The sequence below is a fragment of the Urocitellus parryii genome, chromosome 13, assembly GCF_045843805.1.
Source record: "Urocitellus parryii isolate mUroPar1 chromosome 13, mUroPar1.hap1, whole genome shotgun sequence".
NCBI classification, from domain to species: domain Eukaryota; kingdom Metazoa; phylum Chordata; class Mammalia; order Rodentia; family Sciuridae; genus Urocitellus; species Urocitellus parryii.
Genome location: NC_135543.1, coordinates 55456899 through 55745256, shown reverse-complemented (window position 1 = coordinate 55745256; position 288358 = coordinate 55456899). Strand labels below are relative to the sequence as shown.

The following is a 288358-nucleotide window of genomic DNA, read 5'->3' as shown; positions in this document are numbered from 1 at the left end:
GCAGTAAAACAAAGCTTTTATCTGCTGTCCCTAGCCTTAGCCTTTTTCTTCATTCTATTTCCTTCCTTTGCTTTCTAATAAAGGCAGTCTCTACATGCATCTCCACCAAGTGCCCTTCTCCCTCTAGATTTATTTCTTCTTAGCCCAAGGAAACTATCCTAATTCAAGCCTTGAATACCCTTGTTACAGGATGAATTGTGTCCACCCAGAATTCCTATGTTGCAGTCCTAGCCTCAGTACATTAGAATGTGATTATATTTGTAGATACAGCCTTGGAAGAGGTATTTAAGGTATTAGGAGGTCACATGAGTGGGCCCCAAGGCAATATGCCTGCTGTCATTTTAAGAAGGGATTGGGACATACACAGAGGGAGGAACTTCTGATAACTATCTGCAAGCCAAGGAGAGAGGCCTCAGAGGAAACCAAGCTGCCCACACCTTGGTCACGGACATCCAGCCTCCAACAGTGAGACAATAAATTTCTGTTATTGAAGCCACCCCATCCCCATCGGTGGCACTTTGTTATGGCAGTGCTAGCAAATGAATACAACCCCAGGCTCAAATTAGCTCACTAGCCAGTTTCCACGCCACCAATTTCTTCCCTTCCAATCACAATTTCCTTCTGCATGGCTTAGGTTAAGAATAATGTCCCTAAATCACCACAGTGACTATGACATTCGTCAAAAATTCCAATGGCCCCTTCTTACCTGCATCATAAATTTGAAAAGCTTCCTACTGACATTTAAGGTTCCTATAATTGTGTTACACTTGCCCTTTCCAGCTTCGTCTGCCTAAACTTCCTACCTGAACTTTCCATCTCCTTTGTCTTCAACTGCACAGTTGAAAAGTGAGAAGCACTTTCCTGTGCATATCCTGTCTCCTCCTGCCACCCCTCAGTATCTCTATTGGTAGAATCCCCATCTATACGTTAGGCCAAGGCCCCTTGGCACACTCAGAAATTCTTACCTTAATTTTTTTTATCTTCTAAATTACCGAGAAAATACTATTACTCTACTCCAGGGGACCCATACCCACCCCATTTAATTTTATACTCATGTATATCCTGTAAGTAGCTTAACTCCCCAATTAGAAGTTAATCAATTGGAGGGTAAGGATCAATATTTACTGTTTTTTTTTTATTCTTTATACTTCTTGCCAGAATGTTTTATACATAGCAAGGGAGCAGTAATTATTAATAGTAAATGAATCAAATACAAGTTAAAGTAAGTACCCGTTTTTCCTTCTTTCAAGTTATTAAATAAACATTATTTTTTTGAGTGAGGAGTATAAAAATGTGGGATACAGCTCAACATTCTATAGTGATTCTTCTTGATTTTTAAGTACCTATCATCATGTTTATCTCCAATGTCTTAGCTATGGATTGCTTTTTGTTTTTTATCAAGTTACAAAGAAACTGTTGGTATAGAATCCTACTCTACTCGGCTCGGTTCTCACTTAATTACTTTTGTAATGTATTCATTGCATTATTTGAAGCAAGCAGTTCCCGGGTAACTTCCATGATTGAGTGAATTCATTTCATGAAGATTGGAAAAATGGAGAGCAAAACCACTTTTATTATATGTGTTATTAAGGCAAGCACACTATGGCTTTATCACTTTTTATTCAGAGAGAATTTCCTTTTGTTTACTGTAGAGTGGTATAATTCCACTATTCCCTTCCCCCACTACTCTCCAGAATCACTATAGCCCTGGCATGGCTAGCTGGCTAGACAAATATATCACTGCAATTGGAAAAATATACAAGAGGGACAGGTCCAGGTTTGAAAATAGGGCAATTAGCTCTCAGCATGAGAAGGTGTGTCAGATGTTCCTGGATTCAAGTGACAGATAATATTGGCTTAAGCCAGGCACAGTACCAAGAGCTGACAGTGGCCGTGGAGAATTTGTTCCTGCTGGTCTTGGCCAGAGAGAATTGCTTCTGAGCTGATTCCACTGCTCACCCCAGCAGAATTTGCAAGGAGGTAGTTGTGTTGCCGTGTGTTTGTGTATGCTTGTGTTTATGTGGATGGAAGAAATATTCATTGTCTCTTGCTGTTTTCTGTGTTAGTACGAGAAATTCTACTGTACAAATAATACGTCGACCCTTGGGAAAAGTCCCTATTGTAAATACCTGATGTACATATCAAAAACAACCCCTTTCCTTTGGAGTACAGTTTCTGTACCCACAAACTCTTTCAGTCTGGCTTTCCCTCCACTCCTGGTGTTTCTGGTGGGGATGGCAACCCCGATCACTGAATACCCAACTCACCTCCCTGAACAACAATGACATCAGCCCAATGCCCAATGACTGTTTGTACTAGGGGACATGTTACCAGGTTGGCCAATGACAGATTTTGTATGCACTTAGGCAGGAACAAGAGGCTCCCTGTCCTTTGAGGTTGTCACTTTTGACATGAGCCTGGTGTAGCAGCTCCCTATGCCAAGAAGATATGGTCTGTTTGGTTGAGAAGGAAAGAAGCCAGCCCAATCACTAAGATGATCCAAGTAGAGCTGGGGTGACGGTTAGAGAGAGAACATGATGGGCTTCGCTGCACCCAACCTCCCCCAAGGTTGTTTCTCCCACTGTCTCCCCAATTACACAGGTGCACATATCCTCCTCTATTTATTTTCATCTTACACTCTGCACACCAAGGTGGTAATGGAGATGGGTTGTGGAAGGGTGGGAGACTGCCTGTGGGTAGTGGCTCTTTGTTCTCCCTGTGAAGCACTGTGCTTGCATGTGCCAAGAAGGCTGGCAGGGGGCCATAAAGGTCACACGGTGTCCTGTCTCAATCTCATGTGAGTGGGGCCATCTGGTAGGATAGCCACCATGGCTGTGGGTGTCTCTCCAGTGCACTCTGTACCCCCAAACTCTCTCAATCTAGCCAAGAAGATATGACAACACACTCCAAGTAACAGAGAACAATCTATGGCATGCCGATCATGTGAGTCCACCAACATTCATGTTGTGTCCGTTGGTACTGACGGACTGTGAAGAGACGCAGACAAGTGGAATTTGCAGAACTGTAAGGGTTTCTTGGAGACAGTGGCCCTGCGTGAAGGACTGGCTTGGAAGGATGGCTCAAGTTCATAGTCCAGTGTTACTCCAACTCTTTCATTGACAGGGTCAAATGATTATTCTCTTCAGACTTTTAGAATAGCTGGAAGTGTTTGATCCTTGCTTTTCTAGGTTTTTCTTTTTATCTTACTCTTTAATTATTACAAGAATTACCTGGGCCACACCCAAAGTGCAGGCCAGAGTCAGCACAAATTCTGGTTTTGGACAAGCAGGGCACCTTGGTATCACCTCTATAGAGGAAAGTATGTCTGTTTGCAATGAAGCCAGATGGGAGACTGCTACCCCTTTCTCAACCTGCCTCACAGTGCTCTGGTGACCAGCAAATAATATAATCTATGTGATAACTTTATAGAAAAGCAAATAGAATCAAATGAATATTGTCTTATCTATTAATGCATCTCATCCCCAACACCAAAATATATCACCAAAATGTAAGGACCACAGTCTTGCAAATTTTCTCTACATGGTTCAGCATGGTCCCTCTTCAGAAACATTAGGACCAGAGGGGCTTGGGGATTTAATTCAGACTGCTATTCTGCCCAGTGATCCTGACAGACGCTCTCACAAGTCTGTCTTTACATGGAAAGAACTTATTAATGAAATCATGAATGTGACATAACAATAAAGCATTTTTAGCCTTCTGAAATTTATAAAACTATAACAGATGTATAAACTCATGATATAATGTATTAAATTTTTTTTTAAAAAAAGATAAATAGAAGGGGAGAGAGAACAGGAACAGAAAAGGCATGTGTGCAAGAAGTGCTCTGCCAAGTCTCAGAGCTAGAGACTTTTTTTTTTCCTGCACCATCAGGGGGGCCCTGGGAGGACAAAATTGATGGGGCTACCTCCACCCATCCCTCTGAGCACTAGCATCTTGAGAGAAATAGTGAGCAGCTTTTTAAGAGATGAGTCTTCATTCCATGGCAAACATGAGATTTCGCAATTCATAAAATGACTTGAGCCAGATTGACAACATGAATAGTGACTCTCAGTTAATGTCATCCATAACAAAGGAGGAAGGACTCTCCTTGTTTCTGATTTGCATTGCCTGGCTTATATCATGTTTGGTTTTTTTTTTTTTTTTAAAGTAGCCATTTTCTTCTCACAGTCCCCTCAGGTGTCCCTTATATATTAAGGTACTGTGAAGATGTTTTAATTTGGGACCAGGACAAGGAAGTTTCTGAATCTCTCAATATTTCTCCATACCTAAGTTTGGTGATCAAAACATATAGACTATATAATCTCTTAAGCTTCTTCAAATTTCTATAGCTAGTGGGAAATTTCCTAGCTAATTGTAAAGTATGTCTAGCTCCTTGGATAAAATAACTTTTTGATGGAATGTACCTTCTTGCCTATAGGAGTTCCCCCCCTCCCGTATCCATGGGAACTGATTCCAAGATCCCCTGCAGATACCCAAACTGGAATGCTCAAGTCCCCTATGTAAAATGGCTCAGTGATGGAATATAACCTAAGCACGTCTCTAGATGACTTACAATACCTAATCCAATGTAAAAGCCATGTAAATACTTGTTAGTCTGTATTGTTTAGGGGATAATGACATGTCCAGATGCAGCCATACATAAATGTGGATGTTACTTATATATCTTAGAGCATACGTGAGATGCAATGATGTATGTTGGAGAGATCATTGAGGTTTGTGAAGTGGCAGGAGGGCATAGCAGGATGTGCCCATGCATCAAGTCATTGACAGAGATCTGGTGTCGTCCTCTGGGTATGGCAAATTCAAGTTTTTGATTTGGGGAACTTGCCATGATTCTTTTATTCTGAAATTATTTTTCAATCGGCACTGGACTGAGTCTGTGGATTTAAAACCCGCAGACATGAACAGCTGGCTGTGCTTCCTCCCATGCCTCTGAAACAGTATGGGTTTGTTCAGGAAAGCAAAATCATCCTTGGTAGACCACAACAGGAAGGGATTGGACAGGGGGAATTAGGTGCGCGTAAGACCACTGGAAGCCTGGAACAGGGAAAATCTAGAGGCTGCCATAATATTTGGATTTGCTGTTAGTTAAAGAGCTGAGGTTGCCAAGAGTCTGGAATCTATAGACAGTTATTACAGAGTTCATTGATCCTCTGCAAACCAAAAGGAAAGGAGGTGCCAAAGCTGACGCTTCTAAACAACCCATCCCCTGCAAGAGCACAGAGGCTTCCAGAGGAACAATCAAACAGCTCTGTGACCCTTCCACCTTCCAAATGTCAAGGGAGGTCATCTCCCTGATAGAAATTTTAATGTATGCAGAACACGCCTAGCAAGGGAGAAGGGGAAATATAGTTTTCAAGCTTCTAGCCTATGAAACATAAGAAAAAATCCACAGCTGGAAATACATTGCCAACAGAAATCAATACTCAGCACCGCTCCATCCTAAATATTTCTAGTTTGGCATTTTTGCTCATTGTCCCATGCATTGCCTAGATAAAAAGGCCATGGCCAAGTTGTCTTCAAAGTCATTTTTCATGCGCTTCCATTTTCTCTCTTTCAGACCTAAAGCTTCCCAATTGCTTTCCACCTCTATTTTTTCCCGAATTCAAACCAAAAATACTGCATAAGTAAACACCCTGACAAAGAATGGGAATGCCAATATGCATCAAGTTTATTAGATCTGCCAACAGGGTTGTTACCATCATAATGAAAGCTATTGAGGAGTGTTGTCACCACGTCTAGTTTAAAAGTGCATTCGTTCAGTTCCACGTGTACATTTACATTTAACAAAAGACCCACTATGACAGTTTGACATGCTCCCCCCCCCCACTCTCATACACAACTTGATCTGTTGGGTGTGCAAGGTAAAATCCTGCTAAGAAAACATGAGGCTGTCATGGCGGGAGGCCATGAGAAGCTAGGCTGAGAACATTTTATATGAATCTTCTTGCAAAAGAAAGGAAATAAGTTGTGCCATGGTGCAAACTCTGAAATTTTATGTGACAATAGAGCAATATGAGGAAATGAGTCAAAAGACTACATTCTGCCCTCTGGGCCAGGAGCCACATGATAGAGGACCAGGACTTCAATCCCAATGGCTCTCTTTCATCCTGCCAGTGTCTGGGTTAAAGCCCAGGGGAGGAGAGCAGTTCTGAGTGAACCAGTGACTCAGACATTGTCTCTGGGCTCCAATCCCATTCTGTATGGTGGCGGGAATGGGCCAGGCCACATCCCTGGGTGCCTCCACCTCCCCACTAGGTTGTGCCAGGGAGGCACCAGAGGGAGCCAGGGAGGAGGGACTTGATTTTCCTGCCCTCACCCTGTTCCTGAGTGTACCCTGGCAGCACACTTCTTTATCCCAGCAGAACGACGCCTCTCCACAGCAGCAGCCAAATGCAGTGTTTCGGACACTCCTCACATCCACCCAGAGACCAGCACCATACCCAGCCCCATGGGCGCTCTGAGGTTTTAGATCCCAGCCACAGGGGTGGCAGCAGCTTCTGCTTGTTACTGTCTCCCTGGAACCTGCTGTTCTTTGTCTTTTTAGTTCTCTAGTTAACAACTTTTTGCATGGTTTACAATTCTTTGTATTATATTAAATTCTCTTTGGATAGTGAGTTCCTGGGCTGGACCCTGGCTAATACTGTAAATAAAATGAACTTGGGGAAATGTGGGAGTCTTCTAGGTAGGTAAGTATTCACTGGATGAATAAGTGAATAAATAAGTGAATGAATGAGCCAATGTTCCTGGTGCTCTTTGGCAGCCATTTATGTTCTTGTGTACTCTGTAGAAGTGCAGAGAAGTGCTGCCATCGTGGGAAGTCATCAGTGTACCCCAGGAACTCAGCCTTGTCACCCAGACTTTCATCTAGCTCTCTGGAAAGGCCCTTTGTGGGTATTCTTCTAGGTTTTTCTTGCCTAAGAGGACAGCAGACACAGTCTCCATAGCCCAGGGTAAACATGCTCCTGTCGCAGCAGGAGAGGCTACTTGGAGCCACCAGGAGGAACATCCATCTCTGCAGGGGAATACAGCATCTCAGGGTCTCTGCCAGACCTAGGCTTCCAACTCCCCAACTCAGGCACATCTCATACCCCAGACCTGCTCCAGGAAACAAAGTAGCCAAGGAGAGAAGTCTGCTCACTATTATCCAATTGAAGTCACACAGTAGGAAGCAAATGAACCTGATTAAAGAAAATGGAGTACATTTCTGGCTTGGCAGGGAAAAAAAAAACATAAATACAATTTAAAATGCACGTGAAATTTTCCCTTGTTATCCTTTTACTTAGGAGCTGGAATTTTAAGAACCAGAGCGCCCCCTGCTGTGCACAGCGAGACCTGGAAGTCTTGAGACTTCAGAGGAGAAACTCAAAGTGAGGAAGTTTTAGACAGAACGTTTTGTTACTGTGGTTTGAAGGCACACAAGCCAAGATATATGCCCCCCCCCCAAGATATATGTCCCTATCTAGAGCAGGTGAATCTCCCACATCGCTGGAGGAATTCTGAGGAAAACGTGTTCCTGAGCATCCAGCTCTGCTTGCAAAAGATCTGAAGTATTCTGGCAAAATTCTTGGCAGTAGAAACCCAAACTGAACAGTTAATGTGTGGAAATAAGTAATTATGGCTGCAGATTAAATACAATGAGAGGGTTCCAGAAACTGTTTCCATGGAATCATTGAAGCATGGGAGGTTGAAGCTAGAAGAGGGTGTTAGAATCTTAATGAGAAAGCCAGAGTGGGCCAGGTGGGGAGTTAGTGACTTACCACTCATGTCATCCATGACTCATGGGTGTCGTTTGAGGGCATTGGAGAGGATGGCACCTCTGGAAGAGCTTCAGAACTATGGAGTGGTGGTGATGATGGTGATGTTGGTGATAAATACCATTTGTCAGCAGCTCCCCTGAGGCAATGGGGACACTGTCCCAATGGGTTTCCAAAAATTCTCCAACAAGATACAAAGCTCTTTAAGGAACAAGTGAAAAGCGTGGATTAAAATGCAAATGGAAATGCAAAGACCACAGAAAAGGAGAGAACCCCGACTCACAGGGGTTACTCCAAAGAGCAAAGTTTTGCCTATTAAAATATTCTCCTGAAATAAGTTTTGGAGGGTGGCAGGTATGTGAAGCCTGTGGCTGGCATGGCAGACCTAAGTCAGCCCCCAGGTGATGTGTTGTTCCCCAAGGCTGAGCTCAGAGCCACGTGGTGGGAAGATGGGGCCTTCCACTTCATTATCTTGCCAACTCAGCCCCTCTACCCTCCATCCCAGGAAAGGATGAGGAGGGACACTTTGTAGCCACCACCCTACAATCTATAGAATCTGCTGGTTGGCATGATACTGCGGTCTCCCACGTTTTAGGGCTTTTTTTCTGCTTTTCAACTTTTTATTGCTTCCTTCCTATTTTGTAACTTTGTTGTGGATATGTGATTTATCTCCTGTCCTACAACCAATAAAATTCCCCATTATAGTCCACATGCATCCATGCCATCTCTCTCTATCTACCATAAAATTTATCTTGACTCTCTATTAACTGGCACAGGAGCAGAATCAAATGATATTCACAGCCAGACACCACAAGATCCTAAGTGCTTCTGAATCAATGATTGGATTACATCCAGTGAACTGTTAGTGTCAAGGATATTTCCCTGCATTTCAATTTCCTAAAATTGAACATCCACATTGCTAAATGTGACATTTGGTGACTCACTGTCATCCAGGGTCTCAGTTGACCCCAAATCCTCTTCCAAATATTCTTACACATCATTTGCACTAGAAGCAAATAAAGTCAAATTAGTTTCTGTGCTGCCATCCCATTTTTAGTTCAATGATAATTGAAGGCTTTCTGGGCAAGAGAAATGTACCTGAAGGTAAATCTCTAACATCATTAAAGAATATCAAAGCATGACAGTGATAATAGCTACTTGGAGAGTCTCCACAGTGTTTCAGACTTTGTGCCCAGCATCAGCATCATAGGAAGAAAGAGGAAATAAAAAGAGTTTGTGCCTTCTCTGAATGTTTTGTTAACCGCTGTCTCCTTCTCAAATTAAAGAATTATTTTTAAAATTGATATTTTTTTTAACTTGAAAGAAAAACTCCCCCCAGCCCAGTAACCCCTCCTCCCCATACACTCTTTCCATTAGCCTGGTTTACTTTTTTAAAAATATTTTTTAAAACATTTATTTATTTTTTAGTTGTAGTTGCACACAATACCTTTATTTATATGTGGTGATGAGGATCGAACCCAGGGTCTCACACATGCTAGGTGAGCGCTCCACCGCTGAGCCACAACCCCAGCCCCTGTTTACTTTTCTTCATAGCAGTGAACTCCATCAAAAATAATACATGATGTTTATAATGTAAAACAATGTAACAAACACCCACAAATATACCACCATGGTACATTTCTTTCCTTGAGGATGTAAGGTCTTTGAGCGGAGAGACTTTGTCTCCTTCTCTTCTGAATCCTCAGCAATGAGGATTATGTGATAAATGTTCAGTAATCATTTGTTGATCCGGGAACAATGACTGAACACATCCACATCAGTATATGTTTGGGCTTTTATACACGAGGTTACTTTTTCCATTTTAAGTACACCTAGATGTTTCAGATTTATGCAAAATGTTCTCGAAATTTAGAAGGTGCTTTAATTACTATGCATGATACATTTACAAAAAATGAGACCTTTTGTAATCCATATAGATCTTCCTAATTCATTCATTTCCTACCAAATTATGTGTCTCACATTATTAAACACATCCCTTAGGCAACCATCTTTTACTTTCTAGTCATGGCAGACTTTCACATTAAGATATATCAACTCCTGAAATCATTAATTTGAAACAGGTCAGGTCCTGGGCATTTCTGTTAAGTGATTATGTGGGACCAATTGTTGAGTGAATACTATGTGGCAGATAAGTGCCAGCACCTTGCATATGTTTAATTTTAACTACATGAAAACTAAGAATAAATGTCCTCATTTTGCAATTTATTACTTAGCTGGTCTGAGGCTCAGACCAATTTAGTAATAACCTCAAGTTTAACATTGAATAAATGTTGCAAATGGGTCAAACTCTTCTAACTCCCAAATCCAGGCTTTACCATGGCCTACATGGGAACATATTTTGTATTAAAACAAACAAACAAAAAAAACCAAACAAGTGCACAAAAAAGCATTGTCTTTTCTCACACAAAAATAGAACATAATGCTGTTTGTCATTAATACCAGTTTATCAGTAAATGTGACACTTTCTTCCACTAATTAGATATGTAAATATTAACTTATGATTCAAAACCCTCAATGATTCAAGCAGGGCAGGATACAGCGATAGAATTTTAGGGGTACTGTGATATCAAGGTTATAACAAGATCACAGGTGCTGACTTTGGGGTGCAATGGTTTCATGGGTGCTATGAGATCAGGAATGACCACTTAGGGTTACCATGGGCTGAGAATTGCTATGAGCTTAGGGATTCTGTGAGCATTGGGGTGCTATGGGCTTTAAGGTACTATAATTTCAGAGTTCTTTAAGCTCAGGCATGCTATGAACATAGGGGTGCCATGAGCTCCAGGTGCTATAAGTCATGACAGGTCCACATAGTGACCTTTATCAGCCTTAATTAATGATTTCAGGAGTTGATATATCTTAATGTGAAAGTCTGCCATGACTAGAAAGTAAAAGATGATTGCCTAAGGGATGTGTTTAATAATGTGAGACACATAATTTGGTGGAAAAATGAATGAATTAGGAAGATCTATATAAAACATCTTTGCTGGGCTGGGGATGTGGCTCAAGAGGTAGCGCGCTCGCCTGGCGTGCGTGCGGCCCGGGTTCGATCCTCAGCACCACATACCAACAAAGATGTTGTGTCCGCCGAGAACTAAAAAATAAATATTAAAAAAAAAAAAAACTCTCTCTCTCTCTCCTCTCTCACTCTCTCTTTAAAAAAAAAAAAAAATCTTTGCCTTAGTTGCCTCTTCCTCTATAAAAAATATTAAAAATTATATGGTATGGTTTGTTGGTATGCAAACTATAATACAGGCTGGATTCATCATTGTATATTTGTTAATTTCATATTTGTTTTTACATCTAATCTTTAAAAAAAATACTATAAGTTAAATATTTTCATAGACCCTTAAAACTCTTGTGGGCCCTGAGTTTTGCTCTTTCTGCCTTAAAGGCCAAAGTCAGCCCTGGCCAGGGCCTGGGCTGTGTGCCCTTCACAAATGTGGGCTTTCTTCTTCCTGAGGTCCCATCATCTCCAAGTTATTCACCTAAATCATCCATCTATGAAAGTAAGATGCCACTGGAGGAATTGCTCTTGAGTTAGCACCTTCTATGCAATTTAAATGGACAAGCAATGACCCACATCTGTGTTCTCTGATGAAGAAAGGAAATGCAGGGGGCAGTGACCCAGCTGGGGGAGCTGACCATCAGGTAAAAATCCCAAAGACCATTAGGCTCTTTGGGAAGATGCCTCAGAGCCTTCATCCTCTGACAGTCCTCCGTAGGACTTGCCTTGGCAATAGCCTGGGTTTTCGGTCTACACATCCAACTCTGCCCCTGCTCCTCCTTCTTCAGTTGTTCGACTGTTTACTTACAAAAAAAAAAAAAAAAAAGCACCAAAGCCCTTATAGAAACCAACATATCTTAGCACATTTCTTTTCAATCTTTTTTCTAGTGTCTGAATACATATGTGTGCACACACATGAATTAAAATTAGTGTCATATTGTATATGTCAAGTTCGACTTATTTCCCTTTGTTCTTAAAATTTTACTACTTTTTTAAAGGTTCTTTGCTGAGTCTGTTTTAAGTTTTTTTTTGTTCTTGTTGATTCGTTTGATTTTGCCTGCTTTTGTAGTGTACAAAGATTTGAACATCATGTCCTATTGTAAATCTCATGAGAGCTTAATTTTAAGCTATAAATGTATTTCCTCATGGATTTTATCTAACTACAAGGATGAAACCATGATATGGTAGCCACTGGGTTCTCCACACGTGAGGATATATTTAGCATGGTCTTAATTTAATATCATCTTCTGCATCCCAGACTTTATTAATGAATTTTGGGGTTTTAGACCAATCTTCTCATATTACATCACTATTTTTCTATCAAATATAATTCTATATTAAAGTTGAAATTTTCAAGATAAATTTAATAGCTTTTGTTTTTCACCATTAGTTTTTTTTTTTTTTGTTTTTGGTTTTTATTACCAAATTTTAGTTGTATATGTTTATTGGGCACAAAGTAGTGCCATTTTTTAGAACAATGCAAACTGATTAAATATGTAAATACTCATTTATATAGCAGTCACCTCAAATATATAGTATTTTATCATCAGAGCATTTGAAATTTATTTTTAATGAAATTTCAACATATATGTGCAAGTGATTTCACATAAAAGAAAAAAGGAAAAAATGGAACTTTTTTCTCCTAAGAAAACAAATAGTTCTATTGAGAGATGAGCATTGGACATGAATGAATTCCATACAAATGTGTAAAAAGATATTAAAAATACTTCACATCACTAATCATTAGGGAGATGCAAATTAAAACCACAAGGAGATATCACCTCACACCTGTTAGGATGGCTGTGATCAACAAGATAAAAGCAAGTGTTAGTGAGGCTGTAGAGAAAAAGAAATCCTTGCACATTATTGGAGGGAATCTAAATTAATACAACTATGATTTAAAAAAAAAAACAGCGTGGAGGTTTCTCAAAAAACAGAGCTACTATATGATCCAGTTACTCCACTTCTGGATATTTACCCCAAATATCTGAATTCAGTTTTTCAGAGCGATATCTGCACTCTCAAGTTTATTGCAGCACTGTTGACAACAGCCAAGATGTAGAATCAACCTAAGTGTCCATCCAAGTCAAATAAAGAAAATATGGTCTATAAACACAATGGAATACTACTCAGCCTTAATAAAGATCTTCTGCCATTTGAACACTCTGAGTGGAATTGGAGAACGTTATGCTAAGTGAGATCAGTTAAACACTAGTAAATAAATATCATGTTTTCACTTATATGTGGAATCTAAAATAACTCACAGGAGCAGAGATTACAAAGGTGGTTCCCAGAGGCTGAAGAGTAGGGGAGAATGGAATTATTGATAGTCCATGGTACAGAGCCTCAGTTAAGATAGGACCATTAGCCCTTTGATATCAAAATTACCCACTCATTAATAGCAATCAATTTCTTGGTTGGCTTGAGACTGTCTGAAACCACTTTTAACGTCAATGCCTATTTCTTGAACTTTGCGTATTTGAGACTATCTTTCTGATGTCCTGATAAGATAATTGGGTATACACTTTGGGGTTGCAATCATTTTCCTTCAAAATGGGAAATGTTCTTTCATCAGATTCTGGCATTTACTGATTCTGAACTTCTGTAGAAAGCCTGGTTTCTGCCCAAACTCAAAAATATTTTGACTATTATTAATGTCATTAACCTCATGTCATTAATCTTGGTGACCTCTCTCTAATTGCATGCCCTGATCTTTCCCTTAGCCCAGGCTCTGGAAGATTCCACACCCATACTCTCCACATGTCTTTGACTTTTATCCCACTTGAGATAATAATTCCACTTGCTTGATTTTCCTCCTGAGGAACAGCCTTAGCTTTTCTCTCCCACCAGAGTACTCAGAGGAGTTGCCTGTATTACTGATGAAAAGACCTATCCAAGTTCACACGGCTGGAGCTAAGCTTCAAATCCACTCGAGATCTTAAAACCCAGACCCTTTCACTCTGCACTGTACTTTCTTCCTTTTCCATCCATCTACGTACGTCTGTCTTTCCTTTTCACATGAGATTTCCTTTTCTCTCCATTCTAAGAATGCACCTTGGATTTTTCTTCCTCACATGGATCAGATTTTTCCAGTAGGTCATTTCTTCTTTTAACCACATCCATGTGGATGAATTCAGCAATATATTTTTCATTTCCTTGAATACTTCCTTATTTTAGTTATCTCCCCTTTCTCCAAATCCCATTCTGGTTTCCTATCGGTGCATTCTCCCTTTGATATTTTGCTTCTGTGTCAAGCAGGCAATGCCATCTTTTATCCTGCTAAGGAGGATAATTTTTTTTCTGAAACATTTTAGTAGCTTTTGTAGAAAAAAACCTCACTTGCAGTGAATTGTGAGTATGAAATTCACATCAGCTGGGCTGGAAGAGTTTTCATAGACTCTCCCTTACTCCTTATTCTCATTCTTGTCCAAGAATGCAGAACTCGATCCAGCACAGCTCTGCATCCCTGAACTCTCCCAGTCCACGTGGCCTCTGGAAAAGTGAGGGACATGCAGGGTTCCTTTCTCAGTTACCAGTGTATATGACGTTTGAAGCTAGCCTGTCCCTTGCCAAACTATGAGGGGAGCTTTTCTTATCATCACTGTCTGAACTTCTGACATTTTGTAAAATTTGAGGACCTGAAAAATGACAGCCCTCAGGATGCATGGCCACCAGGCTCTTCTGGACTTCTGTCCCCTCTGGTTGTGCTTTAGGTGAGGCACTACATCCCCCAAAGATGCAACATTCTCTCATAGATACCCCAGAATTATCCAACTAGATCTAACATCAGGACTGTTTGTAAGCAGAGGAAGGAAACATTTGTGTCAAAAGAGTAGCACTTAGAGAGTCAAGGCATGGTAGTTCTGCTTGTGACAAAAGCAGGTTCTGAGCCAAGGCAGAGCATGGATGAAGAGTGCTCTAGTTTAGAGGTTGGATGGCCCCAGGTCCTTGCGTTAAAGGCTTGGTCCTCAGGGTGGCGCTATTGGGAAGTGGTGGAAGCTTTAGGAGACAGAGCCTTGTGGGAGGTCCTTACATCATTGGGGATGTGCCCTTGAAGGGGATCCTGGGACCTCTGTCTCTTCCTCTTGCTCTTTGCCCTCTGGCTTGTGGTATAAGTAGTATTGTTTCACCGCATGCTTCCACCATGGTGTGCTGCCTTGCCAGAAGCCCCAGGGTACAGATACACCTGATATTGGACCAGAACCTCCAGAACTGTGAGCTTTATAAAACTTTTCTCTTCATAAGTATTTCTCCTTATAAATATCGTGGATATTTCACTCTAGTGACAGAAATCTGACTATTACCAGGGATAAAATTGGCATGGCGGCATTCCCCAGGGGCTAGCTGGCACAAGTTAGCTACTACATTTTCCACTGAGTTGTGTTGGCCCTACAGTTTGTAAAATCTCTTCCCAAACTTGAAAAAGAGATTGACCATACGTCCTAGATTTGGGAGTTGGGGATATATTCTTTTTTAAAATAAATAAATAAATTCATGGTTATTTTCACAGAATTTTTGGAGGACCGAATCCTCCAGAGCTGCTGGTAGATGACTTTTTTAATGAGATATTCTCCTTACATTTCCTCCTCCTGATATAAACATCACTGAGTCACTGGCTAACTCCAAGAGAACTTAACATGGAAAGTTTGCAGTGTCTATTCAATAGATGGATAAGAGGGAATGATAAGGATGTCATTGAAGTCCCTAGTGCCCTGAAAGAATGCTATATTTGGGATCTTGAATATCTCCCAAAGGTGCTTGTGTTAAAAGCTCCATCACTATGGTAGTGCTCTTGGGAGAGTAAATCCTTGAAAAGTTGGGACTGAGAGATCTTTAGATCCTTAGATCATCGGGGCAGCCTGGAAGAGAATAGTAGGACTTGCCTCTCCCACTCTCTCTTTCGTGATTCCTGACTATTAAATGAGAAGTTTTAACCTGCTGCATGGTCCCTCCGTGATGAGCTACCAGAGACCCAGAGGCAAGGAGGACAGCTGATCACAGACCGTAAAGCAAAATACACCTTTTGTTTACAAATTAATTATCTTAGCTCTTAGTAGTAATGCAAAGCTGACTTACACAGAGAAGATTTCATCTCGGCCTGTCCACAGTTGGGGCACCCACATTGTAAAGCAGATCCAAAGAAACTTAGAGTTGTGCTCCTCTTGTTCTTGACTCAGAATGCAGAACATCTGCCTCACAAAGAGACTCCTGGCAATGTGACCTCCCCAGAACCCAGCAGGGTTTCCATCAAAAAGCTTTCCCTGGAGCAGTGAGCTGGCCTAGGCCATCCTAAGTCAGGGGGGAGCAATATCTACCCAAAGCAATGAAACCTGAGGTGCCCTTTTATCCCCCAAGTACAGCTGCTCTTATTTAACATACTTGGTTACTAGGTGAGGAGGAAGATTGTACGAAACAGCACAGAGAACTCATGACATTGATGATGAAGTAGAATGTGCCATTTCAATAATGACGACCACAAAATCCTCTCAGCTGCTGAGAGACAGTTGTGATGATGAACTGGGATTTGGAAATCACAGGGTTCTAGAGTCAGGTTCAGCAGCTCTGATCAAACATGCAGGATACTTAAGTCAGATGGTGTGGTCTGTCTGGCTGGGCTCTCTAGGCACTGCTGCTCAGCCACTGCATCCTTTCATGACTCCAGAGTTTCCCTGTGGACCCCTACAATGCTGTACCTGTTGCAGTCTGTCCTCCCCAGCTCTTTATATCTGCTTTCTGGATATGAGATGTCCCCTAGAAATTGACTGTCAGAGGAAGCTCCTGCCAGCCCTTCTAAACACTGACTCGAAGCCCAGAATAGTGAGCGGCCAAGGTCTCCTTCACAACACCTGGTTTCCTGACATGTTGGGCCTCAGGCAGTTTCTGGGAAGAACATGGAACTTAGGAGCAAGAAATACTGGTTAAAAAGTTTTAGCTGTGATGTTTACTTGTGGCTAACCAGTTATACAATCATCTTCAGCCTCTGCTTCCTTGTCAATACATTGAGATGATCATGACAATGAAGTGAAGAGATACATGTAAAATGCTTCGTAGCTTTGCACAGAGTCGACAGGGTAGCTTGGCTACTTTTCCCCTCTTCTTGGCTTTTGACATCAAAACTAGGTTTACAAGTCCAATCAAATGGCCAAGTAAACAGAACTATGATCACTCATATTCTTTCTCCTGCCCCCCAAGTCTTCTGGAAACAAAAGAACCATCAAACACGATCTCTGACAATAACTTCCTAATCCTTTACTTCCTTCAATATCTTTGGTAAAGGGACATTTGGGAGACAATGAGCTCTAACTGGGCCTTTGAAAGACCTCCAAGCCTAAAAAAAATGGGGGAGCAAAACCCCAGTGGTATTTGAGTGACTTTGGGCAAAATAGGATGGTGAGGTACCATGGGATCTGAGCCTGATGAAATTGCTTTCTGATAATCCTATTGGAGCAGACTGTCCCTGCCTCTCAGAATCATCTGGGCAGAACAGGAGAAGGTGACCGCCAGGAAAGAAGAGCTGGCTGGTCCTATTCCTACAGGGAAAAGCAGTTCTCTCAGGGCCTCCATACTATCAAAAGCGCTAAACCAATTTAATGCAATTCCTGTTAAAATTCCAATGACATTCTTCATAGAAATAGAAAAAGAAGTCATGAAATTCATTTGGAAAAACATGAGGCCTAGAATAGCCAAAGCAATCTTTGGCAAGAAAAGTGATAAAGGAGGCATCATAATACAAGATCTAAAATTATACTAAAGAACTATAGTAACACAAACAGCATGGTATTGGCACCAAAACAGACATGAAGACCAATGGTACAGAATAGAAGACACAGAGGCAAACCCACATAAATATAATTATCTGATACTAGACAAAGACTTAGATTGGAGAAAAGATAGCCTCTTCAACAAATATGCTGGAAAAAACTGGAAATCCTGTTGTAGCAGAATGAAATTGACCCGTATCTCTCACCCTGCAAAAAACTCAAAGTGAATAAAAAACCTAGGCATTAGACCAGAGAGCCTGCAGTTACTGGAAGAAAATGTTGGCCCAACACTCCATCATGTCAGCTGAGGAACCAACTTCCTCAACAAGACTCCTACCAAAGTACAATAAGTAGAATCAAAAATGAATCAACAATTGGGATGGTAACAAACTAAAAAGCTTCTTCACAGCAAAGGAAACAATCAATAACATGAAGAGAGAGCCTACAGAATGGGAGAAAATCTTTGTTACCTGCACCTCAGGTAAAGCATTAATCTCCAGGATACACAAATAACTCAAAAAACTTAACACCAAAAAAACCCAAATATCCCAATCAACAGATGGGCAAAGGAACTGAACAGGCACTTCACAGAAGAAGAAATGCAAGTGGTCAACAAATATATGAAGAAATTTTCAACATCTCTAGCAATTAGAGAAATGCAAATTAAAAGCTACACTGAGATTATATCTTACTCCATTCAGAATGGCAATTATCAAGAATACAAGTAGGGCTGGGGATGTGGCTCAAGCGGTAGCGCGCTCACCTGGCATGTGTGCGGCCCAGGTTCGATCCTCAGCACCACATACAAACAAAGATGTTGTGTCCACCGAGAACTAAAAAGTAAAAAATATTAAAAAAAAACTCTCTCTCTCTCTCTCTCTCTCTCTCTCTCTCTCTCTCTCTCTTAAAAAAAAAGAATACAAGTAACAATAAATGTTGGTGAGGATGTGGGGGGAAAGGCACACTCATTCATTGCTGGTGGGACTGCAAATTGGTTCAGCCACTCTGGAAAGCAGTATGGAGATTCCTCAAAAAAACTTGGAATGGAACCACCATTTAACCCAGTTATACCACTTCTTGGCATATGTCCAAAGGATTTAAAATCAACATACTACAGGGACATATATCAATGTTTATAACAGCTCAATTCACAACAGCTAAGCTATGGAACCAACCTAGGTGCCCTTCAACAGATGAATGGATAAAGAAAATGTGGTATATATATATATATATATATATATATATATATATATATATATATATATATATCTCACATCCCAAATGTGACACACACACACACACACACACACACACACAATGGGCTGGTACTCAGCCTAAAAAAAATGACTTTATGACTTTTGCTGGTAAATGGATGGATCTGGAGACTGTCATACTATGTGAAATAAGCCAAGCTCAAAAAACCAAAGATCAGATGTTCTCTCTGATAGGAGGATGCTAACACATAAGTGGGAGTAGGGGGAATAGAAGTTCATTGAGTTAGACAAAGGGTAATGAAGGGAAAGGATAGGGGGTGGGACTAGGAAAGACGGTGGGATTAATCAGACATAACTGTCCTGTGCTCATATATGAATACACCATCAGTGAAACTCCACATCATGTAGCACAACCTGAGTGACATTTACTCAGTTTCCCCAAACTATGGTGGTGAGTCAGATTAGAAATATTAAGGGCATGAGAAATTTAAGAGATAAAGACAAGACATGGAAATGAGTGAAAAGCAAAGGCACAGTGGGATGATCCAGCTCTGATGGAGACTGGCTCTAAAAAAAAAAAAAAAAATGGAGCCCGCATGCTTTATTTAAATGGGTAGGAAAACCAATGGGATTCCGAATGAAGGACTTCCTGAGGAAAACAGGAAGAAGATGGCAAAGACAATGTGGTTGGGGCTCAGCAGTAAGCCCACCTCCTCTACTTTCAGGCTGCTGCGTTTGAACCTAGGTACAACCACAAGAATGGGATCCTAATCAGAATAAGTGCTATTACATGTATGTATAATATGTTCAAAATGCACACTATTTTCATGTATATCTAAAGAGAACAAATAAATATATATAATATATACATGTTTATATAAGCAAATTGACAATAGATAAAAACCACTATATAACCTTGTCTATTAATATGAAATAAATATTTTCAAATGAAAAAAAATCAAGACCTCCAATCCCCTGTCCCAGAGAGATGAATATAAAAGTATGCTGACCTTTTTCTTCAGCTGCATGCCACTAGTGACTCACTGTAGAGAAACACAGTCATCCTTTGGTATCCACAGGGATTGGTCCCAGGACTCCTTGCAAATAGCAAACCTGCAGATGTTTAAGCCTTTAGATGAAATAGTGTAGTATTTAAATACAACTAACACGCACTCTCACATGCACTTTAAAATCATCTCCGGGTTACTTATGATACCTAATGCAATGTAAGTATTTATTATATTGTGTTGTTTGGGGATTCATGTCAAGAAGGAATGCCCGTATGTGTTGGGTACGGACACCATTTTTTTTCCCCTGAATATTTTCAATCCTAGGTCAGTTGAATCTACAAATCTGGAAACTGCAGATGCAAAGATCCAACTGTATCTCAAACTTCTCATTTTCCCATAAGACTTTTTATTCTTAATAGTTTTGCATTTATTTTTGAGATGTGATGGAGAAGAAATCACTGGGTGAGATAAAAAGGCTAAAATGTTAAAAAGGATGGAGAATACAGACCAAAGTCACTGGTGAACACAGGGTGGGAGCCGGGCCACAGCAGGAGGGCAAAGGTGAAGCAAAGAGGACACTGGGAGCTCAGTGGACAAGGAAGAAGGGTCACCCCGTATGGTCAGCTTCTCTGCCTTTGCTCTCTGAAGGGCATCATTGGTACAGGTAGTTGAACCAGAGAGAGAAAATGGGCATCAGATTTAAAGATTCTCTACAAGTCTATGTACAACATATCAGAATTCTCCTACAATAAATATTTTCAAGACACTGATTTTTGTCTGGGGATCTTAAAACAACAACCACACAGACAGAAAACCAAGTGTCCAAGGGAGCAGCTACATGCACATGTGCACATAAGCTAGCTGTCTCAATTCCAGTGTGTCATTGGGTTCCTGGAAGCCACTGGGCAAGCTGATGGTCTGCCCTCATCTCCCATTCCAGAAGAGCATTTTAAAACAGCTGCTTCAAACACATCTGCTAAATAGGGGAAGATCGTTCCTGGCAGCTCCTGTATAAATAAAAACATTTCAGTGGCGCAGCCAGTAAAATTAGTAGCCTCTAACCTCTGGAGGCCGGGACAAATCCTGCTATCTTTGCCAATAACAGAGCTGGTTATTTTCCAGCCTTTGATAGATATTTGGCCACTGTCCCAAGCCTGTATAATTGGCATCCTCTACGTTTATCAACCAGAACTACCAAAGATGAAGCTCTGGAACTAGCAGACAGGGAGGTATAGACTATTTGGGGCTGGCTAATTAGATAATTTTCATAACCTAAGTGCATTGACTGATAACCTGGAAATTCATGCCAAGTTTGAAAGCCTTAAGCAATGAATTGTTTGTGTGGAGAGTGAAGTCTCCGGCCTCCCCTTTGGGGTTCTGCTTTTCTTTGTAACTGGAAGACACACATGGTTTGTGCTGAGCAGCAGGTAAGGAGGGTGGGGTAGAAGAATCCCAAGGTGATTGGCAGGCGACTGACAGGCACAGAAGCAACACTGCTGGACATGTCACACGTGGCCCATCTGGCCCTTGGGTGAATTTGGAACCGCATTGTGGAAAGACTTAGCAGCCAGAGAAGGAGACCAATGGGACACAGTGACAATTGTCTTTATCTCCCTCGGAGGTGGTGTTTAATTATAGAATGAAAATAAGACAGAAATGGATACCAACTACTTAATACATAAATTAACAACTGTGCCCGTGAGTTGATAATTTAAGCAGTTCGGTCTTGAAATAACAACTCTATTTTGTGTAAGCTTGGGAATTCTGAATAAAGCTTCTCTTTTCTTTTCTTTTTTCTTTTATGCCGTTAAATAGAAACCTGAAAGTTGACAAAGCCTCAGCAGATCCCAGTTTTTTTGTGAACAAGCAGATCAACTTCCAGCTGGGAGATGTCTATTGTACGTCTCCTCCACGCACAGCAGATTCCAAGTTACAAGGTAGGAGATAAGTAGAGGTACTTTTACCAGCCTCTTGGACCTGAGGATACTGAGAAAGAGACAGACAGAAAGAATTTGTCTAAGTGTCCTGTAAGCTGTTATTTGTTAATTAGAGGAAAAGCATGCCCAGGTGAGTGGTAAATCCACATCCCTGGGAGCCCAGAGATGAAGGGACTGTCCTCCATGACTCCAGGGGATGCCATGATTTAGAGAGCCACTTTCCAGCCACTCAGCTGTCTCACCAGGGAGTGCTTTAGATTAACAAATGCGAACACTCTAACATCACTGGAGGGATTATTCCATTGCATTAAATATTTCATTTATCTGACATGACCCTACTGACTCACAGCTATAATTTATTAAATCGGCCTCATAGTGAACTGATTTGGTAGTTTCTCACAGTGAGACTTGACTTTGAAGGTCCTCTTCTCCCTTCCCTGAAAATGCACTCCTTCTCTTTCTGCTTCTCTCTGACCCTATTTCCCAGGTGGGACACGTAGGAGCTGATGTGGTCCTGGCTGCATGGGTCGGGTAGGTGGATGGGTTGAGAGGTACTATGACTTGGAAGAGTGTCATCCACAGGTCTATGTGTTAAACTCTGTGTCCCCAAGGTGGCACTACTAGGATGTCCTTAGGAGGTGGTAGAGTTGGTCTCACCTACCCTACATCAGTGGGGTATAGTGGGCGGTCCTTAGATCCATTGGAGGCATGACCTTAAAGAGGACTATGGGAGGGCTGGGGTTATGGCTCAGTGGTAGAGCACTTGGCTAGTGCTGTGAAGTAGTGGGTTCAGTCCTCAGCACCACAAAGAATAAATAAAACGAAAGGTTTGGGGTTCGTCTATAAACAAATAAATAAATAAATAAAATTTTAAAAGAAGAATTATGGGAGCCCTACCTCTCAGTGGTTTGTTCTACCACATGTTCCTGTCATGATGTACTATCCTTGCCAGGACCCCTCAGAATGTGATCATGGACTAGAACCCCTAGAACCATGAGTGAAAATAAACCTTTTCTCTTTATAAGATGATTAATTCAGGCATTTCATTAGAGTAACATAAACTGACTGATCTAAGAGGTAAATGGAGAGGACAGGCAAAGGGAGATCCAGATTTAGTAGAGCTGATGTTGGTGGACATCTGGTCAGTCTGATGGTCAATCAGTACACTGATATTGGGTCTCTGAAACTGATATCCTGAAGTATGGTGTTTTGGCTTCATGAGCAATTTGTATTAAAAGAAATTGGGAATTCCTTAGAAGCTGCCTAAGAATCAAGGACTTTCTCTCTCTCTCTCTCTCTCTCTCTCTCTCTCTCTCTCTCTCTCTCTCTCTCTAATTCTCTTATCTGACTGAAGAAACATCTTCAAAAAGAAATGAATCACCTTAAACTCTCTCCCTACATACCTCACCAAATAACCAGGAAAGATGAACCACTTAAGACAGGAGACTAAAAACTCCTTGCCACACTTCCATGGGACTTTTCCTTTTATCTTCTGAGAGCAGCTCAGAAAAATTACCTGGGAGGCTTATATGCATAAAAACACTCCAGGTGAATTTCCAACCCTCACCTTCCCTTAGTTCTTCCAGAGCTCGGAAGAACTTTGTCCCAAGCTACTGTCTGTTTTCCGGGCTCCTTTACAATCATTTATTGTTTCCCAAATCATTTACCCTTACTCAAAATTGCCAACACTCCCTCATTTTCTTCTTCCCTATAAAAAAGGGCTTATCGGCTCCTGAGTCTCATCGTCATTTTCCCCTGACACCCATTTCGACTGTAATCTACCTATTGTCAGTTAATTCCATCAAACCTCCAAGGGCTGGTGAAGGAATTCCTCTCACCCTGGCAATAAGCATGGAAGGAAGGGGCATCTGCAGGTCCAGGTGCCTGAGGCTGGAGTAGACAGGGAATGGATGACTTGAATCCTTGGAGTAGCTGGAATGCCCTATCAGAGGTCATCAGCAGGGATGGCCGCATGGAGGGCATCTTGGTGGGCTGCAACACACCTTTGCCTCCATCTTCCCAAATACAGATTTATTCAGTTCATCCAGTACCTAAATCCTTTATCTTTTCATTGGAAGAGTATTTATAGAATGACTACTATATGCTAGGTATTTCAGAGGGATTGATGAAGAAGGCTGGTCCCAGAATTCAGGACCTGGAAATCAAGTGGAACAATTGCTTTTTTTTTTTTTTTTTTTTTTTTGGTACCAGAAATTGAACTCAAAGACACTTAACCCCTGAGCCATATCTCTAGCCTTTTTCTGTATTTTATTGAGAGACAGGGTCTCACTGAGTTGCTTAGGGCCTTACTAAGTTGCTGAGGCTGGCTTTGAACTCAGGATTCTCCTGCCCCAGCCTTCTGAGCCGCTGGGATTATAGACATGTGCCGCCACACTCAGCACTGCTTTTGCCTTATGTTAGTTGCTTTAGAGACATCATTTTCCGTTCCTTCTGCAATGGGAAGCATTATAATTAGCATGTAATAAATGAGACAGGAAATGCATTTTTGTGAGTTTGCATAGCTCAGAATCTGCTGGCCTTGCCCTTGTTTTAGACTTTTGTAACACCAAGATCCTGCCCTTTTTTGTCATAGAAGAGATTCTATTAATTATTAAATAAACGAAACACAATGACTGTGATCCTTCATTGGCCCCTACAGAGTCAAAGGGCATTGTACTCCCACCTTGGACTTGTCATTGAACAATCAGACATTGGGCATAATATTAGTCTGTTTTCTGTTACTATAACAAATTACCTGAGGTTGGGTGATTCATAAAGAAAAGATATTTATGTAGCTCACAGTTCTGGAATTCTAAGAACCACCATGGTGCTGGTATCATGAAGGGGTTAAAACATGATACTTCATTTTTTTGTTCCTTGAGTCTAATGGGCAATGTTCAAGTTTTCCCTGGCAGCACTGAGATCTGTGCTCTTGGGTTCTTTCATTGAAGTCCTTTCTCATAGCTTCTAATACCCAATAAACATCCACCCACCTGGAGTCTGAGTCTGGGTCTATATTCACTCTAGAAGGTTTAAAGGGGGAAGCACAGAATCACCAAGTGATTTCGGGTCAGTAGGCAATATTCATCATTTTTCAGCAATTTTAATAACTTGGATGAAAAAAAAAGCCCCTGTATACTGCAGTCCATCTGTAAGTGTTAAGAGTCCAGGCCTTTGGATGGGTCTGAAGAATGGGCAGTCCCACCACTGTCTCAGAGAGAGGCCCACGAATCTGAACTCATTGAAGCTTATAGAAGCATTTTTATTTGTAAGACATAAATGATTTTTCACTCCCATTCCTAACTCCATCTTTCAGTTAGAGATAGCTCAAACATAGCCTGCAGCTGGCATTTGAAAGATGGAAATGTCATTTCTGCATGGCCTTTATCCTTTATAGTTGGACACTCTACCAGCCTTTCCCGGGTAGCACTGTTCCTTCAATTACGACTCCCTTGTGGTTTTTCTGAGTGGGTTCTTTTGATTAGATCCACCAGGATAGATTACGCCAAGGAATGTAGTGTGTCTTACAAGTGGTTAACTGATCTGCAATGACCTCAGAATAGGAAGGGAGAGAAATGATGCTCTCCTGTGTCTTGCATCTTGAAAGAATTACCCTCTTCTAATTAAATAGCTGTAACCAGAACAGTGCTTTCTCCACTACTTAAAAATAGACAGCATATCAAAAACTGGGCCAAAGTTGATATAACAAAGTAAGAGTAGTGTTGCATCTGGATGGTGGGATTAAGGGTGACATTAAGTTTATTCTTGATATTTTTCTGTTTCATTCAGTGTCTATAATCAGCATGAAATTGTATTATGATAAGGACAATCGCAGTAGCCATTTTGTTGAATCTCATCTTATAAAGTATTACAAAAAAAAATGCACACCACACCAAACTGGGTTTTTTGATATTCATACATGAAATATTTAAAAGCTATAGATATAAGATGTAGCTTTTCAGAAAGTCTCAGGCTTTTGTCTCTAACACCATGCAAAATCTGAGTAAATATCCCACTTAAAACAACTAAAGATTCTGGGTATCATATTTTAAAAAAATGTGTATAGACATTTTCAAAATGTCTATCAATAAACAGGAATCCAAAGAGGGAAGGAGTCTCTGAAGCATGTATTTTCCAAACCAAAACATTTGCCAAACTAAGATGAACATGAACATTAAGCTTCCATACCTTTGAATATGAGGAGAAGGTGTCAGAGTCTGCAGTGTGCCCAGAGTGAGACCTCTGTCCCCTTCCTTGCAGAAAAAGCCCATGTCCATTCAAATGGTGAATCCTCAGGGTAAGGGAGAACGGGAAATAAACCCCATTTCAACCTCAAAGATATCTAGAGAAGCATTCCATTTTGAAGACTGGGTTTGGAAAAAAGAAAAGAATCACCTAGAACTTGTAATAATATACCAGGTCTCAAGCATGTGTACAGCCAAATTTTTCACTGTAAGAGTTGTCCAAAGCTTGAATCCTATAGATTAGTTGGAAGTAGTACCATGGAGTTGAGGCACAGCAGAAGCAAATGCAGACTTTTCCTGGAGAACTTCCACTCCCTGTCTCCTTCAACCTAGGCTTCAAAAGATTCCTTCAGCTAAAGTTCCACAGTTAAAATTCACCAAATTTACAAAGAAACAAGGCCTATGACCAAAAGGCAATAGAACAAAAATTTGAAGAAGTGGAATAAGATGATCCATATTGGAAGAATCAGACATTGTACATGACATTAGTCCATACATTAGAACAATCCACATATTGGTCAAGATATTGAAACAATCAGACATTGGGCATGATATTAGTCTGTTTTCTGTTATTATAACAAATTACCCAAGGTTGGGTGATACATAAAGAAAAGATATTTATGTAGCTCACAGTTCTGGAATTCTAAAAACCACCATGGTGCTGGTATCCATTTGGCTCTGGTGAGGGTCTTATATTGCTTGGCATCACAATGATGGGAGCATGTGAGAGAGTAATCACATGGTGAGATGTGAAGACAGAGACTGGGAGGGTGTGGTAATAACAACCCACTCTCATAGGAATTAATTCCATGAGACCAGCATTAATTCCTTCTGAGGGCAACATCCCCAGTGACTTAGTGAATATTCACTATGCCCTACCACCTCTTACAGCTGCCATTTTGGAAAACAAGCCTCCAACACATAGGCCTTTTGTAGACAAATCACATCAAAACCATAGCAGACATAAAATAAGTATTTTAATATGTTAAATGAAATGGAAAGGAAAGGGATTGAATATAGTAATGAAGAAAAGTTTTAAAAGAAAACTCTAGCAGATTAGAATAAGAAACTAGAAAAATCTCTAAAAATTAAAAATAAAACAATTGAAATAAAATATTCAGTGGATATTTTTTAACTGTTCCAGACTTAGCTGAAGAGAAATTAATGAATTGAAAGGTAGACCTGAAGAAAATTTTCAGAATTCAACCTACAGTGAAAAAAAAAACTATGACAAATAAGCAAAGAACAAAACAAATATATTTTTAGGTAAGTAAAAAGTCACTAATATAGTCTAACCAAAGGAAATGCAAAAGAATACATAGTGAGCCAGGCATGGTGGTGCACACCTGTAATTACAGCAGCTGAAGAGGCTGAGGCAGGAGGATTGCAAGTTCAAAGCTAACCTCAGCAACAGCAAGGTGCTAAGCAACTCAATGAGACCCTGTCTCTAAATAAAAGGGCCAGGGATAGGGCTCAGTGGTTGAGTGCCCCTGAGTTCAGTCCCTGGAAACCCCAATCCCAAATAAAAAATGCACAGTAAAGAATAATTTCCAGATAAGAAATACAAGCTGATAGAATGTAAAAGCAAAAAATGGGCTTTATTTTACACAAACAGGCAGTCACAAAGAAATCATGAAAATGTTTGTGTCCTTTTTAAAAAAAAAAAAAAGAGAAGGAAAACTAAAATACAAAATATGACTAAAAGTAAGTAGGGAAAGAGGTACAAGAGTTCCCCAATGTGTGTACATTTTTGCTTTCCATGGTGTCAGTTACAGGAATAAAGATTTTAATTGACATTATGAGTAGCACTGATGAAATCTCATGCTGTTCCATTCTATTCTGCCTGTAACATGAATTATCCCTTGTCCAGGGTATCCATACTGTATATGCTACCTGCCCCATAATGGTTGAGAGACCACACATTCATATCACTTTTATTACCATATTTTGTTATAATTGTTCTATATGATTAGTCATTGTAATCTTTTACTATGCCTAACATAGAAATTATACATTATCGTCTGTATATATGTACCGAGAAAAAAATAGTACATATAGGTTTTGGTACTATCTGAGGTCTCAGGTACCCAGAGAGGTCTTGGAATGTACCCCCTGTATATAATGGGGGACAACTATAAAAGGAATTAAAGTATTGTAAAGACCTTGTGGAGGAAGGCTGTAAAGACCTGGATTAACTTCATACTTTGACAAATACATAGTATGAAAACGTTCTGTGTAATTCCCCAGTGAGTAGGAGGAAAAATGAAATGAGAAAAAAATTCAGTTCAAAATAAACCAAGAAAGGCAAGAAGAAGAAACCCTTAGATGATAGGGCAAGCAGGACCAAATATATAATAGGAAAAAAAATCTCTTGAATTTAGAGCACCAGACCTGGAGCGTTGAGACTATGAACCTTAGATAATGTTGGGAAAAGAATCAGAAGTTGTTTGGCATTTTTTCTTAAGCTACTGCTATGGATATGGGATTATTTGTCTCTTTGAGGCCAATCAGTCTTTTTCACATATATTACCATTAGAACTGAAGCAAAGATCACATCCTCTGACCTCATTCAAACACTGAGGGATTCCTTATTACTGTAGTATAGGTGTGGTGTGTCCCCACCAAAACTCCTGTGGAAATTTGATTCCCAGTGTGGCCATGTTGGGAGGAGGATTTTGGGGAGGTGAGGTTTTGGGGAGGTGACTGGGTCAAGGGATCAGAATATCCATGAATGGATTAACGTTTTTTCTTGAGAGATGGGTTTAGCTCTTGTGGGAGCAAATTATTTTAGAATGAAGCCAGCTCCTTTGGCTCTAACCCCCTTTTCTCTTCCCTACTCACCTATTTCTTCTTATTTTTTCATCACATAGGAGAGTATCATGTGACCTACCAGAAGCCAATCAGATGCTCTTGGACTTCCAAAACTGTGAACCAAAATAAAACTTTTTCTTTTATAAATCATTCAGCCTCAGATATTTTGTTATAACAACAGAAAATGGACTATGACACCTGTGGTCATAAGGGAACAAACTTCAGAATCAATGAGATAGTCCAAGAATTGGAAAACTTTTCCTGAAAAGAGCTAGATGATAAATACCAATCAAGTTCTCTATTGCACCTACTCAACTCTACTGTAGTGTGAATGCAACCACATACAATGTGTAACCAAGTGAGCATGGCTAGATCCTGATAGAACTTTATTTACACAAACAGGGCAGTGAACTAGATTTGGTGTGTAGGCTGTTGTTGCTGGTCCTAACCTTGTTCCTAAAAAACAATAGAGATGATTTATCTTGTCCAGTGATATGAATTCCAGTTTTTAAATAGACTGGGAAAATCCCTCCTGTAATTTGGTCTCTGTGGCAACTGACCCAGCTGGCCACATGCAAGGACTTATTTCAGGCCGCAGTGGAGTGTGTGCCAGGAAATTCACACATCACCATATGGCATCCACTCTGCTACAAAGCTACTGTCAGCAGAAGGCACAGGAAAAGCTGGTCACTTCTTATTTAGGGAGGGCAGGGGGTACCGGGGATTGAACTCAGGGGCATTCGACCACTGAGCCACCTCCCTAGCCCTATTTTGTATTTTATACAGAGACAGGGTCTCACTGAGTTGCTTAGTTCCTCGCTTTTGTTGAGGCTGGCTTTGAACTCGTGGTCCTCCTGCCTCAGCCTCCTGAGCCCCTGGGATTACAGGTGTGCTCCACCCTTTCCGGTGAGATACCATCTTTTGACAAGCATTCCTCACGGGCACATCCCTGTAACTGAGCTTAGGTGATGCTGTGATGTCAGCCCCCAAGGAGGGAGACCCCACTGGGTAATAATGTCCCATTACAGTAGAAGGATGAGCCCTGCCTGAATATATCAATAAATAAAGTGGAGGACAGACAGGTGGCTCTACCTCGTGGCTCTTTAAATTAGAGGCCCAGCAAGAGCACAAGAGGTGAGTGACACTAATCCCCTGAAACCACTTAACAAGGAATGCCAGAACAGCACTTCAGATGCGCAGCCTGTGAAGATACATGATCTCAGAACCACCTCTCAGCGGGCAGCGAGGGAAGGGGATCCCATGGAGAGTCCTGGAACCAGAGAGGGGAGTGGCGGACTTGGACCTCTGCAGGAAAGGCCTCTCCTCGCAGAAATCACTTCAGGGGGACCTGAATGGAAACCAGAGCCAGAAATAGAAGCAGGAACTGCTGCTGCGGTGGGGAAATGAACGTCTCACCCACGGAGACCTTTAGGAAAAGTGATGAATGGAAGGTGGGGACGGAAAGAGCTTTTATCTGCAGGGGACTCTAGTGAATGAGGCTGCCAGGAAATAGGAAGAGCCAGAGTCAGCCTGTGAGATTTGGGGATGACCTATGGAGGAGTCTGCAATAGGGCCATGCCCAGGCACCTCTGAGAGCTCTCCACCTCCTACCAACTGGGGAATTGAGTGCCTGGACCCTGAGCTCTTAGAAGGATATCCTGGAGCACGGAAGTCCCCAGGGGATGAGATCAACTTTGTCCTACACTTAATTTTTTTTTTTCTTTTGACTTAGAAGACGTAGTGCCAAAAGCATGCTCTATGTCAGCAGCCCGAACAATTCATCTGGGACGTGCGCGCATCATCCATCACGCTCAGCATTTTAATCCAGCCTTCTGTCTGAAGCTTGAAGTGACAGAGCTGCCACCACACGTGAAACCTGCCTTTGCTCTGTTTGCTGTTTCATTTCATCCTTGATTTGCCGTCACTTTCCGAGGTATTGAACACATGATTGAAGGGCTGAGTGCATGCCTACAACAGTCCTTAAACTGTCTTCGATTTTCACAGCCAGATATTTTAAGAGTTGCTACAGCTGAAACCCGTGTAAAAAAAAAAATTGTATTCATTCAATGAAGAAAATAATCAGTAAAATGTTACTACCGTATCTGAAGGCTTGTTTGAATCAGAAATTGTAGATTTTGTTTCAGGACCATTTGGCATGTGCCAAGCTGTGAATGGCCAAGATGCTCTGGAGCCTTGGGGCTTGATAGGACGCACTCTCACTGTGCGGTGTGGACTGTGATCCTGCAGCAGGTCACAGACAGCACCTGGCAGAGCACAGGGAGACAGCTCCCAGCCTTAAGCCAGGGGATGCTTGAGGGAGAGAGGAACAAGGAAAGGATCATGACGAAGATCCCCCCATCAACAAACAACAAGGAAGGCAGCCATACACACAGCCCAGAGCAGGCACAGTGGAGCAGTCAGCCTGACTCCCATATGGTGAGCTTGGGCATTAATGCAAAGCCTGTACGTCGGGGGTTCAACTTCAGGCCATCAGGAGCCACAAGACCAATGCTCTCTGAGAGGCGCACATTGGTTTGACTGCAGTAAGGGACCATTCTCACTGTGACAGCAGGAATGCTGCAGGGGAGGAGGAGAAGCAGGGCAGATGTCAAGGAACAAGCTTTCCCAGAACCAGACAGAGACTGTTCCAATAGCTCCTGCCTGGGAGAGGGATCTGGAATGGGCAAGGATCGGCCACCTAGCCCAGCTCCTTCATGGGGATTTGACCCGTCCCTGGCAGCCTATGCTGGAAGGCTGTGAAATTCAGCCTGCTCTGGCTTCACCCATCCCGCCCAACCTCCTTTCTCTCATTTTCTACAGCTTTGACTCCCTGCTGACTTGCGATTCTCCCACAGAACCCTTCCCCATAGTAATATTTACATGAACCACATGAGAGGTGTCTGCTGGCATCCTTTGGCCAACAGAAGACATGGGCACATTCTTGTCCCACTTCCCTTGTTAGTGGAAATGAGAACCAATAACCAGTGCCGTGGTAAAGATTTATTAAGAAATGTAACCATCATATGGTCCAATCCCCCACCTTCTCCTGCTACTTCTTGGATGAGGGTCCTCCAATGCCCATGTCATGGGCGGGTGGGGATACAAAACAGCCCTGTGGCATGCTGGAGTGTCCATGCCATCTTTTTTAAAGAAACAGGTATACAAACTGGATATTTTAACAGAGTTGCTACAGCTGAAACCAGTGTAAAAAACATTTGTATTCATTGAATGAAGAAAATAATCAGTGAAATGTTACTGATGATATACAAACTACATGGCTCTTTATTTCAATTAAATTCTGAGTTAAGAACTCTTTTGTGTACTATTTAGAAGAAAAAGAAAGGGAAAGTCTTTCATCACAATCCTGATGCCCCTTGTGGGTGATCATGAAAATGTTTGTGACAATGGCCATGGTACAGGGCTTTGGAACCACGACACTGCAGTCCCAGACCTGGGGTCAATGTCCAGCTCCTGGAATTACAGGTCATTTAAGCTCTCCAAGTCTCAGTTTCCCAACCTGTAAAATAGGGTAATAATGAGTAACTTTGTATTAAAGATCTGGCAAGATTCAAATGAAGCTGATTCATGGTAAGCATTGAAATAATTTAATTTATATTCATGTTATTATCATTATTTAATCATCATTATTATTTATTCCACACATCATCAACTAAGGAAACATATGTAGCTAAACTACAGCAACTAGATAATGTCCTCTACCAAACAAACAGTGAAGGAGATGATATGGCCCATGGTGGCCATCCTGTCCCCAAGCTAATCATTTATTTATTTAACTCATGACTGTGAGTTTAATTATGCATGCACTGTTAATGTTAAAGTTAGCTTAAATAAGTGATGAGTACTTCATTCATGTGTTTATTCTTTGGCTCCCCAGGACTATATTTTTTAACGTAGCACAACTCTGTTTTGCACAAAAAGATACCACTTAACAGGGTATTTGGTTGGTAAAAATACATTTCAACTAATGCACAATCTATAAATTAATTATTTTCTTTTACCTTCTTTTTTTATTTGTTCTTTCCAGATATACATGAAAGTAGAGTGTATTTTGATATATTATTATACACACATAGAGTAAGTATAACTTGTTCCATTTAGGATCCTGTTTTATGGTTGTATACGATATGTAATTACATTGGTCATTTATTCATATATAAGGATAGCAAAGATACGTCCAACTTATTCTAATGCCTTTTCTATTCCTATTCCTCCTCCCTTCCCCTCATTCCCTTTGTCTAGTCCAATGAACTTCTAATGTTTCCCTCCTCTGTTGTGAGTTAGTATCCACGTATCAGAGAGAACATTCTGCATTTGTTTTTTTGGGGATTGGCTTATTTCTCTTAGCAAGATATTCTCTAGTTCTATCCATTTACTGGCAAATGCCATAATTATATTCTTTTTTATGGCTGAGTGATATTCCATTGTGTGTATATACCACATTTTCTTTATCCGTTCATCTATTGCAGGGCACCTAGTGTGATTCCATAGCTTGTATATTTTGAATTGAGTTGCTATAAACATTGAAGTGGCCTTGTCAATGTAGTATGCTGATTTTAAATCCTTTGGGTATAAACAGATGAGTGGGATAACTGGGTCAAATAGTTCCATTCCAAGTTTTCTATAAATTATTTTTTAATAATTAGATATGAATACCTTTCTAATAATTACATCTGATTTGATACAATGTATTAAGTGCTCAAAAAGAGCAAGAAGCATGTTCTATGCTGGGTAATACAACAGTAAGATGAAGCAGATACACTGTTGTCACAGGGAGACACACACTACCCAAATTATACATCTATGTGTGTGCATATGTATATAAACAAAATTTAACTACGTTAATTATACACACATGCATGTGGACACACATGTACATGTAATGTCAACTGTGGTAACTACAAAGGAAAAGTAAGTGCTCTGAGATATATTTCAGAGGAAACCTGAAGGACAGGCAGGCTTTAGCCAAGCAAGATCATTGCAGGGACAGGGAGCAGCAATTTGAATGTCCCCAGGTAGAAGAGTGTTTGGTGACTTCTGGAACTCAAAAAGCCCAGGATGGTGGACCTTCATGAGAGGCCACCATGGTGGACAATGACTCTGAGGGAGCCATCAGATCCTGAAACTTGCAGGGACATGAAGACCATATTAAAGATCTTGCACTTTCTTACAAGGGCATATGGACAGATGTTAAGCAGGGGCGTAACAAGAGCTAATTTACATTCTAAAAATTCCTCTTGCTACAGGGAAGATAGATGAAAATGGGTCATGAGAAGGGACCCGGGAGACCGGAATGAGACAGCATGTGGGCTGGGATGGAAGGACAGTAGAAGAGATGGAGAGAAGATTTGTGAGGTAGAATCTCAGGACTGGGAGGTGGGTTAGGTAAGGGGACCCAGGGAAGCTGGAGTTTCTGGGTGCTGAACGTTCTTTTTACTCCGATGGAGAACACAGGAGGAAGACCATATTTAATGGAGAAAGATGAAGGAAATCAATGGGCTTGACTATTTGCACTGGACAGTCCTTTATTCCTGTATGTTGGAGCCCAGATATTTACAGAAAATGTGTGGGAGAGAAGTTTAGGTTAGGCAAATCTTAGTGTTTGTTTCCTTTTGGTTCTAGAGTCTGTAACTTTTGGATGTTATACTAAGAAGACCAAAATGTGTTCAAGGCCATCCCTTGAACAGAGTACCATGTGCCATTTTTATTACCTTTGATTCCAAACTAATTCATATCTACTCCTCTGCAGCATCATTCTATCACCTAAAAATTTGAGATTTACAGATTTAAAGTACTGTGATAACATTATTAATAAAGTCTCATTTGGGCACAAAATTCAAAATCATGTTAATTCCCTGAGTTTAAAAAAACATTTGAGAATTTTTATTTGGACGCTGATAAACTCTGTGAATTCTGAAGTATGTTTACATCACTTTCCCATGGCTATGTCATGTTAGCCAGTAAACAAGTATCATCATTCTTTTCCAGAATTAGTGATGAACCAAGACTATTTTGAATTATGTGTGATAGGCAAACATCTTCGCTTACAATGACAGTGCCTTATACAGCATAATGATAGAATTTTAGCTTAAGAATCATCTTACCCAGATCACATCAATGTAGCTTTATACAATGTTATGTGCCCAGTAGAATTAGCAAATCATCTCTTCTTCCAAATACTTCACGTATATCCTCAAATGTATTCTTTGAAGAGACTTTTTCTTCTCTTCCCCTTGGCCTCCTGTTTTCCCAAAGTATAGTTTTGAAAGTGGGTTGTTAGCTAGTTTGGTAGATAGTCTTTAAACTGCAGTGGTACGTGAGTAGAACAGGAAATATCAAATCAGAAATTATTCCTTACATTTCTATTCCCCCAAGGAGGAAGAACTGCAAGTTGGAAGAAAGCCTGTCACCATCAAAACACACAGAGAGAAAATAATTTCCCGGTGAGAAGGTAAAATTCTGTGGCTGTCTCTGCCATTTACACTAGGAGTGCACAGTGGGTTCAAAGACCTTTTATTAGCAAGATATAAACCACAATCAGACTATTTGACCCAGATGTGAAAAAAAAAAATAAGCACACAGACATGAACTTTTTCTTTGGTTCAAATATCCTGTGCAGAAATGAAACAAAATAACAACAAAAAGAAACAATGAATCACATCCTGTCATTGATACCAGAAAGGAAGTCCCCCCCCCCTTTCCCTGCTCAGTGAATTGTGTACAAACAGATCACAGGTCAGGGGACGGTTTCCAGGCCCCTCACTGATAGTACCTATGGCACCAAACCTCCTCTTTGTGCGTAACTTCATGGTTCTCGTGCCTGTGGAGAGAATTGGGAGGAAGCCAAAATAAAAGATGACATTTAGTGAGGTTGTATTTGTTTCTGCATAAATTGGAATGACATTAGTAGTAATTCAGATAAGTAGAAGAGCCAAAAGAGGCACCCACGTTGCAGTGAGATCTCAGCAGTGTGTAGGTAGGAGAAGGCTCAGGACCCACTCCTAAATTATATCTATCAAATTTCTCATTCTAAAGTGTACTTATTGGATTGACAGATTGATGGGAAATTTTCCTGCTCCAAGTTCCCAGAGGAAATCGAAGGTGAGCATTGGTTTGGCTACCCATTGCTCTAGCTCTAGCCATGAAGCAGGAAAACTTAAGGATGTTTCTGCAAATTGAAACAAATTAAAAATGGAGAAAGGAAAAGAGGGCAGGGAGATTGATGGACACGTGTCCAGTGAACTGAGACTTGTGTAACACCAATGTGGATCTGTGCTTGATGGCTGATTTAAACTGCTGCCAACTAGGCGAGTAGGGAGGAGAAGGCAGACAGGGTCTGAGAGTCCACTTAGAACACTTGTTCCTCCTATCTCAGATTTCCCTGATTAGAGAACACCTCTCTTCCCACCAACCAATAATTTCAAGGGTTTTCACAAACAGGTGTGAGATCTAGATTCAATGATATCTCATTTAGCGGTATCTGGTAAAACTACACCATATGGGAATTTCTCAGATAACTGAACACAGCACTTTACCACAACATAAAGAAAAAAAAAGTTACCATTTTTAAATCAAAACCATTTACAATGGATATTCCTATTTTCTATCTTCTTCCTGTAGGTTTTTGCCAGTATATTTTTCCAAATCTGATTTCCAATCTAGAACTCTCCACTGCACTTTAGATTCGTCATCCAAGTACCCATACAGCAGACCCATTTGAAAGCCTATGGATCATTTCAAAAACCACATGTTGAAAAGCAAACTCCTGACCTTCTCTCCTAAACTCTTCCTCTCAATAAATGACAACTTTAGCCCTCGGATGGTTCATGAGGAGCACACTGAAGTTACTCTGGTTCTCTCTCCACCTTCATGTCTAGTCCTTCAACCATTTTGCTGGTCCTATTTTCAAAACTATCTCCTTCCCTGGACCTCCACTTCTACCACTTCCACACTGGTGCAAGTGACCATCATCAGTCACCAGAAGTATGGCAATAAATAGACTGCTAACTAGTCTCCCTGCTGTCACTCTTACCCCTACTGCCTTTGCTCAACTCAGCTGTACAAGTAACTCCTCTAAATTTAAGGCAGAGTGTAGTTTTCTTTTCTGTTTCAAACCTCTGATAGTTTCCCACTTCACTCAGAGCAAAGTCCTTCCAAAGGCCTAGAGAGCCATTCCCAATGTCAAAGTGACCTTGCAACTCTCCTCTGCATTCACTGCCTTCAGCCACACTGGCTTCACTGTTGTTCCATGGACCTGTAAGTCACACTGTTCCCTTTCCACTTGATCTCTCTTCTGTATGAGTTATTTTACCCTGAAATATCTACATGGCTATCCTCCTTGCTGCCTACAGGTCTCAGGAACTTTCCTGATCATCCCACAGCACCTACCTCTTCCAGTCCTATTCTTTCTTTTTATTTACATTTGAAGACTCCTGGTAGATGCCTGAAATGGTGGATGGTAGCAAATCCTATTCACCCTTCTTTTTTTAAAAAAAATACAAACATACCTATGACGAAGTTTAATCTATAAATTAGGTGCAGTAAGAGATAAACAACAACTTACAATAGAATGGAACTACTATAAAAACATATTAAATTAAAAGTTATGTGAATGTGGTCTTTATAAGATTCAGAACAGTGTATCTGATCACCAGAATGGCTACTAAATGACGAATGGGTGGGTAGCATATACAGTGTGGATACGCTGGATAAAGGGGTAATTTATACCCCTCTAGCAGGATGGTCTGAGGTTTCATCACACTATTCAGAATGACATACAATTTAAAATATATGAGTTATTTATTCCAGGAAAGATCACCTGAGTCTTGATGTCCAGGGTTTTTATCCACACATGGAGGCATGACATGGATCAGTCATGGAGCCCCTATATATGAAGAACTTTAGTTCTTCAGTTTTTAGCCTCTCTAGAGATTAGACCCATACCATGTTGCCCAAGGGTCTACCATAAATGCCACCATGAAGATATACTCTTTGTTATTGCTCAAAACCCCAGGAAAACAAAGACACTCTTATCAGGCAGGATATTCCAAGGACTTAGAAGTAAATGCCCAAGAGTTTACCAAGTTTTAGGCCTTTTTATGGAATATGCAGGTTCTCAACACCCACTGAGCAGATCTGCTTCCCCGGCTCTTTACTGCACGTGTTCTATGAGGTTTTGTCAAATTCATTCTCAGCCTTTATGTAATAGGCAACAACTGGGAAGGAACCAATCCCATGTGGCATAAAAGGAATGAACCCGCTCATTCTGATCAATCCGTAATGGAGTTACTTTCCGTTTTTAGCTTAGCAGAAAGCCAGCTAAGATGGTATTTGTTGTGGCAGATTCATTGACAAGAGCCTGGCAAGTTCATTTACAAATCAATTTAACCAACATATTACACTACACAGTCAAGTGAACAATTTAAATTTTCTGTAGGAAACATGTTGCGTACATTTCTGGGGGATGAAACAAATTTCTTGATTATGTATGATAGAAATTTAACCATGATAATAAGATAGTATAAAGAATTAAAATATAAGAAATATTTTATCATGCTTCTGGGATGGATTCTTTGTTCTATTTCTGTAATTTCCAAAATAAAAAATCTTTAACCTTCTCTTATACATTGGCTGAGTCCAGTTCTAGTAAGAAATGGACTTTAAATTTTCAAAGTACTTATGGCAACAAGATTATTCAAGAATGCTTGTCAAACCCAACTGTAATGTGCCCTCAGATAACTGAGGTTAGTCAGAAAAAAAACCCTAAAATCTTTAATTTTTTATTTGTATAATGTAGATAACATTAATTTGTAGCTTTACAAATGAAGGTGGAGAGACGAATGATATTATTAAAAAAAATACCGAAGGAAAAGTTATTTTGCAGCTCCATAAGTATCTATTTTCAGAAGCTACTCTTGAAAATGTATGTGCATGTAGACGGGGAAGCACTTTGTAGGTGGTGTGAATTTCCAATAACATTTCTCAACTTTGAAGTACACTATGATGTTTTTTTTTGTTTTGTTTTGTTTTTTTGTTTAAGAGCAAATATTTCAACTCTAAGTTCCCACAACATATTATTTAACCAAATATAACAAGATGCTTTTGGGTTTTTTATTTTCAAGGGAAAACAGATTATTAGGAATTTTGTCTCCTTTAAATTTTTTTTATTAGTTACACATGACAGTACAATGATCTTGACATTTCATATATTTGAATCAAATGGGGTATAATTTCTAATTTTTCTGATTGTACAGGTTGTGGAATCACACTGGTCATACAGTCACCTATATACATACAGCAATCATAATGTCTATTTTATTCTGCTGTCCTTCCTATCCCCCTTCCCCTCCCCTTCCCTCCCATCACATCTAGTAAATGGACACAATATTTTTATTTCATTTATTTATTAAATAAAATGAACCCAGTGCCTCTCACATACCAGGCAAGTGCTCTACCACTGAGCCACAACCCCAGCTCCAGAATTTCATCTGTTTTAGAAACATAAACCAGAGAATTTTTTAATCAATCAAACAACAAAGTCAAATAGACTTTTTCCCCCTCTGAGACTCCAACCCAATAAGAAAATTAGAGATAGAATCCAGACAATTTGTAAGTCTGCAGACTCCTTGATTCACCTTCAATACAAGCCTACCTCATTTAATATTTTTGAATGTCAACCAAAATTAAAATTGTATTTTCTCTGGTGCTGCAAGGAGACATTAAAGCACTCCTGCAGATCACAACCCATCACCACAATGTTTTTTGCTTCACTTGAATAATCACAATAATTATAAGCTCAGGTATCTATTTACTGAGGCATTAAATAAGAAGAAGACAAAGTTAAAAAAAATATATACAGTCATAGAATTTCGGAGCCGAAAAGAGTTTAAAGTTAAGTTCATTTTAAGGTGAATACAAGGGCCTCACTTTGTAGAAAACGGAGGCCCAGAGAGGTGGAGTGCTCAGTGCCTGGGGTTCACATTCTCCTTCCCTCCTTCCCTCCCTTGATCTTGAACATCTGCTCTATACGAGATGCCAAAATAACAGTCATCTAGGAGCTCAGGTCTCCAGGGGCAGAGATCGCAGGAATCTCAGCAGCACCCAGAGACAGCAGAATCTAGGACCAGAGCTTTGCAGTCTCCAGTGGGCCCACACTCGGCTAGGCCAGGCTTTCTCCGTCCTGCCTTGTGTCCGGAAACACCTGGAGGGCTTGTTCCAACTGCACATGCCAGGAAGTACCCTTGCCCCACTGAATCTGAGAGCATATCAAGGGAGTTGGACCTCTAAATTTTTCACAGCTGCCCAGATGAATCTCATCACAGAGCCCCCATGGGGCTCCAATCTGCTGACCAGTTTCAGGGTCCTCCCACCTTTCCTTGCCCTCTTTCAATAGCCAGGCTCATGGCCCCGTTGGCTGATCAGACACATAGCTGACTGCTTCGGTAAGGGCCTACCTCAGCAATTCTCCACCCAGAGAGAACAGCAGAATGACTACCTAAAAGCTTTATTAAAGTGAGAAATTTGGGTCTCACCCAGATCTACTATTTCAGAATCTTTCCAACTGAGGGCTAGGGCTGCTAGTCGCTCCATACTTCTGCCATCCTATAATCTCACCCAAATGCCTTTCTACTTGTTTACCCATCTCTTCACTCCTGTTGAGTGGGCATGTCTTCTCTGCTCATGGACTCTGGAGCATCTAGGACAGCAGTTTGTTGCATCCTCATGTCCCCAGAGCCTATGTGGTCTCAGGACACACAGATGCTCTCTAAGTGCTGAGCAATCGTCGACATGCTTGTGTCTCATTCCAGAGCTTTTCCCACCGTCCCACTTGTGTGCATACATAGGGGTGGGCATGGCAATCAGGAGAACGGGAGAGAACTCAGACTTCCCTAAGGGAGAATGTCTGGCACACTGATTTCTGAAGAGCTCAAATTACTGAAGACCAAAGAATGTGAGTGATTATGTGATATCTGGTCATCAGCTCTAACTCTCAACATCAAAGCCAAAGCTCTGGGCTGGGGCTTCAGCTCAGCGGTAGAGTGCTTGCCTGGCACGCACGATGCTCTGGGTTCAATCCCTAGCACAAAAAAAAAAAAAAAGAAAAGAAAAAGAAAGAAAAAGAAAAAAAGCGGATGATCTTGCACTGTTCATCATGTTTCTCTCACATGTATCAGGCAATATTTTGATAACAGCTTCAGTGTGCCTTTTATTTTCTGTCCTGTGCTGAAATAAGGAGTGAGTTTAGAAGTAGTAGGAAATAAACTCTCTCTTTGCAAATAGACTCCTGTGACACTACTAAAAAAATCTGCATAGCAAGCTTCATGCTAATAGCTTTCCGTTATGCTGGTCTAATGATGCCCAAGCTCTTGCAGATTCATTATGTGCCCACTTTTTGAACCCTTTTTATTACTATGCTGTCTTTTTTAAATTAGTGCTGCTTTGGATTCAATGTATAACTTGATGGGTAACTTAAAAAGAACACCGTAGGAAGTTCTGTTCTCTATAAGGTCAAGATTGTTCCTGTTATTGCATATGACACCTTTCATATTCCTCTGAATTTTATTTTTCCTTAAACTACATGAAAGACTTTTATTTTGGTGTCCTGAGTTAATAGTAATTTAGAAATTGCATTGGACTTAGTTGCATATTAAATCTATACTGGGGTCTTGTGATGCTCAAGAACATCTTACAGAGTCCTGGAAATAATTCCTGGAATAAGAAGGTGGAGAGCCCTGGACACTCACATGGTAGAGATGGCATCATTTAGTATCTTCATATTGGCTCAAGCACAGCAACCTGAATTTCTGCTATTTTATTTCTAGTTTAGATCATTTCCTGAACTGATGTTGTAATTTTTTACTATCTGTATCAGGATTTCAATGAATCCATTCAAAGAGGGGACTCTCTAGAATCTATGCATATGACTGAAGATAGCACCCGGTCAGCCTGCAGGCCTCACTTGCCTGGTAATCTCAGAAAACTGTTGATACTTGAATGACTGAGCCCATGATCCTTTGATCTTGCTACCAAAATGTATAGCAGTAGGTGTTCTGAGGCATATGAGATGGACTTTCAAAATGCAATAATTCATGGCCAAAATAAAAGGGGGTCTTGGAATGTACCCATACAAATAGCCACAGCATGTCCTCCGTTATCTCTTTTCCAGCACAAGCATGACTTCATCGTGAAATCCAGGTGCAAGGTCCTGATGTCACTCTGTCTTTGGTTACCACAGAAAGGCAGTCTATCCCCCAAAGCCAGAGAATGGAGCACATTGCTTCTATAAGCCATTTACTAAGTCAATACGCTAAGCAATGACTACATCTTTCTTTCTAATATGCAGCAGTATTATGCATTTAGCAGTATTATTCCTTCAACAGATGTGTCTTTTCACAGTCTTCTTCCCTTCTTAGAAACCTCGAGTTTTTCTTAATTGTGTGCTTATAAGCTGCAACGGCTTTGAAAGGTATTTCTGAACACACCCTGGCATCGCTCCATGCTGAGAGCTGAGTGACATGAAAACCCCAGCATCATCGGGAACGGGAGCAGCGAGCTCCTCACATCAAGCACTCAATTAGCTTGTATTCTTTGGATAAATATGCTCTGCAGCCGATGCAATCCTCCTCAGTGCTTTGATAGCCAACGCTTTGGAAACACCTGGAAGTTACTCGAATGTGTCTTTATTAGAAGTACAATAGGTAAGCAAGGAGCCCTTCACAGGTGGTCAACAGACTGTACAATGTGACAGCGAAGACACTGAAGGTCATGTCCGATTCCCTCCACATTAGTGTTCTGAATAACTAAGCATGTTAACCAGTGTTTTGCTCAGCACTTCCATTTATCAATCATAGGAAGCATTCACAAAGAATCAATATCTAAAGCACAACAGGCAACTACTAAACTTTAATGATTTCCTCAATGCCGAGTGTTAACAAAGGAAAATCTTGCTATTATATTTTTTTGAAAGGCACCAATGGTAGCTGGCAACCAAATTGATACCGGTTTTTTTTTCTTACTAAAAGTATAATAAGCTCTTGGGTCACCTTCAAAATATGGTCACATTCTTTCCCTGGAGTAGAGTTACCATGGGATCAAGTGACTGAGAAGGCTCAGAGAGGAAATAAAATGACTGCTCAGCAGGAACAGTGTGGCACTGCCATCCTCGCCTGCGTCTCTGCCCACAGCAAGGTCATGGAGATTCAGCGTGAGCCCAAGAGGTTCCACAGCAGCACACACTAACGGGCATGACCCTGGCACATGCCCGTGTCTGTCTGACAGCTGCATGTGCTTCAGCGAGAACTCCAGAAAGTGACCTGTCTAGTTCTGCAGGAGAAGCCTTGCTCTCTAATTTCCCACTGAGTCAGGAGGTCAAGTAAGAATTTCACTGATGTTTTTAAATAGTCTTGGCTCCAACCGGCGAACGTGGGTGAGGATTTTGGAGTGTGCCTGTGTGTGCCTGGCAGGGATCTGCAGGTCTCCAGCTGCTGCTGGAGGGGGGAATTTTAGAAGAGACTTCTTTAGCTGCCTGCAAGTGATGTCGGTGAAGTCTCTTTGCAACGGTTCAACAGAGGAGCTCGTGCACAAATGTGCAAATGGAACTATGGTATCTGATGATAACAGCAGGAATTGGCTTCTTTCTTTTATGGATAGGATAATTGACTTTGGGGTCTGTTGGGAAAAAGCACTTGCTCCTATGAATAAGTTATTTGGACCCCCTTTGAACAGCTCTTAGAAAAAGTGAGAAGGCAGCTGAACACTACAATTGCCTTAGCTCAGAACCTGAGAAAGAACTCCTCATTATCCCTGCCCTTGGCTATTTTTTCCAAATGGGGCAAGAGGAGGAAGGGGAGGAACTAGGGTTAGTTGGCTGCTGTGAATGAAGGTTTTGACTGATTCATCCCAATGGTGTTCTTTGCTTAGTGAGATTTTGGCACTCGGGTTAAGCTGCACCACACAGTGTGTTATTGTAGCCTCACCCCGTCGGTCCTCTCTCTAACAGGGATCAAGCTTTGCTACACATGAAAGAAACCCATGTGGACCCATCTCCTTCACTGACCGAGAGCTCCTTGGGAGAAGGAACAGGACGTTATTCCTCTCGGGTTCCCAGGCCAGGGTCCAGATGGGGGAAAGTGCTGATAAATGTAAGTTTAATTGGATTAAACTAAAAGTATTAAGATGAAGTTATATGAGTCTTGGCTGCAACCCCAAATCCTAAGTCTTCTTATTTTTTGTTGTTTGGTATATTCTGCAGACTAATGTGGAAAAAAAAAAAAAAAGAACAGAGCAATTGGCTCTTTGGGAGCTGAAGATTCTGTATCTTCTTCAATGCTACCTTTTCATTCTAAATTTTTTTAACCCTAAATGAATACTAATGTCTTAGGGGCCTTGGCTGCTGTGCTGGCAGTAAGATCCAATGACCCTGGGTGCAGGAGCCCTGCCATTGCTTGCCTGATATCTGCCTTAACTACTTACTTAAGCTGTGTACTTTGAAAATGAAAAACAAAGCAAGTTTAATGTTTTTACAGAGACTTTTGTCCAAAAGATCTTTTAAATGTCAATAAACTCATTTTGTAAATGTCCACATATAAAAATCCAAGTAGCAAATATTCTCCTTTTTTGCATTTTAAAAGGGTGATTATTTCCCTGCCTCTTTTGGCCAGTGCCCCCACCTCTATACACACACACACACACACACACACACACACACACACACACACAATGATTAGCTTATCTCTGAGAAGGCAAATCCAGGAAGGGAGAAAAGTGGAATCATAATGGGGTGATTTGATTACAGGCTAGTATCTTTAGCAAAGCCATGCAGAGAGAGGGTTGATGGTGGGAGAGGGATGGGAAAGAAGGTTGAAACTACACACTGAAATCAGTTCCTTTTTATTATCTGAAAGTCATCATGCCACCCCTGTTACTCACCTCCAGACACAAACACGAGCAGTTTAATTACTACCTTTTAGGCATTTTTAAAGGAAAAATTCCTATGACTGTTTCCCTAGCACTTGAGGGGAAGGCTCTGCCTGTTTTGGTCCTTTGACAATGAAGAGCCCAGCTCCCCCTTGCCCTTTGGTCCCAAGTCATGCTCAGAGACTGACATATGTCTTGCTTCTTGCCACCTGGTCACAGGTTGCCAATACAAGGGTAGAAACCATCTGAAACCGGATGATGACCATTGCTTCATACTGGACACACGGTACATACTTAGTAAATATTTTGACTTTTGAATTACATCAAATCCAGATCTGTTATTCACTCTACCTAGGGCTGAATCTCATTGCTCCTTAGAAGAACTAGATCAATTTGGTTCTCCTTAGTGAAAACCAAAAGCCTGCTTCAATTTTTTGTTTAGAAGGAGATGAGCATAACATCCTGGAGGTTACTGTGAACCCCTCCCATGGATGGATGCTGGACAGCGATACAGCAAACGGTAACAAAAGCATTGATAAATACCAACAGTTGGAGAAGGCAGCTTAGACTAGAGGAGTACCCCAGTTGACAGAATCCAGATGAGCTGGCTCCGAGTCTCGCCTTTGGTGCCCAATCAGCTGTGTTTTTTGTCCTTTAGGTAGCTGAAGAGCATCTCCAGGCCTCCCTCCACCAGCTCGGGCAGGGGCTTGGATAAAGGGTTATGGGAAATGTGGAGCCCTTTGTCCATGGGATTCCAGGCAATCCTTGCCAACCTGTTCAGCAGGTAGAGCTCCTCCGGGAGGGTCTGGATGTCATTGTTGTTTAGGTTCAGCAGCTCTAGGCTCGTGATGAGGCAAAGGGACCTCGGGAAGGAGTGGATGTTATTGCTCTCGGCAATGAAGATCTGCAGGCTGGCCAGGCACTGGATGCTCTCGGCGATGTTTTCCAAGCGATTTGAGCCCACATGCAAGAAGTCCAGTTCCTTCAGCGAGAACACACAGATGGGGATATGCGCAAAGTAGTTGTTGCTGAGGTTCAGCTTCTTCAATCTGGAGAGGTCGGAGAAGCTGGCGGGAAGCTGGGACAGGCAGTTGTGCGACACACTCAGCACTTCCAGGCTTCTGCACAGGCTCAGCTCGGCCGGCACCTCGGTCAGGCAGTTCATGTTGACAAACAGGACTTTGAGGCTCTGGAGGAGGCTGATTTCTCTGGGCAGACTCTTCAGGCGATTGCCACACAAATTGAGGACCACGATGTGGGTCAGTTTCCCCACCTCAGGAGGGAGAACCCTGAGCTGGTTATGAGACAGATTGAGTTTCTGGACCTCGGACAAGCCCCACAGAAAATCTGGGATGTCCGTCATCCCTTTGGTGACCAAGCTGAAGCTGACGTGGCGCATGCCCCGCTTCAACAGGGACCGCGGGTCCTTTCCCAAGAGTAGGGTATCATCCCATGAAGAAAACCTCTGTCTCCTCCCCAGGAGCATCTTCTTGGGGTCCTTGTCCTTGGGGTTGGCTCTTGACTGCCTGGCCCCCATAGTGTCTTCCGTGCCCCTCTCTCTTCTCTGCCACCTTCAGGGTTGAGAGTTTGTCCTGCTCCAGTTGCTAAAATCCAGATGGCTGCAGGCAGGAGCAGTATGGTGACAGCAGACTTGTGACCAGGAGGTCGCAGTGTGGAGAGAACTGACAGGAGAGTCCCAGTGAGACTTTGCTTGTGTCCAAGACTGGTTCCTGGGTGGCTCCCGGAGAGCTGTGCCTGTCCCCAAGGGTGGGTTTTACAGAGTTTCTGTCTGAGCAGGCAGGCTGTAATGATATACTTGTCCCTGAGGCTTCCAAACAGAACTACTCAGTTCCCTCTGAATGCCACAAGGCAGCTGTCACTGTCATTCTGCCTGAGTTTTATTGACCTGGTATGTGCAAACAGGTCACAGGGCGGCTGCATATAACTTTACCCTCTCAGCTTTTCTTGAGTATCACAGTTGAGCAAGGCTAATAACAATCCCATCTCTAAAAAAGAAGTGAAATTGAAAAAAAAAAAAAAAACGAAGCCATCCATGCCAACAGCAGTCTGCAGGGTTGTGGGAACTCACCCTGGACAACTCAAAAGTGTGACCAGGTTAGGTCTTGTGACACAGCTGAGTGTCCAAAGCTAAAGATCATCAGATGGTGTCATCAGCCCCACTGCAAATGTTGAAGAACTGTGTATTTGTGGGAAAGTAACAAAAGCAGCCAGATACTTGGAACCTCAAGGGCAAGAGGATTTTACACTACAACTTGTCAGAGGTGATTTAATGAGGAGGGTGTAAAGAAGGGTCTAGACCTCCAACTCCTGTTTCATCCTGGTTCTTCTGTTTCACAGGGGCCTCTGTGAGTTTTGCAGGATAATTCTAAATGCTTAGTAATCACAGGCGCCCATTGTTCCAGAAGGATATGTGAACTCTACCTGGCTACATCTTTCTGTCTCCTAGAAAAAGTTAACTTATACCCCAAGTGTGCAAACCACACCTTGTACATCACCCCACTGCAAATGTGTCATGTTGAAATCCTAACTCCCAGTGCCCCAGAATGCGACAGTGTTTGGAGGAGGGCATGGAAGACACAAGGTGAAGACCACCATCTGCAAACCAAGGAGAGAGGCCTCTAAAGAAACCAGTGCCTGATCTCAGACTTCTAGTCTTCATAACTGTGAGAAGTTAATTTTTTGTTGTTTGAGTCTGGTACTTTGTTCTAGTAGCCTTGGCAAATTAACCCAGCCGGGAAGGGGACAGACACTCGTGTAGGTGAAAAAATTCTAAAAATAGGCAGTGATTAAAGAGAGAAGGAAAAGCAAGGTGATGACATGGGTTCTGAGAAAAGGGCTGGTGGTCCATGTCCGGGGCTGATTTGGCCCGGAAGCATGTGGGTTTTGCTGGCAGCTGCACTGGAGAGTAATGCTGCTCTGTGCCCCTGACCTTGAAGAACTATCCACCAGCCCAGGAGCTCCAGCTGGTCCTTGGCTGGGTACAGCCCAGGAACCTGTAAGTCCGGCTCCATTGAGGGGGTGTCTCTGGGCAGGAGGAGTGGCAGAGGGTGAGGACAATGGGAAGCCCCTTCTCTCTCTCCACTTGGCATTGAAACATCTGACCCCTTTGGAATGAGTCAGTCCCAGAATTCTTGGATAAATGTGAAAATATTGGAAGATCCCCCCCCCAGCCCCCGGCTTGGGGCATTTAAGTGTTTTAGCTATTAACTAGACCTAATATAATAATAATAATGCTAAAATTTGTACCCTAAGTTTTTGGAGCAAAGCATACCTTGTCTACATAAATTTTCTAAGACAATACAGGTCTACTGTTAAAGAAAAAAAGTTTTGCTTCCTCTTTCCCTTACTGAACATGAGAAGTTGTACTGGAGTACCTGAAACATGAGGGGTGGCAGGAGCTGAGATGTTCTGAGGAAGAGGCAACAGCTTTTTTTTTCAATTTTTTTTTGTAGTGATTATTTTTCTCTTTTCTTAATACATTTTCCCAGTAAATATTTTTGAGCACTTATTAACAGTCGATAACTATTAAATGTTTACTTTGTGAAAGTAATTGTAGAATTGCTTTATTTTCAGGATGGGTATTAAAATTCTCTCAAGTTTATAGATGAAAAAAAAAAAAAACAAAGAGAGAGGTCAAGTTACTTATGCAGAATCAACTCAGTTGTTCAAGGTCAAGTGAAGAGTCAATGACAGAATCAAACCCTGTTAGTCCAAACTGGGAACCACAAGAAGACTCTTGGCTTACACCTGTAGACTTAAAATAACTGACAAGGACATAGTTCCTTATTTTCAAGTGCTTTGTAGGGTAGGGCTACTTCGTGCGTGGAAATTAAAGCATAATTAGTCATTAACCGCACTCACTCCATCACCAACACAACCAAGAAGAGCAAGATTAAGAAAAGTAGATTTTGATTCCTCCCAAAAATATTTCTGGTATTCTGCAGTGTGGTTCTCAAGTATCCAATGGATAAGCTGTGTAAGTAGCTGATTTGGTTTCTTCTAGCTTTTTGAAATGCAAATACTGTCCACTTAGTCGATCCTGGTTATCCAGTCAGAACACCACTCACCTAGGGGACGTTAGTCATTGTTTGGGGCCTCCGTTTCTTCATCTATGAAATGGGGCTGTCTGGAGCCCCTGAATGGCCTGGATCTCCTGTCTACTCTGTGAATCTGATTCTCACTATAAACAGGACTTCTGTGGAGAATGAAAGGTCACATTTCATCCCTTGGGGGCGAAAAGTACATAAAATTGGAGACAGGTTTCATTTTGGTAACTTTGATGTTGATTTCTGGGGAATAAATAACAATAAGGAATGGTATGTTTTGCTAGCAGAAACTCCTCAAAGCTCTCTCAATGGGAGGGACAAGCCACAAAAATGAAGCACCATTGAACTTGGAATTCCGAAATTCCAAGGCCTGGTTAGGAATGTGATTGTCTTTAAAACCTAAGGCAGCTATAGAGTAATTGAAACACACTGAGATAGGCCCAATGTGGTGGCTGCATTTTTCCAATTGATTATTATTCCAAAATATAAAAGTTAACATAGATTGTTTCTTTAATGCAAAGTAAAATAAGACTGAAATGGTAAATATAAAAGAAGGGCTTACGAAGACATCTGAAGCTACTCCTGCATTCACGATAATCGAGTGTCTATTAAAAACAATTCTCTCTATTCTCACAGTGACTTTTCAGCATGCATCCACACACCTGTTAAATTTAGGAGGAAGAATATGTATGTTCAAGTACTTTATTGAAAGAATCTTTTCACTAACTACAAATTTTTTAATAGAAAATACACAAAAAGATAGAATCAATCCAGTACACATTTTCATATATAAATCTACATCTTTTTCCTATGCATATCTACCTCAATCTTTTATAATTTTTTTTTAAAATCTGTGGTAGCCCAGTGCTATGGTTTGCATATGGGGTGACCACAGGCCTCCATGTGCTAGAAGCTTTGTCCCCAGAGGAGAGGTATTGGGAGTTGGTTTGGAATCTTGAGGCGATGGGCCTGGTAGAGGTCAGTTGAGGGTCCTTCCCTGGGAAAAGGATTGAAGAAGTTCTCCAAGGACCTTTGGTAGTTCTTCAGGGAGTTGTAATAAAAGCCAAGTCTTCCCCACCCATCAGCTCTCTTACTTCCTACCTTACCATGTGATCACTTGCTGTTGCATGCTGTTCCCTATTGTCATCCACTATGATGAGATGCATTCAAAAGGTCCCTCACCATTCCCTTAAACCTCCAAAAGTGTGAGCTAAATAAACCTCTTTCCATCATTACAATCCTGTCTCAGGTATTTCCTTATAGCAAGGAAAATCTGACTCATACAACCAGAGCTTATGACAAAAGCTTCTGAGGCTAATGTTTTCTTGAGGAGCACAACCAAGGTAAGCAACAGAAAGGGGGAGTTTGGAAGTAGGACAAGGAAGGAGAGCAACAAGTAATGCAATCTGAGCTGGTCACATCTCTTTCACCAAGCACAACAACCTGTTGCTAGCTTTTGCCAACATCTGCAGAGATGCCATATTAAACCACTGTGACTCAGAACAATCCATGTCTAAGCATCCTAAAAGACATACAATAATAAACCCCAAAGTATATTACTAAATTTCCCCAACTTATGCTTATTAGTGATGGTGGATGGTAGGATCTCAATAAATGATCTTTTTCCAAAAATGGTAATTATCATACACATGGAGTCCCTTACCCATGCCCATATGCATGCCTCTAGAGTTATTTAAGGAACAATCTCTGTGTATTTGATTTTCTTTTGTCCTGTTCATGAACTTCACATTTTATTGAAGGTCAATCAAACCTGGAGCTATGATGCTTCCTGCCTTTATCTTGCATTCACTTTGTATTTACGGTATCTTTAGTTAGTGTCCACAGTTGTTTGGGATCCTTTCATATGTTCTATCTAATACTCATAAGACTTAGAAGGTTGCTATTATTAACTTCATGTAAATACAAGGAGGCCAGGCTTCCGTGGGGTTAAATGACTCTCCAAGTTACAAAACTAGTTAGTGTCTGTGCAGGGTCAACAATCAGGTCTTCTGATTCTGACTCCTGTTCTCTCTCTACCATGTGAATACCATGTTCTCCTGCAGTTATTTTTTTTTTTGTCTTAGTGAAATGGCCTGTTATTATTCTGATTAAAGTAAGCTTCTAGCACATAGCCTATGGGTTAGCAGCACAAGCTCTGGTTGCCTTACCACCTTGGGTTTTAATCCTGGATTTGATACTTCAATGCTGTGTGACCTAGGGCAAGCTACTTAGTTCATCTGTGCTCTGATTCTTCAGATATAAAACGGAGGTGATAATAGTACCTATGGTATAAGGTAGCTGTGGGAATTGAATGACTCAATACATGGAAAACACATAGAGCAGGGCTCCGTGCACAGCCAGGATACCTGACGAAGCATGAAGAAGATGGGCAATTCCGTGGCTGCCCCTGGGCGCTCTGGGCTGAGCACCTTCACTAGCACAGGGCGAGCTTGGTTGTCTTCTTCCCTGTGGTCTTTCTCATAACCACCCCACACCCAGCTCTGCGTGGGGTCATGCCTGCTTTTTTTTTTTTTTGAGTGTGTGAGATTTTAACGCCAGGTTCTCAGGGAGACCGAATCAAACTGCTATTCACTGGAAAACACGCTCCTCTTGCTCCGTTTATTTAGCTGATCATTCCGCTCACATTAGCTGTTGACTCAATTAGATGGCAGACTTCTTGTCTCCTCTCTCCCGAGTCCTGGAACAATTCTGAGGATACAGTAGGTGCTCAATAAATGCTCACTGAAATCAACATCCATTTGCACCCTGAAGGGAGTTTGGGTGAGAAAAGAGCAATGCAGAAGGCTCTTGAACGCCTGGTGTGCACTGAATTGCTTCCCTGTGACCATGGGCTTTTCCATATCCTCTGTGTGTGGGAATCACAGAATCCCTGATTTCACCTCCCTTGCCAAGGCTCTGTGAACAAAAGAGTTGTCCGAATAGCTAATCTATTTCATCTTTAAGGAGATGCCTCTGCACCCTGTCAGGGAAGAATGACCCTGCTTCTGATCAGACAGTGCGGCTTGGCCCCGCCACGTCCTCTGTAATTGGGGATAATTATGCTTCCTCTTCCTGGGTCTGTTGTGAATATAAAATGGAAGGACTTAAATAAATCCAGTAGCATAGCATCTGATGCACAAGGGCCCCCTACAGCCATTGCAGCATCCCACTGTCATCCATCATGGCCAGAAGGTTCTAGAAATCTGTTCCCAACTGCCTACTGCTGAAAGGCCCTCCAATGCACACTTGTGCCTACAGACTGGTCTTGCAGGCCTTGGCCACGTGCTCACCTGCGTCACAGTCTCATTCGCCTCTTGGTGCACACACACTCTGTGTTCCAGACACGGAGGTGGCAAGTGGGCCCTCTGCTCACCCCTTGGGGTTTCAGGATACTGCTCCTTTGTTTGTGCTGGTCCCTTATTCCCCATGGCTCTCACCTCTTGTGCACCCATAAAAGGCACAGGGTCACCTCCTGAGGGAAGATTTCCCTGGCCACCCACCTTCCTCCAGGCCCGACTGGGTGTCACTCATCACTCCCAGAGCTTCCTGGACTCACCACCCATATGGCAACCAACATCAACGGGGCCAATTTTACCACTTGGGCAGTGTTTAGCAATGTTCGCAGATAGATTTGGCCATCAATTTAAGGGGACAATTATTGTCATCTGTTGGGCAGAGTCCAGGGCTGCTGCTGACCTCCTACAATGCTCAGGTCAGCCCCCATGACAAAGAACCATCCAGCCAAAATTTCCATAATATAGACATTGAGAAGTGCCACCACACTGGAATCTGCAGCTGGTCTCCTCCATTTTGCCCTGTCTTCTGCAGCCGACTATAAATACATTTTCTCAGGAGGGACCTAAATCTCCTTCATCGTTTTTGGTTCTCCAGAGTATAGGAATTGCCTACCCCAGTACGTCCTCTTGTTTCTGAATCACGCCCACTGGGATTTGAGAGGTCCCTTCTCTATCCTCCCAGGGAATCCTCCTGACCACAAACATTCATAAAACCTGCTTTGTTTATCAACTGTCCAAGGTCTGTGTGCTCAGAGTGACGTCACTGGTACTACTCACTCAGGAAGTATAAAACCTGAACAAGGAAATCCTCTACAAACTTAAGTTGGTGGAATCTTCATTATGCAAGCCAAGTGATCAACTAACTTTAAATGGCTCTCAAAATACAATTAAAAGGGAATAATTGTAAAGAAGACATGAAGAAGTACTGATGATGCTTTACCATGTTTGCAGCTATATCCCATGTCCGATTAAGTAAACTTACTCTCCACATGCACACATTTTTTTATAATTGCAATCCTCCTTTCTTGTTCTCAACATCTCCTTGACAGCCAGACAAGCTCACTGGCCTCTTTCTCCAGCATGCAGGACTGGACCCCCATCAGGACTGTGTTCTACTGTCTTGAAGTATCTCCCAGAGAAAGGCTCCTGGGCCCTACCTACTACCCAGCTAAGTTCCTAAGGGAAGGGTTTGCATGGGGTATTGAGAATTGATGGAGTCCCCACCTCCCAGTTTAGAGCCTGAATATAGAAGGATGGTTTTTCCAACTTCCAGTCTGGTTGCCTTCTGAGGTCATAAGTCCAACCAAAAAGCCCAGGGCCAATCAGGGTGAGGTGAGAAATTTCTGAATTTGATTGAACAGAAACCAAACATTACTGCAAAATCACCAAATTTATCTACAGTTTTATGGATGATCTTGTGCATATTTTTAGTTATTGGGCAGCAATGATATTTAAGTTTTGTCATAAGAAAACAAGACACTTATTTTTGCATAGCTCACGGTGACTGAAAATCGTGCATGCTGTATCTAAGAGCCTTTCAAATATCAAAAACAAAACTAATGAAAACATTATGGGGAAAAAAGCAAAACATGCTTTTTTGAAAGGAAAACAAAATCAACTTTTGCCATGAGTTGTGGCTTCATAAAATTTGTATATTTGGATTCATTTTTTCCTGTAGTTCAGTAAATTGAAGCATGTTATGATGACTTTGGTGCAGTTCATATCCCTGTAAATATATTTGCCCTTCAAGAAACAAACATGTCCCACAGGAAGAAGTCTAGAAAGATAACTTCTACCCCCAAAATCTCTTCTATCACTTTGTAAGCATATGAAATACCCAGGCATAGGATTGAATTTTCTTTCAGAGGTATGTTAGTCTACTTTACATCACTGTGACAAAATACCTGGAAAGAAAAAAGAAAGAGAAATGAGGTAAAATGTTATCATTTGGAAATTATTATTCAATGGACAATAAAATAAGTTGAAATTATTTCATCAATAAGAAAGCAAATTATAAGTATCACACAGTGGGAGATGGAAGCAGATAGGAAACTGAAGTTTGATTTTGATTCCTCCTTATTTTTATTGCACTTGGTGCATCAAACCTGGGCATGCAAACACTTGGTTTTCCTTTACCTTTCAGGTTTGACCCCAGGAGAGAATTTTGGACATACCTAAAAGGAGTTAGCTTAGTGTATTTGAGAAGTGGGCTGGAGAATGAGAAAGTGTGGTGGGAGGCATAAGTTGGTAAAAGTAAAACTTTTTCATTTTTCCAAACCCCCGTAATGGGCGGGGGAAGGGAAGGAGGGAAGGAAGAATTTTAGAACTGGCAGAACTCTGAGGCCCATGTCACCAGATGTTCCAGCTGTACTGGAAGGGTCTGGAGAGGCAGAAAATGAAGTGTGTCACTCAAGGTCAAGTGCATCACTCAATTCAAACAGGTGGTTAGAGGTGAGGCTGAGTCAAGGACATGGTCTCCGGATACCTCCTCTGGTGCATTTTGCGCTTGAGCAGAGTGGATCCTCAAGGTCTTATAGCTCCACTTTCCCTGTGGGACTGGGGAGCTTAGAAGACAGTTGGGGACCAGGAAAAGATGGCGGGGCAGAGCCTGTCACCAAAGCATGATAGATCTCCCCCCGCCCGCCCGCCTGCCCAGACACACCCCATGCACTGGGTACCTCTCCAAGTCAAGATCTTACCTACATGTTGTTTCTTCTGTTCTTATTTTATCATTCTGTTTAAATAGTACAGCATTTTTCCTTTAAAATATAGAATTGTTGTTTTTTTTAAAAAAAAAAAAAGGAAAGATAAGAAAACCTAGAGAAAGGATTTGAAAATGATTCAACAGAGCCCAGAAAAAGAGAAAGACAAGACAGGGGTAATGGGCGGGGGAAGGGAAGGAGGGAGGGAAGGAGGAAACAAAGAAGGGAGGGAGGGAGTCTGTTTCATGTTAACTTCAAAATCTTGGATGTGCCCTGGAAAGACTAATTTTCTTGGTGGTGGACAAGAATTGGGAAGCAGAAAAGTTTACGGGCAACCAGACTCAGGAAGTCTGGGCACTTCAGTGGCAGACCCGGAGCACACACCGTGATGTGGGAGGGCTGCCCCTTGGACACGTAGCCAGGTACATCTGTTCCTCACTCACATCCCAGATTCCCACGTGTCCTCACAGGACACAGCATGGAAGCAGATGCCTCTTGCTAGCTGTGGCTCTCAGGCCGTATGCACATCTCCTTCCTGATTTTCCATCTCCCTCTGACAATATCTGTCCCCAGAAGAGTTGTCCTGACTTTTAGGGAAAAGGAGACTTGGAAGGGGAGGGTGATGGCTGTCGGCTGGGAGGACTGTCTCACAGGTAAATGGGGCAAGTGTCATAGGAAGAGCAGCTTGGAGATCCCATTTCTGTTTCCTTTACACCTGATTTTAAAGATCCTGGTTCTTTTGACATGAGTACACATGCATGTTTTCTACCCTCACCTTGGAGAATGATCTCCCTATAAGTTGATTCCTCATTCAGAATGATCACTTCTTTTCAGACACAAAGGGAGAGAGGCTATAGTTGGTTTGTTTTGTCAAGGGGCTGGCTTACATTCCTCCAGCCCCATTTCTCCCTTGTGGGTTGAATTGTAAGGGTCAAGTGCCCCTTTAGCATAGCGTCTGGCACACAGGACATGCTCAATACATGATAACTTAGATTATTTTCATTGTCTTATTTCTCCCTTATAAAATTACAGAGGTGACTGATCAACCCTTAGGCCTCTCATTAAATGAAATCAGGGCAGGCATAATGGACCAGGAAGTACAGTAGGAAAATGTGGCCCTGGGCATCAAAGGAATTGAATCTGCTTTGTCTTCTCTTGTCCTCCCCTTTTCCAATCAGTGTAGTTTATTATGCTTGACACCTGGTGTTTCCACCTCCCTCTCGATTTCTTCTTCGGTCCCACACTATGGGAGCCTCTGTGGCATGTGCTAGGGGGAGGCTCCAGAATGTTGTCAAGCCCTAAAGACGCTGCAGGAGGAAGGGGGGCTGGGGAGGGGAGGCTGAATATTGAAGATGCTGTTAGATATTAGGAGTGTTGAACAGACCTCTTGCAGTATAGTGATTTTTATTAACTAATTGCAAAGCTTAGCATAATCCCAGGAATGACGTTCTGCAGGTTGAATAGAATCAGCAGTTCTACCAACTAGTTAGATTAGCCCCAATGACACAATAAAATTCTTAGGTTTACAGAAAGTCTATAGATATTGAACCCTGGGCATTTGTCCAAAGAATAGAATAAATGGTGAAAGTGAATGGAATGCAAATGGTATTAGGTTGGGGTCTTAAGCGTCCCCCAAAGCCTCATGGTTGAAGGCTTGGCGCCCGACTGATAATGCAGTTGGGAGGTGGTGGAACCTTTAGTAGGTGGGGTCCAGGGGGAGGAAGTTAGGTCATTGAGGGTGTGCCCTTAAGGTGGTTATTGGCACCCCTGGCCCTCCTCCCTCCTTCCTGGCCACCATGAGATGAGCAGTCTCCTCCACCACAGGCTCCCCACCATGATTTTCTCCCTCGCCACAGGCTCAAAGTGATGGAATCAACAGACGATTATCTGAAACCAAAAGTCAAAATAAATCTTTCTTCCTTTTGTATTGTTTATCTCAGGTATTGTGTTACAGTGACAGAAAGCTGACTAACACAGATAGAGGAAGAGAGGCAAAGAGAGAGAGGAGAACAAAGAAAAACAGGAGGGAAGATGGGAAAGAGGAAGGGACAGAGAGGAAGAGAGAGAGAGAGAGAGAGAGAGAGAGAGAAAGAGAGAGAAGGAACATTGAGAAGAGAGAAGAGAAAAGAAAGTAAGTTCACTTAAGGTTTTCGAACTCCCTGAGGGTAAGAGCTGAACAGAACTGGGGAAGGCTGTTGTCACCCAAAGCCATTATAGGAAAGTGCCATCATTCAGAATCAAGTTAACACAACATCATCTTTTTTAGAAGATAATTCAAGAAAGATTTTCTTTTCCAGCCACTCAACAAGTATCCTTTGAAATGGGGTAACCACACTCCAGTCCTTACATAAAGTCCTGCCAAAGTGTTTCACAACTATCTTTTTGGAGCCAAGCAAATTATTTTTAACCAGTAGACACTGAGGACTGTCTGAAGCAGATCATCAAACAGAAGTCTGTGTTCTTCCACTGTTGATTCTAACGTCATAATTCAAAACAATTGAAATGTCTAAACATCAACAAAGAACACAGGAAGCTTTACAAAAGCCCAGTGTGGTCAGCTGGAAGAACTCTGAGTTTATATATCATTGAATGGAGACCCAGTGCTGTTGAGCAATGTCCCCAGAGACGCACAGCCAGTGGCCAGGTCGGGGTTGAACTGAACTCCTGCATCTGACTCCTGAGTCAGAAATCCTCCCCTCTACATCATGGTCTTTTCCTGAAAACTCTCCAAAGACCAACTTCCTCAGGATTATTTTGTTTTGAGTAGAGCCAAATCTTCAAAATAAAAGAGTTGTTGCTCTAATTGGTGGACTTGTGGGCTTTAAAAAGTAGATAGAAATATTTTGATCACCAATGTATCCTCCCTTGCACTTGAGATCAGCCCAAGAGGAGGGATGGTGGCCGTCTGTCCTGCAAAGACCAGCTGGGAGGGAGGAAAGAGAACTGGAGTGGCGTGTGGAATGCTGGGCATCCATGTGGCACCTCTTCACCCCTTTTCTCCACATAGAAATAGAAAAGAAGCCCTGGGGAATGTGTCCTCATGACATTGACCCTGGAGATAGGACTGGCTCTGCCATGGGAGATGTGACTTTGAAGCCACCTCCTTCCATGATTGCCTCTTGCTCAGACTTTCTGAGCTTCAGGCTCCTCATTATACAATATAGAAACCATCTAAATCAGGAGGTATGAAAATGTTTCAGCAGAATCATAGATGTGGTCACTTATTATAAATAATAATTCACTCCATGAATTTAAGTTATTAATAATAATAATAATGTAGTTAAAATAGTGCAGTTTTTAAAAAATTGAACACTCCTCTGACTCTTGCCACTTAGCCAGTTAGCAAACACCATGATAGAAATATTCAATGTGACCAAGTCAATACAAAGTAATAGTTAAGAGAGAGAATTTTGACATTTGACAAATCTGAGTTTTAATACTTGTTCTAGCCCGGCTGCCATAGTCCATTGGACAAGTTATGTACTCCTGCGAAGCCTAGTTTCATCGTGTGTGAAATGCAGATGATAAAACCACCCCTCTCTCTGGTTAGTGTGAGGACTGAGTGATCTCATGCATGCACAGCACTTAGTTCAAAGGCTGGCATGTACTTAACTCTGCCTTAAAAATGCTAACTAGTTTTCTTAGTAAAAGAAGTTAAGGCTCTTCTTCTCTAAAGAACTAAGAGATGGAATTTGGTCCCTTGGGCTGGAACGAGGGCAGGATGAAGTGCCTTTGAAAGAGATGTTTGAAGGCCAAACAGAGGTGGGACTGGAGACACTCAGGTACCCTGGCCTGGGCTCGCCCTTCCATTTGACAAAGCATGCTGTTCCTGTAGGTGTTGTGAAAGTCAGGACTGGAACACAAACCTCCCTGAATCCAATGCTCCTTCTAGAATCCCTCGCTGAACCTCAACACAGGGAAGGGGTTAGGGGTCCCTATTACAATATAATGGGGGAACTTCGTAAATGCAATTAGAAATATAAATTAGGCTGTATTCATATCATTTAATTGGATATATTCTTTAGCTGGAAGATTTGTTATGGGGTAATTTCAATTTAAATGGAAAGATATCCTTATTTTCTTAAATTGGTTATTGTTGCAGTATTCTAAGATGAAGCGTTTTTCAATGATGTACTGTAAATGAGCGCAACCCTAAGAGGGTGGGACGGGAATGCAGATGTGAAGCGTATAATCTGAATACTTTGTGCCAGGATATGAAAAGAATTTTTGAGAAATGATAGCAGATTGGCACCCTGTCATTTTCTGGTGTGCACACTTGTGTGTGTGTGTGTGTGTGTGTGTGTGAGAGAGAGAGAGAGAGAGAGAGAGAGAGAGAGAGAGAGGTGTACACGCACAACTTTTACTGCATAGAGAAAAGGTGCTGACATTTTGCTGCAAGAGTCTCAGAGCAATCGTAAGGGTGTTGTATGACCCCTGAAATGAAATCTGACCACCAGAGAGTCACCTGAGCCTCAGAATAAAGACAGACGTCCTCCCCCAGGCCCTGCACCTGAAGGTTCTTGCACCCTGCCCCCACTTCCCCCAGCTCTCCCTGTGGGCTTGCTCCCTCCAACCCAGCCCCCAGAGGACCTTCCTCTCCACCTTCCCCTCTCTTGGGTGCTTCTCCCTTTAGACATCGATGTGCACATCCAGTTGGGGTTCCCTGGGTTTGTCCATCCACTTAGAGCCCAGACAGCCAAGGAAAGTCTACTTCTTTTAAAAATCACCTGCATAATCCATTTTGCTTGCATGAAAGGTTATCATGCTTCCTACAGTTTACCTGATCACTTTTGATATTTATCATTTTAAATAGTCTTCATTGGCTTTTTAAAGATTTGTTAAGGGTTTCGGGGATGAGAAACAGAGGTCAGAAGTTAAAAGCCCCATCTCGCCCCATCTCATGGTGATCTCTCTTGGTGCTTTAAACTCTGATGTAAAGTGATGGAAAAATTTATTCCACCAGAATTTCCTTTGGGAAAGTCACTGTATGTGTTTGAAAAAAAAAATGAGGATTATGATTGAAAGGGAGACTACAGAGAGACAAACAAGTAACAAAAAAATGACTGATTTTCTAAACTGCTTTCAAAGGAAGTTGGGACCTGTTACTGTAGAATTCGCAGCTTTGATGAGCAATAATGAGAAATTTGGGAGTTCCGATGGGGGGCTGTTCCTGGTATGACACTATATTTTTTCCCAGAATAGAAGGGAAAGAGCCTCACTCTGTTTTTAAGAAGTCTCAGAGTGACAGGGAAGAGCCAGAGAAGCTGTCAGCAGAAAGATGAGCAGCAAGCCTCCAGCCAGCTCTGTGACCAAGAAGTGACACCAGTGTCCAGACAGGACTTTCGAGTCGTTTGCTGAGGAACCTGTGTTGTACCCCCTTCTATGTCTCTACTACCTGATGGGCACGCTGGTGCATTAGCCTGAAGGCCTCTGAGTTAGCTCAGGGGACAGAGACAGCATGTGCAGACAGAGGTCTGGGATATGGGGGAGTGTCACCTGGGTTACCCTTGAGCAATGCAGTGTAGGTATTCCATACGTGTGTGTAGGTGTGTGTGTGTGTGTGTAGGTGTCTGTGTGTGTGTGTGTGTCTGTGCATATGCATGTGTGTATGTATGTGTGCTTGTGTAGGTGTGTAAGTGTGTACGTGTGTGTGTGTGTGCATATGGTGGGGAGGCTCCTCTGGCCCCTAACTGGTCCATATAAAACTGTATCTACAAAGTCTAAGCCCAGGTCTCGGCCTCACGAGGGGGACAGATGGGGTCCAGAAACACAAGGAACCAAGATAAAGCTCTCATTCTTGTCCTGACTACAGCCCAGGTGAGCAGGCAGAGAAGGACCGAGTTTTCCTCTTTGCACTTGTGGCTTCTCCCTGACTGCAGACTGGCAAGTAGTCGCCTTTGCTCTTTCCTTACAATGTCCCAGGTTCCCTCTCACACAGGTGGCATGATTGGGCATCCGAGCTCACCCCTGCGGACTCCTATTGTCCCTTCTGTTGCCAGGCTGCCATTCGGGGGGAGCTTCTGTTTGATTTAATTGTCAGTTCAAAAAAATAAGCAGAAGTCGAAGAAGGAACTCTGATCAGATTTGGAGCCTGCGGAGATTGCCAGGGTCCCAGGGAAAGCTGGTGACACCTTGTAATAAAACATTTATTAGGATTGTGATTTTGCAAATGACAAATCAATTTGGAGCCGTGTTCCTTCGGCTGGATGGAGAAGCACAGCTGGGCTTCCCACCCATCACCGGCTGACATTTCCTTGAACCTCCCAGCTTCAGCCTTTCCATGTGCAGCAAATGTGTGACACAAATGTAGCAGAACCGACTGCTCCTGCAAGGCACAGACCGCCTCTGACAGGACCAGCACGGCAGCATGCGCCCTCCATAAATAAAGCATCAGCAGATTCGGGGAAACAGGAGGCGTAATTGAACAGAGAGGACAAGAGTCAGGTTTTGTAAGATCATCCCAAAGAGGATGCAGCTAATGGCTTCATCATTTCTTCCCAAATCGGGTTGAATGGCAGAGTAGGCAGCCCCAGGAAGCCTGGGGCCATGAGGGAAGGCCAGCAGGCAGGACTGCCAACAAGCCCAGGCTTTGTTGGGGAAATTCTTTTTAGAAGGCCTGGGGAGTGGATGGAGAGAGAAACAAAACACACACAAGAAAAGAAAATGGAGTGGCATTGTCTTCTGTTTCACAAAGAAATCCTAATGAAAAGCAGTTTTCCATAAGGCCTTAGACTCCAAGTCCCTGTGCGGAACTATGGCTTTATTCAAATGTGAAACACCTGCTGGGTACCCTACCTAGATGCCCTACCCAGAGAAGGGACTCAGTGAAGGTGTGTTGGCCTGATTTTACCTTTAACTTTATTAATTCTGTGTTCCTTCTTTCCTCCAAATCCTTGATTCCAAGTTTTAATATGGCATTGGCTTCACGAAATCCTAACACTTACTTAGAAGTGGACAGGCAAGCAGAAAAGAATCATGAATCAAAATAGTATAAATTGTAAATTTAAGACTTTTGCTTCTAGTCAAGATGGGAAGTTTACAAAACAGGACAAAATACATGCAATAATACTTTCAGTCACTTCTGATTTTGGACAGTGTGGGACAATGACTTCTGAGATACAGGACACAAAAAAGGGTGAGCCCCGGGATTGCCCAGCGTGGAGATGAGGGGGACCAGAGTTAGCTGGGCAGTCTTCCCGAGTTCAGGGTAGGGTGCAGGGAAGGTGGGAAAGGCTGAGGCTGGAGTTTGCCCTGAGAGAGGACAGCTGCATACACAGAGCTCCAGAGAGTTCCAAAGGGGCCTCCAGTCTGCACCAGACACTGTCACACATGCATGTGATGAGGCTACCCAATGGCAGGAAAAACCAGCCCAAAGATGGCTGTGAGCAATTATTTAATCTCATATGGGCCCAGCAAAGGTCTGAGAAGCAGAGGGGAAAATGTCATAATGCACACTGTACCTAGAAAGGTTTTCTCATGGTATTGCCTCAACAGTGAGAAAACTTTCAAATGAGGTCTCCTTGACCCAGCCAACAAAGCTTCAAAACAAGCTACACACAGAGCACACGATTGTCAAGTAATTAAATGGCATTCCACACAAAACTCAACACAGAATATCCAGCACCTCACAAGGTAAAATTCATAGTGTAATTATTTGTAATAGCCAAAAAGAGGGGAAAAAAAGAGAAATATCCATCCACAGGTAAGTGAAGTGATATATAAGTTGTAGAATATCCACACAGTGGATTACTACCCAGCAATAAAAAAGAACCAACTATGGGCACGTGCAACAACATGGATACATCTCAAAATAATCATGCCGAGCGAAAGAAGCCAGGTCACAGACAAGCAAAACCACATACTTTATTATCCAATTTACAAAAAAAAAAAATTATTGAATATGCAAATGAATTCTTATTGAAAGAAATCAGATCATTGGTTGCTTGGGGATGCTATTGTCAGGAGGGCCAGGAGGAAACCAAGGCCTTGAGGAAACACTTGGGAGATTTGGGTTATGTTCATTATATTGATTGTGCTGGTGATTTTACAGACACACATATGTCAAATCCCATCAAAATGGATAGTTTGAATACCCACAGTTTATTGGATGTCAAATAGATCTCAATAATGCTTTTTTTTTTTTTTTTTTGGTGCTAGGGATTGAACCCAGGGGTGCTCAACTACTAAGCCACATCCACAGCCCTTTTTATTTTTTTATTTTGAGACAGAGTCTCACTAAGTTGCTTAGGGCCTCACTACATTGCTGAGGCTGGCTTTGAACTTGCCATTTTCCTGCCTCATCCTCCCAAGCTGACACTACATCCAGCCAATAATGCTTTTTTTTTCTTTTCTTTTTATTAGTTGCTCGTGACAATACAATGATCTCGACATATCATACATTCGAATCAAATGGGGTTTAATTTCTCATTTTTCTAAGTGTACAGGTTGCAGAATCACATTGGTTATACGACCACGTATATACACACAGCAATACTATGTCTATTTTATTCTGCTGCCTATGCCCCCTTCCCCTCCCCTCCCCTCCCATCACCTCTCTCTACTCAATCTAATGTGACACACTTCTTTTTTTTTTCTCACAACATCATACATGTATTTTGTATAAGGATGAGGGTCTCCTTCCATCTTCCGTGCAACTTCCCTTCTCCCTCTCATTCCCTCCCACCTCTCTTCCCTATTTAGTGGTAGTCTTCTTCTCATGCTCTTCCTCCCTATCCCATTTTGAGTCACCCCCCTTATATCAGAGAAGACATTCGGCATTTGTTTTTTAGGGATTGGCTAACTTCACTTAGCATAATCTGCTCTAATGCCATCCATTTGCCTGCAAATGCCATGATCTTGTTATTTTTTATTGCTGAGTAATATTCCATTGTGTATAATGCCACGTTTTTTAAATCCATTCATCTATTGAAGGGCATCTAGGTTGGTTCCACAGTCTAGCTATTGTGAATTGTGCTGTTATAAACATTGATGGGGCTGTGTCCCTTTAGTATGCTCTTTTTAGGTCTTTGGGGTACAGACGAGAAGGGGAATAGCTCGTTCAAATGGTGGTTCCATTCCCAGCTTTCCAAGGAATCTCCATACTGCTTTCCAAATAATGCTTTTTATAAAAGTAAATTTATCTCCTAAAGTGTTTAACTGGAAAAAAACAACTTACATCTTTATGATGAAACCTCTAAGTTTTCATTTTCTGGTTTTTACTGTGAACTCGGGAGGTTGAACAGTTCTCGTTTTTCTCGTTTGTCTAATGAAGGGTACCCATTTCAAGAGGTGAGTGAGCTGGTTCAAGGTCAGGTGGCCAAGCAGTGGCAGAGCCAAAGTTTCAGTCCAGGTCTTCTGACCCCGGAGCCATCGCACAGCTGCTCTGCTTAGCCACCAGTCTCACAGGGACACTGGAGTTGGCCTGTTGGAGATTCTGTTTTCATCAGCTGGAATCTAACCAATACATCTCCAAGATGATTGTGCTTTAACCGGCTACTAGATTTGGAATCAAATAAAATTTAGAAAAGCTTAGGTCGGAGGTTGAGGCTGGAGGATTGCAAGTTCAAAATCGATTTCAGCAACTTGGTGAGGCCCTTTTTACTGTGAGACAGGTTCTTGCTTAGGGCTGAGGATGTGGCTCCGTGGTTAATCTCCCCTGGGTTCAATTCTCAGATGGAGGAGGAGGAGGAGGGGGGGGGGAGGAGGAGGAGGAGGAGGAGCTGCTTAGATTGGAAGACCAGGACCATTTTTTTTTGTACTGGGGATTGAACTCAGGGGCACTTAACCACAGAGCCACATCCCCAGCCCTTTTTTTGTATTTCTAAGAAATGAAGTAGTAAGTATAAACTGTTACCAAAATCATTGCTTTTATTTTCAATTTTCTATCTTCTACCATTATTTTCAAAAATTTTTGCTCCTTCTATGTATGATCCATCAAATTCTGCTTGCAATTACGTTTTTCTCCTCTCCAGGCAAACTGGACCACTCACCCATCTCTGTTGGCCCCTCCTGGCTTCTGGCCTCAGCCCTGCATCCCCCAAATGTTCTCTCTGCCAGGGTTCACCCAGCACTACCACATCCCACTTCATGCACACCTCCCTCAAACTCCATTTCACATCTTCTCTGATGACTTCACAAGCCCTGTTTAGCTCTTCCTCTACCTTCTCACGCTATTTGATGTGTGTCTTAGTCGGCTTTACGTTGCTATAACAGAATACATAGACTAAGTAACTTATAAAGAAAAAAAACTTTATTTCTCAGGGTTCTGGAGACTGGAAAGTCCAACATCAAGCTGCTGGCATCTGAAGACCTTTGGGCTACATTTTTCTGTGTGGAATGGGCACACAAGAGAGCCCAGATAAGAGACTGAAAGCGCAGGAGGGGGCTGCTTGCATCACAAACCCACTCTCGTGATAACTGACCTCTCCAATGATAAGGACGAGTCCATGCCCACAGGCAGGCCTCATGACTGATCAATCACCTCTCATTAGGCCCCGCCTCCCAACGCTGCTGCACTGGGGATGATGTTGTCAACTCAAGAACTTTGGGGGCACCTTCCCACGCAGCAACGTGCAGGATTCCTTCTCGCCTGTTGGCTGCCACGTGGTCCTGTTGTCATGTCAAAACCTGTCTCCTTCCTTCACTGAGCTCAGCTGGTTAGTTCAAATGGTGTCATCGAGAATTACACACATCATTGCATGTGGCACACTCGGGTCAGGGGACAAGCAAGGGCCACATTGAGTTCATAAGTCACAGTGGCCCCTGGGACACTGGACAAGCAGGCAAGTATGGGGTGCTGACGGGATAGCCACCATCAGTGGAGCCAGACAGTAAGCAGTGGCTCGGGGTGGTCCACGGGGCCACCTGGTGGTCCTCTGCTGCCCTCCAGGCTGTGGGTGGATAACTGGTGCAACTCCAAACAGAGAAGGGGTGACTGCAGTTGGGGTCACAGCCCCGGGCAGGCCACCAGGCAAACGGCAGGGGTAACTGAGAATGGGAAGCCTGTAGAATGGAGGGGGGGAGTCTGCAATGGCTTGGTTGTGGCTTGCCCCCCACGGGTTCACGTGTTGGAAATGTGACCCTTAAAATGATGATGGGAGGTAACAGGAAGCTTGAACGGGCAGGGCCCAGTGGGAAAGTCCTTAGGTCACTGGGAGAGCTGCCTTCAGAAGGACGCAAGCAGCTGTCATGAGACCCCTGAGCTCGCATGAGAGTGAACTGTTACAACAGCAAGCCTGGACCCCTGGCTGCTCCCTGGCAATGAGAACTCTCACTGTCTCACACACTCCCACCATGATGCCATCAGGTCCTCACCAGAGGCGGAACCAACAGGACTGTCCAGACTTCAAATTTCAGCCTCCAAACCCCTTTGAGCTAAATAAACATTTTCTCTTTATAAAGTGAGCCTGCCTCAGGTATTTCATTACAGTAACAAAAAAAAAATGGAGTAATACAGAGAAGAACACCAAATGTGGCCTGTTGCAAGCCATCCATGGGCTGCGTGTGGGCCACCACGAATAATAGCTTAGTGAATAGGAACATCTGGGAACCTCCAGTGGACATTTCCTCTGTTTAAGACTGCCCAGGGACATTGTGAATTCTTTTTCCACTCTGCCATGTCCCACACAGCATCTGAGATGGGTGTGCCCTGGCCAGGATGCCAATCGACCTGCTGACTGTAAGATATCAAGAAGCAAGACTCTGCCCTTGAACCCTTATCTCTGCCTTTGATTGGACCCACTTAAATAAACCCCTGGGCCATCTTCTTTTGTCTAATTCCAGCTCCCCGTGGACTAAACCTACCAGGGGCTCCGTTGCTGGGAAGAGGGAGCCACCTCCAATGGTGACTCTGGCTTGAGGACGCCTCATGGCCTTCTTGAACTTTCACCAGACCTTTCCCAGATTTTTCACCCAAATCCTTTCCCTCCATCCCTCTGTCCTTCGGGGGCGGGGGGGGGGGAATCTGACCCTTGCCATGGTCTGCCAGCTCCCAGCCTCCTCCATCCATCCTCCCCCAGACTCCTCCATCCATCCTCCCCCAGCCTCCCCTAGCCTCCCCCAGCCTCCCCCAGCCTCCCCCAGCCTCCCCCAGCCTCCCCTAGCCTCTCCCAGCCTCCCCCAGCCTCCCCCAGCCTCCCCCAGCCTCCCCTAGCCTCCCCCAGCCTCCCCCAGCCTCCCCCAGCCTCCCTTAGCCTCCCCCAGCCTCCCCTAGCCTCTCCCAACCTCCCCCAGCATCCCCCAGCCTCCTCCCCATTTTTCTCACAAGTGTTTCCCCTAATACCACACATGTAATCCCACTTTGGAATATGATTCTGGAGGTTTCAGACAAATAGAAGTCTGTTTACATCTCTGGTGGTAGTTTTCTATATTTTCTTCTCCTGTTTTCATCAAATGTACTAGTCTTTTTAGCCCACCTTTGGCTTTGCTAAATCTTCTTAGTGATCCATTTGTTTCTGTTTTGTGACTCCTACTCTTTTACTTTTTAGTTCCTTTCTGATCCTCTTGGGGTTTCCTTCTCTGTTCTCTTTCTATCTTCTCAAAATGGATGCCTGATTCATTGCATTTTATGCTTCCTTCACAATATATCTGTTTCAGACAATAGATGTCCTTTTAAGTATCACTTCAACTGTACATCATGAATATTAATGATTTTCTCTCTTGTTTAACTCAAACTATTTTCTAATTGTTGTTACAATTTCTTATTTGCCCTGGATTGTTTAAAAACAAAAGGAGATTTTTTTTTTGGGGGGGGGGTATTCTCTTATAATTGATTGTTAACATAATTAAATTATATTCATAGAATATGCTTGTCTTGTTTCAGTCCTTTGCAAATTTGAGGACTGGCTTTGTGGCCCAGTACATGGTCAAGTTTTGTGAATGTCCTTGCATACTTGAAAATAGTTTATCTAACCTTTATTTTATCTTATACTTGTTGGATTTAGTGCTTTACACACACATGTATATGTATATGTATGTGTGTGTGTGTAAAGCACTAAATCCAACAAGTGTCTCTGTGTTGGGAAACTTTGAGCTCTTGTAGTTATTTGGAAACATTCCATTGTTGTGGAGTATTGTTACTCTATTGTTACTCTGTTGGGCTGTTGAACACTAGAGGTAATTCCTCTGGGGTTTTGGTACCTGTTATCTATCCTCACTCCCACCTCCCCTTCCTGGTCTCTGGTGAACACTGTTCTGTTCCCTTCTTTAATGAGATCAACTCTTTTAGTTTCCACAAGTGAGAACACAGTGGTATTTTTCTTTCTGTGCCTGTCTTCTTTCACTTAGCATGATGTCCTCCAGTTCCATCTGCATTGCCACAAATAAAGGGATTTCATTCTTTTCTGTAGCTAAAAAAATTATGAATTTAATTAGAATTATAAATGATAAAGATATATATGTAAAGCACTTGACTATATATATATATATATATATATAGTCAAGATATTATATTCCTTGTGTCATGTTCAGGTCTTCTATCTCATTATCAGGTTTTCTCCTGCTCATCATCTCCTGTGGTAAGATGTAGACTTAGTTAGGTCGACCTATTAAAACATGATTACAATTGTGTTGTAAAAATTGCAAAAGATGCATAAAAGTTTTCAGTTGTTGGATTTTCCTAGTTAACTGACACTTTCATTAATTACAAGTCCTTTCCAAGATGGTCCATGTTGTCACCCATAACAGAATTGCCTTCTTTTTAAAGTCAGAATACCACATTCTTTTATTCAATCACCTGTTAACCAACACTTACTTAGGTTGATTCCATAACTTGGCCATCGTAAATAACAATAAACATGCATGTGCAAACATCTTACCTTAATAATTTCAAATCTTTTGAATAAATACCTAGAAGTGGGACTGCTGGATTATATGATAATTCTATTTTTAGTGTTTTGAGGAATTTCCAATAAGTCAGGGGCAGAAAGACAAATACTGCATGTTGTCTTGTATATGGAATCTAAATCAATAAACTCATAAAAGTGGAGAGCAGGATGGGGGTCATTGGGCGGAGAAGGATGGGGTTCTAGTCAGGCACCGTACCTCAGTTACACAGGAAGAGTGTAACTTTTTTGTTGCTGTTTGAGATCTGCTGAACAGCAAGGCAGTAGAGTTCATAATTATGTGCTGTACATTTCAAAAGTGTTGAGTAAATTCTGAGTGAGAATCTTCAAAATAGTAACTGTTTGAGATGATGGGCATATCAATTAGTTTGATTTAATCACTCTATATCACATTTTTAAATCATAACATACTTTCTATTTCATAAATATGTGCAATTATAATTTGTTAATTTATAATAAAATTTTTAAAAATTCAAGGATAAAAGAGAAGCCCCCATCTTTACCATTTTTTAAGGCTTTTTGGCCCTAAGCCCTCTTCTGCCTATAATTAAGATTTAATCTAGCTAGTATTTTAATGTTTTTTCCACATTATTATTTTCCATCTTTCTGTATCCTGTAAGCTCTAGGTGATTGTTAAAAATAAGTAGCTTATAATTGTTGTCTGTTAGTAATTTTTCTCTAAAATTCATTGTTCTTTCATTGGAACATTTACCTCATTAAAATCAATTACAATCGATGTTTAATTGGATTTGTTTCTACCATCTTGTTTCTTCTTTATTTATTTGTCTATCCTGGAAGTTAAGAGTGACATTTCCTTTCTAAAAAATGAACCAGTTGATTCACTTATTTTTTTAAAACGACAACCAACTCTACACAGGCACTGTCATTGATCCTTAGGAAAAGATTGAAAAAGACCCCTGTTCTTGGGAATCTCGTGTGTGTGTGTGTGTGTGTGTGTGTGTGTGTCTCAAATAAGAAACAATAGACACTATAAATCAAGCATATACTAGAAGACAGTGAATGTTAGGGAAAAGAAAACTGGAGCAGATGAATGAGGCTGGGAGTGCAGAATGGAGGGGTAGAGAGGTACCTGCATCTACATGGGGAGGGTCTCAGAGAAGGCAGATAATGGAAAGCCAATATTGAGGGCAGATATCAAAAGAAGAGCATTAAGTCCCCTGAAACTTCCAGGGCAATGCTCTGACGCAGCAGAATTACCAAGAACACCCTTGGAGAGTATGGGAGATAGAGCCAGAGCAGGGACAGGAGTCGGGCAGGCCAGGGCAAGAGACGGGTAGAGATTCCTATCAGGACCAGGTATGTTCACTCTGTGTGAAGTGGGAGGCCACTTTGAAAAGGAAGCTGATATGATCTGACTTCACATTTTAAAACAAAGTATACATATATATAATTACATATATATATTACATATATATTATATATATATGTAATTCTTTTTTAACTATAGAAAAGAATTAAATTCTGATTTTATGGAACTGGAGGACATCATGCTAAGTGAAATAAGACAGACACAGAAAGACAAACTGTGTTCTCACTTTTAGATCACTAAAAGAGTTGATCTTATTAAAGAAGGGAACAGAACGATGGTCACCAGAGACCAGGTGGGAGTGAGGATAGAAAGAGGGTGGGTAACAGGTACCAAAACCCGGGAGGATTTACCTCTAGTGTTCAGTAGCTCAATCGAGTAACAAGACTCCACAACAGTTTAAAGTTTCAAAATAACTACAAGAGTCCCAAGTTTCCCAACACATAGTTAAAAGTTTAAGGAGATGTAAATATTAGTTACCCTGATTTGATCTTTACACATTATGTACCTGTGTCAAATTATCAGACCATACCCCAGAAATATGTGCCCATATTATGTGTCCATTAAAAAGAAAATTGAAAAATATTTTCCAAAAGGATCACCCCGGATGCTTAAGGAGACAAGAGTCTCAGGGCCAATGGAGAAATGGGGAGAGAGTCAGAAGCCAGCTGCAGTGATCCAGGTGAGACGTGATGGCAGCCCAGAGGAGGCGAGAGCAGGGCACAGTGAGAAGAAGTCCAGAAAGGAGCTGTGATTCAAATCTGAAGTGTCCCCCAAAGGCCTGTTTTAAAAAGCTTGTGTCAATAGCCTTTGACACTATTGGGAGTGAGGGGCCTCCTTGAAGGAAGTTAGGTCACTGGGGGTGTGCTCTTGAAGGGGACATTGGGGACATGGAGGTGAGTAGCCCGCATGAGGTGAGGAACTCCCTCCCCCACTCAGCACTGCCATGATGTACTCTGCTGCCACAGACTCAAAGGCAACAAGCCCAAGAGACCATGGACTGAGACCTCTGAGGCTGAGCCAAAATAAAACTTCCCTCTTTTTAAGTTGTTGATGACATGTATTTTGTCACAGTGGTGGAAAGCTGACGAACACAAAAGAGTGTTAGGATGCTTCCTGATGGATGGAGAAAGGTGTTTGGATTGAGCAACTGGAAGGAAGGAGTCACAATCAGACGAGATGGGAAACCCCACTAGAATGGGGGTCAGTATTGATTTGTTTGTTGGTGCTGGTTTTCTGATGGGAGAGAGCAAATGAGAAACAAAGACAATTGCTTTTTGTTTGTTCAGTTGTTTTGTGGTGCTGGGGATTAGACGCAGGGCCTTTCACATGCTAGACAAGTGCTCTACCAGGGAGCCGCTTCCCCTAGCCAAGGACATGGTAATTTCAAATGGCCTAATAGAAATCCAAGAGGAGATGTAAAGTTAGTCATTGAATATATGAAGTTTAGAACAGAGGTCTGAAGTCTGAAATTGTGAAGTCTCTGGCATATCAGTACCATACAGTGGCTACCCCAGAAATTTGAACGTGGATATTTAACTTAACCAAGTGTAAAGTTAATCCCATGGTTTTATGGGTAGTGCCCCCAAGATCCATGTGTTAAAGATTGGTTCCAGGGTGGCACTACTGGGAGGTGGTAAAACAATTTTAAGAGGTAGACCTTGGGCTGGGGATGTGGCTCAAGCGGTAGAGCGCTCGCCTGGCATGCATGCGGCCTGGGTTGGATCCTCAGCACCACATATAAACAGAGATGTTGTGTCTGCCGAAAACTAAAAAATAAATATTAAAAAAATTATCTCTCTCTGTATCTCTCTCTCTTAAAAAAAAAAAAAAAAAAGAGGTAGACCTTAAGGTCCTTTGGTCATTGGGAGGGGTGTGCCCTCAAAGGGGATTATAGAACTCCCTTCTCCCCTTTTCTTCTGTGCGCCCTGTCTTGTGTGAGTGGTTTTACTCTGCCATCACTCCCTGCATTAGGCTTTGCTAGAAGTTCAAAGCCAGGGGGTCCTCTGATCTTCAACTGGCAACTTCAAAAACAACCACAAGCCAAAATAAACTTTTTCTCTTTACGAGTAAATTATCTCAAGTATTTTGTTTTAGCGATGGGAAACTGTCTAATAAAATATATTTACAATTTTTCTAAATATACAAAAAAATGTGGAATGCTATAACTTTGATTATTTTCCTTTTGTAGTACATTCTCTTCTTCCTTGTTTTTTGTTTAATCCTCCAGGATTTATTGATATGATTTTGTATAGACAGAACTTGCATGGATTTATCATGCATCAGCATTTATTCTTGCATTTCAGTTTCACATTTGGTGGGGGGGGAGGGTCATGTTCCTTTTCATGAAATGCATCCTTCAGAATCTCTTTAAAGTGTGGTGGCTGAAATTGACTTGAAAATGGTTTTTATTTTACATTCATTTCTGGGAGATATTGTTTTGCTAAGAAATACACTTCTAGGTTGACATCTGTTTTCTCTAAGGACTTTGAAAATAAATCCTATTTCTCTGTCCTGGGTCTCCTGATATTGCAGTGAGAAATCAGATCTCCACCTAAATGTCATTCAATTGTTGTTTGTCTGAGTTTTTCTGACTAGCTTTTGAAAGATTTCTTTGTCTCACTGTGATATAACTAAATGTGGATATTTCTTTTCTTTTAATTGTGCTTAGAAATCGTTAGGTTTAGTTAATCTATGAATTGAAGGCTTTGGGACACAGCTATTGTCTCTTCAAATGTCACCCTTGGTCCCTTGGTGTATTAGACCTTTCCTCTCCAGCCTGTGCCTTTCCTAACCACTGGTCTCAGGTGCTGAACTCTAGATAACTTTTTCACAATCAACTTTTATTTTGCTAATTCTCTCTTCAGTTATGTGTAAACTGCTGCTAAACCTATCAGCTGTTTCAATGTATCAATCATTACACACACCTCCTTTATACATTTTATTTCACTTTAAAACCTGGTGGGCTTTTACTATTTTAAGCCCTATTGTTATTTCTTTAAATTCTATTAAGCATTCTTATTTTATATTCTATATCTGATCATTCCAGTACCTGCTATCTTTGTGGGTCTGATGCTACTATTTTTGTTGGATTTTTTTTTTCTCTTCAGTACTGGGAATTGAATCCAGGAGTGATCTATTACTGAGCTACAACCTCAGACCTTTTCATTTCTTATTTTGAGGGAGGGTCTTGTCAAGTTGCCCAGGCTGACCTCGACTTTACAATCCTCCTGCGTCAGCCTCTCAAGCAGTTGGGATCATAGGCATGTGCCCTTGGACCTGGTCTTTTTGATCACAGCTCCTTGATTCTTGTGTGTTTTGTGACTTTTAACACTGAGTTAATATTTCTTGGAGTTTTATGGGAGGGAATTTGTTGAAGCTTCAAATGAAAAGTCCATGTCTCGGAGATAACTTTGACCTGCCTTTGCCAGTTAGCTCAGGGCACCACCAACTCTGGGTGACCATAAATCACACTGTGGTTTGAGAAAGTTTGGGGCCCCCAAGTTGGAGTGAACAAATCTGCCTGAGACCACCTGGCAGTGATAAATTTCCCAGGAAGCTTTATTGCCTACTCTAGCCCAACCATTTAAACCAGGCAATTAGCTTTGCAGTCAGATGGGGAAAGGGATCAGTATCCCGAGTCCACCTTAAAACCAAGTTGAGTAGCCATTTGAGGTTTCAGCTTAACACTGGGGATGGAGGGGTCTCCTCCTTGAACCAGTCATGAAAACCAAAGACCAAGGCTCAGGGTTTGCAAATGCACTCTGCTAAACCTGCTTTCTATTTATTTTCTTTTCCAGGTTCTACTTTCACTTCGTGCTGGTTTACCAACACATTATCCTTTTGTAGCCCAGCGTATTTCGTTTATATAAATGGAAGAATTGATCAAAGCATCTAGTACTCAGACTGTTGGAATCGCACATCCTCCACGGCCTTTTCATCTTGATCATAATAATGATCATGTTATGTAATATAGACTCATTTACAGGGATTGAAAAGTTGGCACTTTTTTGAAAATCTGCTGCCTCTTCTTGTCCCCATAGTTCAGTTTTTTAAAGCATATGTAGGGAGGAAAGAAAATAACCCAGAATCAAAGAACCTAGGTTATCCACGAAATCCAGAAGGTGAAATGGAAAAAAAAAAGGAGATAGTTGGGATTCATCCTTGAGCCAGAAATGGGGAGATTTTCACAGAAAATCTCCCACAGACTTTTCTGGCCAGGATGAGTATGTTCTAAAAGAATTGGTTAGGATAGATATTCCCAAATAACAACCGCTAGATTCAGGATTACAAATTTGGATCTCATTTTAAAAATTATACACATTAAGATGTATTTTTTCCTTGGATCCATCAGATTCGGTTAATGAAAACTAATTGCTTTGAAATTCATTTTTCTAGGTGTTCACATAAGAAATTCTGTATCTAACTAACCCTGGCTCATTAGATTTGTATTTCTGCTTGCAAATTCAAATCACTTTGAATGATTCACTTTCTGGTTCAAAGCTCGGTCTTCTCTTTGATCTTTTTATTGAATGTAAAAATAAAGGTGGGTTAATACTAAATGTTAACCAAGTCTCTATGGTGTGCACTTTTAAATTTTACTTTGGTGGCAGGTCATCTAAACATCATTCATGTTAAGTGAATGCAATTAGATTATGATGAATACCATTAATATATGTTCAACTACTATTAGAGTCTGAAGATGTATTTCTTCTCTGTCAGGCCTTTTTCAGAACATTATCAAATCTTTATTGATTTGCCTTTCCTAAGCAATTTGTGACTTCAGGTAGTTTGGGCTTTTGGGTAATCTTTTGGTTTGATTTTTATTCTTCTGGAATGTTTTTCTCTTGTCTTATGTTAACTCAGAATTATGCAGAATAATTTCCCAGTTAGATGAGTGAAGCAATTAGAACAGATAAATTAACAGTAAATAGTTCAGAGCGGGAGAAAGTTTTGAAAGAAAGATATGTATTTCTGTCTTAGCATTTTATCATTTCTCCTAAATGTATCAGTTGGCAGTTACTTCATCACATTTATTAATTTCTCATGAAATCCAGTCAAAATATTTTGGTCTTACCAGTACTATACCAATATCTGGTAGTTTAAACATGAAATCTTGTGGATATGTTTTCATAAATTAAGTGAATGTACTGGGGTAATTAAACTCACTTTTATCTATGGGTATTTTTTAAAAATTAAGACTAAATGTTATGATATGATAAGATCAGTCACAAAGATATAGTGATATATTGCTTCAGTTCTTTCTAATTGATCGTTATAAAGGTACTTGTAAAATCTGCCATAAGATGAGGTCGCACAGGGTTCCTCAGTTAGCTAGGATGAGCACTTAGTACCTGTCTTGTGCCACCAGGGGGCGATGTTGGTCCTTCATTGCTGGATAAGCCAGCAATGGCCTCCACGGACTTTATAAAACTGCTTTCTGATTAGGAGCGGCTCATTATCACTTCACGCTTGACACAGCTATGAAAGAACTCTCTAATCACTCTGAGAGGCCGTAAAGAAGCTAGTAAAAAGAAGTTGATAAACTTGATCAGATACCTTGAAAACTTCTGAAGAGGGTTCAGCTGCCTGGAGGCTCATCATCAAATCCTAACAACTACTCTAATACAGAAAGGAGAATTATAAAAATTCCATAGGAGACACACATTTCATTAAAGATAAAAGGGAGCGTAGGTTAAGAAGTACATGATGAATGGCCCCCAAACTGCTTATTAAAGAACAAACGACCATGAAAATGTCAATCAACTAGGTCTTTTATTTATTTATTTATTTTTTTTTTTAACTTTTTTCCCCCTTTTTTTTTAATCCAATTCAAAGTACCTGGTTATACCTATCCCTCTTCAGCCTCAGGGTACAAAAAAGTTTGTACTAACTCTGAGATAGGAAGGTTGGTTAGCTGGATAAACCCATTGTGGAACTGTAGAATCTTGGCTCCATTGGAAGTCTTCCCTCTAGAAGAATCTCTGAGAGTCCAGGCCACCTCTCCAGTTTGGGGTAAAGCTTCCTTCTATTATGAATCTACCTTTTACTAGGGTCCATGTGCGACAGAGTGCAGGGAGACAACACCCAGCATGAGGAAAGGAAGTGATCCCCACGGGGTCCCTCCAGCTCTGGGAAACCTGTCATGGACACTATTTTTGAGGTGTATCCAATCTCAAGGGCCCTGCTGTTTCTTCTGATAGTTCAATTTTTACCAACCTCCTCTCACCTCAGATTGCTTATGGATTGGTTTGGCAAACTGTGCAGTTAGTCACATAGTTGGAAGTGGGAGGACCAATATTCTCTCACTCCGTCTCCCCTGAGCTCCTGTGAAACCAAAAAATCCCTAACACCCACGAGGGCCAGTCGGGAGGAGGTAGAAGGAGGCTCACATGCCGGAGGACAAACCAAAGAAGACAGTGGCTGCTGGAGGGGAACAATCTGGATTCTAGGCCAAGACTGCAGAGTAGACTCCCCCGGCTGGGAGAACCGCAGGGTGGGGGACTGTCACACTTACAACTGTGTCCCTTAAATAGTGAGGGAGGCTTAGCCAGTGGGAAATGGCATCAGGTCAGCTGAACCCAAAGAGTGGTTCAGCAGCAGCAAATGGCAGCAGAGTGGACAATAACCAGGTGGACAGTTGCCACTGCTGAGACACCATTGTGGGCCCCTAGGGCCATCAGAGACATCCTGGGTGCAGAGCCCAGCTGAGTCAAGTCGCTCCTTGATTCCACTCCCATGAGGGCACAGGGAGCTCCCCTAATCCAGATGCCACCCTAGGGTGAGGAAGGAACTGTGCTGTGGAATGCTGAAGAAGGGAGGGCTGTCCTATAAGGAGCCTGAAAGAGCACTCCTTAGAGGTGTAACTGTCCCTTCCACTGGGGGATGGGAAGCTAGGTTTGCCACCTCCTACACAAGTGGCCCAGGGCAGCAAATGGAACCCAGGATGACCTGGAGCTGACCCCCATTTCTCCTGCCACATGTGCAACAACATCATGTACACCAGGCCCTGGAATGTCACTCCTGGGACATGGCATGATCATCAGTCCCTAAAGATACTTCCCCCATTGTCCGTTTCACTTATTGTTTCCACCTCTCTTTCTCTTTTCCTTCTGTATTATCAAACGCTGCCCCACCCCTGACGTCATCACCTGAACCATCTGCTGATAAGCAGACAAAGCCTGTGTTGGCTCTTACTTTAAGTGGGAGGAATCAGGGTGGGAGCCAAAGCCAAGATACTTACTGAGATTGTGAAATCTGGATTAAGGTGGATCTTCCCATTGAAAGGGTGTCTGTGAAGACTGAGCAAGGACAAGGATGTCATCGTTTAGGATTGCTGCACCTAGCAAGGCAGCCCTATCGAAGTACGGTTATAACCTTGATGTTTTCTATTGAACAACCATTGGGTCTTTCAGGAATATTCTGGGAAGACAAAGTTATAGATGTTCCTCAGTTTTTGATGGGGGTCACATTCTGAAAAAAACAATCACAAATTGAAAATATTATTAAGTAAAAAAAAATACATAACACACCCAACCTGCCACTCATCCTAGCTTAGCCACACAGCGCACCTTGATGGCCAGGCTGACAGGGAGCTGTGGCTGCTGCTGCTGCTGCCCAGCATCCAGAGAGGATCAGATCATATATCACTGCCTGGGAAAGGATCAAATGCAAATAAGCCAAACTCAGAGGCCAAGGGTTGAATGTTTTCTCTCATATGTGGAAGCTAGAAAGGAAAAAGAGAAAGATAGGGGAAGGTAGGGGAATTTCAGGATCAGTAGAGTGGTGGAAAAGGACCAGAGGGAGGGAGAAAGAAAAGGAAGTAGGAGGGAATGATATTGGCCAAAGGATATTGCTATGTTATGTGCATGGACAAATATGTAACAACAAATCCTCTCATTCTATATTACTCTAATGCACTAATTAAAAAAGTATGGAGGGCTGGGGTTGTAACTCAGTGGTAGAGCACTTGTCTAGCATGTGTGAGGCACTGGGTTCGATTCTCAGCCCCATAATTAAACAGATAGATAGATAGATAACTAAAATGAAATAAATGTCCATTGACAACTAAAAAAAAGTATGGAAAAAACAAAGATCCAAATTCAAAACTTCAAGCATATTTCTACTAAATGTATATTGATTTTGCACATTCGTATGGTCAAAAAAGAAAAAAAAAATGTTTTCAGTCAAACCACTGTCATCAGGGGACCACCTATATTTGCCACTTCTGGACAAGATGTCCCTAGAACAGTAAATATATATTGCAGAGACAGTGAGCTACTAAGGGCAAGTTAATGTAGGTAGACAGCAAGCCGTGCAGGGTAGACAGTTCCAGTTCCATCTGGTATGAGGAAAGCTCCTGTTCAGACAGACGTGAGGCAGTGTTGCCAAGGGGTTAGCCTACACACTGCAGCCCGCCTGAGCACACCAGGGTTCTGTCACTTACCACGTGTAGGGCCTAGAGCTCTCGTCACCGAATCTCAATTTCTGAAAGATAGCAAGTTCTGTCTATTCATGTTATCGGAATCTACTCTCAGGCCTCATAGAATATCAACATTTGTGGAGAAATCAGATATGCACTTCAATGACCATCACAGAAAGTCAAACAGAAGCCAGGGCGGGCACCAGGTGTGATGCTTACCTGGTTTCTCCAAGAAGCTATACAAAGAGACAGGCCATCAGCAGAGCCTCGGAGATATACTGAGAGTGGCAGCTGGGGCAGGGCTGGGGAGGGCTGTCTTGCCTTCTGGGTGATTCTTTGCTATCTACCTTGCCCTTGCTTGCTTCCTCCAAGGCCCACTACTTGGGGCCTCTGTCTGAGCCTCAGTGGACACAGATTTCCAGCCCTTGGCTCCTTCCCAAATGTGGTCATCATGATAAAAGAGAAAGCTCACAGATGGGGAACTGAGACCCGTGCTGAACTCCTGGTAGGTCTGGTCATCACAGCTGACCACCCTGTGACCCTGAGAAAACAAGTCACTGGGTCCTCCAGCCTCCCAGCACTCACCTGTGAGATCCGCTCTGTCTTCATAGGTACTGTATAGGGTTGTCATGGATGTGGGTGAAAAAGCCTATATTGAATACTTCACTGATTAAGGCATCTCAAGGGGCTTCCCCTTCCATTTTCCCCAGCGATCCTCTTATATCCTCTCTTTCCCATCTCCATTGGCCTGTGCCTCTGGTTACCCCTGCTGTGTATCCTTGGTGTCAGGACAAAACTCCTATTGCAGGCTATCTGGGTCTAGGTTCAGTGGCTATACCAGGCTATACATTTTTTTTTTTCACCATCTAAGCAAACTGCAGATTCTGCTGCCATGAAAGGAAGGGGGAGGGTGATCAACATCTCCTACAGAAGAAGTATGTTTCCCAGGTGGTTTCCAGACTCTTCTAAAGGTGGACTAGGAGTGGCATGTTAAGAAAGAATTTCTTGAAACTAAGAGAAGCTCCGTTAAGTCAATGTTTTTAGCTTAACAAGCGCAATGAAAAGGCAGGGTTCAGAAGCTCCTTGTTCTTGCTGTGAAAGTCCCTCCCTCGACTGGCTGTCCCTCTTTGAACCATGAAGGCAGTGCCACTGAGCACTGTTATGGTCAGAAGAAGGAGCCATGACTTCCAGCCAGTCGAAGGGACAGAGATTGAAGTGACCTTGGGAGAGGTGGGACTTGCCCTTGTCGAGAGGGAGGGGACTCTCAGGACAGAGATAAGTGTGAGCTATAGATCAGACACAGGGGCAAGGAGCCTGTCCAGAGAGTGGCCAGCCAGACTGGACCAAAGTGGGCAGGGACAGGGAGAGGAGGCTGAAGGTGTCCCAGAAGGCAGGTGGAAGGGCAGGAGCATGGTTTTATAGCTATTTAAGGATATTCAATTAAGCTATCGAAAGTAAGAAAAACAAACAAGTGGAAACCTTCTAGATTTTACTGGCTTCATTTGATTTTAGCTGACTCAAAGAAATCACATACTTTAGTGTGCATGTACAAATATCTAACAACAAATCCCACTATCATGTATAATTATAAAGCACCAATAAAAAAATATGGACGTCAAAGAAAAAAATCACCGATATTCAAAGTCACTTAGCTAAGCAATTTATTAGACTCCCAGGAGCCCTGCTATGGACAACACTGCTAACAAACGGCTCATAATGCTTATGGTTGCCAAAGTTCTTTTTCAGAAACTTGAAGGCCACTTTTGTTTTGCTCAAGCCAATTGAAGTCGGTGACTTCAGCTGAATCACTTGTCCTTAAAGAAGTGACCAGAGGACCAAAAACTCCACCCTCAGATCATGCTAAGGCCGCCATTTTCTGAGCACGTCTCTATGGAGACTCATGAATTTTGATTATTCATGTAGAGACCACCAATAACTTCTCTTTTCCTCACCTTCAATTACCTTTCCCCATGTCTTAGACCAATCTCCTTCTTTATCCTGTAAACATCCTAAAATATCCCTCATCCCCATCCTTGGGGAGGCAAATGTTAGGTTTACTTTCTCCTCTCCCTGGTTGGTTGTCTCGTGAATGAACTCTTTTGTCAAAACCCACTGTGTGAGTGACTGGCATACTGTGTGGTGGGCCACACAGGCCTGGGGCAGTGATAAAACTGAATATAGAAGCAGATGACTGAGGAGCCCCAGGTGCAGCTACAATAAGTGGAGCCTCTATACATCGTTAAGCCCATTAAGAGAGAGATGGAGGGAGGGAGGAACAGTGGGCTCTCAGATTCAGGAGGCACATATATGTGGGAGGCACTCAGGCCACTCAGGCTCCCAAAGCTGAAATTGGCATCTATTGCGGACACCCCTTCTGCCCAAGAATTAGCCAGGCCATTGGTAGAGAAGGTGCATGCTGTCTTCCACAACCACACCAACACCAAGAAAGGCGGATGGGGAGGGAGAGCCAGGGGAAGGAGCAGGATTCAAGAGTGGCCCACCCACCCCCGTGGCTCCTTATCCTCAACTCAGATTCTTTCACCTCATTTTTGGCTGTGGGGTGGATCCCAGAGGGCAGCTCTAGTTACCTTTAGCACAACTGTAGTCTTGAAAGTAGGTCTGTTGTCTTAAGAGAGAAGTTCCTGAACCCTCTCCCCCGGTGAGCACAGCCACCAGCAAGGGACTCTGCACAGCTTGGAGCAAAGCCCTTGGTGGCAAGCTTTCTGGTCACTTGAGTTTCCCTGCTTGGGCATCTTCATCCCTACAAGGAGGTTGCTATGAGATCATCTAAAATATGTGTGAAGGTTCAATGAGTTAATACATATGGAGTGCTTAGAATGATACCTGTCCCACCTGGGTACTGAATAAGCACTTCAAAATGTCACCCATCATGACATGACACGGGAAGAAGTCCTGACTTAATCAGTAGGAAAGACATCTCAAAGGAAGCAAACAAAAGATTCTTCATTTTCTCTTTTAGGGATGGTCAGGAGGCAAAGGGAATGATCAAACTCTACCCACAGCCACCTGGGGCCCCTGAGGAACTGTTCTAGAAAAGCATACCCAAGAAAGCATTAGCAGGAGCCATCTCCTGATGGATGTGACTGCACTGGCTACTGCAGACAAGAATCCAGGGCAGTGAGGCCCAGGAGGCCCAGTGTGGGGGTGTGGAATGGCCTGCATGGGCCCGGTGGCCCGGCAAGGAGACGCCACACACGCACACACACAGGGGTCTGGAGGAAAAGGTACCGGAGAGCCTTGCAGATAGAAAGAGGCTCAGGCCGTGGTGAGTGGGGTGTAGGTTGGTTGAAGAGTCCAGGAGACCCCCAGCCCCCTTTCCAGCTTGACAAACCTCAGATGGCCTCTGGGCATGCCATCCCAGCAACCAGGAGACACACCTTGGGGACAGCACACCTGAGAGAAGCACCCACCAAAAACCAGCCTGAGAGGGGGCCCCCCACCAGCACCTCAGCACTACATCTCCTGAACCCAGGTCAGCTCAACTTGCCTCAGCCAAGCCCTACAAAAGCCTGCGGCCACCAAACCTCAAGAAAGTTCTGAAAAGGGCAAGTTAAACAGAAGGATAGGAGGCTCGTGAGCCACTGCAGTTAAACTATCTTAATTTTGCCAATTTGATAAAACTAGATGAGCATGTGAAGGTATGGCTGGGATCCCCCTGAGACCTAATAAGAAACCTCCGTAAGTGACGAACCTGAGGATTCATTAGTTTCCAGGTAAATCCTCCTTCCACTGAAAGGGACTAAAATCTAAAAGGAGCCTGGGGAAGTGATGCGTTTTTCTCCCAACTGCATCTCCGCTCAATTCTATTGATTAAACCCAAGATGTGGTCTCTGTTTGGAGGAAAGATTAACTACTGTCTTTGAGAGATAAAATAGATAGTAAAAAGCCCTATATTAATGAATTAGAGCTTGCTTATAAAAACCTCATCGTCAAAAAATTAGATTTGAGGCAGATTTAAAAAGCACAATTTATCCTCATACACATTTCCCCAGAAATGATGTGTGCAGAATGTGAACATTAATCTCAAAGACCCGGGACTTTAAATTCTGAACCTAGCTGTTGCCTGTTTTCTTAGGCACCCTGACCTTTCATAATCAAGCAGTTTATTCCTATAGGGCTTTTTTTTTATGATGTAGTTTTGTATTTATATATATATATATATATATATATATATATATATATATATATATATTTTTTTTTTTTTTATTTTAAGTACTCTGGTGTGGCAGAGAATATCTCATAACGGTTTCGGAGCACAACCTTTGGCAAAATAAAGTCACTGCAGGTTAATTAAGAAATTTAGAAAATTCTTTTTCAGACAACTCTGTGCCCTGAGAGGAAAGGTTATAATTAAGATAGATTCAGTGTCATTAGGATCATTTAAAATGCCAACTCTTCAAAAAATGGAGATAATAAAGTCAGCAGGGGAAAAAAAAATGTGCTGTTTAACGTGTTTGGATGAACTGACCTTGTTAGAGAAAAGGAACTTTCTTTTCCTCCTATAGCCGTGACCGCACAGTCTCCTGTCCATTCCCAAGGCCCCAAAGATGTTCCTGAGCTTTCCCTGTGACTTCCGAGGATGACAACAGTCTCATCTTCAGACCTAGAAAGCCCAGACCCCAATAACTCAAAATGAAAAGCTCTCGTTTTGTTGAAAGCTTCCAGAGAGGTCCCAGGTCAGCAGCGTGTGTGTCCCTGTGGAACCCCCGGGCCTCCCCTGGGTTTGGTGGCACACCAGGACTGTGTCCAGCCTCCCTAGGGCAGGGCCAGGGTGGGGGCGGGGTGTGCAGGGGGAAAGGGGCTTCCTGCACAGAGTTGAGGCATCTGCTGTTGATGTCCCTCGCTATGTGGCAGGGGTCCCCTGGTGGTGGTCTTGTGGGTTCCCCAGGGACACACACAGCTGACCTGGTACCTCCCTGGAGGGAACAAGGCCCCCTGGATGACTTCTGACTACTCTCCTCGGTCCTGCTCTCACAGAGCCCTTTTCTGATGATCCCTTTTAGTCTGGAAAGTGACCTCCTTATGCAAATGTGTCTGAAGTGGGTCCCCTCTCTGCAGCTGGGACAGCTCCCACTGTCTCTTGCTTTCAAACTTTTCCAGAATCAAGCACACTTGGTCGGCAGGGGGGCCCTCCGTCTAGGGGCACACCTGTGGCTCCCTAGGAAACCCTTCATCTTGCTTTGTTCTCTCCTGGTGGCTCAGGGCCTGGTGACTCTCCTTCCCAGTAAACATCCCAGCTGCAGAACCTGCCCTTTGGCAATGGAAGTGGAGACTGTGGTCATTTTTTTTTTTTTTTTGACCAACCACTGTTTTCAAAGAATCCTCTTTTATTTTCCCACAAATTTCCTCCTATCATTCTCATCTCTTTTAGACTGAAAGGGGATAAGAAGTGGATGGAGAGTGAGTATTCCAGAATCAGGACTGAACCACCCCTGGAGCAAGTTCTGTCCAGAGGGCCTAGCAACACATCTTGAGGATGGGGGCTATGAGTATGGGGGGGGGGGGGCTCACTTGAAAGTCTCAAACAACAGTGGAAGACTAGGATTCATGAAATTCATGCTTTATTACTATCTCGGGGGGAAATTCTTTGCAGCGTAAAGTCACAGCGGGCAATTCCTTTTTATTCTGAAATCACTGATTACAGCAAATTCAGGGAAGTAAAACTATCATGACTTTTAATCATCACTACTGTATATTGGGCCCTTTATGTGTGAAAGACACCTGATCTTCATTGACACCTTATCTTCTGTGGAAGTTCAAGTTTGTCAATCCAGAGTAAGAGACATTATTTTTCAAGAGAGGAGAGAGTCTCCAAACACCGTGTGAGTTGACCAAGTTTACCCAGCTCTTAAGTGGTAGGGTTGGGGTTACAGTTCAGAGCTGTTAGGTCCCAAATCTTATTCAGTCATAGACTCCCTGACATAATTAATCATTATAAAAATATCATTTATGCAAGAGTTTGAGACTGCTTTTCCCTCAATTGCCTAATTTTTCTAGGTCTCTGTGTATCTTTTTTTTTTCTGCTGCTGTAACAAAATACTTGGGAGGCAGGGCTCTTTATAAAGGAAAAAGTGGTTTATTTAGCTCATAGTTTTGTAGGTTGAAAGCCCAATCCTCATTTTCTCAGCCTTTAGTGAGGGCTTCTTAGGCTAGGTCACAACATGCTAGAGCAGCAGAAAAGGAAATGACCACATGCAGAAAGGCCAAGTGCACAGGGTGTTATCAGTGAACAAGGATATGCTCTCTTGAGAACGCACTCACTCAGAGAGACCAGCATTCATCCCGTCTAAGAGCGATGTTCCCCAATAACCTAACAACCTCCTACCTCTTAAAGTTTCCACCACCTCTCAACATCAACACACTGAGGACACAGCACTTGAACCTTCAGGGAGACACTCAAACCATATCCAAACCATAGCATCATGAAATAACTGAATCAATCAACTTGATGTGGAAGTTTACAATGCTCTGGGGAGGTTCCTTCCAGCTTCTGGTGGCTGCTGCCGTCTGGGGCTTTCCTTGGCTGGAAACTGCGTCACACCAAATCTCTGCCTCCGTCATCGTTTGCCCTCCTCCCCTTGTGGGTCTCTGAGCCTATCTTTTCCCCTCTTAGAGGGTCCCCAGCCATTGGATTAGGGGCCCCTCTATTCCACTCTGACCTCTTCTTACCTTAAGGAGTGACATCTGCAGTGATCCTATTTCCAAATAAGGTTGCAATCTGAGGCACTGGAGTTAGGATTTCCATATCTTTTTGGAAGGGCATACCCTAACAGACCTAGAAAGCATATGCCACTCCTCATAACTTAGTGTTCCAACTCTGAGTACCAGGGGACCGGTCAGGACCCTCACAGCCGGTACTCAGCTACAACCTACAAGCTTTCCACTCAAGCTTAGAGCACTTTTCTGGAGCACAGCATGGTCCTCGTGGGCTTTGCTACCTCTTCCCCATGCCTCCCCAGTCCCTCCACTGAGTGAACACTGCCTATTTCAAGTTCAGTGTCACTTCCCCAGCTGGGTTCCTTGTACCCTGAGGAAGGATTACCCCTCACCCCGGCCCCCCGTGGCATTGTCTTTAGGGCCTCCCTTCTGGTTCAGCATGCAGGGCTGTGAACTAGATGTGATCCACTTTTTTTTTTTCAATTGTCAATGGACCTTTACTTCCTTTATTGATCTGTGGTGCTGAGAATCGAACCCAGTGCCTCACACATAATGGGCAAGCGCTCTGCCATTGAGCCACAACCCCAGCCCTTGTGACCCACTTTTACCTCTGACATTCTCCTCCTTTAGGTTCTGGGGTCCTTGAGGGATGGGGTGTCTGGTGCCCAGCAAGTTCCCAGCCAGCTCTCCTGTCGGATCCCTAGTCTAGTTGAAGCCAAGGCTGCATTTGTCCACACAATGCTTATGCAAAAGTGGGCAGGTATTGCTCCCACTTGAGATCCGAGGGACACATCCCTTCCCAGTGGTAGAGGATGGGAGCATAGGCCAGGTGTTAGCAGGGAGGGTCTGGCTGGCAGAAATCAGGTGCAGGACCTCCAAATACCTATGGAGGTCAAGGGCTTCAGCTTTAATATAGCAATAGAGTTGTGTGGAAAAGGAAGGAGAAGAAAATACCAGGTAGCTCTTTGGGGTCCTACTCTCTGGTAGCATCTTTAGAAGGACCCAAGGTCAGGGTTTTGTTTTTGTAATTGAGCATCTTCTAAATTGTCACATTTCATACAGATGATGTTAACTGAGACTTTTTTGGTGGGGGTTCTTTCTTTCTTTCTTTTTGAGTGATAGTCATACTATTTCCAAAGACAGACGAAATGTTAGAATCACTCTCTGATTCCATGCAGAGATTCATACTTGCCACACTCAAATGCACAACCACCTTCCAAAACCGGCTCTGAGCGGTCTTCTGCCGCTGTACAGATCATCAGCGCCATCTAGTGGCGCTCAGAGCAAAGTGTCATGTCCGAAATACCCAAAACGGACGACATTAGTATGTGTTGTACATAACTTATTACAGATTAGAATAAAACTTTAATGGGAAAATACGTTCTGCAGTTCTATAATCCTTTCATTTAAAACTGCTTAAAGGGGACAAAGGGAGTATACAAAGGTCTTTCACCCTAGCAATGCTTCATCATTCAGCAAATACCACTGAGTGACACAAGGTACCAGGTGTAGGACACAGTGTGCCCAGGGAGGCACAGCCCTGTCTTTCATGGGGACGTGGTAGGGGAGTTCATAAGAATTTGTACACACTTCATGCTTTAGGGAATCTGCTTCCCACAGTATGTTTTTTTGGGAAATTATGGAGAGAGAGGGCTGGGGTTGTGGCTCAGTGGTAGAGCGCTTGCTGAGCAGGTGTGAAGCCCTGGGTTCAATTCTCAGCACCACAAATAAACAAATGAATAAAATAAAGATTCATCAACAACTTTTAAAAATTTTAAAAAAATAAATTATAGGGAGAGATCCTTGAGTTTATACATTATCTACTTCAAAGTATATGTTGGTGTTTTTGTTTTGATATAATAGTATTATCTCACCAATCCAATGGCAGGCTTATTTTTGGTCCTTCCACTTCCTGTTGTCTGGAGGTGCTCCCCTGGACTGTCCTCAGCCCTTGTTGCCATGAATTTAATTGCTGCATATGTAGACAAGTTTTGCACCTATATCTGCTCCCCTGATTGCTGACCTTCCAAATGCCTATCTGTCATCTCTACTTAGATGACCTGCAGGCACCTGAAACTCAACATGTCATAAACTGAAGTCAGTATCATCCCCTCAAATCGGTTCCCCTTATTTTCTCTTCCTTGGCTAATGGAGCAATACCCTCCAGGCCTCCCTAGCCTGAAGTCCTGGTGTCATTTATCTTTGACTTGTTTCTCTCTTGCATCCACACCTGCTCCATCCCCCCGCATAAGGGTATGACCATGGAGAGCTCACCAGCTTACACAGGTAATTCAGGATTCAGCCAGGGTATTTTCTAAAAATAAACAAACAAAAAAGAAAAGCTATTTCAAAATGGACATTAAAAGCATATAAATGATTTCCAAGCCCAGGTCATCTTAACTTCAGCAATTATTATCTTTAGTACTCACAAATATCTAATTACTTTGAAATTGAGGGTTAGTTCTTCTTAGCATTTTCTTTAGAAGAATGCCTAAGTATGCAGGATGATGGTGATCTGCTAGGAATTGTAGGCAATCACAAATTAAATGAATGAGAATGGCTGCCAAATTTCAAAAGTAAAACAAAAAGATAGGCTTTGTAAGATTTTTTTTTTTTGTACTGGGGATTGAACCAGGGGTGCTTCACTCCTGAGCCACATTCCTAGCTCTTTTTATTTTTAATTTTGAGACAGGATTTTACTAAGTTACCTAGTGCCTAGCTGCGTTCTGAGGCTGGCTTTGAACTTGTAATCCTCCTTCCTTGGCCTCCTGAACATCTAGGATTACAGGCGTGTACCACTTTTCTAATATTTTACAGCAGAAAAATGTACTTAATGTGGGAGACCACATAGGTAAAAATAGAGATAGACACTAGGTTGTCGAATTCAATAGACTGGCAGATCCTGTGCAGGGCTCTGAGTTGATAAGTATTCTGAGGCTCACCTCTGAGCTCAGTGAGTTGTGTTGTCATTTTGGAATTGGGAGGCATAAGGAGTACATGTTCAGAGGTCAGCTGAAGCCAACTCACACTGGAATTGTGTATGTCAATTGTTAAACAATCATTATTCAAAATTAATTTATATAAATGTATAATAAATTATATTAAAAATAAATATAATAAGTACTTAAATTTCATAAGTACTTATTATATTTTTCTGTATCATAGTATTATCTTTGTGCTTGGAGTTATTTATGTCCACTGCACCTATGTGGAGGAATGTATTACTGCACATTGCTTCGTGATTCGGCCTTTAGTGAGATCACACTGGTATCTTAAAATCAGCCACAGTGGGCATATTTCCACCATGACTATTTGTGAATGCTACAAATCAGGGCTTTCCCCTTAGAAAGCAAGTTGTTGAACATTTACCAGCACACCACTACCTGGGTCACATGTACATCATCCTTATGCAAAGAAATAATTTCCAAAAGAAAGAGGCAGACAGACATAATAAAATAAAAGCTGACACATAGTGTGATTTATGTGGTAGGTACTATTTTAATGGTTCTTTAACTACTATTTAAATGTATTGGTTTATTTAATTCAGTCGAATACTTCAACTCTGAGCTAAGTACTGTTATTGTTCCTGTTTTATTAGATGAAGAAACTAAGGCACAGGCATGTTAAGAAACTTGATTAAAAGTGGGTTGGATGATTACATAAAATACACAATTTCTCCCTCTTAGGAGCTTATTGTTCTACAGCCAAGTCTGACATGTAAAGATCAGCAAACCAGGTACAAGTGCAGTCACGGCAGTGTGTGGAAGATTCCATGAGAACAGGACTATGCTTTGTGCATATCTGAGATAACGGCGACTGCCACTCTGTTGAGATGTGGAGGATGCATATAAGCTTGAGTCTCCAGCTTATCCAATGCTGGGTATGTGTTGCTGACACGTTTACTTCAGGCCATGTGAGGGGGTGTGTTATTCAGGATGGCTTGTTATGTTGCAGTGACAAATGATCCCCAGGTCTCAACGGCATCGCACAACAAGGTTAGCTTTTATTCTTAGTGCACATTAATACGGGTCAACTGTAGTCCCTGCTGTCTCTTGGGGTACTCAATGACAAATACACACATATCATTGCAGCAGTAATAATAGAGTGACTCACACATAAATTTTTAAAACTTCTACCCGACAGTGACACAAATAACTTCTGCCATGTTTCATTGGCCAAGACAGCCATGTGCCCACATCTAACATCAAAAGAGGTGAGGTAGTAGGATCCTACTGTAGTCCCTGAAGAAGGAGAAATGCAATATTTGTGAACTGTCCTTAATCACTGACCTGGGGTTGGAGACTGAGAGTCTGTTCCTTGAAGATGGGGGATACGTGACTGGTGCCTGACTCCATCCTGGAACTTAAGCAACCATGGCAGCAGGGTGGAGGGGGTTGTAGTGAGGGCTGGTGATCCACATGGCAGAAAAAGGAGCAAGGATGTTGAGCATGGTGGTAGTAATAACTAGACTTTCCTAGCTCTCATGGTGCCCTTAGACGTTCTCAGTACCCAAATACATCAAATCATCTGACCCTCAAACCTACGGCCCTAAGAAGTGAAGACCTAGGGACCTTCAGAAGAACCCCACTTGGATGACTTCTAGTGTCTAACTTGTCTCTTCTTTTCCCCTCTAACACCTTACTACATCCTGAACTCACAAGAAAAAATGGATAGACTGAGTAGCCCCGTTCTTTTGCTACAAAGCAAAGAGATATCTCTTCCTCCAATTTTCATTTATAGTAATTCTCCTCCTCCTCCTCCTCTTCCTCCTCCTCCTCCATCTCCTCCTCCTCTTCTTCTTCCCCCTCCTCCTCCTCCTCTTCTTCTTCCCCCTCCTCCTCCTCCTCCTCCTCCTCCTCCTCCTCCCCCTCCTCCTTCTCCTCCTCCTTCTCCCCCTCTTCCTCCTCCTCCTCCCCCTCCTCCTCCTCCTCTTCCTCCTTCTCCCCCTCTTCCTCCTCCTCCTCCCCCCCTCCTCCTCCCCCTCCTCCTCCTCCTCTTTATAGTATTGCTTCTTGAGAGTGAAGTTGACCAGTACACTGTCTCTGGGACAAACATGCACCCTTGGATTTGCACCATAGCTTAAGAGCCACAAGGGAAAAAGAAAATGTGGACTGTATCTATCACTGGGGTTAAAACATAAATAAATTTGTTTTGGGTTGATTTTGGAGGCCTTTGACAGAAGCCAAATTGTGGAAGGATGTGGGGTCCCAAGAGAGAACTCACAGGGAGTGAGCGGAATGAACGATAAAGAGGAGACTTTTTTTTATTCCATTTTATTTATTTATTTATTACATACATGACAATAGTGGAATGCATTACACTCATAATTATCCATTCACAGCAAAAAAAAAAAAGAGGAGAGTTACTGAAGGTCTGCTATAATTTAGATCTCAAATGTCCCCCAAAGGCCTGTGTTTTAAAGACGTAGTCCCCAGAGTGGTGCTACTGGGAGGAAGATGGTGAAATCTCTAAGAGGCGGGGCCTAGGTGAAGGTCTTCAGGTCACTGTGGTGTGCCCTCCAAGGGGATTATATGATCCTGGTCATTTACTCTCTTTCACTTCCCAGCCCTGAAATAATCTGCTTTTCTCTGACACATGCTCTCACTATGATGTGCTTCCCCTCCACAGAGGCCTAAAAGCAAGAGGGCCAACTGGTCATGGTCTGGAACATCCAAACCTGTGAGCCAAAATAAACCTTTTCTCTTGATAAGTTGATAATCTCAGGTATAATGGAAACATGACCAGCACAGGGTCCTGGCCCCAAGAACACTCAAACACAGCCATTCTGTGGGTATGTGTCTACCCTGCTGAATAGGGTCTTTGTGAGGAAACAGAAAAGGAAAACTCGGAGGAAACAGTGAGTTTCAGAGGTTCATAGAACATCCTTAGCATGGCTTCTCAGAAGTGATGAGGGCTACAGCATCATCATTGTCATAAAGACTGATCCTTGAGCTTTGCACAGCCCTAGATGCTTCCGGCAGGCTAACTCCCATGTGCACATCAAATAGGAATTACTATTTATTCATTTTATGGATGAAGACCCTAAGGCATAGAAAGAGCAAATGCCTTGCAAAGGTCACATAACTAACAGTGGAAGAGGGATGAGGTCTGGGTATGAGCTAAAGACTAAATTGGCCTAGGCAGAGGGCTTTGTTGAAGGAAAGAAATAGAATCATATTTAGGTCTTCAGATAAGCAACGATTTCCTAAATTCCGGGACCCTCAAACATTACCCATACAATTGATTTGTCCATATGCATATATAATCTAAGGACTCATACTCTGAAGAAATAAAGAACTTTCATCTATCGATAAGTAAAAGACCAAATAAAGGACGATATTAAAAACTCGATGCATGAGTGAATAGATGCCAACTGTGACCACTCACCAGGAAATAAAATTAAAATCGCAAGGTGATATTTTGATAGACCCTCAAGAAAGGCTAAAGTTAAAATATCTTAGAGTACCAAAAGTTAGTGAAGATGTACAGCAGCCAGAACTCCCCTCCATCACAGGTATAGTCCAGGCTGGGAAACGCTTTGACAGTGGATCCTCCAGTTAAGTACCACACCTACTATGCCTATGGCCACAAAAAGATATCTATATCTGTAAATTTCTCATATATGTGTATATATATGAAATATTATATATATATAGTAGCTCTATTCATAGTAGCCCTAAGCTAGAAACAACCAAATATGTTCATCAACAAGAGGGTGGATAAATGAATTATGCATATTCTGTGGAAAACCATGCAGCAATAAAAAAGACTGAACTACTTACACACTCACACTCAACATGAGTGAGAGAAACCAGAAACAAAAGAGCACTTAACATAGGGTGTTATTCATGTACATTTAAGATGAACCAACAGTGATGGATGTCAGAATAGTTATCACATCTGTTGAGGGAGGTCCTGTCTGGGAAAGGGTCCTGAGGTTTGTGATATTGATAATGCCTATTTCAATCCAGCCAGGGATACATGGGTATATGAGTGTGTAAGAATGCATGAAACTCTATAATTAAAACTAACAGCTTTTACTTGTTGTAGTGCTTTATGCTTCAATTAAAAAATATGTGTATGCTTAACAAAGATGGTAGCTACCCTCCACACACCCCCTCCTTATCCCCCCAAAACACGCAGCCTCTCTTCAGATTTACATAGGACAGTTTCACCCCTCTTCAAAGAACAGTATCTTCCATGCCACATAAACAATTTCAAGAAGAGAAAAGGACAGCCTCCAGGTGTGGACTGATAGCCCAATAAAAGAAGATTAAGACCCATCTCATAATAAGAGCAAAAGGAGCCAAATAAAATATTTTGAAAAATAATTCAGAATACCATGGCCAATTAGAGATTATGATATAAATGCAAAGTCATTGTTTATTAGGAAAAAACATTAATACAATTCACTATTCAATATATAAAATGAAGAAACGTATATATTTCTCTAGATCAGTTATTCCCACAAATACAAGACACATGTAATAACTTTCTAGTAGCCACATTTTTAAAAGGCAAAAGAAACAGATAAAAATGTTAATAATATGTTTTATTGAACTAATGTATTTTAAAATATTATTTTATTATGTAACCAATACAAAATTTATTAATGAGATAGAGAACAATTTTATAATAAGTTTCTGGCACATATTATACTGTATGGCATATCTCAATTCAAACACAAAATTTAAAATGTTTAATCTCTGTTTAGATGTCATGAGATTTAAAGTTGAAAAAGGGGATTTATATATCTAAGTTCCAAACATTCTTTAGTTTTCCAATAACCGAGTTTATTTTAATAAAAAACAATAAAAAATTCAGTTCCCCAAATCACATTGCCACATTGTAAGTGCTTGCTAGCTAGCCAACACAAGCTAGTGGTTACTTTTTTGGACAGCACAGTTCTAGCTGAGAAGCAGGATTTAGATAAACACATTATACATCTTTGATTTAAAAATATACCACTGAGGCCAGGTGTGATGGCACACGCCTGTAATCCCAGCAGCTCGGGAGGATGCAACAGGAAGATCAAGAGTTCAAAGCCAGCCTCAGCAATGGTGAGGGGCTAAGCAATTCAGTGAGATCCTGTCTCTAAATAAAATACAAAATAGGGCTGGGGATGTGGCTCAATGGTCGAGTTCCCCTGAGTTCAATTCCCAGTACCAAAAAAAAAAAAAAAAAAAAAAAAAAAAAAAAAAAAAAACCTACCACTGAGAGCAGTTCTTTTAACAGGCAACCTATGTTAAGTGAGGGAAACCTAGTCACTGAATCCTGCTTTTTTCCTTCCGAATTTTTCATTAAATTCATTGCACCAACTGAAAATAAAATTAATTAATCACTTTTAAATTCTTTTCCTACAAAATTCTAAAACAATCTAAAATTCCTGAATTTGAGAGTCTTGCTCAAGGATAAAGACATTTTCATTTTTCATAATTATTTAAGTTAATACTATCTTTTTTAAAATTTAAGGATTTTTTAATTGAGCTGCAAAAAAAATCTAAATTTACTTCTGTAGGTTATTAAAGTTGACTATCAAATCAATTTTGTTTGAACTCTTTCCATAAATGAACCTCACTTGCCATTTTGAGTATAAACCATACAAAGAACTACCTTTCCTAAAGTTATTAAAAGGAAATAGCTTTATATTAAATTCAGACCACATGTCAATTTTCAGCTTAAAGAGTCTTAGTTTCTGTTTTAGTAGATACAGAAAGAATCACATCACTCTTTAATCCTTTCTCCAACAAACTTTTCCTGCCAACAAATGTTCCTATGAGAGGGGCATTGTTCCAAGTGCCACAACCCAGTTTTAATTTCCTGTCTTAATTTTACAGAAAAGTGCTCTTTGAGAATGTATGTATTTTGGCAAAATTTGAAAAGGTAAAGCAAAAATAAAATTTAATATTGACTGGGTAAAACCTAACCTCGATTATTTTATATCTTTACTTGAAGGAGTTTGGGGGTGGGTTGCAGGAATGTCTACTGCTATGATCTGGATCTGGAATATTCCTATGTGTTAAAAGTTTAGTCTCCAGTCTGTCATGCCACAGGGAGGGGTGGAACTTCAAGAGTGGGGCCCAATGGGTTTTAAGTCATTGGGGGCATGACCTTGAGGGAATTGTGTGACTCTAGTCTTTTTTTTTTTTTTACTTATTTATTTATTTTTTATGTGGTGCTGAGGATCCAACCCAGTGCCTCACACATGCTAGGCAAGCACTGTACCGCTGAGCCACAACCCCAGCCCGGGGACTTTATCTTTTCCTCAACTGATCTTTTGTTCCCCAGCTGCCATGAGGTAACCAGTTTTGCTTCGCCATGGACTCCTCATTGTGATGTGCTGCTTTGCCACAGGACAAGAAGTGAGGCTAACTGGGCCATGGACTGAAACTTCCCAAACTATGAACCATTTTACCTTTATAAGTTGATTATCTCAGGTATTTGTTACAGTACTAGAAAACTGACCTATAATAAATTAAGTTCAACTCTATATAAAGTAAATTTACTTGTAATGGAATGAAAATTACCATGAAGTTTCTCTTTGAGATGACAGAAATATTCTAACATGAGATTATGGTGATGGTTGCATCACTGCTAATTTTACTTAAAATCATTGAATTGTACACTTACAATAAGTCGTACAATTACACTTACAATAAATATACTTAATGCATGTGAATTATAACCCAATGAATGTATTGAACAAATAAATTCATTCCATATATAAACTCATGTAGCTATAGCTATAGATGCCAGCTGTAGCTATAACCATAGTCAAACAGACACAGATACAGATATAGATATCATAGCACAGAGATAATAACAAAAATAAACATTTCATCATACATATACATAGTATATATTAGGTATACATATATATATATACTTATATGTATATATATTATATATAGTATTCTATATTATATATATGCTATAATTTAGTATATATGTACATATATATAAGTACCTAATGTATACTATATATATGTACACATGTGTACGTATGTATATATATGTGTACATATATATAGTATACATTAGGGACTTATCTACATTGCAGGTAATGATAATATAGGCACTATTGGTCCTATTTTATAAATAAGAAAACTGCAGTTTGGAGATATTTTATAAATAAGAAAACTGCAGTTTGGCAAGTTGGAGCAGATAGTACGTGGCAGGGCTAAGCTCTGAGCTTGAGTAATCCAAGACCTATCTTCCCTGGGTCCACTTTACTGCCTCTATTATGAAAGTACCTCAAATAATCCAGCTGGCAAGTCAGAGAACCCGTTTCCAAATGTACTATCCTACCATGAAATTAGAGCTGATACCTGAAAGAAGGAGAAAGAAGGAGAACATACTCAGCCATCAGTGCCTTGGTGTGGGCCAGCAGCCTCGCAGCCACTTCAGAAGAGGTCCTGAGCGTGAGGGTGCCAGCTCTCCCACCTCCACGCTCAGCTCGCCCACTTGCTCCCTCCATTGCCTGCATCTCTTCCTGGTCTGGATCTTTGTCTTGCTCATGTGTCTGTTATATGAACATGTCCCTGGTAACCCAGGCCTTCAGATGACGCTCTCCACCCACCATTGTTTCCCTATGGTCACTCACCCCAGAGTTTAGGCCAGGTCAGAAGGCGACCAGAGCTACTTCTCCAGAAGAGTCACCCTTCCCAAGAGTCGAGGTAGTAAGCACGTGTGATGATTGATTTTTAAATGATGAAAAGGACTTGGAGGAAGCAGTGTGAAGGAGAGAGCTGGAGGATTTTCCAGAATGTGGTCCCCACAGTCAGCAGCTCCATGAAGCCCTGCTTGAGCCTCCCTGCCCCACAGGCCCCTCCTGAAGATAGACTCAAGCCAAGCCCAGGGCAGTAGTCCTGATAAAGCCTGTCTTCTTATCTTAAAGGAGCCTTGGTTTTCTAGGGCTTTTATCAAAAGATAAGGCAAGCCACCCTCTGTGAAGTTTTAAGGAATCGCCATTGTTAATGCTAATAGGTTCTGGCCAGGCAGACTGCCTCTCCCAGCCTCTTCTAGATCTCAGAGGAGGATGCCTATGACTGAGGACATTCCTCTTCTCTTTTTCTCCAGAGAACTAAGCTGTCTCTATCATGATGCTGCCAAAAGACAGAGTGAACTTCCTGGGTCTGGGCCCAGAACTGGCTCTGTCCAGCAAACTGAGGATCCCCAGGGTACATTCCGTTGCCCTTCAGGATTCCAGCTCCTCCCACTCACCTCTCCTTGTCCTGCCACGTGTCTTCATGACTTGCTGCCTTACAGGGTGCCAATTTAGTATACAGATGAACTAATTTAATTAGATCCTAGGAAGTGATGGAGATAGAGTCCTTGATTGGCTTCTTTAAGATTAAATGCCCCCCACACCAGGAAAGAACAACAGTTAAAGCAGGGTGACATATTGTTTACACCTTTACCATCAGTTTTTCTTTCTTTCTTTCTTTTTTTCTCACCTAACACAAAAAGAGGACTTAGATTAAAGGACACTCTTGGATATTAATAAATAAAATTGCTTACATTTCCCAAGTACCTTTATACTTCATTTCAGATCACCAAATAACCAGGCCAGTATTTCATGTGACACCCTCTAACTATTTCTAGCCAAGTGTCTGACATTTTATCCAAACCTTAGCCTTGGACATGGGAGGTGTAAACAGTGTATTCATCCTTGTGTTGATTCTTCTGCTGGACACACAAACACTGAAAAGTTAGCAATACCTACCTCAACTTTCTCCCTATCAGTCCTGAAAATCATAAAACCTATGCTCTAGGTCTGGGGCTGGGGCTCAGCGGTAGTGCGCTTGCCTGGCACGTGTGAAGTACTGGGTTCGATTCTCAGCACCACATATAAATAAGTAAAGGTCCATCAACAACTAATAAAATATTTTAAAAAAACCTATGCTCCACTGGATTACTCAGATTGCATTCTAAGATGGCATAGGGCAAAAAGTAGTAAACAATACTTAAATATTTAAATTAATCTATCATTACTATCTGTGGGGTGGACTATTCTCCATTACTCCTGAGCTCCATTTCCTGCCCTCCCCTTCCTGCTTCATGCCCCAGGAGGCTGATCCTTGGGAATGTATCCCCTTTCCCCGTCCTCTAATGGATTCCATTCCCAGAGGCATCAGCAACAGTTTCTCCACCTTCACCTGTAAGGAGAATCTCCAACACCTTTCCCTTGTCTTCCAACTTGCGCCATTTTGCTTGGACCCCTCTCTCCCTGCCAAGACCCTCCCTTCCTGTCTCTCAACTCTTCTGTCCAGTACTAGGTATCTCAAAACATTGCCTTCCCAGGCTTCTGACTAGGGGAGGATTTAAATTGTGCATCATGACTTTAACAAGTGTTCTCATAAGCAGGGAAATTGAGTTATCTTTGTGCAATCCTCATCCATTGGCATGACCTCAGGGAGAACGCATCACAGTCAAAAGGTTCATAGGGTATTTTACAAAACAATAGGGACATGAATCTCAGATCTCCATCTTAGTAATATAGAGAAGTAGCTAAAGCTTTGAAGTTAAGGTTTTCTTTGATTTTGAGTCACATCACACAGTTGAGAAAATGTACTCTCTCTTTATATGGAAGGAATCAATGGAACATTGTTGCTTTCATATGGTCAGAGCAGAGTTCCTGGATTCCTGATTCCTATTTCTCTTCCTGATATAAAAATCACAAGCATTAACATCTCTTATATAATAAACCCTGGCACATTGGTAAATAATGACTATTTTATTAGAAAAATAGATAAAGAAGTAATTCAAAGAAGAAATACATGTGGGCAATAATTTTATTTAACATTTTTCAAGATTATGTAATCGAAATGTAAATATATAACTATGGCACTTCTAATATTAGGTTGACCAAGACTAAAAAGATATAATATTCAGTGCTGATGAGATGGATGAGAAACTGAATGTTCTCTTGTACTGTTGATGGTGCACTTTCTCTATTGCTTTTCTCCATCAGCCTCCCAGACCTTTATGTTCAATGAAAAACTCCACAAACCACAAGGGTGGCCTTATTTCTTAGCAATGCAGGTCATCTTGGCCTGCCTCATGGGGAAGACCAGCTGGACTCAGCAAGGTCCTCCTGTCACTCTGGACTTAGTTGATGCATTTGGATATGGATCTAGCTCTCCTAGTAGCTTCTCTCTACCTGCAAGGACAAGGAGATTGGCACACCATTGAGGGTATGCTTTGGTCAATGAGATAAACAGCTGGTAATTTGTCTCCTTCATTCCTTCCAACAGACTCTTCCAAGGCACAGTGGTTTCAAATGACCTGTTCAGGGACATCCTTATTGTAAAGCAACTGAGTTTTTGAATGGAGTTTGACCAACTGTACAATATATCTCCTTAATTTGCTTTCCTTCCTTTATGTATATTTTATCTCTTTCTTGCTCCCCTGAGAGAGGACTCCCACCACTAATGGAGTATTCACATCCAAGACTTGCTCAGATTTAGTTTTCCTAGAAAACAAGAAAGATGGTAAAGTAGTATAACTTTTTCCATGCATATGCTGGGATCAACCCAGGGCTTCAGACATGCTAAGCATGTTCTCTACCACTGAATGACATCTTCATCCCCTAGTGTAATTACTGAAGGGGACAGTTTGCTAATATACATCATGCTGTAAAAAAAAATGTATATACTTTTTATTGAGGCAAAATATACGTATTTTAATGCAAATTTTAAATAACTAACATTTTAAAAAAATAATAAGTTTACATTCATCTTATGTAAACATAGATTTAACATTTGATTTTAAGTGTACAGTTCAGTGCCATTACATATATTCTCAAAGCTTCATGACCATCACCATTTTCTTTATTCTTTCTTTCATTTATTTATTCATAGTGGAGATTAAACCAGGGGTGCTTTACCACTGACATACATCACCAGTCCTTCTTTCAAATTTTGAGGCAAGTTCTAGCTAAGCTCCTGAGGATCTCCTTAAGTTGCTGGCCTTAAACTTACAATACTCCTGTCTCAGCCTCCTGAGTTGCTGGGATTACAGGTGTGCACCTCCACACCCAGGTACCATCACCAATTTCTATGTCTAGAGATTTCATCATTTCAAACTGAAACTCTGTACCCATTAAATAGTAATTCCAAGTTCCTCCCTCTACCCAATTCCTGGTAGAATTATTCTATTTTCTATGAATTTAACTACTCTAGGTACCTTATATAAGTGGAATCATACAATATTTTTCTTTATGTGCCTTCAAAGTTCAGTTGGCATATTATCTTCAGAGTTTACCCATGTTATCACATGTATCAGAATTTCCTTCCTTCTTAAGGATGAATAATGTTCCATTGTATGCATATATCACAATTTACTTATCTATTCATCCGTTAGTGGACATTAGAGTTGTTTCCATCTTTGACGATTTTGAATAGTGCTACTATGAATGTTGAAGTTAAAATATCTGCTTTTGTCTCTTCTTTCAAATCTTTGGGATTTATATCTTGAATTGGAATTGCTAGATCATTTATAATTCTGCATTTAATTTTTTGAGTAACTGCCACTCCACAGTGATTGTATCATAAAAAATGTATGTACTTTCAAACACAAGAATCTCACTTCTAGAAAGTTATTCTAAGGAAATAAAAGACAGAGCTGCAGTGCCTCTGCTAGTTAACATTTTAATATTCGATCTTCAATGACATTTGCACTTCTCTATTGATATATATATGTAGATATATACAGACACATAACATATATTATATATTTTTTGTATATATACATCCAGAAATCTCAATACATTTTAAACAAAAGTTCTATAGGAAAAGCCTTGGATGACATTCCAAGTGTAATTGATCTCAAAGTAGAAAAGAGTAAAATAGTGATTGCTAGAGGCTAGGAACAGAAGGAGGATGAAGAATAAAGGGAGATTACATCCAAGGTACTGAAACACAGATAGGAGAAATAAATTCTAGTCTTCTTCAGCAAGTAGAGTGACTGCTGTTCACAACGACTTGTTATACTTTCTATGAAGTACTAGAAGAAAGTAATGCAAAGAGTCCAAACATAAAGACATAAGGAGATAGAAATGCTAATGACCCTAATTTGATCAGTACTCATCACGTGTATGTGTTGAAATACCAAATGTAACCCACAAAGATGTATAATATAATATGCTAATTTAAAACAAAATATAATCCTCTAGAACCCTCCATCTTGTGTGTGGACACAGCATATGATGAGGTATCATTCCTGTGATTGCATTATGTTACATAACCAAAGAAAGATTATCTGAGTGGGTCTAATTTAATCATAAAAACCTTTTAAACATAGGAAGGTTTCTCAGGCCATCTGCAGAAGGGGGAGTCAGAGGAGTTGAAGTATGGGAAGGGTGTATTGCTACTCTCTTGGTCTTCTTGGAGAAGGACCAGAGAGTGGCTTCCAAGGGCTGAGAGTGACTCTTAGTCAACAGCCAGGGTAGAAATGTGGGCCTCTAAATACAATTAATCAACAAATATATGAAAAAAACGTTCAACATCTTTAGCAATTAGAGAAATGCAAATCAAAACTACACTGAGATTTTATCTCACTCAAGTGAGAATGGAAATTATCAAGAATTCAAGTAACAGTAAATGTTCATGAGGATGTGGGGGAAAAGGTGCACTCATACACTGCTGGTGGGACTGCAAATTGGTGCAACCACTCTGGAAAGCAGTAAGGAGATTCCTCAGAAAAGTTGGAATGGGGCCATCATTTCATCCAGTTATCCCACTGCTCGGTTCATACCTACAGGACTTAAAATGAGCACACTACAGTGATGCAGCCACATCAGTGTTTACAGCAGCTCAATTCACAATAGCTAAACTATGGAACCAACCTAGGTGCCCTTCAACAGATGAATGGATAAAAAAAATATGGTATTTATACACAACAGAATATTATTCAACCTTAAAGAAGAATGAAATCATGGCATTTCCAGGTAAATGGATGGAGCTGGAGAATACCATGTGAAGCCAAATAAGCCAATCCCAAAGAAATAAAGGCCAATGTTTTCTCTGATAAGTGGATGCTAATTCACAATAAGGAGGGGGGCTAAAGAAGATTAGACGTACTTTTGATCAGACAGAGGGAAGTGAATGGAAAGAAGGAGGCATTGGGGTAGGAATGATAGCAAAATGAATTGGACATTATTTCCCTATGTGCATATATGATTACACAACTGGTATACAACCATCATGTACAACCAGAAGAATTCCACTTATGTATGCTGTGTCAAATGCATTCTGCTGTCATGTATAGCTGATTAGAACAAATATCTTAAAAAAAAAAAAAAAAAAAGAACGAACTCACTGTGGGTCTCTGTCCTACAGCCATGTACAACTGAATCCTGTCCATGAGCTGAATGAGTCTGAAAACTGCTCCCCCACCTTCCACGCCTATTTCCAGATAAGGGCCCAGCCTGGCTGACACCCCAATGTGAGACCCTAAGCAGAGAATCCCAGTGAACTGATCCAGACTTCAGACCCCCAGAACTATGAGTTAATAAATGAATATTGGTTTTTTGCTTCTAGACGAGGGATCATTTGTGACACAGCAATGCAATGTGAGAACAATTGACTTTACCATCTACAGGACACAAACTGCTGGGATTTCATGGAGCTTCACTTTTCTCATTTGTAAAAGAGAGATACTAAGGGTTTGTGGTGTGTCTTAAATGAGATAAGAAATGCGGGGGGGGGGGACTGTGCAGATGACAATGGTAAAGACAACTGTGAGATATCCCTGTGGGCATTACTGAGCATGCACTTGAACTGCACCCAACTGGCCTGATATCACCTTTTTTATTTTTTTGTAATTCATAGCCAAGACCACACAGGCAAGACCAACCCTCTCATGTTGGTCCTTCTTTCCTGTTTACAAAGGTAAACAGTTCCCCTAAGTTTTTGAGAATGTAATTCACATATAAGGATTACAGCATCTTTGGGATGTATGCTATTCCCAGAATATGTAGTCTTTCTCCCCCCACCAAAAAAAAATGTAGTTGGGGAATGTCCTTCCCCTTGCATTTCAAGGATCTGTGTTGGAAATGATCTTTCACGACCCCCCTTGGTTCTCTTGTCAAAATACCCACTTTCTTGTACCCCCATTTAAGCCTTCCTGGGTTTCACAGCTAGGTTCATAATTCCTCCTTGTCCTCAGGTGTTGGGAAATAATTCCATTTAACTCATGACCCTGGTGATTTTCTGTGTCAGTTTCCACAGTATCTAAAGCCCATCTGTGGACATGTTTCAACCAGTTACCCCCAGAACGGGAGAAGCAGCCCCACTGCGAAGACTGGATTCTTGGGGCAGGCAGAGGCCAACTCTCGTGGTTTCTTCAAGCAGATTTCTTTTCCAAAGAAGGATTAAAATTTTCTGAAAATGAATAATGCTGTTGTCCACAACCTCATTTGGAAAACAAAAGGAAGACTGTAATGACTTTGGAGATGCAATTTTTTTTTATGCTTACTTCCAAAAAGTGAAGGATCGCTCAAGGATTTTTCCATTAATTGAAACAAAAATAGATGGTAGCAGCCGAAGGAAACACACCTGAGCCTGACTATGTGTATATATTGACATAACTACATATCAATCTATATCTGCCTTTATAGATGTCTTATTTGATGATTATGCCAATGTTTGAAGTGAAAATGTTACCTTTCTTACTAAATTTATTACTTGGGAAGGTTATATGATTTGTTTCATTTCATTCCTTCATTTAGTTTAAATATGCACATCTTGAAATAGGATGTCCCAGATATTATGGTAGGGGACATGTTAGGTGTCAACTTGATGTAGGACAGATGAGGCTGGAACCCAGAGGAATTTTCAGGAAGCAGGGTTTTTATTGTTTTGTTTTGTTGTTATTATTATTATTATTATTATTATTATTATTATTTTTGCAGGGGTGGGAGATACCAGGGATTGAACTTAGGGGCACTCAGCCACTAACCACATCCCCAGCCCTATTTTGTATTTTAGAGAGAGGGTCTCACTGAGTTACTTAGCGCCTCACTTTTGCTGAGGCTGGCTTTGAACTCATGATCCTCTTGCCTCAGCCTCCTGAGCCACTGGGATTACAGGCCTGTACCACAGCACCCAGCAGGAAGTAGGTTTATTTTAGCTGTAAGGGTCCGGAGAGCTAATGCCTAAAAAAAAAAAATCTCTGGACCCCAAGACTGGAGCTTCTTTGAACTCTATACCCAGTGGGAGGGGGTTTACATATTAGTAGGGGTTTACACAGAAGTATCTTTTGTTCCACTTTTTTAGACTAGACAGAGGTTTTCACAAGTTTTTCCTTTACCTCAGAAACAGAAATAATGATCTTTGTACAGCATCAAGCTTGCTGCCAAGAAAGAGAAACGTCCTTATGAGAAACAGGAGGCTTCACACCACACTGAGCTCACTGCAGAAATCTTTACTGATGGAAATTGGGAAATCCTGATGATAGGAATGATTATGTGGAGGGTTTTTGCAGAAACTTATTATGATTCTTTGTTGAAGGTGGGTCCTACAAAGTCATTTAACACCACCTAATACCTTGATCCCTGCAGATGTTCCTGAAGATTCACCTGGGCTCATTCAATTATTTGTTAACCACCTTCTTTATTTTTCATCTTTTATGAAATTTTTCTTATTATTCCTTTAGTGTATTTCTTAGTTTGTAACCTTGTTTTTTCCTATACAAATGCCTTAACGGGAGGGGCCATGTAATATCTCTGCATCTCATCACAATGTCCCACTCATAAAGTTTTAAAAAAATTTTTTTAAAATTTTTATTTGTTCTTTTTAATTACACATGATAGTAGAGTGTATTTTGAGATATTATACACACATGGAGTATAACTTCCCATTCTTGTCATTGTGCATGATGTGGAGTTATACTGGCCATGTATTCATATATGAACACAGGAAAGTTATGTCTGATTTATTCCACTGTCTTTCCTACTCACATCTCCCCTTTCCTTCCTTCCTTTTTGACTAATTCAATGAACTTCTACTCATCCTCCCCCACTATTGTGTGTTAGCATCCACATGTTAGAGAGAACATTCAGCCCCTTCCACTGGGTATAGAGTTCAAAGAAGCTTATTTCACTTAGCATGATAATCTCCAATTCCATCCATTTACGGGCAAATGCCATAATTTCATTCTTCTGTAAGGCTGAGTAATATTCCATTGTATATATATATCACATTTTCTTTATCCATTCATATGTTGGTTCCATAGTTTGGCTATTGTGAATTGAGTTGCTGTAAACAATTATGTGGTTGAGTCACTGTAGTATGCTGAATTTAAGTCCTTTGGCTATATACCAAAAAGAGTGGGATAACTGGGTCAAATGGTGATTCTATTCCAGGTTTTCTGAGGAATTTCCATACTGCTTTCCAGAGTGGCTGCACCAATTTGCAGTCCCACCAGCAGCATTTGAATGTACCTTTTTTTACCCACATCCTAACATTTATCGTTACTTGTATTCTTGATAATTGCCATTCTGACTGGAGTGAGGTGAAATCTCAGTGTAATTCTAATTTTCATATCTGTCATTGTTAGAGATGTTGAACATTTTTTCATATATTTGTTGGCCAATTGTATTTCTTCTGGGAAGTACCTCTTTGGTTCCTCTCATAATTTTTTTAATCCAACTTAAAAAAATAAAATAAAAATGAACAAACAAAGCAGAACTAAAAACTGGCCTAAATCTGGTGATAGGCATATTATGAAGAATGTGTCAGTGAGCATAGTTTTGACTGCAAACAACAGAAAGTCCAACTAAAACTTGTTTAGTTTTTTAAAATATATCTTATGTAACATAAAGTCTGGAAGTATTTGGCCCCAGGATGGTTCACTCAGTGGCCTAGCAGATTCTTGGCTGTTTGTATCTTCCATCCCCAGGGTGTCAGCTACTACCCTGTGATCACAGAATGGTTCCACGGCTCTAGGCATCACATTCTCAAACACTATCTAAAAGCTGTAATAGAGGGCACCTCTTTTTTCTGTGCTTTTTTTTATGACTAAGGAAATTGAAATCAGGAACTCTTATCAATGGGAATAAATTAGCCCTAGACTAAAGTTTCCACTGGAACTGCCATTAAAAAATTTAAAAGCAAATTTTGTTAGGGTCACACTGATCCTAAGTAACCTAACTACATGCCAAAACACTGGTTGAAGAAATACCACAAAATTTAACCACAAAAGAAAATAAAATGTACAATAAGTCCATAAAAAAAACTACCATACCAAAGAAAAAGGGAAATATAAACTATTTCCAAAGGAAAATCCATCAATCAAGAAAGATCCAGAAAGGGAGGACAAATCAGCAAGAATACAGGGAAAGTCTTCATGCTCAAAGAAGTAGAGTTGGGAACTGAATACAATGAAAAGAGAAATGGAGACATCAAAAGACCCCAGTGGAAGGGCTGGGGTTGTGGCTCAGTAGTAAAGCGCTCCCCTAGCACATGCGAGGCCCTGGGTTCGATCCTCAGCACCACATAAAAATAAATAAATAAAGATATTGTGACCAACCAAAAAAATAAATATTAAAATGATCCCAGTGGAATCTCTAGATATGAAAAAATACATCCTGTGAAATAAAGAATGCACTGAGTAGGATTACCAGCAGTAGAAAGTACAGAAGAAAAGCTCAGTGAACTTATGGACAAAGCAAGAGAAACTACCCAAAAGTAAGGGAGAGAGAAAAAAGTCATGAACAGAACATCAGTGACCTATCGGACAACATCAAGCTGTGCAACATCAGGTAATTTGAGACCTAGAAGAGAATAAATATGGGGGAATATAAAAATATTTGAATAAACAATGGCCTCAATTTTCCCAATTTGATGAAAATTATACACAAACAAATCTAAGAATCTTAACCCCAAACAGAATAAATATGTAAAAAGGAAAGAGATCAAGCTTCATCATAATCAAACTGCTGAAGCCAGCAATAAAGACTAAATGGTAAGAGCCAGTGGAAAGTAAGATATATTACATACAGAGGAACAAAGATAAAAATTATAGCAGACTCCTCATCTGAAATTATTCACACAAGAAGGCTAGAGCAATGTTCTTCAAGTACTGAAATAAAACAGCTGTCCACCTACAATTCTAAACCCAAGGAAATTCCTTCAACAGTGAAAATGAAAAAAAAAAAATCTCCAGCCAGACACCACCAGAAAGTTCATTACCAGCAGATCTGTAATTCAAGACAGGTTTTAAAAAAATTCTGTAAACAAAAAATAAATGAAACAAGATGGAAATCTAGATGTTCACAATAGAAAATAAAATATCAGATATAACCAATTTGCAAATGAAATTGAAGATTTAAAATTAATTTAGAAGGTATGGGTCTATTTAAAGAAAAAAATAATAACTATGCACTTGAGGCATATAATATCTACAGAAATAAAACGTGGAACAACAATAGCGCAAAACATTGAAGTTCTATATTGTAAAACCTAGAGCAACAACTTAAAAGCAAAAACAAACAAGTAAAAAAGAAGTAATAACAATAAACTGACATTAGAGATAAAATGGAATGATAAAAAAAATTGAACCCAAGAGATGTCAGAAATAGGAGAGAAAGGACAGATTGGGCAAATAGAAAACAAAGAGGAAGGTGGTAGATTTAAACCATGTGTATTGATAATTACGCTATTTGTAAATTATATAAAAGCTCCAATTAAAGTGAGAAGTTGGCAGATTGAATAATAAAGTTAGATCCAACTGTACATTGTCAACATGAAACATTTTAAATATGCAGATATAGCCAGATTAAAAGGATAGAATGAGCTATAGCATGAAAATTTGAATCAAATGGAAAGCAGAAGTATTTATGTTAATATTAGACAATGTTGATTTCAGAGAAAGAAATTTGGGGGGCGGGTAAAGTGGGACATTTCATAATAAAGCAGACAGTTCATTAAGAGGACATAACAACCACATATGTTCATACTCTCTAGTAACAGAGTTTCAACATACATTAAGGAAAAACTAATCAAATTGGAAGGAAAAAATGGCAAATTTGTTTGGTACTTCAACATTCCCTTTTGAATAATTAATTCAACAAATTGGTAGGAAGTCAAGATGAGAAGGCATGACCAATACCATCAACCAGTCTAACCTAAGTGACAATTATTAAATACTCTGCCTGGTATCAGAATATACATTCCCTTTAGGAGCACACATAACATTCACCCAGACCACGTTCTGTCTAAGAATTCTCAACAATTTTAAAGGAATTGAAGTCAATGGGGGTACTGTGGCACAGGTATGTAATCCCAGCAATTTGGGAGGCTGAGACAGGAGGATCCCTTATACAAGGCCAGCCTCAGCAACCTACAGAGACCCTGTCTCAAAATAAAAATTAAAAATGGCTGGGGATGTAGCTCAGTGGTAGAGCATCCCTGGCTAGTTTCAATCCCCAGTACTGAAAAAAAAATAAATTTAATTGATTTACTTAAATAAAATAATTTAAGTCATACAAAATATGTTCTCCAAAAAGAATTGAATTAAACCAGAAATCAATAACAGAAATCTATCTAGAAAAGACCTACCTATTTGAAAATTAAACAGTGTACTTTGAAACAGCTCAAGGACAAAGAAACAAAATCAAAACACAGTGAAATATGTAGGGTGCATCTAAATTAGTACTTAGAAATTTATAGCTAAAAGCTATGTTAGAAAAGAACATTCTTCAATTAATAACTTAACTCTCCACCTAAGTAAACTAGAAAAAGAAGAGCAAATGAAACCAAGGTAAGTACAGGGTGAAAATAATAAAAAGCAGAAATCAGAAAAAAGCAAAAACAATAGAGAAAAAATCAATGAAACCCAAAGCTGGATCTTTGTGAAAATATCAGTGACTTGAAAAAACACTGAGTAGATGGATCAGGATGAAAGTGAAAGAATATAAATTATTCATGTCAGGAATCAGAGAGTCTGCAACATTAGAAGGAAAATGAGAGAACTAATGTGAATAATGTCATGACAAAAATTCACAATTTAAATGAATAAATTTATTAAAAGGCATAAACTACTCATGAAAAAATAGATAACTTCAATCCCTCTATTAATAATGAAATTCAAAGTTTAAAACCTTCTCACAAAATCATCAAATGACATCACTGGTGAATGATATCAAATATATAAATGAAAAATAATACCATCTTTTTTATACAAAATCTTCCAGATAATAGAAGAAATGATTCATTTTATGACACCACAGCCATAAAAAAAACCACCCATATTACAATAAAAGAATGCTACCAACTGAATTCCTTTTAAAAATAGATACAAATATCCTTAACAAAGATGTTAGCAAATTTAATTCAGGAATACGCAAAACATATAATACATTACAACCAATTAGAATTTCTCCAAGGAATACAAGGTCAGTTTAATTCATTTGGGAGACTTAAAAAATATAATCCACGAGATTACCTGCATAGATAACAGTAAAAACACTGTCATCCCTCTGTATCTTGAGGGGACTGGTTGTCTCATAGATACCAAAATCCACACATGCTCAAATGCCTATATAAAACCCCATGGTTTTTTAATATAACCTACACACATCACCCTGTATACTTGAAATACAATATAAGTGCTATCTAAATAGTTGTTATTATTGCACTGTTTAAGGACTAATGATAAGAAAAAATGTTTGCACGTGTTTAGGATAGACATAAACATATTTTTTTTTCCTGAATATTATTGGTCCTTGGTTGATTGAATCCATGGATGCACTGTTAGAGAAGGCCAACTGTATGTGAGAATAATTGACATTAGGGACATAAAGCAAGGGTGTAGATTCCAGAGAGTGTGGGGGAGGAGCTGATTGTATATAACCAACAGGAGAGGTCTGGGGTTGTGTCTCAAGGGTAGAGCACATGCCTAGCATGTGTGAGGCCCTGGGTTTGATTCTCAGCACCACACAAAAATAAATAAAATTTTAAAGGTATTGCATCCAACTACAACTAAAAAAATAAATATTAAAATAAACACAAGAGCAGCTTTATTTGTGTACAATGACTCAAAGAGAATTCTGCTGTCATGTATAACTGACTAGAACAAATAAATTAATTAATTTTAAAAAACTTTTTTTTTTTTAGTACTGGGGATTGAACCCAGGAGCACTTTACTTAACCACTGAGCCACATCCCCAGCCCTTTGTTATATTTTATGTAGAGACAGAGTCTTGCTAAGTGGCTTAGGGCCTTGCTAAATTGCTGAGGCTGGCTTTGAACTCGGGATCCTCCTGCCTCAGTCTCCAGAGTTGCTGGGATTACAGGCATGTGCCACCATGCCCAGAGGATTTCCTTAAATATAAGATATAGCACAATAATACTGACTAAACAATAAGAATTGGGCCAGGAGCCTGTATCTAAGCCAATCCCAGACCAACAAGATGGAATTACCTTGCCCAACTTTGATTTATCCAGAATCACTCCCTGGGATGGAAAGAGCCCCACCTCCCTCAAGCCCAAACCTGGTTAAACCTGTATTAAATGGGGGGGTTGTTAGCAAGAAGGACTGTGGGGTTACAACCAGTAGTGTCTTCTTCCCTGGGTCATCCATATGCAGACTTTAGAAAACACAAATGTCCTTATTAAGATTAATCATATAGAATCATCCTATAATTAAAATCCAGGGTTTTATGAATAATAATTACCCATGGAACTATTCCTGAGAACCAAAAGTGTATAGAATGTTAATGAAAAGGGGCTCTTCAATAGAAAGTCAAATATCAAGCAAACTCTCCAGCACAGCGAGTGCCAACCCAGGGAAGAGTAGATTAAGTTGTGACACTGTGACCAGCACATGTGGTGCATGACCTTCTCTAAACTTCCCTTTCCCTCCCCTCCATATGGATTATTTTATTTTCAATCCTTGGCTTGCCCTTCTGGCTTTGAAGGGAGGACGTTTTGGGCCTAATTCTCAGAGAGGAAAGACATATGCTGCTTTGCTCTTGAGATGTTTATTTTTCCCCCGTTCCATATGTTTTGCTTCCTTCTCTAATGTCAGTACTGAAATTGAAGAAGTCTGTCTTACACCAGTGGTTCTCATTAAAATGGGACTAGGTTGCTCCCTGCTTCTATCTAGACTTCTGGACTATCGGTTTTTACGGGCCAGTTACAGAGCTACGCATAACTTCCCTTCTGCTACTCACGATGCATCGTGGGCAGTTGTTAAGGAATTCAGGAGTAAGTGAGCTGAGCTCTGGAATAGCCTCACTTGAAATATCCACCATTTAAGAAAGATCATTTAATAGAACAATAATTAGTGCATTCGCCAAGATTCTTTAGACCCTAAAAACCCCTGGAATGTAGATAATCAAAAAACAAACAACCGTGGCCTCATTATCTCAATCTCTTTCTTTCATAAAAGCCCTCCCCGAGTTAATAAATATGTGAAGCTTTGCCCTAGACTCGAAAGAAGGGTGAATATGAGTCTGATTGAATAATGCTGGCTCTTGGAAACTTGTGACTACAAATATTGTCCATTATGTTGATAATTCACAGACAATAAATTTATTCTTGAATTTATTTACACTGTTTGTCTCTTCAGATTCATGCTGTCTTTTATTTGGAAATGAAAACTACGTAGCCCTTAGCACTTTTCATTTTAGCTGTAGTTGTTAGGCAACATAAAAGCTAAACCTACCACAAAATTCTAATATTGAGTGTAGCTTTACATAACCTGTTAACAGCTAGAATATTTGCTCTTCAATGTGGCCTCCATCTGAGCCCCTAGCAGATGCCCAGAGACAACATGACTCTAGTCACTTCTTTCTTAAGGCCTTTCTTGCCCCTGGAGAAGTTCTCATTCCTCAACTTGAGTTGGTAATGCTTTGTCTCAGGACAGGCTTGGAGAATACCTGGAGCAGAAGGAAAAGTACCACCCCATCCTAACAGAGACTTGAATTTCCTAGGTTGGGGGCCTCAGGAGACCCTCCAAGCTGCTCTCATAATCAGCTTCTCTATTTGCAGCTATATGCAGCTATTCGGTGCTGAGTATGTTTTGGAGAGCCATCCTGATTGGGCCTTGGATCTTAGCATGCTCGACCTTGCCCATCTCTCTTCTCTCCTGCTCTTCCTTTCTCCCCCTACATCTCAGCTGGGATAGACCTCAGTTCTTCTTCTGATGTCTCCCAACCATATCCTAGCACAGTCCACAGGAATTTTCCCATGGTCCTTTCCAGAGCTATTTCCTCTACATTTCTGGTCCTCTGTGTGCAGGCATGGGATGGCATTTCACTCTTGTGCTCCTTTGAAACTTTAGGGGCCAGTATGTGACTGACTTTTTTCCCTGCCTCAGTTACTATGAAAGCATATGTTTAAAAAGTGGCCTCCAAGAGCTTGGATCCCCAAGTGGCAATGGTGAGCAAAGCCCACTGTTTACCTAAAATGATTCAGAAAGATATCTTAGTTGTTTTAAGCCTCTGAGTTTTGAGAGTTGTTTTCTTCTGCAATATAACCTAGCGTATCGAATGTATACCCTCTCCTGGGTTTGTCTTTCATTCTTCTATTTCACAGTATTGTATAATCTTTTTTTAAAAAAAGATATTTTATTAGTTGTTGATGGATCTTTGTGTATGTGTGTGTGTGTGTGTGTGTGTGTTGTTGTTGTTGTTGTTGTTTATTTATATGCAGTGCTGAGGATCAAACCCAGTGCCTCACACATGTTAGGCAAGTGCTCTACACTGAGCCACAACCCAGACTTTATATATTCTTTTCCACATTCTTTATTTCACTAGATCCTTTGGGACTTGGGTTTACATTCTTTTTGACCTAGTATATTATGAGTCATCATTATTCTTATAGACTTTAATCAGGCTTACGACCTTTGGCATCTCAGACTTGCAGTTGTTGCCCTCTTTGCCTTTAGAATTTTTTTCTTTATGTTAATGAAATCACAAAATAGCACCGTTGGGCCAAATTCCAAATTGCACACCCCTCTACCTGTTTTTACCTTGATTAAGCTACTTAAGGATTTCATGCCTGTTTCCTTGTTGACAAATAATGCTAATAGGCATACCTATTTCATTGGGTTTCTGTGGGGACTCAAGGGATAATGCACAAAAGCCCCCAAGGCAGGGTCTGGCATATTGCAGGTGTGTGGTAGCTGCTGGCTCTAACAATGATCATCATTATTATGTACTGTCAGCAACTGCTTCCTATCATACTCAATGTATTCACTCTCCATTCTTAATATTTTGAATATTTTGTCCTAATTCTAATGTTCGAATTTCTTCTTCTCAGTCTAAAAGCTCCCCATCTCAGGTATTCAGATTTAGCAACAGAAAATGGAGTTAGACACTGATATACTCTTGAGCTGTGCAATCTAGGGCAAGATAGTTAACCTCTCCAATCCTCTAAAATGGGAATAATGTAAAATGGGAATAATGTTTACTTTGCACATGAGGATGAAGCAGCCGGCATAGTTAACACTCAGTAAAGCCTCCATTGCTCATTTTCTCTGTAACTTTTGGGTGCCCTCACCATGACCCTTCTTTCCTCCTCTGTCCTTTCTCCTTCTTTGAATTTCCTCGGCCAGCTCTCACCTTTCATGGCTCAGTGCTGAACTCTCTGCTTGCCTCCTTTTCACTGCAGTTCCTCTAGGTCTCACTTGGTGAGCGGCAGCTTCATGATCCTGCAGTTCTGGCCTCAATCACCATCTGCCTTGAATTTCCAGCTGTTGTTCTTACAGTGCCATTGGGCTCTGGTAACATCGAAACCACAACAATCAAGCTGTGCTTATTATTTCCTCTCCCATTGGCTTACCTTCCTATCTAGCTTTTTAAAAATTTTTTTTATTCTTAGGAAGAAAATTTTAAATCCCCAATTTCCTCTCTCATCTGTGTTCGATTAGTGACTATGGTGTGGTGCATTTCATCTTTTCAAATCTCCTTATTCTCCCTTCTCCATTCCTGACCCTGCTGATCACTCAAGTCATTCTCTTCCAGATCCATGTTTTGGTGACAATCACCCACTTTCCGTTTCTCTTGATTCCACTCTGGTTACTGTTAACAGATAGATTTTTTTTTTTAATTATCTTTTCTGCTTAAGATTTCATAATAAGTCCATATTGCCTCTGCTGCAAACTCAAATTCCCCATGCTGGGTTCTTTCCACATGATGGTGGTATCATTGTATTATCCGAGTCTCTTTCCCATCTCTCATTCAGGAGAGTCTTTCCTCAGTACAATATATCTATAAACAGATCCTGAGGCAAAGATTCAATTACTGAGGCCTAACCTGAGGATTGCAAATCTAGGGCAAAAAGTAAGAAGAAAATGAGGAATGAAGGAAGGAGAGAGAGGAGGCCACCTAGATGCCCTGGTACTGTCTACTGTCTAATGATGAGTACCAAAGAAACCCCAGGGACCTAGCAGACACATTCTCATGCTGGACTTCCCAGGCAGGCTGCCAGGAGAAACCAGGTTTTGCAGTACTGCCTGGTAGGAACAAACAGGAGGACTGATTTCTTAAGTCTAGGTGCCATGTCTTCTTCTTTCTCAAAAGTCCAAGTTCCTCCCACGGGAAGTAAACTGTCCCCTGCTTCTGGGTTTTATCATCTTCCCTCTTCAGTTGCTATTTGGGGTGGCCAATCTCTTGATGTGCATGAAGCCCAGAAGTGTAGGGAGAGGGAGACTCCGCAGCTGTCAGGAAGAGGCCTCATGGATGCTAGTTGCCCCAGCCCCGTCAGATTTGTGCTTCAAATGACCCCATTCAAACACTTCCAATATTATCTCTATTTCCGTGCTTTAGCCATTCCCCACAACCTTTGGCATTTCGTTCTGTGTATAGTTATTCTTTGGTATCCACAGGGAATCGGTTCCAGGACCCCCATCAGCACCAGTGAATTCCAAACTTCAAGATGCTGAAGCTCCCATATAAAATGGCATAGTATTTGCATAAATACACACACCCTCCTGGATACCTCGAATCATCTCTCAATTACAATATCTAATGCAATATAAATGTCATATGCTGTTAACATACTGTGTTTAGAGAATTATGGCAAGAAAAAAATGTGCAGGTGCATCATTGGCAAACAACAGAACACACAGCAATAACAATGTGACATTTTCCATTTGTGGTTTTTTGGATCTGCTGATCTGAGACCCACAAATAGAGCCAACTGCATACTGCTCCAGTGATGTTAAGAGTTTCACTCCTTCATAAAGAGCTTCCTGACCACCTATAGAAGACATTTGCTCTTTTGGTTTTGTCCAGCATCGCCATCCGTCCCCCTATTAGTGTTCTACTTTCTCTTTGGAGAGAAACGTCCATCCTGTAAAACTTTGATTCCCTCTTTCTTACTCCTAGTTCCTCCTATGCATAAGAAAGGGTGGATGCTTTTCCTACACCCCACCCCCTTCAGCTGACAATAGAAGCTCAGCTAATCTGTTACTAGTTCTCCAAGCTTTGAACCTTGAGCAAGTGAAACAAAGATGCGAGGAACATTTGAAGGTCAGGCAGCTCCCAGTGCTGTTTGAGCCCATTCTGTTTCTGGTGGGTGACCTTGGCCGTGGCTTCTGTTGCCTAGCGTCTGTGACTACTGTTTCCTGTGTGTTTTCCAAGCCCTGTCCTCCAGGTGCCCCGGGGACTTGATGAAACTTATTCTCCATGCCCCACTAATATCTTTCCAAATGACTTGCCTTGTTTAAAGCGGAGTTATCTTTCGACGCTTGTAACCTTGGAGTTTACATTATTTTCTACAGCTTGGAATTTTTATAGCACCTGGAGATAGTTTTTGTAACACATTTAGCATAGCCCAGAGCACAGCTACACTGAAACATTATTACCATATTCAATAAATATTTGTCAAAGTTTCAGACACTGTGGTGTTAAGACAATAAAAGGAGGAGCATGAATTCCTCGCTTAATGGGAAAAGATGTTAATAAATTCAACAGGATAATCACAAAAGAGAGTGCATTACAAAGCAGGCTGATGGCACAAAGGAAGGAGAGGTCCAGAGTCCTGGAACTCAATCACCTAGGAGAGAAGCTGTCTGATATAAGTCTTGAAAGGATGACCTGTAATTCAAAGGTGTCTTTGAGGGGTAGACCTCATAGACAGAGGGAAATGCAGTGGAACTATGAAAGGACGGGCTTGCTCAGTGGGAAAGGGACTGGTTTGAAACATGTTTGCTTGATTGCCAGGCCCACATAATAACTGCCGGCGGGAGGTGAAGTGAGATGAATCAGCATGGCTCTCCAGTCATATGCAGCCACCACAATGTGGTCTTGGAACAGGTGAGATTAGAGATTTAAGAAGGAAAAGTACAACAATTGATGTCAAGTGCTATTTTAAAGTTCAATACAGAGTAGTGATCCCAGGAATGGTGGCCCACGTCTGTATTCCAGTGATTTTAGAGATTGACACAGGAAGATCACATGTTTGAGGCCAGTCTTAACAACTTAGCAAGACCCTTAGTAATCCTGTCTCAAAAGAAAAAAAATATATATATATATAATGAAATACATATATATTTATATCAAATAAAATATAAAACAACAACAAAAATAAACTATAGTAGTGAGGCAGAGATCCCTGTGAAAAATAGATCCCCTTAGGACTAAGGAATAAATGCCTTTCAGGAGAAATAAGGCAGCCAAACTAGCTCTTGGTTTTATGGGGTTAAGATCTATTCCAAAAATTTAGAATTAAAAAGTGAACCAGTGTTCAAGCTATGAAAATAAGATAACACGCCAGGAGACGGGAGCTTAGCTTGGCTTCTGAGATTACTGGTCAGCAGGAATGCCAAAAAGCCAGAGCCAAACAAAGCAAAATAACCAAGACAAGGCCATGAAGACAGGACAATCGTCTGCCCCATCCTAGAAATATCAGAGACTCACCCAGATGATAAGAAGCAAATTCCAGGTGGCGAGGAGCAAAGGCATGGATAGGACAGTCACTGAAGTAACCCACAGTTTCCTTTACCTTATCAGCAAAGTGAAATACTCAGCCCTTGGTGGGGACTTAAGATGGTAATGAGCCACCGGACACAGGATATAGCATGATGGAGAAGAGCTCATGCACAACTAAAATCCCCTCCACAGGCTATGGCATCAAGAGAGCACATCCCTGCCTACCCTGGAGATACCATAGAAGCTGTATAGCTTTTTCCCTGATTTGAGCCAGCCTGACCCTCCCAATCAGTGCTGTTTCCCTTATGACTTGAACAGAAGCCACTAATGAAACCTTGACTGTATATGTATTTGCACTCCCTTGATGCAGTTTCCTTTCTCATGCAAGGGGCTGAGAAGTTCCCATCTCCTGTATCATTAACCGTTACTATTTTACTGTCAGTGGAGATAGTAGCTACTCCTTCCAGAAAGAGATATTGTTACTCAAATTGTACAGAAGAGGAAAACTGAGGCTCAGAGAAGGAAACTGACTTCTCAAAGTCAAACAGCTAAAAAAATTTTAGAGGCACAATTTTATCCAGTCTTCTGACTTTCCCCATGTTGTTTCTCAAGACTTAATGCTATTTGCATACTGTAAAATATCTTGAAAAAAGAATGCATCTTTCAGAAAACAAATCTTATTTCTTAGTAAAGTCTTCAGCATTTGAATATTCTTCTTTGCCACTAGAATAATGACAGCTTTATAAGTTTTTTGACTTTAAATTGGCTTTAAAAAATAGGTTTTTACTTGTTGATAGACGTTTATTTTATTTATTTATATGCAATGCTGAGAATTAAACCCAGTGCCTCAAACAGGCCAGGCAAATGTGCTACTGCTGAGCCCCAGCCCCAGCCCTTTAAATTGTTGGTTTTTTTAATATTTATTTTTTAGTTTTAGGTGGACACAATATCTTTATTTTATATGTATGTGATGCTGAGGATCAAACCCAGTGCCTCATGCATGCTAGGCGAGCACTCTACCACTGAGCCACAAACCCAGCCATTTAAAACGGTTTTTTGAGGGATGATCAGGAGCAAATATGGAGAAAAGGAGCTCTCAGGGGACTGAAAGTGTAGAAAGTTCTAAAATATCTGCTCCACAGAAATAAATGAAGAATTTAGTAAAAAGTAGAAGGAAGTCTTCTACAAAAACATCAAGCAGCATGATGGATTGTAAGCCCCCAAGTCACAGCAAATAATTATGACACAATAACAATCAATGATGAGCATCTTCATTAATGTATACTGAGGATAATTGGTGTCCAGCTATAAATTGCTTATATGCTGTTAGGATCGCAAGCTTTGATTTCCCAGTCTAACTTTCCTGTTGAAGGGTTTTATTGTTCCAGATACCCAGCAGGCAAGGATGTCCTGCAGAGTCTAGGGGACAAATGCTGTTTACATGTCCCTATGAACAGCTGTCTTCTAGCCCTCTCCAATTTGGCTTCCTCTTCCTCTATAAAACAAAAACACACTCCTCAAGTTCCCTGATGACCAATTCCCTGCCCCAGAGTTGTTTTTGTTTTGTTTTGTTTTGTCTTTTTAGTTTTTGATATAGCTGGTTGCTACTTGATTGAAATATCTGTCTACGACTTAACTTTCGGGAAGATATTCTTTCCCTGCTCCCCCTTCTGGCTATTTTCCTGGCTTCTTCAGAGAAATAAGGAGATGGCGTTTGTCTCTTAGCACATATTCAACTGTCTTTGAGAACCATGCGCTGCCAAATCTGCCTACCTGTGTTAGAGTCCTGCATTAGTCTCACAGCAGCTGTACAGCTGTGTCTCCTAATCTACAGTGAAGATGAGGACATAAAAGAAGAAACTCAGCATTGCATGCTTACTTGATGCCAAGCACAGTGCTAAGAATTTCACGTTTATCACATCATTCACTTTTTAACTTTTTGATGTAGGTTTTTATTCATATCCCCATGTTATAGGTGAGGAAACTGAGATACAGAAAACTTTAAGTAATTTTCCAAAGATCAGACTGTCGAGGAAGTGCAGGAGCTGGTATTTATCACAGGCAGTGTGATTCCTGCTTTTTTTTTTTTTAACCATGCTTTTCCTTGAATGAATTATATTGTATTTTTGACATTATGCTATGAAAATTCAGATATGTAAATGTAAAATATGCTAAGCCCTTTGAGAAACAATTAAGGGGTCTGAGGCTATGGCTCAGTGGTGGAGTGCTTGCCTAGCATGTGTGAGGCACTGGGTTTGATTCTCAGCACTACATATAAATAAATGAATAAAATAAAGATCCATCAATATCTAAAAAAATATTAAAAAGTGCTTATATTTTTTAAAAAGAAATAATTAAGGATCAAATTGTTGATCATTCTCATGATGGTTAATAAAGGTAAGTATATTAATAAAAAAATGCATCAGGATCCAATTTCAAGTGACACAAACCAACTCAAAATAGTTAAAGAAAGAAGAAAGTTTAATAACAGGTAGAAATAAAAAAGTATTGAAATACTAAGATGGTGCTAAAGTTCAGTATAACCCATTCCTCAAGTACAGGAAGGATAATGACTATAATTGGCCAGCCACAGAGGGCAGGGGCCTGACTACATGGGAGAGGGTGGGGTAGGTCATACTGTGCAAATTAGGTATTATTCTGGTAGTCACAGAACAGTGGAAATTGCCATAAAATATGTGTGAGTGTGGCTTCACTACCCCATAGTTGACCCATATAATGGAGGAAGTGAGATATTCCTTCAGGAAAATTTTTCTGAAAATCTTGTCAAAGGCAAAGATGTAAGACTAGTGAGATACATCCTCATTAAGTAAGGCAGATACGGATCAGGCCAGACAACTGACATTTACTCATGTGGTTCTGTCCTCTTACAAATAAATTGTAGCAATGGGATTCTGAAGAGTAAAATTTGCCCTGGACATCGAAGCAGACATAAGACAGAACGTGTGGGGCAAAGAAAAAATCTTGAACACCCAGCTAAAGAAAATTCTTGTGAGAAATACTGAAATGAGGCCATGATGTGTAAATCAAATGAATTCAAAGTGAAGAAATTTAGAGTAAATCAGAAAGAATGCTCAGGCTTGGGATACATTCAGAGTGAAATTTAGCTTTGAGAAGGTATTTTCTTTTGATTTTGAATCTCATGGGTAGCTACTTCACTGTTTAATTTTAATTTTAATGTAGATGATCTGCTAGAAAGCCGTGATGATTAATTTTTGTCAACTGCACAGACAGCCTGGTTATTCAGATTGTAGGATATTGTAAAGTAAGGCTAGGTGAACTTTATAAAGAACTAAGATACAGTGGCTGATATTTGATAATATCATACTTGACATTTCAGCTACAACACAGTCCAGGGGGCAAAGTGGCTCTTTTTCACAAAGTTACTCTCCTTCAATCTTGTTGCTTTAAAATCTTCCAGGACTGTCCCTGCTGGGGGCAGTGGGTGAGGAGTTGGTGGGGGGGGGGCTGCAGTGGGGGCTAAAAGCTGTATGACATAATCAGTTCTGAGGTTAGGTCAGTGGGAGACAGAGCTGGTGTTTAGGTTAAGCAGGTCATCTTCAGCTTAGTTGAGCTGAATTTCTACTTTCTTAGGAAATTTAAACTTTCTTACTGGACTTTCACCTTGAATTGGCCACCCCACTGTCATGGTGTTGTAAGTAGTTTTGATATTTTCCAAGCTTGCTAAAGAATGGGAAAATTTGTACTGGAAGGTTTTATAAGGTATAAAGAATCGTGACATTTTTACTGCTCCATTTTATCCAAGTTTACTAATTATTTTGGCTTCTGAAATTCTTTTAATATGTATATGAGAGTGCATGCACAATTATTTCACTGCAGAGACATTTTTAATTCATTTCAATAGCTACATGCTTAATATTTTATACTTATTAAATACTTGATTTACCTTATGACTTATTTTACAATTGAATATATAGTACGTTAATATTTTAGTAATAAGAATGTCTGCATTTTAGCAGGACTTGGTGGTGCACATCTGTAATCCCAGGTACCAGGGAGGCTGCAGCAGGAGTATGGGAAGTTCAAGGGCAGACTGGGCAATTTAGAGAGACCTGATCTTAAAATAGAAATATAAAGGACTGAGGATATATAGCTCAGTTGTAGAGTACCCCTGGGCTCAACCCCTAGTACCACACACACACAAAAAAAGCAAAGGTTGTTTGCTTTTCTGATCTATATTGCATCCTTTTAAAGGGTCAAATTCTATCATTTGGTTCTGTACTCCCACGATGTTAAAGCAGTAATCAAGTATTATAATTGCATTTTACTCATTAAGTGTTTAAGGGTGTGTGCTTAGAAAAACTGAGATTGGTAAGAAACTTCTAATCTTGCATGCTTCCGTTGTGAAAATGCGAGATCTGCAAAAGCATTATGAATAGTTTAGGTAAGAAAATATCAAAGGAAACTTAAAATCCTTTATGGCGAGCAGGAGATGTGGTTTAGAGAGACAGAAGAAGCTTTCTCTAGCAGTAAGGATAACTAATAATAATAAAATCCGAGAGACCTTTTCTTGCCATCCCTAGGCAAAATGGGAAACAAGTTACAACTCATTTTCATTAAAAAAAAAAAAAAAAAAAAACCGCCTCAACATCCTCTGCCCAAAGAGGAGCGGGCTGTGATCAGGTGAGTCCTGGTCACGACCCAGGGAGCAGACTCCCCACAAGGTTTAGGCAACTCTGCGTCTCCCGGCCCCAGGCTCCACCAGAACTATAGTCACCCGGGGCGGCAGGGTCAACAGGGCAAATACCTTTTGGGAATCCACCCGCCCCGGTCAAGCTCAGCACAGTTTCTCTTCTTCTCAGCCCACTTTCTCCGCCCACCCTCAAGTCAGATCCCCCCCCCCCCCCGCAACTGCAGCAGGTCAGCCCTGCCGCTCCGGGTTGGGGATAGCAGTGCCCCTTCCCAGCCCAAAGCGCGAGCGCCGCCGGGCGGCTGCGGGTCCCCGCGGGCTCAGCAGGGCGCCCTCCCTGGGGGAGGGGTCTCGGGCTGCGGAGCGGTGGGACGGCCGGTGGGGAGGGGCCGGGCACCGCAGAGGTATACGGGGGTGAGTGGCCAGCGCGAGGGAGGCGACTTCCTGGAGAGAGAAGCGACCAGCAGTCCTGCACCGTGCGGATCGGGCCAAACTAGGCCGAGCTTTCTTCCGGGAGCGCACGGAGCTGCGGCGGAGAGATGCGAGGCGGCTGCGCGCCAGGCGCGCTCCTGGCCTCGCTGCTTTGGGTCGCAGTGCAGTGCCAGCAGAGAGGTGAGTCCCGCTCCCTGGGCCCGCATTCCTAGCGGGCGGGGACAAAGCCCGTGGCTTTGAGGCTGCCAGAGTCAGTGCGCTCTTCCCAGTTCACTTCGGACTCCGGGCATCGGACACGTGGGTCTCTCGTGTGGTCCCTGCTTGGGGTCTCTGGCAGGGCGGAGAAGAGCTGGTGCCGCCACCCTTGGCGGACGTTGGTAGTTTTTTTGAGGCTTTGGCTTTTAACTTTTTTTTCTATAACCACCTTATGAGGTTCTCTTCGCAGCCCATAGAGGCAATGAATGGAGAGGCAGTGTGACCCAGAAAGAAAGAGCTTTATTGGAAACAAGTCGGCTTGTTGAAAGATGGTTGTCTGTCTCTTTCCATGACCATCTCCGTCTTTGCCTTAAGGAAAAGTATTTTATGTGATTTTTTTTTTCAAGTGAAGGTATGTTTCTCCCAGACAGGTGAACGTCTGGATTGCCCAAGGTTGAGAAAAGTGAAGGTGCACATCTTATCCCCCTCACGTGGGGTCAGAGTTGCAGTCCAGCCGACCTAAACAAGACATAAGTGATCAAAGTTTCTATGTTGATTCGAGTGACTTGGGAATGGTTTTTGTTGTGGTCAGCGTTTCTGTCAAGCACCCTTTCAGGTGTGACCTTCTCCAGTACCTTGGGACTAGGAAGTGTTTGGAATGGAGGGTTTCGCGCAGTTCCAGCTAACCTTGGTGTACAGTTAATGTATAAGAGAGGCTAGGCAGTAGCAAAGAGTAACTGAGACTTGGGTTTCAAGATTGGCAAGGAGAGATTCTGTGCGCTTTTCCAGGGAGTCACCTCCTCCCTGGCTTTTGGAGGACCTACTGGTCCTAGAGCGTGGTGAAGCCAGCAGTGTTGGGGGGGGGGGGGCGGTGGCGAGAGTGTGGCTCCCGGGAGCGCGAGGAGGCGGGTGGATTTGGCCGGGCTGCTGACCTGGCTGGATGTGGGGCTGCTGCTGACCTGGCTGCTGGTAGGGCGCGGGGAATGAATGGGAAAGGAATTCTGAGTCGCCCTCATTGTTCTGTGGGAAAGTCCGATCATCGCGACCGGGAAAGAGCGGGTTTCTCTGGCCCCTCACCAGCTGTCCTGGACAGCGAGGGTCCGCAAACGGCATCCAGGGCACAGATGTGCCTTCCAAAACCGTGCTCTTTGTGCTGCCCCAGTAGTGACCAAACCAGCACACCCCCAACTCTTGTTTAAACCGTGGGCATTCGGGAATGAGGGAACCCGCACTTGGCAAGCTCTCCGCCTGCACGGAGACAGCATTGCAAGGTTTGAGGAGAGCATTTTCAGTTTCGACCCAGGCAAAGAGAGAAAGGGAGAGAGAGAAAGAGAGAGACCCTCTTCCCTTTTCTGCAGACGACCCTAATCCCTGCGCCACACACAGAGTTAAATCTTCCCAGTTCCTTCTTCGCTAGGCGGCCACAAATACTTGTTGAAAACATCTTAAAAGTATGCAACACATGACAGGGGTCTAGTCTCACAAGTACAAATCTCATTTCAAGAAAAATAGAGTTCGAAAGTAGTAGGCGGAATTCGAAATACCCTCGTGGGAAAAACGTGTGTTTGGCCATTGTGCTGAGCTGTGAACTATGCAGAAACGAGACCATCCCATTCATTCAAGCATTCATGATGAAAGCACTGGACCGAGCTGGAGAACGCTGCTTTGAATAGCTCCGCGTCTGCTTAGCGCAGAGCTGGGGCTGGGAGAAGGGGAATTTACATAGTTATCAGAGAAAGAAAGGAGCCAGCCTTTCAAGGGGGGGAGAGAAGCCTTTGACTCTGAGAGCCCTACTCTGGTCTGTGAGGTTGCTGAAAGTGAACAAGTCCGGGTTTCCCACAGGGTGCAGAAAGAGCAGCTTTGCCTCAGTTTATTGTTTCAAGAAATTGAAAGTCTTAAGTCTGAAGAGATGCTCTGAATGTTTTCCGTTCCCCCTGCAGGCTGCACATTTGGCTTGGGCAGTTGTGAATGGTGTTTGGAGAAAGTAGAGCCACACGGGGCTTTCCTGCTTTGAGAGATGGCGGAAAAACCACCCAGGGCAGGAGCCTTTGAATCTTTCATGTAGTATTCCATATTTGCCAGTCCACATCCCATCAGCCATCACTGTTCCTAATGAGCATCCTTAAAGGCGTTTTCATTTTTTTAAGAAAAAAAAATTGCGCGTCCCTGGTATTATATGGCATGCATGATTAGCAATGTGGCATACTTCAGTCAATAAAATAATCCTGACCTGCAAATCATGCACAGAGTTAGCTGTATGGGCGTGCTATAACGTATATCGCTAGCTAGGGTCTGGTATGTTGCCCAGGCTGACCCCAGACTCCTGGGCTCAAGCAAATGAGGCCCTGCTTCATTTTTGAGTAGTAGCAGAAATTAGGGATGGGCTATTGCACCTAGCATAGTGCTCATAGTTTTGAAACTGATCATTATCTAATAAATTCAGATTACTAGAAATTCTGTCATTTTCTCACCCTCACTGGGTTACTTTACAACTTACTGTGTATCTGTTAATGTGTTAAATTACATAGAATTGCAGTCTTTTCACAGATTGATTCACCATCAATTCTTGGTTTCAAACCATCCTTTGATTTTTTTTCTAAATAAAAAATAGACAATTCCAAGTATAGAAAAATACCTATGGAAAGGAAAATATAATTCTCATAAATGGCATGGTATTCAAATTTAGCATGTAGGTGCTCGACAGTAAGTTGTATGTGCCAGAACAGATTTCAAAGGTGTCTTTTTTTCTTTTCTGTAACTGTGTTCTCCAAGTAAGGATCAATTAAAATGTTGATAAGATGATTAAATGAAATAATTCAAGAAAAAATTTTAGAATAGTGTGTCTTACAGGGTTAGCCTTCAATAAACATCATCTATAAGCATCATTATTACTATTTTATAAAGAACTCTGTGGGGTGGTCTTTGCCAAACTATATTCTATGGGATACATAATCATTTAGGGATTTGGAATCAAATAGTTGTGGGCAAAACACCCAGACCTGTCACTTTGACTAGCTGTGACAATGGATAAGTTTTTGGACCTCTGTCTTTTATCTCTTCTCCCACTTCAGCTCTTCTCCTGCTTCAGCATCACCATTATTGTGAATTTTCTAGAAAGACCCTCTTGATAACCATTCCTGACCTTATTTAAAACTCTTCCCATTTCCTTATCAAATGACTTGGCATTCCCCAGTATAACTTACCTCACTTCCTTTGTGTAACAAGCATGATATGTCCTTTACATGTCACATCCTCTTTCCTGGGCTCTCCATATGGGTTTAGACTCTGCCTCAAAGCCCTCACTTTATAAGATGCACACATAAAATGACAGTGTCATGCTTGGGGGTAAACCAAAGTGGCTGGGACCCTATATGGTGTGCTGTCCTAGAACTGAGAGTCTTTATCTTGGGCACACTTAGATCTGTTCCCGGTTAACCAGTACTCACAGGCACACAGTCTGTGAAGTGCGGATCAGTCTCTTGTTTGGTTTCTAAAGCCCTGGAAAACCTTCTGGTCTGGTCCTCTAGATGCTGGAGAATGGTTTAGGTCCCCTCCCTGGACTCCCAGTGCTCCTCGTGCATATGGTATTGTTGTGCTTATCATGGTGTCAAGAATTGGCTCTCTTGTCTATCTCAGCCCCTGACTAGGGATTCTCAAAGGGCAGGGATGGTTTTACTTATATCTGCACATCCTTTGTTTTGCAGTGCTTCTGGCCACTTATCACCGTTAAACTACATTGAAATTAGTATCTTTATTTAGAAATTGAGTAACTTTAAACATATTTTCAATAGGATAAATGTACATGGTACCAAATCCAAAAGGTTTTAAGAAGTATTTAGGAGAAAAGTTAACAACACTTGACTCTGTCACCCTCTTTTAAAAAAATCTTTTTTAGTGCATTGCAGTTATATATAATAGTGGGATTTATTTTGACATATTTATAAATGCATATAACATACTTTTCTTTAGTACTACCTGCTTACCTCCCCTACTCCCTCCCCTTGGTCCCCTTCTACTCTTGGTCTTCCTTGTCTTTATTAATTTTTTAATGTATGCATTATACTTATATGTAAAGGTGGAATGCATTGTGATATATTCATACATGCACATAGCATAATTTGGTCACCTTTATTCCCCAGTCTTGAGCCAGAGCTTTTAGTTTCTTGGGTATCCTTCCATAATATTACTTCATGGAACTTTTAAAAGCAAGCTAGTTATGAAAATCACTTCTTCCTTAATAAGTGTAGGAGAGATATCAGCTCTTTCCTGACAAAACATGGGTACAGAGAGGCATGGAACAGTACCTGTCTCTTCCCTGTCCCCTCTCCAGACCAACTTTTTCTATGGACCTCATGCAGGTAAATGTATATAATTGTGACTTTCTACCTTCCAACTTCTTCCTTCTAAATAGATCTTGCCCAGAAATGAGTTATCAGAGCAGTGTTTCCTAGATCTTTCAGATTTAAAAACTAGATCACTGATTGACTTTGTGACATTGCATTACTTTTAAAACTATTATTCACCATGATGTTAATAAGCTATTTTTGAGCCTAGAAAGAGCATTTACTATATATTTTAGGAGATTTTTGACATAGAGAAATCACATTTGAGAATAATTCTTGGAAGTTGAAGCATATTAATGAGTTTGCCATAAGTATGACTTATTATTGAAACATTGTATTTCAATAATACAGTTGCTGAAAAACTTAATTTTTAAGAATTCCCAGTGTATAAAGTTAAGCCTGTACCTTAAATACAAACATTGGTGAAGGCAACTAGAGAGAGCACTCTGGAACTTTGGCCATTGCTGAAGTGTTCAGTCACATTCCTCAGAAATGTTTGGATGAATAAGATAAACCATAATCTCCTAAGAAAGATGAATGTGGTTTATTTATTTGATTGCAAAAAATTCTTTTACTTGTTTATTTCTAAAATACTAATAGACATCCACGGACAATTGAACAAGTCGACACATTGCAAAATTAATGAGAAGGGGGAGAAAACCTTCATAGAAGCAATTTAGTGAAGGTCATGAACTTTGGTTCTGTTGGAACATGTCTGTCAGGGAGCTATTTTAGCCTCAAACCCCACGTGCTAGCTGGGTTCATTGCATGTCCTTTATACTGAGCATTATAATCAGTGCCCAGGGTAAGCATTTAATAATAAATAGCATAGAATATTTCCACTTAGGTCTTTGTTTTCTCAGGAGACTGGGTCAGGAGAGCCTTCTTTGGGTTAACTTGTTCCCAGTCTTGCTGGGGGGAGAAGGCAAACAATGGAGGCTGTGTAGAGCTTGGTGGATAGCATTCTTGTCTAGGTAAGCATTTATCTCAAAGTGTGAACTCAGAAATGGTGGTGGAGAAATACCACTGTGACGTCATGAGCATGATTTAAATGTGTGTGTGTGTGTGTGTGCACATTTTTAAAAGAATCAGCTATTTGAAGTTTTAATCTCTTCATTCCAGAAGGTATCTTTGAAGTCCTATCTGTTGACCCAGCAGGCGGTGTGACTTAAATTCTTGTGCCAGACCAACTTCCTACATGGCTTGTGGGAATGTAAAGGGTAGATGGGTATTTATGGAAAGTGCCAGTTTTCTCATTCCAGAAAGTATTTCCTGCATTTTGTTCCTTTGCTCCTTAATTCCTTGAGAATATCAGGAAATTCTCTGTAAGAGTGACGTTAAAGAAGATGCTTAAATTTAGTGGATTATTTTTAGTTACATTTACAAGCCAGCACCACAATGCTGATTGTTATACAGCATACACTGAAATCTCTTCTAGCCTTTTGATAAGGACAGAACTTGACTCATAAAAAGTGGTTCCCTTGTTATCTCAGGCCCAGGACAAGGAATTCTTCCCTCCTCAGGATGGCTCTCCTTCCTGATTTCTATCCATTCATGACGTTTTGTTTTCCATTTTTAGTTACATTGGCTTCATCCTTTTGGATCTCTTATCCAGCTTGTCTCTGTAAGTTTTTATTTCTTTTTTAAAATTTCCCAAGTCTTTGGCTTTTGTTTCTGTTTTAGCTTTTGTTTCTGTTCCCACTGCAAACGGCTACCAGCTGTCTAAATTAGGACAACCAGCCAGGGACTCATAACAGGTCCTGGTGCTAGATAGTGGCCATTGACTTATTCTAGTCCCCCACTGCAATTAGACCAATACTGCTAACATACCACATTTCATCAGGGGCCCCTCTGCCTCATGGGGTTCAGCTCCTCCTCACTTTCTACGTGACCCTCCATGAGCACTCTCTATGCAGTCTCAGCTCCTGGCCTTTGTCCACACCTTTCTCTGTCTTGAGACTTCTGCTTCATTGCAGAGATCTCCTTCCTGTCTAACTGTACAGGGTTTATTAACTTACAGCTCTGGGGTTTTTGTGGCATGACTCCCTTGCCTAAAAATTAAGCTGACCACTCATGCATAGCCCAAGTCCTGCCCAAGGACAGCCTTGTTCATGATGGCCTGTGTTAACTCTCTCATTCTGAATTTGTGTTGGTTTATTCAACGTTCCTCTGATTCATAGTGCTTACAAAGGGGGAGAATAACAAGACCAAACCTCACAGGGAACACATTCCATAGATGAGGTGCCTCAGCCACATGAGGAGTGAGTTCCAAAGTTGCTAAATTCCAGTTGCTCCATTAGGATGTAGCAGGCCTCTGGGGGAAGTCAAGTCTAGTTGAAGTTTGAGGAGGACCTTGTGTGAGGGTTGTTGGGAGAAGCTGGCTTCTGAGACACTATGAGGGACTTGGATGCCAGAGGGAGGTAGCACTGCTCCAAGGTGAGGGGGACAGAGCCTGCCCTGTTGCAGCCTGAGCTCTCAGAGTGTTGGCCAAATCCTCAAACTTATATGTGTTTGAAGTCCTGTAGACGAGGCCAGTAATTCACATAAAGGGGACCAATAAAGTCCATTCCCAAGGGAAGGAAGCTCACTTGAAGTTCTCACACATGGGGTCTTATAAGATGTCCATTCAACAAAATAGAAAGGAAAAACAACAACAACACCACACATACACAAGCTCCAAAATCAAACCCCAAAACATCTTATAGCAAACTATGTGTTTGGAATTGCTTAGAGCTGCGTTAATCTCCAGAGGTAGCAGGCCCGTAAAACCTGTACCAACTTGCTGGATTGCAACCCAGTCCTGCACCCTGGCCCTTCTCTCAGGGTCCTTTATCCTCCTAGATTTCCCATCACCTGAGGAGATTGCAGTTTTGTTGGTCAGAGTAGGATTCAGAATCTATATTTCAAAAAACCTATTCCCTTTCCATGTACAAGACATTGAGACCTTCCCAGTTGGTCTTCAAGCTGACTCTATTGCTTTAATTATTCGTTTCCAGAGCTACCTTAGCCACCTGGCTGACTTTCCATCCTGGTTGCTATATCCTGGGGGGTGGGGTTGAGGCTAGCACACTTTCCCCATTCCTCAAAATGCTTGGTTTAGGAGCTGGGGATACAGCTCAGTTGGTAGAGTTCTTGCCTCACCTGCATAAGGTCCTGGGTTCAATCCCCAGCACCATGAAAAAAAAAAATGCTTGTTCTACACTTTCAGCTCTTTTAGTCTGATCTCTAACTCTGAATTTTCTTAGTTTTGCATAATATTTTCTCAACTGTTTATAGTTCCAAACCTGGTATCAGGGCAAACTTCTGTTCATTCTAGAAGTTTGGAGTGGGGAGAATTGGTGATGTTCATGCACACGTGACATGCCCTTGGAAGAAAAGCGGCCACTTTTCTTTAAGGTAGAGGGCATTTTTTGTTGTTTATTTATTTATTTTTTAAGACAGGGTCTTGGGCTGGGGATGTGGCTCAAGCGGTAGCACACTCGCCTGGCATGTGTGCAGCCTGGGTTTGATCCTCAGCACCACATACAAAAAACAAAGATGTTGTGTCCGCCAAAAACTAAAGAATAAATATTAGAATTCTCTCTCATTCTCTCTCTCTCTCTCTCTCTCTCTCTCTCTCTCTCTCTCTCTCTCTCTTTAAAAAAAAAAAAAGACAGTGTCTTGCTGTATTGCTCAGGCTAGTCTTCAATTCCTGGGGTGAAGCCATCATCCTACCTCAGCACCCCAATGACTGTGAGTACAGTTGTGCTCCCCCACCTGGGAATGAGCATTTTAAGAAGTAAAGACTTCAAAAAAAAAAAAAGAAGTAAAGACTTTCTTGGGGGAAAATACTATTTCCTTGTGGGATTGCTATCATTTCTATTCAGTTCTAATCTTCTCCTGTGTCCGCCATTCATGTATTCACTTGGGCATCCCAGCCCCCAGCACATGCTGGGACTTGCCTGATGCCCTGTCCCCTCCAGTTGTGTTCGGGGTGGAACCTCCAGAGCCCAGTTCTCAGCTGTCTTTACTATGAATCCAGAAACACAAGGCTCTTTCTTGACCTTCTTGATGAATTTGTTTTGAAGTCCAAGTAAATAAAAAGTGCATACATCAAAAGGAATTCTCTTCATCAGAAATCATGCTCAAAGAAGGAACTGAGGGATTAAAATCCCAGTGGTAGAAGTTAACATCTATGTTTTACTTACTTACACTCGTGTTTTGTGTTCACAGAGAAATGAATAGGCCGAGTCACAGGGCTCATGGGGAGGCAGAGAGGTGCTCAGCACTACAGAGGTTGTCATGTTGAACTTGCAGGATCAGCTTCTAGACCAGACACCACTGTTGGTTGATGGCTATGACCCTTGACCCTTGGCCTTCTTTTCTTTGGAGACCTCAGAGCTCACCAGCTTGTCTGGCTCTTTGTGCATCAGGAGAGCACATTCAGTGACACAAAATTTTCCTCTGTGGGCTGGCTCATAATAAAGTCAATGTCAGGGGTTATAATTTATTTGACCTAGCATTTAAAAGATGCTCCCCAGGTGATTCCACTGTGCAGCCAGGGTTAAGAACCACACAGTGAATTTACTGTGTTGGTGAATGAAGCCACACTGCAATTCATGACAAGGGAAAAGCAGGAAGACCTGAGGTGGCCCTTCACTTGTCCTTGGGGTGCCTTTGCACATAACAGATAAGGAATCCTCAGACCCTGGCCCACTCGCCTAGCCCACATCATGTCTGCTTCATGCTCTTCCCTCTGCTCCTTGAAGTGGGGATACTAACACACCTCAGGGGTGGGCACCATCGTTGCACTTAGAACCCAGGTCAGAGAAATCACTCAGAAAGTCAGTTCCTTGTTCTTATCTCCATAGCTGCTGGTGCAGTGTTTTTCATTTGGCAAGTGATCAGTTGATGCTTAATTGTGCTTGTGTTTGAACGAGCACAGTCGCAAACTTGGTCACTTGCCAAGGGCCTTCTTTCTTTAAAAATCCTCCTGCTGGGCATGGTGGCACACTTCTGTAATCCCAGCCACTTGGGAGGCTCAGGCAGGAGGATTGCAAGTTCAAGGCTAGTCTAGGCATTTAGGGAGACCCTGACTCAAGATAAAAACTGAAAAAGGGCTGAGGATGTAGCTCAGTGGTAGAGTGCCACTAGGTTCAATTCCCAGTAAAACTTCCCCACCCACAAACCCTCTTCCTGATCAAATATGACCCTGAGAGTCTGGGTATGTTGCTAGATTAGGTAGTTGACTGAAGTGTTCATAAATACCTTCCATATTCAGTCATCGTTCTGTGCCCTGTCAACTCTTTTCTTGATGCATTTAAGTGAACTACAAAAGCCAATGGAGTCTTTTCTCTGGTTTTACCAGAGACGCTCCTTCTCTTCTGAACCAGCTTGCTAATTAGTATTCATTTGCATCATCTCAAGTCCTTCACAGCAAGGTCTAGTGGTCTGTTCGCCTAGTGCTCCTGGCCTTCTTGGGTCTTGCTTTCAGTGGCGGACCCATCAGGCACTTGTTTTTCTGGTGTCCCTCCGAAATTTTATTAATCTTTCCTTTCTAGCTTCACTCAACAAAATAAGAGCCATTCTTTGCCCATCCCCGATGCACTGTGAGAGTGTGTGCTTACATGCACGCACCACCTATACTGACCTTGAAGCCCAGCTCTCCACCTGGCTTTCCTGCTGGAGGTGCTTGGTGAGGTGTTGCACTGACCAATCCAGCCAGACTCTGGAGCTGGACTCCTCTGCTGGGGTAAGGTGGGTTCTTCTGGAAGGGCCCACCCAGCTGCAAGTGCAAATGGTTTACCAAAACCCCAGGACACCGATGGCATCTGAAGTTCCCCGAAGTGAGTGGACTGTGAAACTGATCTTGTCATCTATCCCTGATCATGGGTTCTCACTCTTTACTGAGCAAGGCTTTCTGGGACCTCTAATCTGACCTGTTCAGACCTCCCACAGCCTCTTCTCCCATACTTTGGGCATTCGGTAATGGCTGTGATTCCCACAACTGTGAGCCCTGAACACTGTTCTTACCCTTTAAAAGCTCTTTTCATTTCACCCATGGTGCTTTGATTTATTCCAGCCCGCTCCACATTCCTCTTGTTGCTTCCCTAGCAATTTGTCTGTACATCTGACCAGCGCGTTATATTTTGTAACTGTTTGTTAACTTGCTTGTCCTTGAGAGTAGAGATGTTTTGGCTATGTTTCTAATACAGAGTGCAGTGCCCAGCATTCAGTGCCAATTCTGTAAAGGTTTGTTGCAGGAATGAATGTTGCAATACCAATAAGCAACAGGGGCTAGTGAGGAAGGATTTAACCAGTGGGCATTTAACTTTAGATACCCAGAAATATGGACATTGGATTAGGGAAGTCACTGAGGAAACAGAGGAATAATCTCCTGGGAAGGCCAGCTCAGGAAGACTGTGAGACTTCCATGGGGCACCCAGACAGAATTTGGAGACAGAGAACAAGGAAGAATCCAGGTAACCCCACTAGGGCCGAGAGAGCGGGTATGTGTTTTGGGGACCAAAGCCTTAGCTCACATTCTAAATCAGAACATGTGATCTGAGGTTCCCTAGCAGCAGAAATATGTTCTGAAGCTGTCTGTTCTCGTGGGTGGGGTCCATATGTGAACAGGAAAGAACCCTAGAATCTGATAACAAGGACAGCCTTGATGACTGTCCTTGTGAATTTCTTTTTTTTTCTTGTAATTGAATTAATATTTACTGGTTTTGAGTTTCATTCATCCTTCAAACTCAGATTATATTCAACAAAACTTATTTCTAGACTTGGAGCCAGTTCATTAACTCATATAGTCCATAATGTGTCTTGGGTTTCTAGCATGCGCCACATACTGGTGACAAGTGGCCTGTCCACCCCCAATACTTGCAGTTAAACAAGCATGTGGAATGCCCAGGAATCGACTACGTCAGTTCAGATTTGGGAGGGACTTGTGTTTCTGGACGTCTCGAATCCCAGTGTAAGTGTGCTTACCTGCTGAGAATAGTATCATTGTCAACAGAAGATGACTCTTTTTTCCCTCATGTAATTTTGTTTTAATGGGTCCCATAATTCTTTTCCAGATTTTTGGTTCAGTTGTGTCCATTAAAAAGTACACGGTATAAAAACTCATAACTTAGAAATGCCTCTGACCCTCCACCCCCAAACAACAACAACAACAAAAACAGCATTCTCCTTACCTGCTGAAGGTGCTAGATATCATCATTCTTATCATTAGCCAGCCTTTTCCTATGGATGTTAACCTTCAATGGCCAGTTGAGCCAAATGGTTCTGAGATGGTTCTTTCACCTCTGATTCATGCTGGGATGGCAGATTAGCCTTCATTCATGTTCATTCAGCCTTCTGAGCTTTTGGGGAAGACCCAAGGACCTTGCCTGCTCCAGCAGTTTTGTCTCTGCTTTGATGACATCCACAGCAACTGTCTGATATCACCAATAGCAAACATAGAGGTCGAGAGGTGCTCACAACACACTTGGGCTCTTTAGGAACCATGTCATTATAGCAGCACCACCAGACTGCAAGTATTGGGACCATTTCCAATTTCTCTAGAGAATAGTGATCAGTCCACAACTATGGAATGCTTCACGAGTTTGTGTGCCACTCCTGTGCAAAGTCTGCACATGTTTTCCCTAATAGAAAGAGGGAACCCAGAGAAAGAGAATTAAACACTCCATTTCTACTGCATAGAGTCTCCTTTTAGTTTAAAGAATGTGTCGTCAGGGTACTTTGTCATGTGTGACTTCAGACTTAAATTCGTTGACCAGCTTGCTGGCATTTGCTGAATTGTCATATTTTCACATAAAATAGAGACATTCTCAGGGAACTCTACCTGCCTGGCTTTAAAGGACTTTGTTTAAGTGGGAGAACAGCTGTTCTCCTCCAGGCATTCTGACTTAAGACATCCTCCTCTTCACAGGAACAGAACAAAGGCATACAGAATTTATGTCCCAGATGGATTTATGTTTGATACATATCACTTATGAATGAATGAAAGGCTGGCCTATTCTCTTTAGAAATATGAGCATAATATCTCCTGTGTCCTTTCTGGGTTCTAACTTTGTTGCTCTAGTTTTAGTTATTATAACTGACTGCATTAAAATGGACCTTATTTTGTATGGTCAAACTTTCCCTGAAAATTTGTGCATCGGATGGTTTTTGTAAATAAGATCATTTCAAATTCAATGTTAAAATAATATTTGAAGGAAACAGCTAGGAAAGAAAATAAACAACACTTTGATTATTGTTGACTAAACGTAAACCACATTAGTTATGCTATACAAAATGTTTAGAATTTGGAGGCACGTTAAGATTGGCTACTCCCCTACAGTCTGACCACTAATGATCATGAAAGCGTTGCTTGGATCAAACATGGACTTACTTGGTAAACATTATTAACATACTTCTATTAGTGGACAGGTCCAAAATAAGTCATAGGCTATATCCTTTAAATTTGATTTTTGAAATAAGTAGTGTACATCATTCAACTTTGTTTGCTTTTTTAAATTATTTTGATCGTTCTGGCAGTTTCCACTAGTAGCAGCCTGCCAACTTCTATAAAAATACTAGCTGAGATTTTCATAGCCTCTGAATTGACGCTATAGATCCATTTGTAGAGAATTGCTAACAATACTGTCTTCCTAGCTATGCATAAGAAATATCTCTTCATTCATTTCAATCTTCTTTAATTTCTCTCAAACATTTTCGTAGCTTTGGTCTTGAATTTATTTTGTTTAACCATTTTCTTAAATATTTTGTTCTTTTTTTGGAAACAAAACAGAATGAAACAGGATGCATGGAGATCTGATCTAACCCAACTTGTGTGGCTGTCATGTTTCCGGGACTGCGTTGTTACACATTTGGCTGGTCCAGCTGTATGTCACTTGCCCCTGCTATGATCAGAACTTCAGGCTAGCTCAGCTGTGAGCTTTTCTTTTTCATGTTCTGCCTAGTTTATGACTTTTGCTGACAGCATCATTGGGCACATGCTTTTCCCGTCTGCTCCAAATCAAGCCAGTGATCTTCAGCACTGAAGCTGCTGTCTTTCATAGCCATCCCTGGCCTGGTAATTTACTAGCCCCAGATGGAAGGCCCCAGCAGGAAGGCCCTTCTCACCCACTCGTTTTCCCTGAAATTCTAGAAGCCTTTCATGAACAGAGGATTCCCAATTTAATATTTGTTTTCATTTGTCAGAGTTCTGAAATGGTTGTATTTTGAAAAGTTTATCCATTTACACAGTTGATTTGGGAAGGGGGAATTTGTTAACCCCTTTACTCTACAGTAGACAGAGGTCCCTCTGAAATATTTAGTTGATAGAGCTACTCTGACTACCATGGATTTCTCCAGTTAGAAACCATTTTTGATATTCATCCTGCCATTAACAATCCACCAATTTGATAAATGATCCATTGCTGATATTTTTCATGCTAATTAGCAAAGTTTAGGTGATGGTGGAGATAGGTAACAGGTGGCTTTGGAATATGGCAAGTATTCTCAAGTGGAATATCAGCTGATTTTTATGTGCATTTAGTACTAGCAGTAGCTTAACCTAAGTCTGTTTGTCATACACACACACACACACACACACACACACAATCACAGGCTTTCTACTGATGTATCTTGAAGTTAATTTCATTGATGGCACCAGTTACCATTTATGCTCAACTGGATTTTCATCTTGAATCAAATCTCAGTTTATGTCCTCAGTTTGAATCATGGTCAGCACAATCAAACTCAGTAGAAATTTTGGTCCCTGAGAGAAAATGGATACCAACTCCAAAGGAGTGCTGTATTGGCAGCTTGGGACCATAGCAGAAGCTTAAAGGAAGGGCTGACATTCTCCAGGAACTAGAGCACCTTTCAGGGCTACACCCTGGGGTCTAGAGGAACTGCCTTGGGAGGTCCAGGTGCTCATCAGGAGCGGGCAGAGCCCAGGGAGAAGAAGTCTGGAAAGCACACTTTAGAACCCAAAGCCAGGAACACCCCATTCTCTACGTGCACCACAGTGAGGATTGTGGTCAAGACAATTCATTTGATTTTTACTGGTTTGTGTTAAAAGAAAATACATTAAAAAGATGAATAGAGGAGAGGTAAATAAATGTGATTTATGAAAGTAGTCTATTAATGGGGTCCAGCTTGAATTTTCATTCCTTTATTACTAAGTTAAATACCTCATTTAGTAAAGAAAGCATTTTAGTGTATTGGTCTTGAATTGAGTGAATTTTTCCTGCTGGTATTATAATAAAAATATAATATAGAGAAGTACTTATTTTTTAAATTTTTATTGTTGGTTGTTCAAAACATCAAAAGCTCTTGACATATCATATTTCATACATTTGATTCAAGTGGGTTATGAACTCCGATTTTTACCCTGTATACAGATTGCAGATTCACATCGGTTACACATCCACTTTTTTATATACTGCCATACTAGTGTCTGTTGTGTTCTGTTGCCTTTCCTATCCTCTACTATCCCCCCTCCCCTCCCCTCCCCTCCCATCTTCTCTCTCTACCCCATCTTCTGTAATTCATTTCTCCCCCTTGTTTTTTTCCCTTTCCCCTCACTTCCTCTTATATGTAATTTTGTATAACCCTGAGGGTCTCCTTCCATTTCCATGCAATTTCCCTTCTCTCTCCGTTTCCCTCCCACCTCTTGTCCCTGTTTAATGTTAATCTTCTTCTCATACTCTTCCTCCCTGCTCTGTTCTTAGTTGTTCTCCTTATATCAAAGAAGACATTTGGCATTTGTTTTTTAGGGATTGGCTAGCTTCACTTAGCATAATCTGCTCTAATGCCATCCATTTCCCTGCAAATTCCATGATTTTGTCATTTTTTAGTGCAGAGTAATACTCCATTGTGTATAAATGCCACATTTTTTTATCCATTCATCTATTGAAGGGCATCTAGGTTGCTTCCGCAGTCTAGCTATTGTGAATTGTGCTGCTATGAACATCGATGTAGCAGTATCCCTATAGTACGCTCTTTTAAGGTCTTTAGGGAATAGTCCGAGAAAGGGAATAGCTGGGTCAAATGGTGGTTCCATTCCCAGCTTTCCAAGGAATCTCCATACTGCTTTGCAAATTGGCCTCACCAATTTGCAGTCCCACCAGCAATGTACAAGTATACCCTTTTCCCCACATCCTCGCCAGCACTTGTTGTTGTTTGACTTCATAATGGCTGCCAATCTTACTGGAGTGAGATGGTATCTTAGGGTGGTTTTGATTTGCATTTCTCTGACTGCTAGAGATGGTGAGCATTTTTTCATGTACTTGTTTATTGATTGTATGTCCTCCTCTGAGAAGTGTCTGTTCAGGTCCTTGGCCCATTTGTTGATTGGGTTATTTGTTTTCTTATTGTTTAAATTTTTTGAGTTCTTTGTATACTCTGGATATTAGGGCTCTATCTGAAGTGTGAAGAGTAAATATTTGTTCCCAGGATGTAGGCTCCCTTTAAAACTTACCTTGGGTTTGTTTTGGCCACTATTACAGTTTCACTAATTCTATGACCCCTCTATATTCACTTCTCATACATCTGATGAATCATTTCCTGCAAGACTTAAGATAGCAGCAGAAATGGACAAGTTGCTGTGATACAGGAGAAAAAAAATAGGAACCAGGAGTATAACATGTGACGGACATGGTAGCATGATATATGTAATGTGTAGAATGGAGTCAGGTATATGACATGTGATGTACATATGTAGTATGATTCATGTAGTATGTAGAATGGGCATAAAAAGAAATAGAGTTTAAGAAAGAGAGAAAGGTCATTTTGGGCAAGAGCTGCTGTAGGTCAAGCAAACTAAAAATGAACTGCTTGTTGGCTTTAGTAATTGATCATGACTTTAAAAAGGGGATTTTTGTTTATTAAGAAGAGGGGAATCCCAATTGGAATTGAATGAAGAGAGAATGTGAGGCAAAGAATTAGGGGTGGTGAATACAAATCTTATATATATTCCTGATCTGCTAACAGCTTGGTGGAGAAGAGAGAACTATGCTTCTATTAAACGTACATGTCTATATAAAGAGGAGGCTAAATCTTAGGCGGGAAAATGGCTCTAGAACAAAGAAAGCACACTATTACCAATCCCAGTGAGAGCGACAGCACGTCATTTAATTCTGTGTACCTTTGATTGGAACGTTTACTCTGGTTATTAAATGTGTTTAATAAGGTGAATATATTTAATAAGTGCACAGGGTGAAATATATCCCCACGGATTTCTTTGTTTGTAAGGTATCTCTCTAAGATAGATGCTGGAATAAAAGTAGCTCTGATCTGGTGGGTCCAGCCTCCTCGGGGTGATCTTAGAGGTCTACATCTAGAAGTGGGGATGTGTTTGGCATCTTGAAGGGCAAAGGATGTTTTCAGATGTGCTGGTCTGTGGACATTTGTAGGACAATCCCCTACTGGAGTTATCACTAGGCAGGTGCATCATTACATAATTTAAGTGGCAAAATAAAAATGGAGGCCCTTGTTTAAATTCTTAAAAGTTTCAAGACTATTTCAGCAGATCTGTACACAAAGGGAAAATGCCCAGAATCCCTTGGCAAGCAGGCTTCAGCATTTGCCTGGGATAAGGAAACATGGATGATATGATAACTTTTTTTTTTTGAGACAGATTCTTGCTAAATTACGTAGGGCCTCAATAAGTTGCTGAGGCTGGCTTTGAACTTGAGACAGGAGGATTCCTGCTTCAGCTTCCAAACTTGCTGGACTATAGCCATGTGCCACCACACCTGGTGGCTGCTCACATTTTAAAGCATAAAACACGCAAAATCTAGACAGCAGAGTGTGGAAGAAAGGGGAAGAAATAATTAGGACCTTGGAAGGTTTGTAGAAAAATTCATGGTTTTTAAAAGTGTTTGAGCTAGTCATTAAATGTTGAATTAATTGAAGTTGTTATTATGTTACAAACATAATAGATGACATAAGCAATTTATAATACAACCACATTTTAATCCAAGAGGGTTGGTCAATATTCATCTCAAAGACTGCATTTGCTTTTGACCTTCACTTAAGCCAAGTTCATTCCTGGAAGGATTCCTTTGGGCCAGTGAACTCTCCAGGACCATCAGAAGGATGTGGAGTTTTAGAGTTAGGTGTATGCAGAAGTGCTTTGTGTGTTGCTTCTGGGCAAAGATGATTTTGATCAGGTAAGATGCTAAAATTGTTGCCCTTGACAACAAAAGAGAAAAGTACTCCATCAGGAATGAATTATAGGTTTTTGTTTTGTTTTGTTTTTCTCTGCAAGTGAACATCTAGCCAAATCCAAACCCACAAAGTCATTGAATATAAGCATTGAAGAAACCATCGCCCGATGAGCAGGCAGGTACTGTTTTTCTGCAGACTGTATTTGTGCCTAACTTTGTTCATGCCACTTGTTTATCTCACAAAATAAACTCCTGTCTTCTTCAAAGACAGGAGCACATTGCTTGAGCACATTGCTGTGGAAATAGGACTCTAGCAAACTCTTGCTAAGGACTTTTTATCACTGCCCTCTCTTGTTTAGGAGATTAAACTTCTCCTCATCCTTGCAGGTGAGAAAAATGAAACAAAACAACAATAACAACAAAAGCCCAACTCTGTTAAAGGCCAGACTCCCCTAGAGTTTGGATTTGACTTTTCCCTCATTGTGTGTGTGGGAGGGTCTCTCTCTCCCCTTTCCCCCTTTACCTTACTTCCTTTCTTTAGTATCTTCTTTCTCCTTCCCACCTGTTTTTTGTACTACCCTGCCGAGGGCCTGGGAAGCTCCAGACTACCTCAAAGCTTTTCTTTCACTAAGGGCCATCAATGATTAAATTGGTTTAGTCCAAAACCCAAGTGTTTGCTTTTGGAGGAGGAGGGGGAAAAGGGGCCATTTCCTCCCTAGTGCTTCTGTCTCAGGCTGAAAGGGCTCCACACCTAGAGGTGACTCAGGTCACCTTCACTTAAAAACACACAAATCAACCAACCACTTCCCCAAGTGTTAGATGTTTCTTTGAGTAATTTAATAACGAATTGGTAATTTTTGGATGATTCTCCTTGGAAACAAAAGCCCTGTTTTCTGTTAAGCAAGCAAGACTTTTATGTATTTCACCTTAACTTGGATGTTTTAGGATTTGGATATTTTATAATACTGGCTTTTGATATGCAAAACAAGTTCATTTAGTAGTAACTAAAATAATTTTTAATGTCTAACAAATGGAATCACATACCACTTAATGATGGATAGGCTTTAGGAGGTGTTACACAGTCCTAGATGGTGCAGGTCAGTCACTCCGTGTGGCCTCTGGACATCATCAAGAGATGTGGTGAACACCAGAGGTGTGAAGTCTGAGGCTGGTATAACACAGCACTGTTTTACAGTAAGTTGTGTGTGTGTGTGTGTGTGTGTGTGTGTGTGTGTGTTTAAATATATAATAGTACATTCTAAAACGATGATTCAGAGTGTAGTATAATGGCTATAAACCTGTAACACGGTCATTGTGATTGTCAAATATCATTTACTGCATGTAACTGTGTGTGCATATGTTTCAGACTGGCAGGGCAATAGGTTTGTGTACACTGTGTCGACTCTGACATTTGAGTAACATCTTGCAGTGTGATGCCAGCATGGCTTCAGGGTCACTAAGCAGTAAGTAACAACTCTTCAGCTCTGTTAAAGTCCTATGGGACCACTGTAGTAGATTTGGTTCAGTGTTGACCCAAGCATCATCATGCAGCACAACTGTAACTTGAAACGGAATCTCTTTTAAGTGGTGGTTTGACAGCATGTTTGGTCCCGGGTTTCTCATGGGAAAGATGAACTTGTGGGAGAAGACACTGTGATTTGTTGATCAATCAGTAGAGATAAGCCTCTCTAAAATGTGTGGTATCAAGAGTGCCTGTAGTTGGGAGTGGGGGTTTCATTGGTGCTTAATTTTATTTTTTTATGTTATCATGGCAAAACAATTAGTTAATAATTCATTCTTGGCCAAATTGGCCAAATTCATTCTTGTCACTTTGATGCTAAAAGCAGTCAAGAAAAATTCTATTTGGGTAGTTTTATATTTATTTATTAAAATTTAAGTCTGCTTTATCATTGTGTCTGATCACATATGGGAGAGAGATTATATCTGTGCACTAAAACTCAGTCTAGTTTTAGTATGCCTATAAAAAATTAAAGAATAATGTTATTTATATTATTTAATACTTAATGGTACCTTAGAGTCAGTCAGTTAAAAAGAAAAAGGAAAAAAGAGGAATAAGCCAGGGAGATACACCAGGTAACACTGACTGGTGCTTTCTCTCTCACAGTGTAGTAAAATGAATTGGAGTTTTATTCAGACAGTAAATTTGTCAGAGACTGTCATCAACTCTTAGTTTTATTCTGTTGTGTTCATTTTATGTGGCATCATACATTTTTACATAAAATTTTGTCAAGCTTGCTTTAGTAGTTTGAATTTGATACTGTAACTTACACCGGTTATTGGAACATACACTTTATTTTTAAACATGCCTACTTCATTAGATGCCTATATGTCTGTATTGCTTTGTCCAGAGGGGTGGGGAGGGGGGTGGTGGAGTTTGAGGTAAGATGAATTTTGCCACAGCTTATAAGTAGCCTCCTGAACATGCTGGGGATGCAGGGGTATGAAAAATATCATCAAACTTTCCTCCATCTCTCTCCCTTACTCTTTTTCCTATACGCCCATAGTCTTTAGCTTTCATAAAGAATGTGCCCCTCATAATAAAAAATGCTGGAACATTGAATACAAGAAATCAAATAATAGCTTACATTTTTCAAGGATGATTTTATTATCCCAAGGGAAGGATTAAAAATCTTACAAAAGTTTTAATTGGTCTTCTCAGAATATCTCTTCTCCTGGGCCAAGCAATCTAGATGCACTGAGGACCTAGGTCAGGTACTCACGAGGAATTTCCTTGCTGTGGTTTAGATCTTGAATATCTCCAAAGGCCCACATGCTGAAGGCTTGGTCTTTAGCCCATAGCACTATTTGGATGTGGGGAAGCCTTTAGGAGGTGGAGCCTAGTGGGAGGAAGTTAGGTCATTAGGGGTGTGTCCTTGGAGGAGATATTGGGATCCCAGCTCTTTGCTTTCTGAATGCCATGAAGTGAGCAGCTTTGTTTCAGTAGCACTCTTGGCCATGATGTTCTGCCTTTCCACAGGACCAAAGCAATGAAAACAAGTAACCATGAATAAAACACCTAAAACCATGAGCCATAATAAGCCTGTCCTCCTTTTTTATTGATAATCTCAGGTATTTTGTTAACTGATAGAAAGTTGACCACATAGAGACTGACATCAACTCTTAGCTTGGCCTGAGTACCCAGTTGCCCTCCCCTAGCCCCCTGCCACACATTCACAATTTACCTAGAGCAACAGGTCATGGGCCTCCTGGTTGCCTCTGTCCAGGGAGGCATAGGTTGCTGGAACTCAGGAGTGAGGGGTAGGGGTGTGACTCAAACAGAGTCACCTCCAGTCACCTCCTTGACTTCTTCCTCTGCCATTAACTCCTTGTTCACCACTCTTCAGCAGAAGCACCTTCCCTACCAGGCTTTTTGATGTTTTTACTGCCCAGGGAATCCTTTAACAAAGCTTGTGCACCTATTCTCAGCATCTTCTGAGAAGCCTTTATTATTTTTCTCATTTTCTAAGCACTGAGTCATAAGAGAGAGAAGGGTGGGGGAGAGGGAGAGAGGGGAGAGGGAGAGAGAGAGAAAGATGGGCTCATTTACTTGATCAAAGTAAAATTATAGAATCACAGTATCTTAGAAAAAAGGACTCACAGCGATACTCATGGAGTAGTTGAGGAAATAGAGGCTCTGAGAGGTGGAGTTGGTAAGGGTCAGATTTTAGCACTGGGTTCTGTGCACTTTTTTACAATCTCTGGCATGTTCCTTCCTCCATCTATTTATTCTTTCCTTCAGGCATTACTGAGCATTCACATCAGCCATACATGGACCTAGGGCAAGTAAGACAGGGTTCCTGCCCCCAAAGGAATTCACAAATAATAGAAAAAAATTTTTTTAATTGTTTTTGAGGATAGTGGGTGCCATGGTTTGGATATGGGTTGTCCCCTAAAGGTTCACATGCCGGAAGCTTGGTCCCAAGGGTGATGGTGTTGAGATGGGGAACCTTTATGACATGGGACCTAATGGGAGGTGATCAGATTATTGGGGTGCTGCCCTCCAAAGGATTAATGTAGTTCTAGAGGGATCCTCAATTATTTCTGTAAGAACAAATTGTAATAAAAGAACAAGTCTGACTTCTGAATCTCTCTGGCTTCCTGTCTTACCATATGATTTTTCCTCTCCCACATCTTCCTACCATAATGCTATCTGGCATGTGGTATATACAGAAGGCTGTCATCAAGCCTGGTAGAGGCCAGCACCATGCCCTTGAACCTCCTGAACTGTGAACTAAATAAACCCTTTTTCTTTGGAAAATACCTGGCCTTGGGTATTTTATTATAGGAAGAGAAAATAGACTAACCTAGAGAGTGAAAGGAGAGCCTGGTTAGTAGATAAACAATCTCTGTATAAATGATAAGTGTAGCAGTGGGGCAAGCTGACCAAAGGTAGGGTAAAAGAAGATATTTACATTAGCCTGGGGTTCAGAAAAGATTTGGTCCTAGCTGGAATGATGAATAGTGAAAGGATATATATATATATATATATATATATATATATATATATATATATATATATATGAAAGGTATGAAGGGAAGGAAATTGTAATTGATCTGTAAATCAACGAGAGGAGCCACTAAAGGAATCCTAGACCTGCCCTGTTTGGAAACATGATCTTATAGTACAGCCTGGATCAGGCCTGACTGGGTTTTTTGCCCTAGAATTTTCTACTAATCTATTTGCAGTATCATTGCATTTTAAATATTATACTTTGACAGCTGGGGATACAGCTCAGTGACAGAGTATCTGCATACTATGTGTGAGGCCCTGATTTTGATCAATAGCACCCCCCAAAATTATATATATATGTATGTATATAATACACACACACACACACACAAATACACACACACATGTAAATCTGTGAGTGAGTAGATATCTCTGTTTCCCTCACAAATTCTTACTTTTCTTGATTTCTCCATGGATTGAATTAATAGCTTGGATAATTTTACAAAATAAAAACTCCTAACACTAGAGGTCCCTTCAGTTATAATATTCATAATCCATTATTTCATTCTGGGAAAAAATGATCTGAAAATATTGAGCCAGATCTTTTAGGTCAGAATTGCCAATCATTGTCTTTGCTGATTATCATATTTATTGATTTTGAGTATAGGTTAGGTAAATATAGCATTTTATGGAACTCAAGAACGTTTTTTTTCAAAAATGGGGAAAAATAAAACTCTTGCACTTTTCTTATACACAACTGAATTAAGGCTCTAAACCATTGGCTCGGAATTATTGGGAAAATATTGATGAAGAGATTGTTGTAGTGTGAGACTTTGGCCTAATCAACATTTTAGATATTTTATTTTCAAAATGGGAAAATATCTGTGCTGGACAAAAACCCAGAAACTTCTAGAAGTGAATTCTCAAACTACGTAGACGTGTCTTCTTTCTTTACAAAGAAAAGATTATGTTCTGTTGTGCTCCTGTAGTGGCATTGTTCACCTGCTTGGTGGCAAGTTTTCCCTTAATGTTAATAGGGAACTTTCCAGTAGATGAACATGGCCCTGTGTACTCAGGTCATAAAGAAAGGGGACTGAACACAAAAGCAACTGGTGAATGAGAAGGAATTTATTTCATGCTCAGTGGAGTTTGATGTAATAAAGTCTTTCGCTGCTGGTTAAATCCATGACTGGAGGAAAGATTCTGTCCTGTGACTTGGAGGTAAAGGTACCAATGGGTATTGCAGCAGCATTAACTCTAGTAACAGTGTCTCTCCACAAAGAACGTATAATTTAAATTATTAAACGGGCGACCAAGTACTGGGAGAAACAGTGTCAGATGTGCGCCAAGCTCCTGCCCTCCTGCCTTTGATAATTTTTTGGTGTATCTAAAACCAAACTCTTTTTCTTTGTAGGGTCATGACCCTAATGCCCTGCCTGGATCCAGGATTTCCTCTCCTTCCTCCTGCTTGATGCCCCCGGAGTCACCCTCTATTGAAATTTTTTAGTTTTCTTTGAAATGATTCAGCAGCCTGAGGGACTTTTTTAAAAAATTATTTTGAAAACATGCCTTTTTCCAGTACCTATTTCCCACTTTCTTTCTTCTTCCAGCAGATGTTGGTCACATGCCCTAGCATGGAAATAATAATTACTCTGTGAAGTGAGAATAATATAAAATAAGAATAAGGCAGGATTTTTAGTGCCTTTTTTTCCCCCAATTACAAGCTTCTCTGAGAAGGAAGATTTACTTTTAGGGAAAGACAACCTACACATTTTAATGAAATTGACCAATGAATAACTTAAAAGGTTTTTTTTTTGCACACCATACTAACAAAGCAATTTGTCTTTTCATTGAAAGTATGTGTAGAAGACAGTAAGGTAAGGAAAAATGGGAAGTTCTGTTTTTCTTTTTCCTTGTGGTACTGGGGATTGGACTCACGTCCTTAGCATGGTATAGGCAAGTGCTCTGCCACTGAACTACACCTCCAGCCTACATTGGGAAATCTTAAAAACCCTCTCAGAACAAAGAACTACCTGATGCTGGTGACCACTAGTGCTGTTACTCACCAAAACGATGCTCAATGAATGTACATGAGATGTGAGCAAATTGTCCAGGTATAATCCTCCTGCCGCAGCCTCCTGAGTTGCTGGGATTACAGGCATGCACCACTCTCAACTCTAATAAGTGTTTTTTAATAGGTACACAGTAGGTTTTAATGTAGCAGCTCTTACAAAAATAACCATTTTTGTTTTTCAGTTTAAATGATTAAAATGTTTATATTAGAAAATGTCATCAAGCACATTAGGTACTACCTGCAAAATAAAAATCAAAAACATGCATCTTTTCTATGTAACTAAAATTATACTGTGATATTTCAAATGTCAGGGGAAAATAAACTTTTCAGAAATAGTATTAACTATATGTCCTTTACAAAGAAAAGATTGTGTTCTGTGCTCTTTGAAGGTCAAGTACTGCAGAGGAACCTCACCAAGCTAAGATCCTCCTGTGCTCTGTTTGCAGTGCCCATTCATGTGGAACGCCTCCTCCACATCACGTGCCATTTGGCCGCAGTTTCTCCATATTTCCAGAATTTTCACTGCTATTATCCTCTTTTAACAAGATAAAGTTAAATCTCGAAAGAATCTACTTTTTTTACAATCATGTTTTCTGAATAGTTTGGACCTGGTACTGATCCCAGCTGCTCAAAGATAAAAATCAGTTGAGACAAAGGGACTCTATAGAGGCAAGGATTCATTATGAGTTGAAGAAATATCTGAAAATTGGATCTTTGTATTCTAAAGTTTTGTTCACCAAAGAAAACAGGCAGTAAGGAAACTGAAGAAAGAGAGAAAAAAATCCAACACAATTACCGGAAAACCTGTGAGTCCTACCAGAGGATTGCAACCGGAACAAAGTGAATAGATGCCCTTCTTCTCAGGGCGAGGTCTGTAGATTTCACTGGTCAGCATGTACATTTGAAATTTATCTTGAAACCTATTTCCCCAACATTTTTATTATGGAAATTTTCTATCAGAAAACTAGCAAGTTCCAGGTGCTGTGGTGCAAGCCTGTTACATCAGTGACTTGGGAGGATGAGGCGGGAGGATTCCAAGTTCAAGGCCAGCCTCAACAACTTAAGGAGAAGCTGTCTCAGAATAAAAAAATAAATAAAAAGAGGACTGGGGATGTATGTCAATGGTTAAGTGCCCTTGGGGTTCAATTCCTAGTATGCACCCCCCTGTAAAAAAAAAGGAAGAGTAGAAAACAGGGTGTAGTGAAAATTTATTCTCCCACAGAGATTCAACAATTAACAATTCACTCTATTTTCTTTATCTACAGTCTATCCACACACCAGTCTGTCTGTCTATCCATCAATCCAGCCTATTTTTTGATGCATTTCAAAGTGACTTGAAGGTATTAAGGACACTTCATGCTTAAACATTTCAGCATTACCTCAATATTTGTTTATGATTATTTTATTATTTGAGGTAAAAGTTGCATATAGTAAGATAGTCAAATCTACCCAAACCTTAAGGGTACTCATTCTATGATTTTTTTTTCACAACTGCATAGGCAAGGGAAACCCAGACTTTCATCAAGATACATTCTACTTCAGAAAAGTTCCCTTGTGTCCCTTCATGGTCAATCTCCACCCAGGTAGCCAGCATTCTTGTTCTGAATTTTTCTAATACATGAGTTTTGCTTGTCCTAGCATTTCACATCAGGGAAACCAGACGGTGTATCCTGCTTTTGTGGAAGGCTGCCTTCATCTCGTGCTTGGTTTTGCCATCTCTCCTTGATTGACCTAGGAAGTGGGTTGGGAGGCTACACGCTGATTTGGTGAATCTTTGACTTTCAGGTTTGTTCCCTGCCATTCTTAATCTGGCCAGCCATGCTGACATCAGTGCCAACGCGACCTGTGGAGAGAAGGGGCCCGAGATGTTTTGCAAACTCGTGGAGCACGTGCCCGGCCGCCCTGTACGCAATGCCCAGTGCCGGGTCTGTGACAGTACCAGCTCGAACCCCAAAGGCAAGTGCAGCTCCTATGCATTTTATTTTATTATTTAATTTAACATAATGTTTGGTGCTGGCGTGGGGCCCAGGGCCTTCGTGTGCTCTCCCTCCAAGCTGCACCTCATTCCCACCCGTGGGATGGTTCAACCTGGTCCTGATCCCAGTGGCTGAAAGATAAATATCAGCTGAGACAAAGGGATTCTGCAGAGGCAAAGATGAACCGTGAGTTGAACAGAATCTTGAAAACTGGATCTTTGTGTTTTAAAGTTGTTGTTTTGTTTTTTTTTCCCTAAAGTGACAACTGAAGACTTCTCTCAGGAAGCCATGCTTTTAAACCCATGAGGGTTTAAAAGCTCTATAATTTTTAGAAATTCAGGAGCTGAGCGGAATGCCTGTTTTTATTTTCTCTTAACAGAACGCCACCCAATATCCCATGCGATAGACGGCACCAACAACTGGTGGCAAAGTCCCAGCATTCAAAATGGGAGAGAGTATCACTGGGTCACAATCACTCTGGACCTAAGACAGGTAGGTCTGGCCAGACCCTTTGGGGAATGTCTGGCTTGTTTTCTAACACATTCTGATCTCACTGTTTTCCACCAGGTGAAGTCAAATGAGGTACAGGAGTAGTCCCTGGCACCATTTCTTGTCACACTTATCCTTCTCAGGTGTCTCCGAGGAGATGAGTGACATTGCCTACAGGTGATTGATGTTCTTTGCAGCTGTTGGCAAGGAATCCTCATCATTCAGGACAGAATGCCAGGCAGAGGGCTGGATGTCCCAGGGAGAGTCACAGACACCTGGGGAAAGAAGGACAAGTGCACAGAGTCCTTAACTTTCAGCTTTCTGTCTTATCATTATGCATTATGCAAATGTATTGTATAAGGGTTGCTTAAAGCTGGGCATAGTTGAACCTCTTGACCATATCTCACCTCTGCTAGATGCCGTCTGTCCCAGGCTATGTGTAAGCTGGGCTGCTCCATGCTAATGTGAGCAAAGTCTTTAGCATGAGTGGGAAAGGCCAGGTAGATTAGCTCTGTCACATCTTCTCCTACCTGGCTTCAAGGCCAAGATGAGAATTCAGAGTAATATGATATTGGTTGCCCCAGGATTTCTGGAAATGGGAAAGGAGTCTGTGTGGAAGGCATGAAGAAGAGAGGGGGAGGTATGTTGGAGCTATTACAATTTCTGATTTGAGTTCTCTGGAAAAGCCATTGCATGACATTCACGTGTATTTCCATTCAAATTCTCTGGTGTCATAGATTTTTGTGTGAAATATTTACAGCAGTAGAAAGAAACAAGTAACTGAGGTGTGCACTGCAGGATTGGAATTTGTAAATTTAGTGACAATTAGGATTCTTTGAATAAGTGATAGTTTAAAAAATATGCTGGATTTTAAGTAGAAGGCAATATTGTATAACTTTACATAGCAGGAGCTTTTGATCTCTAATAGTTGTGGTGGATGAGTTTGTAAAATGTGACATTTGTGAGACTTTTTCCATGCTTGGTTTCACAATTTTATGGAATTAATGCTTTCTATAGCAGTTACAACTTAAATTAATATGATACCTTTTAATATTTTTGAATTCCTCCAAATAAAAAGAGAAAGAGCCCCTTTTGTCCTCTCCCATCTACTGAAACTCAGTGCTAAGAATGGTTCTGTGGGCATTGTTTGGTTTTCCCATTACATTTCTGATTTATTTTCCTTTTTCTAAAGGAAAAAGTACAACCATGTTGATTATTAAGAAAGCAGTATTCTATGAGTGCTATCATTTGGTAAGTGTCCTGCAAAGTCCTTGTGTTCAAAGCTTGGTGCCATGTGGCACTTTTGGAAAGCGGTGGAAACTTTATTAGGTATAGCCTAGTGGAAGGGAATTAGGTCACTGGGGACATGCCTTAAAGGGAATGTGGGGACCCTGGGCCCCTTCCTCCTTTTCTTTTTGTTTTCATCTGTCAGGAGGTGAGCAGCTTCCTCTCTCATGTTCTTTTTGCATAATATTCTGCCTTGTCATAAGCCCAAAAGCAATGAGGCAGATCAACTCAGGTGTTTTGTCACCATCACAGAATGCTGACTAACACCATAAGGTTACCCAAACTAAGAACTGGATATTTTGCCAATAGACTTCAAACTCTTTCTGAACTGTCCTTTATCTTGACATTGATTAGGCTTGACTTCATCCTGAAGGGAACCCTTTTGTTTGGGATTGGCTGGAGCTAGTGGAGGAATTCCAAAAAGGAGTATCAGTTTTAGATCCTTAAGACATATTTCAAAAACAAGCATGGATGTGTAGTTATAGGCAATTTCTAGTGTTTTGGAGTGAGCTTCTTTCTAAAAGAAGATAATTAAAACAATACTCAGAAATTCCTCTATCTTTTACACAGTACAAAAATTCTGCAGTGCTTTCAGTTTAAAAGGTATATTGTGCATATGTGTACATATATACATAATGCACTAATTAAAATAACAATAATAGAAGGTAGAACAGTAGAGTAGAGCAAGTAGATGGGAGAGGACAGGGACGGTAAGGGAAGGTGCTGGGGAATGAGATTGAGCAAATTATGTTATATGCATATATGATATGGCATAACAAACCCCCTATTATGTATAATTATAATGCATCAATTTAAAAAGTACATTATACTTATATCTGGGCAAATGTTTCTGAAGTTTATTTTTTAGGTTAATTTTTTTATTATAAGCATTTTAAAATGTGTAGAACACATATTACAGTGAACCCACATATCCCCACCCTTGAGATTTTTAAAACATTGTGGCACATTTGCTTCAGGGGAACTGCAATCATCATTACATTTCACCAACAAGTGTTTCCATTTATATATTTTAAAAATAAAGATATTTATTCTGGATAGACATCACATCATTAGCCTGCTTAACAAAAGTAGCAATAGTTTTCTAGTAACTATTTTGTCACCCAGTTTTCTCAATTTTTTTACCAGTGTCTTCTATGTATATATTTTTCTTTCCTTTCAAACTAGGATTCAATAAGGACCACCAAGCATTGCATTTGATTGCTGTGATCCCTGGCTCTTCTGATCTAGTTGTCCTGTGCTTTATATTTAATGGTATTAAATTTTTTAGTAGACCAGGTCATTCATCTTGAATGTCCCACATTCTACACTGGCTGCAATATTTCATCATGGTTCTGAGACTTTCCTTTATCCCCTCTATTTCCTGTCAAATGAACTCAGCTCTAGATACTTAATTAAATTCCATTAGACAAGAACATGTCATGGAAGAGCCTGGCTGCTTCACCTCACAGGCAGCCCTGAGCTAGTTGTCCCTCTAACAGTGATTCCTGGAGCGTTAGCTCCCTCCTCCTCCCACATCTCCCCCAAGCTTCTTTGGTCTTGCTGATGCTCATATTTAGGGTTTAGCTCCACCTTCCTCTTACTCTTTTCTTTTGCCAGAATCTGCATGTTTCCCTTTCTGGCCAACCATCAGCCACTGCTGGTTAATTCCTAGATCATGTACTCCCTGAGGTCAACTCTCCTCTCCTTATTTTCCCTCTGGTGTTTTTTTGAGGGACGTCTGGCTCATTCTTGCACACCCAGCCAATGATGTGGCTCAGGCACGACGTGAATACTCACATCAATGTTATTTTTTACTTCGTCTCTTTTTTTGTTTCCAGCTTGATTAAAAGATGATAGTGAACTAACAAGCCTTTTGACTGTTTTAGTCCTATAGAAATGTAACACCTAAAATGCAGATTTCTAAAGTAGAGTTACAGATAGATCTTAATATTTTCAGGAGCAGTGAAGCTTAACATTATAAATATGTTCATGTAACTCAATAAATATGTTAGCTCCTGAGGTTTTATGACAATTGATTTCCGTCTGTGTTGGCAAATGCTGAAGACATCGATCTCATTCTTGAATTTTTAGTTGATGACAGCTATTGACATCACAACATTTTTAGCCTCTATGTATAATGCTTTACCTGGAAGATAAATTAAAGATAAAAAGTACAGCTATCAGAAAGTCCATAGATGTTGTACAGTTTGCAGTAAGGTTAACTACAGTGTTCATTTTGATCATATGTTACAAGAGGAATGATTAGATTTATTTTTTTTACTTCTTATAAATGATGCTCAGTATCCTTTTTTTATTGATTCATATTTTAGAGGCTCCTCTTAGATGTTTAGTAAGATCTTACTTTAAAAAATTCATGGGAATGGAATGTGTGTGGTATTTTTGTTTTAAGAAAAATAAAGCTGAGTGAACTTTAACAAATGTCAAAGTGACGTTTATGTGGTGGTCTGCATTAATACAATGCTGTTCACTGTCCAGTGATTTAGAATTTCATCCAGCAACCCCAAAATGAGCCAGTGATCACTTTTAATGACTTAAAATTGAAAAGATATAATTTGGGGGAAGATGTACAGTCTGTGGATCTTGAATTTTATGACTGTCAAAATTCTTTTAGGCCCCTCTAGTTATATTATGATATAATATTATGTTAGTGCTTCTTAGCAGAACAGAAGTATTTCTAGTTTGAGAAATGATATATTAAAAGTTAATAGAGGGGTTGTGGCCAGGGTTATGGCTCAGTGGGATAGCACTTGTCTAGCATGTGTGAGGCCCTATGTTCGATTCTCAGCACCACGTATAAATAAATGAATAAAATAAAAGTCCATCAATGTCTAAAAAAAAAGTTTTTAAAAAAAATTAATACACTGGCTGGGTGCAGTGACACACACCTGTAATCCAAGTAGTTTGGGAGCTGAGGCAGGAGAATCTCAAGTTCAAAGCCAGCCTCAGCAAAAGCAAGGTTAAGCAACTCAGTGAGACCCTGTCTCTAAATAGGGCTGAGGATGTGGCTCAATGGTTGAGTGCCCCTGAGTTCAATCCCTGGTACCCCATTCCCCCCAAAAGTTAATACACTGGGCAGATGAAAAGAAGTTCAGCATCATTAATCATGAGGGAAATGACAATTAAAACTACAAGATGGTGGGCTGGGGATGTGGCTCAAGCAGTAACACGCTAGCCTGGCATGCGGATCCTCAGCACCACATAAAAATAAAAGATGTTGTGTCCACCGAAAACTAAAAAATAAATATTAAGAAATTCTCTCTCTCTCTCTCTCTCTCTCTCTCTCTCTCTCTCTCTTTAAAAAAAAACAAAACTATAAGATGGGCTGGGGATGTGGCTCAAGCAGTAGCGCACTCGCCTGGCATTTCGCGGGGCCCTGGGTTTGACCCTCAGCACCACATAAAAAATAAAATAAAGATGTTGTGTCCGCTGAAAACTAAAAAATAAATATTAAAAAATTTTCTCTCTCTCTCTCTTTTAAAAAAAACAAAAACCACAAGATGCCACTTCACACTGATGAGGATAGCTATTATAAAAGAAATAGGAAATTATGTGTCAGCCAGGATGTGGAGAAATTGAACCCCCTCTTCATTGCTGGTGGGAGAGCAAATGGTACAGCCACTGTGGAAAACAGTGTGTTGGTTCCTTAACAATGAATCACAGCATTGTAATATGACCTAGAAGTTCGAGTATATACCCAAAAGGACCAAAAATAAAGACTCAAATACTCATACTTAACTTTCAATAGCAAAAAGGTAGAAACAACCCAAATGTCCATCAACAGATGAATGGATATGCTAAATGTGATACACACACATACATATATGTATGCATATATGTATATACACATAGAATGTATGTGTATATAGAGAGTATTTTTCAACCTTTAAAAGGAATGAAATTCCTGACACTATAGCACGAATGTACCTTTAAAACGTTATGCTAAGTGAAATAAGCCAGACGCAAAAGAAGAAATACTACGTTTCTCCTTATATGAAGTACCTAGAGTAGTCCAATTCAGAAAGACAAAAAGTGGCATGGTGGTTCTCCAGGGCCTGGGAGACAGGAGGGTGTGTGTGTGAATGTTTAACGAGTGCAGGATTTCAAGCTGGGATAATGCAAAGTTTTAGAGGTACATGGTGGTGATGGTTGTGAATTTACCTAATATCATTCAACTGTGCACTTTAAAATGTCCAAAATGGTCATTTTATGTTGTGCATCCTTTTCCACATTTAAAAAACATAATTCACCATATCTTGTGATCCAATCAGGAAAACAGAGACTATACCAGGCGTGTAAAGGGATTTATTTAGAACGAGGAATTGGTAATACAGTACTGGAAAATTGGGGGAAAAAGGGATCAGAAAGGTAGCTCTGTGAGAGCAATGGCTGAGGAGGCAGGAGTGTGGGGCTAATAGCACCTTTGGACTTGGAGGAGTGTTCCCTGTTTCTGTAGGGCATAGTGAGGTTCCTTTGGGAGTACCAGAAAGCAGGAGACTGGAGTCAACTGGCCCATCCAGGCCAAGGATGATGTCTGGCAGGAATAGCAAGTAAGCAGGGGCAGTCCCAACTCCCTCTTCAGAATTCCAATCTCTCTCCTCCACACTCTCAGCCTCCTTCCTCCTGCTTTCTGGTACCTCCACTGGGGAGCAGTGGTTTTCAGAGTTCCAGGAAGCAGAATCCAGAAAGGTAGGTTGGATGTTACCTAGCAACTGGCACAAACACTCTCTTTGCAGGAGGTGGTGTCAAGGCAATGACATAAACACTGAGTAGCAGCCTTTGACATCCTGGGACATGAGTTTGTTATTTATGGTAGTCAGCCAGATTCTGAATATGCTCATGTGTCTTTTAGATTAATTTTGGAATGGAAATACAAATTTTAGAATTCTCCTGGAAAAATCATGGACTGCCTTCTAATTCATCCACAGATTAGGTGTCCTTGGATGTCAGCTGAGAGACTGCCTTAGGGCAGAACCTTGGTACTGTGAATCTAAGGACAGTGGTAGAGGAAATGGAGAAGAATTTTTTAATGTGTGGATGTGTTTACTATTAATTTTTGGTTGTAAGGTATGGTAGAGATGCATAGAGAATGGTAACAAGATATACATTAGTGCAACTTGCAAAGTAGAATGCAATTGCATTAAGAATGATATATAGCACCTGACAAAATTCCTCACACTCAATAAACCTGTGTTTTCTTTCCCTCAGTCCTCTTTCTAACTCACAAATTACTTTGGGATTCCCAAAGAACTTCAGATATCACCAGGGGGAATGCTAAACAAGACCTTAATATAATCTAATTAGAGATAGCTAATAGTATTAACTAAGAACTACAATTGTGGGGGCTGGAGTTGTGGCTCAGTGGTAGAGTGCTTGCCTAGCATGTGCGAGGCCCTGGGTTCAATCCTCAACACTACATAAAAATAAATAAATAAAATTTATTTGTGTCCAACTACAACTGTATTGTGTCCAACTACAACTAAAAAATAAATATAAAAAAGAAGTACCATTGAGTAGATTTTTTAGAAAATTAATTCATAAGTCAATGATTATTTTTCTGATTTGGAAAGTAATATGGGGTTATTGTAGAATAATAAAAAGGTAGAGATGGGTGGAAAGAGGCAGAAAAATTCACAGTTCCTTCATTCTGAAAAATTATTCCACTAATAATATTTTGTTGTATCTGCTTTCAGTCTTTTGCATGTGATTCCATGCATTTTATAGTGATGCACTTATTACATATTTACTGAGCCAGACCCTGTCCTTTATACACAGGATCTGGATTGTCGTTAAATCCTCATAATCGCCTTACAAGCCTCCACCCATTATTATCCCCTTTGACAGACAATGAAACCAGGGCTTAGAGAGTTTAAGTAACTTGTTCAAGGGTAGGACTCCTGACATCCAAGAACCTGGGCTCTGCCTCTTTGGACCACATCGTTTCTCCAGCTGAGATTAGATGATAGATGCATTGTGTCCTGATGGTTTATTTAACATTTTAGCACACACATTTCCCAATAAAACCACAACCCATTAATAATTTTTAAAGCTGCATTTGTCTTTTATATGGTTTACCCATCATTTGCACAATAATTCCTAGACCTGGTGCTTTGGTTATTTTTTAGTTATTGATAGTAAAAAAAAAAAAAAGAAAGTTAACTTCATCTGTATGCCAATGAAGTAATGCAGTGAATAGAAATCATTTTTGAGGTTCATATTACAAATTTATGGTTAGCTTTATTTTGAGTATATCTTTAAGAAGGAATGTTTATTGCCTTGGATACATGTAAGAATGTATAGGTACAGGTTACAGACTACTTGGCATTTTCTTCCTCCTCCGTGTTATTTCATCTGCTCTCCCTACAATCCTGGAATGCAGTTGTTCTCTTCTTTCTAAGAAGGGAAAGGGCAACACAGAGCCAGTGGATCTCTGGCTTGCCCTGGGTCATGTAGTTCATCTGCTAAAGCTTGGATTGCAAACCAAAATTTCTAGTTCTCTGGGCACTATGCCTCACAGTTTCACCTCCCATGTCCTTGGACTCCAATCCTCGTTTTCCTTCTCTATAATTTTATGGGGACACTCTTACCATTTCCTCTTGATTTGGGGAATATTCAGATGCTAGCACCCTTCACCCCTGCCCAGTTCCTTTGCCTGCATTGCAACTTGAAGAATCCTCTCCCTGAGAATCAGCAGAATATTAGCACTTCCTTCATGTACTTTTGCAGTGGCTGGTAGTGCTGCTACCTAACATATGATTTTTGGCCAGGAATCAGGAAAATGAATCAAGGGTTTATATTTTCCTTTAAACAATTTTTAAACCTGGGCAAAAAATTCACTAGGAGGGTCCAATTTGTGAGTAAAAATCCTTGAAGAGATAAAATCTGTTTCATAAAAGAGAAAGTGTTTCCTTGGCTTTGACAATAAAGCTGCCTTTTAGAGCAGGACCTTGTTTTCTGTGTAGGTTTAATTAGGAAGTAGCACTTTGTGGTGGGAAAATAATCACAGAAAGGCCTTTGTTGTATGCAAACCTTTAGACAAGAGCTGCTTATGTGCTGGGTTTTATAAAACATCATTAAACTGAGTGTCTGTTGTGTCTCCCCCACCCCCATCCAAATTCCAAAAAATTGACCAAAACTAGGTGAGGTTGGTGACTGTATTCAAATATAAAGCATTTGCTAAGCACATTGACAAGGCCCATAAGAAAGGAGGCAGAGTTGTACATTCCATCTTTAATAGTTTTTAGGACAAAATCGCATATAGATTGGTGACCCTTATTACAAATGAGTCTTGACTTCATTAAAAGAGGTTTAGCAGAGACGCTTCCTGGAAACTCACTGTTAGAAATCACTGGTACTGTGTACTTACATTGATTCAAAACCATTCTATTTCCATTTTCTATTGCCTCATACTGGCCTCAACCAACTTTTAAATATTAAGTTTTTCTGGAATTTTTCAGTGAATAGATCCGAAGAGATCTCAAGTTCTTCATTATGATTTGGAAATAAGCCACACTACATTCCTGCCCTTCAGACATTTTTTTTTGTGTGTGTGTGTTTTGTCATGTTCTCTGTGAAACTTCTATTTTCAGATTTATGTCTCCTGTTTTAACATTTTTACACTTCATTTAATCTTTTCACACATAGCTTGTCTTCTGGTTATTGATTGCTGTGTAAGATGACACTGGAAAACTTTGTGGCTTAAAACAGAAACATTTATTTTGCACCTTTCTTGATTTGAGGGGGGGTCAAGATTTCAGGAAAGGCTTTGCTGAATGTGTCTAAGGCTGGAGACCCTGGAGGAGGAGGGAGAGCAGTTGGGGGAGAGGCCCTTGGGCAGCTGGGGCAGACCCTGGGGCAGGTAGGGACAGGCTGGAAGTCTGTCTCTATGTGGCCTCAGGGCCTCTCTGTGGTCTCTCCATGTGGGCTGGTGTGGCCCATCTCAAAGCATGGCTGCCTCCAACAGGTTGCTCACTGTGGGCTCAGGGTTCTGGGGCAGATGTTCCAGAGAAATAGGCAGAAATTACATTCCCTCATAGACCTGGCCTCCATGTCACACAACACCAACTTCCCCGTGCCATATAGACCACTGTCACTAAGGTGGGCAGACATTCAAGTGTGGGAAATGTGGACCAACCCCACCTGTCAGTGGGAGGAGAAGGGAAGAATCTGAGACCTGTTTGGACTATGAGTGCCTCGTGCTTAGAAGGCCTTCCTCTAGGAGGTCCAGGCTTTGCAGCCTGACAGATCTTTTCTTCCAGGGTCCCACAGGCTCATACTTAGAAGAAGTGGAGAGCTGTATCCTTCAAACAGAGACACCAGTACTGTACTTTAAACTGCTAGAGGTTAACAGCAGGTGAGCTGAGTAGGTGAAAATAATCAAGATCAGGCTTCAGAAATCACATGGGGTTTCATTTTTTTTTTTTTGACAAAATTTAGTTTTTAACTTTCTCAACAAGAGGGGTGGTTTGCAAAAGAGTTCAGGATAACCATCTTGCCATTCGGTAGAACTCACCAGGCCTTCCCTCATTTCCTTATTTGGTTTTGAGTGGCAGAAGATTGGCCTGTCTCAGTGTCTCCTATTCCAGCTCATAATGGGGAAGGATTTGGGGGAATGAGCAAGGACAGTTTTGCAGGATTCTGTCAGAATATGCTTTTCACATCCTGAACTGTTTTGGCATCAAAATAAAGCTTCTTGTATATTTATGGAAAGAAAGGGAAGTCCGTTCTGAAATCATTATTTCTTCCTGTTATATTGAGGCTTCAAAAAAAAAAAAAAAGGTGATTGAGTTTTAATTTCTGAAGAAATACCTGTTTGAGACATACAGTGCAGTTTGGAAGCCATTCTAGCTTTAAAGAAAAATCTTTTTATATTTAGACTTAGCTTCTACTTAGGCTATAACATTTCCATCTTTGAAAAGAAAGCTGTGACAAATTAAAATAGAGTGGTTTAGGAGTACCTCAGCTCAACACCACAAAATATCTCATGAGTTTTTATTGTCTTCAGTGGACCTTTTCTCTCCTTTATTCTAATATTAAAAAACATGATAATAGCAGAAAAATTATAAAATATAGAAAAGTTTAAGAAAAAAATTTTCTTTAAAAATGTCACCTGTGACTCAAAGAACCGGAAATTAGCTTTTGCTCCAGTCTATCCTATCTCTGAGTCCTGTATATATTTAATAAGTCGTGGAATCTCTGGTTTTGGGTGCCCAGGATTCATTCATGAATGCGACAGTGACCCTATTCACCCAAAGCCCTTATCACAGAGAAGGTAAGTTCTTAAGCTCTGTTAACCAGCATAGCAGTGTTGCCTCCATGGTTGGCTTATGGAAGAGCTGGGTCCTCAAGGGGCTTCTGGTCTACTAGGGGAAACAGGCAATGAAGAGATGGCTTTTCTCTGTGGTACAAGATGTGCAGGGGCTGAGGATGTGTGGAGAACACATAGGAAGAACAGCTGAGAGGTTCAAGGAAGCAACCCAAAGAATGACTTGCTAAAGGAAGGGAGAAGGATGTGGCAGGAGGCCACAGCTTGGGAAAGACCTTCAGAAGGGAAAACCTAGCTGTATGCGGAGCTGAAATCATGCATTCAGTCCAAAAGTGTTTCCTTTTTTCTATTTATTGGGATATGCAGTCATTCCTTAATATCCACGGGATATTGATCCAGGACACCCCCCTACACACACACTGAAACACACATTGCAATCGGGTTAGAGATACAAAAGTCCTCGGATGCCCAAGACCCTTATATGACATGATGTAGTATTTGCATATAAACCACACATCCTCCCACACACTTTCAAGCATCTCTAGTTGACTTTGATACCTAATAGAATGTAATTGCCACGTAAATAACTGTTGTTCTGTATTGTTAAGGGAATAATGGCAAGAAAAATCTGTTCGTGTTCAGTGCAGATGCAACCATTGTGGGACTAATTACATGGTACATGAGCAAGATGCAAAGTGAACTGTGTCAACAACCAGTGCTGGTGAGCGACTGAGGATCTGAGATGGAGGGGAGCAGGACGTGCCTGCCTATCACTGATACGGTTTCAGCAGAGTGCTAGGCTCCGATGTGAGGGCCAACTGTGATTTGCAGACAGTGAGAGGCAAAACTTGAGTGTATATTTGCATGAATTTTGACAAATCCAAAGACAAGTGTAAGCTATTCCATTATCAAGCCATAGAACATTTCCATCACCCATCAGTATCCCCCTATATCTTTCCCCCTCAATTCCTTACTAATGCTTTTTCTGACTTCTAGCCGAGGAACCATTGATTTTTTTCACTCTGAATAAGTTTTGTCATATATATATATATATATATATATATATATATATATATATATATAAAAGTTTTGTTCATCCTAGAAATAGAATCATATCCTGCACCATGTTTTTGTGTCTGGCTTCCATCTCTGAACCTTAGGTCCATGAGATTCAATGTGCTGTTGCCCATGTTCCTTTTATTTGTGAATAGTATTTTATTTCATGAATATGCTGAAATTTGTTAACCTATTCTCTTGTTGGGTTGTTTCCAGCTTTTGTCAATTGTGAAAAAGCTACTGTGAACGGTTTTATGAAAAACTTTTTCTGAGTGTATGTTTTTGTTACTCCAAGAGTGGAATTTGCCAGAGGATAAGACATTAACAAACCAGAGTCCAGAAAGTGCTTTCAGGCAGAAAGCGGGGCAGCCCTGTGTCTTCTCCCAGGAATTTCTGTGCTTTGATACCCCTGTCCAGTATTTTAAAACCATTCTTTGCACACTTTGTCTATTTTCTAGTTGTCTGTAGGAGGGCAAGGAAGTACTGGTTTCTTCTTCAAAGCCAGCAGCTAAATTCCTGTAATAATTTTAATGGCCAAATAATAATCTCATTATCTGGTTACACAATAATTCATTTAACCTGGTCCCACTATTGGACATTAAAAATGTGTTTCCAGGTTTTGGCCACTGTAAATCATGCAGAAACAAATACTTGAATATTTTTGTGGGTGTGTTCCTGATTTTTTTATAGATTCTAAGAAATTGAATTACTGAGTAAAAAAAAAATCTTAGACCCTTTTCAAACACAATCTTTATTGCCTTGTTTTTGTTAAAAAATATTGTTCAATTTATATTCTCATTAGCGGTGACTAAAAACATGTCTCACAGTTCCTTGGCAGAAATGGAGATTAGAATTTTCTTTTCTTTTTTTCTGTTTTCTGCTAATTGAACAGCAGATAATTAATTAAGAATGAGCTTTTACATTTTGTCACTATACTGGACATACATTTTGGAACACTGGGCTGAATTTAGATGCTTTAACAGTGTTTGGTCTTATTTTCACATGGATAACATGTCATGATTGATATTTCTATTGAGGCAATCAGATTACTTTGTAATATGGTGGTGACATTTTTAGTTATTGATTATCAGTGCCAGAGGCCAGGTAGAATTTAAGTCACATTCTAACAAAAGAGAAAAAAAAATGAATTAACTACCAAGTGTCATAATTTTTGAGAAGCACCAGTTACCAGAAAAATAACTATAGAACTTAGGGAAAGTGAATAAAAATGTTATACCTTTTCATCTGCATTTGGTAAAGTTCTTTCCTGTTTGTTATTTCATATCATACTTACAACATGAAAAATATATCCATGTTATTCATTGTGAGTAATACAGTGATGTAGAAAAAATCCTCTGGATCTCTCATTTTAAATCTGAATTGTGGAAAACATTAAATTTAGTTTTATAATTCCTTAGATTATAAGAAATTTTAAAATATACTAAGAAATTTAAAATTGATTAATCAATCACCTATCACTACTTTTCAGTATGTGTGTGTGGAGAGAGCAAGAGTGACTGTTGAAGTCTAACTCTCCAAGCATTAGTGTTGGTGAGATGATTATAAAGTACGAACTCATTAGTGACTGGGACAGCTGCCTGATTATGCCAATGCATACCTTCAGACCTGAGGTCCCTTTGAAATCCATACACAGATACAGGTTATGTGCCACGTGATGAGGTTTTAGACAGGGGCAGGTGGTTTATATGATAGTTATAAGGGAACTGAAAATTCCTATTGCCCAGTATTTTTACTGTACTTTTTCTATGCTTAGATATGTTTAAACACACAAATACTTACTGTCTTGTTCCAGTTGCCTACAGTGCTCCCCATGTGACCTCAGTACACTAACATGGCATGCAGGTTTGTGGCCTAGGAGTAGTAGCTATGCCATATGGCTTAGCTATATAGCAGCCTATACCACCTTGGTGTGCAGGTACACTCTGATGTTCACACGGTGACAAGAAAGCCTAATGGCACTTCTCAGAATGTGTTCCCCAAATTAAATGACGCTTGACTGTAGAAAACACTGACTCACTCTGGCCTGCCCTTTATCCTCGATAAGGCATGGAGATGAAGCCTGGGAAAGCTGTGAGATCAAATTAAAACCTGCAAATAATTAGCTGGGGTGGCACAGCTGTACAAACCAAGAGATCCTGAGAAATTGAGTGAAGCCTTAAAGCCACTTCTTAGCTTTCTGAGCCAACTCGGGTGGTTTAAGCCTTCTTATAAGTTGATAATTACTACATATATGGGTAACATTTTTGTTTTTTTAAAAAAGTATCAATAGACTTTGGTTGTTCAAGAAGTTTTAGGTTAATAGAAAAAAACTAATGGAAAGTAAAGAGAATTCCCATATAGCCACTCTGTAATAGATTTGGGGTCAGGTTTGGGCTATTGTTAATCATCCTTTTAAAAATAATTCATAAAATGACTGATTTATTGCATTTAATTATTTCTAAGGCTGTTTTCCCTATAGTGTTTAGTGATGATCATGAGACTATATAATTAGAAAATTAATTTAAAAATTAAGTTTAAAACACATAATGTGAAATTTTGTTTTCCCTGCTATTTATCTAGTGGCATGGAATCAGGGGACATTTACCTTTTGGTGGGCCTCTTGAGATGGCTAACATTTAGGATCATTTACTACTTTATACTACACTTACAGCAGGGTCACCCTGCCCAGCATGTTGGTTAGTAATGGCCCCAAGCAGGAGAGTACTCTCTCAGGAGGGTGGATCTCCAGTCAGGTCATCTCCAGACTCTCTGTAAAAGTGGCTTTGGGCTTTGATTTTGTATTTTGTGAGGCATCCTCATTCCTTGCTTGAGCTTCTTAAGAACATGAAAGAAATAGGATCATGAAAAAGATAAGATATTTGCATCAGGGCATGTGAGTTTCTTCATAGTTGACTCCTATCTGGAAATACCACATTCCTGCCCATTTTCCCTGTAGATATCGCCACAGAAGGTTGAATCTTCATTCCATTTTCTCTCCTTATTTTTACTTTTTTTTTTTCCTGGTTCTTGTAAAATATGCACAATGCAAAATTTACCATTTTAACCATCCTACGTGTATATTATAGAGTTCAGAGGCATTAAGAACATTCACTTTGTTGGACAACCACCCCACCATCCATCCCCAGAACTTCATTGTGCAAAAGTGAAATTCTATTCCACTAAACACTAACTCCACATTCTTCCCTCACCCCAATTCCTGGTAAACTTTATTCTACCTTCCATCTATGAATTTGACTACTCTGGGTAGCATACAAGAGGGAAATGATATTTGTCTTTTTGTGTTCAGGTTTATTCATATTTTAGTATGTGTCAAATTTTATTCTGCTTAAGGTGAATAATGGAAATTGTATGTTATATCCCAAATTTTGCTTAGCCTTTCATCTTTTGACAGATATTTGGCTTGTTTTCACCTTTTGGCTATTGTAAATAACGCTACTATACACATTTATGTTCGAACAACTGAGTTCCTGCTTTCACGTTTTGGGGATATATACCTAGAAGTGCAGTTGCTGGATGGCATTCTGTGTTTAATTTTTTTGAGTACCACCAAGCTGTTTTCCATACTAGTGGCACCATTTTATATTCCTGCCACGACTTTTTTAATAATCAAAAGCCTTCCTACGTGTTATGTATCCTACATATTTGGATTTTTAAAATAAGCTTTAAAAGTGACGATTTATTAGTTCAATACCCGGAAAATGAAAGATGCTCAATGAAGTTAGATGTTTAAAAGAATAAGTGAAATCTTCAAATAGGATGTAGACCAAGGACCTACATCCAGAGTGAAACTTTAGGTGCACACACAAAACGATACTTTCTAACCTTTCTAGTATAAAAACTAAATGCTTCAGTTAGTGAGCAAAGGAAAGAAAGTGTATCATTATTGTTTCTGGGAGTTGTAAATGTATAACTAAATAGGTTAATGTATAATGGAATTAGTTCAGTACACATTTTCCCAGCTTTTCTAGACAGTCTCTGCAGTTGGGTTTGTGAGGCTTAATCATTAAGGCCCGTGTACCTTCTTTGGCTGTGATGATGGTGTTTCTAATGATGAAGGATGAGAGGGGATGAAAAGCTATAAAGCTCTTCATTGTTGCTACACTTACTGTGGCAAAAAGGAGTCGATGTGCAAACTAGGAGACGGAGAGAACAGAGCTTGAGTTTGCTACCAGAAATTCTCTAGGTCTGAGAACAGAAGAGGAAAGTGTGGGAAAGTGGGTGGGGGTACACCCCCTCCAGCTTCCTCATAATGAAGAGAGGGATCTGGACTGGGCTGAAAAGCCCTGTTTGGCCTCTTCATATGTTCTTCCTCACTCACAGTCTGACCTCGTCGAAGACTCTTTTGAGACCTACTTGCTGTTATCTCTTACTCTGGTCTTTTGGTCTTTATAAAGTCAATCCCACCATCTCTCATGATTTCTGAGTACTGACATCCAACTCCATGATCTTTCATTCCTCATGACCCTGTCACTCCATGGTTTAAGGTCTTCAGTGGTCTAAGAGTATTACCATGAGGGACAAAGACCTCTGGGATGCCTACCCTGCCTGTCCAGTCTCCCTCAGGCTCTCCATACTCATGCCAACAAGGCCACTTGTAGTCTCTCTCTCCATCCATGCTTGGCCTCTCAGGGTATCCTTCCTGTCCCTCTGCTCTTTGCTTCCATTACCTAGACATTTCCCTAGTCTTCCCCTAAATTTACAGAAGCTTTTGGAAAAAGCTTCACTGACTAGCCCACCTTCTCCAGACCCAACTGGCCTCTACCACACCCAACCCCTGACCTTCTCCCTGGTGAATTAGGCAGCCTCTATCTTTCCCATTAAGGTATCGAGGCCACACAGACCCCAGACTAAGCCTCCAAATCATGCTGTATTCGTAGCATCTGCCATAGTCCCTGTTACAAAACATATGTTCAATTAATGTTTATTGGATAAGGCTTGGATGAAAAACTGTTAGTAGGTATCCCTTGTTCCTGGTCTGTGATAGTTTAGATCTTAAATGTCCCTGGAAATCCCATGTGTTAAGGGCTTGGTCCTAGCCCATGGTGCTATTGGGAGGTGGAGCCTATTGGGAAAAAGTTAGGTCGTTGGGAATGTGCCCTGGAAGGGGTTATTGGGACCCTGGCCCATTCCTCTCTCTCGTTGCTTCCTGGCCACCATGAGGTGAGAAGGCCTTCCCCAACCTGTGTTTCCAAGTGATGGTGCTGAGCTCAAGTGATGGTGCCAAGTGACAATGGACTGAAATCTCCAAAACTATGAGCTGAAATAAACCTTTCCTCTTTTTAAGGTGATCATCTCAGGTATTTTGTATAATAATGGAAAACTGACTCACAGGGTCTCCTATGTCCAAGGGGGCTGCTTCTGTGCCCAGCTTTCCTTCATACCTCCTCAGGGAGGAACAGCCATTTTCCTAGCTAAGGAAGTACTGACTCTCCTGCCCTAGGCTTGTGTTTGCTGTCATTTGACTGGGCAGGCTGTTCCCAGAGTACACAGGTCAGCTGACCCACAGAGCAGAGCTGCCAAGGCAGATGCACATGTGTCCCTTCAACCTATGAGGCAGGAGGAAGTGTGTCGCAGACCTCCACAGCACCCAGCTAGGCCACAACCTCCAGTTTTGCTTTTTTTTCCTGGAATATTACTGACTTCTTTTTTTTTTGCCAGTCTCCATGACAGATTTTAGAACCTACTGCCACAGTCAGGAGGGACCGAAAGAGAAACTATTTATTTGCCACATTCCCTTCCAAGATGAACAAGTGAGGAGCTTTCTTTTGGAGAAAACCCTTGTGTAATTTCAAAGGCTAAGATGTTCCTAGGTGAAAACTAGACAGGTCTGGGCAAGGTCAGAGTTAGGAGTTGGGAAAGAGGAACAATGGAAAATTGTTAGGGGACATTCCCTGTTCTCAGTATGCTATAATTCGGATCACAAATGTCTCCCAGTGTCCTGTGTGTGTTAAACACTTGGTCTGAGAAGGGCCTGTCACTGTATTTCACAAGTGGTCTCATCTTATTCCAAGGGGAGCTGGATTGTCTCATGGAGTTTACAAGGAATGGAGGAAAAGTGTAGATCCCCACAAAGGACATTTGGTGACATGCCTGGTTGGGCTTCTGAGGTTATTCCAACCAATTTCCCACAAATTAGGAAAATCATTACTGAATATTTGGTGAAATTGGGCAATGTATATAGAGAAATACATTGGGACTGGAAATGGAGACTGACCTCTTTTCAGTTTTGACTTCTTAGGTAAAGTGGTTCCAACTTTACTTTTGAAATAACACTAATAGTCACTCTCAAATGGAAAGAGTAGCACTTGGACCAGGGGACAGCTTCCCAGTGGACTCTTTTTGAAATAGTCTTTCCAGTTGATGGAAAACAGAACTGCTTCTGATAGATGTTCTAAAAATTCCTTTCCCATCTCCAGATTGCTGATTACAGGCTACTGTTTACTTGTTAAATGGACTCCTACTTCTGTGCCTTCTTGTCGGTAATCATCTTTAGCTTTTCCTCAGCATCTACTTAAGTATTTCATCATGGATCAAAAGTGAGCGTTCCTTGATGTTCTGAGACATGCATCTTAGGAATTTTAAGGAAAGAAACCTGCTTGATCTGAACTGATCAACACTGGCATCCAGTCCTTCCTCCTCCCAGTAGAAAGATAAAGCAAAAATAAAGAAGTGGGTGTGCTGGGGGTAGGGGAGAAGTTACAGGTCTTTCATACACTTATTTTTCATGTATAATGTCAGCACCAAATTTACAGAAAGACAAATCAACTAAAAGTCTCTACTTATTCATGAAGCTTGCTTGCTTTCTCTTTCTTTCTTTCTTTCTTTCTTTCTTTCTTTCTCTTTTTCTTTCTTTTTACTTTAGTTGTATATACTGGCCTTGACCCATTATGTTCTTTAGTTCATAGTTCTATATCTAGGTCATCTATAATATTGCTCAGTTCTTTAATAGGTGTTCTAGATACAGAATAGTGAGACCTCCTGGGTTAAATGAGGGAAAACAGTAAAACACACAACCAAAATACAATACAAAAGACATTTTCAGGTAATAGCTCCTAAAAGATCTAAAATGTATATTGCACACATTCTTCCTCAGCAAACATCTAAGCTGTCCACGTTACTTGTCCTTCATAGATTTTGCTGCTTCTTTACTCAGTCATGAATGGACCAGGTGCTTTCGTGATGGATATGCTGTAAAACTGAAAGTGATTCACATCAGTATTAATAATGAGCCTTCTCTGAAATAATTGCTTCTTTATCCTCCAGCAATAAAGAGTAATTCAAGCAGTCATTTTAAATTTCATTCTCTAATAATTTTATAAGCAAGAAAGCTAATCAAACACCAATTCCCTTCGTTTTTAGGGCTAGTCAAGCAATATTATTTATCAAATACACTTAACTATTAACCTAAATCTCTTTCACCTGTGAGAAGTTCATTTCCTTCACCTAAGAGAGAAAACACTCCCTCATTCCCTGTTTGGTTACAGCCATGGAAACAGTTAAGTTTTTTTTTTTTTGGTTTTTTTTTTTTTTTTTTTTTTTTTTTTATGGGCAATTTACAGAAGGTATTCACGCATGGTCTCGGGCCCCAAAGATTTCCTGAGACCACAGTTGTGCAGAACACAACTGTCCTTTCTGTGGAGAAGAGGGACTTCTCACTGCACATGGGAAATGGGCCTCTGACCTTGGAAGGTTGGGCTCTCTGTGATTTTCAGACTTGTGGGCCTGAGATGGATTTACTATATTTAAGTTAAGATTGAGGTCCACATGGACATTCCTGTGTGGATTCCTCTGTAGACAGTGGTGTTTGATGTGTGCCTACTTTATTTATGTGACAATGTTTATGTGCATTCCAGTGATCATTAACTAAGGCCACTGGACGGAGAACTGGGATGAAAGTGGATTTAAGAAGGGCTGTATCAGCTGTAGGTTTGGCAAGACTGGGATGAGTCTGAGTCCAGTGAAAACCCCTGTGTCAACAGTTTGTGTTCAGCCAACCTTATATTGGGAGAAAAGGCAGTTTAGTCAACCATGCCAGAAAGGGACAACAGAGATATAGTGGATTTTATTTGAACAAAAGTTTAAAATTCTCTATACACAGAATCCCTTGCTTTTTTTCCTACCTTAGCTATAAGACCTGTTTATCAACACCGGATTCTTAAATTAGGACTTGTCTTAGGCAACTCAAACCACCATAACAAATATCACAGACTATGTGCCTTCAGCAAGTGAAATTTATTTCTCACAGATTTAGAGCCTGAAAATCCGAGATCAAGTTTTTGGTGGGTTTGGTTTTCTCTGAGCTCTTTCTTGTTGGTTTGTAGGTGCCCATCTTTTCCCTGTCTCTTCACATGATCTTCCCTCTGTGTGTGTCTGTGTCCAAATCGCTTTTTTATAAGGACACAGTCATTTTAGATCAGCCTCATTTTACTTAAGTCACCCCTTTCAAGGCCCTGACTCCAAACACAGTCACATTCTGAGGTCCTGGGGGGTGGGACTTACCCTATAGAATTTGGGAGGGGGCATCATCAGCCCATCACAGGGTTAAAGTGAAGACAGTTTGTATTTATACCCTTCGTGGTATCCTTTTCCTCTGTCCGACTTAGAGCTCAGGGTCTGATTTTCATTTGTCTCCTGGTCTGCCCTTTGGGGACAACCTTGATGACTATTGAGAGATTGTGAGAATAATGGCTGACTTCTAATAGAAGTCTTCCTGGAAGATGTGTCCTGAAGTTTCTCCTCTGTAGCTTCTCTTCCGTTTGGCCCAATTTTCTTATGCATGGCTGAATTGTCAGTACAAAAGCTGACAAGGGTGTGATAAGCTACCAGAACATGGTGTTAAAATAAATGCTGCTGCTGGAAGTAAGAGTTTGGGGAAATGGGGTTAGTTCTCATCAGTTGTCTCAGCCCGGGATTCCTTTCTCCCTTACCCTGGCAATCTCTGGAGGTCATGTTGCACAGTGGTTATGAGGGCACACCCTGGGGTTTACAGGTTAGTACTTGTGAGATCCCAGGATAATGACTTCATCTTTCTGTGCCTCAATTTCCTCATTTGTAAAGTACAGGAAATAATAGTATTTACTTCATGAGAAGAAGGCAGTTCCAAGGAGTCACAGAGTCAGTCATTCTAAAAAAGCATTTATCACTGGCCACAATAAGTGCTCTGTAATTTGATTCGAGTAACAAATTAATGTTCACGTTCATTACTCATATTATTATTAATGATATTTATTAACATCAATGAAGATTATCATTAATCAATATGTCATTATAAATATTTACTCATTTTTGTTTCTTGCATATTCTCCATTACCTCCCTACACTGATCCTTAGCTCCCATGACAGAAACTCCAGAATTGAATGGAACACGTGCCCTTGTGTCTCTTTAGAACGTGGTTTCCCAGTGAGTGTGAAAGTCTTTGTTGTTGTCACTGTTGTTATCACAAAAAGAAAGTGCAAGGCGAGGTCAGAGGTGGAGAGCTTGTACTCTGGCAGGCCTTATGCATGGTGGCCGAGGACTGAGGGGGGAGAACTCCTGGTTTCCTATTAGGACCTGTACCTCACTAACTTGTTCTTTGACCTTTCTTTACATGAGTTTCCATATATGTAAAAACACTAGCAGTGCTGTTTGGGGTTAAGTGAGATAGTATGAGTAAGCTCTTACATACATGTGGTAAGAAGTCTGTTAGTCCTTTGCATTTTCAAAGATGAACCTGGAAAACAGAAGGTAAATACATCCCAGTTCCATTATCTTTGTAAATGATGTCTGTGAACAGTTTCTCTCCAGTTGCTCCAGGCCTCCATTCTGTAAGTCCTAATTTCACACGTGCACAGTGGAGTGTGATAATGGTCCATGCGCTCATAAAGTTTTACTTATTATTTCTTTTTTTGCTACCCAGGATTGAACCCAGGGTCCCTAAAACGCTGAGCCACATCCTCAGCCCTTTTTATTTTGAGACAGTCTCCCTAAGATCCTTAGGGTCTTCCTAAGTTGCTGAGGCTGACCTAGAACTTGTCATCCTCCTGCCTCAGCGTCCAGAGCTACTGGCATTACAGGGATAGAGCTCTGCTTTTAGGCTGAAAATATTTGCCAGCACTAGGACAGTGACAAGTACAGAGGAGAATGTTCTGCCCTGTTCTCATTTATCAAAACGCTGAGGACATGGTTTTGCTTCTAATGTGCTTTAGAAACAGTGGTTGCTTTCTGGAGAAAGACAACACTCGAACGTGGAGAGCCCAGATATCAGGCACCTCAAATCACCTACGTACCAAACTCAGCCAGGGAACGTTTCTTGTGAGTGAACAAAGTTATTAGAACAAGATAGGGTTGTCCTTGCCTATGCATTCCCTAGAATTAGTAGGTGAACATAAAATCATTTGGTTTGTGATGGGCTAGGTTTAAAGAGCTCTTGTGTTCCTGGAATTGATGAGGAGAGGCTAAAAAAACAAAACCCCCAAATCCCAGAGACAATAAGACTCAGAGTAAGTGAACAACTTCCTTCCTAGTGTGTGTGTGTATGTGTGTTATGCATAACAAACATATACACACACAAACATACATGCTCAGATATACATACAAATGTATGTGCACACACAAACATATGCACAAACACATGTGCACACACAAAAACATACATATACACAAGCATTTACATTTGCACTTATATAAATTAATATTGTCATGCAAACATATATATACAAACTTGCATGTTTATGTACACTTTTACATGCATGTATTATGTATACAGTTGGTCTTTACTGTCCATGGGGAGTGGTTCCAGGACAACTTGAGAATACCAGAATCCATAACCCTCAAGTCCCCCATGTAAAATGGCACCGTCTTTGCATGAACCTATGCATGCCCTCTCATATACTTTAAATCATCTCTAGATTACTTACAGCACTTAACACCATGGAAATGCTATGTAAACACTTGTTATAATGTATCATTTAATAGGGAACAAGTACAAGAAATCTGTACATGTTCCGTTCGGATGCAGTTTATATACTTTCAAGCTGTGGTTGTCTGAACTCAGACACAGATCTCACAATACGGAGAACTGACTGTATGTTTAAAAAACAGAAAATAGTGGACTTTTTTTTTTTTTTAATTGCACATAGCTATCTGAGTTAGAGGGAATCTGGACTAAATAGCAGCTCACATGGAAAGGGAATGTCCTTGTTGTTGAGTTAACAATCCAAATTTGCTCCCAAAGACTGAAGGACTGAAATGAGGGACATGGTGTTTTCACTCTTTCTTCCCAGTTTAGAAGCATTTGGAAAATTTTGTGCTGAGTTCCTGGAAACCGTGTTTTAAAATAAGCTTGTGTCCAGAACATCATGAGAAGGTGATGGTACCTTGTTAAATAATGAATGTTTTTAAGAAACCAGAATGTTGAAGCAAAACATGAAAAGACTTTGGATTCTGGAAAGATATATGATAGTTATGTTCAAATGTTTGAACGACAGTTACATCAATGTGGAATCCTCCAGTACACAGAAATTTATGGCAGACCTTGAATAAGTGTAAAAAGAAAGAACCTGTAATGTAGAGTTGTCATAAAACAAAAGTGCTGTCTTAGGAACCAACGAATTTTCTGTCTCTGGAAGTGTTCCCAGGAGGGCTGGGTTGTTGGAGAGATGATTCTTTCCTGGTGCAGGATTTGGGGCTAGTTATACACAAAGTTCCTTTCCAAATCCAAGGTTTGTCTGGCCAGTTTCCTCATTCTGTTAATAGTCAGCTGTATCCTCTTTTTCTCTGCTTCCTCCTTACTTTGAATTCTATTTTTTTTTTTTTTAAGAATGCTATTTCAAGCTGGGCACAGTGGCACATGCCTGTAATCCCATCAGCTTGGGAGGCTGAGGCAGGAGGATCGTGAGTTCAAAGCCAGCCTCAGCAACAGTTAGGCGCTAAGCAACCCAGTGAGACCCTGTCTCTAAATAAAATACAAAATAGGGCTGAGTTCAACCCCTGGCACCCCACCCTCTTAAATGCTATTTCATTATCTAAATGCACCATATTTTATGCATCTATTTACCTATGCAAAGCGTTCATGGTTGCTTCCAAATTTTGCCAGTTATGAATAAAGCAATTGTAAACAACTGTGTGCAAGTTCTATAAGACTTCAGTTCATTGGAGTAAATGTCAAGAAGCATGGTTATTGGATGAATTGGTGTTTAGTTTTATAAGAAACTGTCAAACTGTCCTCAAAAGGCTGCACCTTTTTAGCATTCCTTCCAGCAGTGAATGAGAGTTCCTGTTGTTCCACATCCTCCCCAGCATTGGGTTCTGTCAGTGTTTCGGATTTTAGCCAATTTAGGAGACATGTAGTGGGCTAACTGTGTTTTATCCTATTCAGATCTATTGTCTCCAAATCACCTAATCCCTGTGAGAAATACATTTAACATTACGATTAATGAAATATAATGCTACTATTACTAGCCAGAATCCAGATAAAAGACTTGGGAAACAATAGAATAAGTACTTATGTTAATGCTAATACTGCTAATAATAAAAGTGCAGATTTATTTGTGAGTGCTTTTTGAGTTTATTATGAAAATAAATGCCAGCAGGACATAAGGCATATTTCTGATTAATGTGTACGAGCAGTTATACACAAATGTGTTATTGGCACGTGGCAGGGGTCCCCAGGAGGTGCCTAGTCCTGACTAAGACTGAGGAGGTTGGTAAACAAAGCAAAGGTAAACAGAGCACTTTTGGAGAACAGAGTGGGCAGGGCTCTGAAGTAGCTCCAGGCCCTGTCTACAGAGTGGAGCTTACATTATTGAGCTGTGCTAGTTCTTCCCAGGGTGGATTTGGGGTTGATTGACACCTTGATTGACAGCTGAACCTGCCATAATTTCTTTTCCACTGTGCATGCAAAAGGCCCCCTCCCCAATGCACAGAGGGGGAGCAAACTGCAATCCTGATAATATGTTAACTAGCAACTAGTTAACTTTAGGTCCCTCCCTCAGGCTATTGTTCATGCCCAAGATCAAGATCTGGGACTTTCCCTTCAAGGTCTTGAACTCCCCTCCTGGTGGTCTAGCTTCCTTCCTTTAACCACAAGATGGCCCAGCTTCCCCTCACCACAGGGCCTTCAGGCAGAGTGTTAGGTGGGTGGTAACCTCTCTCTCACTTTTCTATCCTTTCCCCATGCCCTGTCTCCTACCTAACAAAAGCATAGAGAGACCTTGGCCATCATCATATAATAGTTTTCTCAAGAACTACTTTGCTTTTTGAGCAATGACTGCTGATTCTGGCTTATTTTTTAATTTTTAAAAAATTTTACATATTTAATGGGCATAATTTAATGATTTCATGTACCTGTGCCTTGTGAAATAATAACCATAATCAAGACAAGGAATATAACCATCTTTTCAGATAAGAGCTATCTACCCTCTTAGTACACAATATTGTTCCCTATAGACACATCATACATGAGACCCCCAGAACTTACTCATCTTGCATGACTGAAACGTGCTCCTGGACACACGTCCCCTCATTCTCTCCTCCTCCAGCCCCTGGCATTCACACTTCTGTGAATGGCCTGTCTTGGATTCCACGTGTAATCGCGCTCATGCAGTGTTTCTCTGGGTTGAGATTTTTCCAATGTCTTTGTTTCAGATTTTTCAAGTTGCCTATGTCATCATTAAAGCCGCCAATGCCCCCAGACCTGGAAACTGGATTTTGGAGCGCTCTCTGGATGGCACCACGTTCAGCCCCTGGCAGTATTATGCAGTCAGTGACACGGAGTGTTTGACACGCTACAACATAACTCCAAGACGGGGGCCGCCCACTTACAGAGCCGACGACGAAGTCATCTGCACCTCCTATTATTCCAGACTGATACCACTGGATCATGGCGAGGTACCGTGCCCACAGTGGTGACAGCTTTTCCTCCTCAGAGACTCCTGCCTCGAATGCTGAAAGAGCCCTCATAGGAGCAGATATCGAACACACAAGATAGATTGCTCTCAATACAAAGACCTTCACTACAGCTACCTACTTCTATTTAAAGTAGCCCTGAATGCTGCCTAATATGATTAATTTCACTGCAGATAATTTTGCCCCATTGATTTCTTCCCTTCATGGAGGTCCCGCATTTTTTACTCTGTTGTAATGGAGTAAGTCCATCAGTTCCTCCTTCAGAGCATCTTTCCATAACACCAGAATGAGAACGTTTGTTGAAATATTAAAACGACAGCCAAAATGCTTCTAAAAGATGTAGTTCCTAATTTTCTCTGTGTAGCTCTGTTTGGAGGGATTTGGACTGGGAGATGCCCATAAAATGTCACAGCTCCATGCTCAGCACGCCCAGGTGGCCCACACTTCATTAAAGTCAGAGTGTAATGAAAGCAGCACATTCTTCAGTAGCACCTGGCTTGATGAGATAAAACTACAAAAACCTCTCTGAAGTGCTCTTCACAGCAGGGACTCCATAGAAAGCCCTGCATTGTTTCAAGAGCAGAGATTAATTAAGAGAGCAGGTTATGATTATGGCTTTTGGCACCCTTTTCTTGCTCTCCCCAACCTCTTCATGGATTTTAGAATTTGTTTCTGAGAAGCCATAGCTTAATAATAGATGTTTAAAATATCCTTACCATGCAGGGAGAGGTGCCCGGTTAAAGATCCCCAGCAACCTCAGACTCGCGAATGGATAACTCTCCTAAATTGAAGATGTGATGTGGATCACGGTGATTCACGAGTAGTTAACACACGTTAGATTTTGACAAGAGTTTGATTGTTTGGGTTTGATTTTAGATAGTATCTTGGTAAAGATTATATCCTGAAATTAAGGGCTATATTTTTGCCATGCTTAAAAATGGCATTTGTTTGTTTTTCTTCTTCATGTTTTAGATTCATACGTCACTCATCAATGGCAGACCAAGTGCTGACGATCCTTCCCCCAGGTTGTTGGAATTTACCTCTGCACGATATATCCGCCTTCGATTACAACGCATCAGGACACTCAATGCTGATCTGATGACCCTTAGCCACCGGGAACCCAAAGACCTTGACCCTATTGTTACAAGACGAGTGAGTATATGGTGCCCCCTCACCACCTTTGTTATAAGTTTGTTTGGTTTCAGGGAGATTCTCTTTTCTTCTTTTCAGTTTGGTTGACCTCCCAGGTTGGCTCTCTTTCTTCCCAGCTGTTATATCCTTATTTTATCAAATGTCATCTGATATCCTTTAATACAAATGCTGCCTTTACATGGTAGCCCTGATATCCTGTCCTACCCCCTCACCCTCCAAAAGAACCTGCTAAGATTTTCACTGGAATTCCATTGATTCTTTTTTTTTAAGGCATTTGTTCAATTGACTCTTTTAAAAATACCTTTATTTTATTTATTTATTTATTCTTATGTGGTGCTAAGGAAGATTGAACCTAGTACCTTACCCATGCTAGGCAAGTACCGTACCCCTGAGCCTCAATCCTAGCCCCCATTGATTCTTTGTGTCCATTTAAGATGAATTTTGGAAGACCTCTAAACAATATTGAATCATCCAGTTCATGAACATGCTGTGTCTCCTCACTTATCTAGATCTTCTTTAATTCCTCTTGGAAATATCTTATGGTTTTTTGGTAAAGCTCTTGTTCAATAATGCAAGAAAAATAAATCAAAGGCATACAGAGAGCACAGTAAGAATGAAGCACCACTTGTAGATGACATGATTGTATGCATAGAAAATCTGAAACAACTAGTAAATATAAGTTAATTTAACAGTGTTACAATGTACAAAATAAAAAATGTGGAATATATACTCAATGGAATATTACTCAGCTTTTAAAAAAAGAGTAAAATTATGGCATTTGCCCATAAATGGTTGGAGTTGGGAAATAAGATGCTAAGCAAAATAAGCCAATCCCACAAAACCAAAGGCCAAATGTTTTCTCTAATATTTGGACACTAATTCACAATAAGGCAGTAGGGGGGCACTATGGAAGAACAGGGTTACCTTAGATTAGGTAGAGTGAAGTGTTGGGAGGGAAGAAGAAGAGATGTGGGGAGAGGAAAGATAGTAGAATGAAACAGACATTATTACTGTATGTATATATTTGTGTGTGTGTGTGTGTGTGTGTGTGTGTGTGGGTGTATGACTGCCTGACCAATATGATTCTGCAACATGTACACTCAGAAAAATGAGACATTATATCCCATCTATGTATGATATATTAAAGTGCATAAATGTATTCTACTGTCATGTATAACTAATTAAAACAAATTTAAAAATTTTAAAAATGAATCACATTTATATATATAGTAATGAATAATGGAAAATGAAATCCCAAAAGATATTTATTAACATATACAAATCTACAAAGTGGTGAGAACTAATCTTAAGACAAAAACACTATTTTGTTAATGAGGCTATTTATATCTACTGATTTTGTGTATTGAACTAACTGCATTGGAGGATAAATCTTCTTTGCTGGTGATGTGTTATCTTTTTAATGTAGTACTAAATTCAATTGCCCAGTATTTTTTAGGTGTTTTGGCAGGTAGGCTTTGAAGAAGACCTCTTTGGTTTAAGATGCAGCCAAGCTGGAAAATTCTTTTAGACTCAGGTTTAATAGATGAGTTGATTTGAGCATTATTGATTTTAATTGAGCACCAACATTCATCATGCGTGAAATATAATTTGAAATGGACATATACTTTTAGATTACTGATAATACACTACCTGACAGATTTGTGGAGTGCCAGTGTTTTCTTTTCACTGAAATAAAAAGGTTTTAATTTCTGTATGTAACATTTCTTTTTCTTAGTATTACTATTCAATAAAGGACATTTCTGTTGGAGGGATGTGCATTTGCTCCGGCCATGCTAGCAACTGCCCATGGGATGAAACTACAAAGGTAAGTTCTAGTATTTGATGATTTACTGCAACTTCAGCGTAGAAGTTGTAACTGTAATATTTTCAGTATTCTTTTGCATTCAAGGCAAATGTTGAAAGTTATAAACTCATGTAGCAAAAGAGTAAAAATATTTTCATAAAATTTTACTGTTTTAATTTTTAATGTTTTTATTAGTGTATTATATTTATATATAATAATGAGGTCCTTTTGACATAATTATGCATGCATGGAATATAATTTGCTCCATTTCTGGACCCAGTAGTAGTTCTTTTCTTCTCCTCCTCCCTAACCTTGCTCCCCTTCCTCTGCTGTACCGATTTTCTATTTACTTACTGTTTTTTTAACTGGACACTATGAATGCAGTTCTAAGAGGAAAGTATACAGCATTGAGTGCCTACATTAAAAATATATATATATATCACAAATAAAAAATATAATGTCATACCTCAAGGCTCTAGAGAAAGAAAAACAAACCAATCCCAAATCACTAGAAGACAGAAAATAATTGAGATCAGAGATGAATTTAATGAAATTGAAAATTAAAAAAAACAATAAAAAGGATCAATGCAACAATCGCTGACTTTGTGAAAAGATTAACAAGATTGATAAATATTTAGTCAAACCAACCGAAAGCTAGAGAAGACCCTAACCAACAAAATTAGAGATGAAAGGGAAATATCACCAACACAAGGACTTCTGCAATCCAGAGGATAATTAGTAACTATTTTGAAAATTTATTCTACAATAACCTGGAAAATCTAGAAGACATTGACAGATTTCTGCATGCATATGACCTGGCCAAATTGAACTATAAGTATAAACAGACCATTATCAAGCAATGAGATTGAGGCAGCAATTAAAAGCCTTTCAAGGAAGGAAAGCCCAGAACCAGATGGATTCTCGGTTGAGTTTTACCAGACCTTTACAGAAGAGCTAACACCAGTCATTCTCATTTATTTCATGAAAAAGAAAAGAGGGAACACTCCCAGATACTTTCTATACAGCCAGTAAAACCCTGATATCAAAACCAGATAAAGATGCACTATGGTTTAATTTTTTAAACAATTTCATAATTTTGCTTTATTTGGAGGATATATTTCTAATTAAGTCCTTCTTGTGGTTTTCTGCATGTGTGGTAAGGTATACATAACGTAAAATTTACCACAGTAAGGTGAACAAGTCAGAAGTCTTCTGAATTTTGAAACTCTTCTCTCTAGGAGAGAATTGAGCAAAAACATGTGCAGTTATAATTTATGCTGAACATTTTAAAAAATATTGCCTTCTCATTTTCTCCATTTTCATGTTTGTGGTATTGAATCAGAATAGAATAAAGTTTGTTTTAGCACAATATTTTTTTTTTTTATTGGTCGTTCATAACATTACATAGTTCTTAATACATCATATTACACGGTTTGATTCAAGTGGATTATGAACTCCCGCTTTTACCCCGTATACAAATTGCTGTATCACATCAGTTACCCTTCCATTGATTGACATATTGCCTTTCTAGTGTCTGATGTATTCTGCTGTCTGTCCTATTGTCTACTATCCCCCCTCCCCTCCCCTCCCCTCCCCTCCCCTCCCCTTTTCTCTCTCTACCCCTTCTACTGTAAATCATGTCTTCCATTTGTATTCTCTTGACTTACCCCTCCTTACCTCTTATATGACATTTTGTATAACCCTGAGGATCGCCTTCCATTTCCATGCAATTTCCCTTCTCACTCCCTTTCCCTCCCACCTCTCATCCCTGTTTACTGTAAATATTCTTCTCAAGCTCTTCGTCCCTACCCTGTCCTTGTTTACACCCCTTATATCAAAGGAGTCATTTGGTATTTGTTTTTTAAAGATTGACTAGCTTCACTTAGCATAATCTGCTCTAATGCCATCCATTTCCCTCCAAATTCTATAATTTTGTCATTTTTTAATGCAGAGTAATACTCCATAGTGTATAAATGCCACATTTTTTTTATCCATTCATCTATTGAAGGGCATCTAGGCTGGTTCCACAGTCTTGCTATCGTGAATTGAGCTGCTATGAACATCGATGTAGCAGTGTCCCTATAGCATGCTCTTGTTAGGGCTTTAGGGAATAGACCGAGAAGGGGAATAGCTGGGTCAAATGGTGGTTCCATTCCCAGCTTTCCGAGAAATCTCCATACTGCTTTCCAAATTGGCTGCACCAATTTGCAGTCCCACCAGCAATGAACAAGACTGCCCTTTTCCCCGCATCCTCTCCAGCACTTATTGTTGTTTGACTTCCTAATGGCTGCCAGTCTTACTGGAGTGAGATGGTATCTTAGGGTAGTTTTGATTTGCATTTCTCTGACTGCTAGAGATGGTGAGCATTTTTTCATGTACTTGTTGATTGATTGTATGTCCTCCTCTGAGAAGTGTCTGTTCAGGTCCTTGGCCCATTTATTGATTGGGTTATTTGTTATCTTATTGTCTAATTTTTTGAGTTCTTTGTATATTCTGGTTATTAGGGCTCTATCTGAAGTGTGTGGAGTAAAGATTTGTTCCCAGGATGTAGGCTCCCTATTTATCTCTCTTATTGTTTCTTTTGCTGAGAAAAAACTTTTTAGTTTGAGTAAGTCCCATTTGTTGATTCTATTTGTTAACTCTAGCGCTATGGGTGTCCTATTGAGGAATTTGGAGCCCGATCCCACAGCGTGTAGATCATAACCAACTTTTTCTTCTATCAGATGCCGTGTCTCTGATTTAATATCAAGCTCCTTGATCCATTTTGAGTTAACTTTTGTGCACGGCGAGAGATAGGGATTCAGATTCATTTTGGTGCAAATGGATTTCCAGTTTTCCCAGCACCATTTGTTGAAGATGCTATCTTTCCTCCATTGCATGCTTTTAGCCCCTTTATCAAAAATAAGATAGTTGTAGTTTTGTGGATTAGTTACTGTGTCCTCTATTCTGTACCATTGGTCCACCCGCCTGTTTTGGTACCAGTACCATGCTGTTTTTGTTACTATTGCTCTGTAGTATAGCTTGAAGTCTGGTATCGCTATACCGCCTGATTCACACTTCCTGCTTAGTATTGTTTTTGCTATTCTGGGTCTTTTATTATTCCATATGAATTTCATGATTCTTTTATCTATTTCTACAAGATATGCTGTTGGGATTTTGATTGGCATTGCATTGAACTTATAGAGAACTTTTGGTAATATCGCCATTTTGATGATGTTAGTTCTGCCTATCCATGAGCAGGGTATGTTTTTCCATCTTCTAAGGTCTTCTTCTATGTCTTTCTTTAGGGTTCTGTAATTTTCATTGTATAAATCTTTCACCTCTTTTGTTAGGTTGATTCCCAAGTATTTTATTTTTTGGGGGGATATTGTGAATGGAGTAGTTGTCCTCATTTCCGTTTCAGAGGATTTGTCGCTCATATACAGGAACGCCTTTGATTTATGCGTGTTGATCTTATATCCTGCCACTTTGCTGAATTCATTTATTAGCTCTAATAGCTTCTTTGTAGACCCTTTTGGGTCTGCTAGGTATAGAATCATATCATCTGCAAATAGTGATAATTTAAGTTCTTCTTTTCCTATTTTTATGCCTTTAATTTCTTTTGACTGTCTAATTGCTCTGGCCAGTGTTTCGAGGACTATGTTGAACAGAAGTGGTGAGAGAGGGCATCCCTGTCTTGTACCAGATCTTAGAGGGAATGCCTTCAATTTTTCTCCATTCAGAATGATGCTGGCCTGTGGCTTATCATAGATTGCTTTTACAATGTTGAGGTATGATCCTGTTATCCCTAATTTTTCTAGCGTTTTGAACATAAAGGGATGCTGTACTTTGTCGAATGCTTTTTCTGCATCTATTGAGATGATCATATGGTTCTTATTTTTAAGTCTATTGATGTGGTGAATAACATTTATTGATTTCCGTATATTAAACCAGCCTTGCATCCCAGGGATGAATCCTACTTGATCATGATGTATAATTTTTTTGATATGTATTTGAATCCGATTCGCCAGAATTTTATTGAGGATTTTTGCGTCAAGGTTCATTAGAGATATTGGTCTGTAGTTTTCCTTCTTTGATGTGTCTTTGTCTGGTTTCGGAATCAGGGTGATGTTGGCGTCGTAGAATGAATTTGGAAGTTCTCCCTCTTTTTCTATTTCCTGAAATAGCTTGAAAAGTATTGGTGTTAGTTCCTCTTTAAAGGTTTTGTAAAACTCTGCTGTATACCCATCCGGTCCTGGGCTTTTCTTAGTTGGTAGTCTTTTGATGGTTTCTTCTATTTCCTCTATTGTTATTGGTCTGTTTAGGTTGTCTATATCCTCCTGGCTCAATCTGGGCAGATCATAGGACTCAAGGAATTTATCTATGCCTTCACTATCTTCTATTTTATTGGAGTATAAGGATTCAAAGTAATTTCTGATTATCTTCTGTATTTCTGAAGTGTCTGTTGTGATATTGCCTTTTTCATCCCGTATGCTAGTAATTTGGGTTCTCTCTCTTCTTCTCTTCGTTAGCATGGCTAAGGGTCTGTCAATTTTATTTATTTTTTCAAAGAACCAGCTTTTAGTTTTGTCAATTTTTTCAATTGTTTCTTTTGTTTCAATTTCATTAATTTCAGCTCTGATTTTAATTATTTCTTGCCTTCTACTTCTTTTGCTGTTGTTTTGCTCTTCTTTTTCTAGGATTTTGAGATGAAGTATGAGATCATTTATTTGTTGGTTTTTTCTTTTTTTGAGGAATGAACTCCAAGCAATGAATTTTCCTCTTAGAACTGCTTTCAATGTGTCCCATAGATTCCGATATGTTGTGTCTGTGTTTTCATTTAACTCTAGGAATTTTTTAATTTCCTCCTTGATGTCTTCTAAAACCCATTGATCACTCAGCAACCTATTGTTCATTCTCCAGGTGATGCTTGCTTTTTCCTTTCTTCTTTTATCATTGATTTTCAGTTTCATTCCATTATGATCAGATAAGATGCATGGTATTATCTCTACCCCTTTGTATTGTCTAAGAGTTGCCCTGTGACATAGTATATGGTCTATTTTTGAGAAGGTTCCATGTGCTGCTGAGAAAAAAGTGTAGCTACTTGATGTTGGGTGGTATAGTCTATATATGTCAATTAAGTCTAGGTTGTTAATTGTGTTATTGAGTTCTATAGTTTCCTTATTTAACTTTTGTTTGGAAGATCTGTCCAGTGGTGAGAGAGGTGTGTTGAAGTCTCCCATGATTATTGTATGTTGGTCTATTAGACTCTTGAACTTGAGAAGAGTTTGCTTGATGAATACAGCTGCACCATTATTTGGGGCATATATATTTATGATTGTTATGTCTTGTTGGTGTATGGTTCCCTTGAGCAGTATGAAGTGTCCTTCTATATCCCTTTTGATTAGCTTTGGCTTGAAATCTATTTTATTAGATATGAGTATGGACACTCCTGCTTGTTTCCGCGGTCCATATGAGTGATATGATTTTTCCCAACCTTTCACCTTCAGTCTATGTATATCTTTTCCTATCAAATGCGTCTCCTGTAGACAGCATATTGTTGGGTCTTGTTTTTTGATCCATTCTACTAGCCTGTGTCTCTTAATTGGTGAGTTTAAGCCATTAACATTTAGGGTTATTATTGAGATATGGTTTGTTCTTCTATCCATATTTGTTTATTGATGTTACTAAACCTGATTTGTTATCCTCTATGACTACTTTCCCCCCTTTACTGTCCTACCTCCCATTGTTGGTTTTCAATGTTGTTTTCCATTTCCTCTTCCTGTAATGTTTTGCCAAGGATTTTTTGAAGAGATGGTTTTCTAGCTGCGAATTCTTTTAACTTTTGTTTATTGTGGAAGGTTTTAATTTCATCTTCTAACCTGAAGCTTAATTTCGCCGGATACACGATTCTTGGTTGGAGCCCATTGTCTTTCAGTGTTTGAAATATGTTATTCCAGGATCTTCTAGCTTTCAGAGTCTGTGTTGAGAGATCAGCTGTTATCCTGATTGGTTTACCCCTAAATGTAATCTGCTTTCTTTCTCTTGCAGCTTTTAAAATTCTCTCCTTATTCTGTATGTTGGACATCTTCATTATAATGTGTCTAGGTGTGGATCTCTTATGATTTTGCACATTCGGCGTCCTGTAGGCTTCTAGGATTTGGGATTCTGTCTCAATCTTCAATTCTGGGAAGTTTTCTCGTATTATTTCACTGAATAGACTGTTTATTCCTTTGGAATGGAGCTCTGTGCCTTCCTGTATCCCAATGACTCTTAAATTTGGTCTTTTGATATTGTCCCATAATTCTTGGATGTTCTGCTCATGGTTTCTTAGCAGACTTGCTGAGCTGTCTATGTTCTTTTCCAGTTGAAATACTTTGTCTTCATTGTCTGATGTTCTCTCTTCTAAGTGATCTACTCTGCTGGTAGTATTCTCAATTGAGTTTTTAAGTTGGTTTATTGTTTCCTGCATTTCTAGAATTTCAATTTGTTTGTTTTTTATTACCTCTATCTCCCTGTGAAATTGATCTTTGACTTCCTGGATTTGTTTGTCAATGTGATCTTTCATTGTCTGATTTTGCTGTCTCATGTCTTCCTTGAGACTCCAGATCATCTGAAGCATATATATCCTGAACTCTTTATCTGATATTCCATCTGTTGCAGCTATTACCTCTTCTAAAGTTGAGTTGACCTGCATTGCTTGTGGTCCTTTCTTTCCTTGTCTTTTCATACTGCCCGCGTTTCTTTCTGCTTGGTGCAACTGTTGTGTTTTGAAATTTACCCCCTATTTATTTATGTTGCTCTTGTATACTTGAAAAGTCTCCCTTGCAGGTGCGGGCGGCGGCTGTGCCCCTACTCCAATTGGGGTGACATGTCTGTCACGCTGGCGGCTCTCTGGGCCTGTTCCGGGAGTGGAAGGCGGCTCTGCTCTGTCCCTATTCCAATTGGGGTGTCGTGACTACAATGCTGGCAGATCGCTGGGCCTCTTCCGGGCGTGGGCGGTGGGCTTGGCTGGTGGGATTCCACCTAATGGCAGTCCCTAACCTCCCTGCTTGCTAATTAATGGCTTCTCTGAGGTGCCACGCCTTCTGTAGCTGCGGGGCAGGCCGCGCGAATCAGTTGGCCTGGATCTCCGGGGTCCTGCTGCTGGCTGTTTTGATGTTACAAGCTGTTGGAGAGTGGTGGTGTATTCTTCAGCTTTCCCGGATGGTGGCCACTGACTGCCTGGATGGAGTGTCCGCTGTTTTGATGTTGCACTCTGAAGGAGAGTGGCGGTGTATCCTTCAGCTTTCCCGGATGGTGGCCGCTGACTGCCTCGGTGGAGTGTCCGCTGTGGGGGATGGGACTGTACCGCTTTCTTCCCCTTCTGAGAACCCGAGCTCGGTCCAAGGGTCCGTGTGGGCTTGGCTGGTGGGATTCCACCTAATGGCCTTCCCTAACCTCCCTGCTTGCCAATTAATGGCTTCACTGAGGCGCCACGCCTTCTGTAGCCGCAGGGCAGGCCACGCGAATCAGTTGGCCTGGCTCTCCGGGCCCTGTTGCAGGCTGCTGGGATCCCTGGCACTCTATCACTTTGATTCTTTCTGCTTGCCCCTCCCCCAGCGCTGGCTAGCCAGGTTTCCTTTTGGCTGCTACTGGGAGGAGGGGTTGGAGGTCAGGTGTCTCTGGTTTCCCCCTAGCCTGTATGGAGGCTCAGCTTGATACTCCCTCTCCCGGCAAGCCTAGGAGAGATTTTATGCGAATTCCCGCTGTCTGGGGGGTGAGCTGAATGACACCGACCTGTTTTGATGTCGCACTCTGAAGGAGAGTGGCGGTGTATCCTTCAGCTTTCCCGGATGGTGGCCGCTGACTGGCTCGGCGGAGTGTCCGCTGTGGGGGATGGGACTGTACCGCTTCCTTCCCCTTCTGAGAACCCGTGCTCGGCCCAAGGGTCCGTGTGGGCTTGGCTGGTGGGATTCCACCTAATGGCCTTCCCTAACCTCCCTGCTTGCCAATTAATGGCTTCACTGAGGCGCCACGCCTTCTGTAGCCGCAGGGCAGGCCACGCGAATCAGTTGGCCTGGCTCTCCGGGCCCTGCTGCAGGCTGCTGGGATCCCTGGCACTCTATCACTTTGATTTTTTCTGCTTGCCCCTCCCCCAGCGCTGGCTAGCCAGGTTTCCTTTTGGCTGCTACTGGGAGGAGGGGTTGGAGGTCAGGTGTCTCTGGTTTCCCCCTAGCCTGTATGGAGGCTCAGCTTGATACTCCCTCTCCCGGCAAGCCTAGGAGAGATTTTATGCGAATTCCCGCTGTCTGGGGGGTGAGCTGAATGACACCGACCTGTTTTGATGTCGCACTCTGAAGGAGAGTGGCGGTGTATCCTTCAGCTTTCCCGGATGGTGGCCGCTGACTGGCTCGGCGGAGTGTCCGCTGTGGGGGATGGGACTGTACCGCTTCCTTCCCCTTCTGAGAACCCGTGCTCGGCCCAAGGGTCCGTGTGGGCTTGGCTGGTGGGATTCCACCTAATGGCCTTCCCTAACCTCCCTGCTTGCCAATTAATGGCTTCACTGAGGCGCCACGCCTTCTGTAGCCGCAGGGCAGGCCACGCGAATCAGTTGGCCTGGCTCTCCGGGCCCTGCTGCAGGCTGCTGGGATCCCTGGCACTCTATCACCTTAGCACAATATTAAGTGAATTCAAACCACTTACAAGAGTTACTTTTTATTTTCCTTATCTTTTCTCTGTAGTTTTGTACCTCTGGAATAGGATTATTCTTTTGTTGTTATTGTTGTTTGTTTTTGTCTTTTGGGTTTTGTTGTTGTTGTTGTTGTTGTTTGTTTTTGCAGTGCTAGGGGTTGAATGCAGGGCCTCCCACATGCTAGACAAGCACTTTACCACTGAGCCACACCCTCATTCCAGATTGTATTATTTTGATGCTAAAAAAAATCTGTAAATGAATGTCAGAAGATTATTAATGAAAAGTCTTCTAATAATTAAGACAATTATTATTACTAAAAACTTCCAAATCCTTAAAAGTCAATGCATCTTTGAAAAAAACGTTTTTGTTAGCCAGCCCTTCTTTGAGAGTTGCTTTTATCTTCCTCCCTTCTCTTTGCAACCAGACTATCTGTATATATCCTTTTAGAAAAGTTACCTCCCAGTTTGTTTGATATGGGTGAATGTCCTTCCATTGTGACATCTTTCCACTTATTTGTGGTAGGTTCTCTCCTTAAATACAATTAAGAAAAATACACAGGTGAAGTTTTCTGATCCGGTTTCGCATCCCTTTTTGTGTAGAAACTGCAGTGTCTGTGTGAACATAATACTTGTGGAGAGAGCTGTAACATGTGCTGTCCTGGGTACCACCAGCAGCCTTGGAGGCCTGGGACCATATCCTCTGGTAACACATGTGAACGTAAGTACGCTATTTGAAGAACGTGGTTTTTCTCCTCTTATTATAACTACACTTTCGTCATCTTAACTTTTGCAATGAGTAGGTAACTTGTTTTCACAGAAAGTCAAATAGTGCCCAAAGTTCTAGATTATCTTGAAAAAGTTTAAACTATTAAGGACTAAATGTATCTTTATGGATTTGCTATTTTCTCAAAGGTCCCCTTCCCATACATCCATTTATTCTTTATTATCTTGGATTTAACTTTTAAATAAACAATATATTCACAAGATTCCAACATCTAATAATATAAAGAAGTTTGGGGTAAAAGCTTTCCTTTTACTTCATTTCCATCCTTCTCACTTTTTATTATTTCCCATTATGTTCTTATTAAAATTTTTGTGCAAATAAGCATGCATTAGCACAGTGCTACTCCCAACATATGTTCTTACACAGAAGAAGACATAATATTCATACCATGGCTTATTTGTTGTTGTTTGTTTGTTTGTTTTTGGACCTCGGGATTAAACCCAGGGCCTTGCACATGCTAAGCAAGTACTCTGCCACTGAGCTGCCCATTACTTCTTAATATTTAACAATGTATCTTTAAATTCTTTCCATGTTAGCAATTTAATGCTGCTTTGAAAAAAAAAGTGGCACAGAATTCCATTCTATGGGTATAATAAATAATTTATTTAAATGGATATCTATCAATGACTGTTTCAATTGTCTCTAGTCTGTTGTTATCACAAACGATTATGCAGTGATTCCCATACATTTTATTCACATTGTGTACAAAGATTCTGCAAAGTATCATCCCAGAAGATGAATTGCTGTGTCAAATGGGCACTCGCTTTGATTATCTTGATAGCTCTTCCTAGTTATCATACATAATATTGCCTATATCTTATTAAAATTGCTTACTCTAGAATTTTAATTGCATTGATAGTCATATAGACTTACTTAGAGAAATAAGGGCCTGCTTTCTATAAGACATCCTATGTGTATTAATTAATATATTAAAATATTCTCTAGAATGTAATTGTCACAATAAAGCCAAAGACTGTTACTATGATGAAAATGTCGCCAATCAGAAGAGAAGCTTGAATACAGCTGGGCAGTTCAGAGGAGGTGGGGTTTGCATTAATTGCCTGCAGAACACCATGGGAATCAATTGTGAAACCTGCGTGGATGGATATTATAGACCACATAAAGTAAGTACATGTCTCTCCCATGGCTGAGCATCATTGCCTTCCCAAAGTAGAAAAAAGAGACTTCACAAAGTTGCAACCTATACAACGGAGACAATTCTCAACCTCTATGTTGGAGACTCCTTTCCTTTTGTAATGCTTGATTTATATTGTTGTGCTAATAATGTTCTTCTAATTTATATTTTCTACTCTGCCCTGTTTACTAGATAAGTAGGATGTTCACATGTTGTTATTTAACTTGAGGTCAAGGGCCTATTATCTTTGTGATCTTGGGTTATCTAACTGGGAACGTGGAGATTCTGCCACTAACCAGAGGCTGAATATTGTTTATAGGATGTAGTCATTCCTCAGCTGACTTGATACACAGTTGTGACAGTGTCCCTGGGGTGTTATCCCTTCCTCCTTCTCCCTGTGCCCCCTTATAACAGTATTATCTTGGCATTAATAATATTGTTCATATGATTGCTAATATTGTTGTCATTTCCGGTAAAATAATCCAGGACAACTTTTGCCTTTCAGGTTTCTCCTTATGAGGATGAACCTTGCCGTCCCTGTGTCTGTGACCCTGTGGGGTCCCTCAGTGCCATCTGTGTTAAGGATGATCTCCATTCTGACTTAAATAAGGGTAAATGCTTGATTCATTTTTTGTGCTTACAATTGCTTTTTTTTTTTTCATGGAAGATTGTACCTGTTAGAACCATTATCACTGTGTTGGATGGTAGGATTCTTTATTAATTCTTTGGTTCACTAAATATTTATAAAGCACCTACTATGTGTCAGGGAGTTTTCTAGATCTTTCTGATATATATTTGAATAGATGGCCAAGGTCCCTCCTCAAAGGAAACACTAAACAATCACATGGATACTATAATACCAGGGAGAGTGCTGAGGACCTAAAGCCAAACTGAGACTCATAATTGGTTGGAGAGCGGGTGTGGAGGTGACACTGTCGGGGTGATGAAATGACATTTGAGCAGATAATTGAGCATTTGATGAAAAAATAAGTATGGCTCAGTTAAAGCCATCTATTGAACACAGTAAATAGCAGTTGCTCTATTTAGCTCCTAGAATTGCTCAGAGGACTTCTGCATACATCATCTCACCAAGCAAGTAAATCCTCCAGTTAACTTTGTAAATGTCAGTGTTCTTTCCCTTTCAAAATTTGGTAAGTGCACTTGCAAATATCAGAGTCTCCTGAATAGGTTGCATCTGTTTGAAGACTTCTGTGACCCCATCAAATTCTCGGCCACTGGCAGTAAAAGCAGCTGTTGACCAGCAGGCATAGAGGTGCAGCTGTGGGGCCTAGCAGGAGTGTGCAGGGTAAATTGTGTGACTGATTCCTACACCCTGATGAAAGGGTGATGATAGTGACCCTGCGGGTGGGCCACTGATCTACTTTATCTAGGTACATTTGCTTATTCTGGAATTTCATGTAAATGGAACACAATATGTGGGGTTTTTGTGTGATGGGCTTCTTTCACATAATATATTTTCAAGGGTTATCCCTGTTGTAGCATACATCAATATTTCATTCCTTTTTATTGCTGAATAATATTCCATAGGATGAATATATCACATTATATCCACGTATCACCTGATAAATATTTGAGTTATTCTTACTTTTGGCTATTATGAATAATGCTACGATGAACATTCATGTTTAAGGTTTTGGGGGGAATGTTTGAGTGTTTACTTAGGAGTGAAATGGCCATATCATTTGGTAACTCTGGGTATAACATTTTGAAGAAGTATTAAACTGTGTTTCAAAGTTGTTGTACTATTTTACATTGACTCCAGTCTCTGTGAGTTTCCCCTCTGTTTTCTTTATTTAAAACAGGAGTTGGCAAACTATGGCCCAAGGTCTAAATCTGCACGCTGCCTGTTTTTAAGAATAATCTTTATTAGAATAGAATGGCAGCCATTGGCTCATACATCGTCTGTAACTGTGGTCCAGCAGTAATGGCTGAGTTGAGCAGTTCAACAGATTCCGTGGCTAGAAAGCCTTAAATGTACATTCTCTGGCCCTTTACAGAAAAAGTTTGCCAACCCTAGCTTTAAACTTCTTTTATTTCCGTGTGTTGCTTTCTCCCCAGGGAAGTGGCCGGGTCAGTGTCCGTGTAAGGAAGGTTATGCAGGAGAAAAATGTGATCGCTGCCAGTTTGGCTACAAGGGTTACCCGAACTGTGTGCCCTGTGACTGCAATCTAGCTGGCAGTGTGAACGACGATCCGTGCACAGACCCGTGTCTTTGTAAGGTAAGCAAGGAGGTCAAAGTGGCCCTGGGTTTCTTCTGTGCCTCTCTGGAAAAGGAGCATCTTCTACTGGCTCACAGTTCTCAGACAAAGCAGTTCAATTTCAGCAGAAACTCTCATCCCTGCCCAGAAGCATGATATGTCACAGCAAGTTGGTTCTGTTGTGTCCTTGGACTTAGATGAATACTTGGATTTCATTTTTTTATTTTATTTTTCTGGGCAATGGCCATGTATTCCAGAGGCATTTTCTGTGACTTTCTAGGTGAAACCCAACACCGCGTCTCATTTATTTGGCCTTGACTGAATTCTTCCTTGACATTCTTTTCTAGCTTTCTATTTAGGGGAGAATCAGGTAAACACTAAGTTCCCACAATCTCTAATGAAATGCAGGTTTTTAATCTTGGATTTTTCTTTAAAAAAAAAAAAAGAACTGTATAATCATAACAAATACGTTCATATGGTACCCGTGAGGAGTTTTATTTGACCATACGATATTAATAGCAGTTTCCCTGGAATTCTAAGGATTTCCTGTTGTACCTTTTGTGTTTATTCTCACGAAAGCACAGTCTCAGGCATATGTTATATATGATCAAAAATAACCTCGAGTATTTATGTGTAGTACCAACAATTAGACAACCCTCCTCCGATTTTAAAATGTTCATATAAGCAGCAACAATGGAAGAGATAAAACAAAACAATTCATTTACATATGATGACTAAGCTTCCATATTTATATATAATCTCCAGCCTTGTTCTTGGCTATGAAATTAAATAATAATTAATTCAAACTATTTTTTTTTTGAAATAACAACTTCATGAGACTTTTTTTTAAAAAAAAATATTTATTTACCTGCTGCTGTGGGCTACCAACCCTCCCTCCTTGTTAATATCCTGTCAATGTCATTTTCTTCTGTCTGGATTCATTGGCTTCACCTGGAAATTTTTTATTGTAACTTGCAGGAAAATGTCGAGGGGAAGAATTGTGACCGCTGCAAACCAGGCTTCTATAACTTGAAGGAAAGAAATCCCCAGGGCTGCTCTGAGTGCTTCTGCTTTGGTGTCTCCGATGTCTGCGACAGCCTTTCTTGGCCCATTGGTCAGGTGGGAGGCCTGGGGTATAAGCTGGATTTAATCAGTGGGTGGTCATGTGAGCTCCCTACCACTTTGTCAGCAAGCTATGGGCTGATTTTCCCTGAAATACCACTCTTGTGCATTTGGAACAACACCATTAAGGGTCAAAAGGCAGTTGATTCCTGAAAGGGTCCCTAAATTTCCTGTGTTTGTTTCCACACACATTTCCCTATCAACATAAGATAGATATTATAGAATACACTCTGTTTCCGTTTCTTCCATGGGGAATACATTAAGTGAGGAGGTCAGATCTCACTCTGTGTGTTTTAGGCGGCTTTTTCACTGCTATGATTAAAAGATCTGACCAGAAAATCACAGAGGAGGAAAAGTTTATTTGAGGGCTCTTGGTTTCAGAGGTCTTAGTTCATAGAAGACCAGCTCCATTCCTTGGGGCTTGAGGTGAGGCAGAACATCATGGCAGAAGAGTGTGGCAGAGGGAAGCAGCTCACATGTTGATCAGGAAGCAGAGAGACAGATCTCCACTCCCCAGATACAAATATATACCCCCAAACCACACCCACAATGCCCCACCTCCTCCAGCCTCACCCCACCTGCCTCCAGTTACTACTCAGTTAATGCCATTAGGGATTAATTCACTGATAAGTTTAAGGCTCTTGCAACCTAATCATTTCCCCTCTGAACCCTCTCTCTTTGTCTCACATGTGAGCTTTTGGGAGACACCTCACATCCAAATCGGAACCCACTACCTGCCCCCGCTGGCACATCTAGGGTCATGAGAATTTTACAATTCAAAGAAGCTAAGGGCAGGAAGCACTCCAGTGGATGGGTGGGAGCAACAGCAGGTGGCTCAGGCTTTATTAGGTGTGTTAGCTTTTTGTTGCTGTGACCAAAACACCTGACAAGAACAACTTAGAGGAGAATGGCTCATGGTTTCAGAGGATACTGCCATGGTCAGCTGGCTCTAAGGCAGAAACATGGTGGAAAGGCATGGCTGAAGAAGGCTGCTCTGTTCATTGCAGTCAGGTAGTAGAGAAGGGGTGAAAGGAGCCAGGGATGAGATATAGTCCCCAAGGGTACACCCCCAGTGACCTGCTTCCTCCAGTGATGTCCACCTGCCTACAGTTACTATCCAGGAGTCCATTTAGATTATTAATCCACTAAGTGGATTAATCCACTGATAAGGTTGCAGCCCTTCTGATCAAATCATTGCCTAAAAGCCCCACCTCTGAACCTTGCTGCATTAGGAATCATGCTTTCAACACATGAGCCTTTGAGGGGGATATTCCAGATCTAAACCATAACTCAGGGGCAGGCAGTCTGTTTTGAGAAGGGGAAATTCTAGGGGGATGAGTTTGAGGCAAGTGTGAAATGGTGACTAGGGAGGGAGATGGTGTAATGACTAGAGATTGAGGAGGAGATGCGGGGCATATGGCTTATCAACTCATAACTGTGGCCACCAGGCTGTGGGAAAATGACCAACATCTTTATGTAGGTGATAAATTGAGAGTATATAATCTATAGTATATATATATATATATATATATATATATATATATACACACACACACACATATGTTTAGCATTTGGGTAAAAAGCAGAGGACAATAAAGAAGGGGGAGTCAGAATTAGTAAAAGACATTAATCCTTGCATTTCCAGGTCAAGTAGCCCTTATCTGAAATGTTGGGGAGCAGGATTGTTTTGGAATTTGGATTTCATATTTTTTCAGATTTTGGAATATTTGTACACACATAACAAGATATCTTGCAGATGGGATCCAAGTCTAAACATGACATTCCTTTATGTTTCATATACACCTTATGCACATTACCTTCAGGCAATTTTATAATATATTTAGTGCACCTGCAATTTGACTGTGACCCACTGCATGAGATCAGTGGCATCATGTAGTTGTTCATGAAGTTTTGGATTTAGTAGCAGAATTTCAGAATTCTGGATTAGGAATGCTCAACCTCTATTCTTTATAGTTTTTTTTTTTAAATCTAAAATATATGTTCATGGCCTCTATGGCTTTACTCCTTTACTTATAATTTATCTGGATTAGTGGTGCGTTATGACTTGTTCTCAGGTAGTCTTAGTCCTTTGACAAGTGGAAATATCACATGTTCTGTGGTCCATTTGTAGCAGTTGTGTTAACCTCATCCCTAACTAAACTTTCTGGGTTTGTCTCTTCATTGTGAAAATATTTACGCTAGATTGCATGAGGTATAAAGTTCATTCTATATCATATACCAAAATTATTTTTTCTTTCTTTTTTTTTCCCCCTAGGTGAATGATATGTCCGGGTGGCTGGTCACTGACTTGGTCAGTCCAAATAAGATCCATTCTCAGCAAGAGGCATTGGGTGGGCGCCATCAGATCAGCATCAACAACACCCTGGTCATGCAGAGACTGACTTCTAAGTACTACTGGTCGGCCCCTGAGGCCTACCTTGGAAATAAGGTATGTGTGCTTAGATGAAGATCTCAGAGGCCATTAAGAAAAGACTTCTGGTTTTCATTATAAGTAATTTTGTTGGTGAGTTGAACTTTGAAAAGGCATCTCACAGCCTTTAATTTACATTGGATACACAAGATTTTTTGATCCTTTTGACTTTTTAGTCACACCGTTCCAATAAGAGTGTCTGGTTTTCTTGGGGCAGCTCCTAAGCAGTCTGTGTTGTGGGAAGTCTCATCCTCTTATTGATGACGAATCTTCTACTTTCCACCTCTGGGTCCCCATCACTTGGGCTTCTCAAAATGCTGATCACATTCCGACTTTCTTCAGTGAGCAGTGAACCCAGATTAATGCCCCATGGCTTCCTGGAGGGCCTAGCTTCGTGGAGGGCCTGGGGCATGGGAAACACCCAAGAAAGTTTCCCGCAGTGAGACTTTGGCTCTGCTTCCTCTATTTAGGTACCAGGACAAGCTGTTGCTCATGTAAAGTGCATAGATAGGAACAGACAGAATACTTTCTGTTTTAATTTTAAGTAAGTGTAAAAGATCTACAGTGTTAGAAGTTTGTTTCTAAGATTGAGCCTCCCTTCAATGACCTGTTCCCAGTCTCTCTCTCCAATTAATCATGCCCTTTCTCTCAAGAGCCTGATTGTTTGGAAAATACATTTGAAGGAGTGTATTTGAGCACCTATAGTTCCTTGCTCACTTGGGGATTGGGTTCATTTTAGGGTATCCTTTTATAGTAGCGTAATCTCATAGCTTAGGGAGTTTCTAGTTAATTTGATGATTAAATTTCCTAACTTAGTTTAAAGGGGTATTTTTGAAGATGATTATTTTTGCCACCCAATTATAACTGTAGAATATGTCTTCTATTTTTAATAGGATCTTATCACCAAAACTCACTGAAATTTTTTCTTTTGAAATCACTTGTCCAATTTTATGATTGCAAAATTGGATTCCGAACATTCTTTTGTTGCGACACATCCATCAGGAAGAAAATTCTACATTAAAGGAGATCTGATGAGGAAGAAATACTTGTAGTCTTTCCTTCAAGTAGAAGATCCAACATGTTATTTGCTGCAGCAGGACAATGAAAAACAAATTGTCAGGAGTCAAACTTCCTACTCTCTATATTATTTAAGTAAAATAAATGTCTATTGTGTGATTAACGGGATTATATAGACCTCAGAGTCTCTTAGTAGAACATTTTTGTTTTGGAATTCGGCAATATCCTCCAGTCTTGGTAATATCAATCAAAATACTCATTGAGTATGTTTACACTGCCTTTAATGTGAACTTGCTTACATATGGTGGCCACTGGAATGCCTTGCAGTCTAGTTCTTTCCAGATGGATCCTAGCTACCCCTTCTTCCTCCTTGGGGCTGTGGTTGATTCTCTTTGATGTTCACACTCATTTGACCATTCCAGCTGACCTCTTTTGGTGGGTTCCTGAAATACACAGTGTCATACGATATTCCAGTGGAGACAGTGGACAGTGACCTCATGTCTCATGCGGATATCATCATCAAGGTGAGACTGTTTTGTTTTGCTTTTGCATACAGCTTAGGAATTAGTGGGGTGATGGTTGGCTGACTGAAAATGGCTAGGCCAAGTGGTTCCTGTTGGGAGACTGTGGCGGGGTGACTTGTCTACACACTGCCCAGATTGTGCCCGTGACAATCTAACTGGAGGCCCTGTCTGGGGTTCTTTGCATACCCATCCTTTCATGTTTAAAAAGGAGATGTACTGGGCCTGATGGCACATGCCTACTACTAGTGACTCGGAAAGTTGAGGCCTGAGGATCCCAAGTTTGAGGCCAGCCTTGGCAAATTAGTTAACACTTTGTCTCAAATAAAAGAGTGCCTCTTTGAGGTTCAATCCCTATCCCTGCAACCAACCAATCAATCAATCAAGTAAAGATGAGCATTTGCTCTGACCTTGAAACTAGCCAGCCTTTTAAGGACTTTTTTTTTCCCTCCTGCCACTTTGCCTCTTCGTAGGAACCTATTAGTCAGTGCCTGGCAGTGTGGGGACAGGAGACACACTGCCAGGTCCTCTCTCCCTCTCCCTGTATATCCTCATTCCTCACAAAAAGACCTAGTTTGGCTTTGCTCCAAGGTCGCTGGTATATTTGGGTTCTTGTTTCCAGTGTCCTTTGATCTTGAGTGACCTTTATCTCCATGTCCATCCTGAACAATTGGAAACTGGAAGGTAAATTACTGTTGTTTAAGGCAATTTTATGAGAAGTTGGAGGTATGTTTACTGTACATACTGTTTTCAACTTCTATTGTTTAAAGATTAGGAGTATCAGATGCAGGCTGCTTTGATGAAAACTGTGGGCAGATGCATGACCTTGTTTCTTTTCCAAGATACCAACAAAGCACATGGTCTTTAGGTTTATCATTGGAATCCCTCTGAAAGAAATCCAGTTCAACACTTTTTCTCCAATAATTCTGGACTGAGAGTTATACACACCATCATGTTGTTTGCCACAAGAACCTAAGCCCAAATGAAATCCATATTGTTGGGTGCAAAATTTGATTTTATTTCTTGATTCTTAAATTGAATGACAAATATCTTTCCTTTTCTTTTTTAAAATGCTAGGGAAATGGAATCACTTTAAGCACACAGGCTGAGGGCCTATCACTGCAACCCTATGAAGAGTACTTCAATGTGGTTAGACTTGTGCCTGAGAATTTCCGAGACTTCCATAACAAAAAACAGATCGATCGTGACCAGCTAATGACCGTCCTGGCCAACATGACTCATCTCCTGATCAGAGCCAACTACAATTCTGCAAAAATGGCTCTTTACAGGTATATATTGAAATGAGAGGAAAGACTTACAGAAGAGATAGCTCTAGCTTGTCTTTATTTAATACTGTGTATTTCAAACTTAATATAGTTTACATCGCTTTTATTAAAAGAACTAGCTATAATAATTAAAATATATTTTTAATAATAATATATATATTTATAATAATATATAATTTATATTATAATAATTAAATTATTTTTATAAATGTAATTTATTGAAGATGTAAGACTAGTTATTCATGACAAAAGTTATCTACTAGAAAACAAATTTGACTTTAAATTCAGTAATTTGCAAAGTGTTTCCAAAAATTACTAATAGAGTTATCATTGTCCCAGACCTTGTTGCTTCTGGTTCTCTCTCTCCTGATGTTAATGATCTTAGTTTTGCAGTTATTTGTGCTAACAGTCATTTTATTACTTTGTGGAAGTCAGTTTCTGGCAATGCCTCATCAAACATAATAGTCAATGCTGCAAATGTAAGTGTAGTAGAGCTCATTGGAGTATAATCTCTGTGTTCATGATCAGATGGATGAGTAGATGAATCTTTGTCAAGTACAACATCATTTCTTCCCCACAGTGTTCTATGGGCAATTGCATATCTTTGCAACCAATATTGGAGACATATCCAGGGAATAATGACAGCTTCCAGAGAGTATATTATTGAAAGAATCTTTAGTTACTTACAAAATCACATGACCATTCTGTTTGAATTAAATCTTTTAGGGACTCATCTTCATTGAGGTGTAAGATGTCATTTGCAAGCATGTGAATCCTATAACGACCTCTTTGTGTTTGTAGGTTGGATTCTGTCTCTCTGGACACAGCAAGCCCTAATGCTATAGACCTGGCAGTAGCCACTGATGTGGAGCACTGTGAATGCCCGCCAGGCTACACAGGGACGTCCTGCGAGGTACCGCTCACCTCTCTTCCTGTTTTCTACTTTTTTTGTTTTTTTCTAAGGGGAAAATAGTGCACTGAAGTTAATCTAATAATGCAAGTTTGAGTTTTAACTTTGGAAACCCAATGTTTGGTCCAGAGTTGATTGATTATAGGAATGGTGGAAGTCGTGTGGTTTAAAGAGATCCATTGCTCTGCTAGGGGTGGGCTCTGGGATTCCTGGAAATGCCTGACTTCATGCAGCTCTCTTGCCTCAGTAGGAAGTTTGTCCTACCTATGCCAGATTTTATATTTCTAAGGAGGACTGAACTTGATCACTTGAATATTTATAATCACCTGTGCAAGACCAGGAAGGCTTTAGACAAGGCGGACCCATTTTGAGACCTTTGATGGTCCCTGAATATTTTACTTTAGTGGGCTTCACCTCATATATGAAGTGTGCAGGTTCTATATCTGTGAATTGAATCAATCAGGGATTGCAATATACTCCAAGGAAGAAAATATTTCATCTGTACCAAAGTCTGTACAAATGTTTTTCTTGTCATTATTCCCTAAATAATACAACTATTTATACCATTCACATTGTAAAGGGTATTACAAATAATCTAGAGATTTAAAGTACACAGGAGCTGGGTGCAGCGACACATACCTGTAAGCCCAGGAGCTTGGGAGACTGAGGCAGGAGTATTGCAAGTTCAAGGCCAGCATTAGCCTTAGCGAAGCCATAAGCAATTAAGTAAGATCCTGTCTCTAAATTGGGGATGTGGCTCAGTGGTTAAGTGCCCCTGGGTTCAATCCTAGTACCAAAAGAATTTTTAAAAAATAAGTATAAATGAGTAAATTATACAAGAGGATATGCATAGATTGTATGCAAATATTATGCCATTTTATAAAAGGGACTTTAATATGCAAAGATCTTGGCATCTGTGGGGATTTTGGAGCAAATCCTCATGAATACCAAAGATAACTGTATATGAAAATACATTTGCAATCAGAAATAAAAGTATTAAAATTACTTGGATCCAAGTATTTATAACAACTCTCTCATACTGAGAACTTCCTGCATACTGGCAGTGTGCTAAGCTCTTTTCATGTCTTATCTATCTGAATCCTGACAGCACCCATGTGTGATAGGGACTTCAGATATTTTCTTTTCCAAACTGAGGCACAGTAACATTCAGTAACTTGACCATGGCCACACAACTAGGAATGATCATATTTGGATTTGAGCTTCATCTACACTGTTCACCACCACTGTATGATCCTACTTTCCACATGTTCATGACTGACAATTATGAACAATTGTGCTTGGCTTGATTTATTGGCGATCGTATTTACAAAGTGAGAATATTTAATTTATAATTAATCTCTATCAGTCACAAACTTTGTAGTTAATAAAGTTAGCCTAATGTCTCATGATGTAGATATTTAATTAAATAGTCCTATTTTAAATATTTTGCAGGGGTTTTTTGTTTGTTTGTGAAACCAAATTAATAGGATTATTTTTTTTAGGTTTGAAGCATGGGTTTTTAAGCCCAGCAATTATTTCCAGTTCCCAAGCATTGTGTGCATAATATTTAATGGATACATGATCCTAACTAAGGCCACCTGAGTCTATGGGCTGTGAAGTAGGAGAGCAAGGTCAGGCTATGGAGCAGGGAAACCCTGAAAGTAGAAGCCAGACCAGCTGAAGCAGGAGGGGGCAGCAGAGAGAAGCTTAATTTGTATAGTGGTGACTCTGTGTCTGAGAGTAGTGCTAGGAACCCCCCAGATCTCAAAATCTGCAGATGCTCAAGTCCATTCTATAAAATGGTATAGTTTGCAAATAACTTAGGCACACCCCCCTGCATACTTTGTCACCTCTAGATCTCTTATATTACCCAACACAATGTAAATGGTATATAAATAGTTGCTATACTACATTGTTTAGGGGATAATGACAAGAAAAAAAGGTCTGAACAGGTTCAGTACAAATGCATGTCTCCATTCCTTGGTTGGTTGAATTTGTGGATGTGGACCCTAAGGATATGGAGGGCCAACTTACACATTTGTAGGCTTTTTGTTAAGCAGAACTTATTCTTTAACCTAACTGTTAACTTGGAAGCTGCTTGGGCTAGGGATATAGCTCAGCTGGCTGGGTACAGTGGTGCATGCCTGTAATCCCAGAGGCTCCAGAGGCTGAGGCAGGAGGATCACAAGTTCAAAGCCAGCCTCAGCAAAAGCGAGGCACGAAGCAACTTAGTGAGACCCTATCTCCAAATAAAATACAAAATAGAGCTGGGGATATGGCCCTGTGGTCAATGTTCCTGAGTTCAATCCCTGCTACCAAAAAATAAAAGTAAAAAGAATCAGGCAGCTGTTGGTAGGGGATAGAATTCTCTACAGCACTGTAAGATCCCATGCAGACCTCTGGGGCAGTGCCCACCCAATGTCCACCTGCTCATGAGCCCCCTCTCTCTGAGGGGCACACAGTTGAGTGGTGTTAGGGGACTTTCACAATGCCTCATGTCTTTACAGACTTTTTTTTCTTTTTAGTACCAGTGATTGAACTCAGGGGCACTCAACCAGATTACTTTTGTAATAAAAAAAAAAAAAAAAACTCCAAATTTTTCTTAACAAAATAAAAACTAATCCCAACTCTCCTTCCATTCACCCCATAGGAGGATGCTGATTTCTAAATTAATCATTCCCAAGTCTGCCCTCTAAAGGCATTTGTATCTGCTACAGCCCTTGGCAGTTGGCTGGGGACATGGCCAAGGAAGTGGCCTCACTTGGCTTTGAGTCACTCCACCTGCGCACTGGGCACTATGCAAGTGTCTGTGTCCCATGCTCTGCATCTGTAGAGCCAAGATGCAGTCTCTCAGGGTTGTGATGAGTTAAATGAATTATTGTGTGTGGGTGTTCACTTACTCAGGTTGCCTCTCCAGGTTTAGCTCATGTAAAGAACACCTGTAATATTTGCTCAATTTAACTGCTGCTGTGTGACCCAGACCTGCCCTTGAACATATGCATTGTATGTTGGTAACCTTGAATGAATTATAAGACTAGGGGGAAAAAATAAAGTTGAGAGGAAAAAAATCTTTTTGATGGAAATGCTGGCTAGACAATGCTACATCATTTGTAGTTAAAGAATACTGCAAAGGCCAGGCACAACAGTGCACACCTGTAATCCCAGCAACTCAAGAGGCTGAGGCAGGGAGATTGCAAGTTCAAAGCCAGCTTTAGCAACTTAATGAGGCTCTAAGCAACTCAGAAAGATCCTGGCTCAAAAAAAAAATTAACTTTAAAAAAAAAAGTGTACTGTATGCATGCCTGGGATGCCACAGAGTTGTATGTTGACCCATGACATAGCCAGTAAGTTTTTGTGAGCATGTTTTCACCTTTAAAATGAAACAAGGAACTGGAGTATAGTGCCTAAAAGTGGCCCAATTTGGTAAGTTTACTGAAAATTCCTGAAACGCACAATTAAAAAGGGTAGATTTTTGTGGCATGTCAATGATATCTCAATGAAGATGTTTTAAAAGTAGAAAAAAAATGTTTCTGTACACATGGAAAACTGAGCCGCTGATTTTTCAACTATGTGGGAAAGCAGATGATTCCTATAATGTGCAAAGCTGCATTCATGGACACAGGTGCCACCCTTCTTTTGCAGTCCTGCCTCTCTGGCTATTATCGAGTTGATGGAATACTCTTTGGAGGAATCTGTCAGCCCTGTGAATGCCACGGCCACGCGTCGGAGTGTGATGTCCATGGAGTTTGCTTTGTGAGTTTATTTCTGAAACCTCCAGGTGTCCCCTCTTACCTGATCCAGAACTTTGTGTGGTGTAGTGATTTTTAAAAATGCTTCCTTTACAGAATTGCCCAGATGCCAAAGAAAATCTGCAGATTTAAATTCATGTCTCAAAACATTTCCTACCTTTTTTTAACCTTAAAAAAAAAGTTACTTCAGTGAACAGGTTGAACATCCTTGTTCTAAAAATTTGAGCATTAGGAAATGCTCCAAAAATCTGAAACTTTTTGAGCAATGACATAAAGCCTCAAGTGGGAACTTCCACAACTGACCTTTTTAAGGAATCAGTCAAAATGCAGGCACACTAAAATTATCACATAGCATTACCTTCAGGCTGTGTGTTTAAGGTGTATAAGAAACTTGAACTAATTTCGTGTTTGGATTTGGTTCCCATCCTCAAGACACCACATTGTATATATGCAAATATTCCAAAATTCAAACCACTTTTGGTCCCAAGGAATACTTAACCTGCATTGAAAAAGGAATATGAAATATCTTTCCTTTTTTAGTATTAGAACAATGAAAAGTCATTACTTAGTAAAATTATAAAGCAATATAAAAACTGTCCACTGTTTAAATACAAAGGATTCGTATTTCAAACAGAAGTGCTAGTATTTTTAACATTATGTCACATAGTATACTACAAGAGGAATAATAAAACTTCTAATAATCACACCCATTTGTGCAATATATAATGCTTTACAATTACTTTGAATAAACTCTTCAAACAAGTATCTCTTTCATAAGCACTATGAGTTGAAACAGGGCTTACCAAATATGTAGTTAATCTTGAGAATGAACTATTAGGGCAGATACAGGGTGAGACTTGCTTCTTAGCTTTAGTGAGGAATTCTTTTAGTCCCTTCTGCCTTGAAGCCAGGCCACCCTCTGGGTTCTAATGGACTCACTCCTCAGAGATGGAGTGATTGTGCGTGCCCATAGACTCTGCCCTATTCACAAGGCAGGAAACTCACGCTCTTTCGGGAAGAGATTGATGGAGTCCCAGCGCTATGGAAAATTAATAACCAGAGCCCTAGAGAAGAGCTGAAACCCTGGTGCCCTGGATTGCTTATTCTCTCTCGAGACTCATTTTTCTGTCTTCTGTAAGGAAAGCCCCCATTTTGCTCTGTGTTCTTTTATCCATGTGGAATAAGGCGTCTGTAGGAATTACTTGAAGTGTGGCTTGCAGGCAGACTCCGTCCCTCTAGGATGGATTCCTCAGGTGCACCAATTCCAGCAACTTGGGGAATGTTTGTGTTTTTTACTTCTCTACCTTTGCCTTTGGGTTTGCAAGGCCAGCTTCTCAAGCCTCCCGCCAGTGTTTCCCGATGGTCATCAAGTCGTGGAGGTACAGATAGTCACTTTAGGTACAGCTAGTAAAGTGTATCTTTCTCATGCTTTTGTAAATATGTTTCTAGAACTACATGCTAAATATATTAAATATGTACTAAATATACTCACTTTAAGTGAACAGTATATGTTTAGTATGTTTAATAGTAACTGCCCTTCAAGTTCTTCTTATGATAAACATAATGATGATTTTTAGAGTTTTAAGCATTTTGGAGGGAACAGTTTTAGATTTAGAGAAGAGCTGCAAGCATAAAATAGAATTCCCGGATGTCCTTTTCCCAACATCCCCTAGTGCTAACATCTTGTATAACCAGAGTAGTTATCAAAGCTGAGACCTTCACATGGGCACCATATGATCAGCTAAACCACACACTGCCTTCCTCCTTCACCAGTGTACCCAGTCCTCTCTTTTTCCTTTCTAGGAGCAAATCTAGGTCCCCACATGGCACTTTGTGTCCTTGTCGCCTTAGCCTCCTCTGTCTTTGTGACTCTGGTAACTTGAAGTGGGGTGGAGTGGGGTGGACATTCTGTGGAATGGCCTCAGCTAGGGCTTGCCTCTTGCTCTGCATTTTGGTCAGCTTTTTTTTGTTGTTGCTGTGACCGAAAGACAAGAGAAGAACGAATACAGGAAGAAATGTTTATGTGGGGGCTCATGGTTTCAGAGGTCTCTGTCCATAGATACTATGCCCCATTTGCTCTGGGCAAGAGGTGAGGCAGAACATCAAGGCAGAAGAGTATGGAGGAAGGCAGCTCAGTAGGCAGAACAGACAAAATATAAGCAACTTCAAGGTCAAGCCCCCAGCAACCTACCTCCTGGAACCACACCCCACCTGCCTACAGTTACCACCCAGTTAATCCCTATCAGGGAATTAATGCAGTGATCAGGTTAAGGTTTTCATAACCCAGTCACTTCACCTCTAAACTTTCTCTCTTTTTTGCACACATAGGCTTTGTGGGAACACCTCATATCTAATCTATAACACTTTGCTATGACTGGGTGGAGGTTTTACAGTTTTGACCAGAGGACATGGAGGTAATGTACCATGTCAGCCACAGGTACAGGGGCCTTCTTCTTGGGGCTGTTAGCTGTGTCCCCTCAGATAAAATGATATCTGCCAGGCTTTCCCACTCTTCAGTGGTAACTGAGAATTTACCACTTTTCCTTTCTAAACAATTAAATTTGATTTAATTTTTTTTTGAGGAGGGGGGAGTGGTGAAATAAGAAAAAAAATAGGTGGGAAATTAAGAATTTATTGATTTAATCTGATTTTGCTTTTTTTTTTCCCCCTATTCTGTTTCGAAAAGAACTGCTTTCCCCAAAGAGAAAGAAGGCTCAATCTGGCCCTTTGATTAGGAGAGTTACAAGCATAAAACATTCAACAGACATATTAGAAATGAACATAAGCAAGCATTTTCAAAGGATTGCATTTATTTTTCATAATACTTTTAGCTTAACCAAATGGCCATTTATCAAAGCCCATTGCATTTTGAATATTTTTTTTAATGATTGAAACTGAGGTCACGTGGGTCTGTGATGTTGCAACATGGGCATCACCTGGGAACTTGTTAAAATGCAGGATCTCATACCCTACCCCCACCTCTGAGCTCCTGAATCAGAGTCTACAGGTAATCAGGTGACTTGTTGTTCACATTTGAGTTTAGAAGCTCTGCTCTGGGATAATCCTAAATAAAACAGGGATAAAATGATGTAATACCTGACATTTTTAGTACCAGTTTCAATTTGATATCTGGACATGCTTTTATACTCTCAAAAATTATATAAATATATGTACTTTATTTAAATTGCTGGATGGAAAATGACCAAAGTACCTAAAAAGGAGGAGCCATCAAGAAAAGAGGCGTGCAAATGGGGGTCTTGGAGCCAAGTGCAGGCAGGCTGAGAAGTGACCGAGCGAGCACGAGCAGCTGTCAGTACAGAATGGGGACCTGGGGAAACCAAGTCAAGATAAAGGAACCTGGGAAAACATGTGCAGAGGAGGGCTGAAATCCCTGTGAGCTGTGTGACTGCCTGGCCCATCTCTTTTTCTCTTGTCCTGTACACCTCCTGTCCCCAAGTGGAACGTTCCACACCATGAAACAAACTTTCATGCTCAAAGTTATTAAAAAGATTTTATAAACTTACCTCTAAGCTATGTGTATATGAAACAAATCCGTTTTGTGTTTGGACTTGGATCCCGTCCCAGAGATACCTCACTATGCTTATGCAAATGCATTATGTTTATGCAGACCCCAAATCCGAAAAAATTAAAAAAAAAATCCAAAACACTCTGGTCACAAGTATTTTTGGTAGTACCCCAACCTTTTATCATCTTTCTGCAGCCTGAGGAACTGTTTTTATCATTTTTCTAATCAGGTGTGCTTGCTGACAATAATCTCTCTTGTTTGTCTGGAAAAGGCTTTTAAACATCTTTCAATTTTGAAATTTGTTTTTGCAGATTTGTCCTTGAGTATTCTGAAGTTGTTCTGTTGGCTTTGGCCTGTCTTGTCTCAAATGAGAAGTTGCTGTTCATTCCTGTGTATGTCAGGCAGTGTGTTGTTCTGTCTTTGCTTTTTCTCCTGCCTACCTTTAAGATTTTCTCTTCTTCCCTGGTTTTGAACCATTTGACTGTGTGCTTCTAACCCTTTTTCTTCTTGGAGGTTGTTGAGCTTCTAGAATTTGTGGGTTTGTATTGTCAGATTTTGAAAAATTGAGACTTCTCTCCTCCCCCTGTCCTGCTCTCCCACTGATGATCCCATTGCACATGATGTTGCTCCATGATGACTGAGGCTGGGTCCTTTCAGGTTATTTCCCACGGAGGGTTGGAGTTTCTAATGCTGTCTTCAGATGACTGTTCTTGTGCAGTTTCGAATCATTCAATCTTTCATTTTACAGACCCCAAATCCGTTATGGTCTTTTCTCAGTTCAGAAAGTTCCATTAGGTCCTATTTTCTGTCTTGCCTTTCTTTCTTTCTGTGTTTGTTTCCCTTTAAATCTTTGAAAATGTTATAACTTTAAAATTTTTTATCATAATATTATTACATATTTATGGCATACTTATGATAATTTGATACATGTAATAATGTTGGTGATCAAATTGGGGTAGTGAGCATTTTCATATGAAACATTTGCTATTTTTTATGTACTGGGAACCTTTGGACTCCTCAAGTTATTTTGAAATATATCATAGACTACAAGTAGGCTACTCTGCTATAAAACACCAAAAATAATGTCTCTGGCCTGATTTCATTACCTAACTGCTTTCTATCTTTCCTCCTCTTCCTGGTCTCTCATGACCACTCTGGTATTCTTTTATGAGATCGACATTTTTAGCATCCACACATGAGTGAGATTGTGTCTTATTTGTCTTTTTGTGCTTGGCTTATGAAAATCAACACAGTGTCCTCAAGTTAGCTCTTGAAATGCCTGCAGATTCCCTCAACTTTGCAATTTCTGGGTATATTTCTAATAATTCTTTTTTGTTATGGATTAGTGTTTCTAGTAGATTTTAGCTCAAAGATGTTGTCAAAATCTTATATTTGGAAGTAATTTTAAATTTACCCTAAAGCTGTGAGAATAAGAATAGTACTTAGAACACCTACCATTTACCCAAATTCCTCTATTATTAATATGCCCCTTATTTGCTTAATAAGTCCATTTATCCATCTATCTAGTTGTGATATTTTTTCTAAACATCTTGGGAGAAAGTTTTCTGTGGCCAAGTATTTCATTGTGCATGTCCTGAAAATAAGAATGTTCTCTTATATGATCATGTTACGTTTATCATTGTAAGTAAATTGAACACTGATGACTCTACTTTTTCTAATCTGCCATTCATTTTTCATTTCTGCCCATGGACCCAATACTTCCCTGTACAGCAGAATTTTCCCCTCCATTTTGAGCTCCTGAATCAGAATCTACAGATCCCTCCAACTGGGACTGTATATTGCATTTTATTGCCATATTTCTTTAGGATCCTTTAATCTGGAATATTCCCACAGATTTTACTTGTCTTTATGACACTGGCACTATGAAGAATACAGTCCACAATTTGAAAAACAGAACATCCTTCATTTTTGGTTCTTTTGTTCTTTTCTCATGACTAGAGTAAGGCATTTCAGTGTAGGATGCTTGTCTACTGATGGTGTCTTTCTCAGAGCAACCCCTGGGGAAGCTCACCGTGTCTGTCTTCCCCTCACGGGTGGTACTAATTCTACTATTCATTCCTTTTGCAATTAGTAAGCAGTCTGAGGGAGTCACTTTTCCATATTTTTATTGATGCATTATATTTTACTTAATGGTGGGATTTGTTGTTACATATTCAGATATGTGCACAATATAACAGTTTAATTTGGTCAATATTGTTTCCCAGTGTTTCCCCTTTCCCTCCCCTCCTCCCTCCTCCTGGTCCCCTTTCTCAACTCTTCTGATATTCCTTCAGTTTTCATGAGATTCCCCCATCCCTTTCTTTCCCCTTTCTGTCTCTGGCTTCCATGTATGGGAGAAAACATACAACCCTTGACTTTCTGAGTTGGGCTTTATTTTGCTTAACATAATGCTCTTAAGTTCTATCCATTTTCCTGCAAATGATATAATTTCATTTTTCTTTGTGACTGAATAAAAAACCATTATATATATACTACATATATATACATGTATATATGTATGTATGTGTGTGTATGTGTATATATATATATATATATATATATATATATATATGGAGAGAAAGAGACATGCATGTATACACACACACATACACCACATTTTTAAAAATTCATTCATCTATTGACGAATACCTAGGCTAGTTCTGTAGTTCAGCTCTTGTGAATTGTGCTGCTATAAACATGGGTATGCATGTATCACTGTAGCACGCTGACTTTAATTCTTTAGGATAAATACCCAGGAGGGATACAGATGGCCATATGGTGATTTCATTCCTAGTCTTTTGAGGAATGAAGGGCATGCAAAACTACTGTTCCTTATCAGAATTCCCCCTTATATTTAGTAGTCCAGTGATCCATCCTTGCCTAACCAGTACTTATACAATCATATTTGCACAAGGATGACCCTTAAATTAAGCTCCTCTGCCATCCTGCTCAGGGGCATGCAGCAGCCTGTTGCTAACAAGAACCTCCCCTGCCTGCATGTGGTCACTCATTCATCTGCTTGTCATCTTTCTGGACTCATGGATTCCAGACATGCCCAGATGTGGCCACTGGGTATCCAGTCTTTTTTTTAATTGCATGATGCATGTTGTTCAATGAATATTGGTATGTTGCTGAGTTTCTGGATTTTTTTTTTTTTTTTTTGCTTTTTGCTTTCTTTTTAAGAATGTGGGAGTTTGTTTTGGCCAGCAGTGAAATGATAGCGGGTCACCTTGGTGGTTTCAAGGTTTGTTTTAAGCTTTTTTATGGAGGATTTTGATAGCCTTTTCTCTGCGGCAGGTTTCTTTTGGGCTCTCCAATGGTCTGGGTATTTCACAGGGTCTCCCCTCACTGGCTGGTCAGAATTCTGATATCCCTCAGTTCTGTGTTCTGAATTTTTTCCTCTTACAGCTCCTCTGTGTTGCTTTGGCTAATTGAGGTTCCATTCTACATACAAACTCTTAGTATTCAACATTATTTAAAGGGGTCTGGTGTGCAGATTTCCAGATGTGGGATTTGTTGTTACATATTCAGATATGTGCACAATATAACAATTTAATTTGGTCAATGTTGTTTTCCTCTGTTTTTTCCCTGCAAAACCCTAGTATTCTTCCCCAAATCCCACCTGGGCCAGCCCCTCCAAACTAAGACCTCCACCCCCTCCACTCAGCAGGATTTCCCCACTCTGCCTGGGCTCCCTCTGCCTAACAAGTGTCTCCAGGTCTTGGGAGTCCCCTGGTTTGCCTCTTTCTCCAGGCATCATGGACCTGTGCTTGCTGTTGGACAGCACCAAAAACCAGTTGTTCTATATATTTTGATCCACTTTCTAGGTGTTTCCTACAGGTAGAGGAGTTTGGTACCAATTACTCTGATACGGTCAAGGTGAAGTTCTTACTTAGGTCCCTCCTTCATAGAAGTTACATTTTTAAAAATTAATCAATTAAAAAACAGAGAACCCTTCCTCCTGGAACTTGTTTTACATTTTGTCTTTTGTTGTTCACTTGGACTTCAGGCCATTTGTAGATAAATCTGAAAATCCTCCTAGGAAACCAGGGCTGATTCTCCTTTTCGCACGTGTGTCCTAGGCATGTGCCCACAACACCACTGGGGACCACTGTGAGCAGTGCCTACCTGGCTTCTACGGGGTGCCTTCCCATGGGACTTCTGGGGACTGCCAGCCCTGTGCCTGCCCTCTCTCCACAGCCTCCAACAAGTAAGTTTCATGCACCCACTAGCAGGTCCTGCCCAGCGTGACCACTAAGATGTGTTCTGATGTCTTCAGAGCAAGACTGTGTGTAATTTGTGTGAATCTTGCTTAGCAGTGATTGATTCGGACTAGAGAGGGAGGGATGAATTATCTTCTTCAAAGAAAGTTTGACTTATTGAATTACACCAGAAAAGGTGTATGATAGCAAGGACCTGTGCATACTTTTTTTGTTCTTGGTCTTATGTTGGTCATTATTTCTCTTACAAAATGTACATCTTGTACCTACCCCTAGGCTAGCAGGTAAGAGGGGATTTTGAGATGATCCCTGGGTTTTTTGATATAATGATCAAAATTTGAAAATATGAGGCTGAGAGGTCTGAATGGATTAATTAATTAATTAATTAGTTCAACAAATATTTATTTAGCTCCTGCTGTGTACTGGGTATCACAGTAAGTAGCAGTAAGTTTGCTATAAGTAGCAAACCATTCATTCATAGCTCCTGGTCCCAGGGAGTCAAGAGTAGTCAGTACTGTAGTGGTGGCCTGTCCACCAGACTGAGGGTGAGAGGGTAGAGGGAAAGCAGTGCTGAGCTTTTCTGGGCAGGTGTAGGGATGACTGAGGAGTGCTGCTCTCAGACCTGATGGAGGAGAAATTCAACAGGCGACACAGAAGAACATTCTAGGCAGGAGGACCAAGTGTGCCAAGGCATGGCAGGGTGAACATGAACATGTGCATCCTGTTTGAGTAATTGCAAATGAGCCTTGAGCAGAAAGCAGAGGGGGAGGTTAAGTAGACATATTCAGCATGGAGTTGTATGTCCTACTGGGACGTGCATATCCTTCAGGCCCGTGGTTTGAAATCTTCTTTCTCTCTCTCACTTGTTTACCCATTAGTACTCTTCTTCCATCCACTCCTAATCTCACAGGGATTTTTTTTAACTCCAGTGTATAAAAAGATATTGTATTAGACTGTTTTCTATTGATATGATAAAGTACATGAAGCTGGGTAACTTATAAAAAAAAGAGGTTTATTTATCTTACTGGTCTGGAGATTCAAGGATCTGAAACTGGCTCCAGGTAAGCACTTGAGAGCATCACCCTTAGAGAGAGGGGAACCCCATGTACCAGCCCCATCTGAGCGGGCTTCCTGGAGGAAGCAGTGGCTGTGTCGGGAGATGGGGAGAAGAAAGTGCATTGGAGGCTGAAGGACAGGGGAGCAGGGAGCAGCAAGTGTCCCTTCCCCAGAACATGGGAGGAGGGCAGAGGAGGCCCACAGGGTGGGCTGGGTGGCAGAGGCCCTGAGTTCTAGGCTGAGGACTGAGAACATGTTGAAAGTTTGTAAGGACAGAAGTCGTGAAAAATCAGTATTATAAATATTTGGTAACTGGCAACATCCACTGGAAAAATTGCATTCATTTCTAACATTTTAACAGTTTCAGTCCCACCTGCCATCTCGAAGGAGACGAAGTCATCTGTGACCAGTGTGCTCCGGGTTACTCAGGAGCTTGGTGTGAGAGGTACTCTGTGTCCAGCACTCATATTATTTTCTAAATTCAATGTAAATTTTATGTGCTTATTTTTAACTTTTATTTTTTAAATTTTAATCAACACACAATAACTCTCCATATTCATTTTGTGTGCATAATGTGTTAAAGATCAGATTGTTTTTAAATATGTAGTTAGGTGTGGTTTTGGAGTTTTCATGTATAATGATTATTTCATTGAATTATAGAGAAAACCCTGTGTATCTGTTAAGAACATGAACGTTGAGACTTGCTGGGAGTTTTTAGAGGACAGTGTTCCACCTCCTGGAGTTCATCTGAGTTCACACCAAGAACAATAAGAAACAGCGAGGAGCCAGGACTCACAGTCCCCGTATTTGAATATCCAGATAATAGTAAAGGCATGAGGTGGTTTGATGTAAGAGTTGGCCTTCTGGTGCCTGAAAGCCAGTGTTTTTTCCCATGGGTTAAGTCTGAGTGCCCAACTCTGGCTCAGCCCATCCAGAGCTGAGTGGCATCCGCATTGGCCCTGGTGGCTTGGAGTTGGCCCTGGAGATGGTGCACGCCCACTGGATTTATGCCCCCTTTTGGACGTGCTCCCGTTCATCACCATGGGTGAAGACAATCTATAACTTTCTGAATGCGGAGTCACATTCTTTCCACAGTAAATCTCAGGGAAAAGAGCCAGTCTGATTTGTTAGCCATTCAGAAAGTCCCTGAAGAGTGGGGTGGCGTCTTGAGTAATTGCATTTATTTGATCCTGTTTTTCGTCTTGGATACAGATGCGCCGATGGTTACTATGGAAACCCAACAGTACCCGGGGAATCCTGTGTACTGTGTGACTGCAATGGTAATGTCAACCCCTCTGAGCCTGGCCACTGTGACTCTGTCACCGGGGAATGCCTGAAGTGTGTGGGAAACACCGACGGCCCTCACTGCGAAAGGTGTGCAGATGGGTTCTACGGGGATGCTGTGACTGCCAAAAATTGCCAAGGTGAGTGCATGGGCTATGAGTTCAGGGTCATTATTTATCACCTATGAATCCCCATCCATCTACATACATGTGACAGAAAGGGATCAGCCCATGAGGTGACCTTATCTTGAATGGTGCTTGTTTTCATGCTGGGTCTCTGGTTGAACAACGATAGACTGGCAACCGATTTCTTCCCTCTCTTCTCTCCATTGGCTTGATCAGTTGCAGTCCATGAAGGTCAGTGTCCTGGAAAGCTTCCACCCTTCCCTTCAAGGAGAAGGTTTTGCTTTCCAAAGGGCAGCTCTGTTTGCAGTAATTGAAAGGAAAGAAGGGTGATGTCCAAAGCAATCAGGGATGTGGAGGACCATGGGGATGCATGAAGCAGGTGGAATTTCAAGACATAGAGTGATAAATGGTGAGGCTCTTAAGCCTGAAATTGCTAACACATGATGTTGGCACAGCTTGGTGGTCTGTACATAAACTACCTGACCCTCAGATTGCTTTGCTGAGTTCTGCTTGGAGCCTTGATGTTGTGAATCTTGTTGAACCTCACACTGAAGGTTGATTTTCATTTACCTGAGACGACCTAGCTCTAGCACCAATTAAGCCCTCGGAAGTTTTTTCCTCCCCTTTGGCACAGTCTTTAAGGAGTGAATGAATACAAATGGCAGTTATTAATTTTGATAATTTCATGTAAATCCTTCTCTTGCTCTGATATTGCAATATGGAGACACAAGAGGGTGCTAGTGATACAAAAAAAAAATATTTCACAGGCATCCATTAAAAGATGGAAAATGTTTCACAGCCCTGGGGCCCATCCCACTTCAACAGTGTGGCCACTTTAATTGGAATTATAGGGAAAGAGACTTCAATGGATCACATTCTGCAGAAAGATCCAGTGAGATGAGGATTGAAATTGGCTCGCTGAATTTAGCACCTGGGACATCTCTAGAGAGTTTAGGAAGCAGAGCTTTAGCAGACTAGGGGCCAGGAGGACACAAAGCAAGAGTTTGGGTGGACAGATGTGCTAAGGGAAGGAAAAACAATAGGGATGCTGGGATATGTCCCCTCAGGTGGGGACATCAGGTGAGAGGCAAGAGGGAGGGTGTGTGTGCACATGTGTCTTATATTTGGTGGGAGACAGATGAATGTGTGCTGAGAAGTTAGTGGAATATTCAGGGACACAGCAGAAGGTCCCTGAAGGGCAGCAGTGAGTGGGGTCCCGGCATTTCGCTGGGTTCCTACAGTATTAACCCACTTACACCAGGGAAAATGGAGGGCCAGAGAGAGGCACCTCTGTGTGAGCAAGGCAGTGGTCTTCACGTATGGAAGCCAATTCCAGTGCCTTTCTCTGACCATCCCCAAGTTCCAGTGCCCCCCCCCACCCCGCTGCTGCACGCTGCCTCACACTGTGCCTGCGCTTTCAGTTACCCTTCAAATTTTCCTTGACCTTTCCTACGTTGTGATACAGGTTGATTGTCCCTTATCTGAGATGCATGCCCAGATTTGTTCAGATTATGATTTTTTTTCAGATTTCAGAATATGCATACACATAACAACAATGTCCTGGGGAGGGGACCCAAGTTTACACATGAAATTCATTTACTTTTCATATGCACCTTACGTGCCCAGGCTGAAGGCAATTTTGTGCACCACTTTTAGTGTGCCTGTCTTTTGACAGCAACTTAGTATATGAGGTCAAGTGTGGAATTTTCCACTTGTGGCTTCATGCTGTTGCTCAAAAATGTTTGGATTTCGGAGCATTTCAGATTTTCAGATTAGGGATGTTCGACCTATGTCATATGGACAGATGTATATTTTCAGAGGCAAACATTCATAAACAGTGCCTTGAATATTTTTGTCAGGGAAAATATTACATATTATGAAAATTAAATAGTATGAAATATATATTAATGCCTGCCTTATAAGTATAAATTAAACATTTTTTGGACCTGTTAAATATCATCACTTTGAATAGCTGAGGGAATTCATAACTCTAAATGTTAATGCTGTAACCAGATAGAACTGAAATTCTATCATGAAACTACAAATGATTCAAGATTTTACAACAGGGAACGCTTCATTTAATTATGAAACATATTAATATATATGCTATTTATATTGCTTTAATTGAGCTTTAAAATATTACATATATGTATGATTGCAATGAGTGTAGATGGCTAAATTGATTGATGTCTCTATTGCATGTTTTAATAAAAATTCGCTGACATATATTAATACCTTGTTCAAAAATTACATGGCAAACTCATGAGATGGTTCAAGGTAGTTTGCTAATTATTATCTGAATAGCTTCAGTATTATTATCTGTTATTACTGAATGGCTTGAATATTCTTTTCTGATAGTTCTTTCCACTAAAACTGTTTTGGTTTACTCTACAAAAAAATGGTAAAATTTTATTAATCACAGAATAATACTTATAATATACATATGTCTTGTCATGCATACATTATATATGTTCATTTGTTTAGCTTCACGATTGGGTACGTTGAGTGTTTAACATTATTTCCTTTAGACATTGAAGGAACTGACTATAACTATAACCATTAAATGACCATTAATATGTCATGTGTGTGTATGTGTTAGCCTGTGATTGCCATGAGAAAGGTTCCCTTTCTGATGTGTGCCATCTTGAGACTGGACTCTGTGACTGCAAACCCCACGTGATCGGACAGCAGTGTGACCAGTGCCTGGTAAGATGTTTATGCTCATTGCATGCAATTCAAGTATTGGTCAGTGATATGCAATTGACACCTTGACCTGGGTTCAAAGGAAAAATTGAATTCATGGTAGTTGGAAAAGAGCTCAAGCCCTAGGCATGGCTGGCCCATCCTGTACCTCACTATCTAGAGGGCACGTATCCACTGTGCAGAGGAGTAGAATCAAGTCATGAATACTTTATGATCCTATGGAGCAGCCTGTGTGTGATTTGGAAAACCTTCTAGAGTGTATATTGGCTTACTAAACCATGTATTGGCTTGTGTGGTTCTTCCCCTTTTGTGACGTAGCCAGGCTATTATGGGCTGGACACAGGACTTGGCTGCTTACCCTGTAACTGCAGCACGGCAGGCTCCATGTCGGACGAATGCACAGAGGAAGGACAGTGTTACTGCATTCCAGGTGTGACTGGGAAAAGGTGCGACAGGTGTTCACATGGCTTCTATGCCTACCAGGATGGTGGCTGCACACGTAAGCTCTTGAGTTTCTTGTTTGAGACTTTACAGTGACTCCTTGGCACCTTCCTTTACTTTGGACTAATTTTTATGACATTTCTTTATTTTTTCTCTTCTTTACACATACAGGTTTTCATGTTTTTTTTTTTTTTTCTGTTTCTGATCTCTCTCTATATATAAGCTTGAAGTTCGGTTCGGGCTCTGCTGCCTACTAATTATGTGAGCTTGGATGAATTACTTAATTTCCCTTAGCCTTAGTTTCCTCATCTGTAAACTGGAGAGGCTAATTGTCATCTAAACCAAATAGTTTTTATAATAATTGTGTACAAAGTCCTTGACATGGAATTTGGCACATAATAAATGTTCAATTACATTAGGTCTATTTGTTCTTCCACCCACGGTGGTCTTTTTTAGGCTTTTCCCTATTTTTTGTACTCTGTCCCGTGACCTTTTGTCCAAAAGCATCTCCTGACCTAGAGGAACCTGCATGAGACATGGGGAGGAGAAGTCTCTGAAACCGTGAGGTCTTTGAGAAACTAGAAGAATTATTCAGATTATTAATAAAAGGGACATAACTTGTAAAATCAACTCCTACCCCTTTAATTCCATCGATCATCCAGACCCGTAATGATGTTTGTCTTTATTTCAGCCTGTGACTGTGCTCATACTCAGAATAATTGTGACCCTGAATCTGGAAAGTGCATCTGCCCTCCTCATACTTGGGGTCTGGAATGTGAAAAATGTGAGGAAGGGTACTGGGGTTTGGACCCGGAGCATGGGTGCCAGGTGGGTGCAGACATATTTCTGAGAGTCCCTAGGCTATGGCAAGTTTTGTTCCATCTCTTTTATTTATTTGGTTGATATAATAACTCAGTGCAGCTGTGTTCATGTTGTCCCAGCTACTTGAGAGGCTGAGATGGGAGGATCTCTTGAGTTCAGGAGTTTAAGGCCAGTCTGGGTAACATAATGAGACCTGTCTTAAATAAATAAGAAAAAATTAGCACAGATTATTGGAATAAATATGGAGAATGCAACACTCTTCAAATCCCTTATGTGGAGTTTTCTGCAGGAGCCCAGTTGCAAAATTGATGGCTAGAAAAAATCCCAAAATGTTTTTAGTGCCCTTTAAATATATTCTTCAACGTATACAATTTTCCAAGAGAAAGTCATAAATCAGTTTATTGGGGGATTATGTCCAATCTTTGAGAGCTCTAGTTTTCCATGAATAACTTCCCTTGGTTAGATTTGGGGATAATTTGTTTTGACAATGGGAAAATTACGTGACCTCTAAAATAACTTTGCTAGATTGTTTGGAACCTATCGGATTTAATTTTAGTTCAGTTTTGGCCTAGTGTGCAACTGTCATTAAGATGCACAAAGGAATCCAGGCACCGTGGCACATGCCTGTAATCCCAGCTACTCCAGAGGCTGAGACGGGAGGATCGCAAGTTCAAAGCTTCAGCAATTTAGCCAGGCCCTACTTAACTTTTAGCAAGACCCTGTCTCAAAAAAAAAAAAAAAAATGGATAAATAATCCTACAATACAGTCCCTTTTGCCTTTTAGCAGATGGTAAAGTGGCTCCATAGAGCACTAGTGAGAGAGATCAATTCATTTCTATAATTTTCATATATTTGATATTTTTAAAAATCCAAATATGTGTATTGAATAGCATATGTGTATCTTATGTATTTTTTAAATGTATATTTTATAACATAAAATCTGCCTCTTTAGTTAATTTTAGTCTCTCTCTCTCTCTCTCTCTCTCTCTCTCTCTTTCTCTCAGGCCTGCAATTGCAGTCATGAGGGGTCAGCCAATCCCCAGTGTGACATGCTTTCTGGTCACTGCCAATGCAAGCAGGAATTTGGTGGGAAGAGGTGCGATCAGTGTTCCTTGGGTTACAGAGACTTTCCTGACTGTGTTCCCTGTGACTGCGACCTGAGGGGGACACTGGTGGACACCTGTGACCTGGAACGGGGTCTCTGTAGCTGTGCAGAGGAAACCGGCACCTGCTCTTGCAAGGTATTTGCCATCCACCCTCCACTTCCTTCCTCCCCCCTCATCAGTATGACTCTTAGGTGTTAGACTGTATAAATAAGCAGCTAGATTTTAAACACTTCCTCTAATGGTTTTACTGTCTTTCTATATCTGAGTTTTAAGTCTACATATGTTTTTCTAAAATGATGGGAAATTATCAAAATGGAACTTCTGCCATTTATTACAAGCATCAAGTGATGGGACCACTTTGAAAAACAATTAGTTTCCTCACACATTTTCCAGTGGGCTGAGTGGCCAGTTTATCTTGAATCTACAGGCAAAATAGCTAACAGGTTTTGAGAAGATTTGTGATCCTATAGCTGTGAAGTAGTATTCATGCTCTTGTGTGTGCTGGTCAGACCAAAGGAAGTTTATGTGTGTTGTAAACTCTGAAGACTTCAATGCCATTTTTGATCTTGTGTGTGTCCCTTGGTTTTCCCAAAGTGCTTTGTTACTAGGAAGCCCTTGTCACCTTCTCTGGTCCTTATACAAGGAGGTGAAATGAAAGAGGGTAAAGGATCAACTCCCACACAGAGATGTGGGAGTTGGGCAAGGGTCAAGGAGACACTCAAAACTTACTGTCATAAGTTTTACCCTTTGACATCAGAATTCTGGGATGCTAATTCTGAAGACGATGAAGGGGAATGTCATGTACCACATGGTGGGAATCAGGGGAGCATCAGTATTTGCCTTGCCACATCTTAAGACAAGTGTTCTCATTATAGATGATCAGAACAGCAGGGGTGTGCCTTAGCAACCACCCAGTCAGGCTCCCAGAATCATCTGGGGTCTCAGGGTGGATTCTAAAAGCATCCCAGGAGATGCTCATCAGAGACTCTCTGTTCTCAAAGTCTTCCTCGATGATTCTGAACATCAGCTGTGTTTGGGAATCACTGAGTCTTTGTGAGAATTGGGCCTACAGAGGTCAATTAGGTACCTCGCCTGAGAAAGCAGCAAGTTCAGTGATGCTTGTGGATCTAAGATTATTTTTGTATTTTATTTGTGTGTGCAGAAACCATATTTCCTCTTTTCAGGCATTAATAAGTCCACTGTCTGTTCCCTTTAGGAAAACGTGTTTGGCCTCCAATGCAGCAAGTGTCGAGTTGGCACCTTTGCCCTGCGTGCAGACAACCCTCTGGGATGCAGCCCCTGCTTCTGCTTTGGGCTGTCGCACCTCTGCTCGGAGTTGGAGGGATACGTGAGGGCCCGAGTAAGTCACACAGAGAGATGTGGGAGTGGGGCAGGGGTCAAGGAGACACTCAAAACTCACTGTCGTTAAGTTTTGCCCTTATGACATCAGAATTTTGGGATGCTAATTTGGGTTAGTATAGGAGTCAGAGCTCCCCTTCTGCTGTATAGGGAAACAGATGGAGCTTTCAGAGTTGCACCTTAGCTGATGTCAGACTCCAGGTGGAGAGAAGATAGTAATCCCAACAGTCTCCTTCGTGTGATTGAACATTGCCCGAGGGTAGCAATAGCTTGACCCCTATAGACAGTAACTTAAGTCCCTTGCAGTTTCATTTTTAATCCAGATGTTTTGTTGAAAGGAAAAGCCCACACTGTTCCTGTTTTAATCGTTCTGCCAGAGAGGCAGGGGTGGAATCTGACAGATCACACCTGAGCACTTGATTCACCATCTGAAGTACGTTTTCTTCTTTCCATGACTAGGTGATGCTGGACTCCAAACAGCCTCTTCTGCGTGTGGTCTCTCAGAGCAACCTGAAGGGCACCAGTGAGGGGGTGTACTACCAGGCCCCCGACATCTTGCTGGATGCCACCACTGTCCGTCAGCATGTCCACGGGGAGCCATTTTACTGGAGGCTGCCAGAACAGTTCCAGGGAGACCAGGTAAGGCACCCACCCAACCTAGAATTGGTGCCCCTCTCCCTGAGGTGGGGGTTATGGATACAATTCAAAATCCCATCCGGCATTTGTTTTTGGGGGGATTGACTAACTTCACTTAGCATTATCTTCTCTGACACCATCCATTTACCTGCAAATGCCATGCTTTTATTCTCTTTTATTGCTGAGTAATATTCCATTCTTAGAATGTTTTCTCTGATATAAGGAGGCTGATTCATAGTGGGTAGGGAGGGGGAGCTTGGGAGGAATAGATGAACTCCAGATAGGGCAGAGGGGTAAGAGCGAAAGGGAGGGGACAGGGGGTTAGCAGGGATGGTGGAATGTGATGGACATCATCATCCAATGTACGTGTACGAAGACACGAGTTGGTGTCAACATACTTTATATACAACCAGAGATATGAAAAATTGTGCTGTATATGTGTAATAAGAACTGTATTGCATTCCGCTGTCATTTATTTAAAAGAAAAAAAACAATTCAGAATCACAGTAGTCTGCACAGGTCTGTCATTAAAAGATGGGATTACTGGGCTGGAACTGTGGCTCAGTGGTAGAGCACTTGCCTAGCACATGTGAGGCACTGGGTTTGATTCTCAGCACTGCATATAAATAAATAAAATAAAGGTCCATCAACAACTAAAAAAGTATTTAAAAATAAAAGATGTGATTATTAAATCCCTTTTCTAAGAGGCGATAAGAGGTGTTAATCGTTTGCAAAAGTCCCCACAAATAGGGACTTTTCAAGTCTAATTTTATTTTTATTTTACTGTTTGCTTAAGCAGTCCTTCAACAGTCATATATTGTATTTACAAATATCAGCTCAATACCAAGACATCATCACTCATTTTGGGGGGAAAATCCATATAAAATAGTTATGAAAGACATTGTTTGCATTTTTTTTTGCTTATCTTATTCACACATTACAGTCTATGTGTGAATTCATTCTGACCTTTAATATTTGCAAATATATATTCACTGCTTCTGTAGAGATCATTTTTAATCCAAGGGAGCTTGAAAATAATTAGAATTGTTATTGCACTGATTTATTTTGGAGCCCACTTTGTTGGAATCATCAAGTAGAACTAAACAATCTATAATTGAGTAGAATTAGAATTTAGCAAATTCCAGACAAGACATTTCATATGTGAAATATATTTTTAAGATGCAAGATTTCTTTCATATGGTGGCAGATTTACAACAAAATGTTTTAAACCAAGGCTGCAATCAGAAAGATAAACAATAATTTGTTATTCAATAGCTCCTGGCGTATGGTGGCAAACTAAAGTACACCATGGCCTTCTATTCCTCTGATGGCATCGGCACCTCCAATTATGAGCCTCAAATTCTCATCAAAGGAGGTCGAACCAGAAAGCAAGTCATTTACATGGATGCACCAGCACCAGAGAATGGCGTGAGACAGGACCAGGAAGTGGAAATGAAAGAGGTGACTATGATCTTTTAATATATGTTCCTTCAAGGTGTGATCTTTGCTATCTGTGTAATGAAAACTTGAAGTTACTAACGAGAAAATGAGAAATAAGACCTTGGTATTAAACTCCCCATGGGTTTAGCCAGACTTCTAAAACCTATTCCTATTTCATACCCTCAGGAAAGATGCAGTAGTCTTTGTTTGTCCCACATTTTCCTTTACCCATGGTTAACTGAGCTACAGAAATATTAGATGGAAAATTCCAGAAATAAACAGTTCCTAAGTATAAATTGCACAGTTTTAGGGGTAGCATGACATAATCTCACACCATCCTGCTCTGTCCTGCCCAGGATGTCACTCATCCTGTAGGCCAGTGTGTCCACACTGTGTATGCTACCTGCCCATTAGTCACTTAGAAACAGGTTGTCAGACCAACTGTCACAGTATCACTGATTGTGTTCAGTTGACTCTTATTGTACTTAATAACAACCCCCAATGCACAAAAGTAGTGATTCTGGCAATTTTATTACAATATATTGTTATAACTGTATTATTTTATTATTGTTGATGTTAATCTCTGTGCATAATTTATAAATTGAACATTGTCCTAGGTATGTGTATACAGGAAAAAACATAGTATGTATGGGATTCAGTATGACATGAGGTATCCAATATTCACTGGGTGATTCTTGCAACAAGCCCCTAGGGATAAAGGGGTATTTACTGTATTTCTATTAAATTAGTGAGAATTGCACCTTAAATCCTTTATCTTGGTGCACTGATTTCCATATGTATAGTTATGATGGTACAGAAATCTTTGGACTTTACTAGAATTCAGGTAGTGTCTCTTTATTCCTCCAGCACATGTTCATTGAACTTTCACCGTGTGCCCAGCACTATCTTTGGTGATGTCTGTCTATTGAAAATACTGCCACTATATCTGCCCTGGTGGAGGTTACAGATCTTTGTCAATTAAACTTAATGACATGCCCAGAACAGAGCTCATTTATAAAGAAATTTATCAAATTTATATTTTCTCTATAAGGTCATTTGCCTGTGAGAATTTATACTCTTAATTTAATTGAACCTATTCTTGTCCACAGAACTTTTGGAAATATTTTAACTCTGTTTCTGAAAAACCAGTCACACATCCGGATTTTATGTCCATTCTTAGCAATATTGAGTATATCCTCATCAAGGCATCCTATGGTCAAGGACTACAGCAAAGCAGGTACACAGAAGCTTCTAGAACTTCAAACGTTTTTTGATTTGATGTTGAACTGAAAGCATTGGACTCACCTTACTCCCACTACATATATTATTAATATATGTATCTCTGTTCCTTATTCAAACTTTGCTAAATATTGATATCCTTGTGGAATAGGATGTGTGAATTACAAATTATCTACCGGCCATGCTATGTATATATAAAATATAAGCACATCATGGAGGAATCTTAGATGAAGATGAAATGAAAAAAAAAAGTACTATTTTCTGCCCTTGAATGCTGCACTACCCATTTCTTCTGACAATGTATAAAGAATATCGTCACCTACTCATTTAATATGTTAGCCTGTAAGAAACCCATTAAGTCTTGCCAAACCAGTACTTAAGTTGTCTTTCAAGTACACTTTTTGTAACATTATATTCAAGTTCTACAATGTTGGCTCAGGGTCTTTGTTGTGTGAGGAAATTGCTATTGCACTTTAAGGCGTTTTATTTATAATCATGAGAAGGAACTACTTCAAACTGGGAGGAAATCGTTGGTTTAATATATATGCAAATGTTAAGTCACATTCAGTGCTTCTAGGAAGTTTTTCAAGTGTTAACATCTCCTCGCTCTCTCTTCTTCACACCGGTTGCACAGAATCTCAAACATTTCAATGGAGGTTGGCACAAAGGCTACAGAGCTGCACCCTGAGGGAGAGGTGGCTTCCCTGTTAGAGAATTGTCTCTGTCCCCCAGGCACAGCTGGATTCTCATGTCAGGTAGGGAGACCGATTGAAAGCTGTTCCCTGGTTTTGAATTGAATTGTGCTTGTTTACAGCAACTGAAAATGTGAAAAAGAACTCATGTATATTCATGATGATCATTTTTTTCTTGAATTAAAATTTTTTTCTAAATTCTGTTCCAACCTATATTACATCAGATTTACCATCTTAACCATTCTTAAGTATAGGCAGAGATTAGTAGTGTTAAGTACATGCACAGTAGTCCATGTACAGTAGTGTTAAGTACATTGGTTTAACCAATGTCCAGAACACTTTTCATATTGCACATCTGGAACCCTGCACCCATTCAACAACCACCCATCCCCCTCTCCCCACCCCTACGGCCACCATTCTACTGTCTCCATGAACTTGAGCACTATAGGTTCCCCATATAAGTGGAATTGCACAGTGTTTAAACTTTTATGACTGGCTCATTTTACTTTGCAGAATGTCCTCCAGGTTCATCCATACTCTAGCCTGTGTCAGAATTTCTTTCCTTTTTAAGGCTGAATGCTACTCTACTGTATGGCTATACTTATTTTAGCTACTAAGTCTTCTATGGGCATTTGGGTTTTTTCCTTCTTTTGGCTATCGTAAACAATACTGCTGTGAAAGGGGGTGTACAGATATCTCTTTAAGTTCCTGCATTCAGTTCTTTTGCATACATAGCCAGAAGTGGAATGGCCAGATCATATGGGATTGTGGTTTTGAAGGAACCTCCATACCGTTTTGTACAGCAGCTGCACCATGTTGTATTCCCTCCAGTGAAGCACAAGGGTTGCAATTTCTTCACATCCTCACCAACACTTGTTCTTTTCTGTTATTTTAATAGGAGGCACCCTCATGGGTGTGAGATGGTGTTTTGGTGGTTTTGATTTGCATTTCCCTCATGACAGGGATGTTAAATGTTTTATGTGCTTGTGGGCCACTTGTGTGTCTTCACTGGAGAAATGTGTTTAAGTCCTTTGCCCAATTTTTAATCAGATTGTTTTTTCTTCCCCCTGCCCTTTTGTATTCCTTCAGGACTGTGCCCCTGGGTACTACAGAGGGAAGCTTCCAGAAGGCAGCGGCAGGGGACCCCGCCCCCTGCTTGCTCCTTGTCTGCCCTGCAACTGCAATAACCACAGTGAGACTTGTGACCCCGAAACTGGGAAGTGCCTGGTATGCTTGTTTTGTGGGTGTTTGCCTAAAGTTTAGAACTAGCACAGGCACTGGGTGTTTAAATTCCTGCTCTGTAGTCATACCAGTTCCTTGGTTCAGTGAGAGGTAAATTTACCAAAATACAACATGTATTTCCTTCAGAAAGGCTTAACTCGGTGATCTGACAGTGCCAGTAGAAATTCTTTTATAAATCTTCCTCCCTCAATGAATTTGTTCATGGGCATCAGTTGGGAGTTAGTTGAATGTGTCAGGCTTTGGTTTTTTTGTATGTGCATGTGTGTGTGTGTGTGTGTGTGTGTGTGTGTGTGTGTGTGTTGCTAAGGATTGAACCCAGGGCTTTGTGCATGCAAGGCAAGCACTCTACCAAATGTGTCAGTTTTTACATGCAGTACTGGTAACCATCGTCAAAGTGGATGAGAACTTTATGTCATAGATTTTAAAATAAGTTAGTGCCTGTGTTGACAGTGTTTCTCTGGGTAAAGTAACGCCCTCTGCTTACATCTTTAAAAATGCACATTCTATTGGGGGATGATAATACAATGAATTATTCATGTCTTAGTACACTTTTGCTTCTTGGTCACCTTCCCCGAGACCAAGATTGATCTTGGAGACATGAAGTGAACTCTGTCCATTGCAAATGACAAAGTGACCCAGACAGAAGTTTTGTGGCCCTGACTGAGGGAAGATTCTTCTGTCTGATTTTGCATAGGCCAACCAGGACTCGCTGATAACATAAAATAATCTGGTATTTGTTCCCTGCTCCTGAAATCTCATCTCTCACAGTAATTCCTATGGGAAACATCAGTGACTTGTATGAACTGTGCTAAAACTGACTTTCCCTGGTTAGAATATCCTTAAATAAGGGAAGTAAACTGCCCACCAAGAAAGACACCCCTGAAACCCTAGAGATCCGGGTTATGGCCTGACCACAAGAAGACATAAGGAACCAAACAGGAATTAGAGCTGTGCATCCCTTCTAGCCTTCAGCCACACTCGACTGTCGTCCTCCTCTGATCAGAAGTGTCCTTTGTATAGAATTTAAAGGAGGTTTCCAGGGCTGAGGAGGCAGCTCAGTGCTAGAGCTTTTGCTTAGCATGCATGAGGCCCTGGGTTTAACCCCAGTACTGCAAGCAAGCAAATAAATAAAGGCAATTTCCACTGGCCAAAGAAGTTCTGCATGGTTTTCCTCAGTGAAGAAGACACCTGTGAACCTTTGCTGACTCCATTATATAAGAAAGGATAAAAGTTATTTCCATTACACAAGGACTTAATGAAGATGCAGATAACTCCAACGCTGTTAAAAATTTTTGTTCACTCTAATCAGCTCATGCTCTCGGGCAAAAGCAAAAACCTAATAGAGAAAATGGAAAGATCTCATTTAAGGGTTTACAGAGAATTGATTTCAGACAAATAGAGTGAGATGTAATTAGCTGGGAAGTTTCCTTGGCCAATTATGAGGAGAGAGGTCACATACAGAAAGAAGTTGATCAGTTCTTTGATGCTTTATCTTTCCATGATACAGCTAACAAGATTAGGTATTCCTAGGACACTCAATTATTACTCTGCTGCTGCTGGCCCAAGTCTACCAGAACACAGTTATACGATCACCTGCTGATCTGTTGATTTGTAAAATAGAAATAAATAACTCAGCCACTTCACCCAGTATGAAAAAGATCACCTTAGACCATGGCAAAAATCTCCCTGGGGTAAACAGTGGCCGATAGCTGTCCAGGGCAGTGGTTTCTGAAGAGGCCACCTGCAAATCACAAATCATCTCACTTGGATATGTAAGTTGAATGGTATAGTCCACAACAATGGCTATTCCTACTGTCAGAGAACTGGATGCAGATTCTAAGTTTAGAATATGAACATACTCTTTGGAGCCATTGAGATAATTGAGATTCTGATTGAATCTTGAAAAGTGGCATTATCTTATCAAAGAACTTGCAAAACTACTTCATCAATCCCTCTCTCATGTGCCAAAGATCGCAAATCTTCAGCCCTCCAGGTTATATCCCCCCTGTTTGTGTACCTGTGGTCATATAGTGTGGCTGTGGGTCCATTCACCATCCTGAGACACGTGTGTCATCATCTTCAATATCGTGCCCAGAGCCTTTCCCCTTTCACCAGGACCCAAGGGGGAGAGGGGGCATCCCTTTCTAACTTGAGGAGCTGTGTCTCTGCAGCACAGCCTCTGAGTTTTGCCTGCCTGGTTGTGTTGATAACACACTAAGACCGTACATTCTTCCAACGGATAGAGCTCTAGTCAATTCATTCTCTTTCTTTGAGCTGGGGACCTTTCTTTTCCTCCTTACTCTTTACCTTGTCAGATTTCTTTTGTGGTTTTATGTAATAATCCACTTCCCTTTAGTGCAATCTCCTGAGCACTGGTTCTGAACCATCTGTGTGGCATCAACTCCATGGATCTGATTTTATCATCCAATATGTAGGATTTTCCCCGCTGCTTCATGTCAGTAGGCCTTTGGTTATCAAAAAAGTGAATGATAGAAGTGGGGCCTGGAAAGGGGAGACCAAGGACCAGGGAGATACCTGAGGAGCCCCTCTCCACTAACCACTTTGAGGAGACACATCTAAATCTTTTTACATCACTCAAAAATGGCAGGTGCATCTCTGCATCTCCACAGCATCTCACATTTCCCATTTCAGTTCTCATTAACAGATCCTTATTTCTCTCCTATGCTTTGGGGCGGCTTGTCTTTGATTCTCTAGGGTCTTGAAGATCAGGTAGCCTTTGTTAGGGAAAGTTTTTACATTGAAGTTGATGTTGACAATGAAAAATCTGAGAAACTACTTCTGCCTTCTCTTCCCACCTAATATTTATTCCATGTCAGCTTTATACTATTTGGGCAAAACAAGTATTTAGCAATTTACTTTTTAAGGAGAAGGTCGCAAATTTTATTTCTGAAAAGAGATTCCTCTGAGGAGCCAAGAAAAAAATTGATTTTTACCAGGTGAAATATTAAGGCTTTAAAATGAAAAATGGTGATTTTTTTTAAAAAAGAGGCTTTAAAAATAGTTTTTCAAACACTTAAAATTTTTCTTTCTTCATCCTCTCTTGGAATCAGTCCTCCAGTTGGCTCAAGGGCTCCCTCTTTTCTATTCTTTCCATCTCACCTGCATCAGACATGAGACCCTTTCTACAGGAGCTCAGTAAACACTGTCAAATTGAGCAAAGGAAGATTCTAAATTGGAATAGAGTAACAAGAATCACTGCTCTTTTAGCTTAAAAAACCATGCATTCTTTACAAAAAAAAAATGGGACCATAGTCAACTGGTGACACAAAATCTAACTGGAATTTCCTTTCCTTATTATAAGAATCTGTTGGTGGTGCTCTGAGACCATAAGTTCTTCTTCAGGGTCTGTTTCCTAAACCGTCTGTGTGTTCACTTCTGCTCTTTTAACTCCCTGCCTGCCATCATTGAACCCCAGCTGGTGCTTGCAATCATTTTTATTTTAGGTTACTGTATATTTTAGATCCGCATTTCAAGATTCTGAAAGCTGGCTGCTTTTAGGGGTCCTGTGTCTCTTTTTACGTTGGAAAAAATGTCCTAGTAATTTCTAGGCTTTATTGGATGAATACAGTCTTATGACGAATGAAAGCCACAGAGCTGGAAAAATTTCCAGGATTTAAAACAGAGGAAGAAAAATGCTCTCCCATCCTTAGAAATTCAAGAACCACCACAACCAAAGCCTAACTGATGTGAAACAGGTAGCACCTGGTTGTCACCTGATCAGGATGGTTTTTAACCATCTTCCATTGTTTCCTTCTCCTTCTGAAACATGGAACTCCAGAACTGCCATGATAATACAGCTGGTGACCACTGTGACCTGTGCGCTCCTGGCTACTATGGAAAGGTGACTGGCTCCGCCGAGGACTGTTCTCCGTGCACCTGTCCTCACCCCTACCCTTCCAGGTGAGCTCTGCTGTGCTGTGCGGCACACCTGCTCAGCCACAGTTAGTTTTGCTTCCATTCTTGGCCTCACTTCTCTGTCTCTGAGTGGTCTACAGCCATGGAGAATTCCGTGTTTGGAGATAAACATTTTTTTAAAGTGTTCATTCTCATAAATATTTGCAGAGAATCTTTTCAAAAGCAAAGCATCTGTGTTGATCTTGGGTGTTAGACTGGAACGAATTGAAGAAAGGACTTTTAAGTTTGATGATTTTTTTTTAAAGACTAATTTTGGCCCCCAGCTGTATATCTATTCTGCATCGAGATGAGTTGTTATTAATTTTATAAATAATGGCCCATTCCAGAAGAATCCAATTCCTACTTAATTTGGAAAAGGAGAATTTATATATGCTGGTGCCTGTCAAAGTGCTGAAATGTTATCGAGTGATAAAATGGGGACTAGAGTCTGCCATGTACTCGTGATGAATTACTTGACTGCAGAAAAGAACCAGAGATTTGAAGTGGGAATGGATGTGCCAATGGCTCTTCTTTGTGTTTAAATGAAAATTATAATTCATTAATAATATTTTATTATCACTTAAGACTATTTGGCAAGGCACTGAACACAGAAAGATCAAATGCCACCTTTTGGTATACTAAAATGAAGTTTTCCTTTTAATGTTTGTTTGAACCTTCTTTTATTATCTCCAAGTAATTGATGTTTGCTGTGAGTTCCAATGAGGGGTACTACATACACTTCCCTTGTAAGTTACCAAGGATCCTAAAATTTGTTGTTGCTATAACTTGGGTTTTTTTTTTAATTAAATCTGTACATAAATTTTGGTTCATCAACTCCATTTTTGCAGTCTGTGCTATAGAAATACTTGAATACATGTAGAAAGATGGTTGTATTTTAGCATTGCTCACGAGAAATTGGGGGAAAACTGAAATACCTACAAGATTGATTATATACACTGTGATATATTCCTGAAGTGGAATATCATACAAACACAGAGGGAAAAAAATGAAGTTTATTTGTAAGTAAAGAATTGGCACAGTGGGGGCTGGGGCTGTAGCTCAGTGGTGGGTTTGATCCTCAGTACCACATAAAAATAAATAAATAAAGATGTTGTGTTCATGTACAACGGAGGAGGAGATGGAGGAGGAAAAGTTGGAGGAGGAGGAAGAGGAGGAAGAGATTGAGGAGGAGATGGAGGAGGAGGAGGAAAAGGAGGAAGAGATGGAGGAGGAGGAAGAGGAGGAGGAGATAGAGGAAGAGATGGAGGAGGAGGAGGAAGAGGAGGAGGAAGAGGAGGAGGAGATGGAGGAGGAGGAGGAAAAGGAGGAAGAGATGGAGGAGGAGGAGGAGATAGAGGAAGAGGAGGAGGAGATAGAGGAAGAGATGGAGGAGGAGGAGGAGGAGGAAGAGGAGGAGGAGGAGGAGGAAGAGGAGGAGGAGGAGGAAGAGGAGGAGGAGGAGGAGGAAGAGGAGGAGGAAGAGGAGGAGGAAGAGGAGGAGGAAGAGGAGGAAGAGGAGGAGGAAGAGGAGGAGGAAGAGGAGGAGAAAAAGAAGAAAAATTGGCACAATGGCTAATGGAAATACGTAATTGACTAATTAGTGTAATGTGATTTTGGAAAAAGAAAATACACAGCTATGTGTATATCCATAGCTACATTGGCTCTCTGTACCCAGAGAAATATTTGGAAGGATATTTCACCTTTCAGTTCAGGGTAGCCTTGGGCTGGTCACTCATGCTGGACACTTCATCGTATTAGCCAGCAAGGAACCAAACCTGATTGAGTGGGTTTGGTTTTGCTTTCTTTCAGTAGTTTGCAGGTACCTAGCTTAACCTCTAGAGGTGCCTGGGTCATTTACAATTTGGAGGCAGAGAAGTTTATAAAGAAAAAAAAAAATGAGCCCAAAGCTGAAGACCCTGAAGGAGATGGGCATCTGAGCAGCTTATGAAACTTGGAGGGGCTCTGTCATTTGGCTTCTACTCATCTACCATCTGCCCTGCTCCCTGCCTGCAGGTCCAGTCGTTTTCAAATGCCATCCCATCTAAGGGCTTCTCTTCCCTCTGGCTTCTTCTCTGCCATTCACTGCAGCCCACGAAGTTCTCTTCTGTGTCAGTTCAGCCTTCTTCTCCCTGCTGTCTTTCATGCTTCACAGTCATTTCAACTCTTAATCACTTTATCACATGGTGAGCAGGTAACTCTCTGTGTAAATCTCAGAACAGGATCCGTTTTTATCTGGGATGTTTTCCCAGGTGACTAATTAGTTATAATTCCTAAGATTGGTCTTCTGCCCGGCCCTCACAGGACTGTCACTGGAAAGGGCTGCTTGAATGTCTTTTGGAGGCAAGATCTGAGCACACTGATATTAATTACATTTTTATTTTTCTTGGTTTTCCCCAACAGAGTTAAGCTCTAAAATACTTGTCTAATCATCTAATGTGCTCACTTAACTTTTCGAACACTATGACATGTCCCAATAGTCATGAATAAGTTCCTTATGAAAGATTTGAAGCTACCTATCTGAAAAATTCAAGGAAAAATAAAAAACAAACTTATTCTCTTCCAGCTTTAGCCCCACTTGCATCTTGGAAGGTGATGGAGATTTCCGTTGCAATGCCTGTACTCTGGGCTATGAAGGACAATATTGTGAAAGGTACGCCCTTGAATTACCACATGGAGATCACTAGGGACACCTCACATACATATAACGCACTGGACATATTTGCTATCATGATTTGGGAGTCATGATCAATTTGCAAGTGCGAAATTGATATGAGACCTCATGACTGTTCCAGGTCAGGGTCTCCTGAGATGAATATGTGCTTTGCATTTCATTTGGCACAAATTGTTACTGTCCTTGGGCAGGGGCTGCTTTCTGTATTTACTGACGAGTGTTGACTGCACTGTCTGTGCCTATTATCTTCCTTTCTATAGGTGCTCCTCAGGCTACCACGGGGACCCTCAGATACCAGGTGGCAGTTGCCAGAAGTGTGACTGCAGTCCACAGGGGTCTGTTCACAGCGACTGTGACCGCATCTCTGGGCAGTGCACCTGCAGGCCAGGGGCCACGGGGATCCGATGCCAGGAGTGTCAACCGAGACACATTCTGGTGGAAAGCAATTGTGTTTGTGGGTATTTCTTGTCTAAATGTTTAAAGCTACATTTCCCTCTCCAATGTTAGCTTTTGTAGGAAAGAAATGGTTATAGTGACCTAGAGTGTCAACAGGAGGCTGAAAGTCTCATTTTATTTTATATTCTATATTATTATTTTAATTGAGCATAGATGGCTGTTGCATCTAATGAAGTGAATTTATAAGCCAAGGCAGGAGTTCTAGGATACCATCATTGATACCCAAGGCAGCACAGGAATTTTAGCTCAATAGTTCAGCTGTGTTAATAGTTTGTTCTTGTAGTGGAACCAAGGATCAGTCATCCTAGGACAGGAAACACCACCGTGGGGCTGTCATTGGTGTTACCCAAATCTCACTGTAGCATTACCTATTTCCTCCATTGTCCTTCATTTGCATTTGCCAAGGGAGAGTCTGCAAACTCTCTGAGTAAGTCATAGACCAGGCTTTGGAAGGAGTCCTGGGATTGTTGCAATTGGCCTGAGTTATAGACGAGCAATAGCACTTTAAAGGTTGAGGATGTATAATGACCATACCAGAAGGCACTCCTTTCAGTGTAACCCCAGAGATGTCCCTTCTCTGATCTGAGTCTCAGTGCAACCATATGAGAACAGGGGATTGGCAATTGTATGGTACTGCCCACCCACCCATAGCAGGAGTGATAATGAGTTTAGATGTCGTGCCTGGGAACTTGGCATGTTCTTTGCTTGTATTGTTGACAAAATGGCTCACACAACCCATGGACACAGGGCAGGCCACTTTGTGTTAACTTTAAACCTCTCTCCCTTTTTCCTTCTCTCCTAGCTTGTGATGATGAGTGTGCAGGTGTGTTGCTGAATGACTTGGATGATGTTGGCAATGCCATTCTTTCTATGAACCTCACTGGCATCTTCCCTGTCCCACATGGAATTTTGTCAAACCTGGAAAATACAACTAAATATCTCCAGGTAGGTACTAAGAACACAGAGGCAGACATGTGTTATGGAGAGATAGTCAGTGGGAGTAGTAGGAGTGTTCTGTCTGCCCCCCAGTGTAGGAGCCTCACTTCCATCATCCCCCACTGGGAGCTTTCCAGCATTGCCTTGAAGGTGACCAGTGACAGGGACTCGTCATCTCACACCTGTTTCCCTGGGGATGGCTCTATGGTTTGAGACTTGCTCCTTAAGGAGATCTAGGCAGTCTGTCCCCATGGTCCTTGTTTTGCCCTTTGGAATAAAACAAAAATCCCTTGCTCCTCTTTCGACAGACTTTGGATATTTGAAAACAGTCATCCTAATACAAATACAGGAAAGAAATCTGGACAGTATCTTCCTTAATGTTGGTTTAGGCTGAAGAAGGATGAGATTCTATTAAGTATGTCATTCTTAATTGAAGTTCCAAGGCACAAAAGTCCTCCCCTAGAAAACTGTTAAAATTTCTGGGGATCAATCACACTTTAATGTTTTGTCAACAAGGTCTGGTTAAAGGATGGGAAGTTAAGAGATTGATTTAGTAAATGGCACTCACCTCTGGCACTTTAAATTTTCATGGGAAGAAAATGTGATTGATACCTATATATTAGAATTGTGCTTGATACCTATACATTAGAATTTGAGATCTTTACTGTGTGATGCAGTAATAAAAAGGATAGTCATTTCTAAATGACTTTTGTGAAATAAAAGCTTTTCTCAGACTTACTATTTCCTTAGACATGTGACTGTGTGTTTCTGTACATGTAGGGATGTAGGGGTGAGTCTGTGATCCACTCTCCTCTAATGATCCTTTCTCTAATGAAAGCAAGGAAAATTTAGGAAACTCAAAGGAATGTTTAAAAATTATTTTCTCTCAAATAGCAAAAAATGTCTTGGGAAGATGAGAAATTATCCATTTGAAAAATCTAAAATAATAAAAAATATTTAAATTTTCTAACTATCATATATACAATCAACAAATTCTATTTTCTGCCAGTGTGGGCCCCTGGGGTATAACTGCATTTTAAATTTATCAAGTGACATGAATACTTGACTTAAATTTTAACTAATTTTGAATTTTTTGTTCCAATTTAAAATACTTGTCCATCCCTTGAAATAACTTTTTATGTTTATGCAAAGTATCCAACAAAGGTTAAGAGTGTGAACTCTTATTATTTTATATTATTTGCCAGCACAGTGATCTTGGGAAAGTCACTTAACCTCCCTGAAACAGTAATATGACAGCTTCATAGGAATGTTGTTAGGTTTAAATAAATTCAAACAAGTAAAGAAATTAATGTTGGCATAAATTAAGCACTTAATAATTATAAATGATTTTGTTTATTGAATACATTTTTTAACTTGTTGGCAATTGTAGTTAAAATTTATGACATTTTTTTTTTTTTGGTGCTCAATCCCTAGTACCATCCAAAAAAAAATCATGACTTTGATACTGAAATAAAGCCAGACCTTTTATCTAAGAAATGCAGCAATCTCTGATTCTGTCTAACATACCAGACTATAAATTTATGTCTATGTGGGAAATACAAAGCATGGGTGGCAGTATAGAATCATGTAGCTATAAATGAAACTTAAGTGAATGTGGGCTGCTTTATTTTTAAGTGACAACTTCAAGGAAAGTAGAACTTCTTTCTGTGAACAAAAAATAAGGGGGGGGAGATTAATAAGTGACTCTTTGTTAAGAATCAGAACTTTGTACTTTGAAGCATGGTGATGTTTCCTTTGTTCCCAGGAGTCTTTATTAAAAGCAAATACCCAAAAGAATTGGGCAGGAATTCAACTGGAAGGTGTTGCAGAACAGACGGAGGACCTGCAAAAGCAGGTAGGTTCCTGGCACAAAAACCAGCTCTCCACCCAGCCTCCCTCCCAGCCCTTGTGAGCCATTGCCTTGTGGCTCTCTGGAAAGTTCTGATTGGGTCAGACCAGCCCCCTCTTTCAGGAGCTGCTCCAAATGCTTTATCATCAGATTTTTTTCTAACCCTGACAGTTTCTGTGGTTTAGTGGGAAAAGGCTCCTGACTTACTTTTTGTCATCTCTGCAGAGGGAAGAATAAGGTGGTGGCTTTGCTATCTGACTTCCATTGTCTTTTCCGAACTAAGGAGTATGGGTAGGATTAAAAGTATTCTTCAGGTTTCCTCCCTCTAAATTAATTTTATAACTGAGCACATGATGAGTACAAGGTCCTCCACTGGAGACCATTAAAGCTTCCTGTGATTTATTGGGTGGAGATGGGACATAGCACAGACTCCAGTCTGTAGTATTCCCCAATATGCAGGCTTCAGGCAGGGGCAGTTCTGATTTTGGGACTTGAAGTGACATGTCAACTTGTCTTCTTATCAGCAGGGAATTATTTATTCTGTTCAGTTCATGCCAGAGAAATGGGTTTTAGGGATCTAAAATGAATCTCCTCATATATAGATGGCTCAGGAGGCCTATTGTCAAATTTACAATTTGTCACTTGTAAATTTCTCAACGTACACACCTAGAAGCCTCTACACTAAATGAAAGTATTAGTTTATCATTTGTTAATTTAGAATTCAGAATAATTTGAAAAGAGTTTAAGGGTTTAAGTGTAGGCTTTCAGTACTTCGGCAAACAAACATTTGGTAGAAAGTGATAAGCTGATCTTGATAAATTCTGTCCATTAAAGAAGATTCTCTTTGGTCATGACTAGAAAACACTTTAAAGCCCCGTCTGAGTTATGTTGTATTCTTGGAAATTACAAACAGCCTTTCATTTTACAAATTATGAAATTCTTCATTAAAATAATAGTTAAGGGTGCTAAGTATCAGCCTCTGGGCTAGTAAGTGTTATTATAGTGCTATTATTACCCCAGTGTTATAGATGAGGCTGGAGATGTGTAGCTCCACCACCTGGAAGAATTGGGAATAACATCCAGTTTGCCTGACTCCTTGTTCTTAACTCTTAGGGACTCAATTTTCTCAGGTCATACAACTTAATAAGGTTTGACTTTCTATATAGTGGTTGCTGATATATAGTCGTTTCTGATAGTTATTGCTTCATAATATTTGGGTCAATGATGGACAGATATGACAGAATTCTCATAAGATTATAATGGAGCTAAAAAATGTCTATTGTTTAAGTCTTGCTGTGGCTGTCCAATCATTGTAGCAAATGTGGTACTGCTGGTGTAAACAACCTACTGTGCAGCCCCCAGTATTTGTAAGTATTGGATTGTGTACAGTGCATAATACTTAACAATGATAATAAGTAGCTGTGAAACTCTTTCATCAATTTGCAGTAGTATACTTTTTCCTCTTAATACATTGTGTACTTTTATGCCAATAGCCTCATACATTTCATGTTTACTGAGTCTCTTAATAGTGTCATTTTCCTTTGTGCTTGATTTAATCTCATATAGTTTCTGTCCATCATGACCCTGGGAGCAATAGCTATACAGTGTGTGTGTATAGAGGCTACACCATGTAGGTATGTATAAACACACTATGGCATTTGTACAGTGATGAAATATCTTCTAATGATGTATATCTCAGATAGCATGTCCTCATCGTTCACTGACATACATGTGACTACACCTGCATTCTAAAGTGAACAGACACAGGGAGTATCTGTGGTTTGATAGTCAGTTTTGCTGCTTGTAAAAATATACCATCTTTTCTCTCATTGAATATTAAATTATCACATTAACCACTTAATTTCCAGCCAGCATTTGCCTTGATTTACAAATAGTGTATACCTTCACTCTGTATCCTGGAAGATGAATGGATGGATAGATAGACTGGTAGAGTTTTTTTCTTAAAAGAGGCAATAACTGGATTTAAGGTCAAACTAATCCAGGACCTTATTTTTCTGTCAGCTCACTAGAGTGTTAGCAAACAGCCAGCAGGTGAACAGGGAAACTGAGAATATCCTTGACCAGAGTCAAGACCTGGCCACATTCATCAAGAGGCTGCATCAGAGCATCAGAGGTACGATGGGCAGGTCTTGTGTGGGGCTCTGAGCTTATTTGGTGGGAAAAGTCACAATTGCTTTATTAGATGTGTGAGTAGATAGATGCATGTGTCTTGTGCTAAGCTCCTACAGACATAGGACTGGAATGTTTCATCATTTGAGAATCCTGAATGTCCAGGCCATAGTCTTCCACTGAGAGATTTCTTTTTTAAACAGTACATGTTTCCTTTTTTATTTTCCATATTATTTTATGCCTAACACTTGGATCCTAATTCTCAAGCCCCATTATGGTAAAGTTGATATCCATTCTCCCAGAATGGAAGAAGGAAGAATTCAGGTTTCAGTTTGCTGCCAAGGTACATCCAGCCTAATAGAGTAATTCACACACTCCACAGTGGGTTCTCCTTGGACTCTTGGTTATTTTCAGTTTTCTGTCTACCAGAAACACATTTTTTGCTTTCATTTTTGAATTATAGTGCAAGAACTTAAAAAGCACAAAATCCAATGCAAAAAAAAAAAAGCTATATATGGCAGAAAGTAAGAAAATTATTAGAATAAAAAATGCTTAATAAAAAGAGAAGAATCAAATGTTGGTGGCTTCTGTGCCCATGCCACCTACAAGGAAATGCCAAGGGGAACAAGATGACTAGTCCCTGCCCTCATGGAGTTTGTGGGTACTTAGGAAAATTGACATGAAGTAGACCAGTAATCCCAGCTTCAGGAGTGCTGTGTTAGGGGATGTGCAGAGCATGCTGGGATAGACGGGATGCCTTCGCTTGGCCTGAGTGGAGTGGAGGTCCTGCCCAGCCTTAGTAGACAGAACAGTCCTCACCAAAGAAGATTCTAAGTTCTTCCATTTAGTACTGTCTGCTTTGATGAGACTTATGAAATGATTGATGAATTTTGTCCCTAGAAATCCTTGAAAAGGCAACAACTTTAAATCAGACCTTGGATGAAGATTTTCAACTACCCGATTCTACTCTTCACAATATCCAACAGAACATTTCATCTTTGCTGGAAATTATACAGAAAAGGAATTTCACACGCTTGCACCAAAATGCCACCCTTGAACTCAAGTAAGTTCCTAAATATCATTCTCAACACTACCAAGTAGAGATGGGAAGGTGGACATGGGGAGAGGAGGAGGAATAATGGCAAAAAAAAAGTGCTCTCTGGAGATGGAATATTGTGGAAGAAGAGAAGACCCCCATCAGCACCATTATTAGGTATATGAGGTGATGGGTACTGACTCCTCCAGAGTAGAGGTTGTAAGCAGTACAGTCATTACAATCTGTCTTTGTGCTATGGTGAAATCGTTCTGGGTTTTTCTATCACTCTTGAATTATATTTCATCTATCAAAAGAGCGTCATGGTACTCTGTTTATTATAGATCAAGTGCAAGGGTATCTCTCACAGAAGTAGAGTCCATAGGTACACAGGCCATAAACAGATGGACGTTACTCTGAGAATAACTGAGCTAGGTTCTACAAGCACTCATTGAAAATTACCATGTGAAATGACAGAGATCCTGAAGAATTATTGTGCCTGGTCAGGAGCTCAAAACTTCCTTCTAGGTTCTTTTCTTCATATTTTCACTAAGTTCTTACTTGATGTATTAACACAAGTTGTGCTTCTGCCAGGCTCTGATGAATGCCTTAAAGACTATATTAAATATCCCTTATTCTTTCTAGTGATATATTCAAACTATTTATGATTTATTTTGCAATTTTTAATCATATCATACAAGATTATTATATATTTTCCAATATGTCTGTTTTTAAATATCAAAGATTTATATATTGATAGTATACATAGTTCTAATTTTTCTCTATTTTTGGTTTTTTTTTTCTTGTCAGAGTAGATATTAAGAAGTAGAATCATTCAGTCAAAGAATTTGCATCTTGAGGATGCTTGATGTGCATTTCCAAATTAGTTTCTAGAATTCATTTTTGAAAACAAGACACACATCTTCAGGAACCTGCTAGAGGGTTAGATTTACATCTTTCCTTTGTCATTTACATAATTTTGGCATTATTGTTGCTTTATTGATTGAAATATAAAATGGAGGGCTTGCAGTTGGATGCAGTTTGGAGAGCAGACTAGGAACCTACTTACTATGACATTACTTAGGACTTGGAGGGGTCCCTGAGAGAACCATAAAGTAGATGCCATGGGGGAGATCAGAGGATGGTGGGGTCCCAGGAGATGGGGAAGGAGACATAAGGATGACTTATGAATCCCTTTTGTATGTTCTTCTAGCATGTTTGAGGCCCTGGTTTCCATCTCTAGTACTGTAAAAAAGGAAGGGAGAGGGAGAAAATCTTTTATTTAAAAAAATTTGTGAGTTCACTTCACACACAAAAAAATTATATGAGTCCATTTCACAATTTTACATGTATCATTCCTATGTTTATACCATTTCAAATTACATGGATTATTTTAAGGGTTATCATTGGCTCTTTAATTATAATTCTTAGAAAATTAGTGATATGCTTGCATGGGGCAATCCCATAGGTAAGCAGATTTAGCACACAAACCGTTGCTTTTGATGTTTGTGTCAGACCACCAGGCCTCATAAAATTCAGCATACAATTGAATTTGTGGCCAAGACTTATTGAGGATGCCCAGCTGAACCAGGAAAAAGGAGGCAATGGAGTGTGGAGAAATCCATGAAGGCTTCTTTCCAGAAGGGCTCCCTGAGCACACTTTTTCCCTAGCAGTGAAAATGCAGGATGGGTGTGGTGTTTCTGCCCAGGGAAGCCCATGAGAGATGTTGAATCCATGGTTCTTACCGGGACTTATTTTAGTCAGTTTTTTAATGCTATGACTACAAGACTTAACAAGAACAATTTTAAAGGAGGAAATGTATATCTGGAGTCTCAGTCCATAGACAGCAGACCCCAATCCCCAGGGCTTGAGGTGAGGCAGAACACCATGGAGGAAGGTGTGACAAAGGAAAGTAGCTCACATGATAATCAGATAGCAGAGAGGAGAGACTCCACTCGACCGATACACAATATATATTCCAAAGGCATACTCCCAATAACCCACTTCCTCCAGCCACACTCTACCAGCCTGCAGTTACCACTCAGTTAATCCTTTCAGGGGATTAATTCACTGATTAGGTTAAGGCTCTCATAACCCAATCATTTCACCTCTAACCCTTCTTGCATTGTCTCACACATGAGATTTTGGAGGACACCTCATATCCAAACCATAATAGGACTGATCATACCTAGCATGTACCAAAACACCAGATTCCCAGAACGAAAGCAGTATCAGCATAAATCACCTCGCTTGCACAGTTGAGCTGGTAAGCCACTGTTATCAATTAGGGACCAGTGGCAATACTTCTAGGATTGCCAGGCCAGTGACTCCAGCCTGTCACATGAACTCATGTCCACACGCTGCAGATTATTGTTTGTAGCTATGTTTCCCAACTGTTTTCTACTTCAATGTCCCCAGAGCTATTGAAAGATATTTCGTTAAAGAAAAGTGTTCTATGGCCAGATACATTTGGGAGACATAGTGTCTGCTACAGAGAGACAAGTTCTTTACTGCAAGTCTTCTCAAATCTTTTAGTGCATTAACTTTTCCAAGGAGGGGCTGGGGAAATGTCATGTGGTTTCTTTCACTGTAAGACTTTTCGCATGAAACCTGCTTAATGGTTCATGGAACAGTTGGATTATAAAGAAATAGTCTGGGACACACTGGCTTGCTGTATTAATCCAATGAATTTTGCAGTGTGAAGAATGTGGAGCTTTTTGCTGTTCTTCCTGGGTTCAAGTCATTGGAAACTGTATCATTTCACCATGGTCAAGTCATTTCATAGATGGAAGTTGCACCCCTATTTTACATTTTCCTAAAGATACCTTATTTAATAACAAGAGTGATCAATCATGATCAAGTGTTTAATATATTGGATTTGTGCTTTCCATGAACTCTGCTTTAGTTTTGTTGTCTCATTCATAATATAACATCTTTATTATAATTAACAATCATAAGTATGTTCAAAGAACTTCTAATGTTATTCCAGTGTCAGAGTTCAAATATATTTTCTTGTGTATATCCTTGAATAACATTTTCTCTCATGTCTTAACCCAGTGATCTGATACCTATGAAAGCTCAGGGTAGTTTACAAGATATTTTCCATGGAATTTTTCAAAGTTCACCTGAAAAATTGAGTTAGAAAATTAATGGAATGTATTTGGCCACTGCAATGTGCATAGTATAGAATTTTCATATTCTATGCAGCTGTAAATGCAAAATTGACTTAAATAAGCAAGTGGATAACACACTTATGAGGAAATAGAAAAGCTATTTTGACTTTCTGAAGGTTGCATTTATTAATGATGCAAAATACCTTTTAAGAAAATTGACTTGAAGGTTTTTTTTTTTTATTGGTCGTTCATAACATTACATAGTTCTTAATACATCATATTACACGGTTTGATTCAAGTGGATTATGAACTCCCGCTTTTACCCCGTATACAAATTGCTGTATCACATCAGTTACCCTTCCATTGATTGACATATTGCCTTTCTAGTGTCTGATGTATTCTGCTGTCTGTCCTATTGTCTACTATCCCCCCTCCCCTCCCCTCCCCTCCCCTGACTTGAAGGTTTTTAAAAAGTCTGTTTTTTAACCAACTTCAGAAAATCCTTTGTATCATATAAATAAATTGGTGAATTCATAGTGAACCACTGAATAGCCCTGTTCTTGAAATTTCTTGCCATATTATAATGAAACATCACAGTTCCCATCATTGACACAGAATGTAGCTCTAATATTCTGAGTCTAGTTTCACTAAGATGATTTCTTTTAATTACATGTCTAAAACATGTTGGGAAGTTTGTGGAAAATAGTGTGTTAAAAGTAAAGTATGAATCTGTCAGACCAAAAGCTGTCTTAGAAAAACTGTTCTGGGCTGGGAATGAAGCTTAGTGGCAGAACACTTGCCTACCATGCTCAAGGCCCAAATAACAGAAAAATAAAAAAAGAATAACTTTGATGTATCACTCATGATCTCAAGAAGAAACTGGGTGTGAACACGTAAAAATTCTTTCCAGTGCATTCCCGAGCTAAGAGCTTTTTTGTTCATTTACTTACTATGTAAAACATTTAATTTGCCAGGGCTGCTGAAGATTTATTGTCACAAGTTCAGAAGCATTACCAAAAGCCACAAGAAGAGTTGGAGGTATTAAAAAAAACAGCCAAAGGCTTCCTTTCAAAGCACCACAGTGAACTGAGGGCAGCAGAGGAGCTCCTGAGGGATGCCGAGACCAAGACCCAGGAGACCAACCGCCTACTGCTCATTGTCAAGGCCAATCTGAGAGAATTCAGAGTGAGTCTCACTAGCCTCACTAGTCTCATTTAGAACTGGTAACCAAATACTTAGAGGTCAACAGTATCATTTTTAGCTTCTAACAAAATGAGCCCCGAGTACTTTCAGTAGGTGGCCTTAGGCACCAAAGCTCAGAAACTGCCTTACTTTTATGAAACAACCTTAAAAGGTGATTTTTGCTGCAGGATAAAAAGCTTCGCGTTCAAGAAGAACCGAATTTGACCTCAAAGCTAATTGCCAAAGGAAGAGGATTGATAGATGCGGCTAGTGCCCATGGAGATACTACACAAAATGCTCTAGCAGTAAGTTAAAACTCAGCCACAATAAAGCTTTCAAAGAATTCTCATACTACTCATCTCTATGTGTACTCAGACATTGTGAAACAGATGTACATATATTTACAAAACTAATTTCTCCATGTAGCAGTTGGAGCATCACCGGGATGAGCTACTTCTGTGGACTGCCAAACTCAGGCAACATGTGGATGACCTGGTCATGCAGATGTCCAAAAGGAAAGCAATTGATCTTGTCCACAGAGCCGAGGACCATGCCACTGAGCTCCAGAGACTAGCAGGTGTTTTGGGCAGGTAAGGTCACACACTTTGGGGAATTTCAGAAGTAGTGGCCCATTGCTTAGAATAACGACAGCTATTTCAATCGCAGGGGTGAATCATTCTTGTCTCTTTGTGTAAAAATAAGGACTCCTGTTTTATTTATGCCATAAGTCAGATTTCCTCTTATGTCTGCTCTTGTAGTTTACCACCAGCATGATGGGAAAATGCAAACAGAGGCGGAAATAGAAGTGAAACAAATAGTATACTATAATATCAAGTTACTGAGGTTTTTGTAAGCACCTACTAAGTATTCAGATCTTTGTTAGGATGCATGCGGGTTGCATAAGAATATTAATTTCTATACAGATCTTGCCTTTTGGGAACTGAGTTGAATGGAAGGGATGCTCACACTGCACCTATAAAAGTGTCAGTGGTCTTTTTTCCAAGGCTTGATAGATCCACTTCCAATTATTTCCTACTGCCTGAAGGGCTGCCATTGTAACACAAAACTTTAATTTTAACTTAACATTTTGGGATGTTCATTAAATATGTGCTCATTTAGTTAAAAATGCCTTTAAACCAGAAACACAAGTGTCAGCCAATGGTTCCCAAACTCATCTGCACATCAGGCTAACCTGGGCACTTCATAAAACATCGAAGCCTTTGTCCCTTGTCTTCCCTCCCTCAAGAGTGTCACTTAAGTTCTTTGGGATGTGGACTGGTCTTTGTAATTTGTTTTAAAGATGCTTCATTAATTCTAACATGCAGCAAATGTAGAAGCCAATGTTTTAGGTCTTACAGGTCATTCACACAATCCTGGGTATTAATTGGTACATTTTTTTTTCTTTAAAATGATAGGTGGGTACCTGTATGTGTTTGTGTGGGAGTGTATTCTATGGAAGGGGAAAAGTAAATATCTCCGCATTTAGGAACTGCTGCCATGAGAGATTAGCTCACAACAAAAGCAATTAAAAACAATATAAGATAGACTAATGTATAAATTGTGAGCAAAAACAATATAAGATAGACTAATGTGTAAATCGTGAGCAAAAACAATATGAGACTAATGTGTAAATCGTGAGCTCATGGATGGATAGCAGCTTCAAGCACATGCCATAGGAACCAATCGTAGAAAATGGAATTAGATACTGTGCTTCACACTTTTTATCATCTTTTATCATCTCCCAGAAGTGAAAAAAGATATTGTGACTCTAAGAATCACTAGAACAAAATATTTATTACTTTATTACTTAGTATAAGAGTAGTAGAAGCAATTTTGTATGATACACAGAGTTACATAACTTTATTAGCTTTTATTTATAAGTCACCTGATTTTGCCAATCAAATAGTAACAGAAGATAACTGGTAATGTCTGGCCTGGGACTCGCCCAACTCAATTACCTTAGAAAGAAAATGAAGTGAGTTACTCAGAAACGATGTACCAGTTGTCAGATTTCATTGTCTAGATAGAGCTGGATGAAGTTGCGCCATTACCAGCTGACAGATTCCTAAGTGATTGGCCCACTTGTTAGAATGGAGTTCAGCTGATTGAAATATTATCTGATCTTCCTGCGACATCTCTATTGAATTTCATCAGCCTTTGAGTGCCATTTGAGGGAGGAGATCCAGCATCCTTATGTGTGTAGGAAAACTTTTTGACAATTAGCAAGTGCCTTGTAGGAGAGATTATCACCAACACAGATAAGTAGGGGTCCCTAAGCATAAGCAAAGAGTTAAACAGAGCTCAGGGAATGTGGAGGGCAGCTGTTTGAAAGTGATGGAATGTTTGTCTAAGGAAACAGCAATAATCTCTTCTTCTGGTTTTAATTAGAGAACAATTCTGAGCTACTGTGACAATGAGGATTTGAAGGAGAATCCATGCTTTCCTAAGGAGAAGGGAACTAGGAGGCTTCCAAGAATAGTGGGCACTTATAATTTTCGTGTGAATCCAGAAATTTGATTTAGTGTATCATAACATCTCTAAATATGCTGATTTGATAGTGACCTTAAAAATGTCAGACATGTGACCCTGAATGCCACCAGTGCCGCTCATGTCCACTACAACCTTCAGAGCCTCACAGAAGAATCAGAGAAACTGGCCAACGATGCTCACAGGACTGTGGGTGAGACCAGCCTGGTAAGAAATGCTCTGAGGCTTCGGGGTATGCCTTCCTTTTCTGGGCACTAGGGGAGGTTGTTCTAGAAGGATCTTGAGTAAAGACTTAGTGGCTCGAATATATACTCACATTCTTTTCTGGTGGAATCTGTTAATGACTTCTGTTATCATAGGATACACATTTTGATTTAAATTGATTTTTTTTAAGAGACAAGGTCTTGCTATGCCCAGGCTAGTCTCAAAGCCCAGGACTCAAGAGTATCTCTTGCTTCAGCCTCCCAAATAGCTGGGACTAAGACATATGCCCCCATGCCCAGCTCATTATAAATTTTTAACAGTCATAAGTACTTCTTTTTGAACACTAGAGACTAGGACTGAAGAAATAAGGAAAATCTCACTATTCCTTATGATTAAAAACAATAACATCACCTGATATCTATGTGACACATGTTTCTTTACTTGTGGTGAAAATCTTTTTTTTTTTTTTTTTTTTTTTTTTTTTTTTTTTTTTTTTGGTGCTGGTGATTGAACTCAGATGCTTCAATGCCAGAGCCTTATCTCCAGCTCCTTTTTTTTCCTTTTTCTTTTTTGAGACAGGATCTCACTAAGTTGCTGAGGCTCCAAGTTGCTGGGATTATAGAGATATGCCACCAAGCCCAGTGAAAATCTTTTTTTATAATGGCTGTCCTCTTTTATACATTTAAAAATGTATTCCTGTTTCTCCCTCATACTGAATGGTCCCTCCTGTTCTCTGGTTGACATTCTTGTTTGCAAAGGAGGCTCTCACTAGAGATTGTTCTTACAGGGTGGCTTTCTCTGCCCCCAGCAGGATTCCACACTGCCCTGTGGTCACCAGGTTTAAGTTGTTCTGTTTTTCAGTTCTCAGAATCCCTCCTTTCTAATGGGACAGCAGCTCTGCAGCGCAGTGCCAGGTTTCTAAGCGAAAGCAACAACCTCAACAGAAAGCACCAAGGTCAGTGTATTAATTGGATAAAGCAGAGTGAAGAAGACACATCTCTGAGCATCTCAAAGAACATTCTGGGTTCTCATTTCCTGGAGTAATGTGAAGCTTCACATTTCTTTGTCACATGAATATTCCAGTTCCCTGTCATCTGGACCTTGTATAATTTTGTCTTTTATTCTAGCAATATCACATTTTGGAGTTTGCCTGCTCCACCATTATACAGCCTTCCTTGCTGACCAAATCCTTCATTTATTGCTTGAGCTTAGAGCCTTCTCTGTTCTTCCTAGAGTTGGTTAAGTTCTCATTGCTTGCAAGTGCTTCTCTATTTGATTCATTATTTCTCAGTTCCTTGAAGAGATACATTATTTTTGGTACTTCTCTTGCCTTTCTGGCAGGGCTAGTATCATGTTACTAGCTTCATGATAGATTCTCATTAAACAACCACTGAATTAAATAATAATTGATTTATCAATTTAAAAAACCATGTAATTTAGTTTTTATTATAATTACTTCAAGAAGCAATTATTTATCATATGTAAGAGCTGTCCATCCAATAAGTATAACAAAAAATGGCAGCAAGAACCTATTGTGTAAGAGAAACTACATAGGCATACATTTTTGATAACATATAATGTGATTTTTAATTTTTTCCTTAAAAATGAAATATTCATTTGAGATAAGCAACAAATTCACTTATTACATCCCAGGTATACATTCATAAGGACGGATGAAGGGTTTACACATTTTAAAAAACAAAGTAGTTGCCTTGTTTTTGTTTCTCCCCAAGAATTCCATGATTTTTTTATGTGTTCTTTTTAGAGATGCATGACAATAGAGTGTATTTTGACATATTATACATACATGGAGTATAATTTCTCATTCTTGTGATTGTATGTGACGCAGAGTTTTACTGGTCGTGTATTCTTATATGAACACAGGAAAGCTATGTCCGATTCATTCTACTGTTTTTCCTATACCCATCCCTTCTCCTTTACCTTCATTCCCTTTGGTCTAATCCAACAAACTTCTATTCTTCCCTCCCCACTGTTATTGTGTGTTAGCATGATGGAAGCGGAGACTATTATCATGCTAAATGAAATAAGCCAGTCCCAAAAAACCAAAGGCCAAAATGTTCTCTCTGATATGTGGATGCTAACACATATCATGTGCTTTTTACCTTAGCATATTTTAATATAAAAAAAAATATCCAGGCTTTCTGTATAGCAGTGGGCCATGCACAAAGCTAATAGCTTTTTCAGATTATTTCCAAATAATTACTGGATCTTTCATAGTTTTCTGAACCAAGGGCTTGGTTATGTGAGTTTTTTCTTGTTTCTCTGGTGACTAACACAACTTAGAATTTATGCTGTCATCTCACAGTATAAATAATGCATAATGCTCAGTCACAAACTCCAGCATCCATATTGATGAGCCTTGGTTTCCACTGACACAGGTTAAGCAACTTCACAGCCCATGAAATGATGAACTTCCTGGCAATTAAAATGTCGTTTCAACCGCGTGTTCAAAATCCAGTGTGATTGTGTGTTATGAACAGAAATGTTCAAAGTAAAAGCTTTGATTAAACAGGGCTGATGAGACTTGAAGGAGGGAAAGCCCAGCTTCGGGGTCAGGGGGGAACAGAAAGGAGCAGAGAACTGGTGGGGAAGCCGGTGGGGGAATGTGAAGGAATTCCCAGGGAGGAGCCCCAGGGGGATCTAACAACCTAGAGAAAGAGAAGTGGCCAAGATTCAGGAGCAGAAAGGAAGTTAGTGGGTGATGGAGACAGTGATGTGAACATTTCTTCACCCTTGAGCTCACCATGGAGCAAGAAATGAAAGAAAAAATATTGGTGAGAACGACTTCAAGGAAAGGAGAAAATTGATCAAGCCAGCTAAAAACACACTCTTAATTTCTATAATTCTGGGAAAACATTCAATATTGGGGTGTATTTAGAAACCTATTGATTCTATAGATGGATTGGAAATGATAAAGCTATTGTCTGGGCAGCTTCTTAGAAGGCTAACCTAAAAAGGAGCACTCTTCCTCTTTTAAATAGGTATTACTTTGAAGCTGAGTAAATTGAGACACAGAGCAAATGGATTTCAAGAGAACACAGATGAAATTACTAGACAGACCAATGCATCACTCTTGATACTTAGAGCAATTCCTGAAGGTAAGTAGAGAGGAGTTCCTTGTTTTAATTAATATTTTCCTGTAAAAGCATTACACAGAGGCATGAGTCCTGCCCCAAGTCTGATTAGGAGCCCAAGCTTAAAAATGAGACTGAGATGGATGAAATTTATATTTTCAAATGAATATTAATTGGAAAAGAAGATCCACTGGTGTTTTTAAAATAACCTCAGAATACCTGCACTGAAATACTAGAATTATATTCTTAGAAACTTTATACTATAAAGCGGTAGAGACTATACTACCATGTTAATTGCTTACTTTGAAAGTGTGTTTGACACATGCGTAGGTTAAAGAAGGGTCATGCAAGGAGATCAATAAGTAAAGAAAATAGCGTATGTTTTTCCCTGACTTTGGGAGGGGATGCCAGATTCATTACAAATGGGGAGAATGAAAGAATTCTTGCCTGGTAATCTTCCTTCCTGAGGCAATCAACATTCAGAAATAGGCCCATTGATCATGTTAATATTGATGGTTTGGAAATTCAGGACTCATTTTACAATTTTAAAGAGGATAATTTTTTAAAGTGCTGCAATGTGCTACTTTACCATAAAACTTCTCTTTTATTCTGTGTATGCATTCTTTTTAATTCTCACTAGACACTTCTGCCTCTATAGCTCCCTGTATGCTGGTCTTAACTTCTCACCTTGAATCAGTGGAACATTATCTGTTCTGGACATTTCTTTTTCCTTTTCCTTTACAATTTTTTTTTTCAAGGATAATAATATATATACTCTTTCTCTGAAAGTAACTCAAACTTACAGAAAAGTTGTAAGACCAATCTTCAGAATAGTTATATACTTTTATGAAGTTTCTTCTAGAATTATTTTGCCCCACATTAATTAAACATTTTAAAAATGCATAATAGTGCCTTTTTAAAAATCCTCACAGGGCTGGGGATATAGCTCAGTTGGTAGAGTGTTTGCCGTGCACCCCAAAAAATAATAAATAAATAAATAAAAATCCTCACAGATCTTTCTTGAATCGCTGGATCCTGCATTACCTTTAGTGGCCATTTTATCTCTATTCTGGGGTTATTTCAAGCAGCCAGGTCATGTTGTGCTGTGGGCAGATACCACTTTTTCTAGCCCTGGACCACAGACTTAAGTTCAAGAATTTTCTTATGCAATATGGAAGGATGTGGATAAAGAATATGTTTAATAAAGATGAGACGGACATGCTAGAGAAGGGGACAAATAGAGAAGTTCTATCTACTACATAAGAAACTACAACAGGGCCATTCATTGTTTTTGTGATCAATTGTATACTAAAATCATATTCCAGAGGATTTTTACCCAAATTATATCATGTGTCCCTACATGGATGCACTAGAGCATATGATAGGGAGTCTTAATATTTGCCATGAAAAACAAGTAGTTTTGTTTAATAATCAAGAAAATTACCATAACATGTTTCCGAGTAATAATGACATTTGTGGTAGTTTTACACTTTTCTCAGTGTGTCTTCACCTTTCCGAGTAATAATGACATTTGTGGTAGTTTTACACTTTTCTCAGTGTGTCTTCACCTGACTGCATGCTTGAATATTCTTTCATTTTAGGTGTGAGAGTCAAAGGAACCAAAACCAAAGAGCTAGCCATGTCTGCCAACCAGAGTGCACTGAGTACACTGAAGGATGTCATGGGACTGAGCCAGAAGCTGTTTAACACCTCAACTGGCCTGTCCAGGATGAACACCACATTGCAAGAGACGAATGAACTTCTGCAAGACTCCACAGTGACCAGTACGCCAGGGGTCTCCCTCTGGTTTTGAAAGTCTGCTGGCTTGACGTATAATGGTGCCCTGTTCACAAGCAGCATTCCTAAAAGAGAAAAATGTGCTACCACCCGGATTAGCATTTGCAGAGAAGGAGAAGGGCCTTGGGGGAGTGCTTATGGCCAGTGTATTTTTCATATATTTTCCAAATTTCAAGGATGGATTATTAGGATATTCTGTTTTATCCAGTGCATGACTAATGAATAATTTATCTTCTTTTCTCCTCCCCAACTCTCTTGCCATCCTTCACTTCCTTGTATTTGTTAGCCCTGTTGGCTGGAAGAAAAGTTAAAGACATGGAAACACAAGCCAACCTTTTATTTGATCGGCTGAAGCCTTTGAAGACGTTACAGGAGAACCTGAGCAGAAATTTATCAGAAATTAGACTGCTGATCACCCAGGCACGGAGACAAGCAGCTTCTGTGAGTTGAGTGGGGCCCTCAGAAATGCCCCACACCCCTGTAGCCCAGGCTGTTGGCAACACTAGGTTCCAGAGAATTCCTGTGGACTTGGCTCTCAGTCACCCCAGCCTCCCTAGAACTTGCAGACTTGGAACTCAATAACCCCAGCTTCTTGCTAACCTTGTCTTAGTATATTTAAAGCCAATAAGTAGAATTTTTCTTCTGAGTTCTGCTTTGCTACAGAATGTTCCAAAAGATTTCTAGCAACCTGCATATATTTATGAAGATTTATGATTATAGCCTCGCTTGGTAACCATTAAGCTAGATGGTGGAGAAGACATTACATCTAAGGCGTTGATATCACTCTCAGTTTCATTGGTTGCATTTGATGCTGTTGCTTCATTTTGCCAATTTAAGTTTAATAACCCAAGTGCTTTTGAGAATGTGCAGCGTGGGCCTCATCCTACTGGAGTCTTGAGAAAAAAGTTTGTGTACACATAAGTGCTACACAAATCCATATCACTAAAGGCCTCAAATATTGACACCTGGAGAAGTTCAAAGCTGATAAAATGTTTGATAGCCATTCATGGCACACAGTGCTGGCTGTCCTCTAAAGAGATGTTTCAGGCAAATAATAAGATTCTCGAGAATATGTGCAACGGTGCTCATGGGCCTTTACGGAGGATGAACATGACCTCTGGTCTTCATGTTAATCCAGTTTCAGCTTCCAGGCAAGGAGAAGGAGCTCTGGGCTCTGTTTCCTATCCAGAGTCTTCACTGTTGGAAAAGGGACTCAGGTTTACATGAGCTCTGGCTTCCACCTGTTCTAGTGAGAGTTGCTAAGGGAATCTAAGTCCAAGGGATGATTCCAAACACCATGATTAATACAAACTAAGGATCTTTAAGGTTAAGACACCCAGGAATAATTGTTAGTTGGAGAAATTGTTAATTGGTAAGTGCATCACTTGCTCCATGAATATTTACTGAGTGAAGAAATATATTTCCCTTCCATTTATTTGACAAATGGTCATCAAATATCCTCTGTGGGTCAGTGGAAAGATTCAAGGTCATAAGGTTCTTGTCTTTAAGGACCTTACTGTCTCATTTGAGCAAGACAATTTCGTATATAAAATATCCTGTTAAAAAATCTAGGGTTGTAGCTCAGTGGTAGAGCACTTGCCTAGCACGGGTGAGGAACTGGGTTCAATCCTCAGCACCACATAAAAAGCAAATAAATAAAAAAAAATAAAGGCTAAATTCTTTTTTAAAAAATCATTTAACTGGCTTTCCCATGGTTAATCATTTGACCAAATAAAATAATTTTCACCAAAGTCTGATTCCTCACTTTATGAAACCCAAAGCCTTCTATGTCACCAAGAGAGGAAACTTACAGTGAAAATTGAAATCATACTTTTGACCTGCTGGAGAGCTGCCACTGGGTCACTAATCAATGGGGACACTTTTCTCTTCCTACTGCAGATTAAAGTTGCTGTGGCTGCTGACAGAGACTGTATCCGGGCCTACCAGCCTCAGGTTTCTTCTAGTAACTACAACACCTTGACACTGAATGTTAAGACGCCTGAACCCGACAACCTGCTTTTCTACCTTGGTAGCAGCACCAGTGTAAGTGAGAGCAGCATTAGATATTTGTGAATGTTTGAATTCCCCTAATCAATACTTTTTTAATGGAAAAATAGGATTTTCATGAAACCATTAATTTTCCCACAGGTAACACGCTTTACTAAAATGGTAGTGTTAGATTAGAAACAGCAGCAGGGTGCAGTGGCACACACCTGTGATCCCATCTCCCTGGGAGGCTCAGGCAAGAAGGTCACAAGTTCAGGGCCAGCCTGAGCAGCTTGGGGCAGTGGGGGGGGGGGGGGAGTCTGTCTCAAATTTTTAAAAAGGAGGGAGGGGGGAGTGGGGAGCTGGGAAGGTAGCTCAATGGTAAAGTACCCTGGGTTCAATACCCAGGACCAAGAATAAAATAAAATAAACTACAAAAGTAATTGCCTATGGAAAGAAACTTGACAAAAGACCATAGCCTCTTGGGGCTGAGTATGTAGCTAGTGTAGAGCTGCTTGCCTAGCATGTCAAGGCCCTGTTTTCCGTCCCCAGCACTGCTAAAATAGATAGCCATTTTGTTTTTATTTTTTAAACAGTAGAGAAAAAGCTGTAAGAATTCATTCTTTAAAGTGTTCTTGTGGTCATGCAGATTATCAGTGTGTAAACTCATCCCCCTTGTGTCCTGCCCCCTAGTCTGATTTCCTTGCAGTGGAGATGCGACGGGGGAAAGTGGCCTTCCTCTGGGACGTGGGCTCTGGGTCCACACGGTTGGAATTTCCAGACTTTCCCATTGATGACAACCAGTGGTACAGCATCCATGCAACCAGGTAGCAGGGAGGGTTCCTTGGAGCATCCCTTATATTTAAACCGTATCTTATAAGTAATCACATGCTTGCAACATCATGTAATGAATAGACTTTGAAACTTCTGGAAAGTCAGATAGTAATCAATACTTGGCTTAGATTAACTACAGAAATTTTTTTTTTATTACAGATGAAATAAATTTTGTTACCAAAACAACTATTGAAAGAAGAAAAACTTTAGAAGTTTGGAATATTTTTATAACTGATAGAAACTCTAAATCCAAGACAGCTAACCTAGTAAAATATTTAGTCCTCTCCAGTAGAGAGGAGTAAAATATACCCTGAAAGAAATTTCATGGATCTGGTGGTGGCATGTGGGTAGAAGAGAACAGATGATGAAGATGCCATTGGAATTATATTTTCCTAAAATTCAGATGCAACCAAATGATATTGTTCCATTGTGAGCATGTACAGATATGTATCAGTGAGTCCCATATAGCATCAATAAATTATTTTTTAGTTCAAACGCAAGCAAACTTCTTCATTTGAAAGTCTCCTCCCAGAGTAACTAATTCTGAGCAGCTTTAGCTGTATATTTCTTTCCACTTTTCTGTAACATTATGTTTATTATTGATGTTCTGTTGTTGGAATCTTTTTCTTCATTTTTTACAAAAAAAAAAATGGTGCCATATTGAAGGGGAGTGAATTGTATGCAAATGTGGTTTAACTCATCTGTGACTGCTTTAAATAGGGAAGCAACACAATGACACAACTCTTTTTTACAAGATCTTGGGGAATAAACTACAGGTGGACTGGGCAAGACTGGAAGCAGGGAGATTAGCTGCGGGTCTGGAGAGAAGCAGGGGGCTGTGTGTGAGAGAGATGTGGATACCTGTGTGATGACAAGAGATTCTGAAAGTCCCTTTTGCAATTGTGTGACCCTCAGGTTTGGAAACGTTGGTTCATTGAGTGTAAAGGAAATGAGCTCAACTCAAAAGCCACCAATGAAAACAAGTAAATCCCCTGGAATGGCTAATGTGCTGGATGTAAACAATTCAACACTAATGTTTGTTGGAGGACTTGGGGGACAAATCAAGGTAACATTCTGAAAGTTTGTTTGAACAGGGTGGATTGGCCACTTTCACCTGTGTATAAATAATACCATGCTTAATTTTTTTCAATATATCCCAAGCAGATGAAGATTTTTCTACTTTTATTGTTTTGCTTCAGGACAGCTCAGCTGCAGAGTTGGGCCAGTTTTGTGGGTAAAGGATCATGCTTAATCACTAGTGTCAATGGAAAAGAAACCAAATTTGCTGTTTGACTTCTTTTCCAATAATGAAATAAGAAATCCAATGTTCTGTATTAATTTCTGTCATCTCTAGTCTAAATCTAGAGGAGACAAATACTAACTGGTGTTTCCTGGGTGAGCTGGTGTTTCTTTGTTTGATTGAATTAGTATCTTCTCACCAAATAGAGTCATATTAGTTGGTCTTAGTGCTCTGCATAGGAGGACAGGTCTCAGCTCCAGATGGTCCCTCACTACCAACCACATTCTTTGGATCTCAGTTTCCTTGCCTTCGATAAAAGGGGCTTTTCTCCAGTAACCCTAATCTACCATGGAGCATGGATTTGGGTGCTTTGTCTCTTTAATTTGAAGAATAAAATTCACAGACACACAGATGATGGCAAAGTAACAGAAATTATTAGAGTAATAGAAAGTAGAGCTCTCAAAGAGGAGGGGGTCCCAAGAGAGGGATACCGAAGAGTGGCTATTATCTAGAAATTTACTTAGATTTATACATTTAAGGAAGTCAGCCCTCTGCCCAATCCCGGGTAAGGCATTGAGTGTCCTTGAGGTATTTTAGTATAATCAAAATATCAATTATGTATTTCCTTCTTTGGAGAAACATAGACCCCAGTCACGTAGGTCTTGATTTTAAAATAGCCTTTTTGTAAGTTTTTCAGCAAATATCTACGGATGCTATTTTATCTCCTATCCTCCAGACTTCTCTTTTCCTCCTGACATCACTAGTAATGGGGGTGATCTTTAAGATCCTGTCCAGTTGTCATTCATTCTAGGATGCCACTTCCCAACTGGAGGGAAATCCAGTGATGCCACACGGGCCATTTTTATGAATGGGATTCTCTCAGAATTTGCATCTATTAAACTTGAACTTCAGGGAGAAGCATCAAATGCTCTGTGCCAACTATATGGGGGTTGTGTTTGTTTGCATTAGAAATCTTCTGCAGTGAAGGTGACTCATTTTAAAGGCTGCATGGGAGAAGCCTTCCTGAATGGCAAATCCATTGGCCTCTGGAACTACGTGGAAAGGGAGGGCGAGTGCGATGGCTGTTTCTCAAGGTAATATAATATGTCCCCTCAGTTGCACACATTATTACATCTGAGAACTGCTTAAAGAATTTACACATGCATCAAGCATGAAAGGAGTTTATGATATGGATCTTCTTATTACAAAGGATATGTTGTAGATTATTTGCTCATAGCAGCATGTTATTTTTAAACACTTAAAAAGAAGTGCTCTTTTTGCTTTTCTTGTCTTGTATGTTTTGAACCTAGATCATAAAATCTAGAAATTTCAGATATCTTCTCAAACAACTTTCTGTTTCAGAGAGACACAGTTAAATCTTGGGTAAATCACTGTGCATTTTTATTCTAAAAATACCTCCAAGGAAGAGAATATTTTGTGTGTATGCAGTTGATTTTTATAGACAAGTACATTCCTATTGCTAACCGAGTTCTATAATTTTAGGAATAAAATGCATTTGGAAATGAAGAACAGCTAACATCTTTTTGTGTAAGCTGATATAATTGAAAGGATTATAAATCTTACCAGTTCAACTCTGCTTCCTCATAACAAAAATGATTGTATTCCCTAAAGTATATAAAACCTGTGTTCTAGTACATTAAGAGTCAAGACAATAGATTGTCTTTTGACATTAGAAAAATGGATCACATCAAATATCTTCTCTCACATAATGGCTGCCTCTGTCCAGATAGATATCTGTAATTAACAGTGAGTCATGACAAGATCAGTCAGAAGCAGCTTGAATTTGGGGTTAGGTTTTCATTTTCTCATTGTCGTGTCTGCTTTCTCACCTCGCTCAGAGCACGGGATTTTGTAATTTAAACCTTTTATTTGCTACTCCACCCCTCCACCCAGCTTAGCTTGCTTTAAAAATTCTGACCAGGGCCAAGATGTAGCTCAGTGGTAGAGCATTTGCCTAGTGTGCACAAGGCCCTGGGTTCAATTCCTAGCACTAGGGGAAAGTGTGTGTGTGTGTGTGTGTGTGTGTGTGTGTGTGTGTGTGTTTATACATACACAGAATCTTGGTTACAGCAGCTTTAGGACTTAAAAAGGACATTGGGTTTGGAATCTAAATTTTCACAGGTTACTATCCAGGTCTCCCATCAAATTTCTCTAGGAAACTTTGGGTAATGTTTTCACTTCACTGAGGTTTCTTTTCTTATTTCAGAAAAGAAAAATAATAATCATGCTTATCTTACGCACCACCCAGAATTATTACCATGAATATACAGCATCGTGTATGTGAAAATATTTTCTACGTTTGATACCCCTCCCTGATGTTCCTCACTGGTCTGCCTGCAGTGGTATATTCCTTTCTAGATAAATGTGTCAGGAGTATTTTCTCAATAGTGAATGTTAGAAGAAACCAAGGCTTTGAAATTGCAAAATATGATTTTAAATAAAACACTTCAAACTTATAGGATGGTAATAATGCTCTAGAACTTTAGTGGAATGCACAGGAGTGTCCAGACTCTGGTCCATCATTTTTTTCTTAAGCTCTGGGTCTACCAAGGAAGTTTTCCCAGCAATTTAATAATTCGAATCTGAAAAGCATCACAACCCTTAGAGTATGTCCCCTCCACTGACCCCACATCATTAACCTCACTGTTAGAGAGTTTTAGCAGAGATGGGATATTTCTAATATTGAACACGTTCTCCTGCGTTAGCTGTTACGTGATCCCCTGTTTTCATCAGAGTTACTTTTAAAGCAGTGACCTTAGACTGCAGCCTGGAGTGAACTTAATGATGGTGCTGGCTCTTCTCTTTTGTTAAGGTGAGGAGGTCAGTTCTCTATGTGGCCTCTGGGTTTGTTCTTGAGACACCTGCTCTCCTACCAGATCCCCCGCTACACACAGCCTTTGAAGGATGAGCTTGCGAGGTCAGGGGATGCTGCTGTCCTTCTGATGTTAATTCAGGGGTTTTTCTGATGCAGGACTGGCCACCCAGCTGAGCTGTAAAGGCCAAGTGGACTCACGGGCTCAATCAACCCTGGATTTAATAACCATGCTTTGTTGGGTACTCACAAATCAGCTGGCTGTTCTTGGGCTTTATTGACCAAGGATTCCAAAATATATGTTCGAAGATAATACTAGCTTGGTAGGATACGAATAGATAGTCCTTTTTTAAAGTAGCATTATAGAATGTGTACTGATCATAAGTGGTTGGGAAACTCTGAGTTAAAAAAAGTCAAACATATTTCTTTGCTATGAAGCTGTCAGAGCCATTAATTATTAAGATGCTAACATGCAGGACACCCCTGTCCCAGGACGACGCCAGAGTTGCAGCATTACCCAAACTTACTTGACCCCCAAGTTCTTTTTAAAATAGTACATCTGGAATTGCTTCTTTGTTCTTCTTTGAATATATTACTATACCTCCTTACATAGTATTAGCATGTTTATAATTATAAATAGTCTCTTAAATTCTTTTTGTGTGTGTGTGTGTGGTACTGTGAATTGAACCCAGGGGCCTTGCACATATTGTTCAAGTAGTCTACCACTGAGCTAAATTCTAAGCCCCAATTTTAATTTAATTTTATTTTGAGACAAGATCTCACCAAGTTGCCCAGTCTAGCCTCAAACTTGTAATCCTCTTGCCTCAGCCTCTCAAACAGCTGGGATTATATAGGCGTATACCACCATACCCAGCTACTCTCTGAAATGCTTAAAGGTTACTACAGAATTAACCACTGGTTCTAACATTTCTCATTGAAGTAAATGTGGATAAACCTTGTATTTAATCAACATGAATAATCTGTGTATTAGTTAAGAGTGGCTATCACAGTAGTATAGTAGCTTGCATGGCTGACTTTGATACAGATCAGTTAGCCTCTGTGCTGGGCCTTTGACTGGTTGGGATTTGATCCCCAGTAGTCTGGTTCTAGGGTTTGTGTTCTTAATCACATGAAGCTAATTGGCCAAGAAGTAGAGCAATGGAACATGCTTCTAGAAAGCCGCACATTTAAGAACTAAACCATAGTTTCAGGTATAAAAGAAATTGCAAGATGGAAATTTTTAGAAAAGTCACGACTGCAGGTAGCAATAAATGTGAAACCTGAGGTCTCATAAAACCTTGAGGTGTTTTGTTTTGCTTTTTCATCGATGGAAACAATTTCACTGGTTATATATACAACCCTGCTTGGAGAGGTGGAGGTGAGGCTTGTTGATATACTCTCAACTGGGCAAAGCCCAAAGTCATAACTAAAAACCATTATCATCCAAGTTCCACTCTCAAGACCTATTATATTCCAGAAAAACTATTTTTGATAGAAACAAAATTATGATACATCCAAATTAATTACTTTGTAATTGAATAGTGAGTCAAATCAGCCTTTTGAGGTATGTCAGGCAGGGGGGTGAGGGTGGGACAAAACACACTGGTCTGAGAAGCGCTCTGGGCCATTTTGTATAACTCTAGAAATCCGCACATCCACCTCAATATGATCCAGGGCTTTAGACTCATCCTGCAGATTTTTGAGGATGTCAACGATGCTTTGCAAAAATTATCCTTCCAGGACACAGGCACATATTTGTTTTTCATTGCAATCCAGTTTACCTAGTGTTGGTTTTAACCAGCAGAGAGAAATAAAATCCTATATAAAAACTATTCTGAAAGCACCAGAAGTAAAAAAGGACATTGAAGGAAATTAGGGCAAACAAACAAACTTATGTCTTTGACAAGCAGAAATATTTGTAGGATTATCCTCCTGTGAAGAAATTTCTTTTTACTGCAGTGAACTCTGCCTACCTTAACTTTCTTTTCATTATGAAGCGCCTGGACATTTGTCTTGCATAATCTCATGGCGAGTATATTTTCAGATGCAGGTTGAGCATCCTTTATTTGAAATGCTTGAGACCAGAAGTGTTCTGGATTTAGAATTTTTTCAGATTTTGGAATATTTGCATATCTATAATGAGATATCATGGGGGTAGGACCCAAGTCTAAACAGGAAATTCATTTATGTTTCATACACACCTTATACCACAGTGTGAAAGTCATTTTATACAACATTTTAAATAATTTGGGGGGGGGCGTGAAGCCATTTCACGGTGTGGAATTATCCATTTGTGGAAGTATATAAGTACTCAAATTTTCAAATTTTGGAGCATTTTAGATTTCAGATTTTTTAGATTGCGGAGCTCTGCCTATATTGTGGTTTATACTTGTTATTAAATAATGGAAATAATAACTCTACCATGATTCTGCAAAAAAATGATTTGGAAGAAGGAAAACTTAGTAGCTCCAACTGTTGTGCTCTTTCCCCTCCTGAAAATGGGTAGTATTTCATCTCTTCTCTTTTGCAGCCCCCAGAATGAAGACTCTTCCTTCCATTTTGACGGGAGTGGATACTCTGTTGTAGAGAAGACGCTCCGGGCCACTGTGACTCAGATCATCATGCTCTTTAGTACCTTCTCACCTAATGGTCTTCTTCTCTACCTGGCTTCAAATGGCACTGTAAGAGTTTACAGGGCGGCTGGAAATGGTGGTGCATATCTGTAATCCCAGTGACTCAGGAGGCAGAAGCAAGGGAATCCCAAGTTCAAAGCCAGTCTCAGCAACTTAGTGAGACCCTGTCTTGAAATAAAAATAAATAAATAAAAGAGGCTGGGGAATGTAGGTCAGTGAAAAGCGCCTCCTGGAATAAATCCCCAGTGTACCTTAATAATAGTAATAAAGAGTCTATGGGGGCACTGAGCCCTCTTTGTATGTATATTTAAATTGCTGCAAGATTATTTATTTGATGAGGATTTGCTAACAAACTGATATAATATAAACACATGTATTTCATACAGTTTTTCCATTTAATATCATTTATTTATTGTATTAATACAAACTCATGAAGAACCTTTGGAAAATGCAGAATAACACCAAGTAGAAACACACTTTCCAGTCATTGTAGACAGCAATTAAAAGCTAATTCTTAAATTTTAGTTCCAAATACTTTCTTGCATTCATTGTGACCACAGTGGCCTTCTTTGAATCCCATCCATAGGACTTCATGTTGCCCTTTGCAATCTCATTGTTAGTCATCTTTGTCTCTCATTCTTCAAGGTTTATTTTTAGAAATGGCCCATTTGTCATTTTTAAATGAAAAAGACACAAAGAATCCAGATCTCTTACTGAATTGTGGATTTTGATAGCAGTGAATAGTGTTCATTAATATTTGGGGTGTGTTCTAGGAAGCCATGAAGGGCATTTTTTAGTTTTATAGAGTAGACTTCTAGTTATGGGGAGAGATCCAATCTTTCTGGTTTGACTTTAGAAGGTGTTCACCACACCTAACTTGAAGGGAAAGGAAGTTTGGGGATGAAGACATGGCTCTCAGGAATTTTGTTCTCTTCCTTACAGAAAGACTTCTTGTCCATCGAGCTGGTCCAGGGGAGAGTTAAAGTTGCAGTTGACCTGGGTTCAGGACCTCTTGTTCTTATGACAGACAGACGGTATAACAATGGAAGCTGGTACAAAATTGCCTTCCAGAGAAACCGGAAGCAAGGTAGATACATGGATGCACTTACCTGATGCTGGTCGCTCACATAAGAATAAACATCTTTCCAAAGTCAGCAGTCTTTACTCTATGTTAGTTTCCTGGGTATACTTGAGTGACTTTCCTGCCCATAACCCCACTGGGGCATGACTACATCCTTGAATGCCACTCTAATTGAAAGCCATTCTTGTCCTTGGAATGCTAAGCAAGAGGAGACTCATATTGTTGAAAGAATAAGATAATTCTGTTTGTGGTTTCCTTATTTCACATTAAATGCTTGATTGAAATTAAGAATCCAGCCAATTCTATTTTCTTCCACCTACCTACTGCCATCATCTAAAAGTGTGTATTCTGGATTTGTTGACCTTCATAAAGAGGATTTTCTCTCGTCATTTAATAGTCAAGAAGCTGGTTCAGGTTTGCAGAATTCAGAAGAATGTCTTTGTAAATCAATTTGTTTAGCGAAGTTTGCATTTTATTTTACTGAAGAAAGCAATTTTTATTTTATCTCTTTCTTTTAATCTCCCTTTAGGACTCCTAGCTGTTATTGATGCATATGACACTAGTGATAAGGAGACCAAGCAAGGGGAAACTCCAGGACCATCTTCTGATCTCAATCGACTAGAAAAGGACCTGATTTATGTAGGCGGAGTGCCTTGGTCAAGAGTTGTAAGGTATGATATTAAACTGCAGAAATTTTATGTCCCTAATCCCTCACCACATTAGTTTTCCGAGCTGCTATAACAAAGTACCACAGATTATGTGGCTGAAACAGTACACACTTACTCTGTCCCAGTTCTGGAGGGTATAAGTCTGAAATCTAGGTGTGGCCAGGATTGCAAAAGTCATCGGAAGCAGATCTGTTCTATTCTCCCCACTCTGGTAGCTTCCGGCCCTCCTTAGCTTATAGATTGCATCTTACCTATGACTTCACATCATCTTCCCTCTGCTGTGTCCTGTGTGTCCAAGTTGCTCCTTCATAGTAGCACAATAGTCTTATTGACATGACCTACCCTAACAGCCTCATCTTAACTTGATTACCTCTGCACAGATCCTGCTTCCAAATAAGGTCACATTCACAGATATTGGGGGTTAAGACAGCTGCATCTTTGGGGGAACACAACTCAATCTATACAACCCATTTTTTTATCTGAAGTACTCTATACCACATTAGTTGAGAAGTAAAGCAAGCCTTCTGTGAAATATGTAATGATTTTCTACTTATTGCCTTTAGTACATCTAAAAATTGTTAACTTGCAGTATATAGAGACACTCCTCTTTCTGTCACACTGCATCCTCCTCTGTAGACTTTTTAAGAGTAGTATAATCTCTTTAAAGCCAAAAAAATGTTTTTAAAATATGAAACCAGCCTAGGGGCCCATGAACAGATGAGTGGATAAAGAAAATTTGGTGTATATATACACAATGGCTTTTTACTCAGCCATAAAGGATAAAATTGTATCATTTGTGGTAAATGGATAGAACTGGAGAACATATGCTGAGTGAAATAAGCCAAAGCCAGAAAGTCAAGGTTCCAAGGTTTTCTTTCATATGTGGAGACGGGATCAGGGGAAAGCATTTGAAAAAAGAGCAGTTTCATGAGATCAATCAAGTAGAGGAAGGGAGGTAAGAACAGAGGGCACAGGGAAGTACTAGGAAATGAAATCTACCAAATTATGCTATGTCCATGTTCAAATATACCTCATATATATACATATATATAATATACTCTTTAAAATAATAACTAATAATAACAGAAAAAAATCAGTAAAGCAGAGTAAGCAGATCATGGGGAGGGAGAAAGGGAGGGAAAGAGAGGATATAGGAGGTGAGAATGATGAAACTATGTGCATGTAGGAACATGGCATAATGAATACCACTATCATGTATAATTATAATGCACCAATAAAAACAAGTTATTAAAAACAAAACAAAACATGCTTTCCATCAGCTTATCTGGAATCTGTCCCCCTTTGTGTGATTACAGTGAAGGATGTATGTGACTGTTGAAAGATCATCAGGAATCTGGATGAACGATGACAAAGGAGGGGACATTAGGATCCTTTTCTAACACTGACTTGTACTTAACTTTGCAACTTGAATGATTTACATAAACTTTTGTGGTTCTTTGTCTTCAGTTTTATAGCTTTGAAATGTACAAATTAAGTTCTAAGTTTTATTCACACTATTAAAAAAAAAAAAGTCACATGTGAAAGGCCTGTAGTCAAGGCCAGGACTGGGATCATCAGATGTCCAAACTGGATCCCACAGCCCAGTGGTTCTCTAATGTACATTCCTAGCCCTATGCCTTGTACCCTGTTGCGTTAGTCAGCTTTCCATAGCTGTGACAAAATAACTGAGATAATTGACTTTAAAGGAGGAAAGATTTATTTTGGCTTACAGTTTTAGAGGCTTTAGTCCATGATTGATTAGGCTATTGCTTTTGGATCTCTGGTGAAGCAAGGCGTCTTAGCAGGAAACACATAGTGGAACAAAGATGCTCACCTCATGGCAGCTGGGAGGCAAAGGAAACAGGAATGGCTGGGGTCCCAATGTCCTCTGCAGGAGCACACCCTTAATCACCTAAGTGTCTTCCACTAGGCCTTACCTCTTAAAGGTTCTGCCACTTCGCAGTAGTACAACAGGCTGGTGACCCTGCCTTCAACTTCCGGCCAGTAGAGGTAATATAAGATTCAAACTGCAGTGCCCATCTTGTAAGTCAAGTTCTTTCACAGAACCCTGACACACAGAAGTACAGCCATTCCAATTACAATGGCTAAGTAACCCAGATCCACCTCTTCACTTCCTCCTTCCCTTTGCAAGAAATCTCTGAAAGTTCCAAGGGGGATATTTTGCAACCATAGTCACCTGGTCTTCAAAATGAATACATCTAAACTTTAGGGAAGTCAGTCCCTCGCCATGCCTCAGCTCCCCATCAAGACAGAGCCAGGACTAGAAGCCCGTCTCCTGATCATCCTAGATCTCATTCCCTGCCATTGTGGGACTGGGGTCCAGGGGTGGAAGGCATATTTCTATAGCCACAGCTGTGTCATAGTTCATTTGCACTCTGCCTATATGACACATAGTGTAGACACTGGAGAAAAGGACAGAAGCCCAAATCACAGGTGTTCATGGTAGAAAGGACATGGGATCATCAAGACCAGCTCCTTCATTTACATGGGAAGAAACTGAGATCCACAAGGCTTGAGGTATTCACCCCAATCCTGTTGTTGCTAAACCATCCACAGCTGGTTGCTCACCATGGAGAAAAACAGTGAGGGGAAACATGGAAACCATGTTACTGCAGACTCTTATGTGATTAGCTAACGCCCGAGAGTACGCTCAGAGATATTCAGTGGTCCTCATATTTTGGAAAGGAGAGCCTGACCCTGATCAGGAGTATGGCAACTTCTGTTAAGATACATATGGTTTGAATTGGAGGCTAATTAATAAGGATTTGGATAATTCCCAAACTTTTCCAAATGCAGTTATTTTCTTTGGGACAAAGTTCCTGAATATGAAATAAAGACAGTAGCCAGTGATTTCTCTCACCATCTGATCCTAGGAAGTCACTTTACCCACCCTTGCCCCCAGGGTTCTACTCTGTGTGGAGATTGGTTTGCCATCTCTGTGCTATAACTTCCTCATGATGGTGCTTGACCTTTCTTTAAAATAAGTTACTCCATGTATGTATAATATATCAAAATACACTCTACTATCATGAATATCTAAAAACAACAAACAAAATTTTTAAAAAACTGCCTGTGTGTTAATGAGTATATTTAAATTGTAATGGCTACAAGGGTTCCCCTTAAAATAGTGAACATATTTCTTTTCATAAGTAGCCACCATGTAGCCAAACTGAGTAAATTCAATCCTTGCTCTAGTCCTTAGGAGGTGTTGGTTCTTATAGGAAGGCCTACACACTTCTGCAGTGATGTCTGGAATAGGTTTTCTATGTGCGTAGGCCCATTTTCTATTCTGTCTTTCAAAAATGGAATTATAAAACCTAACTTCATTGCATTTGTTCTCTTGTCCTTCCCTCTAGGAAAGGTATCACCAGCAAAAGCTATATGGGCTGTATCAGGAACCTGGAAATATCCAGATCAACCTTTGATTTGCTCAGAAATTCCTATGGAGTGAGAAAAGGCTGTAGGTTGGAGGTGGGAAACATTTTCATCCGTATTGGAATGCATTTCTATAAATGGTCCTTGGTTTATCAACATGCTGATGTAACTAGATCTCAGCCCATCGGGTGGATAGAAAAGAGATGCGACGGATGTGGGCAGAACCCTCAGCCTGCACGTGGGAACTTACTGTGTTCTCTCCCCTCTGTGACCAGCCTATCCAGAGTGTTAGCTTCCTGAGAGGCGGCTATGTGGAGTTGCCACCCACGTCTTTGTCACCAGAATCGGAATTGCTGGCCACATTTGCCACCCAGAACAACAGTGGCATCATCCTGGCTGCCCTCGGCAGGGATGCAGAGAGGCAGAATCGACGTCAGGCACATGTGGTGAGTAGCCTCCGTGCTTAGGAAGGACATAACTTCTGGAAACATCTAACAGAAAATTTCTGACTCATAAACATGTGTTATAGCTGGATCCCAGTTCTTTGCACATATTTACTCTCAATAAGTGAAAGTTACAACCACTGAACATCTCTCTCTTACGAATCGGTGATTTCGTGTATTGCATAATCCATCTTCCATGTCTAGTAACTGAGAAAAAAGGTATTTACTGCCTACCTCTAATTAAAGCTACTCCAGATGGCACATACCAAGTTTTCTTCCATATGTTTTGGTTGCTACTCTTCATTTTAAGGCTAAAACAGAAAGTACTTACATTCTATTTGGATCAAAATTATCTTTAGGAGACAGGAAGAGGAATGTGGCTTGTGATGAACACAGGACTAGCAGTGGGAGAGGATGATGGTTTTCCATATTTTTATTCCTTTTCAAGAGCATAGGAGATATTTTACCCTATCTTCTGCTCAAACTTGTGTGGCATCTAATTGGAAGAGACATTAAGAATACTAATATGCCATCTTAATGAATTCGAACCCACACACCTGCTCTACTGTGCAAGGTAGATGCTACTTCCTTCTATTTTACTGAGTAAATTAGTTTAAGCAGCGCACACCTATAATCCCAGTGGCACGGGAGGCTGAGGCAGGAAGATCAAATGTTCTAAGCCAGCCTCAGCAAAAGCAAGACACTAAGCAACTCAGTGAGACCCTGTCTCTAAATAAAATACAAAATAGGGGTGGGGATGTGGCTTAGTGGTCAAGTGCCCCTGAGTTGAATCCCTGGAACCAAAAAAAACCCCAAGTTTAGAAAGCCTAATTAACCTAACCAAAGCTGTTAGGTGTCAGAGCCAGGACTGGAACACAAGTCTGCAAACCCCAAACATGGTATGAGACACTGAATGAAGGACTGATGATGACTTGAGATTGGTGTGTGTGCTTCACCAATCAATATTTTTTTTAATGGAGGTGAAGTTCATATAAGCTAAAACTAACCATTTTCAAGTGAACAAATTCACTACAATTGAGTGCATTCACAGTGTTAGGGAAACCACCTCCTCTGTCTAATTTCAGATATTTCCATCACCTTTGGTGAGTAAGGAAGTACTTCTCATCTCACCCACCCCAGACAACCACTGGTCTTCTCTCTGTCTCTATAGATGGACTCTACCTGTTCTGGATATTTTATGCAAATCAAATCACACATGATGTGATCTTTTGTGTTTTTACTTAGTGTGTTTTCAAGGTTCCTCCACTCTTGTTTACAGCTGAATAGCATTTCTCTGTGAGTATACCCCACTGTTCATCACTTAGTTCATTGATGAACGTTGGGTTATTTCTGCTCTTTGGCTCTTATGAATAATACTACCGTGAACTTATGCATGTAATTGTTTAAGTTCCTATTTTCAGTTCTTCTGGGTCTATACTCATGAGTGGAATTCTGTGTTTTACTCTTTGAGGAACTGCCAAACTCTTCTTTTTCTCCACTGATCTTCATAGGGTTACTTGCAATTCAAAGTTTTCTTACATAAAGAAATGGCATCCTGCAGCGCTAGTAAAGTACACGTAAATACTCACATTTTAGTTTTGCTGGTGGCTTCACAAATTGTTACACCTCTTTTCAATGCAGCAGAAGAGTTTTAAACATTTTCAAACCCTTCAACCTCTTAATGTCACTTGTAGAAATATTAGAAGGCAAAAAAAAGATCTTAATTAAATGTTTACATGTATGATAATAAAAAATTAGCAATGGCTTAAAAGTTTCATTACTAAAAATACAAATCATAATATCTCAACTTGTTTGTACATTATGTAGCAATAAATACTAAGTCCAAGGCTATGTAAAAATAAATCTTTGACATGGTTAGTGATGATAGCATAATGCCGAGTATAAATTATATGAGCAAAGTTTAGAGAGTAATTAAAAACTTTAAAGTAGTTCTGAAAGATGGTGAGATTCCTGAGAAATTGTTTGCTATTGCTATTCCTACATTATCTGTGTAAGATGAAAATGTTAATATTCTAGTAATGCATTTTGTTTGCAATCTCCCCAGCCCTTCTTTTCCATCATGCTGGTTGAAGGCCACATTGAAGTACACGTGAGTTCTGGGGATGGAACCAGCTTGAGGAAGGCTCTCTTGCATGCTCCCATGGGCACTTATGGCGATGGACAAGAGCATTCCATCTCCTTGGTTAGGAATCGGAGGTACTGTAGAATGGCAAGCCATTTACTTCAGGAGGATAAAAGCTCTCTTGTTAGGGTACCCTGTGCAGTTAAATCAATGAGATAATTAGTATTACATCATTAACATTCAGAATTTTTATCATTTTAGAATAATTCTAGAAACTGGCTTGAATACTTCCTTGGAATCAGTTTCATTTGCTTTTCAGTGAGATATTTGTGGAATATTCACGTATGATCAACCTTCACCTTGCCCTTGACTGAGGCCCAATATAAACTTTTACATTGGATTAATTCTGCAGCAGGAAATATAGTATTAGTAGATTGTGTCATTACAACATTCCTGGGTAATTCCCGCAGAATGGAAGACCATGGTTTTTAAAAGCACATAAAACATTTTTATCATAGATAGAAAAGTTAAAAAAAAAAAAAAACTAAGTATTCACTAAAAAGCAATCAAATTCAGTGTTTAATAGCATTTCATTCATTTCTGGAGAATTTTAAGCTTTAATTTTCAAGATTCACCTTTTTTAGCACATAATATTGTATTAACATTTATTTCGGGGGAAATTTATTATTTGGGAAGAGCTTGCTGGAATTATACATTTAAATGGAGCCAGTTTTTATTAAGTTTGAATCATTTTATTTTCTCCTTTGTTCTTTTAGAATTATCACTGTCCAGTTGGATGAGACCAGTCCTGTAGAATTGAAATTGAGTGCTCTGGCAGAGAGCAAGACAATAAACATATCCAACCTATACATAGGAGGGATTCCTGAGGATGAGGAGATACCGATGCTCAAAATGAGGAAATCATTCCAGGGCTGTATTAAAAACCTGATCTTCAACATGGAGTAAGTGTAACTGGGCAGTACCTTCTAAAGCAGGTCCCATGTTTGAGCTTAGGACATTTTTCTTGGTTGTATCTGCTCATCCCACGCTGGAAAACTGAGGCTCTGAACTTGGATCTAATTTTGCTCTTTGAGATTGCCTAAAATACTGCAAGTTCTTAATAACAAATGAACCCTGTTGATCTATTACAAATATCCTCCTCCAAAATGGATTTTATTGGATTAGAATGATGGACAGATGTGATCATACATAGTTCATTAAAAAGTCATTGAATATTAGCCACATGAGTTTGTCGAGGTTAACATAAGGTTAGCTAAGGTTAACATAAATTTTCATTGTGAATTTGAAAGAACATAGAGATTTTGTGATGCAAGTTTCTTGTATTGATTGTACTGCTTTGAAGGAGCCTTTTACAATAGAGCTACTATAGCTTCAGATTATTGATGTCTCCCCCTACACAATTTTATGTAATTAAGAACTGGGAGTCTTCATTCCCTATGTGGAGCTTGTGGTGAAGAAAAGAATTAGCCTGTGCCCATGAGCTGTTCCTTCTTGCTTGCTCTCTGCCTTGGTCTGCTGCTGATTAGAACAGAAACTGAGCACACTGAGCATCAGGAGACAGGGGCTCTGACCTGGTTGAACCTCTAACTTGCCTTGTGTGAAAGGACTAGGATCTGTCATCACAATGTTATCTTCTGGAGAGTTAACTCTTAGGAGTCCCTGAAGTTGGTAAGAGTAAAGCACCACATTGGCTTCGCCCAGTTACAGTCTCAGAGCCTTGGTTCTGTGGTTTGTACAGTTAGAACATTACTCATTCGGTGGCTGCTCATTCATTGACTCATTCATCAGGCATTGCCATGCTCCTGAAAGCCACCAGGTTGTGGACTTGATAGGACAGAAACATTTCTCTGTGGTTCTTGGCCATGTCCTGGAGCAGTTCCAGAAGGATCCAGGCAGACACAGAATATGCTGCTAGAGCTGCAGAGTAAAGGGACACGTGACAAATGTAGCTCATGACCACCTGGCAAGGGGAAACCTGCAAATGAAGAGTCACTGTTTAGTGGAGGTCACTATGCAGCACTGTGGGACCCAGAGACAGAACTTTGTCCTGAGGTATCCCAGCCAAGACTGCAGGAGCGGGGGGTGACTGAATTGAGGGATGCTCAGGAATGAACAGGTCTCCAAGGTGGGAATGGGGTAGGGGGTAGATCCTCACTTCAAGCAGAAGAAAGAAACAAGATGATGTATAAGATGGTCCGTGTCAATGACTCATCACAGTGAAGGATGGTCAGTGTGGTTACTCTGTGAGAAATATGTTAATGGTTTAATTGCACAGTAATCAGTTGACATGGGTTCCTGTGTTGGTCTGTAGTATATTAATTTTGACCATTTCTTGTTTGTATGTAGACTTTTGGATTTCACCCGGGCAGTTGGCCATGAACAAGCAGACTTGGACACCTGCTTGCTTTCAGAAAGGCCCAAGCTGGCCCTTCCTGGAGAGGACAGTGAGCTCCTGCCAGAGCCCTCAACTCTACCGCTTCCTGTAAGAGTGATTTTTTTTTTTTTTAATAGTATCAGCCAGGTCCAGTCAGAGAGAGCACACGCCAGGGGAAATAAAGATGAGACTCGGTCATAAAGGTGTTGGGAAAGCTGGAACTGGAGCCATGAAGCAAGGGCAGGAGGTCGTCACCAGCCCCCAGGAGCTTGGGACACCTGGTGGGAACTGAGCCTAAGGGAGGGCACCTGAAGATGGTGGGGAGGGAAGAATGCTCCAGCGTCTCCTCTATGTGCCTTGTAGTCTCCAGGCAGCGTCTCTCAATGGCAGAACATCTGGAAGCCATTTGTCAAAGGAGCCTGGGAAAGTGACTCCCAGGGATCATCCTTCCTGTGATTGGGTTCTCCCCTTGAGGTGATTTTAAAACTTTTAAAAACAGCAGAACAGAGAACAGGTGGAGAAGGGTGCTCTGAGCCAACCTCGAGGTGACACCACCCGTGTTTTTGGCTGCAGGCCAGAAGGCGCAGGCAATCTGACTGGGCTGACATAGATAGCAAGTTCTTTTGGCAGCATTTCTATAATGCCTCAATATCACTTTAGATGTAGTTGGGGAAACGGGAAAATAAGTACTTAATATAAGCCACTGTATACATCATTGTTGCTCAAGAAAAAAAAAAGAGAGAGAGACTTGATTCATTGGGGAAAAGCCAGTTGTTGTTCTTTTCACTTTCTCCCTTCCTGATTTCTCTGTTTCTCTGGTTGGCAGGATGTACTTTAATAATTTAGACTATGGCCCAGTTGTCCAAAATGCAGTACCTTCTAAGCAGGGCCCATTTGAGTTCAGGACAGTTTTCTTGGTTATATCTGCCAATCCCAAGATGCAAAACTGACATACGGGGCTTCTCTTGATTTGGGGTCAAGATGAAGCACTGTGAGGCAGCCAGTACCTGTCCAGGCACCCTCCCTGGGCGCCCCAGTTCTAGGAGTCCTTCTAACCCCACTATTTAAACTCAAGGCCCCATAAGTCCTATGGGTACTTCCCTCTCCTGGAACTGTGCTGGCCACAGTCACCTTCAGGGTCATCCATAGAGACTAAAGAGGGACAGCAAGGCCTTTGCCCCCTGGGCTTGATGAAAATGATGGGAGGGACTCCAATGTGTCACTATAGTGTCACTATAAAGGCCAGTGAACTTGGGTGGGTGAAGATGAAAGAGGTTCTAATCACATTCTCAGAGAAAAGGGGCTGTCAAGTGTTATTTCAACTAAAGATTTAAACCTGTGCAGACACGCTGGCGCTTGCTCCTATTTGGGTGCAATATCTTCTCAGAGATTTTTTTTTTCCCTGAAAGAATACATCTGTGTTAATATCCTGGCAGCTGTGGCTGAGTGTTCCTCTGTGTCTCTTGCAGGAACAGTGTGCAGTGGACATTGCTCCAGGTTATGTGCCTGGTGCTTACCAGTTTGGCCTCTCACAAAGCAGCCACTTGATGTTGCCTTTTAATCAGTCAGCTGTCAGAAGGAGGTAAGTAGTGTTCTTTTTTTCTTTTCTTTTCTTTTCTTTTTTTTTTTTTTTTTTTTTTTGATACCAGGAATACTGAGCCACATCCCTGCCCTTTTTTATATTTTATTCAGAGACAGGGTCTCACTGAGTTGCTTAGGACCTTGCTAAGTTGTTGAGGCTGGCTTTGAACTCTCAATCCTCCTGCCTCAGCCTCCCAAGCTACAGGTGTGTGCCACTGCACCAGGCTAGGTCTTATTCTAAAGACCCTCTGAGATGTCTCACTGTCAGGTGGATCAGGAAGATGTAGTGACTTGTGTCCTTTTGAAGGAGTCCTGCCCAGGTATAACCTTCCAGTCCTCCTGCAGTGGCTCCAGCTCCCAGCCCACCCCAGGTGGAGATTCTGGACTGTCAACCATATCAAATGCCCTATTTTAAAGCACACTGTATTTTTAAAAAACAGATCAAAGATTGTCCTACCCAGCTGGGCCAGGTCTTGCTCCTTTTTATCATTCAGATCTCAACTGAAATGCCATCTTGTCAGAGCTTCCTCCTAACTGCCCAACACAGTCCCCACTCAGCCTCTCTGTGACCTGGTTAGAACTCTCATACATTTCTGACATTAATTTCATGACAGAAGGAGCCTCCCCCTTGTTACTGCTTCCTCCTAGAACAGTTCCTAGCAGACAGGGATCAGTAGCTATCAATTAAATGAATGGATGCACAAATGGATAAAGGAGCAGATGCCTCTCACTTTTGAGATGTTAAGTATGGATGCCAAAACAATGATTGGGGTCTCCCCTCAAGATGATTTTAAAACTTTTAAGAACAGCCTCTGTCTTTCTGATGCTGAGCTCTTGTTCTCCTCCAGGCTCTTGGTTCAGCTAACTATCCGGACATTTGCCTCCAGTGGTCTGATTTACTACATGGCTCATCAGAACCAAGTGGACTATGCCACACTCCAGCTCCACGGGGGCTATCTCCATTTCATGTTTGACCTTGGCAAAGGCCGAACCAAGGTCACTCACCCCACGCTGCTCAATGATGGCAAGTGGCACACGGTATGTTCTAGGGAGGCTCATGGCTACCCCTTCTGAGCTTTCTTCCATTGATCTCTGGTGCTCACTCCTTTTCCCTGGAGGAAATGCTGCTATTCTCTAGATTGCCTTCTGTCTGATATGTCCCCCAGAGAATGGAAGCTCCTTGGAGGTAGGGCTCTTTTTATGCTTCCTGAAACATCCTCAGAGCCTTGCTTGGTACCCAGCACCTAATGGATGCTCAGCAAGCATCAGCAGGATGGATGGGAGTTATCAACAATGTTCTCAACTTCATGAGAAGTAAAGAAAGCCCAGCTGTGGGGTAGGGACCAAGCCACCCATCATGGCATTTTATTTCTAATAACCTAGGCTTCTGTAATACTCTCTGATATACAGTCTGCTTCCCATCTTCTGCCAGGTTTAGCCTGTTCTCAACACCAACTGCAAAAATCCAAGCCATCCATTAGGTTTTTTTTTTTTCAAGCTATTACAGCTAAAAGGAATATATATTTCAAACATGTATCTGTTGAAAGTTTCTCAGATTGCTTAAAAATTATGGATGTTTTCATTCTGCTGTAGGTCAAGACAGAGTACTTTAAAAGAAAAGGAGTTATGGCTGTTGATGGCCAAGAATCCCCCATGGTGACCATGGTGGGAGATGGAACCACACTGGACGTGGAGGGGATGCTGTACCTGGGAGGCCTTCCCTCCCAGTACAGGGCCAGGAACATTGGAAATGTAAGCAACATTCTCTGCGTTGGGTCCATGTTACCTTTGTTATGGTTTTGTTTATTTTGTAGGAGAAGATAATTTTGTAGGAGAATGTAATTCTTAACAAGCTAAAGTTTAAATCATCTTAAAATCATCTTGTTTGAACCTGGCACTCACCTGCAAGGTGCAGACCTTTTCAATCATGTTCATAGATATTGTATTACAGATTTCCCCTGAAGCCCAACCAGCTTTTCCTTTTATTAGTTAAGAACATTTCACTTTCCACAGCCACTTAGTCCCAAAACAACTCAGGAAAATCCAGTGAATTTGTATTTGCACATAGAGTACCCAGCATTCTTGATTTGCACAATATTTCACTAAAATAATAGAAAATGCTTTCACTGCATTATTAGCAAAGATACTCCAATAGCAGCTTTAAGTTAAATGTTCATGTGAAGTATTATGGTAATTAAGTTTTAAAAACCAAAAGACAATATTATAATGGGTTTTATTGAAATGAATTTAAGTACAAGAACAATTTGTCCTAGCCTTATTATAATCCCTGCTCTCCCATATCCTTTGGTTTAGATCACCCACAGCATTCCTGCCTGCATTGGTGAGGTGTCAGTTAACAGCAAACAGCTGGACAAGGACAGCCCAGTGTCTGCCTTTGCAGTAGGCAGGTGCTATACCACGGCCCAAGAAGGAACTTTCTTTGATGGAAGTGGATATGCAGCTCTTGGTATGTATTATCAACAGTCTCAAAAGAAATCTTAGGGATTGATGTATATTCTAAGATGACAAGGATCCAAGACAGGACCCAGCTGGGTAGGGCCCAGGAAGACCATATTTAGTTCAGTGTTCCTGGGTATTTCTGATGTCTCACCTGTTCATGTAAAAGCCTCCTCAGGTCTTGTGTGCTGCAGATGGCAGAATGGGACTGGACTCCTGACAGAGGGCAGACAGTGGGTGCTGGCTTCCCCATACTCTCACCAAGTAGCCATAAAGCACATTTACTGTCCCGAGTTAATAAAGGCCTTTGAATTAAAAATCAGCTACATGAACTATCTAGATCCTCAGTGCCCAGGAGTTTGGACAGGGAGGGGGAAGGGAATATAACTTCACTTAGTGCTTCCTGTCGCCTCCGAGGCTCAGGACCCCCTCCATGATTTCGGCTCCCCTGGGACCCTGGCTGCTAGGCACTGGTAACAAGATGTGCTCCCATTTATCCTTCAGCCTCCAGCATGGTGACACTGCCTGTAATTGCTAACATTCCTGGTTTGGTTTTTTAGCTTTTTTATCACTGAATTAAAAAATCATTCAATTCAATCTGTACTTTTATAAATCCTAGTTTGGAGTCTCATATACTCAGTCAATAATGATAGACCTGGTACTAGGGATAGAGCCTGGAAATATAATGAAGAAAGGATACAGGACAGAAGCCCCAACAGCATATGGGAAAGATTGCCCCAGACAGATGTGTCCATAAGGGACAGTGCCACATGCTCCCATGGCTGTGGATGAAGGATTGCCTGCTTCCACTCTGTTCTGACTTGTCACAGCTGACTGCGAGTCTTCTTTAAAAGCAGTATTCCTTCTTATAGATGAGAAAGCGCAATCCCAAAGGGTTGGGTGAGAGTGACTTGCTGGTGGGGAAGAAGCTGGATTCAGAAGAGGAGCTGGAGCCAGATCTTGACCCTAAGTCAACAGGCCAGGTGCACAGCCAGCCCTGTCTGCACCTCTTAGCCTGAGCCAGGCGAGGCCCTGCAGGACTCAACCCTGACTCAGTACTGTCCTTGTGTTTTTCAGTCAAAGAAGGCTATAGAGTCCGGTCAGATTTAAACATTACACTCGAGTTTCGTACCTCCTCAGAAAACGGTGTCCTCCTGGGGATCAGCAGTGCCAAAGTGGATGCCATTGGCCTAGAGATTGTCAGTGGCAAGGTAGGTACTTCATATTGATGGGCTCGCCCTGCCTCCCAGGGTCAGAGACAGAGCAGCTGAGAAACAAACAGATCCGAACTTCCCATTACCCACTTCATTAGTGAAATTAAGAAAGGCTCCACTAATATTTTTAAAAACAGATGATCCTAAAAAGCTGTTTTAAAATCATTTATTTTATATATTTGAAATTAAACTATTGAATAACTGCAACTACAACACGAAGAGCTTTCTTCCCCCCGAGCCTTACCTGTAGTAAGTGCCACCCTGATGCCCTGTCCCTTCTAATAGTTTTTCAATTTTTCACTTGGAAATAATTACAGATTCATATGAAGTTGAAATGAAGTGTACAGGGAGGTCCCTATGCACCCTTCACCCAGGGCCCCCAAGGGTAGCATGGTGCATAACTGTAGTGCCACATTAAAACCATGACATCAATGACATCAACACCGTGCAAGCCACAGAGCTTGTGCGGTTATACCAGTTATACAGGTAAACGTGTGTGTGTGTGTGTGTGTGTGTGTGTGTGTGTGGCTTGTGATTCACACATGAATCACACAACCATCACCATCACCACAAGCAAGATACTTCATTGTACTGTCAAAAGGCTTCCAAAGCTACCTCTTCATAGCCACAGCCACTGCCCCACATCCCTGACCCCTGGCAACCACTAATCTGTTGTCCATCTCTGTTATTTTTTAAGTGCTATATAAATGAATTCATGTAGGAATTCATGCATCCTCTTGACCTTGGCTTTCTTAGCCTGATTTCTTCTAGGTTGTGTGCATCAACCATTCATGCCTCATAGCAAAGTATCATTCCATGGGTTGGATAGATGTGCTGTCATCTGATTTTTTTGATGTTAAAAATATTTTTCCGTAAGTCTTCTGCTCTTATCTCTCAGCCTCTCATGCTCCCCTCCTGCTGGGAACAAAATGAACTCAACCATTTACGATACTCTCATCTCTTCTGCCTCTTCTAGAGTTGCTCCCAGTGTTCACCCCCTTCCTCTCCCCTAGGGGCTACCTGGGCACAGGAAGCTGTGGGATGCTGGGAGCACAGGGTGGGGGGAACCAGATGGTCCTTCTGCCTTCTGTGACTCTCTTCCTGGCAACAGTTGAGGTGTAGCTCACACTCCTGGTCTTGGTGGCAGCCACTGTGCTCCCTGCACTCAACTGGGGAGTGGTTTAGGATCTCAGCGTTGCCACTGCATTGGGGGACTGCTCCTGGAATTTGACCAGCGTCCCTGATATCACCGTCCCATACCTGTTGTCACCGTCACTGATGCCCTTTCACCTTTAGCCACTTTCCATATTTCCCCAGGGACATGTGAGAACTTGGAAATTTCTGCCAGGCCATATATAGGCCACAGGGAATCAGGGATGGTTAATCTCTCATGTCCTTTCTCTACTTAAATGCACCTGCCACCATTTCTGCTGCACCATACCCAAGTCATATTGTTGAAGGAGTAACATGCTGGAATTTTCTTCCTGAAAGGCAAGGAACAAAACAAAGTTGCCCCCAGACTTACCTGGCTATTTCTACTGTTCCCTACCGGACTCTCCACTGGGATTTTGGTCCCTAGTCTATCCTACAGTGGGGGTGGGGATGGCCTGGGAAAGTCCTTTCTAACCCTTGTCTTCACCTCCCCTGTCCTCTTATTTCTCCTGTCAAAACAAAACTACCTCTATATCATTTTTCTGCCTCTCTATGCTGCAGTTTATTGTGAGGAATAATAATAATAAAGGGCAACACATTGAGACAAGATGCAGAGGCAGGGAAGGAGGTAGAGTGGGCCTTTCTCCAAGTGGCCACATTTATTTATGCCTATAGGTTACGTTAGGTCATCAGCACCATAACTACATTATTGTTTAGAGTATCAGTGAGGTTGCTTATTTTGTAGTTACAGTTTACAATTACAATATTGTAATGTTAGGAGCTTTGTGTAGCTCTCAAGAAAGTTCATTGTCTGAAGTTACTGTTAGACAGGCAGATCCAGGAGCACCTGAGCTTGGTGAAACATTGTAATTATCAAGCAAGCAAATTCCTTTATTCCCAGGAGTTATGTACCTAAGATCAAGGTCGAAACCCTGTTGAAGAACATTGCTACAGCAGCCAGGCATCCCATGTCTTTTCTATGGAAGTTTCCAGCAGCCAGGAATTCTGTACCTTTGCACAGAAACTTCCTAGCCACCAAACATGCCACAATCACAAAGTTTTTTAGAGACCCCAATCCCAAACAGAGAACCCCTACAGTTTATAGCCACCTTTTCCCCTTATCTATACTTTAAAAGAAGTTTTAAAACTTTGTATCTATTTGCACATTTTTATATGGCATCTAAAAACACTTATCAGAAGTACAATAGGTTCAAAAAATGTACTTGTTTATTGCATTGTATATTTTACTTCTGTCATTGACTTATTGCTTATTGTTCTTTTAAAACTTTTCTTAGTGGTTTCCCAAGGTTTATAAAATACATCTTTAATTTGTCGAGGCCTACCTTGAAGTAATATTGGGTGGCTTCATAGATAGCGTAAGAACCTTGCAGCAATATACTTCAAATTCGTTCCTCCTTCCAAGTCTGCTTGGGCTTCAAAAGTTGATTTTCCCATTGTTTTGGAGACTGCAAATGTGAGACCAAGATGCCAGTAGGATTGATTGCTTCTGAGGTCCTCTCTCCTTAGCTTATAGCTGTCTGTCTTCTCCCTGGGTCTTCTCATGGTTTTACCTCTGTGTGTATCTTCTCAAGGTCTTACCTTAGTGATCTCATTTTAACTTAATCACCCTTTAAAGCCTCCATTTCCAAATATAGTCTCATTTGGAGGGAGACTTTCAGTGTATGAATTTTGGACATCAATCAACCCATAACACCTCCATTGTTTGCAGAGCTGAGATTTACTATTGTTGGCTTTTCGCTGTTGTAAAACATCTACCTACAGTTTGTCAGGGGGAGTTAGTAAATGTTCCCATGTAGGTGTTATCAACTGACAGCTTCTGTAGGCCTGTTAATTCCTGAAAATGTCCCCTAGTGCCCTGAAAGTGGGGCACTAGTCCCAGGGCACAGTGTGGCTCTAGCTTGTTACCATGGAGGAACAGGACAGTGTATGAGTCCTGTTTTACCCTTTTGGGGAACAGCATAGTGTGTGAGTCCTCAAGGAGACTATTTTTTAAACACCATTATTTCTCATGGTCAGCCCTCCTTTGAACATACTCCTGTGACTTTATCCTCTCCAAGAGCATTGTACAAATGTCCTGTGTTCCTTAAACTTGGAAAAACTCACCACGATGTTGGCTTTCTTCAGCTCTTGTTTCATGTCAACAACGGTGCTGGTAGGATAACAGCCACTTATGAGCCCAGAGCTGCCAGGACTCTCTGTGATGGAAGATGGCACACACTTCAAGCTAACAAAAGCAAACACCGGGTCATTCTGACAGTGGATGGGAATACAGTCAGTGCTGAAAGTCCACACACGCAGTCCACCTCGGCCGACACCAACAATCCCATCTATGTTGGTGGCTATCCTGGTAAGCATGAAAACCTGCTCTACGGAGCCACATGATGGGGCATGGTCACTTGGGGATGTCTTACTTCAGCATGCTATGGAGGAGGTTTTGGTTGGGTGACAAAATCTTCTCCATTTTAGAAAAGCTATTACAAATACTAACCTAAAATATTCTGGAAAAACTAAAATTAAAAATTAAGCGAGGCATGGTGGGACATAACTGTAATCCCAGTGGCTCAGAAGACTGAGGCAGGAAGATCACAAGTTCAAAGCCTGCCTCAGCAACTTAGCAAGGCCCAAAGCCACTTAGAGAGACACTGTCTCAAAATTAAAAAAAAAAAAAAAAGGCTGGGAATGTGGCTTAGGGGTTAAGCACCCCTGGATTCAGTCCCCAGGACCCCTACCCAAATAAAATCTAAACACCAACTAATCATTAGGTAAGCCTTTGAGAACATTGGATCTGGTGTGAAATAAGATGAATGCTTTTACTAAGTCACCTTAAATGACTCCCAAAGTTGGGAATCATCTTAGGAGACAAACCTGTGACTCATCCTTTCACATAGATTTTGGATTAGAAGTATGTATTTTAGATGTTTCAAGAAATTATTACAAATAATAAACATCTGTTGTATGATAAAAGTCACAACTGGGGCTGGGATTGTGACTCAGTGGTAGAGCTCTTGCCTAGCATGTGGGAGGCACTGGGTTTGATTCTCAGCACCACATATAAATAAATGAATAAAATAAAGGCCCATCAACAACTAAAAAAAATTTTAAAAATTCACAACTGTGCCTTAAAATTACTACATATTACAAGTTTTCTGTGATTTCTGCTAGTCACTCCAGGCACATGTGGAAAAATATCCTTCTGGTTTTGATGGAGGACACACTTGAAATTATTTTTGTTCCTATTGTGCTCTCTTATCTCATTCCACAAGATTAAACAGGATGTGTCTTTTTTCCTTTCTGTAACAGCTAATGTCAAGCAAAACTGCCTGAGCAGCCGGGCCTCGTTCCGGGGGTGTTTGAGGAAGCTCACCCTGATTAAAGGCCAACAGGTGCAGTCTTATGACCTCAACACAGCTTTCGACCTACAAGGAGTTTTCCCTCATTCCTGTCCAGGGGCTGAGTCCTGAGCTTCCAGCAAAATCCTTAATTGGAATCATTGCTAATATCTTGAGGAAAATTATTTTTTCCAAATTCAAATATCTTCTATTCAGATTTCATTTCCAACTCAGGTTAACGATTTTCACAGAGAAACATGTTTATGTTAAACTAAAACCACATGTGCAACAAATGTTTCTATTAAATAGTCTAAAATGTAAGTTGAACCCATTGACTCTTTTTTTTTTAACATTATTTGTAATAAAACTTTTTCAACATTGAATATTCTGTTGGTTTTTTAACAGTACTTTTTAAGTTTTGCGTTTTGGGATTTCAACAAATAAAATATCACAAGAGACTGTAATAGGGTAGAGCAGAGTGTGGATCTCCTTTTATTTCCTTATGAAAATGTTAAACTCTTAATTCTACAATAGACAAGGAATGTCATTGGACATATTCCAGCAGAGAGTACCAACTGTTTTCCACATAGGAAGCCCAGGAAATCACAGAAGTAAGGGAAAGATAACCTCCTTTTGACATATAATCTATCAGAACCTGACCTAGTAGCATGTTTTTCAGGACAGGGAGGAAAAAAATGGTGTTACAAGTTAGCGCCTTCTTTATATTAACTTTATTCTTACCCATTATAATAAATCCCTTCATTGGCTAATTTTTTTTGAGAATGTGTATAATTTGAAACAAGGAAACAAGGAGCTGGGTGCAGGAGCACATGCCTGTAATCCCAGCAGCTCAAGAGGCTGAGACAGGAGGATCGCGAGTTCAAAGCCAGCCTCAGTAAAAGCAAGGTGTTAAGCAACTCCACTAAGCAACTCCACCGTGTCTCTAAATAAAATACAAAATAGGGCTGGGGATGTGTCTTAGAGGTCAAGTCCCCCTGAGTTCAATTTCTGGTATCTCCCCCGCAAAAAAGGAAAATTCAAAACCCACATATGTATGTTCTTTTAATGGACTAAACAGCTGTAAATTCAGATTCCTGAAGTCTCTTTTGTCTCCTCCAGATGTATTTTGGCCCAGCTCTGAGTCATGACTGGGGTTAAGATGGCTGCTATCCCAAATGCTTCAGGGAACTGGTTTTATTTTTCAAATGCTTGTTTGATGAGAGGCTCGTACTGACTTTTCCTAAATTAAGAGAACAGATTCACATCTGTATGTACAAAAGATTTCAGTTTGATAAATAAAGGTACTGTGGGATTGGCCCTGTCCCTCTTCTGTGCCTGGTTTATGTTCCTGAACACTTGTGGCCATCTGCGTCTCTTGGCAAATGGATTTGAAATTCGTAATTCCTTTCCCAGTTAAATATTAGCCTGAAGATATTTCTTAGAGAAAGCAGCCAGCTGAGAAAGTGCCCATTGTTCTATAGCACCTCAAAGTCTAAGTAACACAGATCCACTGTCTAACGGCAGCTTCCTGGGACAGCTGAGTCAGGAAGGGGACAGGAGCCCTCCCCTCAACAGTGAAAATGCACCAGGGGCTCCTCACTGTGACATGGGTGGCCTTTCTGCTCACAATTCTGAGGAAACCAGCTCTAGCTCAGTTGAGGGCTCCAACATTCTAGACTGTGGTCCACCATGTTGGATAAGGACCAATCCAGAGACAACCAATCCAGAGTTGCTTTGGACTTCAAGCTCCTGCCCTCCACCCTTCATGAATAGAGCTAAAAGAGTTTGCACTTCTCATGATTTCAACTGTTCACAAGCCTTCTCTTAAATGATTCCCTCAAAGATAAATGCACTTCTCTCCCCTTTGGCCTTTCATGGAGTAAGAGACCTGGGTTTAGATTCTCCCTGTGACGTGAGCATGTGCTGGCTTCAGGTGGGACACCTGTCCTGACTCTCATGGTGGGTCCACACATGTTTTGTAACCCTTGTCAGTAAGGCTGTATTAAGTCCTCAGAATAGGGGTGCCAGACAAGATATAGGACACCCAATTCAATTTGAATCCAGATAAATAACGAATGTGTTCAGTGTCAAAATACACCAAATATTGCACAACATCCAGTGTTTGCACACCAAATCTGGCAACCTCATTTTGCAGGCCCAAAGATTATGATACCCCTTCCCTCACTGCTCCAAATAAAAACAAATCCACATCTTAGAAGGCATGCAACAAAACCCATTGAAGATCACATGATGCTTCTATGGAAATACCAGATTTTTCCCAAGATGCTTTTTTAAAAAATTTTGTCATCATATATGAAACCAGAATGCATTACAATTCTTATTACACATTTAGAGCACAATTTTTCATATCTCTGGTTGTACATAGAGTCATACCATTAGTGTCTTCATGCATATACTTAGGATAATGATGTCCACCTCATTCCACAGTCTTTCCTACCTCCATGCCCCCTCACTTCCCCTCCCTCCCCTTTGAGTTCATCTAGAGTTCATCTGATCCTCCCATGCCCCCCACAACCACATTTTGAACCAGCATCCTTAAATCAGCAAAAACATCAGGCACATGCACACACACACACACACACACACACACACACATTTTGTTTATTCATGGTTTCTTCCACCTTTTGGCTACTATAAATAATGCTGCTATGAACACTGGTCTACAAATACCTATTCAAAGACCCTTCTCTCAGTTTTCCTGGGTATATACCCAGCAGTGGAATTGCTGGCTCATATAGTAAATCTATTTGTAATCTTTTGAGGAACTACTGTACACTATATCCAGTTTATTTTTAAGCCTCATTTTTTCTCACACATAAAAAGGGATTATGACATAATAAACCTCAAAAAAGTTCATATTTTAAAAATACTATTATCAAAATTAACTTTTAAAGAGAAATAAAATGTTGAGAATGCCTAAAAAGCTAATAACTTTGACCTTAATGGAATTTAAGCCTCAGTCACATGTGCAAGCACAAAAGTTCAATAGCCAAGTAGACTTATAGGCAAGCTTTACTAAACATCAGAAATAAGAAAAATAACCAATTCATTGCACCATCTGGCATAACCTTATACAAAACTAGTATAAAATAATCACAGAATAATTCAAATTATGAACTTAGATATAAATATCTTTAATAAAATAATAAATTCAATTCAGTCCTTAGGGGAGAACAATGACTATATCTGCAAACCCATAAATTAATTTTATTCTTGAATGTAGTAATTTTTGGTGTGTTATAGTAAGACACTTGACATGCGATATAAACTCCTAAAATTTTTTGTTTGACTTGTTGTTGTTTTGTTTTAAGAAGCAGGGTCTACCCCATTTGCCCAGTGTGGTCTTGAACTCCCAGGCTCAATTGATCCAGCTTCAGCCTCCTGAGTAGCTGGGACTACAGGCTCATGCTTCTTTCTCTCCCCCTTTAAACATGTGCAAAATACCCTTCTGTTGCCTACAGGCACTGAGTTGTACAACATATCTCTAGAACTGATTCGTCTTTTATAATTGGACTTTATACCTGTTGAACAGCAACTCTCCATTTCTGCCCCCTCCGTGGCAACCATCATTCTACTTCCCATGAATTTGACTATTTTAGATCTCAATCATTAAGGTAATATGAAGTATTTGTCCTTTTTGACTGACTTATATCAGTTAGCACAGTGTCCTCCAGGTTCATCTTCACTGCCAAATGGCAGGATTTCCTACTTTTCCGAGACAATAATTCATTATCACATTTTCTTTAACTGTTGATGAAACTTTCACCTTTGTTTCTATATCTTCACTATTGTGACTAATGCTGCTATGAATATGTGAGTGTAGACAGCTCTTCAAAATCCTAATTTCAATTCTTGTGACTATATACCCAGAAGTGGGATTGTTGGATCATATGGTAGTTGCATTTTTAATTTTTTGAGGAAACTCCATGCTGTTTTCCATAATGGCTAAGCCAACCAACCATTCCCACAAGTAATATACAAGGGTTCCAGTTCTCTGGGGCTCACTTGTTACTTTTTGTTTTCTTGTTTTTGATGATAGCCATCCTAAGAGGTATGAGATGACATCTCACTATAGTTTTCATTTGCATTTCCCTGAGTAGTGATGTTGAGCATCTTTTCATATGCTCATTAGCCATTCATATGTATTCTTTTTTTATTTCCCATGAGAGTTTTTCTTTTATTTATTTTACTTAGAGAGTATTTTGACATATTATACATTCATAGAATAAGTATAACTTGTTCCAGTTAGGATCCCATTATTGTGGATGTATACAATATGGAGTTACATTGGTCATGTATTCATATATATAAGGATAAGAATGTTATGTCTGATTCATTCTACTGTCTTTCCTATCGCCAACCCCCTCCCTTCCCTTCATACACCTTTGTCTAATCCAGTGACTTTCTAGTCTTCCTCCCCCTTGTTGTGGTTAGCATCCACATATCAGAGAGAACATTCTGACTTTGGTTAGAAAAATCAGTCATGAAATTCATTTGGAAAACTTATCCTCAGCAAGAAAAGCCACACAGGAGGCATCACAATACCAGACCTTAAATTATACTACAGAGCTATAGTAACAAAAATGGCACAAAAACAGACATGAAGAACAATGGAACAGAAGAGAAGACACAGAGACAAAGCCACATAAATACAGTTATCTCATACTGGACAAAGGCGCCATAAACATAGTTGGAGAAAAGATAGCCTCTTCAACAAATGGGGCTGAGAAAACTGGAAATACATATAAATATGTAGTAGAATAAAATTGAACCTCTATCATAGTTATTCTTTTCAGAAATGTCTATTTGAGTCTTTTGTCCATTTTCTAGCTAATGTTTTTGTTGCTATCGAGTTGTAGGTATTTCTTACACATTTTAGGTACTAATGATTTATCAGATATATGGTCTGTGAATATTTCCTCCTATTTCACAGTTGCCCTTCGCTTTGCTGTGTGGCAGGTGGAAAGTTTTTAACTGACTATTTCTCCATCTTTCCAGTTTTTGTTCCATTTTCTCTGAAGTCATAACTTGAGTTGATTATTCTCATTTATCTTGACATCATCAGCAGGATGGTGGTGGATCATCAATCACATACATTTGAAAGTGAAAAGAAAAGAAAGACAGAAAGCCAAGTTTTCCTCCTACTATCAGCTGTAAAATCCTGAATCAAGTACTTGCACCCAGGAAAAAACCTTAGAGGGTGCATTACAATTCTTTCATGTGGCAAAGGTATGGAAAACCAAGGATGCTCAAGGGCTTGGAGATGGGGGAAATGGAAGATGTTGGTCAAATGGCACAAAGTTTCAGTTATGCAGGATGAATAAACTCTGGATGTCTAGCATGGTGATTATATTGATAATACTTGATTGTGTGCCTGAAGTTTGCTAGGAAGGAACAAAAATATTCTTATCACACACACACACACAAAAAAAAATTAGCTTCTAATTTTGCCTATAATTCACAAATTCCTTGAATCTCATATAAGCATATACATTCATTCACTTTTTTTATTAAATAAGGCATATGTTACACAAGATGCTAAGGAAATAAAGAGGCACAATAAAAATTAAAATATAACATGCAATTTTTTGACCTGGAGATGAGAATTTGATGTATATTAATACATAATTGATTTTCCTACTGCTCTTTCCATAGCATGGCAAGATCACCGCAGAGATAGTTGAGGTCTAAGGTGTAAGATAGACTTTAGAACTACAACTAAAACCAACATGGTAAGAAATTCGCATTAGGCAGTAATTGCATATGTACATTTTCTAAGCATGGCTAGGTTTGCCTGGAAGTTCCACAAAATGGCAGATCAGTGGCTCAGTGGCTGAAATGTATGTGCATCAACATTTTGCCTCTTTCATATTCTGAAAATTGTATGTTACTACTTTCATTGTCTAAAGATATTGTTTTTTTTCAAAGATCAGGGAATTAGTGATGCAGAAATAAGGACATCTCATTAGATTTTTTATAATGTCAGTGCTATCTAAAACCTGTAACAACCTTTATGGCCAGTGGGAGACATTCTTCAGTGGCTGATTGTCTTGTAAAATTTCACGTGATAACTTTCTGTTTTCTCTTCCCCCATAATCAACACCCTTCCCATACTACTACTGGCTTTTCTCAGTTGCTTAGAACCTCAATAATATTCTGCCCTGCATCTAAAAAGGATCTTTCCCACAACTACAAACTTTGTTATTTTCTCAGCCTGGGTATCACTTCTTCCTAAAGGGTTTATAAGCTTCAGCACAGGAAAATAAGTTAGAAGAAAGTCACATTGAAGGTGTATTTTGAAACCTTAATGTTTTTGTCAGATGAATGTTTCAGATTGCATACACACACCCTATTTTATGTTGTTATAATATCAAGACTGGGTAATTTATAAAGGAAAGAAGTTTATGTGGTTTATGCTTCTGAAGGCTGGAAAATCCAAGAACATGGTGTCGGCATTTGCTCAGGTGAAGGCTTCCTGGTGAAAGGGCAAGAGAGTCTGCAGAAGAGAAAGCTGAGGAAGTGAAATTCACTTTACAACAAATCATTCTTAGGATAAGGTCTGCAGTACTTCAAGAATTAACCTAGTTCCTCAAGAAAAATATTCTCTCCCTTAAGGACCTAATCACTTCTTAAAGGCCCCACCTCTTAATACCACCACAATGGCAGTCAAATTCCAGTCTGAGTTTCAGAAGGGACTAACCATGTTCAAACTCCAGCACATATAATTTTCAGAACTTCAAAAAAAATCACATAAATTTCAAGTATATGTGGCCCATATCTCTATTTTCTTGTGTAAATCACCCTTACAATGTCTTTGATAAATCTTTCTAGACAATTCCATGCTGCCATGATGGCTCTGATTAGGGACCTGCTATGGTTCTTAGTAGTTTTTAACTATCGTTAATTCCCCTCTAACATTGGATATGCTCCTCAAAGATTCTTTAATTGTTTCCTATCTCCTTGAAGGTCTGTATTATGCTGTATATTTCTTTGGCATTCCTCCCAGAGCTAACATAATGAGGAACTAGGGGAGGTTATTAGTAAGTAATTGTTGAGTTGAATATGTTTATCATTTTTCCCCAAAATACTTCACCAGGGTGGTTCTTCCTATAAATTTCAAAAGTTCCTAGGAAACAAAATTCCTCTGAGTCATCCAATAAGCATAAGACAAATGCAAGATAAGTCTCTTTAGAAAAATATTTCCAAAGAAAGTTCTGAAGGCTTAAGAGTTTTCACAAAATGCAGTAAAGATTTCAGCTTAATATTTACACTGAAATGTTAAAATTATCAGGATTTTTTCATAGGGTAGCTCATGTTCCTTTCAGATTCCTTCAGAGCCCAGCAATTGGGCCCATAGCAGCTGTCTGAAGGAAGTGCTTGAATGAGAATATAAGGAAAATCATTTTCTTCTTGAGTAACACAATTTTAAAATAATATTGTTTTTCTCACAGCATATGTATTGCATAATGATTAATTTAAAACTATTAAGTACAAATTCCAGTAAGAATACAGAGAGCTGTGGGCTCAGTTTTCACAGAAGAATTTCATAACTACAAGAAAGTAGAATTTATGCCAGTTTGTTTTAGTCAGGACCATTCTGTGTCAAGTGTTTCATCTTAATGTGATTGTCTAGTGTGAATAAAAAAACAGTAAACACTTTGATAAAAACTAAAAACTGCTGAGTTGTATACCTGATAGGTAGTCAGAAGAGAACAATTAGGGAAAGGACATCAGTAAAGGGAGCAGATAGGAAATAGTAAAGAACAGACCCATAAATACAAAGGCTTCATGTATGACTCCGCCTTTAGGCTGGAAAGGTGAGTAGGATCTTAGAAAGGAAGTTAGTTAATATGATTAATACAGTGTGATTTAAAGGTAATAAAAATGTATAAAAGAATCAAATGAAAATTGTTGAAATTAAAATACAATATCTGAAGTGAAAAAAATCACCAGATGGACTCAATATGAGAATGGACATGAAAAAGAAAAGGATCAATAAACTCAAAGACAGAACAATGCAAATTATCCAAGCTACAAACAGAGATAAAGGAGAATCGCATCCCAACATACCACAGGCTACATGTGACAAATCCACAGCCGACATTATACTGAATGGGGAAAAGCTGAAAGCATTTCCTTTAAGACTTGGAACAAGATAAGTATGTACAATAGTGGACATAACTTTTATTCAAAATAGTATTGGAAGTTTTAGCCAGAGCAATTAAGCAAGAAAAAGAAACAAAAGGCATACAAATAGGAAGCAATGGAGTCAAATTATTCCTGTTTGCTGATGATATGATTCTATAGGCAGAAAAAAATGAAACTCCACCAAAAGACTTTTAGAACTGGGAAACAAATTTAGTAATGTTGCAGGATACACAAGCAATATAAAAATCAGTAGCATTTTTAAAATGGCAGTAAAAAGATTTCTAAGAAATCACCAAAGCAATCCTATTCAAAAAACCCTAGGAATAAATTTAATCAAGGAAATGAAAGATCTCTCCAATGAAAATGAAAACACTGATGAAGGAAATTGAACACACACACATAAGACACACAAATAGAAGGCTCTCCCATTTTCATGGATTGGAAGAATTGTTAAAATCTACATACTACCCTAAGTAATTTACAGATTCAATACAATCCCCACCAAAATGCCAAGAAAGTCTTCTACAGAACTAGATTTAAATAATCCTAAAATTCATAGAGCCACAAAGGACACCAAATAGTCCATGTAATCTTGAACAAAAAGAATAAAACTAGAGGCATCAATATTTGATTTCAAGATATACTACAGAGCCACAGTAAACAAAACAACATGATATTGGCATAAAAATGGACAGAGACCAATGGGACAGAATAGAGGTCCTAAAATAAACTTATCATATCCAACTGACTCTCTACAAAGATGCCAAAAACATACAATGCAGAAGGACAGACTCTTTAATAAGTGGTATTAGAATAACTGGATATCCTCCTGTAAAAGATAGAAAGTTGACCCCTATTTCTCACATTGTACAAAATCAACTCAAAATGGATCAAGGATCTAAATGTAATACATGAAACTACTAGAAGAAAACATAGGGGAAACACTTTGAGATGTTGGCATTGGCAATGGCTCTTTGGATATGACCCCAAAAGCACAGGAAACAAAAGAGAAAACAAACAAGTGAGAGTATTTTTCCTTTCCTTTTCTTTTTTAAAAATGCTTTTATTAGTACATTATAGTTATAATCATACATGCATAAAATATAATTTGCTTCATTTCAATCCCCAGGACTTTCTCTTTCCCTCCCCTTCCTCCTCCTCTGTTCCCCTTCCACTACTCTACTGATCTGCCTTCTATTTATTTATTTATTTAAATTGGTGTTTCATTCATATACATAAAGGTGAAATTCACTATGGTATATGCATATATGTAAATAGCATTGTTTGGTCAACTTCATTCCACAGTTCCTCCCTTTTCCTGCCCCTACTCCCATCTCCTCTCATCCTCTTCCTTTACTCCACTGATCTCCCTTCTATTTTCATAGGATACGCTCTCTTTTTTTATTTCCCCCTTATTTGCTCTAGCTTCTACATATCAAGAGGAAAAAAATTTACTCCTTAGCTGAGTCTGGCTTATTTCACAAAGCTTGATGTTCTCAAATTTTATCCATTTATCATCAAGTGCTATAATTTCATTCTTCCCTGAGTAAAACTCATTTTAAAAATCCATTCATCTATCTGGTCCCTTGATGGTTTTACTTGGATATTGTCAATTGTGCTGCTAAAAACATTAATGAGCCTACATCACTACATTTTGCTGATTTTATTTCTTTTGGATATACACCAAGCCATAGGATGGAGGTTTAATTCAAAGTGATTGTTTTAATCTGCAATCTCTACCAACAATGTATAAATGTACCTTGTCCCTCACACTGTCACCAACATTTATTACTTCTGTTGTTGAGGATTGGTATTCTAACTGGAGTGAGATGAAATCTCGAATATATAGTTTTGATTTGCATTCCCCTGATTGCTAGGGATGTCGAATATTTTTTCTGTATTCGTTGGCCATTTGTATTTGTTGTTTTGAGCAGTGCTTTATTTTTCCCATTTACTAATTGGGTTATTGGGGGGGGTGTTGGTGTTTTGAGTTCTTTATATATTCTGGATATAATCTCCTGTAGGAGTAGTAGCTGGCAAAGACATTCTCAGATGAAAATGACTAATGGTCATTTCTCTGTGCCCATCCCATTGTTTAAGAAAGTCGGCTTCATGCAGCAGCAGAGGGGTAACGAGTCAGAGAGCTCTGAGAGAGAGTGACAGCAGCGCTGGGCTCCGCTCTGAACAGGTCGGCGGTCATCAGGAGGCTGCACATTCGGGTCACAAGGTTCAGGAGTCTCCACAATGAGCACGGGTTGGCGCGCGGCCCTCCGCACCCCCACAGGAATGCCCCTGCACAGGGGCCCGCCTCCACAGCTACTGGGAATCTGCTTTCCTGGAATCTGGGAGGAATATTCGGATCTGCTGGTCCTGGTAGGTTAGTAGTCCTCAGTCCTTCTCATCAGTGCAGCTGGGAAAATACAGGCAAGCTTCTTCAGAGCCACACCTCCTCGGCTGAGGCGCTGACGCCAAAACCTGCGGCCGCGTAGGAGGCGTGGCGTTTCTGGCTCCTCCGGCTGTTTGCCCGCCAAGCCGGCAAAAGTTCCGCAATGGGCAGAACGCTGCTAACACGTGGAAGGTAGTTGTGAGGCGGTCCGAAAACTGTGGGGAGGGGGCCGGGGCGTGGCCTGCCTGCGGGGAGAATACTAGTTGGATGAGTGGGCGGGGCTGACCTGCCGAGGGGTGCTTTTCCTGAAAGAGTTTGGCGGGGGCGGAACCTGGATGTGGGTGCGGCCTAGGGCGAGGTGGGCGGGGTCGACCTGCCCTGAGGAGCCGGGCGAAATAGACCGGTTGCCAGGGAGCGGGTCGGGGAACCCCAAAGGCCCAGGGAGGCGGCCTGGCGGGGGGCGTGGCGGTAGTTGGGAGGGCGGAGTCCACCTGCAGCGGGGAGGCGGGGTCTGGAGCAGGGGGCGGGGCCGGCCTGCGGCTGGGGCGGCGGTTGGTGACCGTTGGAGTGGCGGTTGGGAGGGCGGTCCCGGAGTCGGGGGCGGGGTCAGCCTTCTCCAGGCGGCGTACTAAGATGTAGAAAGAAAACCGCAGTCGCGCCACGCTACGATGAGCGACTGCTGAGACGCGGTTCTTCGGCGCGTCGGGAGACAGGCTGGGTCCCTGCGGGGCAGGAGAGGCGGAGAGAGACCCTGGGAACATCCTGGGTGGCCACCCGTCGGTGCCCGAGTGAGGGGAGGAGCGGGCGGGCAGGTCTGGGAACGCGAGCTGCCGAGCTTCCACGCGCTCGCTCCCAGCGGGGAGTCGGGGCAGCGGGCCATCGTGGGGCGAGGGGCGGCGCTGTCAGCCCGGGCAGCGCGCGGAGGGCGGACGCGGTGACATTCTGACTGGACCGGGTCCCGGGATGGCGGGAGGAGGTTGGTTTCCTGATCTTCTGATGAGCGCGGTGGAGGGCGTTGGGCTGCACCCTCCCAGGAGACACTCCGGACGTTTCACTTGGAATTGGGGCGGGCGGTGGTCTTCATTTTGAGGAGGTCAACCACCTTTTTAATTCTCTTGCTTCAGAGTATGGCGGGACGGAGGATGGAAGTCACCAGGACACGGATTTAGATTTGACTGAATGTAAGCATTCAAGCGACGGATGGTGGTCAACTCCCCTGTTCCCGGGATCGGGCGGCCGCTTGCCAGGGAGGGCTCGGGCTTATCGTGCCTAGAGCAAAGATTTGGAAATAGGTCCCTCCCGATTCGTCGCTGGTCATTTAGAGCCTAAATGTCCTCATTTTTTAAAATGTTACGAGTATTTTCCCTGCTGCCTCATGAATTGCGGAGGAGGTCGCATTCGGTAGCAGCACGTGAAAGTACTTTGCACAGTAAGGATAAGAGCGGACCACCATTGTTCATTCCTATTGCAGTGCTACTAAGGGGCTTTCCATATGCATTCTCATTTAATCCTCGCATCAGCTCTTTGCGGAAGGTGTCATTATTATTATTAATTAGCCTACTGTACAATCAAAGAAACAAGGGCTCAGAGAAATCAAGTAATTTCTCCAAGGTCCCACAGTAGAAAGGAACAGAGTCAGAGCTGGAGTTGTGGCTCA

General features: G+C 40.6%; 2 protein-coding genes and 1 long non-coding RNA gene across 4 annotated transcripts; 2 read left to right on the top strand and 1 right to left on the bottom strand.

The window, feature by feature from the left end:
• Positions 1–43187: 43187 nt before the first annotated feature.
• On the top strand, positions 43188–74489 carry LOC144249984 (uncharacterized). Of its 2 annotated transcripts, none has more exons than XR_013342356.1 (3): positions 43188–43403; positions 43800–43941; positions 73750–74489. It is a non-coding gene; the product is annotated as an uncharacterized LOC144249984 (long non-coding RNA). The 2 variants fall into 2 exon arrangements; XR_013342355.1 differs by lacking the exon at positions 73750–74489 and adding an exon at positions 65042–66377.
• Positions 44674–46604, bottom strand: Lrrc30 (leucine rich repeat containing 30). Its single transcript, XM_026408880.2, has one exon. It carries the CDS (start codon positions 46251–46253, stop codon positions 45351–45353), a length of 903 nt encoding a protein of 300 aa, XP_026264665.2. The 5' UTR covers positions 46254–46604; the 3' UTR covers positions 44674–45350.
• Positions 74490–131538: 57049 nt separating the features above from the next.
• Positions 131539–276370, top strand: Lama1 (laminin subunit alpha 1). Its single transcript, XM_026408881.2, has 64 exons — positions 131539–131559; positions 132391–132529; positions 147047–147217; positions 147617–147729; positions 172998–173240; positions 174231–174410; positions 176146–176235; positions 185467–185584; positions 186596–186774; positions 187291–187396; positions 188865–189025; positions 189983–190123; positions 192402–192575; positions 193997–194098; positions 195173–195384; positions 196183–196294; positions 199934–200044; positions 207649–207776; positions 209204–209287; positions 210055–210266; positions 212851–212957; positions 213273–213453; positions 214087–214223; positions 215222–215458; positions 216540–216683; positions 217142–217321; positions 218594–218779; positions 219868–219995; positions 220632–220752; positions 221779–221916; positions 225731–225852; positions 228410–228496; positions 228778–228971; positions 229776–229918; positions 231675–231764; positions 233781–233892; positions 234789–234951; positions 239010–239220; positions 239406–239522; positions 239644–239807; positions 241776–241911; positions 242770–242863; positions 244911–245027; positions 246605–246787; positions 247087–247241; positions 248700–248843; positions 249480–249613; positions 250536–250686; positions 251830–251954; positions 256224–256374; positions 257269–257413; positions 257937–258078; positions 261453–261567; positions 261747–261917; positions 263980–264131; positions 264774–264959; positions 266365–266500; positions 267862–267974; positions 268822–269011; positions 269567–269725; positions 270287–270440; positions 271508–271641; positions 274942–275164; positions 276118–276370. Exons 1-64 carry the CDS (start codon positions 131539–131541, stop codon positions 276276–276278), a joined length of 9330 nt encoding a protein of 3109 aa, XP_026264666.2. The 3' UTR covers positions 276279–276370.
• The last annotated feature ends 11988 nt before the right edge of the window (positions 276371–288358 follow it).

Coding starts and splice junctions, on each gene's coding strand:
- Lrrc30 (XM_026408880.2), bottom strand. CDS start 46,253: ATGGGGGCCAGGCAGTCAAGAGCCAACCCCAAGGACAAGGACCCCAAG.
- Lama1 (XM_026408881.2), top strand. CDS start 131,539: ATGGCTGTGATTCCCACAACT. Junction 221,917..225,730: donor CCGAAACTGGGAAGTGCCTG/GTATGCTTGTTT, acceptor ATGGAACTCCAG/AACTGCCATGATAATACAGC. Junction 239,808..241,775: donor CTAGCAGGTGTTTTGGGCAG/GTAAGGTCACAC, acceptor CTGATTTGATAG/TGACCTTAAAAATGTCAGAC.